This window comes from Pyrgilauda ruficollis, unplaced genomic scaffold (assembly GCF_017590135.1).
Source record: "Pyrgilauda ruficollis isolate IOZ18807 unplaced genomic scaffold, ASM1759013v1 scaffold13, whole genome shotgun sequence".
Taxonomy (NCBI): domain Eukaryota; kingdom Metazoa; phylum Chordata; class Aves; order Passeriformes; family Passeridae; genus Pyrgilauda; species Pyrgilauda ruficollis.
The window spans coordinates 1,551,637-1,838,278 of NW_024511432.1; the positions used below are offsets into that span (position 1 = coordinate 1,551,637).

At 44.9% G+C, this 286,642-nt stretch overlaps 7 protein-coding genes and 1 long non-coding RNA gene across 10 annotated transcripts; 2 read left to right on the top strand and 6 right to left on the bottom strand.

Annotated features, from left to right (window-relative positions):
• Positions 1-37,685: 37,685 nt before the first annotated feature.
• On the bottom strand, positions 37,686-66,188 carry CRISPLD2 (cysteine rich secretory protein LCCL domain containing 2). The gene is made up of 14 exons (XM_041458970.1): positions 65,877-66,188; positions 61,542-61,855; positions 55,237-55,355; positions 53,003-53,135; positions 52,788-52,903; positions 51,390-51,490; positions 49,813-49,873; positions 49,061-49,127; positions 47,946-48,081; positions 47,795-47,809; positions 46,680-46,752; positions 45,937-46,012; positions 41,510-41,643; positions 37,686-41,037 (listed from the first exon to the last, which is right to left on the bottom strand). The coding sequence occupies exons 2-14, from the start codon at positions 61,782-61,784 to the stop codon at positions 40,983-40,985; spliced, it is 1,329 nt and encodes a 442-aa protein (XP_041314904.1). The 5' UTR covers positions 61,785-61,855; positions 65,877-66,188; the 3' UTR covers positions 37,686-40,982.
• A 6,324-nt stretch (positions 66,189-72,512) lies between these two features.
• On the bottom strand, positions 72,513-117,176 carry USP10 (ubiquitin specific peptidase 10). The gene is made up of 13 exons (XM_041458718.1): positions 117,032-117,176; positions 98,792-98,860; positions 95,666-95,711; positions 90,139-91,164; positions 84,482-84,573; positions 82,810-82,919; positions 82,314-82,369; positions 81,053-81,156; positions 80,242-80,341; positions 78,874-79,054; positions 76,298-76,463; positions 74,561-74,705; positions 72,513-73,494 (listed from the first exon to the last, which is right to left on the bottom strand). Exons 1-13 carry the CDS (start codon positions 117,050-117,052, stop codon positions 73,106-73,108), a joined length of 2,505 nt encoding a protein of 834 aa, XP_041314652.1. The 5' UTR covers positions 117,053-117,176; the 3' UTR covers positions 72,513-73,105.
• A 5,549-nt stretch (positions 117,177-122,725) lies between these two features.
• Positions 122,726-140,704, bottom strand: KLHL36 (kelch like family member 36). Its single transcript, XM_041458882.1, has 5 exons — positions 140,442-140,704; positions 136,670-136,751; positions 132,065-133,138; positions 131,019-131,176; positions 122,726-124,744 (listed from the first exon to the last, which is right to left on the bottom strand). The coding sequence occupies exons 2-5, from the start codon at positions 136,727-136,729 to the stop codon at positions 124,189-124,191; spliced, it is 1,848 nt and encodes a 615-aa protein (XP_041314816.1). The 5' UTR covers positions 136,730-136,751; positions 140,442-140,704; the 3' UTR covers positions 122,726-124,188.
• Positions 140,705-140,799: 95 nt separating this feature from the next.
• COTL1 (coactosin like F-actin binding protein 1) lies at positions 140,800-161,396 on the top strand. The gene is made up of 4 exons (XM_041459031.1): positions 140,800-140,988; positions 141,314-141,396; positions 151,768-151,925; positions 160,056-161,396. Exons 1-4 carry the CDS (start codon positions 140,912-140,914, stop codon positions 160,164-160,166), a joined length of 429 nt encoding a protein of 142 aa, XP_041314965.1. The 5' UTR covers positions 140,800-140,911; the 3' UTR covers positions 160,167-161,396.
• Positions 161,397-202,768: 41,372 nt separating this feature from the next.
• LOC121348876 lies at positions 202,769-213,451 on the bottom strand. Its single transcript, XR_005954428.1, has 3 exons — positions 213,349-213,451; positions 207,027-207,200; positions 202,769-203,127 (listed from the first exon to the last, which is right to left on the bottom strand). It is a non-coding gene; the product is annotated as an uncharacterized LOC121348876 (long non-coding RNA).
• On the top strand, positions 213,395-227,745 carry MEAK7 (MTOR associated protein, eak-7 homolog). 3 transcript variants are annotated; one of them, XM_041458843.1, is made up of 10 exons: positions 213,395-213,592; positions 213,821-213,935; positions 215,043-215,219; positions 217,804-218,034; positions 218,500-218,644; positions 219,279-219,719; positions 220,934-221,052; positions 221,864-222,043; positions 223,052-223,203; positions 227,639-227,745. In XM_041458843.1, the coding sequence occupies exons 3-9, from the start codon at positions 215,052-215,054 to the stop codon at positions 223,184-223,186; spliced, it is 1,419 nt and encodes a 472-aa protein (XP_041314777.1). In that variant the 5' UTR covers positions 213,395-213,592; positions 213,821-213,935; positions 215,043-215,051; the 3' UTR covers positions 223,187-223,203; positions 227,639-227,745. The 3 variants fall into 3 exon arrangements, with proteins under 3 accessions (XP_041314777.1, XP_041314776.1, XP_041314775.1); XM_041458842.1 differs by lacking the exon at positions 227,639-227,745 and adding an exon at positions 225,465-226,197; XM_041458841.1 differs by lacking the exon at positions 227,639-227,745 and having other exon boundaries at positions 213,396-213,592; positions 223,052-226,197.
• On the bottom strand, positions 226,305-251,564 carry ATP2C2 (ATPase secretory pathway Ca2+ transporting 2). Its single transcript, XM_041458840.1, has 27 exons — positions 251,466-251,564; positions 246,094-246,204; positions 245,371-245,487; positions 242,896-242,985; positions 242,274-242,309; positions 242,120-242,181; positions 240,841-240,949; positions 240,615-240,764; positions 240,184-240,252; positions 239,804-239,879; positions 239,512-239,578; positions 238,183-238,307; positions 236,336-236,433; positions 235,144-235,245; positions 234,244-234,333; positions 233,745-233,846; positions 233,031-233,187; positions 231,283-231,453; positions 230,854-230,951; positions 230,713-230,763; positions 230,001-230,167; positions 229,281-229,349; positions 229,085-229,201; positions 228,335-228,482; positions 227,671-227,766; positions 227,228-227,369; positions 226,305-226,590 (listed from the first exon to the last, which is right to left on the bottom strand). Exons 1-27 carry the CDS (start codon positions 251,562-251,564, stop codon positions 226,478-226,480), a joined length of 2,832 nt encoding a protein of 943 aa, XP_041314774.1. The 3' UTR covers positions 226,305-226,477.
• A 5,084-nt stretch (positions 251,565-256,648) lies between these two features.
• Positions 256,649-273,479, bottom strand: WFDC1 (WAP four-disulfide core domain 1). Its single transcript, XM_041458932.1, has 7 exons — positions 272,816-273,479; positions 266,420-266,615; positions 265,145-265,228; positions 262,497-262,637; positions 260,959-261,000; positions 260,103-260,177; positions 256,649-259,322 (listed from the first exon to the last, which is right to left on the bottom strand). The coding sequence occupies exons 1-6, from the start codon at positions 272,957-272,959 to the stop codon at positions 260,119-260,121; spliced, it is 666 nt and encodes a 221-aa protein (XP_041314866.1). The 5' UTR covers positions 272,960-273,479; the 3' UTR covers positions 256,649-259,322; positions 260,103-260,118.
• Positions 273,480-286,642: the final 13,163 nt, after the last annotated feature.

Genomic DNA, 286,642 nt, shown 5'->3' on the forward strand with positions numbered 1-286,642 from the left:
TTGTTTGTTTGTTTCTTCACGCCTGGAATTGCTCAATAAAAGGTCTGCAATGACAGAATGTCTATGGGGAGAAAAAATTCTGCCTGTCCCTGGCAGGAGTGAGGGACACTGAGCAGCCACCACGGCTGGGAGGTCCCTGCATCCTCCCCCTGTCCTGTGTCCCTCCTCATCCCCATTTGGGAACCCAGGGAATTCCTTCACCTCTGGCTGAAATTCCCTGTGGCAGCAATCCGGCACTTCCCAGGAGCAGCAGGTTTGGGGGGGTGGGGATGGAATCCTTCCAGGAGCCACAGATCAGCAGGGCAAACTCCAAACTCACTCCTAATCAGAGAAGCTTTAAATGAAAGTCTGATTTTTTGCAGTGAAATATTATTTCCTAGGGAAGGGGAGAGGGCCTCACTGTGGCCCCATTGGGAAGCCAGGCTAGAGACACTGGTTGTTTGCTGAGGCACATCCTCTTCCCATCCCATCCTAATTTCCCTAAAATAACTCGACCAAGCAGTAATTCATGGTTATTGACTAAGCTATAGAAAATCTCAGGGGAATCAAGGAGATAAATGGCCTTTGGTTTTCCATAAATAGGAGTGATGGAAACAGAGCCTTTATGCTGCCTCAGGCACTGCCAGGAGGGTTTGCAGCTTCTCTGAAAATCTGTAGGATTGTATTGCTCTGTGCCTAAAAACATATTTACACTGGGAACAACAGGCTGGGTGGGAATGGCACTTTTTATACTGGCAAACCACTGGAAAATGAAAGTCCTTGATAGATTTTTGCTCCACACTGAAAAAAAATAGAATTTAGGAAAAACATAAAGGCACGTGAACTGACATTAATAATGGTGAAAAATCTCTGGGGTTTTTGGCAAGTGTCTTTCCAAAGCAGCTCCTTGTTTTGCCCACCCTCCTGCAGCTCATCTCCCCCATTTGCTCCCTGTGGAAATGTGGTGCTGAAAGGGCAGATACTGGATCTGACCCACCTCTTCCCCGGTAATTTCTATTTTTGTGGGTAATCTCAGACTCTTCCAGCTGGGGAGGCTGTTGGAGCAAGGTTAATTCTATTAAACACAGCTGCTCCTGGAGTTGTTTAGAAGATGGGATTGCTGTTGCATGAGCAACCCTTCACACTTGTTACTGCAGCCTTAACCTTCCTTTTAATCCCACTGATTCCAGGCATAAAGGTGAGGATTTCCCTGGAATTGCAATTCCATAATTCCTGTGAGGAGTCCTGGGGTTTGATCAGCACTGGCAGCACATCATGGGGGCGGTGCTTGTGGGAAATAGTAAAGGTAAGATTTTTAGAAAGCTGGAAAAGTAGGTTTTAGAAACAGAAAAAGCAGAGAAATTAGAGCTAGCTGCAGCTGCAAAGTTTCAAAGCAGAAAAAGTTACAATAGTAGAAAGCAAGGACATGAAATAATAGCTTGAGTTTTAGGCTTGGCTGAGATAGACCTTAAGACTGCAGAAAAATATGCTTAGCAAGATACTAGAAGGTCTTAAGCTTAATGATGGAATACTGTATATTGTTAATAGAAAGACAAGCAAGCATTGTGTGAAGCAGGTGTATGTGTGCTTGTAGTAACCAGCTGGAACAATCCCAGTAACCAGCTGGAACAATTATGGTAATCAGGTAGAACAGTCCCAGTAACCAGCTGGAACAATCCCAGTAACCAGCTGGAACAATTCCAGTAACCAGCTGGAACAATTCTGGTAACCAGCTAGAACAATCCCAGTAACCAGCTGGAACAATTCTGGTAACCAGCTAGAACAATCCCAGTAACCAGCTAGAACTATCTCAGCAACCAGCTAGAACAATCCAGTAACCAGCTAGAACAATCCCAATAACCAGCTGCAACAATCCCAGCAACCAGCTAGAACAATCCCAGTAACCAGCTGGAACAATCCCAGTGACCAGCTAGAACAATTCCAGTGACCAGCTGGAACAATCCCAGCAACCAGCTAGAACAATTCCAGTCACCAGCTGGAACAATCCTAGGAACCAGCTAGAACAATCCTAATAACCAGCTAGAACAATCCCAGTAACCAGCTAGAACAATCCCAGTCACCAGCTGGAACAATTCCAGTAACCAACCAGAACAATCCCAGTAGCCACCTAGAACAATCCGAATAACCAGCCAGAACAATTCCAGTAACCAACCAGAACAATCCCAGTCACCAGCCAGAACAATCCCAGTCACCAGCTAGAGCAATCCCAGTAACCAGCCAGAACAATCCCAGTAACCAGCCAGAACAATCCCAGTAACCAGCTAGAACAATCCCAGTCACCAGCTGGAACAATTCCAGTAACCAACCAGAACAATCCCAGTAGCCACCTAGAACAATCCGAATAACCAGGCAGAACAATTCCAGTAACTAACCAGAACAATCCCAGTCACCAGCCAGAACAATCCCAGTCACCAGCTAGAGCAATCCCAGTAACCAGCCAGAACAATCCCAGTAACCAGCCAGAACAATCCCAGTCACCAGCCAGAACAGTCCCAGTCACCAGCTAGAGCAGTTGTTGCTGGCTGTCCTTGAGCTGTTGCCATCTTTCTGCTGTCTCAACCACGCAATGAGGCTGATGCTGCAATAAAAGCTCAAGGAATGTCTCCCAGCAGTCCTGTCCTGTTCTTGAAAAGAAAAAAACCCTCCCCAGCCCAGTGCTCCCCCCAGGTTTGGTGCACAGGATGTCAGACTGCAGGTTGGACTGACTTCAGGTGACATCTGCCACACCTTGGCTGGTGACACGAGGGGACAACTCTGACAAGCCCTCTGCTGTCCCCTTCCCCAGCAGCAGCAGTGGTTCAATGGCTACAAGAGGAAGCAAATCACACCCTTCCAAAAGCAGAGAGTTCCAGGAGCAAGAGGAGCTGCAGTTTGTTGGTTTTCAGCACTGATTCATGCACTCAGCCTGGATGTACATCAAATCCTCTGCTGGAAAAGCAGGATCATTGTTCCCAGAAAAATACAGCTTGCAGCAGACACCACAATGTATCTCTTTTCTTCTGCAGTTACTCATGCAGTTATTACTGACAGTCTTGGTTGGCGGACTTGAAAAATTCAAACATGAAATTAATTATAGTGCTCATTAATTCCTCTGCTCTGGACAAAACCTGCACAGACAAGGCAAAGGCTTTGTCTGGTCTGACGTGGCTGAGGGATCAGGGCTCTATTGCTTCTTTATGGGGTTGCACATCATCCCCCAGGGAAAATGGGTCAACCTTTCCCCAGGAGAGAAAGAAAAACTTGGCATGAGGGCAGGAAACACTTTGGGGTTTTGTTTTTTTCTGTGACATCCCTCTCCATGAGAACATTTGCCCTCTTCCCTGGGCAGGGCAGGCAGAGTTTTAAATCCAGATTTCATCTGTAATCCCTTTTCTGAACGAGCTGCTGCTGCCCTTCACCAGGACTGCTCTTCCTGACACTGGTGGCGTTTATTTGTCATGGCTGGGGCAGAGGAGTGAACGGAATCACACATATATCCATTTCTAAGAAAGGCTTTTAAAGCTCTCCAAGATGCTTTTCCTCTAAGTATTCCTATGGATCATCTGCCAGACCACCAGCCATGAGGCACTATCGAGTGGAGCAGCTCTCTGTTATTTTATTTATTCCTCCAGTTGGAAATAATCAAACCTTGCTAGAGCTGTGTGGAAAAGCAGGCTTGAAATATTAGTGATATGTTAGGAAAGGAAGAGGATTGTCATCACATAATAGTAGGCAAAATTATCTTTATATCTGTCATTGCTGCCGCTTTCCCTGGAACACCACTGGAAGGAAATAAATTTATCTTAGCTGAACTAGATACCAACACCACCTTTGCTTTCATTGCTGCTGGGCTTCTGTATTGGTTTTTTTTTTTTACTGTATTTTCTGTCAGTGTAGCTAACAGAAAACAGTGAAAATGTAAAGATTTTCACAAATTCTAAAGTTTAGGATGATGTGGGCTCCTGGACCCTGATGCACAAGCACAGAGCCACCACTGCCATGGCCAAACCCCATCTCTGCAGGGAAGGAGACACTGCAAAGACCATTATTTTATAAATACCTGCCTGTTTCCGTAACTCTTGTCTGGCTTCCACTCACACACATTTTGCAGACACATTTGACCATTTTCTCTGCCCATCTCAGAGGCTGCAGCCACAACAGCTCTCTGGAGCATCACTTTTGGATAACAAGCTGTGACAGACTCAGTGAGACCAGCAGGAAGAGAGGTGAGTCTGTTATGGAGATCTCATCCCTGCCCAGTGCAGGCTGCTGCCAACTCCACATTAAATTTGCATTTTCAGCTCGCTCAGGTGCCTTGAAAAGCCTTCTTGGATGAGGGACAAACCACAGGAGTCTCAGCACATTTGGGCATTCAGTTGGTTCTGGGCAGATGGGGAGAGAGCACTGTTTGCTGAAAAGGAATAATGCCAAGAAAACTTCTGGAGTGATGGACAGCTGAGTGGCAGAGGAACTCCAGATAATCCAGTCCTTAAACCATCCCCTGCTTTAAAATGCAAAATATCCAAAACCCACATTTCTCTAAATATGGACTTTCATGGAGCAGTCAATACCTCTGCTGCCCTTTTTCTTGGTGATCTAACCCAGATAAAGTCAATGATTTCAAAGAGAAACTCAAGGTGTAGCTCTTTTCTTCAGAAGAATCTACAGCTTTAGATGAGGAAAAAAGACAAGAAAATGAACAATGTACAAACAAATACGTACAGTTCCTAGGGAGAACAGGACTGGGAAGATTTTTTAATGGTGTTAAGAGAGGGTTTGAAGGAAAGGAGAATATACAAGGTAGAACAGCTGTCAGGGAAATGAACTGAAAACATTTTCCACCCGCTGTGGAAAAGGACGTTGGACCTTTGCTGGAAAACAGAAATCAAACAAAGAAACTTTTGTTTTCAAGCTGTGTCAAAAGATCAGCTTTTGACAATCTTTTGTGGAAAAGGTTTTGGCAAACCCCATATGAGGAGAGGTGAGAGGACAAAGGAGAGCAGAGGTGCTGGGGTCCAAAGCCATTGCTGGGGGCAGCAGTGAGGAGCTGCAGGTGACACCACGAGGAATGAGCCCAGTGATATTTGTGACCCACAGTCTAGGGGGTTTTTTCCCCAGCTTTTTTATCTTTGGAGCACAAGAATTGTCTGAATTGCTCTCTTTTTGAGTTTTAATATGTGAGTTGTCCCCACAGCAACTTTTCCAGCTGCTCCACAAGAGGCTAAATTCAGACATGGAAAGAAGCAACATCCCACAGGAAAACAAAAAGCAGATAGGGACTGATCAAGCACTTGGTTCTTTGTGACATGGAGGAAAAAAAAGGTCTAAAATCCAGCTTTGGGGGTATCTGGCTGGGCTTTTCTTTGCTGCCTAAAGCCCCATCATCAAAGCAACACAAGGACCAGAGGAGACAACAGAACTGCTCCTAATTGCAGTGATTGGGTGCAAAGCAGGGAGAGGATGCCCAGGCAGTGTGTGGACTGCTAGAAGGAACAATGTGGAAAGGCCAGGCTTAAAGAAATAAAAAAGAGAAGACAGGTCTCTTCTGGGAGTGAAGGGAGGTGTGAGATAAATCAGTTCTGCCTAAAGAAAATCCATAAACTGCTTTTCAGGTCGTAAAGACAAATATGCTGCACATGAGGAATTTGTTCTTAGCTTTTCTTTATGAACAGTCTGGCAGAGGCATGAAAGAAGTCACTGTCACTTTTATAGAGAGAAAATATTTTAACAAGATGTTCTGTCCTTGAGCAGAGGCTCTTCCCTGTGCTGTGCAGCCCTTGATCCCCAGAGCCAAACGTGTGGAACTGGAAAAGCAGCTGAGGCACAGCAGCCTGCAACCCCCAGAGCCAGCAGGAGCTGCTGGAAATGATGCCTGGGGAAGGCTGAGCTACAGCAGAGGCTGGACAGAGCTAAAGAATAAAGCAGGGATTTATTCAAAGGATCTCCTCAATGGATCCACCTTGGGCAGCACAAGAGCCCAGCCAGGGCTGCACCTAGGATGAACCAAAACTGTGAAAAGTATAAAAGCTAAACCTGAGGCATCAGAACAGGCTTTGCTCCTGTCAGACACATAAATCTCTGCTCCTGAAGCAGCTCCCTGAGAAGCAGCTGCTCCTGGCCCTGCCCTGTGGGAGCAGGAGCATCCCAGGGGCGCCGGCTCCAGGTGTGTTGGGCACTGGGTGCATCTGCCAGCCCTTTTACAGTGTCCCTCTGCTGCTGCCTCTGACTTGGGAACACAAGAGCAGCTCCCAGGACAAACTAGGTGTTTTTCCATGCCTGGAACACTTCCTGCCTCGCTGATGAGGCAGAATTTGGATGGAATCCAGGCAGAGTCCCTCCGTCCACCACCATCTGCAGGCTGCTGCACCCAGCAGGGATTAATTATCTCAGCAGAGTGCTGTGCCTGCCCTTGCCTGGGGGACAGGAGATGGGTCACTGTGCCACCAGGCAGTAAAACCCCTGTGGGATAACCTGCCTGGATGATCCCAGCATCATCCCTTCCTCCTGTGATTCAGCCTCTCCTTTCCTGCTGCCGTGGGCACAGCTCTCAGCCTTGCAACACCCCACAGAGATCCTTCTTCCCCTTTAGGGATTAATGGCCTAAATTTCCATATTTCAGGGCAAGCTGGCAAAAAAAGCCACATCCTGTGTGAGTCAGGTACCATGTCCCTGTGGTTCCATCCTGCTGTGATGTGACATCCTGGGCAGATTCCTCCTGCTCCTGCAGATTCCTGCTGCCCCATGTCCAGGAATAAGCCAAGGCAACCCTGTCCCAGCAGCCTGAGTCAAACCTTTAAGCTCTTGAGGGTTTTGGAAATAAATATAAATATACTTGTGCTTATTCAGAAATAAATAGAATTAAGCAGGGTGTTTTGCTTGTTGGTGATGGCTTTGACAGGTGTAAGGCTTTGGGGTGGTTCAAGGTTGGTGATGGGACCCATCAGAGGCAAAGCATCAGCCAGGACATTTGGGCAAAATCCATGCTCCTCTCCAAGCCACAGCATTTATTCCAAGCCCAGTGTAAGTGTATTTTTCTTTCCAACAGCTCATGATTTCTGCTAAGTTATTGTTGGCTACTCTGCATTTGTAGATATTTTCACATCTGTAAGCCTGTAAAAGGTGACATTGATCTTTCTCTGTTTCTGTGGGTGAGATTGCTTTGGAAAAGGCACCTTGTAGGTGTAGGACAGGCTTTGCCTCCCCTTTTAATCATGGCAAAACTCAGGTGGTCAAAACAAAAAAAAACAAAACAAAACAAAACAAAACCCAAAATAACAAAAACAAAAACACAAACAAAAAAAAAAATATATATATATATATATACATACATACATATATATATATATATATATATATAAATATATATATGTGAAAGACCCAGTTTCAGTTTCTGATTTTTTGCAGATGCCAGCCCTTGTTTATTGCCATCAATCTGTAAAGTCAAAGCTCTTGGGGCCATTTTCACCAAACAATGACCAAAAGCAGGTCAAAAATGACAAAGTGAATGCACTCTGACTGCAATATGACTTAATTTTAACCAGCAGAAGTTTCAGGGGAATTAAAAAAAAAAAAAAAAGGAAAAGAACTTGTTGACATGAAGCATGTGGAGTCACTCATCCAGCATTGTGTAAGGGCTGTAAATCTGCCTGGAAATGAGGCATGAAATGCATCATAAAAAGTATATCATCAAAACTATAAGATCAGCTTAAAATTTATGGTAGGTAGCTTGGGGAGAGCGTTACGTGTCTGAACTTTAAATCAAATACAGCCTGCAAGCTTTTGCACAGAACTCCTTTTTCTTATTTCCCCCTCCTTGCAGCAGCTCTCAGCAGTAAAATCCCCACACTGTTTACTGTAAATTCAGCAATGAAAACTCTGTAATCTGGAAGTCAATACAAAACCTGCCACAGCAAGTGAGTTACAGCAGAAGCATCACTGGGTTAAACTTTGGGGGAAAATGAAGCTCAGTCACGAAACAGAGGATTTGTCCTCTCCTGCAAAAGGTTCTGTTGACTCAACTAATGCAGCTCCCCATTCTCCTTATTACTTTAAGATGTTCTTCTGACCTCCATAACCCCACTGTAATTATCTGCTTGGTGTTAGTTTCTGTTTCTTCATCTCCCTAAAGACTATTATTGTCTCTCTGTGACCAGATGAAAACCAGATGGGGAGGATAAAGGGCAGAGATGAAGATCTGGGTGTCTACCTGATTTCTGCTGTGCCTGGTGAGTATGGGCAAGCATGATCAAAATTAAAGCATTAAATTACTCTCTAAAGCCTAACTGAAATTGTTCTTTTGGTTTCACTGTTGTGCCAAGGGAGTGGGGATCATGATCCTGCCAAATTATGAGGGGCCAGAGTTTTATCTCACCTTCATTTCCCTGCACTACAAACCAGCCAACAAATTGCCCAGCACAAATCTACAGGAGGTCTCTTAATCTCTAATCATTCATCAAGAAAAGGCTGCAGAGAGCAATGGGGGGAAGATTCCCCTGCTCACTGAAGAAACACAAAATAAGAGCAGCCTCTAAAACAAACCAAGATCATCTTTTCTCTGGTATCTCCTCCAGCTTCTTGTTTTTTCTGATAATTCTTGAAGATGAAGTTCTGAACCACAGTCCTTTCACTGGAGTAATTAATTCCATATATTTATATTATCAAACTGCTTCATCTTAATCCTTATTGCAGTCTGGGATGCTCTGTGCTTTCCCCTGTTTTTTGGAGCCCTGGGACCCAGCATTGTGCAATCCCCCATTGCTGCAGCTCTGCTGCCAGTTGTAGTGGAAAAGTTTGAGCAAGAAAAAAAAAAAAAAAACAATCTCCTTGGCTGGGCACCAAACACATCCTCAAAATGAATGTCAGGCTTTGCTAAGGCTCAGCTTGCATGGCCAGCAAGAGCTGCTGTGGCCTGGATTTGCAGCAGGCTGCTGACACCCTCACCCCTGCTGCTGGGGCAGCCCCAGGGGCTGCTGTGCAGGGGAGCCCTGTGTCTGCCTCTGCTCCCTGCAGGCTGAAGGCTGGGCTGGGTTTGAGCATTTCCCCACTCTGGTTTGGAGCTTGCAGCCTGCTGCTTTCCCAGCCACGGCTTTGTGCTGCCACTGCCATCGTCTCCCAAGCAAACAGAAAACTTTTTCTGTCACCTCATCAGCAGTGCCAAAGCCAGGCTCACAGGCAACACAGAAACCTTCACTAGACAACATAAAAACTGTGAGTAAACTCATCCTGGGGCCAAAATTAAACACCCATGTTTGGGTTTAGGCACCCCAAAAGCTGCTGAAGCCTGACCTGTTATCAACATGTGACACGTGGAATAAATTCTGCTGAGTGTCTCCAGGTTAAGCCAGACACCGCTGCCACGGGGCAGCCCAGATGGTTTGTAGTGTTAATGAGAGGTACAAGAAGTAGAGCAGAAATTTGGAATTCCCAGGTGGGCAGAAAGGCCTTTGTAACCCCTGAGGGAGCAGGGATGGCTGTGTGACCCTCAAACTCACAGCCTGGTGCCTGAGTTCTCTCCTGGACAAGGGGAGGAGGAGGAGGAGCAGATTTACCTTCATCCCTTGCTCAGCTGCACTGATGGGCTTCCCAGTCTGGAATTGGAGACAAAAACCTCCCAGCCTTCATCCAGCTTGGGCTGGGAGAAAGAAAGGGAATTTCCCAGTGACTGCTTCCCACAGTGCTGGAAAAACCTGGGTAGGGAAGAGACAAACAGGTCTGTGATCCCTTGCTTGGTACAAAAGGTGACTCTCAGCAGGACCTAAAAGAAGCTTCCATCACCCAGAGTGCAACAATTCTGCTTGCAAGGCCCAGGAAATCCCAGGATAAAGTGAGGGTGCAACATGGAAAAAAATGACAGGGGAAAAAGGACAAAAACTGACAGGGTCTACACAGGCATGGCTAAGTCTGCACTTCAGTTTAGATGGTTTTGTTTTCATCAAAAATTCTTTTAAAAAGAATTTTTGATGAAATTACAATTAAAATTATGTTGTGGTTGTGGTTTTCTTTTTTCTTTCTAAACAGTTTCATTGAATTTTAAACTAGGTTAAGAGACAGTGTTACCAAAGAGAATTTACTCATTCTTTTTAGGGTATTTAAAAAATATTGGTTGTTCAAAGGGTGATGAAAACTGTCAAGTAAATGCAGGGCATTTATTTGGGTGCAGGAAACACAGAAGGAAGGCAGAGGCAAAAGCAACAGCCACCAAATACCTGAGTACAAGGTGTGTGGATCTCCTTTTCCAGACGCCTTGCACTGTCCCCTGCTGCCTGCACGTCCCATCCCACCACTCCCTCTCCTCTCCAGGGTGGATTTCTGCCCCTCAGTGACACACTGCTTTGACATTTGGACCATCAGGGCAACAAATGCTGATCTCTGAGGAGCATCTCCTGATTCCAGCACACCATGTTCTGCACCACATTCCAAGTCTCCTCTGCTCCATTTTATCACTCAAGTCTTGGCTGCATTCTTCTGCTTTTTTTCCCTTTTCTTTTTTTTTTCTTTTTGTCCTTTTGCCTATTTCTTTTTTTTATTTTTTTTTTTTTCCAGCAAGCTTTTCTCTAGCAATCTGCTGGAATGAACAACCAGCCTGTGCCAGCTGGGATGGAGCAGAGCACGGGGCTGAGATTGATGTGAGCTGAATGCTCAGACACTTGTTCAGGGTGCAAACTCTTACCCAGCAGATTTTACACCAGGCTCTCTACCTGGTCTCTAGGAACCTTTGCATGCAAACCTTGCAGGTGTGCTCACCAACAGAGGCAGCACCAGGAAATGCAGCAGCTAGAGAAGAGTTTGGGCTCGAGCCCTCTGCCACCACTGGCCAAACCCAGTGCCTCAGTTTCCCTGCAGAGTGCCTGAATACTCTCAAGGCTGGATTTTGTGGATTCAGGGCTGCCCACAACTTCTGCAAATGTTGGATCTGCTCTGGAGGAGGCTGAGCGGTATCTCAGCACTTTACACCAGATTTTGAAAAGTCTGAGATGCAAAACAATTTTCAGGTGCCCAAATGAGAGCAAAATCTTTTCAGTCCAGCCCTTCCTCACCTTCACAGTCCTATCAATCCAATGGCTGTGCCACAAGGAACATCCCAGAGCCTTCACCTGCAACAAGGACGAAAATCCCCAGGAGAAAAAGAGGAGCAAGAAGCTCCCCCTGACACCACTTCTCATGAGCTTTCCAGGCAATTTGGGACCTCTCCCACATGGGTGCAGCCCCAGGTTCTGGGAACAAAGCAGTTGTCATTTGCTCTTTTGATTTTGGGGCTTTACTCCTTTGCAAAGGATCTTTCTTGACTTCAAAACAAAAGCATGAAAGAAGAGAAAAGAACAGATCCCCAGGGAAAGAAACACTGGTTAGAACATAAAAATCTAGCATTGTTAGATTTTAAAAATACATTACTTTTTAAACCATTCATTCAGGGGCTGGTGATGCTCTTGGTACCCTTAAAGGTGGAAACATGAGGCTCAGAAAATTCAGAGTAGGGGATTAAGCAGCTCCCTTCTCCCAGAGGGACATTGGTCACATTTTTCCTCCTTTCTCAACCCAAAGCTCCTGAGGTTGCTTCAGCAGGTCTGGGTTGGGTTCTCTAGTAGAACATTTGCTTGGGAACAGCCCTCCCTGCACAGGTAAGAGAAGAGAAAAATCGAAATAAATTATAAAGTAAGAAAAATGTAAGTAAACTTTTAAAGTAAGAGCTATTTAAGGGAACATCTAAGTAGGCTTTGCTGGGTATGAATGAGGCTGCAGAGATGTGTCCCAAGGACTGGGTGGGCTGTCACTTGTCTGCCCCACTCCATTGGATCCTCCTGAATGCTCCAGACCTGGAGGCATCCCAATTTTGGGTGGGGAATTCCTTGGGAGAGCTCATTGCAGGCCTTGGAGGGAAAGCCCCAGGTTTGTGATTCCCTTTGCAGGAAACAAAAGGCATCAAGCCTGACTCTGGCCCGAGCTTGGCAGTTTGCCTGTGGAAAACATAATAATAACATAACAATATGTAATGTTCCTCGTGCCAGTGGAGAGCCCAAAAACTATTTTAATTATTGGTTTTGGTAACTGAATCACAATAGAGAATTCAATAGGACATTTTTGGGTTCTTGACTCACAGTCCATACATTCCTCCTCCATATCCTGGGGAGGTGCTGCAGCCAGGATTATTCTGGTCTGGAGATGCTTAAAACCAGTTTAAGGGCAATCATGGCACATTTGTCCAGAACTAAGAAAATTCTACCCAAGATTCCCCCAAGCATTTTTGTTTGGTTGGAATGGCTGAGGGAACCAGGAGCACCTTGCAACTCTGAGCCCACAGAAAGCCACCTCAAGGTTCCAACAACCACTTGAAGATCAGCAGAAGAATTATTTTGGAAGGATCACAGAGAGCAAGATGTCTTTACAAAACTAAGGAATTATATGAAAATATGATGGAAAAAAGGAGCAGTGAGGGAGAACTCTGCACTGTCCCCCTGCCATCACTGTCACAGCTGTGACTGACAGGTCAGAGAGCAGAGCACCCAGCTGTAACCACCCCTCTCTTCCTTCCCGTGCACCCACACTTTTTGGTTTTAAAGTTCCCATGCCCCTCATTTTAACTAATCAGAGCCAGCCAGGTGTCCACCTGCTCCCCTCAGACTGAAGTGAAAATCCATTAAAATCCAAAACACAGGACACACACTCGAGCTCTCCAGAAATGAAACAAAATCCAAGGAAATACCTCGGTGCCGTTGTCCCAGGGAACGCTGCCTCTCCTCTCTGACCATTTCTCCAACAGCTGGTTTGAGTTGCTGGGAGTGATGCTCCACTCAGCCCTGGGCTGCTTCCAGCCTGTGGATTCAGGAACAGAATCAGGACACCTGTACCTAGAAGTAAACCATCCAAGTCTGGCTGGATGTGCTGCCTGAGAGAGATTGTTCTTTTCACATCAGAAGGAATTATTCAGCCCTGCCTATCCTGGAAAGACAATACTGTGTTTCTTATAAGAACTGGGCTATTAATCCCTGGCACAACTCAGGACATTTCTTTGCTCTCCTGAAATTCCCCCACCCTGAGTTTACAGTTGGTGCATTAATCTTTATCCCCCCCCCTCCAAAATACACAAACCCAGCTCCTGCTGCCTCGCCAGTCTCGTCTGTCTGTGCAGCCCAGCCTGGAGCTGCAGTGGTGAAGGAATGTGCTGCAATGCTGTGCCTTGCCAAGCCTGAGTTTGGATTATTCTGGCTTCTCCAGGCCTTTAAAAAAGGACATATTTTGCTACCTACCCTGTTCTCCTGCAGCAGGCAGGAGGCCCTTCAGATGTGCTGCAGGAAGAGGGTGGGTGCTGTCCCTCAGATCCTGGGGGTCTCACTGCTCTCTGGAGGATGATGGATCAGTCTGGGACTCGGCACAGATAAAATAATCTGAATTATTTTGCCCCCCACCTTTCTGGGAGTCACCCTGGGCTGTCTGGTCAGTGCTGTTGGTGTGAGGATTAAAGAAGAGACTCTGCAGTGACAGCTCTGGACACAGGGCATCTGTGATGGAGGAGCTTTGGCCACAGCCCTACACCACTGGGATCAGGGGTTGATCTTGCCAGAGCAATGGATTTTACTGCTTCAATATCACCACAGCATAAATAACCAGGCAAACAGAAAACAGCTCAATTTATAACAATCCAAAGTGACACTCTAAATCTCAGCCTATAAATAAATACCCAAATAAATAAATCTCCAAAGTCTCCAAATAAATACCTTTGAGGCCATTAGTAAGATACACCCTCTCCACCTTTTTTTTTTCCAAATGAGCAGAAGCGAAGACTTAAATAAACCTGGCTCATGCCAAGCTCATGGAGCACAGCTTTGCCAAAAGGCAAAAATCACCTCAGGTAGATCTGAGCTGCTACAGGCACGGAGCAAACAGCTCTGCAAGCACAGGAGCTGGAGCCATTTATCACCAGCAGGGGCCAGAAAGAAGGGAAGTGACCTGTGCAGCCAAACCTTCAGTGGCTCTGACAGAAATGTCAGGATATTCCCCTTCCAGGACCCGACACAATGGCTGTTTCTGGCCAGACACGGAGCCTTTGAGTGATGGAACTCCAGCTCTGGCTGGGCAAGGAGTCAAACTCCACAAATCTCCATCCAAGCCTCACACCTGATGGCACTTTGAGCCACTCCAGACAATCATCTGGAGTTTGTGCTCTGCTCCTTCAGCCCTGTCCAGCTGCCAGCCTGCCTGCCTGCCTTCTCTCAGAGAGAGCTGAGGGGATAATGCCAGCAGATCCTTCCAAAAAGAAAAGGAATCCCCAAAACAGAAACAACAACAAAACAAAAAAAAAAAAAAAAACCAAAAAAAAAAAAAAAAAAACACCAGGTTTTAGGCAATCTTAGACAGAGGAGGAGGTGTGAGACCCTGTGGCTGTCAGGATCCTCCAAGCCCCAGCTGGAAGAAGTCCAGAGTCACAGGGCAGTCTAATGTGGCTCTGGTGGGACCAACTCTGACTGAAACAGGGCTTCTACACTCATGGAATCTTCTAAATCCATGGAGTCACAGGATGGTTTGGGCTGGAAGGAGATCCTCCAGATCCAGCCTCTTTCCATGGGCAGGGACACCTTCCATGAGAAGGAATTTCATCAGGTTATTCACGACCTCATCCAGCCAAGCTTTGAAAATCTCCAAAAAAAGGGGATTTCACAGCTTTGCTCCAGCATTTGAACACAGCTGAGTGTCTCCTCTCTGAGCTGATTCCTGCATGGGCACAGCATCATCAGTTCCTGCAGGTTCTTAGCTCCACTCCATAGAAGCATCAGCACTGGCCACTGTTCCTAGGGGCACAGAATTAACTGAAATTTGAAATGAAGCCCTTGTTGATTGACTCAAAATATCCAAAAGTCAGCAATATGCTGTTTTTTTTCATGGTGACTCTTTTCAGGGTGATTCACTCTCCAAAATTATTGCAATGTCAGGGTTGCTGTCATCTCAAAATAAGGCAGAAAGCCTGAAAATCACCAGAACTGTGACTGCATTAGACGCAGACCTGGCCACTCAAAATTAAAGCAACAAAACACAATTTCCTTGGTGCCCCATTAACCTCAGAAACACAATAGAAAAACTGAAGTCACAATTCAGGAAAAAAAATTATTAAATAAAATCAGCACCTAAATTGCTCCTGAGGAACCTGCTCTTGTAAACCCTGCTCGAGAAGAGATTCCCTCCAGCCTCAAATATCCTCTGTGATTTTGGTGGGACAATCACAAAATCACAAAATATCCTCTGTGATTTTGGTGGGACAATCACAAAATCACAAAATTTTTGTGATTTTGGTGGGACTTCAAATAATTTTTCACATTGTTTTGAATTTAACTGTATTGAAATGTGCATTTATGTGCTTTCCTGAAAAGTAGCATTAGTGGAGAACTTGTTGATAAAAATGGAGTAAAACTGAGAAATTTTTCAATTGCATTTGATACAACTCCAAGCCTGGTCCAGAGATTAATTTATTTTTTTTATGGATTTCTCTGCATGAGCTCCTAAAGTCCTCTGTTTACCAGTGGGGCTGTTATACTCATACTTGTTTTCTCCCTATCAAAACCACACACCTTCTTTATTTAATTTATTGCGCCAATTGCTGGAATTGTGCAACTCCTGTGGATTCTTTCTAAAGCCTTCAGACAGATGACATCCAACAGGGGGAAAAAAAAAAGAAGCCAAAGGAAAAACATCCTTCTCAGAGAGAAAGAACCTGAAGACTTCTACACCTGGCTTCCAATTTTTGACAGCAGCAAAACCCCAAATTTGCATATTCCAACACGCATCATTTTGATAGAAATTTGGAATGAGCATCCTTGGTGTCCCGACACTGTTCCCAGAGGAAAATATTGCCTGTTGAAAGAATCTGTTGGATAAAATCTTAAAAGTAGACACGGGGTGCTGGGGAGGGATGGAGGCTGAGGGAAAGGGAACATGGACAAGGATTGGAAAAGGGAGAGGGAACCAGAGGGGGAATTGGGGTGGTCTGGGCATGGGTGGAGTTTCTGCACCATAGGACATCACCTGCCCCATCTTCCCTTCCACATGTCCCATCCGTCCCACATTTCAGTAAACTGAGGCCAGAACTGCCAAAAGCCCAGAACACAAAGCCTTGTGCAGCTCAGCTCGTGTGCAGAACTGTTTGCTTGCAGAGGAGACAGGAAGGAGATGACTCACAAAGAGCTCACCAAGGTCTCCTCAGTCTCCTGACAGCTGCAAGAAGGACCACGAGGCTACAGCCTGTCCCTGAAGAAAATCCAGTCCTAGAACTGGGACAAAGAACTGGGAATAACACTGGCAGTGGAACAGACAGGCTCTTCCTGGGGACAAAAGCCAGAATATGCTGATTTATGGCAAGAGGAGGAGGGATTTATTTTTATTATCCAAGCCAACCTGAATCACTGTAGAGGCAAGAGATCAAAAATAAAGACCAGGTCCACGTCCTTTCTTGGTTTAATTGCAGTCACTCCAAGAGGATTTTGTTTGAACAAGGGTTCCTGATGTTATGTCTGCACTGAAAAGAAAAAAAAAATTGTTTCCATTTCAGTTTGGTCAAGCCCCATGAGCTAAGCTGGGCTAAAATAGAGGTGAACAGAGTCCAGGAGCAGGATGGACTGGGTCAGATCAAAGGTGCCCAGGGAGGGTCACCCAAGCACAGGAAGCTGTGGCTAATTCCCACACCATATCCAGCCTCAGGAACCCACAGCTTTAGGGAGGTTTGGAGTCACAGGTCCCAAACTGGACACGTTTGTGAGCCTCTCATGGGCCAACCCCTCACACGACAGCAGAGCCTCCTCAATATCCCACAGAAGTGAGCTCCGGGGCTGGAGAATGGACTGTGGCACAAATTACTGCTCCTCAGCTGACTCAAACCTGCTGTGTGGGCACCCAGCTCCTCCAGGTCATAGCAACAGCCCAGAGGTGCTTTGGGTTTACCTTGGGGTTCAATTAAAATTAAAATTAAAATTGCTGAATTTAGTGAGAGCCTGTCTTGGTTTTCCTTCTTTCTCTTTGTGCTTATTTTCATTTGAGATAAATAATATGAATTGTTTAACTGGCACTAAAAACATATTTTCCTCTTTCTGCCTTAAATTAAAACAGAATCAGGATGTAGGAATGAACTAAGCCAAGGATCTAAACACACTCCAGGCTTAAGGAAAGCCTAAGCTCCAACCTAAATTTTGTGCTCGAAACCAAGGAAAAAAAGATTGCAGTTTGGTGAGAAGAGTTTCTTAATCTACAGAATAGTATTCCATCCCATTTTTATGTTATCTGAGCGTACCTGATTGCAACAAGGATGAGTGATTGTTTTTCCCAAGGCTCCAATCCCAGTAGTATACATCCCTTCATTTTTCTTTCTTTTTCCTAAAGATTTTTGGCAAATAATTTCCATCTCTGGCTCCTTACATCCTATTTTGTATAGGAAGGCTCAGGACATGCCTGGCTGCACAAAGGGGTCACCCTCCAGGTTACTGATTAGGAAATAGTAGGGTTTGTCAACATCTGGCCCTGACAAACTTTTAAAATATAAATACAGATGGTTTTATTTAAAAGGTAAAAGGTCCAAATTCAACTCAAGGATGAAGCCTGTTTTCTTTCCAATCTCATTTTTTCCCCTGGATGTTTGGTACGCTGTGTTCCATTGCTGTGAAGTGTAATCACATTTATATAATAAAACATAATTAAGAAAGGGAAGCATAAATTGGGAGTTCTTTCATTTTGTGACTTATTCAAGAAATTTCTAGCCCAAACTGAGTAGAATTTGTATATGTCAAGTATTTCTGAGAGCTTATTCCCATGGTAAGAGGGAACACAAGCCTCACTGAAGTAGAATAAAGAGGATAACTTCTCTGACTGCTACATCTATGGCCTAGAAAATTAATTCTCTTCATCCAGGGTTTGACTCTGAAGTCTGCAGCTGAACCTCTCTTTGCATGAGCTCTGATCCTGTTTAATTGTGCAGCACCTCAAATGCAGATCCCATTTTAGCAATTCTTGCCCAGGTAGAGATTTCTACCCCAGAAAATACAAGTAAAAGCCTTTACAATCCATGCCCATAACTTTTATCTGCATAAAAGCTCCCAGACCAGCAGCAGGGTGCTGAATCACCAAAGAAAATTGCACAATAAATTCAGCGTAACAAGAACAAACTCTCCACCAAACCCTCCATAATCCACGAGGATAACCCAATATTTGGCTGTCAATAAACCCTCTGATCAGGCACCTGAATTCAAGAAATCACCAACCTGTATCTCAGGCCTGACACTTTCAGTGACCTTTGGATGTTGTCACTTTAAAAATACCATCTCATGCACTTTTCGTGCCCCAGGGCTGACAACCCAATAAACCCATGGAGGGGTTTATTTATCTTGTCATTTCTTCCTGTTTTGCTGAGGTTTCTCATCTCCCTGTCCCTGACAAAAGCAAAGGGATTCACTTGCTCTGTGGAGTGTTATCACATTTATATAATAAAACATAATTAAGAAAGGGAAGCATAAATTGGGAGTTCTTTCATTTTGTGACTTATTCGAGAAATTTCTAGCCCAAACTGAGTAGAATTCATATTTGTCAATTTTTTCTGAGAGCTTATTCCATGATAAGAGGTTACACTCTGTGCTGAGCACAGCAAAGACAGGGTTTTTTGGGAAAAGGGACAGGGGGAGAAGCACAGAATCAGCATGGTGAGGGCAAAAGGGCTGGACTGAAAACATTGTTTTTATCAAGAGGGGTGAAAAAATCTGGCATTCCTTAGCTAGGAAGCTGGATAATGCCTCTAGCAGTGCACCAGCAAGCCTGGAGCAGAGACAAAATTTTGGAGATTTAAATCCTGGGAATCTGACTGTGACTGTGCTTGGTGTTCAGAGCAGTAACTGGGGTGGGTGTGGAGGGGAAAAAAACCTTTTAATGTGAAGGTGGAACTAATTAAAACATCCTGCTCTGCTTTATCAGAGTCAGGTGTTTGGGCAGAGCCACGAGTCTGGTCTGGGGTGTTTACAAAGGAACAAGGGGAGAGCTTGCAAAGGGCTGAGCTAGTGTTGCGCCAGGAAGGGGTTTACAGGACAGGGTTAAATTCCAGATATTCCTAGAAAACTGCTGAAATGAAAATCATCAAATTGCACAAAGAAGAGCAGAGGATTGTGTAGAAAGGGGGGACCAACTGTGAGTGAGGGGCTGGGAGCTGGGGCTGCAGGGGTTGTGAAAATGGGAAAGGTGGTGGGAGTAAATTCAAAGGGAAGCAGAAAGGAACAGCTGGGGAGGAAAAAACCAAACCAGTTTTGGAAAACAGTGCGTGAACAAGAATTTTTTGTCCAACCTAGAAAAGCAGCGACAGGAGATGGGAAATGTGTGTTCACAGCTAAACACATAAAGATCATTATCAAGGCAAAGGCAGCCAGCAGCTCTCCAGGAATGCTCCAAGGAGCACATGAGGCCTTTGGCTTTATTTGTAACAAATACCTTGAACATATCCTCAGATTTAAGCACTCCATGAACTTGTTATTTGTTAGGATTTCTTTTTCCCTCCTTGGCAGGAAAACATCCTGAAGGCAGCAGAAAAAAAAAATATATACAAATATATAAAATAAATTAAACACATGCAGCAAATATATATTAATATATCTTAGTCATAGAAACTCTGGGAAAACTTTAATTTGGCACACAAATGTGGTTGATTCTGCCACGGGGACTCTGTTTTCAGTGCAGTTTTTGCATCAAGCCCATAAAACTGTGACTGACACCTGAGCCCCTGGGAGCAGCAGGAGCAGCGAGTCTCTCCTTGGGTTTTTCTGCCACCCACATGCAAGGCTGCTGCTATGCAGAACACGAGGTCCAAATGCACCAAGCAGCACCAAACTGTACTTCTCAATCAGATTTTTTTTTGTTAAAATATGGGTTTAATTTGACTTAGGAGTTAAGACAATTAAATGAAAAAGGGGAAGACCCAGCACCATTTACTTCAGCAGTTGCCCACTTTTCCTTCTCCTGCTGTCCTGCAGCACATCCTGCTACTGCCCCTGAGCAGCACAGTGGCATTAGGGTGGCATTTTCACCCTCAGTAACTGAGTGGCAGCAAAATAAATCACTGAGGCACGAGCTGAAATCCCCCCAAAGCTCCACCAGTGACCTCAACAGCCTCCAATGGATCCTTTGTGCAAGGCACAAACCTCACCCAAAACCACTCATTTTTTGTGTCTCCTGCTCTGCTTGAGCTTTGTGGAAGCAAAATTGCTGCAGCACCTGCACTCCTGCAGTGCCAGGCAAACCTTAGGGCACGTTCCAAGCTCTGCTGTCCTAAATAAGATGCAAATAATCAAGGTTTTACTCTGTGATGTGGAACCATGCAGTGTTTCCTGGAGCAATCCATCCCACCACCCAGGTGGGAGGTGCTGGAACAGCTGGCAGGGGCTGCAGCTGGAAAATGACACTGGAGATTTAGGAGATTGTAGGAAATATTCCCCAAGTTTTAAACTCCGTGTGCAGCTGCTGCACAGAAGGCAAAACAGGATGTCAGCTGCACTGGTAGAGGAATGTTCTCTAATTGAAAAGATTTGGTTATTATTGTGTGAGGAAATGATAAAATCTAGAGCAAAGCATGGTTTGGTCAAGCAGTGATATGGGAAATAAATTATATCAGTTCTCCAGGCTGAAGACAGAGAAACATTCAGGACAACGGGTTTATTCTCGTTTCTCACAGCCTGTGGTGGATGGATCAGCTCTCACCTTCAGGAGAATGATGTTTTGTGTGTGTTTGCCCTGTTCAGCTGAGAACAAGTGGGAAAAAGACTTTCAAGCAAGTTTCTGTGTCAGCAGAGCCCTGCAGCTCTGCCCCCAGCACCTCTGCTCGCAGTGCAATGCCGCCAGAAACAGCCCCAGGGACACCCAAAAAAAAACCCTACAACAAAAGCAAGAAGCTGCCTCAGTGTAAGATAACTCTCAGGGTCACCTCTGGTGACGTGACCTCAGACAACTTTGGTTTTTACACAAGGAACTGCATTTCAAAGACCTCTGAAGCAGCAGAGCCCTGCCAGCTTGGGCTCCATCCTGAGGGACATTTCACACTTTACCATAGGTAACCCAAATATTTTGCAGACATTTCTCCACCAATGAAAGAGATAAAAAGGACAAAGCTGCCAATAAATCGAGGTAATGATGCAAGGCTAATTAATGGAAGAGATGAGTGGTGCACTGCTGTCCTGCTGGGAGGTCAGAGCCAGGGGCAGTTTGTTGATACACCTTCAGAAAGAGGTGGAGAAGCCAGAACAGATGTGCTCCCATGGAAAACACAGCTCTGGGGAGAGGTGGAGCCCAGCTGGGTCAGCCACACACGATGATTTGTCCACCAGGGCATGAAAAATGGGCATAAAGACACGTAATGAAACCACACGTCTCTAATAAAGGCAGGACAGCTCTTGGATTTGGAGAGTGAGAAAGAGCAGCAATGTTGACACCTGGAGATATCAAATCCCTCTTTTCAGAGGGGATGACAGGACCTGGAGGGATTTGTGGGATCCCTCCAAACCCTCTGTGCCCCTTGGACAGCCAAGCCCAACACCAGAACCTCAGGGGTGGCTGCCCTCAGCACCAGTTCAAACTGGGTTGGCCTCCTCGTTCCTCCCATAATGCAGAATTTCCTCACCTCAATTAAAGGCTGAGGTCCTTCTCCAGTCTCTCAGCCACCAATAGAAGATTTGTGGGGTCCCCAGGGATGTTTGTTGTTCTCCAGGGATGCAGAGGCAGCCCAGATGCTCAGCAAAGACCTCGTGCTTCTTGTGATGCACCTCATGGATCCCCTGGGGAAAATGAAAACAAATCCCAAACCCCAAACTCAGAGGTTTACACAGAGACACAGGGTTTTCTCAAAGCATCAGCAGATTGTATTTTTTTAAATTTTTACTCATTATGAATTTTATATGTCATCTCCTGGAGAGTACCATGGCTCTTCCCACATGGTGACAGTAGCAGAGGTCTCACAAAGGCAGTTTGTGTTTTCTAGCATCATCAAGAGAACAGCAAAGAGAAAATTATCTGTCTGGGATATTTGAAAGCATTCCTTTTGCTCTGGTTTGCAAAAGAGCAGGCCAGATTTCTGCCACAGAAAAATTCAGCAAATGGGAGAAGGAATTTGAAGGAAACTTGAAACTGGCAGAAAAGAGAAGGAAAATAAATTAGGGAGATTTATTTTAGCCTATGATTTCATTTCTTAAGTCTTATATTTGAGAATTATCTGACTAGAGACACAGGTCATTTTTGCTAAAGCATGTAGCTGTTTATCTTTTCTGCTCTCCATGCCATGATATTTCTGGCCAGAAATGGGTTATGTATCAAATTCACACCTTTCTGCTCATTTCTTAATAAAAATCAGCTAATTGCATCACCCTTTCTCCCTGCCAAGGGGAGATTGTCATTTAACTTGGCCTATTCCAACTTGGTTTTTTGTAAAAATGATAATATTTTTGGCCGTTTCTTTCTCATTTGAGAAAGTAAACTTTGCAAAACGGCATCAAAGTTGCACAAACATGAGCTGATTTGGAGCTGAGAAGTGCTGCCCTCAGACCAGGGCATTTCCCCTGAGCCAATGCAATCATTACTCAGTGTTTGCCCAGGAAAAAAGCACATGTTTCAATTTTGTCTAAGTCTCTTCAGCTTGTGTAACCTCCAGTGTAGGGCTTCAATACTTGGATGAAGGAGCTGAGTGAAGTAAATGGAAATATTTTCTAGCCCAGGGGGTCTCACCTTGCAGCTCCACCAGGTGAACTGGGACAATGCCACTCATCCTGTAGAGCAGAACATCCAAATTTGGTTAAAGGCTAGCAGGCACAGATGCTGATTCATCCCCCCTGCATCCATCCCTTTCTGCCCAGCCCTCTTGGCTCAGGAGCAATCCAGAGGCCATCCCGTTCTCACCTCAGCAGCAGCATCCAAGTGTCCAGGCTCTGCTCCTGGCCAGGATTCCTCCTGCAGAAAGACAAAGAATAAAAAGAATGCAAACACCACTCAGCATGTCCAGTGGTACAGGAAATATCCACTTTTGGGACAAAGCCTTTTCTTTCTAGCTCAGACAGGTTGAAAATGATCTGCTGCTGGGAGCTCAGCCTGGTTTTCTAAGGAAACAACAAATCAAACACTGCAAAAGCAATGAAGGTTGGCACTGGGGTGGTGAGGGTGTTTGGCTGCTCCTCTGTTCCACCCTCCTCCCCCTGATATCCCAACTTGAGCTGGCTCCAGCAATGTGACCCAGACTATCTGCCCTGGCTGCTCTTCCAAATTACCTCCTGCCTGCAGGTATCCTCCAATTCAGCTTGTGCTGCTTGGGGGTGTCCAGAAGCTGAGTCTGGACAAGAGCCCTGAGCTCAGCGTGGTCAGCCCAGCTCCAGGGCACCTCCAGCCTCCCGAGGGTCCCAGCCCAGCTCCCACCTCGCAGTGCTGTGGAAGCCCAGGGCACTGGGAATATTTCTCTGTCTGCCCTGGGGTGCCCTGACCCCCAGGGAAGCACTGACTCTGACCTTCATTCATGGAGAAAGTTTCCCAGACTTCAAGATAGACCAGAATCCACAAAAGTGTGAAACATTATAGAGAGTAGTGTGGGTGTGTCACTTGGGTGAGAAATTTAGGTTTGGGGATTTTTAGTATGCTGTGGATGGAAGCAAGATGGAGGGCACAGGGTGCTGTCCTGGGTTTCTTCTTCATGAGTTTGGGTGATGTTTTGTAATTGGACAGAAAAGTCTGCATTGTGGGCCCTTTGGGATCAGTTATTGGGTTAAAAGGGAAATAATTTGGGTGTCCTTTCTTAATTGGATAGTTTAGTCTTAAAAGACCTTGTAACAAGAGATAGTTGGCCATTTTGTGCCTTCTAATGAAAGGCTGCTGAACTCATGGTTGTGAGACTGTTTCACTGATAAGAAATAATAAACACCTGAGTCCAAACGTGAACTACTGTCTCAAGTGCCTCCAATCCAGACCCAGAGAAACCAACACAGGGCTAGGAAGCAGATTTGGCCCAGAATTTTAAAGCAAAGCAAAGCAAAGCAAAATGCTGTGCAGATGCCCAGAGACAGGAAAAGCACAAATGGTTTGAGTTGGCCTGCTGAAATGTTTGCCATGTTGTTTAATTGTACCTTTGTACACCAGATTCCAAGAAGGAGGAAAAAAAGCAACTCTGTGCATTTTATTGCTGAGGTCAGGTTCCTGTCTCCCCAGTCCTGTTTCTCATTCTCTAATTAAATCATTCCTCTTAATACAACCAGTTCCTAAAAGTCTGCTTGCCATAAAGTGCTTTATCATTAGAATCTTATTTACTATAACCTTAATTGAAAAGTTTATTCAGGCTTCATCTATAAAATGTTTTGTGCAATCAGTCAAAAGCTCGAGATCAGCAGCAAGGCCTGAGCCCAGAAATCAGCTCTGCCAAGCCCAGCCACTCTCAAGGTGACCTTAAACTGGATTGCAAAAACACTCTGGAAGTCCAGAACAATACAGCACATTTAGAGAAAACCATCCCAGCCTCAGCAAGGCAAAAAATCCTTTGTGAGGACATAAGACCAACCTAGAATAAGCTGGGTCTGGGCCTAATCTCACTTTGGGACCTAGTTTTACAAGCTCTCTCATGGTGAAGTCAAGGAGAATCCCAAATCTGTGCCCAGCTTGGGAAAAGGGACGAAGTATCTGGCACACCCTCAGGAATTCTCCAGGGAAAAAGCACGGCCTGGGAAAAAAGAGGTTTTTGTGATCATTCTATACTGTTGGGAGCAGCAAAGCAGGAGAGCTGAAATGCCATGGCCTGGTCACTTCTTTCCAAGGAATAATCCCAGCCACTGACTTGTGTCTGAAGTACAACCCTTCCCTACACAGCTCCAGCTGTTGGTTTGTGACACAAGACACTTCCTGCAGAATTAATAAGAAATAAATCAAGGGAAGTCTCTCCTGCAATGGCTTTATGGAGTTGCTGTGTCTTTTTACAGATCCCTTGTAGGTTCCCACACTGAAAGATATTCTGCTCAGCATCATGAAGAGTCATGCCTTTATAGTCACAGCTTGGATTTCACATGGCTCTAAATAAAATAAAATTAAAAAAAAAAAACAAAACACGTGCCCCAAACATGTTTTCTGGAAATGTTTTGATTTTCAAATTATGTGTGTACTCTAAAATGAGAAAAATCCTTGACCAAGAAGAGCTGCTTGTTGAAAGCATTACTTGTTTCTTATTTCAAAGGGAAAATTGAAAACATTTATGAAGGGTGTAGCTATTTACCAGTCCAGAGTGTTCTTATAAACAAAATAATACAAAACATATCCTCTTTGCTGTTTTGTTGTTTAATATCTTCCAGTGTATCACAACGTGGAGAGCAGAACAGAGGAGAAAATAGAGCATATTTCCAAAAAGCCTTGCAACAGGATAAAAGGGCAAAGGACAATGGGTTTCAGCTATAAATGCACAAAAAACATGAGACAGGTACCAATTTTCCATCAGAACAGCTGAAGAAATTGTGCAATTTACCTGCAATTCCAGTTGGGCACATCAGGAAAAGTGAAGAGCTCTGAAGGCCAAGAGAAAAGTTGAGCTCATCCAATGGACAAATGCATGCAGGAAATCCTTGAACTTCTTTGACAACCTCTCCACAGAAATTCAGCTTGAGAAAACAGCCTCCCAAGTCAAGTTCACCATTAAACTGTTCTTATTAAGCGTTGTCCCTCATTTTATTGACAGCTGTGATGCTCACCATAATTGCTGTACTCACATCGCTTTACCCACAGAGAAGATGAAAAATAATTCCACGTGCAGGGCCTCAAACACATCTCTGGCAGATGGGTTTCCAGCCCTGAAGGATGGGGAGGACATTTGTTCTGTGCCCTGGGGGGGACAGGCTGTGACAGTGCTTAAGAGGCTGGAGAAGCGGAGGAGCTGCTTTGTTTTAAAAAGAGACAGAACCAAAAGGCTCTCTGTCCTTTCACATCTGTACAACAGCTGGATTTTTTTTTGTGTGTGTGTTGTGTTCTATCCAGGCATTTGATCAGGTTTTTGTGCTTTGTAAAGCAAGCAGGGGCCCAGGAATAGCCGTGAGGGAGGAGGGATGCGTTGGCTGGCGCTGGCCTCTGCACACACCATGCACCTCAGAGCAGCAAGAGAAATGCCATGGGAAGTTTATTCCTGCTTCCAGGCCCGTGTGATTCCCTGGGAGAGGGCAGCTCTGCCCAAATCCATGCAGTCCTTCCAGCTGGCATCCACCCTTAGCAATGTCACAATCCACAGCTGGGACCTGCCAGCCCCTCCAGGAGCTGTTCTGAAGCTTGGGCAGGGCTGGGGCTGTCTCCAGGCCAGCTGCCCCTGAATTTTGGGGTGGATTGAGCATGTTTGACTTCCCCCATCTCTCTCTGTTGGTATCACCAGCGTGGGGCTTTGGAGGCGGCAGCCAAGATGTGAAGCAGGTCCAGTGAGGTGGTGCCAATTTATACCCCCTCCTGATGAGGGTTTACTGTGCCTGAAAAACTGAGCATCCCGTTCACACCCTGAAAAAGCCATTTGCAGTTTCAGCCTCATGGATAACCCATGTGGTTCCCCTGCTGCAAAGCCCAGCACAGGATACCAGTTTGCTTCCTTTAGAGAAAAATGAATTTCTGGGATGAAACTTCCCTCAAGATTCTCATTCATTTGGCCGAGGAGTTGAAGCAGGATTACAAATTGCATTTCCCAGATACCTGGGACCAGATTCTCTGAGGCATCAAAAGAGATGAAAAGATTTAACACAAGGCAGAGAAATTGTGTCTGTAAGGACAGCCTTCTGAAATCAGAAGTACAGACACAATCCAAGACCTTTGGTTCCTGCTGTCCAAATCCAGACCATGTAATGTCAGAGCTCAGGATGACACAACTGCAGGGCAGGGTGGAGGGGTTTTCTGTAAAGCAGCAGAGCAGCACAGAGTAACTGGCCACTTCACTGAGCACAGAAAAACTGTTTCAAGCAATATGTGACTTTATTTAGTATTTAGATTGGCCATGCTCTCATTTTCCCACAAGAGCACTAAAACTTTCCCTAGGAAAAGTCAACTCCCAGCTTAAAATGCCACAAAATTCAGATGTCACAAGTTCAAGTTTCCCACCAAAAACAGGTTTGATCAGAAAACGGCCACACCTCGGACCAGTATTGCTAAAGCAGGCACCAAAACCCTTCAAACATCCTGGGCATCCCTGTTCCAGACCACCCAAAGGAATACTGCAAGTTCTGCTGGCCATGGACAAAATCCCTGTTGCTTTCTCAGGGCAAATAATTCATAAAGGCAAGCACAGAAATATGCTTATCTGCTCCATGATCAAAAGAGTGGCCCGAGTTAAGTTTTTGGAGAGGTCCCAGGAATCTCATGTTCATTCCAAAAATAGACCTCAGATTGATGCAAGTGGACATTGTGCCAAAGAGGACAAGACAGGGGTAAAGCAGAGTGCAAGAGCAGCAAAGTGAAATGTGGAGCTGTTTTGTTTGCATCCTTTGATGACTACTGATGGGAAATTTTAGCTGGAAATCATCCACAGAAGGACCTGCAGAGCCCAGCATGGTGGTTTGGGTGAATTGAGAGCAGTTGGATTTCTGAGCAGGCAACAGTGATGTCTCTCTTTCCCAAAGCCATGAGTCAGGCTGTGCGCAGGGATCCAACATGAGCAAAAAGCACAATGAGGGAAAATCCAGCAAGCTCCAACACGTGGCTGGATTTCCTGTGGCTCAGGACAGGGCTCCAGCTCCTTTCTTTTCTAAAAGCTCCTGGTTAAGGTTGGTTCCTCTGGGTGGACAAGGATGTGAGCAGCTCCTGCTTTTATTGTGATGAGGCACAAGCCCTGGAAATCCTGAATCAGCCAAAGGGGGCTGCAAGCAATGCAACAACACCCCTGACGTTACTGGAAAGATGTTCCACAGCCTCTCTTCTTCCCAGCCCTCCTGTCCAGAACCCATAACTCACTGACCTGGAGCAACACTGTCCTGCTGACAGGCATTTCTTGGTGGCTGATTTCACCTCCTGGCACACCATGAAGGCTTTCATGTCTGCTCTAGACACAGGCAAGAACTGCAGTAGCTCTGTTATGTTCCCTTGAGCTTTTCTTTCTTTTCTAATATATATTTTATGAAAACATGGTCTCTCTTCATGAAAGTTCATTTTGTTCCCTCCTGTCTTGTTAGCAGCTACCTAATACTGATAAATCTATTCCCATGTCCCTAAAGTACTAATGAAAAGACCTGTCACATTAATAAGAATATGGACCACTGTCCCAGCTGGTGTGAGGCAGAAGAGTGACTAAAGATCACCCCATCAGCCCCATCTCTGTCATACCCTGTGCCCCAGAGCCCAGACTTGGAAATGTCCTTCTCTCTTCTGCTGCGCATCACAGGCCTCGCCCCACAACGCCTTGGTTCTGGATCTGGGATGGGAACCACCTTTCCTGCCCTGCAAATCCTGCTGCTGCCATTAAACAGGTTCAGACACCAAAATCTGGAGTGGCAGGGCAGGATGAGGCTGCAGCACAAGGTGTGTCTCCGTCCCATCACCCACTGACTCTTGTGGCACTAATCAGGTTTAACGAGGGTGATCGTGCTCGGGAGGAGGTGCTGCTGTCCCCGAGGGCGTCCTCTGTGAGACACTTCACCCAAACGTGACAGACACTGCTCCACAGCAGCCATTTCAGCCATGGGGCAGAGCTCAGTAAAGCCAGGGAGGAAAGGAGCAGCGGGGAAGTTTCAGTTCAGCGAGTGGCTGTGACCAAGCTGTGCATCACGACTTGAAAATCCACACTGCAGCTTCCAGAGGAGGAACCACGCAGCTCTGCTTCCAGCCTTTGGGCTTCCTGTGACACATTTGGCTATTTTTTAATTTCTGTGCAATATCCTTTAACAAATCAGGAGGAGCACTCATGGCTTTTCATTGGAAAATTGGTGAGCCAGCGTTACAAGCCCTGTCCCACAGCAGGCATTGCCACACCTTCTCCTCAATGCCAGAGGGGACAGCACGGCCATGGACAGCCAGAACCATGCTCTGATGAAATCTCCTGCCCTGCTTCTGCCATGCTGGAAGTCATTCACGTCTAAAGACACCCTCTCAAAGATGCCACCACTCCAGAAAATCTACATTGTCCTGCATGGCTGGTTTGGAACTTTTGATTCGTGCAGAACTGGGAGCAGACCTGCAATGACCAGCTCAGGCCCTGGTTTATGAGATCCATAAATGAGGTCCTGACAGAGTTTTCTGAGCCTTTCTTTTTCAGAGGGGGTCTGTATTCTTGCACCCTTTGCAATACTCTCTTCCCGTCCAGTCAAGACAGATGTTGAAATCTACAGTAATTCTCAGCACACTCATTAAAAATGAGTCTGTGGTTCATTTTTGCTTCCTCTCCCAATAATTCTCTTGTCTTCTTCCTCTCCCAGGAAAAACCTCCCACACCACCAACATGAGCTCAGCCTGTGCCCACAGCTGCTGCTGCCACCACTGTCCCCTGTGCCCAGCACAGCCTTGCCTGCCCCTCTCTGCCACCAGGGAAGGGAGGGAAAACATAAAGAGGGGTGGGTGTGCAAGTCCCAGGGGTCTCAGGTCTCACTTTAATTAAAGGCAGAGATCACAGAAGACAATGAGATTGTACGGGAGAGCAGAGCTTAAAGTGGGGCTTTGATGAGAAACTCACATCTGCCAAAACCACTGTGCCCAGAGGGCTGGTAGGTCAGAGCTGGGCTGGGAAGAGGATTTCCCTCTGCTTTGCACACCCCCGGCTCTGGGAATGACTCCCTTGCTCATCCACCAAACCAGAGATGCTCCCATGGGTGGGATGCAGTTTATGAAGACACAAAATCTCACCTCAGCACAGGGTTGGTTAAATTTGGCCTACAAAAGGAGCAGCTGCAAGGGACCATCCACTTGTCAGTGACCAAGCACAAACCCAACGGTGCTGTAACAGCAGGAGTTGGGCTTTCATCCAGGCTTGTCATCCTGGCAGTTTTCCAGGCTGCCCATGCTGTTTGACCAGCTGAGTGAGCTGTTCCATTAATTTTCCCTGAGGAAAGTCCACTGGGAAAAGCCATTGATACGGAGAGGAAGAGACAAGGGCTGTGTTGTCTGCCCAGCCACCGAGTTGGAACGCTGCCCATAATTTCCAGAAAACCCAAATGTTAGCTCAGGAAGAGCCAGGCTGCTCGTGGCTGTCTTTTCCTAGTGAGAAAATTTCATTTGTGTTGCGTTTAGCTGGAAGAATGACATCCTCTAGTATCCCACAGAAGATGGCTTTCCTGGAAGAAGGCAGAGCCTGCAGTCAAACCCTTCCAGGTGCTTTCAGGGGAAGGGAGAAATGTGTCCTCAGCATTTCTGGACAATTTCAGCACCATGTGAGAATCTGCCTGCACTCATGTCCCACACCCCTGAGAGCCTCAGGTTAAAAGGAAAGGAGAACTGGCTCCATGTGTCCTTGCTGGCCTCTCAGGGCCACCACAGCTCCGTAGGAAGCACTGTCCCTACAGCCACAGTGTCCCTTTTCTCCTTCCTTCTCCTTCCAACCCAAAAGGCAGATGTGAAGAGGAGCATCCATTCCCCATTCCTGAAAAAGAACCTCCACCTGCACGGCCACGTGGGACCAAAATGCTCTCACCTTTCAAGCTAGTTAATGCATATGCTAATTAATAAATCAACTGCTCAGAGCTAAAAGCTCTTACAGAGTCCTTCCAAAATCAGGGTTTGGTTAAAGGAGCTGAGGAACTGGAAGCAAGAAGCAATTTGGGACCCCCTAAGTGGCAGCAGGCTTGGCAGGATGGGCTGCAGAGCCAGGACACAGCGTCGTGGAATTACTGATGATGAAACTGGGTCTTTCATAACTGCAGAATAAAACAATTTCCTGTTGGGGAAGAAAATGAAAATAAGTTTGAGGGGGTTCAAAACATAAGGATCACCTCCCATCCTGACTTCCACTCATCCCCTGGATTTTGGGGACTGGCTTTCATTCAAAGTGCACAGCAAAGCTTCCCTCAGATTTCACAAAAAAAAGGTGTTAGGCTCCAGTTTGAGTCCTTGTCATGGTTCCTTGCTCTTCACTCCTCCTTTAGCTCCACTCCACTCCATTCCACTCCACTCCATTCCACTCCAGAAAAGCCTTTCTCCTTTACAGCTCTGTCTGGAACTTTTTAGGTTTTTTTAGCTGACACTCCTTCTCAATTTCAACAAAAAAATTTCTCCTCTCTTCACCCAGATAGCGTCTCAGTCTTCACATGAGCCAGCAGAAGCCAGTGAAACACCATGGGAAAATTAAAATAAAAGCCAAACAATAAAATTAATTAAAATTCTTCATTAATGCTTTTCAACTCCAACAAGCTTTTAAGAAGCCACACTTTCAAACATGAAAAGAAATTACCGAAATAACTGCAATTTCACTTTTTAAAACAGTGTCTTTTTAATTTTTTTAAAATATATTTTGATCAACAGAACCACTTTTTACTTAAAACTGCCTCACTACAAAAAATGAGGATTGGCTTTCACTCCTTTTTGATCCTTAATGAGACAGAAATGTTTTGGGGGTTTGGGCTGTTGCATAAATTTTACATAATGCGGTTGGCTTGGGGTTGGTTTTTTCTTTCCTAAAGGTCAGTCAATCAAAAAAACACCCCTCATTTATCTGTAATTTGCAATTATGGAGTCAGACCCTCCAATTCCCTGGGAATGCCCCACTGTTGACCCTTGGATGAGCAGTGCTGCTTGGCTCCCTTCCAGGGAAATTGCTCCCCTCGTGGGACTGAGAGTCCAACCAGTTTCACTGGGCCAAGGCCTCGGGGCAGCTCCAAGCCTGTGTCTCCAATGGGAAAGGTTGGCACACAAGAAAAAAAAAAGGAAAACATAGAGGAACACATACCCAATTCTGTAATATTGCACATTAAAAAAAGCCTGCCTTACAGGTCCTGCTGATATTTCTGCTCCCGGTGTGTGAATTATTAATATTTAGTATCTGTGACTCACTGATATTTGCTTTAGGAGATATTTTTATAAAGTTTGAGTGTTGTCTCGATGGAGGAGCTAACGGAGGCTCCTGTTGTTCGTGTCCAGGGAGCCCTCCCTGAACAAACTTTTCTGGTCACTGTTTAAACTGGGCTGCTGGGCTCTTTTGGGGCCCTGACCCTGGGAGGGTCAGCACTGAGGCTGGCAGGGATGGGACACAGCTAATTTTAAACCTGGATCCCAGGGCAAAGGAAAAACCTCGGTTTTACTGGCAAAACTGTCCCAGCCGAAGGCTGTGCTCAGATTACGGGAAGAGGCTGCGAGGCAGCGCGCACTCAATCCCTTTTTTGGGTACTTGGCATTAATTTTATCTGAAGTCATGGATTATATAAGAGAAGAGCAGAGACTTCACACAACCCTCTCCTGCGTCAGCGCAGGACACTCAGGGAGGGGGGGACCCTGCACTCCAAGCCCCCCCGTTGTGCCACACCGTGCCCACAGCCAAGGGGACAGGGCTTGACCACTTTTCCAGTAACTCTCCTTAAAAGTGCATCACAAACATTTTCTGGAACTGCATCCAGAGCTGTCCACAACATCAACTAGAGTTGGCTCCTAAAGTCTTTTTTTCGGTCTAGACGCGAAACTTTGGAGCTCGTGAAAATTTGGGTGTTTCCATAATTTTATGGCTCTCGTTGAAATGGCCTGTGTCCAAAAAAATCCCCATTTAGTGCTTTGGATTTGCAGAGATCATTGTTTGCTGATAATGAAGCTGTTCCCAAGGAGAGCATTGTCCAGCACTGGGCTGCTCAGCTGCCTGCATCTGTTTTGCTGTAAGGTTTTGGGACAGCTTGACTTCCCTGGTGTCTTTGGAAAGGCACACACAGCCTGCTGAGCTGGCCAGCTGCCCTCAGACGCCTGGGATGGTTTCATGACTCTGCAGATGAGAAAATTTCCATGGTCTCCCTCTCCCCACCCAAAGCCTGTGCTCAGATGGTGCTGCATGTCCAGCACGGGGAGGAGATGCTTTCTGTGCCTGTGCTGCTCTGCAGCAGTCAGTGCCCAGTTCTGGCTCAGCAACACCCCCAGGGGATGCCCTAAATTATTGTATTTGCAGGATTCCCAGACGAAGGAAGGAATGATGAATCTGACTCCATGCTCTCAGAAGGCTAATTTATCATTTTATGATACTATATTATATTGAACAATTCTAAACTAAACTATACTGAAGAATACTAAAGAATACAGAAAGGATACTTACAGAATGCTAAAAAGATAATAATGAAAGCTCGTGACTCTTTCCAGAGCCTCGACACACCTTGACCCTGACTGGCCAGTGAGTCAAAACAATTCACATGAAACCAATGAAACAATCACCTGTGGGTAAACAATCTCCAAAAGCATTGTCCAGCACTGGGCTGCTCAGCTGCCTGCATCTGTTTTGCTGTAAGGTTTTGGGACAGCTTGACTTCCCTGGTGTCTTTGGAAAGGCACACACAGCCTGCTGAGCTGGCCAGCTGCCCTCAGACGCCTGGGATGGTTTCATGACTCTGCAGATGAGAAAATTTCCATGGTCTCCCTCTCCCCACCCAAAGCCTGTGCTCAGATGGTGCTGCATGTCCAGCACGGGGAGGAGATGCTTTCTGTGCCTGTGCTGCTCTGCAGCAGTCAGTGCCCAGTTCTGGCTCAGCAACACCCCCAGGGGATGCCCTAAATTATTGTATTTGCAGGATTCCCAGACGAAGGAAGGAATGATGAATCTGACTCCATGCTCTCAGAAGGCTAATTTATCATTTTATGATACTATATTATATTGAACAATTCTAAACTAAACTATACTGAAGAAGACTAAAGAATACAGAAAGGATACTTACAGAATGCTAAAAAGATAATAATGAAAGCTCGTGACTCTTTCCAGAGCCTCGACACACCTTGACCCTGACTGGCCAGTGAGTCAAAACAATTCACATGAAACCAATGAAACAATCACCTGTGGGTAAACAATCTCCAAACACTTTCCAAAGCAGCAAAACACCAGAGAAGCAAATGAAATAATACTGTTTTCCTTTTCCCTGAGGTTTCTCAGCTTCCCCAGAGAAGAATCGTGGGCAAAGGGATTTTTCCAGAAAATATGACTGTGACATTAATCACCCCTTCCTTACCAGTATTTCTGAAGGGTTGTCCCCACTATTTTGTCTCAGACACAATAGCCACGGATCCATCTGCAGCTGTACCTCAGAATTCATCTGTCTGCCAAAAGACCTAAAAAAATCCCCCCAAAAACCAACCAAAAAAACCCTGAACAACGAAGACTTAAAAGAACAATGACCATTTTTTATCATGACTGCCATGACTCTGCACACCTTTACCTAGGCTTCTTCTGCCAGGTCATCTCTATCTGTATCACCCATGGGAAAATGACAGTCCTTGCTTGTGCACCATCCTGGTCCAAAGAGAGGATAGCCTGTCCCACATGAAATTTTTTCCTTTAACTTGGAAAATTATAGGAAAATGAAAATGTTTCCTTTAACTTTGAAAACTACAGGGAAAAAACACCTGGGAGGACCACCAAGACATTTTCCAGTCCATCCTCCACTCAAAGCAGGATCTCATTTTAGGAGCTGCCATCCGGAATAATCTTAAAAACCTGGAATGGTGCCTTGAAAAGACCACATGGATAATCTGCTCCAGTCAGAACCTTTATCAATGGTCTTGGTGTTTCCTACTATATTTTAAGGCCATCCCTTCCCAGTGGAGTTTGTTTGGACATGAAGAACTCTCTCTCCCTTTACTGTACCTTTTCCACACTTCAGGTATCCTTTTCCTCACCTTTTCCATCCTCAGAGATCTCTCCTGCTTTCTCAGGAGTTGTTTTAGCTCTCAGGTCTCTCTTTCTTTCCTCCTGGACTTCCCACAGCAGGATGAATATTTTCCAGGCAGTAGCAGGACAAACCCAGACAATGTCATATTGCACCAGAGACCTGAGCAGAGGGGGAAAATCTGGAAGGTTTCTCACCTGCCTTGCTGTTCCTTTCACACCTGATATGACTTTTATCTCCTTGGCCATAATGTGATGGTTTTGACTCTTTATCTCATTTGGGCTGAGTTGTTCTTTACTGCTTGGTCTCCATCTTTTATTATTCCTTGTACTCTTCCCTTCCAAGTCTCATCTGATTCTTCAGCCTGTTTCTTCCAGCCCAGGTTCTGATGCAGTTTTGGAGCTCCCTGCATTGATATAAACAATATTTTCATTACAAACATATCAAGTTAAGATGGTATGAATACCCCTACCTCCAACAGTCAATCTCTATTGGGTTTTACTCTCTTTTTTCAAACTTACAAAGCCTGCTCACTGGTGGAGAGGGAAATCAGGCTGCTTTTGAGATTTGTTTTTGACAAACTTGTCCTCTAGCCCCTGGGTTTAGTTCATAGATGGTATTTTCTCAGCTTCCACATGTGCAAAAGACAGATGTGCAGAAACAAGCCTTGGGGCAGCTACTAAATAAAATAAAACTTCAGATATCAGTCAAGCACTCCTCAGGACAGCTGTACGTGTTGGCAGGCCCCCCCTTGGGGTCACGGTCACCCACAGCCCCTAAACCACAGGAGCCCAAGCCTGACAGAATCAGCCCTTGTAGGACACCCCAAAGCTCTGGGTTTATTTTTCTCCCTTCTTCTTTCTGCTCTCATGTTCCACCTGTGCCTCCTGACTTTTCAGCCGCTATAAATATCCCTGTATTCCTTTTGACACTGAATCTCCCTGCCATGTGCTGGGCTGTGCAGTGGCTGAGGGACACTGTGGACAGCCCTCCCCTGGGTGAGGAGCAGAGGGAGCAGCATAAGGCAGACCTTGTCTGTTGACTTGACTCCCTAACCCAATTTTAACCACCGTCAACAAGATAGAAGGGTGGTTTCTGTTTACACTGAGGCTTCTTTACGCTGCCTCTCTCCACACCCTAAAGTGGCATAAATGCCTCCTAAGTGCCTTAAAGTAGGTCCTTAGTGTAAATGAGAGCCAACCCCACCGTTTGCAAAATGGCTTTGAAAACATCGGGGGCGCATCCTATAAATGACTGTGGGTTTTTGGAAGGACACCCACCCCAAGGTATGCCCGTGCTATACATAGGCTCTGACGAGCTCAGCACGGGCTGAGGGGCAGCCAGCAGAAGGCAAAACAACCAGCAACAAGATATTTGTGCCTGAAGCAGCAAGCTGGCTGCTTGTTGATCCCCAAGGATTCCCAGCAATGTGGGAATATCAGATCTGCCACCCTCGCTCAGCTCCACTTTCCTTTCCCCTCTACTTTCCTTCAGCTGCCAGTCTTTATGCCTTCTCAGCTAAAGCAGAATCTGGATCCCACCCCAGCTGGGAAAAAAAGAATTGAAATTTCTCCTGGCTGTGTGTTTCCCCCCGAGCCTTCCCTGGTTTCCATACCTGCTGTGCAGGAAGCAGGCACAGCTCTGTTTGCCACATTGCTCTCACTTGTGATGACACAAATTTCTGCTGGACAAGCAGAGGACAAAACCCAGGGCTCAAGCAGGAGGAGACAAAACCAGAGACAGTGTCAAAGGATGACAAGCTGACCCAAAGGATGGGTTAGGTTCAGCCCTAAATTTTGAGTATTTTGCTGTTTTGCTCTCTAGACCAATCAGGACCTAAATTTTACCACAGAACTCACAGAATCATAGAATGGATTTAAGCTGGAAAGGATCTTAAATGCCATCAGGCTCCAAATCACAGAGTGGGGCTTTTGGAGCACCAACAAATGAAATATCAAACAATTATTGCCATTAATGGGATGCTCCAGGCAGCCTCACAATGACCAACAGCCTGAATTCCCCTCTCTGCTTACCTTGAAGCTCTGCTCAGGAAAATCTTCTCAAATGCTTCCAGCGGAGGAGACATTTTTGCAGCAGCAAGAATGGGGGAAGGAAAGCACAAAGTAAATTCAAATGGGCAGTTGGGAATTGCAGAGCACGCAGGAGCCATGAAACTTAGCTTTGACAAAAATCACTGGCAGGGCAAAAACGAGGTTCTCTCATCAGTCCTAGGCTGGGATTTACAGGGAAATACTGTTCAACTAGAACTGCATCAGCCCAGCCCTGAAGTAAAGCAAACACCTCTGGATTTAACATTAATCCTCTTGTACAGGTAATGAAAAACACAAATTTCATGGCCTGGTCTATCAGGACTCCATCCCATGGCCCAGCCTACGTTTTTGGTCAAAACCCATCTGGTGCTCATTGTCTGGAGGATGAGTTATGAACAGCCCTGAGTTGCTCTTTAACCAAATGGGGTTGGATTACCAGGAAAAATCTTGGTTTGATTTGTGGTGCTGTCAGCAAGGATGAGCCTGGAGAAAATTTCAAAGGGAATTACAAAATCTGAATACTTTTCCTTTCAAAAAATGAGAGCACAATTCACACCAGCCTGCTCAGGTGGGGAGGAGTTCACCTCACTGTATTTTGCGGCACTAAATCATTAAACACTATTTCCAACCCATTCATCTAATTCAGCCCTTATGTTGCAGGGATTCAAAGGCAGGCAGTGATTTTCCCTTACTCTCAGTATGTTTCACTAAGGATATTTCTTATTTTTGATGCCTGGGTAGTGGGCAGTTTATTTGCTTGTGGAACAGGCTTTGCACATCCCAATCTCATTTGGAGTCTCCAGGGGACACTCCAGTTCCCAAGATTAATCCCAAATAGCTCTTTTAAACACCAAACCAGCTCTGGCTGAGCATTAAAGACAAGGGAAGCATTCATTCCAGGAAGGTTTTATTTCACAAATAATTCAGAAATCAAAAGAAAATGGAAGGGTAGGGAGGAAAAGATATTTTACAATTCTGTGTTTAGACAAAAAAAAAAAAAAATCTAGTTTATAAACAACCACAGCCCCTTGGAAAACATGCAAAGGCACACAAAAATTTACAAGTAACTTTTATACATAGGAAGTAAAATACACCGTTTTTCATAGAAAAAAAGAAAAATAAAAAAAATAAAAAAAAAAAAAGAAAAAAGAAAAGCAACTCTATGAACTGGCCCTAAATATTTAGACTGCACAAGTGACAAACTGGAGCCTCCTCAACCAGCTGTTGGCTGGAAGTCTTAAAAAGAAGGAATGAATGGAGCCAAGACCCCACCAGCACAGGCTCTGGATTTCACCCTGGTTGTGTTTCCTGGAGACTGGGCTGAGCCAGGTGCTCTGCAATGACCATGCCATTGCTTCCAAACCCCAAGTTACTGGAAAAGAACAACCAGGCAGCCTCAGCTTTGGCTACACCTGGATGCTTCAGGTGCCTACAGATCTGCTGAGCTGGGGCTGAGGAGGAGAGGGCCTGGTGAGATACAGGTGTGATGCATCTTTAAGCTGCTCTGAAATATAGCAGGCTGAGAAATGTCTTGGTATCAGAAATAAAATCTGTCAATATTTGGCTAAAAAACTGGTACTGTCCCACCTATTCATGAATAGCTAGCACACATGATTGCAAGTCATTGATAGGTCATGACTGCCTTGGAGGACCTGATCACCCCTAATTCTGGGGGAGGTATGTTTAAATTAATAGCACCCAGGACCTCGAAAAATATTTGTGTAGTAAAGTCACAATTTCTCTTTTGTACAACAAATACAAAAATAAACAGATAAACAGACTTAAATTAACATCGGTTTCTAAAAATCCAAACCAGTTGGCTGAAGATAAAAATACGCAATTTTAACTTGAATTAAGCACTTTAGGATATTTCTGTTGGAATAATAACCCTTCCCCTGTCCCCTTTCCGTCACCTAGGTACATCCCCAGCTGTTTGGATTTTTATGTGCTCTCAGTAATCCCCTGGGTTTTACTCCAAGAGCCCTCACAGTCCTTTCCATCACCTTCCATCCGTAATTTTCATGGATCCCACGCTAGAGTCGAGGTGTTTTATGTGCTCTTGCAGTCCCCATGAACTGACTGCAGCTCTCACTCTCCCCAGTTCCGTTCCCAGCCCATTTGGCCCAGGATGTCCCAGATTCTTGCCGCAGTGTTGGATGGGCTGGAACCAGACCATGCCCACCCCAACGCTTCACAGCGGGCAGAAACAGGGGAGCTTCTCCTCACTGCCCACATCTCACATGCTCCCTTCCAGCAGCTTTTCTAGGATATGTTCCAGCTGGTTTTAACATCAATTTATTTAGTAAGAAAAGGAAATGGTTCAGTTTTCCTATCTAAAGTCAATACTGTACACCTTGGATGACAATACTACATTAACAAAGATGACACAAAGGCTCATTTCTCTCTATCCACCCCAAAAGTGGCTTTTCTGTGCAGTATTTTTTGAGACAGTGAAAAGCAGCTCCAATTTCAGGTTTTACAAAAGGTTTCTTTCCAAATTCAGATTTTATGGAGAAATAAATCCTGATGGTGGGGCAAACTGAGTGATGAATGTCATTTAAATGTCATTTCCTTGCTGATTTCATGGTGTTTACAGAATTAAAGAAGCATTTAATCATATAAATGCTTCTGGTGTGTGTTTTGAAAGAGCTTGATGAGATGGCTCTCATATCTGTCTAGGTTAAACCAAACATGTTCTGGGCCTAAGAGCAGCTGTGAAACATCTGCCAAACAGAGGGAAATATTTTCCCATTTGTTATCCAATATTACAATTCAGTTATTGAACAGAAGGACTGCGCATTTACAAAAACTGAAGAACCACTGCTGGCTTTGTCTTCTCATGGCTGATGAAGTTATTGGATGCGTGTGTATCAAAACACACCAGATTTGTGTTTAGACCAATCATAAAAATTCATTTCCAATATGTATCAGAGATTGTCCTTCTACCTTAAAAAAGCAGCTCATGCTGAGCCCTTCTCTTGGCTCTGAAATGCATTTGGGTCAAGACAAAAATATCAAAATATGGAATAACACCATTACAACAACTTATGAGTTTTGCAAAACCCACCATCCTGGATATCAAATGCTCATGGGTGCAGCAATTGCACTGAAAGTGGGGATCTGTTGGCTCCACAATTGGAAATTCCTGGGAAAATTAACCTACCCCAATTTATGCCGCATCTTTAAAGCCTCAGAACCGCACACACCACAAGGAGCTTCACAAAGGGAAAGTGAACCTGTTTCCTACAGATGCAACCATTCCTAGCAGAAATAAGATTAATTTTATCACTACTTAACTACTATAAAACAACCAGCACTGCTGTATAAACCAATACACTGCATTTAACTGAAGTTATGGCGTGGAGTATAGGTGAGATGTGCCAGCACAGGAGCCCCAATTCTCTGACTGCTCAGAGGTTGCCAAAAATACCTGGGAGTGTTTGACCAGCAAACACCAAACCTGCTCTTTGGATGATCTGGTGGCCTCATTTTCTGCAGTGAGGATCTCTGCCACCGTTTTGCATCCTGCTCCAGGCCCACAAAACCTCAATTTTGGCTGCCAAGAACATGCCCAAACCCCATCATTTGAGGTACCCAGCAGCCTCGCCCAGCAGCACTGCTGCACATCAACCTCAGTGGGAAAACACCACTTTTTATCCTTTTTTGCACGTAAACCATCCAACATACACAAAATCACTCTGTCAAAGCCCATCCTCTCCCCAAACAATGCAATTTTTCAACGAGCTTCTCATTTCAAAGTGTCCAGCACCTGGACAGCCGCTCACTCCCGAGTCTGCTCATCCTCACACCCATCCCAGGAGAAGCTTCACACCCTAAAAACACCATCCAGGGCCAGGCTGAGATCCCTGAATCTGCTGCATATGGAGCCACCGCCGTCCTGCATAGCAACACCTCTGGTAAAATGAAACTTACAACAGTTTATGGTCGCTGAATGCCCCTAGAGAAACAAAAAACACGAGACAAAAAGATACAACGCTGCACAGGTGCGATGAGATGCCAACAGCTGAGTCAGAACCTGGGGTCTTTTTTTGGGGGTATTTTTTTTTTCCCCTTTTCTTTTGGAATTCCCTGAAGGAGATCGGCAAGGAGGGTACGGGCAGAGCTGATGCCGTTCAGAGGAGCTTTGGCGTCTCTGGAGATCAACAGAGAGCTCTCCCAAAGAAACCTGCACCTTCCCTGGGGGTTTTTACTGCTTCACAGCAAAGATTCGGAAGGCGTTCCCATCTGAAGGGTTCTTCAAGCTGGAGACAAAGAAAAGAGGAAAGGAAAACAAACATGGAATCAACCAAGTGAAGGCGCCACAGAACCCAAACAGGCAGCTCTGAATTTCTCCTATCTCTTTCCTACCAGGACAAATGAATCCCACACCCCAGAACTGAACAGAAATCCAAGTTACAAAACCCAAATCATGACCGGGGGCTGAAAATACCTGTGCTTATCTCCTGATGTGTTAAACACACAGCAAAATGCATTAACGTGGACTTGTGCTGTAACAAAACCTAACAAGGCTTAACAACATTTCCCAGCAGCCTGAGTGCAGCTGGGGGAAGCAAAGAGCAGGACACCACGCTCCATTTGTTTGGCTGTCACAACTCACACTGGGAAGTCACTTCTTTCCAAGCCACCAGCCCATCGAGCTGATATCTGCTGACTTTGCCAGGCAGATGAAAACACTGGAAAAGAGGAGGGGAGTACAAAGGAGGGAGATCCCACCTCTCTGACTGGACGCCGTTCTTTAAGGAGCCAACGTAGGTTTTCTTCTTTTCTACAGGCATCACGTCCACAAAGCCTCCTCTTTCATCTGAAATGACCCCTGCGTGCACTGCAGTTTTGCAGATACTGGAGCTCTGAAAAATATTTAATTGTTTTGACTTATGCACTGTCTATATTTTATATACAAAGACTTATCAATTCCATCAACACCAAGAAAAACGGAATAGACAAAGAAACAGTTATGAAACAGTTTTGTCCCTCTTTTGGACAAACTGTGGACTAGATCTTGAAGGTATGTCTTAATCCCTGGGTGAAAGAAAATCCACCATCACCACAGAGGAGAAATAGATTTTCCATCGTTCTGAGGTGGACCTGCACCTGTGAGATCATCATAGAATCATGGAATGGTTTGGGTTGGAAGGGACCTTAAAGCTCATCCAGTTCCACCCCTGCCATGGGCAGGGACAACTTCCACTCTCCCAGGGTGCTCCAAGCCCCATCCAACCTGGCCTTGGCCATCTCCAGGGATGAAGCAGCCACAGCTTCCCTGGAAAACCTGTGCCAGGGTGTCACCACTCTCACAGGGAACAGTTCCTTCCCAATGTCCAGTCTAAAGCCACACTTGTTCATCTTATCCAGGGCCAAGACTGAATTGAGGACAACTTTCCAGCCAGTGCCTCTTGGGACTGCACCAGAGAAACCCCTGAGGTGTAACACTGTACTACTGACAGCAAAGGTTATTCACACAGTTGCTTGGAAAGGAAATGCTTCTCCTGAATTAAGGTAAATGATCACTAATTATCTGGGACAGCTCACATCCTTCTGTCTTTGCTAGAAATAAGGGCTGACCCCATTGACTGGTGTAGTTTTTGGATGGGCTTTACCCCAAAAAACAACACCAAATGTGGAGGGAGATTACACTTCTGGAAAGACCAAAGTTTCTCAATTGCACATCCCAGATGTGCAGAGTCAGAAGAGCTGGAGGAACACAAACCAGTAACAACTGATGACTAAGCCCCCAAAGCATCCAGGAAAAAAGCAAAAGCACAGAAGGGTGAGGGATAGTGTAAACTTGGCCATCAGCTCTCTGCAGGGTTTACGTACAGCAAGCTGGAAGAACACAAAGGAAAAACCAACTCTGCACAGTGAACTTCAGCAGGTGAAAATCCCAAGCCCAGAAATGCCCTGATTGCTAAAAATCCAAGTACCACAAAACCAGTGCCAAGTGCAACTGTTCCCATTGTGCACGTATGATACAGCCCATGCTGCTTCCCTGCCACAGCCATATATGGCAGCTCTTGTCCCCTATATATATATTTATCACTTTGGATAGCCTATCTCTTGGCAGCCCTCAGAGTTTTGAGCGCTAGTTTGGTATTTTGCTTCTATATATGGTCAAGGGAGCAAGGGAATGCTGTGTTTGGAAGATATGCAGTGAATTTGCCCTAATATGTGGTGGGAAATCTATAAATCTAAAACTGGCTCATAAAATTAAACTGTCCTGGATCAATTTGCAGCACTCTCCGCTGGGAGACATCCTGAACAATGTTCTTTTCAAAGCATTCCTGTTATTTTTTTTTTCCCAGGACTTGCTGTTCCGCTGCTCGCTCAAAGCTTTGACCAACAGATTTACCCCAAACCTCCTCTTATCACTCCATTGGATCACAGCCCTCTCATGTCCCAGGCCAGGCTGTGCTTTGATTAATTGATTGCAGAGCTTTTGGAAGATGAGATATTACAAGAATAAGGCCTTCCCTTCCAGGTCCAGAAGTACAGCAGCCTGGACAATACATTTTTCCATGGTGAAGGCCCTTGGGATGCTCTGAGACCAATTCCTGATTAAATGAGCCCCAGGGCACACACCATAAAATGACAACACACTTTATAGTGGGTCATTAACAATGTTCTCTGACTATGAGCTTAATCACCCAGAATTTCCTCACTAGTGTGACTGGTTTAATCACTAAGTTCATATCTCCTGGGAGCTGACTCCCAACTCAGTTTGCTCTGGTGACAAACTCCTGCCTCTGTGCAGGCCATCCATCCATCCATCCTCCTCCAAACAACCACTACACAGCTGTGGATAAAACCTTATCTGATCCATCCATCCATCCATCCATCCATCCATCCATCCATCCATCCATCCATCCATCCTCCTCCAAGCAACCACTGCACAGCTGTGGATAAAACCTTATCTCAAAGGTGGGGCAGTTGTTCTTTTTCCTGCTCCACAGGGCTCCTGGGCAGGGATGGGATGGGTTTCCCTGGCAGGATTATGTCACACCAGGAGGCAGGCAGAGTGACAAATGACAGAGTCTCATGGAAGTCAAAAGCTCTTTTACAACCTCCATAAAGATCCCTGGCTGTTCCCACAGCTCCAGCATCAAGGCCAGGTTGGACAGGGCTTGGAGCACCCTGGTCGATGGAAAATGTCCCTGCCCATGGCAGGGGGTGGAACTGGATGAGCTTTGAAGTCTCTTCCAATCCAGACCATTCCATGGCTCTATGATCATCCCAGAACCAGGCCTGTCCACTTTTACCATTACATATTTCTTGCATTTGGTTCATTTACCCCAAAATTCAAGTCTCCTCTGCATCCTTGTTCCACAGTCTTACTAATTTCCCCATGAACAATTCCCTGAACTGCTTTTTAAAGTAAAGTGCAGACTGGAAATGGGGCTAAATGCTTCATTGTCCTTTAGACAGCTTATTTAAGAAGACTCATTTGGAGCCCAGGTGCCCCCAGGGCCATGAAGGTGCCACACCAGACATGAAGTTGGCTTCCCAAAGCCCTCCCAGAAGACCAGCACTTGTCTCATCCAGCTCATTGCCTGCTTTAATTATCCCTCAGCAGTGGCCTTGGGTTAATTCCCAGCGCCCTGCACAGGCCTTTCTCCCTGGGAAAAGCCTTTCCACAAATTCTCCTTGCTTGGTGTGGTTATTTCTCTTCTTGACTTCCCATTCTGAGCATTCCCAGCATTCCCACCTCTCCCTTTGCAGCACCATTCAGAGTCAAACTCTTTGTCCCAGCTGGTCTCACCTGCTTTGTCACCAACCCCAATTCTTTCCTGGCACCTCCACATCACAGTAGTCCAAAAAGAGGTTAACCAAACCCTCGAGGAAGTGGCCAAATACTTTATTACTATTGCTTTTTGTTTTTCTCCCAAGCCACTGTCCATGCACCCCTTTATGAAACAATACCCAGGAGGGAGAGTAGGAAATGGGTTCATTAAAGGACACTAATCCTTTTGCGTCAGTGCAATGCCAGCCTGGGATGCTGCTCCTCACCTAATTCCTTTGTAATCACAGGCCCTGTTCAGGGGTGATCTGAGGGAGGTTTGTCCTCTGTAAAAAAGAGAAAACTATTTCCCATTTCCTGCAGGTGGGAGCATGCAGGAGGCAGGTACTGCAGGGAGGCAGCTGTCCCTTGGATTTGCCTGTGAGCTAGTCCAGGATAACCTGTTTGTGCAGCTCTGCCTTCAAAAAAATTGGTCCTGAGCAAAATTAAAAATAGTGGGTTTTGTTTTGCTTTGTTTTTGAAATTGATTTCAAAATTGCTTCTCCAAATTACTGTATGATTCCTGCAGGATGGATTTTCTCAGCAGCCTGCAAAGCTCCAGGGTGACCTGAAGCTGGGGGTCCACAATCTGCTGACTGCTTTCCCCTGGTTTTCTAAACCATGATCCTACAGGCTACAGGGCAGCCAGGGAGCTGGCATTCCTGAACACAGCCCCCGATGGAAAACAGAAAATGAGGAAAAAAACCCAAAATAACCAGACACCCACAAATGGAAAAACATTGAGACTCAGTTTTTAGAGGCCTAATACTAAGAGATTTCAAGAAAATGACTCTGCCTAGTTTTAGCATCAAGTCTCTGCTCATCCCCTTGAGCAAAGCTCAGAAAAACAAACCCATAAAACCAGCTCACACTCTTTCTTTCCACTGCTCTGAGCTCTGCCCTGGCTGCTCAGAAGCTGTTCATCTCCCAGAAAGAGGAGGAAAGCGGGGAGAGAGGTCTTTTTCTGTCAACTCTGTCATGTGTTAGGATGGAATAAAAGTCCTTTAGTGCTCATCTATAAATCCCAAAATGCTTTAAACAAGTGCAACTATCATTTCACAGCCAGAGCCCAAAGGCTTGGGGAGGTTTTGATGACCAAATCTCTAGGAAGGAGTCAGTGCTGGAGAGTGAAAGAGCTCACCAAACTCAACTCAAGGAGTTGTGGAGTGACACATCCAAGTCCTTCCAAATAAATCAGTGTCAGAGACCAAAAGGGCTCCCCAAGCCTGCTGACCCCACCTTTCACCCCCTTTTGCCCATCCCCACATGGAATAACCACAAGAGAGTCTGAATTTCTTCCCTAAACCCCAGAGTGAGCCCAGCTCTGGGTCAGGGCAGTCAGGATCTGCAGGGAGAGGTTTGTACTCACATCGGCGTAAACGTTGGTGCCGAACACGGGCGCCCAGTACGACGGCTCGTCCTTACAGTGGGCTGGGCAGTAAATCCTGGAAAACAATGTATTCAGATTTATTCTCCAGAGCAGGCCTGCACAGGAAGGCCAGCTGCATTCCTGGGAGATTTCAGGTGCCTGCATCTGGTCTGCAGGTGGCAATAGTGAATTTGATTATTCGCTCCCCTCAGATGACATTTGGTTGCTGTTGCAGAGCTGCAAACAGAAGGGTTTGGACCAGTAGAAGAGGGGTTGGTCTTTTACGACCTTTCAAGGGGGACTACCTGTATTTTTGCTCAATTCTCTGCACATAAATCTCTGCATGTGTTTGTGCCCCTCTGCCCTGTCACTTCTGCACAGTTTCCAGGACAAACTTCTTCCATGTTTTAAGGTGGAAAGGAAAACCACATCCAAAACCCAGCAAATGCAGAAGCAAAAAGACAAAGAGTGTGCAGTTGCACGCTCACACATGAGAGTGTGCTGGGACAGGATTGTGCAGCCTGGCTGATATGTTACTGAAGCCATCCAAAAACATAAAGTGAATTTTCTACAGTGATGCCAAGAAAAGCATGGAGGAAACACGCCATTCCCAACCCCCTCCTCCAGTTCAACCAGTATAATCAGCTCTTCTCCCACCAGCCCTCAAATTCAGGGCCCTCAGCACCTCTTTTGAGCTGCCCCTCCCTAGGACAGAAGTTTTAGACCCAACAGATTTGTGTTACCTTGGGCAGTGGCTCGCTGGCTTTTTGAAGTGGCACAGCTCAGCTACTGTGGTGTAACAATCCAGAGTCTGTGCTGCCAAAATAAACGTGGAAAGGCAAATCATTAGACCCAAACGCCCAGGCTGCTGCAGAAAACACAAGTCAGAGCCACACAATGCATTTGGTGAGACCCTTGTCCAGCAGGAGGAAAGCTGCTCCAGCAGCAGGATCCCAGGATGGGGCTGTCCAGCTCTCCAGCAGGAATCCTACAACCACACAACCGTGTGGCCTTAAAAAGGTCACAGCTTTCAGAAGAGACAGGCAGCTGATCCACAACACCTGGGTTTGCTACAGCTCCAGATGTGGAGCCCAAATATCCTGACACCTGCAGTTCTCCCTGAAAGGGGCTCAGTGGGTCTAATAAAAGGATGGTTCTGCCTTGGAGGAATTCTTGAAAGCTATTCAGAAAGTGGGAATTGTTTAAAAAGCAGAGTAGTGTTTATTTATATGCCCATCAGAAATGTGATGACTCACTGTTAAAAACTAATTTCACATGTATTGTGTTTTTCATGACATTACTGCACTAGGGCATTAGCCACTATTTTTTTTTTCAGTTTTTGTAAGTGTTGACACTTGACTGAGGTTTTTAAAGATGGATGGCTCAACTTCCATCCCTTCACTATCAGCAGCTGAAGTCTGGACCCCACCATGATCCATCAGCAGGAGATGCTGCTGGAATTGGCCCATTTTCACCCATTTCTCTACCTTCCTCTTAGATGCCCCCAGGAAAATGAGGTGGGTGGTGGTGGAATTGCCCAGGGTGGGTGGGCAGCCACTCGAAGGTTCTGATCACCCTCAACCACCACTGCAGGGTTTGGCTGTGGCACAGAACCATTCGACACAACCACTGAAAATTAAAAAGAGCCCTGAAAGGAAAGATAAAACCCCAGCAACAATATTTTTTTTCCAGCCTCAACATTCACCCTCAACCACCACTGCAGGGTTTGGCTGTGGCACAGAACCATTTGACACAACCACTGAAAATGAAAAAGAGCCCTGAAAGGAAAGATGTTTTCAAGAACCCCATAAAACCCCAGCAACAATATTTTTTTCCAGCCTCAACAGTTAAAACTTACTTGTGACTTTGGAAACATATTAAAAAAACAAGCAGAGTGGAATTATTTGGACCACTGTGTCTACACGAGAGCAAAGATAACTGAACATCTGCTTGTGTTTAAAGTTAATATTTAAATTATTAAAATAATATTTAAAGTTTTTGGTGAGGGCAGTACCTGAATGACTCCACACCATTCCTGGTGGACTTCACAAAAGCAGGTGTCCTCCCTTTCCTCGTGATATCCACCAGCCCTCCTTTGTTGTCCAGGATTCCATAGTGGATTGCAGCACGACATATGCTGGAGGACTGACAAGAGATAAATAGATGGGGTGTGAAATGAGTCAAATAAATCTCATTCACAGAGCAACGCTGCCCAACTGCTACGTGAAAAACAGAGGAGAAATGAAACCACCACCAGAGCACCAAGTGGAAAATAAGCTGAGTACACTCCTTTGGAATCTGGTTGTTAAATCTTCCTCTCCCAATACAGATTCTTTTATTACTATTATTTTAAGCACTGCCTGGTTGAATGGCAAGATTTTTTTTTTTTTTTAATAACAAAACCATACATTTAAATACAATTTAGAGGAAAAGCAGTGTTGGAAGTGAGCGACCAGTCTGAAATATTTCCAGTTCTTGACAAAATATTCAAACCCAAAATATTTCTGCTGACGCCACTTGGAGGGGTTGGGTGTCTGCAATCACAGAATTTCCAGGGCAAAGACACATCAGGGGTGATGCAGTCACGCACCAGCAGTTGGAAGAGGGAAAGAAAACCTGATTTTACCTAAAAAAACCCCTTTTATCGTCCAACTTTCTTCACCCCAAAAACCAGTTTTGATGGGAAAATGGTGCCATGCTTTATTTATAAATTATCTTACTAATTTAAGATCGAGCAAATTAGCCCAAAATATTATTTAGTTGCAAAATGGAAGTGTTTTTTATATAAAAGTTTCTGTTCAGATGGCAGCTGCCCACAGGAGCAAAGAGATCTTTGTAGGAGCTGCCTGTTGGTGCTCATCCCTCACTTTCCATGGGTGTCCACATTAAGGACAAAAATTCCTGACAAAATCACGTCTGGAACCACTTTGCCTTCCCAGAGTCTGTCCCTTTTTTCAACAGCAAGATGAGGAAAACACAGATAATCTTTATTAGCACCATTTTACAGCACCACAACCGGAGAGCATGAAAAGCCAAATTACACCAGAATGGCTGGCATTTCCCATTTCTGTCATTCCCACTGACTCCCACAAATTACATCCAGGAGCTATTAAAAGGTACTTACACTTTCGTAATAAAATGTTCCAAAGATCTTTCCCTTACTGTACAAGCAGCCAGCTGGGCACAAATACCTAGTAAAGATATTTATCTTTGAGGGTGGCGAAAAACAATTCAAGAAAAACAGACTTTGACTCTATTTCACTTAATAGTCATTCCATTCATTTCACGTAGTTCTCCTGTTTTAAAAACAAGATTGCAAAATAGCTACTTTTTTAAAACAGTTGCTCCACCCTCCTTAAGAGCCCGACCAATATTTAGGTTCTGTGGATTTGGTTTTTCTCCAAGTGATAAACTGTCCTGTTCTCTGCAGAAACCTTAACCAGAAGTTCTTGACTGGCTGGGAGGGGACAAGCCCTGAATTATTGGTCTGGCTTGGACAGCAGTGGAATGCATGAAAAAGGCTCGAAAAATGACTCTGCTGAAATTTATTAAATTATTTTGGACACCTGAAACTGTGGGTCATCACGGCTGAGTAAAATCATCCAAATCACCTTGTTGCCAGGCTTGGCTGAAGGCTTGAATGAAGAGAAATTTAGGGGATTTTTTTTGTTGGGTTTTGGGGTTTTTCCTAAAGAGCTTTACCTAGAGAGTCACAAAAAATATATAGTGCAACTTATCCTATGTTTGCAAGAACTGAATAATATTTAGCAATAAAACATATATATTAAATATTTATTTAAAATATTTAACAATAAAAAGTAAGTATTTATTTACTTTTTTCCCTCAGCACTCCAAGAAGTGTCAACAAAACCCTACCTGTTGCACGTTGAGCCTCTGCACTTGTCTCTCATCTTGGTTTCACAGGTAATGACTTGTGCTGGGGAGGAAAAAAAAATCAAATAAATATATTTTTTAAAAAAGGAAATTGCTCAGCCTGCTCTTGAGCTACAGAAATGAGCAACCTCCACATATCTTTCCTGGAGGTCTTTGGTGCAGCAAGATAAAATCTGATTTTATCCAGCCTGGAGCAGCTGGTGCCTCTTTAGCCCTTCACCTGAGACAGGTGTCTTTGGAATATTAGCAAGGAAGATGCAGCTGAAGGCTTTGATTTACAGCCCGAGGTCTGCAGTCAGAGCTCTCATTCTCCTTTTAATTACAGACTCTCCAGATGCTGGCTGATAAACTTGAAAAGGACCCGCTGGCTTGCCCCACCTTGTTTTCTCAATAAGTGTCTTTTAATTAACAGCGGCTGGAAAACGACTCAGGAAGAACCAGCAGCTCCACAAATAACTTCAGAAATATTCCCCAGCAAGAAACAGAGAGGAAACAAGCCATAAACCCTAGAAAAGTTGTGAAGCAGGGTGAGTGCTGAGTGTAGAGTTTTTTAAAGGTGAAATAAAACCAACATTTCCTAAATGTATTACTGACTGAGGGGACTTCTGGTAAATTGATATTTTATTGAGATCAGGAGAACATGGACTGCTGGAGTCTGTCAGAGGAGGCCGTGGAGATGCTCTGAGAGCTGGAGCCAGGCTGGGACACCTGGGGGTGCTCCTGGAGAAGAGAAGGCTCCAGGGAGAGCTCAGAGCCCTTCCAGGGTCTGAAGGGGCTCCAGGAGAGCTGGAGAGGGACTGGGGACAAGGGATGGAGGGACAGGACACAGGGAATGGCTTCCACTGCCAGAGGGCAGGGATGGATGGGATTTTGGGAATTCCTGCCTGGGAGGAGCTGGGATGGAATTCCCAGAGCAGCTGTGGCTACCCCTGGGCACTGGAGGCCTCACCCTAATATTGTTTTACTCTATTGACCTCCCTTCCAAAAACACTCCACAGGTCAGGAAAATCCCTTCAGGATCCCCCTCCTCTCCTCCAAGGGGCAAAAGTCGCTATGATCATTTTGCATCCCTGAAAACCCGAAAACCATCCCTTGAATCCCCACCCTGAAAGGTGGGGAGGGAGGCAAAGGCTCCACCCGTGGCTCCCGAAGGAGCAGGGCAGGCAGCCAAGCTCTGGCCCCCGAGGATGCCTCTGCCAAGCACTGGAGAACATTTCCTTCCCCAACAAGGACGGGATCGCTCCTGCCCGCAGCCTGCCGGCGCTCAAAACCCCCTGCAGCTCCAGGGCCAAACCCATGGAAGCTCAGAGCTGCTTCTCCCCAGCCAAACTCTCTGTTTTCCCCAGGAAAACCTGCTGAATCCCAGCTCCAGATTTTCAGCAGCTCAGGGATTCTTGCTTTCAGTGGCTGTCGATTTCCCACGTGTCCCAGTGTTGGAATATTGAGGATGGCTAATTAAAAGGGGCACAAAGCTGTGGCTGGCTCCAATTAGAAGCTTCCACAGGTTTGCTCCAGCCTTGTGCCCCACCCCAGAGATGCCCCAAGCCCCCAGCAGGTACCTTTGTAGCAGAGGTTGTTCTGGCAGCTCCCCCCGTAGCTCGGCGGGCACTCGGAGCAGGGACGGCCGGTCTTGTATGGAGCTTCTCCAATCCAGTTGCCCCTGGGAGCACAGGAGAAATGAGCACCCATCAGACACCCTCCCAAGCCTCCAAACCCAGAAACACCATCCTGGCCTAGAGCAACTAAATAAAGGCTAAACAACCAGCCATGTAGGAAAGATGTTCCTCCGCGTTTCATCTCTAAAATGATATTTTTTTAGGGGTTTCCTTAAATTGTGTGGCACATCGCTTTTATATTACATTCCAATATTAACATCAGGATCTTATATAAACAGAAATAAATCAATGGATTACTGCATTTTGCTGGAGAAACTCCCCAGAAACAACAGCCCATTTTGGCATTCTGTCCTGCAAGTTTTAGGGGATGAGGAGGTTGAAGGAGCCAGAGTTAAGCTGTGGCTATAAACTCCGGGTTATGCTCTTTCAGCTGTCTCCACCTATAAGGCTACATGAGGACAGTGTGCACCGGTGCCAGAGAGAAGAGATTAAGCAGAAACTGCAGAAACAGAGTGTTTTTCCATGCAGCAGCTCTGAATGGATGATGTGTAAATCTCCCAGCCTGCTGCGGGGGCTCTGCGGGAGATGCTGTTATCCCTCAGGAGGAGCAGGTTGTTAAATTCTCCCAAACCAGGAGCAAAATGTGCTCATCTGACATGGGGAGAGGGGCTTAAAGAACCCACCCAGAGAGCTCGGCCTGGGACACGACAGCTGCAACCCCAAAATTCTTTTTCCTTTGCATTATTCTGCAGTGATCCCCTGAAGTCAGGTGCTCCCCAAGCCACTCCGTTTGCATAAAGTAATTTCCCTGTTTTGTTTTGAAGTTTAAATTGCCAAGGGCTTGGAGCGGGAATGTTTCTCCTATTAGCCATTAAACCAGAAAATCTTAACTGCCATTGCCAGGTAGTAAACTGCTCCTGGATGTAGTAGGCAAGAAATATAATTTTCATTTTGAAATTTAATCGAACCGTTGAGCTAGTGAAATCTTGCCTGCTGCAGTTATTTCAGGGTTTTTTTGGCATTCGCCACCACCCCATCCCTTCCCACCCTCTGACAGCAGAGAGCAAGCCTTGCTCAGCAGCACACGCCAGCTCCATCCTGGCCATCTCCTGCTCCTCCTTTCCCTTCCCGTGGCAGGAACATCAAAGCTCCAGCCTGGCCCCAGCCTCTCATTCAGTTTTCCAGGCTCTGTAGTTTTGAACCAGCCCTGTGCTGCTGTCTAAAGAAAAAAAATTTAAAGCCACAACCACCAGTCTAGACTGCCTGAAATCTCTTCCCCAGAGCTAGTTAAGCCAGCTGCCAGTTTTGGGAGATGGAGAGAGCCCAGCTGCTCTGCCTTACTTGGGGGAGTAGTTGCAGACCAGGTAGACAGCGTTCTCCCAAATCTCCCCCCACACGTTCATCTGCTTGCAGACATTCACAGCACAGCCAATCCTGTTGGTGGTGGCCCAGACTATCTGCAAGGGAAATGTAGTTGTTGAAAATAAGCAAATTACCCCAATCCAGACACGGGGGGATGTGGGGAGTGTGGGTACAGAGCCCTTGGAGTCCTTTACCTGGGTGTAATGTGTGCACATGGCACCCGTACACCTGTCTGGGCACCAGGGGTTGCACTCGTGGGGGTATGGGAAGGTGTAATCCTTCACTTCATCATACCAGGACTGCACATGGAATGCTGGAGATCGATACCTGAGGGGGGAAAAGGCAGCTGGAATCAGGATGTTCTGGCAGAAGTTTTCAAATTTAAAAAAAAATAATAAAATAAAAAAAAATTAGGTTGTTTTAAAATGTTAAAAATGAAGGGTTTGATGGGATATATGGAAGGAATTGTTCCTTTGAGAGTGGGGAGGTGCTGCCACAGGATGCCCAGAGAAGCTCTGGCTGCCCCAGGATCCCTGGAATTGTCCAAGGCCAGGCTGGACATTGGGCTTGGAGCACCCTGGGATGGTGGAAAATGTCCCTGCCATGGCAGGGTAGCTGGAACTGGAAAGATCTTTGAGATCCCTTCCAACCCAAACTGTTATGTATTTCTATGATTTTTTTCCCTCAGATTCACAGCCTGACCTGACTCTGTATTATTTATAGGTTTGACATGATCCTCAAGTGCTGCTGACCTGAAATGCCCTCTCACTTTTCCACTCAACTACAAAATAACTTCTAGTTTGGCGGAAAGTTGTGTTTTGAAAGTAAACACAAGTTAGGCTTTGCCAAACATCTTAAACCAAAAGCCATCATGTACCTATTTTACCAGGGGGCAATTTGCTAAATCTGGAGGTTAACTCACAGCCAATACTGTAAGACCTTTGAAGTGAGTGGGCTTTTCCTCACCCACATCCCACCAGGAGCTGGTGTGGAGTAGCTGCTGCACTGCACTCCTATCCTACCTTTTTTTGGCAGAAATTTTCCCCTGCACCAAGCCCCTTGTACCCTGTGTGTAATCTCTGCCTCAGATATCACAGTCTGAGGAGTGCTGATGCTGTTTGGGGGGCACAAATGGTGTCAAAACTACCTGTAGAAACTCATACACACTTTGCACACAGTGATCTGCAAACTGTACCAAACCCTCTGCTTTTTGATTGCTTTCAACAGCTCACACCAAGCAAGCTGCCAGAAATCCAAATGATATCATTACCAACTGGAGCTTATCCTTTCAGCCAACTTTTCATTAAAAATCACTCATTAGAAGTATTTTAAAAACATCCATCTCATGATGTCATGAAGCAAATACTTTCCAAATCCTATTTTACAGGAGAGGAAATGGAGGCAATCAAGTTATGGCCCGTTCCTGAAAAAAAGCTGAGATAAATCTGATTTTTCTTTCCTCTCAGGGACCTCAAAGGGAGCAAGATTGGATCTTCCTCCATCAGGAACTCATGGCTATCCTGAGCACTTGTAGGACAGCCAAGAACAGCATGATCTTTTGACTCTTTCCAATTAATTAACCACTCTACTTGCCAAACATTAAAATGGACCCAATTTTTACATCCGGCTAATTTCACACCAGCAAATTTCCTTTGCTTTCCACCAAGTTCTACCTGATTTACAACTAAGATAACTGGACTTCCACCCAGGAAATGGGGGAAAAATGCTCAGTGCTCCTGAGCAAGTACAAAATGTTTGCTGTGCAAAGCAGGTTTAACCTATAACAAGCTTAAAAACAGGGGCTAAACAAATTTCACCTTGAGATGGAGAGGAAAATCCCTTTGGAAGCCTTCATGTCATCTTTCCTAAATGGGTTAATGATTCTAGTTTAACAACTTGTCCCAGGAATTGAAAAAAACCCTGCAAAGTGTTTTCAGTAAAGAAAAATCAGGAGCCAGATAAATATTTATGGAAAACACAGCAAGAGATAATTAAATTCTGAACTGAATCCAGACAAAAATTCTGAGCTGGGTCCAGACATTGATCCTGAGAAAATTCAGCCTTCATCTGCATGATGTCAGAGCCCCTTGAAACAGCAGATTTAGGAGCAAGGGTTCAGGCTTCTGTACCTGTTCTCCCCAAGGAGAAGGAGTGACTTTAAGTGTGTTACAGAGGTGCTATCTCCAGATCCAAATGGATGAGGAGCCCAAATCAGTGCTGGTTTCCTGGGAAGTCTCAGTGGGAGGTGGCTGCAGGCGTTGCCACGATGCCCACCCCACTGCAGCCATCACAATTAATGACCCCCAGATTTTCTCCCCTCTCCCCAGTGCTCCACCAGGCACCACAGCAAACCTTCCCAGCTGTCTCTCTCTAAAGGAGGACCCATAATTCACCCTTTGCAATGATCCTGTGGCACCCCAAGCCTTACCTGCCCCAGTGGACTGCCAGGTTCTGCCCAATTGACCTGATGAGGTCGCTGGGCCCGTGGTCCCAGATGCACTGCTGAGCCCAGGCGTGTGCTGACCGCTCCAGCTCCTCATCCCAGGTCTGCAGGGCGAGGGGAGAGAAGAGAACGGGTCAGTTTTGCATCTCAAACTCACTAGACTGGGCGATTAAACCAACAGCAGTTGGTGGAGAAAGACTATGGTACAGATCATACCACCCATGTCTGGCCTGTCCTGGTGAAGCCACCACATTTCGGTGCTAAAATCACATTTCTCAACATGTTCCCCTGCCATGAAAGTCCAGGGCACTGAAGGGTTTATGATTTCACCCAGGTGATGCCATGCATCTGAGGAAATTCTTCATTCAGTTCATCAGAAAACACACAAACCCACGTGGGAAGACCTCAAGAACACACGCAGACCATCCACCCTAAACCACAAGATATTCCTGGCAGCTGGTTTTCTAATATGTTTTAAAAAATTAAAAACTGAAAGTCACACTTTGCGATCCCATGATCTCCAACATGACACACATTTCTGAGTGCTGCAGGAGTTCTGACATACACACAGTGCTTTTCAGCATGATTTTTCATGCATTGTCCTTACTGTTGGTGCATCTCCAGGCATTCCCACCCAGGGGAACCCCAGTGGAGAGCTGCACCACCTCCACCACACAGCTGGAGATCTTTGATCCAAGCTCTCAGTCAAGGGCTGTGGGTCTGAGGCTCCAAGTCTCAGCTCCCCTTCTCCTTCCAGAGTAAATGAGAGTCCACCAGTGGATCCAGTCAAATACATCAGAGGTGGCAAAGTCCCAGGGCTTTTTAAGCTTTTTCCACTCTCACTGAAACAGGCATCACGTTAGAAGTGACAAATCCCATTTCTGTTCCCGCTGGGGGCAGGATGCTGGGGTGAGATCACTGCTCATCAAATATCACACGGTTGTGAGCCAAAGGAGAGCTCCAGCATGACACAAAGGCTAACAGGAAAGCAGCTCTGCTGCCCAGGAGAGCATTTGTTCTAAAGGCCAGACTCGCTGGGCCCAGCAGCCAGTGCCCTGAATTCATTGTGTAATTACTGACAGCTGCTCTATTCAGAACAGCCCTTGGAGGATAATTCGTTGGGATTAAAATATTACCACACATTCCTACAAATAAAACCAAAGAGAAGAGAGGTCTTGTAATGTGCATCCAGCCCATCCACATGCCAGCACGAGACTGTCCTCTTTGGACATTTACCATCACAACCAGCTGCTCTTTCCAAGTCCTGTCTTCTCCAGAAGAAAGGCAACTTCTGATCTCAAACATTTGAAAGGACCTGTCAGAGCCTGGAGGGCTGCAGGGCATGCAGGCTCTCAAACACACTTAAAAACCACCCAGTGCTCATTCTGAGCATATCTGCACACAGTCTCAGGCAGTTATAGCTGGGATGGGGAAGGACTGTGCATCCCTGGGTAAGACAACGGGAAAATGCAGGATCTCCTGGAACTTGGTGTGTCTCCGCTATCTCAGTGAGGCAAACGTGACCTCATCTCACTGAGCTCAGAGCCCAGGCCTCCCAGAACAGCTTATCAGGAAGCACCCTCAGCAACCCAGATTCCAGCAGCATCCCAGGGCTGTCACAGTCTCACCAGCTTGGCTTTGGACTGAGCAGTGACCGAGCAAATTCAGCCTGCAAAACCCCATGGGGACACTTCTCTGACACAGGGAACAAAACCATTTTCCTTCTCAGCCCTCCAGCTCCTTGGAAGTGATGGGATCAGACCCACCACACATCCCCAACCCTCTGCTCAGGCAGCCTCTTGCAGCAGTGCCCAGACACAGCTTTTTGTGGTTTCCCACTTTGTGGGCTCAGCAGCAACCGGCCACGGCTGCCCTCCCATCCAGCACAAAAGCCACAGAAACTCTCCCAAGATGTTCTGCACTCCCAGCTCCTCAGACTTCCTACCCAGCTTTATTCCCTGCAACCCCAGAGGTGGAGATGTTCCAAATCTCCTAATTTAATGCAGAGACGTCCTGAGCAATGGGCTATTAAATGGGAATTAATGCAAGCCTACACTTTGTATCTCCCTTTGATGCCTGCGGATAAAATAAATTAACTCGGACAAAAGACACTTAACAGGTAATTGGGAAGGGGCTCCATCTCTGCACAGCTTTTTGCTGCATGAGGAGAGAAGCTCGTTTCTGCAGGCATCAGATTACAAAGCCATCCCATCTAAATTGGAGCAGTTATTTGCCTCGTGCTTCTCAGACGCGAATGCGGTCAGGAGGCTGGAATTGTTTCAGAGCAATAAATGGGGGGGAAAAAAAGATTTCAGACTTTCCCAGCTATACTTGCAAGGATTCTTTATGCCAATATTCAAAGCAGTATCTAGGAAGATGACTGAAGCCAGAGGGGCAACAAGCCTGTGCTCAGCTTCCTTCAGAAGCAGAGGCTGTTATTTTTTTTTGGTGTGTGTGATTCCAAGTGGGTTAGCACATGGACTATCTTTTTTCACTCCTGAAAATTTCTAATGGCCTTTCAAAGTGGAATGGACAGTGTATATGTAAAATACGTGCACGGCATACACACACCACACCACAGCTTGTAGGTCCAGATTTAATAATGCATCCCACAAGGAGTCTGCTCCCTCAGCCTGAGGAGCCTGCAAACCCAAAGCCAGACACCTGAATTGCAGTGATCAGGTTACTCACTCATTTTCCACCCCAGACCAGACTTTCTGCAATACTGGCAGCTTCCTTCTAGAAGTGGCATCAAACTCCAGGACTGACATGTCCTGGCAGAGGTCGGGAGATGCTTTTTGCTAACCCCCACAGAAACACTATCCCATCCTGACAGGGAAAGCCACCACCCTACAGTTGAGAGGAAGGATGCATACCTTATACATGAAAACAAACTATTTTCCTTCCAGCAATCTGCGCTGAGAACAATTTTGCTTTATCCAGCTGTCTCTGAGGCCGCCGCAAGAGGAAAGATTTCTGCCTTTCATCACTGCTGAAAGCATCTGACTAAGCCATCTTAAAAGGTCACCGTGCCTCAGGATCTATTATGTCCTTTTTCCTCTGAGTCCGTTATGTCCTTTTTACTCTGGGACTGTTAACAAGCAGTTTGTTTTGGCCTTGGCACCCATCCACCTCTGTTAAACAGTCCAAATGCACTCTGAAAGTGTCAATCATGGAGCTGGTAGAGGGGTTAAGGGAATTTTGAACTGGCCCAGCTTTGTCAGGAAGTTGTGCCCTGCTCACTCATTTTCCATTAGCACTGAATACCTGTGCCAGCTTTCAATTAATTATACAGACCCAGCAGCTAAACCGTTTCTTTCTTCATTTTTCAGCCCACTTTGCCTTTATCCCATAAGTATATAACAATTCTTTTGATCTCCAGATAAGTTATAGGACTCATATATGTGCTCTTGCTTTCTCATTAACAGTGTCCAACAACTGAAGTTCATCCAGTAGCAGTTAAATATGTCCCTTTCCTGGAATATATTAGGTCCCATTTCCCTTTTAGACCATGTAAATACATCAGATATGGAGCTGGGAGAAAGGATTTTCACAAGAGAGTGGTTGGAGGTCGATGGGCAAGAACAAGCTCTACCCACTCATCCACAAATTATCCCAGCACATCTCCAGTGACGCTCCACTCTGGCACCAAAGGGAAAGAGGAAAGTTTATCTGTGGTCCTACAGACAGACCATACTTTTAAATGAGTCCAAATGAGAAATGTCCTCTGCAGGACAAAGGATTAAAGAGAAATTCCCGTTCAGCATATACATGGCATTTCCAAGTCATACTGGGTAAACACGAGCACATGAAAGGCTGATTATAGCCCTTCCAAGCAGCACCATCTCATACTCAGCTCCTTTCTTCAGAGCACATAAGGCCCTTTCATTTGCCCTCGATCTCCCATAAAAACCACTAGAAAAGCTCCCAGAGCAAAGGCAAACACAGAAGTGCAAACAGCGGCCGGGCCGTGGACACTCTGCCAGCCCCACGGCCAACCAAAACACCTTGGGCTCGCTCATGCTTTGTGTTTACCCTCTGGAAATCCATCAAGTCGCCTCTCCTGGCAGTGCTTCCCTGCAGGATAATGTGAGAGCTGCTGAGAAAGGGATGCAGTCCCCAGTTCTTAGAAAGGCACAGGAGTTCTGGCAAAACCCAGCTGGTGTGGATGGACCAAGGGACAGCTGTCCTTCCCCACCATCCCCTGCCCTCCCTTCTCTTCCCCTTCTCCCTGTCCCCTGCCCTCCCTTCTCTTCCCCTTCTCCCTGCAGTCACAAAAGGCAGGATTTTCCATTTGCAGCCCTGACTGCAGCACAGCTGGCAAACAATTTTATATTACATTTAAGTTTGCTCTTCTTTTACCCTTTTAAACACGGTCTTAACAAGTCATCCATCACCTGATCCATCAGCAGGGGCACAAGGTTGAAGTCAGACTAGTTTTGATCAGAACTATATTTGCACACTGGGAAAAGGCACACAAAAAGTAATTATTTGCCTACATCATTTTGTGGCCCTGAAATATTTTGATGGCATGGCAAAAATAGCTCAAAGTAGGGTCTCTGGCATCAGGTGAAAAAAATATTAATGTGAATTGTTGATGGCAAAGGCATATTTCATACTCCTCCAACTTTTAAGTTCTCCCTCTGAAGTGGGAGAATGCACTGACCAAACTTCTATTTTGGTTTCCTGAACTACAAAACCCGACAGCAGTGACCCATCCACCCAGGAACTCCCAAAGCCTTTCCAGCTATTTCCAGTGCTTTGCAGAGGGAGCCACATTCCTCAGGCCTGTTTCCCTGTGCTCCTGTGCAGATTCCCAGGAGCATCACAGAGGTTTGGCTCACGTTGCTAAGCTCAGGTGATCAATGTGTGACTGAGGGCAGCAACCCCAAAAACCACCAGAAGATTCCCTGAGCAGATTGTGGTGTCCCCACAACAGCCTGAAAGCTTTCACGGGGAGAGCAGGGGTTAAACACTGGGGGAAAATTGCTGCTTTTATGACTTGAAGGTAATGGAAGAACCTGCTGAGGCAGGCTGGGGAATTGCCATCACCCGAGATGCATCCAGGGCTGGGCCAGATGCTCCTTTATGAATAATGGAACCACCTCTGAAACTATGCATAGGATGGACTGGATGACCCATCAGCAGCCCCTTCCAACCAAAACAGGCCACTGATCTAAAGCATCCTTCACTCTGGAATGAAAGGCTTCAGGAAACCTCTTGAGAAAAACTTACTTCAGAGGAAATTTGCCACTCCTCTCACACCACAAGGAAAATTTAAATACACTTAGGGGGAAAAAAAAAAAAAAAAAGGAAAACCATCACCTGATCCATCAGCAGGGGCACAAGGTTGAAGTCAGACTAGTTTTGATCAGAACTATATTTGCACACTGGGAAAAGGCACACAAAAAGTAATTATTTGCCTACATCATTTTGTGGCCCTGAAATATTTTGATGGCATGGCAAAAATAGCTCAAAGTAGGATCTCTGGCATCAGGTGAAAAAAATATTAATGTGAATTGTTGATGGCAAAGGCATATTTCATACTCCTCCAACTTTTAAGTTCTCCCTCTGAAGTGGGAGAATGCACTGACCAAACTTCTATTTTGGTTTCCTGAACTACAAAACCCGACAGCAGTGACCCATCCACCCAGGAACTCCCAAAGCCTTTCCAGCTATTTCCAGTGCTTTGCAGAGGGAGCCACATTCCTCAGGCCTGTTTCCCTGTGCTCCTGTGCAGATTCCCAGGAGCATCACAGAGGTTTGGCTCACGTTGCTAAGCTCAGGTGATCAATGTGTGACTGAGGGCAGGTGAACCTCCAGCAACCCAAAAACCACCAGAAGATTCCCTGAGCAGATTGTGGTGTCCCCACAACAGCCTGAAAGCTTTCACGGGGAGAGCAGGGGTTAAACACTGGGGGAAAATTGCTGCTTTTATGACTTGAAGGTAATGGAAGAACCTGCTGAGGCAGGCTGGGGAATTGCCATCACCCGAGATGCATCCAGGGCTGGGCCAAATGCTCCTTTATGAATAATGGAACCACCTCTGAAACTATGCATAGGATGGACTGGATGACCCATCAGCAACCTCTTCCAACCAAAACAGGCCACTGATCTAAAGCATCCTTCACTCTGGAATGAAAGGCTTCAGGAAACCTCTTGAGAAAAACTTACTTCAGAGGAAATTTGCCACTCCTCTCACACCACAAGGAAAATTTAAATACACTTAGGGGAAAAAAAAAAAAAAAAAAAAAGAAGAAATAAAGGGATGTATCAGGCTCTAGACTCACCATGTATTCCATGTTGGAGGCCACTGGATACACCTGACCTCTTAATTTATTGTGGAGCATCAGTATCTCCTGTCTGTCTGAGAATAAAATGGCTCTCTTGGACCTGGAGTGAGCTTCCCCATCCTGGTATTTACTCAGGATGCTCTCCAGGTGGCTCGAGTTGGGCAGGATAAAGCACTCAGCTGTCTTTGTCAGCAGCAGCACACATCCAAGAGGAATGATCCAAGGCAGGGCAGGAGTCATGCTGCCAGCAGAAGCAGAGATGAAGGTGATGGTGGGTTTTGCTGCAGGGACTCCCGTGGCTCAGTGCAGGTCTGGAATTTGGGGAGAAACAGGCAGTCAGAGCAGTGCCACAGGAGCTCTCAGTGCATTTGTCCCACAAAAATGAGGTCACACAGCCCAGATCTGAGCTTGGAAAAGAGTGGTGCTGAAAATTACGGCTCACCCCAAAGGCAGGAAGACCCGAGCAGCCCCACAAGAGGTGGGGACTCAGGTTATTTCACCTGGGGATTCCACTGATGCTGATTTGGGAGTGAACCCTTCCCAGGCATACAGAAGGATGCCTTCTGCACCCCTGGCATCCCGCAATGCCCAGCAGCTCCATCCCTTCACAGACATGGGGACGCTTGGAGCTACCCCCCAAAAGAGCAGCTGGCAAAGCCGAAATTCGCTATTTTACGAACAAAAGGGAAACAAAAACCCCCAGCCAGCCGGATGAGGAGGTCAGGCAGCAGCAAGAGCTGCTCGGAGGCTGCAGCAGAGCAGCTGCCGGGCTGGGTGAGAGCGGCTGTTTTTGGGAAATGTCGCGGCGGGGCCGAGCAGCCGCGGTCCCCGCTGGCACTGACGCACCGGGGCTCTCGCTGACGCTTCCCGGCGGGCGGGAGCGGAGCCAGGGATGTGAGTTATGGAGCAGCAGGAGCAGCCGCCCTCCCCCGGGCAGATTAGGTGTTCCCAGGCGCTCGGATGCCGTCAGCACCGACAGAGTGGTCTTTGGTCTTTGAGCAGCTTGGTTTAATCCCTGTCCCTTGCTCCGTAGTGCTTCTGCTCCACCTGTCATGCCCAAGCACTTCCACCCCCCCTTCCCGTGCTCCAGTTTATCCACCCAGCGATCCTTGAGTGTCTTGGCTGGTTCTATTAGGATCAGCAGCTATTCACAGGAGGCTGTGCAGCACTCACTGCTCTTCAGTGGGATCTAAGAGCCCCTGGAGCAGGATCAATCCATCCGGGGCAAGAAGCATCTGTACAGACAGAGCATGCACAGAATCCCCCTCCTTAGGGCTAAATTTTGGATGAAAGCTTCCCCATCCCTGTCTCCAACACAAGGTGAGGATCTGTTTTCAACAGCACAGTAGAAAGCCACGCTGAAAGCATTCCTCTGCAGCGGCAGGAAACAACCCCCAGATTAGCAGGAATTATTTGAGACACGGGATTTGGACACTCTGAGACCAGAGGAGTTGGAAGCCAACCAGAGCAGGGAACAGCCATCTAACTCCCAGCTAAAAGCTACATTTGAGCACAAACCCCCAAACCCCTGTTCCCCCAGCCCGCTAGAGCAGCATCTGAGGAGAACAGCGGCAAGCACGAGGTGCTTTGCACAGGCTGGGACCCCAAAAAAACTCTGAGAACACTGAGAACCCCTGAAACAAAAGACACAGAGTCCCTGCCTGAGGCTTCTTTCTTGGACTGAGCGTTGAGGCAGATGAAAACCAGCTGCCCTCAGCCTCTCTCCAGGCAGCGCATTAAGCCTTCGCCTGGGTACAACAATGCAGGATGTAATTTGCTCCGTTTAGGTAACAGCTTCTCATCATTTCCTGCTCCGCAGAGCAAGGCGAACACACAGGCCTTGTCCCCAGCTGCAGGCACACCTGGAGGGCAGGACGTTCGGTGGCACGGGGACAAACACTCCTTTAACCTCATCCTCCTCTCAGCCCCGCTTGCGGCGTTCACTTCCCCCCAGGCAGGAGCCCGACTTTCTAACCCGGCTACGGAGGGGTAGGGGAGAAGGAGCAGTTGCTTTTGTAGACTGTCTGACCCAAATTCAGGGAACAATTCCTACTTTGAGGCACTTCCCTGAGAGTTTAAAAATAGCTGCAATGCCACGGCCATTCACAATGTGGCCATTTAGCCCCGGCCGCTCTCCCTGCAGGAGCAGCCGTTGCACCCCTCGTTTGGCCGCCTGCCCTTGGCTAAACAGGAGCCCAAATCCACCACCCATCTAAGGCAAACAGTGAACTTTCAGAAAGGGCAGATTGAAAAAATCAGCTGTAGCATCTGAGAGCCAGAGGAGCTGCCCCGCTCACGGCTCCGCAGCGAGGCCAGCGCGTCTGGCTCGGCGAGGCGGCCAAAACCTCCCAACAGATGGTGCTTTATTCCTCGGGATGTGCTTCCCTGGGTCCCACTTGCCAGCAAAAGGATACCAGCACCTCTTTAGAATTAGGTCACTTTGGCTTAATCTTCTATTTCACTTGGGGTGTGCAAGTCCCTTCCTCTGCTTTGGCTTGAGGTGAGGAGCACTGAGCATCCCAAGGAAGGATAAAGGGATCAGAGGGGGACAGGGAGCAGAGAGTTCCCTGGCCAGATGAATTGAAAGCAGCTGAAAGATGCTCACGTTTCAGAAAGCTGTCACAGATTTCAGATGTCCATCCATCTGCCTCTCAGTATCCTCATGCCCAGGTGCAAAGAAACACTGGGACATGTGTGCTCCAGCCCAGGCTGTCCCAGTGCCCTGCAGGGCTGGGCAATGCCTCACCCAGGGAGGCTGAAATCACATTGCCTTTGAGCTGGGGCTTGACATTATTCACAGAAAATTATCAGCTGACAGTCAGCTGAGGAAGCCTCTGCTGTTGATTTCAAGGGTTCAAGAGGAGCACAGCCTCCCTTTAAACACATCAGGCCCTTGACACTGGTGCCAGGTGAACATCTGGGAGCCATCAGAAATGACTGAGTCAGCAGAAAAGGACTCCTGAATATGCTGGAAAGCCTGTCCAGAGTGGGGAGAAATGGGAGGCCTGCTTCTGGGGTCTGAGGGAGTTAAAGTGCAGCACTGGACTTAGGAAAAGATTATTTTTAGAAAGCTATTTCCCCAGCTAATGGATGGTGTCTGCCTTGCACGGAAAGCAGGAGAGCTGGTCACATCTGAAGCCTGGCAGAGACACTGCTAAAGCCACATGCAGGCTGACCCTGCATTCATGTCCCCATGTCACCTTTTTTCCTTAGGGACACTGAGCTTTGACTGCCTCCCTGGTGAAGCACCTGAGTGGGCTCCTGCTCCTGGGTTATGGGTGACATTTGCAGCTAAAACACCCCAGGGCCTGTGGAGTTACACATGGCACCAGCTGACAAGGAAGGAAAATGCAAAGTTAGCTCAGGATGTCAGGAGAGCATTTAAAACAGTGAAGCAGAGGGGAGTCAACCTGGGATCAGCTTGTAACCTCAGTTAGCCTGGAATCTAGGATGAGTTAGCCTGGGATCAACTTTAACCTGTGCAAAGAAATCCAGGGATAAAGCCACAAGATGATGCACTAAACCCCAGGTCATTTCTTTCCCTGGGATGCACACACCCCAAGCTTTGCAGAATTGTGTTGGCTTCCAAAGGCAAGGAGGATGACAAGTTGCTAGACACAGGACAACAGTGACACATTGCACTGGACACACCACAGACTCAGCATCTTCAAGGCCATGGGTTAAAACATCTGGATCTTCCATTTCAGTCCACTCCCACAGAACCCAAGTGGGTGAGTTTCTATGTAAAACCACATGGAGAACCCACTGGTAACAGACACCACACGTGGTGATGCTGAAATTCCTTTCCTACAGGACTTGAGAGCAGAGCTGCACAAACACAAGCAGCCTGGAGCACACCAATGTGCCCACAGGTATCAGCTCTGGGGACTGCAACAGCATCCCTTGGATATTTTCTATTTGCATAGAAATCCACTCCTGTAGTTGCCAACTCCTCCCATTCATTCCAGATTAATGCTTGTTAATCTTGCATTAAATTCTGCAGGGAGCGCATGAGGGAAGCTCAGACAGTATTGTGTTATTTTATATCATCCAGGCAACCTTTTGGAGAAGTTAATAAAACTGTGCCTTCTTAAGGGACATTTCTTGCACTCCCACCACCCCCAAAACCAAAATTTCAGCAGCCAGGACTGAACTTTACACTTACCTTGCTGATGCGCATGAGGGAAGCTCAGACAGTACTGTGTTATTTTATACAATCCAACAACTTTTTGGAGAAGTTACTAAAACTGTGCCTTCTTAAGGGACATTTCTTGCACTCCCACCACCCCCAAAACCAAAATTTCAGCAGCCAGGACTGAACTTTACACTTACCTTGCTGAGTACTTCCAAGTCTCCAGGTAATTGCAGCTCCTCCAAGCCTGCTTGTGGGAAATAAATTAATGTCTCTGAAATATTTAAACGAGGAGGAGGGGGGGAAAAGGATGGAATAAGCCTCAGGAGGCACGAGATGTGCAAGGTCTGGGCTCAGCAACTCGGACCAAGTGCAGTCTCGCAGAGCTCCCCAGTGGTATTTATGCTCTCCAGGCAGAGGGGAGAACCCGGGACCATCCCTGTGACCACGGGCGTGGAGCAAGAACGAGGAGAGGGAGGGGAAAAGGGGGAAAAGCCACGAGCAGAGGGGTGTTGGCCGGGATCGCGGCAGCTCACGGGCGGTCATTGGGGCTCAGAGGAGCGGGACCATCCTCCCTAAGGCGGGAGGGAAGAGGAGGAGGAGGAGGAGGGCAGCCCTGATCCTATAAAATGCTCGCTGTGCTGTCCCAGCTCTGGGACTCGCAGCCAGGAATTCCAGGGCAGGGGGAATCCTCCCCGCACAGGGGGGACCGCGACAGAGCAGCGGGGAGGGCTCCGGTGACAAGGGAGGGGGAATTCCAGAGAGGAATTTTCCCTGTAAGGGACTGAAGCCAGCTGTCTGTCCCCGGCTGCCGGCTCGGCCAGTCCCGCTCCTCACAGGGAAATCCCACCCAGCTCCAGCCCCTCCAGTAAACCCCATGGCATCCCCCTTTTTTTCTTCCAGAGCCGGACTTTTGCTGGGAACAGGAGATTGATCGCACTCTAGTTTGCTGTCAAAGCTCTCCCAGCGCTGACATTCCTCCGGCGCAAGAGCGGGAGCCACAGGGAATAGGGAAGGCAAAAAGTCGGTGAAACACGCAGGCAGCACTCACCTCTGCCGATGTCCCAACTGCCCCAGCTTTGGCATCCAGCCCCGTGGTTTTACTCACTGTCAAAGGAAACGATTGAGCAAAAGACAAGCTAAAAGTTCCTTCCTTTTTCTCGAAGTAAACAAACAGGGAAAACCCAAACCACTGTCGTGAGTAACAACGCGAGTGTGTCACGGCACCAGCATCGCCGGGATTCCCGTGGGATCCGCATCCCGCACCAGGGTCAGCACATCCCCCGGGATGTTCCCTGAGGAGGGGCACAAACACACCCAGCATGGAGCCAGGGGAGCACCCATCTCCTGGGAGCTGGCACATCCAAGAAAAGCAGCTCTGATTTTTCCAAATGCACTGCCTTGTCCTCTTTCCAAAGAAATTAGGAAAAAAAAGTCCTTCCATTCTTCTAATCAGTCAATATTTATTTCTTCCTTCAGGCAAAACACCAACCACTTTTATTTACTGTTTACTAGGAGGGAGTTTACAAGATATTCCCAGAGGTTTGTTTAAACCCAGCAGCGCTCAGAAAGCAGAGGAACATTTATCAAACTCGTTCAACAGAGCAGGAGCAGAGGAGCAAATATTGGCAGCTGGGAGAGCTCTGAGCAAAGAAAGAACCCTCTGAAGTCAGCATCGAGGCTGATTCCATCTCTGACACCATTTTCCTGAGGATTTTTCAAGAAGGAACAGATTGTCATCACTGGGGTTGTATCTTGCAGCCCATTTCAAGCTGAGATGGGCAGCCAGTCCTCACCAGTCAGTCCCAGTCCCACAGCCTGGTGCAGCCACACCAGCCCCTCTGGCTGCTCTTCCCACTGCCCACACTCTCCCAGCTGTATTTACAAAGAGTTTCTATTTACTTCCAAACAAGCTGTCTATGGGAACCAACAACACGTGGTCCAGCAGTTGGACCTGGCACTTCTGCCCTGCCAGGAGCCGTTCAGCGCAGTTTGGGCAGTTTGCTCCCAAAAAAAGCTCAGCTTTTGACACCAAAGGCAACTCAAAGACCACCCAGAACTGGGCTGACAGAAGGTTCTGCACTGCTTTACTGTAAAATCACTGTATTCTTTTTTTTTTTTTTTTTCCCCCTCGCTTTTTTGATTCCCTCTGGATCAGTGAGTTCATTGATCAGGGCTTATTTAATTAGCTGAAAGATGCTGCAGCCCCCCTAGTTCCTAATTTCCCCAAAACATAGTGAATTTCACCCCAACACAGTGAACCCTGGTGCCCCCACACAGGCTGCCACCCCGAAACCACACAGCTCCCCAGCCCTGACTCACAGTCCTCAGAAGGTGCTGCTCACTCCAATTACCATAAAGCTGAATTAACTCATTTTAAATCTCACATACCGACCTACAAATAATTTCCAGACCTCAGAGGAATTTGGTATTTTGTAATCTCCACAAATATCCCTATGGGAAATTAATCCCTGTAGGATGGTTTGGGTTGTCTGATTGCTCCATCAACCTGGCTGCTTTACAAAGATTTGATTTTTTTAATTTATTTTTTTAATATACACCAGGATGGTTTCACTGTACAAGACTTACACAGGGCCTGGTTGTGCTCAGGGATGAGCACAGCCTGGAACAAGAATCTTTACCCACCTCATTTTGTCTTGAGTCAGCAGCTTGGGGTCATATGTTTCACCAAAGCCAAAACAATCAGAAGTTACTTTTAATCATTCCTCGTTATTACTGCCTTGATTATAACGTCTCCATTTCATATGTGGTAAAAGCCACATAAAGCAGGCTGCATATATAAGTATATATTAGCAGAGAGTTTTTAATGTAATAGCCAATGAATGGGAAGAGACACACATTTCCCTATGCCTTCCTAATTGACCAGGCAGACAGCGAGTCTTGATCTCCACTGGAATTAATGCCCCTTTATTTCCCACTCAAACGCAGCTCGGCAGGAATGGCCCCAAAGCAGGGCAGGGTGAGAGGCACAGAGCTGCAGGGGATCTCTGGTTTGACTGCTGCTCCAGAGCACAGGGAGCACAAGGGGATGCAGAGGGTGAAGGCAGGGATCTGCAGCAGCCTGTCTGCGGTCACCAGCACTGAGAGCGCAGCGGGAGCAGCAGCCCCTGGGCTGGGCACCGGGCACAGCCAGGCTCTGGGGGATTTGCTGCCTGCTCACACCCCCCTCCTGCCTGGGTTGTGTTTACCTGAGGGAGCCAAGGAATCTCTGCCACATCCACCACCCCAGCAGGCTGGAGATGCCCCTCTCCTGACCATGCTGCAGTCCAGAGGCTACTCCAGCAGATGAATTAACAGCACGGGGATCCAAATGACAGGAGGGAAATCCAGGCATTGATGGATTTATTCCCAAACACAATTATTACTTGGCACTGTGAGCCCCTGCTTGTTCTTTCTTGCTGCTCTCCTGTTTTGGGGTAGCCTGGACTGACCACCCAGGTCCATCTGCAGCTTCTCCACCTCATACTCAAGAACATTCCCCTAAATGCTTCAGCAGCTGATAATGAGCAAGAAAACAACTCCCCATAAATCTGGCCTGTTTAATCAGTTAAAAGCTGATGTAAAACAATGAAATAAGAACACGAGCTGCAGCAATTTCAGAAAATTTAGGGGGCACCACTGACTGCACTAAGTACAAGTCAAATGTGAACCGAAATCTACAAAATCCTTCTCTCTGAAGGTGCTGAGGCTCAGGCTGCCCAGAGCAGCTGTGGCTGCCCCATCCCTGGAGGGGGTTAAGGCAAGGTTGGACAGGGCTTGGAGCAAAGTGGCTTAGTGGAAGGTGTCCCTGCCCATGGCAGGGGCTGGGACAAGATGAGTTTTAAGGTCCCTTCCAACCCAAATCAGTCTGGGATTCCAGGAAAACCACTCACCTTGTTCCCACAGGTTCAGATCTGCAGACTGGAACAGTTCAGGACCCTTAACCCAGCACCCACCTTTGGAGATCTCACCCCAGAGCAGAAGGTGAACTGCTACCACAAGCTCTGCAGCCACATCTCATTATTTACCAACATAAATGATTTCCAAAAAATCCTCTGGGTCATTAAGACAGCCTGAAATAAACCCTCAGTTGCACAAATCTCCAGCTTGTTGGGAACATCCCCTACACATCCAAGGCTCCCTCTTCATTCCTAGTGAAAAGCAGCAGATTTAGAGCACGTTTACAGAGATAAACCCTCTGCTGACAGCTCAGGATCCATCCTCGCAGCAGACCTGGCCCAGCCCAGCCCTGAGGGACATCATCTCCAGAGGATATTGTGGAAAACAGCAGGTTCCTACTGAAAACACCTTCCCCCAGCCCCAAACACCTCGTGGCTTTAATAACCCTCCTCCCCCAGCCCATCCAGCCCTTCCCTGCACATCTGGCTCATGGCACGAGGTTTTCCCCACAGCCCTTTGGAGCTGCATATCCAGTTTGTCATTCTGGAAATTTCAGGACTTATTGTGCATTAAGGAAAAACCCCAAACATTTCTCAAAAATCTGGTTTAAACTTCAGTAAACAACCACCGGATTTACGGTGTATCATCGAGGGTGTTGGGGTTTTTGTTTTACATAATCACACCCAGAGCAAATGATCAAAAGCTGCAAGCTCTTGTTTTGCAACAATGGGAGGAGTTAATACAGAAAATTAAAATTGTGGCTGTGTGTCCACATCACTGTTGCCACACACTTTTATGTCCCTTTTAATACACTGCCGAAGAAGGACTTTAGTGACAAATACATTTGTAATATCCTCAGTAAAAAATGCAAAAATTCACATTTAAGTGATACTGAGACAATTTCAAGTCATACTGAATTTCAACACTTGATTTTTAAACTGGCAATGACTCATTGCCATTTCTTAAAATGGTAACATCTGTAACCTTTATTAAGTAATACATTAATTACTGATCACCTGCAGTTTTCTCTGCACTATTCAGGTTAACCTGCACTATCAGAAATGCACTTTTTCACAATGCGCTGGAAATAATGACAAATAAATACCCAACACAGGTACATAATTAAAAATAGGATTTCTACTGAACCACTTTAACCAGGTTCCAGAAACAGAATGTGAATAATAACAGCACAGAACAGTAAGTTCAAAACCTGGTTTCTTTCTTTTTTGGAACAACCTCCCAATCCCCCAAGATTTCAAGTTCTCACCAGGGGGCTCTGGGGCAATTCCCATCACAGGGATGGGAGCACCAATCCTCCAGCAGGCTCAGCTCCAGGAGCTGAGGTTTTCCCTGCAAACAGCCACAATCCAAGCGAGCTTTGCACAGAAAATTGTTTTGGAATTGGTGGAATGTCACCAAAATCACGAGCAGTCACCACCTGTAAATCAGAAAATCCTGATAAAGCATGAGCAGCAAAACCACAACAATACATTTGGACATCCAAAACAATGCCAGAACAGCATTTAACAATAATTCAGCAGAGCAGGACCAGCCCAAAGAGCCATGGGGTTGGGATGCTCCTCCCTACAGCAGGAGCTCTGGGCAGGAAACTCCTTCCTGTGGGACAGGCAGGAGAGTCAGGACAAGCCAGGGAGCTTCCACCATCCCATGATGAAATAAGGCCATAACACCACTATCAGCAAAGAATTAAATAATCTATAGGAGTTTTTTAGAGAAAGCAACAGGAAGCTGATCAAGGAAATATTTTTACCAGAAGTTCTCCAAGGCAATGTCAGCTGGCTGAAGAAGAGACAAACAAAACATCATCTGCTGCAGAAACAGTGCAGGAGTTTCCAGGAGGACACAGAAGGAATTCCATCCCCTCTGGCTGGCTGCTCAGTGCTCAGCCCTGGACCACCACATCCCTTTCCCTCTCCCCTCCCAAGTTCAGTTCTACCTGAATGCAAAACAGAAACACTTCTGAAGTTTCAAAAAATTTCAAAAGCAAAGAAAAACCATCTCCACTTGATTTAGGGAAGGTTCCCTACACCTTGAGAAGTGCTACACAGAAACCTTTGGAGTTTCCAAGGGCAGGATTCACACCTGAGGAAAAACAAAACCCACACACACACACACACCTTAAACCAACTTTGTGACTTTTATTGATGGGCGACAACTTTATACTTCTAGGTATCACTAAACTGTGTACAATTAGGAACTCAACATTATAGGAGAGCAGACAGCAAAATTAAACAAAGCAGACTTAAAGAAATATCAATCTTAATTATTTTGCCCATTTTCTTAATTTCATGTACACAGAAGCATAAATGCAGTTTGAAATTTCTTAATAGCAATAAAGTTACAATCACCCATCTATATAGACTAACATCTTAACTCCAAATATTTGATCTGCAATGTGTACTTAAGCAGTTTCTCATCGCACAATTATTAAAATGTGTCTTCCTATCAGGAACCAGCAACTCTGCAGTTTGTACATGTTTTGAAGCACAAAGGACCATTTCCATCTCATACACATCGGCTCATATTTTACCACTTATCAAAAAACTATTGGGGAAGCAGAGAGAGCTTTTTATTTTTTTTTTTAATTTTTTTTCTTTTTTTACTGAAGTAAAGATAAAACATTTTCACAGAAATCTACAAGTTCTGTTGCTGGTGCAGGGTTTTCTTCTACTACGCAATTAGAAAGTGGGAATTAAACGCAAATCCCCTTTTTTATTATCTTAGGATTCAGCATTTACTCGGATGAACTTTATTTCTTTTTTAGTATTTTTTTGTGATTCACGAGGCTTCCAACCGAGCGACTTCATTCTGCAAAGTCAAAAGTCAACACAAACCATGTTGTGCACAAACGGCAGCTTCCTTTATCACTCTATCCCACAGTTGCAAGGGGACAAAAAAAAAAAAAAAAAAAGGGTTTCATTGGGTTTGGGATGTGCGGGTCATGGAATGGCAGATGAAAGCTCGGCGTGTTCCATGAGCCTTGGGACACCCCCAGATCAAGGCCAAGGGAGCATGGAGCTCCCTCATCTATATAGCTCAATCTGCATACATCGATAGGTGGGACAGACACAGAATCATGGAATGCTCTGGGATTGTCATCCCATCCCACCCCTGCCACAGGACACCTGGCACTGTCCCAGGTTGCTCCAAGCCCGGTGCAATCTGGCCTTGGACCCTTTCAGCTTCTCTGGGAATCTGTGCCAGGGTCTCCCCACCTCACAGGGAAGAAAGTCTCCATGTGCCCCAGGAGACAAATCTTCATCCCAGATATTCCCCTGGTGGTATTTCTGATGGTGACAGGGACTGGGTTGCCCATGGGGAAATGGAAAATGGGATTTTCCAGCTGCCTGTAGTCAAGGCCCATGTCAACCCCAATGGGATGACATCCAGAGGTAGGGGTGGGATGAACATCTTGGCTTTGTATGGCTCAATTCATCTTTAGATCTGGAAAAAGTGAAGGAAACTGGGACAGCGCCCTGGGATTTGGCTGTAAAACCAAGGAGGGGCTTCAGGTGCCTGTGTCCCATGCTATCCTTATGGCAGGCAGCTCCCCACACTCACAGGGAAGGATTTTTTCCAATATCCCACCTAACCCTGCCCTCTGGCACTGCAAAGTCATTCCCCTTGGCCTGGCACTCCTAGCCCGTGTCCAAATCAGTGTTTCTCCAGCACAATCTCCCAATTCTAAACAAACCCCACTAAACACAAGAATTTCACACCCACAAGCTACTTCAGGGCAGTTTAAAAGAAAACACTTAATGTAACCCAGTGTTTCTATAATCCATATGCAGAGTCTGCACTTGCAATAGAGGGACCACACAAATAAAATACCTGCAAAGAGCCGGTAGGTTCTTTGGCCTTTTGAAATTTTACTTTTCACACCAGGAGATAGTAGCTCTGGAGGAGGAAAAACAGCCACACATTAGATATTCCATATCAAGAAGATCGATTGTTTTTCAGAGAAATCAACGTTATCACAAAGGAGAACATTTAATTGAAATTTCTTCTGCAGCCTTTAAAGAATGGTCATGGTTCTAATAACTGTTAATCAAGGGAGTGAATTTTCATGTTTGCTGAACATTGTGGTTTAATGAAAGGTTTAAAAATACCACCAAAAATGAGAAGAAAAAAAGACATAGTAAAAGATCAGACTATTCCATTTTTCCCCTTTTATTCCTGCTGTCAGAATGACAACATCAATTGTCATTCTGAATCTGTCAATGAATGACAGAATCAATTTCAGATTCCAAGTCATGCTTACATTCCTAAAAGAAAATTGCAAAATAAAATATTAAGTAAAACAAAAGGGCAATGCCTGCCAGATCTCAGTTGAGATAGGAGTATACACTGATTTTATTTATTCCTATTTGAGCTACTGGCTGGCTAATAGTCCATTTGTCAGCTCAAAACAAAAGACATTCTTTTGGCAAGCTTCAGATGCTGGACAATTTCCAATCTCACACTATTTAAAGTCAGTATCTCCTAGGATACTTGTTAAATAAAGGATCCTTGTTTAAACTCTACAGTTTGGATTGTCTACCTTCAGGCTGCATTTTCAATAAAACAACAGTTTTCTTCCACCTGCCACTCATTAATTAAATAATCTGACACTTCTGAATTAAATTTGTGGTAAAAATGTCCAATATTGGCAACAGTCTTGAACAGACAGGGACACAGATCCAAGAGGATCACTTCCCATATTTGCCCTCAGCTGCCTGTATCCTTACTCTATAAATCCACAAGAAGTTCTCATTTGGCCAACCCATTGCCTAGGAAGTGCCAAAGACTTTAAGATCTTTCATCATAAAAAAACCCCATAAAATATTCACCCAAATGACCGAATTTTCATACAACGATGAGGACAAAATCTTGTGTGGGAGAAAATGAAACCACAGACACTCATAGGAAATCCAACATTCTCTTTTCCATGAGGAGAGGGGAATTCTGCTCCTAAATCTTTTACCTTTGCTGATTTCCAGATCAACAGTGTACTCAATATTCTTGATCAGCTTCTGGCATCCTCCAGTCTTCTCATACACAAAGCGTTTGAGGTGTAAAACGAGAACAGGGGGCAGCTTTTCTAAGGTGAGTCTTCTACTGATCTCCACCTGAGAGCATTTAATTTTAAGTACTAAAATTAATAATAATTTTAAATTTAAGTATTTAGTTTTAAATACACTGGCAGCAAACCCTCCAGATTTGTTATTATGGCAGTTTTAATTTATGATAAACGCTCGTTTGTGACTTAATCCCACTGGATCTTCAATCCTAATGTTGTTTCAAAGGAGAACTCAGTATATTCAAAGAGAAAAATGTGAGTTATGACCAAACTTTTCTCTATTAAATGTTGATTTTTATATAATTATAACCAAACAATCTACAAAATTTCAGCCTGGAAACCAGGAGCCGAGCTCAGAGTTGTAGAACAAAAACTGTTTTGCCTTCCTAGAAATGAAGACATGAAAATATTTCTCAAAATAACTGCTTAAGGTTTTTTGCCATTTTTTAATTGAGAAAAATCTATTTACTGGTAACCATGAGCATATTATTTTGCAATAAATGGCTTGATTCTGCTAGAACATATATACTGAATAGAAACTCATGGGGGAAAAGTATTATCTCTTTCCAAGGTTCTACAGACAATATGTTCAGTGTTTTTACTACAATTTTAATACAAAAAAACAACTATTTCAATTTGAATTTCTTTTGAAAAAAGATTTGGAAGACACTGTGGGTGCCTGTATTTCCATCTAAATTCTGAAATATCATGAAGCACCTAACTCATTTCTTCCAACCTAGCACTGGGTTGTCAGTCAAAAACTTTAAACCATTTGCAGTAAAAAAAAACCAAACAAACAAAAAAAAAAGAATGGCAAGCAAAACAAGATCTTCATGGTAAATCATAATCAGCTTGCAAATGTTTTCTTCATATGGCAAACAACTGGAGAAATATATGCTCTCAATATTCAAGGTAAACAAATTTCTGCTATTCATCTTTAGCTTTCCAAGGGAAATGAACCTTTCTTTATCTAATCCTGTTCTCACTTGGAGGATTTTGAAAACTTACAGACAAATTTCAGAGGAACACCTACAATTCCCAGGTGATAATCCCTGCACACCAGAGATGCCTTTAGTGCCCACCACAGTACACAAGGCAAGGCCTTAGTGAGGGAAATTTAATTATTATCCCCCATCACAAGTTCTCAAACTGCCAAACCAAAGGCATGTTTTTCCTCCTTGTAAGTACTTTTCTACTGCAGTTATTATTGTAATGCATTATAAGTAAAATATAAAGTATTTATTCTGAAGAGCTGCTCCTTTACTAACAGCAAGTGGCAATCCTCAGGAATTGGTAAATTATGATCTTGAACATAATATTATGTATCTTTACCACAGTTCAGCCTATTAATATTTATATTATTAATAGTAATGATAACATTACTATAATATTAATATGGGGAATAGTATATTCTCCATTAATATCCCAAATAAATTATTACATGAATCAAACTCCAACTATTTACAGGCCTGGCTTTGTTTTAGAGCTGACATCTCACTGCTCCAGGACACTGTAGAAAGGTTTGTACCCCTTTTGTTAGAGCATGCTCCAACAACTCTCTGTAAAGCCAGAGCTCTATGAAAACCCTTTCAAATACAAAGTTTAGCAGCTGGCTGTGAAGAAGGGGTGACCAGAACACACCTCTTGCTTGGTTTTTGTGGTGTAGCCCTGCACAGACTCCCTTGCCACCAAGCTTTCCAAGGCATCCTGCACGGTGCGGATCTTGTCCGACTGGATGTCCAGCTGCAGGGTGAAGAAAAGCTGCAGCGTGGCAGACTCCTTGGAACTCTGCTGGTAAACAACAGATCTGTGGAGAAAAAAAGAAATCAAAACGGAATAAAGAATGATTTTCAACCAGACAGATCCTTCAAGGAAGAATGAGTTACTTAAGTAACTCAATTTATATTTAATTCAAGGCAACACATACAAATATAAAGGTTAAATATAAAGTATTAACAACTTACCCCAATTTAAATGATTTTCACCTACTAAGAGTATTCTCAATGGCATTGTAACTGAATTCTTTTATTTATGCAAAGTTATTGGATCCAAAGTTTAAAGAAAAAGACTGAAAATTTTGATAACCATTTTTTAAAAATTCACCTCCTGGCTCTTTTTGCTAGTTTAGTTTTCCAACAGCTCTTCACGAGTGCAAAGTGCCAGTGTTTATTCTCCAATAAAAATACACCATTTTTTCAGTCACTTCTCTAAGACCAATTTTATAGTGATTGTCAAGTGTTTGCTTAAATCTTGCCATAGGAAATATAAACTATGCTCCACTGAGGACTGGCAATTCATTTTCTTTCCATCACTTTCTCTATCCAGCCTTTGTCCATGTATATAAATTATTATGTTGTTACATGTTGAAAGCAAAATTATAATTAACACAGCTCTGACTCATTTGGCCATGCTGGAATATTTCCAGGTCAGGTAGGACATGTTAATATGCAGGTTAATTTTAATGTTCAGGATAATCAAAAGAGCCCTTTTTACTCAGGCAAAGCCCTGAAGCACCAACACAAAGCCAGTGCAGCTTAATTAATATTGGCAAATATATATCCTTTAGTGGGAGAGAATGCATGAACCTTTGCAGCACCTTTGTTTTAAAAACCAGAAATTATATTGTACAATTTTTCAGGATATTTTCTTCACAAGATATGCAGAAATTGATTTGACAGCAAAGCCTTCACTGGGCTATGATTTCTCTGTAACCATTCCCCTAATTAGAATAATTACAAATCTCAGATGGACATGGGAAAATGCATCATTTTCAATGAAAAATTACTCAAGCACTGCAAGAATTCCCAGGAAAACTTTGTACTTTCCCACTTAAGCCTCATGTTGCTTAGAAAGGCTTTATAGGCTGGGGTTTTTAAGTAATTAAGCCTAAATAGACATTTAATAGACTCAAGCCTCTCAAGGACAGCCTAAAAACTCCCAAGCCTGAAGTTTCCCCAGCCCAAAGATGCCAATTTAAATCATCTTTTCCTCACTGCTTTTCCCATTGGATTTTTCCAGTTTCTGAAGCCTTCATTAGTGGAATTCTACTGGCAGTTTTATATTCAGTCCTTCCTATCTCCACCCCTGAGGATGAACCTTTCCAACATCCCAGGGGATGCTGTTTCTGTGGTGAGTTGTGCCCTGGTGTGAAGGATAAATAAAGTGGATGTGGTGCCAGCAGATGTTGGATTGGTTCCTGTGGTTCTGCTGCTCAGTGCAAGGTTTTCCCTTTTTCCAGTATTACCATTGCTTTGTATGAATTTTTGTGGACAGAAAACTGCCATCTTCTCAGTATTTTTAATATAAAAACTGATGGAATCATATCTAAACAATTGTGACAAATTCTGGTAAATACACCTGGGGTATTAACAGCACCTTGGGTATGTGAACCATTGATGCAGGACTCCATCAATACCTACAAACATCTGTCTGCCAAATTCTATGGAAAATATAATTTTATTTACCAGCTGTCTGGCTCAAAACCCAGAAGAATAAATAATTTTAGAGCATTTCCAAGGCAGAAGGCACTAGCCCACATTATTCACACTTCTAGACTCAATATCTGGCAACACAGAGAGTCAAACACCAGCAATTAAGTGTCTGTCTCCAATTTAAAAATAATTCTTCAAGTCTAGCAGTTTTGTTTTGCTGTATGTTTTTAGCAAGTGTTTACTTTGCTTTCATTTTAAATTATACATGTCTCCAAACAAGTCAGGAGGTTTCCTTTCCAAAAAAAATTCAGATTCTCCTTTCTGCCTTTGTCTGGCATCAGACCTGCATAGAAGTGATATGCCACATTCTTTTCATTCCAGTAACATCTTGTAGCAATTTACATTTTTCCAGACTTCTTTTGCCTGTAAAATTTCTTTACTATCAGACACAGCTTTCTCTGGGAAGCATGAAGGGTCTGAATAACCTAAAATTCACAGTTTTATGTTTTAGTTCATTGTTTTACTGTCAAGATTCAACTCTGTGAATCTCATTCTCTCTCAGTATCCTTATTTATAACATGAGATAAGACCCCCCCAGAGGTCATAAAAATTAGGCAGCTCTAAAATGCTTTGGAATTCTTAAGACAATATTCAAAGCATAAATATTCCAAACTCCTTTTCCACATGCAATTCAGGGCTTGGGATCTCAAAACAGTGAGCTCATTTAAGACATTTTGAAAGATCCAACTACTGGAAGTCAAGAACTTGTAGGAAAAAGTACTGTACCTTATGTGACCACCAAAAATATCAGTGATTGGAGTCTGGACAAAGTCAGCCTGGCGAGTGACCGAGGATTTGTTGCGGGGTCCCACCTGCTCCCACTCATCCTCGCTGCCTTCCCCCTGCTCCTCCTGCTCCTCCTCCTTGGGAACACTCTGAGCCTCGGGGCCGTTGGACACCGACACTTCTTCAAGTGACCAAGGAAAAAAACATAAAACATCCAGCCAGATAAAGGATTTGAAAGGCAAAAAAACCAATACAAATAACAAAAACCCCAATACAAATAATTTTTTGAGGATAAAATGTTTTTATGCATCGTTGTTTTAATTAACAAAATATATTTTTTTAAAATTTAATAAAGAACAAGCATATTCCAGGTTTGCTCTCTGCATGACACATCCATGTATTAACAGAAGGCAGCTCACTGATGACTGTATGTAAATAGCAAAGTTTGATATATTTTTAGTAGTAAATTTATGGGGGAGAAAATTAGAAAGTGAAGTGTTATTCTGGCAACAGAATTATGCCATTATTAAATACAACTCCTTTTCTGCACAGGTATTTTACAGGGAACCCAAGGCTTAGCAAATATTTTCCCAGCCTGTGCCAAATTCAGGTTATAAACTGCACACAGCTAAGGAACAAAATATGGTATGACTTTATATCCCAAAAAATTTACCCTACTGAAGAGAAATTGGGTAACTAGTGATCTGAATTCTTACTTGACTAAGGCTTGCAGGATTTTATTTATAAAGGGGCTCAAGCTAAAGACTCTATAAACTAAAATGACATTTTACTCTGCACACAAATTCTAGTAATTCTTTCAAAGTAAATTCTCCTCCAGCTTTGTCAGTAAGAATTTTCATATAATTTAGTATGTTGGTTTGTATTAAATAGAAAAAAAAATCTTAACAGCTGGTTTATAGATGAGTGAAAAAGACACTGATGCACTTTTGAACTCCCATGGAGTCAAAAACCACTGACACTGCAGGTGTTATAAATGACAAACAAGACTGATCAACTAGAGTTAGCCCCAAAGAGTGCTCAGCTGGGCTCAGAAAATGTGTAATACTGAGTTTTGTTGTTCAGGAGAAGCAGGGCTGTGACTTCCTGTCATTCAGAGTATTGACAAAGCCATGAGGCCTTTCCAGAAACCCAGCAACTCCTCAGATCATTCATACACGGGACAGAATGGACTCACTGTGTCCAGATTTTACCAAAACATTATCTGCTTATGTCCCAGTCCTCTAAAACATGGCATTCAGTCCCTATCTCAACCTCCACTCCAAGCATTACTCTGTATTATGGTATCAGCACACAAAAACAGTATTTGAAATTAATTGTTTGCTATTAAAAAAAAAAAAATCCACGAACTTTCATTATGTGGAGAGAGAAGTTTCTTGAGGGTCAGCATTTCTTCATGTAGTCCATTGAGGATAAATCCCAAGTATTCTTCAGCATCCTCTTGCCTGCCCTGAACAAAATATTTTTTTCAATTAATTCTATGATATTTTCATGGTTTTCTCTTAACAGAAGGTTCACGACACTGAACAAATCCAGCATTCTCCTATTAATTTAGCAATTACTCAGTCTAAAGTTATGTCAAATAAAGTTTACATTTTATTATAAGACAAACTTTTTTAACCAGTTAAACCCAAACTGTGCTAAGCAGCATCAGCTCCACAATGGCTACAAGAATTTTACATTTTTCTCAATACAAATTCCATTTAATGTGTGAGTTGGAATTTTTTTTCTCCCCATTTCTTTTACAGCCACTATTAAAAGTTGCTGTCAAGTGAAGGCCAAATCAAAGGATGGTTTGAATTATTATCTTTTCTTTATATTGAAATTAAACCTGACCTTTAATCAGTCTTAGCTCAATTCCTCATAAAAATGAACAACTGCTCATTTCTTAAACGTAAATCAATTGGTAACTCCATTATAAAAAGAGATGTTCCATTCCAACAGTAATTTTTCCATTATTCTGACATATCAAACTGCCAAACCTGTAATTAAGATTTTCCTGTAAATCAGGTCCCAAGACAGTCGAGCCTCACCACCATGAGCTCTCAATGAGCTGATTTTAGTGGCATTTGAGCAGAGCCTGAGGTTTGGCTTTGCAGAGTTTTAAGGACTGTGACTGCCCTGCAATGCAGTTGCACAAGTCAAGGATTTGAAGTCCCACCTTTTCTGACAGACTTGACTTTATAACCGTCAAGAGCCTGTAAATGTAGGTTGGTTCAAAGGCAGCTCCTGGTCGGATGTCTCTCACTATTTTATCACCTAAAGCTGCAAGGTGAAAGAGAATTACTATAAGTAATAATCAATAAAAAGGTTTTTTTACATTATACCTTAATAGTCTTTTCACACATCACTAATTTTGGAGTTCAGCACTTTTTTTACTAATAGTTTAATTGTAATTTTGGGGTCTTGAGCTCAGAAGTTATAAAACACAACTCTTATTGCTTTAAAACATATCACCTTGCATAAACTCACAGTCAGGAAAAGTTCTAAGAAGATTAACAAGAATATCAACAGCCATCACAAAAGAACACTTTTAGTGCTATTTGCATTTTTGCCTTCTTTTTGTACTCAAAGAACATGTCCTTAAACCTTCTGTGTATCTGCATTTCTAACAGATCACTTTTGCTTACTGCAGAATAAAAACTCCAAGAACAGCCTGACAAAATGTTCCACCTAATGGCAATATAAGGCCTCAGAACTGTACTTGAAAACTACACAAGGAAATGACCTACAAGTAAAATAAGTTGCATAAGCCAGTAAGATCTGTTTCACAGAAAGAAACCACAGAAATGTCTGAACTGTTTGGAAATCACTGGAACAACCAGTCCTCCTGATATTTCCTTATCGTGTTACATAAAGAATAGTTTCAGGAATGTGCTTGTTTCTACAAGTTTGCAATACAACAGACTTGGCTTAAAATTAAGGTTAAACAACTGAAACCTTTAAGATCATTTATTTGCATCAATCACTCCATAATCATCACTGAGCCTAAATATGTATTAGGAGAAATCAGACATGTCTCAAGTTTTCCCACTGGAATCAGAAGCCAGGATAATATTCCTGCAGGCAATCTCCAACTGCTTAAGGGACCTGTTATGGCCTCATTTTTTTCCAAATCAGTGTGTGTTCAGGATTTAAGGAGCAGAATTGAGCAATCTGATAAACAAACAGCTGGAACTATGTAAGGGAGGAAGTGGAGGAAAAATAGGGAGTATCAACTGATTTTCTTAGAAAGGACGTGTTCTTAGAAGGCATCTTCACAATTAAGTGAACCTTCAACAAAAAATGTTCTTATTGCACTTCTACACTTGGTCCACCAAACAGAAGGAAAAAATCAAGGTGCAACACCTCTCCCCATGCAGATCTTTACCCCAAAGGCTTCTCCCCATCATTTTCTGCTTTGTGCCCCTGCTCCCACTCACCTTGCTTTGCTTTAGGAGGTACAGGCATATTAGTGAACTCATTCATTAAACGAACACTGAAACAGAAGGGAAGCAACTGGACATGAGCAGCAATTTAACACTTAGAAGAACAAATAATAAAATTAGAACATTGTCATTCTGACTGCCAAAACAAAACAAAATCAAAGAATATCACAGAAATCTGGGTGAAGTTCAGACATAAAAGTCCACCTGATCACTGCAGTGAAACCCAGGTGTTGGGCTGGTCCTTGCACCTCTCACAGTTCATTTTTGCACATTAAACACTACACAAAACTGATTCTCCCAGGCAACAGGAATTCTCTTCCTTGACCATCCAAGCATTTGTAAAACACCAAGTTCATTATAAAAGTGCCACCCAAAAACACATGAAAAACTTCTGGACACACATCAGCTTCTACCAACAGCCATTGTTAGGTATTTCTGGATGAGTTTGCCAGATCCCAGAGTTTGATTCCTTTTTTCCCAAGCTACTTACAAACTGTCTAGCATTGGTGTGGAGGTGCACGGCCTCTGCGATTTGGAATACATTGGAATGGACTTCATTAAATGATACATTGGAGGGCAAGCAACCAAGGCCTGCAGGGTCTATGCGGTGGCATTAAGGAAATATGCAGAAAATGGCATCTGTGTATTAATCAAATATTCAATTATATGCAAAACTATAGAAAAAACAGAGCTGCATTTTTATGAGGTAGATCAATCCAAGAATTTAACTGGAAAAGAGGATGAAGCTTTAACACAATATTAACCAATAATGTACAGAAATTGTATTAAAAAAAAAAAAAAAACAACAGCATCTTGTAACATCTTGTAACATGCAGTGATTTCACTGACATTTTAATCATGGCAAAAGCTTTCATCCATGGGTAAGGAAACATTTCATCCAGAAGCAGGATGAAATGAATTTTCATAGGAAAAGAACTTTCATAGGAAAGACTTTAGAGAATTAACCATTTGAAAATTGGCAGGAGATAATCTGGAACACATTTTCTGAGAAGGATTGAAGAAACCAGCTGAAACTTATGGGTGTGAGTCACTCCTGCAACCAAAGCAAAACCCACTGAGATGTGAGACAGTCTGCACTGCAAAGGGTCAGGAGCAACCTGGAAAACTCCAGAGTATGCTGGAAGAATAATACTCTAAAAACATCACAGCTTGGTGAGAGCAGTGAACAGAAGAAATGCACTAAAAACTGGAGGGAAAGGGAAATGACAAAATAAGGCATCGATCTCAACTGCTGAAGAGAGAGATTCATTTGATCCCTACAGTGTGCAAAAGCTGAGTAATAAATTCCAATGTAAAACTTCAAGATGAAAAAAATGGGAGCCAAGGTATATAGTGTATATAACCAAATGAGTGCAGAACTGGTTATATACAATAAAAGCTTTATTTAAAGCACAATCATTGGCCTAGAAATAGTTTATTAGGATCTGCCATGATCTGTCTTGAAACTGGTGTTAACATTTTTCACTAGCAGTACCAGCTCTAGAAGTATCCCAAGTGTCATTTGCAGTCAGCCTTGCTGCCATGGGAGACCATTATTAATATTTTTATTAATATCATAATATACCATGGAGGGGAGGTGCTTTCTGCTCCTCAGGGTGAAAGTTATTTTTGCAGAGAAATACAATCCAATTCATTAAGAGTATGCTCATCTTCCATATGTAAGATTGTAGAAGGATTAATTTAAATTAAGTGCTGCTTTACACAGATGAGACAACAGTGACAACCTGCTCAGCACAAACCCAAATGATCCACTTAAAACTGCAAAACAAGGGCCAAGTGTAAGAACAGTTACTTCAAGTGCAAAAGAGAAATAACCATTTAAATGGATGCACAGAGTCATGGGGAAACACTGCTAGAAATGACAAGGGCTTCAATCAGGAGAAGTTACAGTTCTGAAATATTTTGACACAGGTAACAAACTGCAAACAGGATTGCAGGGGAACCCTGCACACCAGGTTCAATGATCCAAAATCCCCCTGGATTTTTGGCTGCTACACTACAACATTTTAACCACAGGAGCAGGATCTAGGAAAACGAAACACTTCTATAAAATACTTACCAGAACAATCCAAAAAAACTCTGACAGATATAATATAAAAATATCAACTTAAGAGCATTAATTTTTTCCCAGGGAAGGATACAGCATTGATGTAGCACCAGTTTCCTTTGTTGATCAGCCCCCGGGGTTGCAAAGACACTGGTTTATGTATTAGTCTTACATTTTCCAGTATTTCTGCAGAATGAGAAACAGTAAATTGAGCATCAACAAAACTCTTGTGGCCATCAAACAAATACCTGCTGCAGTATTACACAGTAATTCAGATCAATGAACAAGATTCCCAGAACCTTCAGCAGATGATTTCCACTCCATTTACGCACTGCTCACATTCCAAACCAGACGTTTTTCTTCCACTGAAGATCCCGGGATTCAGATCAGGAGATGCTGATACAAAACTGATCACTGTCATTCCAAAGCAAGGCCTATTGATTTGGGCGGTTGTTTTCCTAAATCCAGATATTTTATTTATATTGCTACATAGATACATACACAGATATAAAATGCCATTAGCTGGAGTCACTTGTCACCAGTTTTATGAAGTATTTTCCACATTCTTCTGCTTTGAAGAGGGACGAAGCCAATGCAGCAGTCTCAGTTCAGAAGTTTCACCATCCACTATCTTACAACAAAATCATCTCAGTGCAAACACACAGACTGATGTGCTCTGCTCTTCAGAACAGGCTGTTTTATTTAACACTTCCAAAATCTGAGATAACAGCCTTACATAACTTAATTCCTACTCTTTCCTGCTTTCAAAACCCAAGTTGAAAACTTAGAAACCACTGCACATTAATCTGTCCCAGTTATGAAACCAAGAGCAACAAAGGGAGCTTTTCCAGGAATCCTGACCTGTTATTTAGAAAACTAAATAAGAACTGTTTATATTGGAGCTCATATACTTTAAACTTGAAAAATAAGGTGTACACAAGACAAAACACAAATTGCAAGTAAATATAGCAATTGTGTACAACCAGGGTTATTTATTTTTATAATAAATATGAGGGGCTCTAAAGCTCTTATGTGCTATAAACTGAAAGAATTTGAGCTGTTCACTACAGGACTAAAAGACAAAATAACATGACATAGGTACAAGAGCAGAGGTACAAAGCTGTAAGTAAGCAGAGGAGATGGCAGAACTGCAAACAAAATCCACATCCTTCTACTGCCAAGCTATCTCCCAATCTATAAGATCATATTTCCTGCAGATAACATCAGTTCTAAGCAAACAAAATTGACAAAAAAAAAAAAAAAAAATGTTTAGTTCAGTTGTCTATTGCATAAAGAACATGCCACCTGAAAGAGCAGACAGCAAAGAAACGTAAAATGAAAGATGAGGTAGCACAGATGCAGGATAAGATTCTTTTCTAGTGAAGGCTAAAATATGTTATTAGATTACTGCTAAAGTACTTCAGAATGTATTGTTAGAGCAGCAACATTTGAACTGTGTTGACACACAATATTTCTGTTAACATCATTTATCATTGTTGAAAATAAGGATAAAAGTAACGGAAAATGTTTCTATTGTTTGTGTCTATCAATAACTTTTTACATTAACTCTTTTCTTCCCTATTTTTGCTTCGTGCTCAATAAAGCTATTAAGAGGACCTTTAGCATCCTCTTGTGGTCACAAAGCTGCTTTGTGAGCAGGCTCCAGTGCAATTCCTGGGAGTTTTGCTTCTTTTAACAAAGACTTGGGTTTGTGTACGGCAATTGCATCCAACACCACATTTTCAGCTTACATCAAACACACAGTAACTAAAGAACTTTTACAAGTGTATCAGAAGAAAAACAGACTTACAACCATGAGAAAATATAAAAATTTCAAAATCTGTTGGAAAGCTCATGTTATCACCCAGAAAACTTATTTCTTTTGGAGGGTACTGATTAGTGAAATGAGGAAATGTTTACGTATTTCTGTTGGTAAAGAGAAAGCATTTTGCTGAAGTTCATTCATTGGGTTTTGTTATTAGAATTACCTCTCAAAGATTTTTTAACAAGGTGATTTCCTAACAAAGCAAATCCAGAGTTTAAGGCAAGAGAAGCCCCGTGGATATGGTGTCCATGCTGAAGAGATAAAGGTGGTTACAAGTCAGGAACTGAACACTTGGCTTAAGGCCCTGATTTAGAGAATATTGTCTCAGTAACTCTGATCTTTCCTCAAATCTGGACAATGCCTAAAAAACCCCAGGACAACACTGCTGGATGACCCTAAACAAAAACATTTCTGTAAGAATGCAGTTTGAATGTACAAAAGGCTGCATTTCTGAAGTTTATAAAACCCTCAGACCCTGGATGTCTCCACAACTCCTTGCTCTAGCATTTACCTACCTTTACAATGAGAATAAAATCATCTGCTGTACAACACTGGAACACCTTTCTTAAAATCTGAATTAGTTTAATTTTATCACCAGCCTTGGCAGAACTGTGAATCACCATCTTCTTTATGAATTTGTTTTGTAAATTTGGATTTACAACCATGGTTGTGCCAACAATATCATCTGAGACAAATTAACTCTGAATATTTCATGTTTGCCCACATGGTTTTTACATCTTATTTCCATTTTTGCTGCTGCACCATGAAATTTTCCTTCAGAAGGAATGCCCAAAGACAGCCATTGCATCAAGTCCTCAAGAGCAACAGCAGAATTATTTTCCATGTTTTCCATGTAAATTGGTATTGACACACACTGAGGAAAAAAAACTTTGTCTTCTTCAGCTGCACCAAAGACACTCATCAATTCCCTACAACTTTCAGATCCTTTTCTCTAATGCATCTAGCACTAGTTCTTTACATTGTTCTCTCATTTGGTTCCTGTTCTGGTGCCTTCCATACTTGCATTTATTGGATTCACTAATTTAAAATCATTCCAGATTAAGTCAGATTTTAAAAGTTTCTGTTCTTTGATTCATCTGAAATCCTGCCTGCTGTACAGATTTTATGGGCACTGTTACCTCCATCACCCACAGTGAAAACACTGCAAGAGAACACAATTCAGAAAATTGTTTCAGTTTCTCTCACTTCAATTTTAAGACTACTCAGAGAATTAGTATTTTTCCAAACACTTATTTCCTTAGCTTATTTCCAACTTTATATATATATATAAAATACAATAATTTATCTTTCTAATAAATTTTAATATTTAACAATACTGAATATTACAATATAAATTATTATAATTAATTATAATCCGGCATTATTAATTACCAGGTTATAATGGTAGGGAACCAACTGTGAAATGTGGCAAGTAAAGCCTTAAGAGTCATATTTTTTTACCAATATAATTTATGACCTTACTATCCCTTAGATATTAATTTGTTCATCCTAGCACCTAAATTAGGCTGTGGTACATAATTACTGCACTTGTCCCTTTCTACACACTCAAGTGCAGCACCTGCACAGCGGATACATCTTGGACACTTGCTAAAATTACCTCTTCTGCATTTGTTTCTCATCAAGATCAACATGAAATGTGTCTGTTCTATTTACTTTCTAGTCCTGATCATCTCCTTAGCTTATGCAGCTTCTGTCTTTGAGGCTAAAGGAACCACTGATCTCTGCAGGCTGAATTAAGCAGCATTAAATTATCTTCAGGGTGCCTGTGAATCATTAACCTCCCTTGTAATAACTGCTGAAACTGAAGTACAAACCAACGATTTGTCCCTGGAAAAGCAACTTCTCGTGTGCTGAGCACCTGTCCTAAATAAAAACTGTGTAGAAGGGCCCCAGCACTCCAGCATGACATTGTTTGTTGATTTTATTTGTAAATTTTGCCTGTTGACTCCAGATACTTCAGGTGTAGAGTTAAACTGTGTCCAGCACTCCTTGGTACTTGTGGTCAAAACTTCATTCCCACTGGCATGAGCTGAAGCTGCTGAATTCCCAGCAAATCCAGCAGGAGGATCTCAACTCAGCCACAGGGAAAACAAGGAACACACCTGATAAACACACAGACCCTCACACATTGATGATCACAGAGGCAGGAGATTTGAAATGAAATATTTACAGAACAGAGCCTGGAAATCATGAACTGGAATTCTTCTAACACATTTTTGAGTGTGGGTGGATGAACAAAGCACTCAGGTACCTGTTTTCCAAACAGGACAGAGAACACTTAAGTACATATATAGAAAATGAAGAAAAACACCTTTTTCCACAGAGCAGAACACTGATCACATGGCATTCAGATCTCCAAGTAAGCATCTTACACTGAAACCAGCAGCATCTGAATTACAGGAATTGCAGCAATAACTCCTACCTAAATCAGCTACAATGAGCAGATGAATTCCTTTTATCTATACTCAAGATTATTCCTCTGCCCAAAGAGCAAGCTAATAGTGAAGGTGCAGAAGAAAACTGGGTAGAAGTTACATTTGTGTTTTACTACAGTGAATAAAAAGCTCTGCTCCCACCTGGTGGCAAAAATAGTACAGAAACAGTGAAAGTCTAAAAAATTAACTTACAGCTGGAACAACTTGGACAAGAGAAAAAACCTTTTCTATTTATGGCAAGCAATCCTAGTTTTATGATGGGCACAAAATAGTTTTAAGTTAAAAATCATTACCAAGTGACAGCTTGAGATTTTAAGACAACATTCTCCATATGGGTTCATACAGACTGTAACCACCTGCTTTTATATATATATATATATATATATTGTTTTAACAGAGTGTTTGTGACACCTAAGTGGAATATACACTGAAATATAAATTATTCTGACAGCTTTTCTCCCAACAGACAGTTCTGAGTAATGAAACCATTGCTGAGTAAGGAGGGGAGGAGAGGCAGCACACAATTCTGGGCACTCTGAACATCATCCCCAGGTCAGCTTCTGTTCAGAGTGGAAGCCTGACCTGAAGCTGTCACTTTCAAAACAGCATTGTACCTGTAAATTAGCTTGCAGCGTGAACAGCAGGACTCTGCACAAAGCCATCTCACACACTGACCACTTCACAGATTTAAAATAATTACTTTGGTTCCAACACTGGTGAGTCAGTGACAGAAAATGCACCCAAGCTGTGAGAACTTCACCATTGCTGGCTGAATCTGCACAACCAGCCTCCTGCAGTTTCTAGCACTTCCCATTAGGACCACAAATATGACAGGACCAAGAGTCAAAACTTTTGTATCACTCATTCCCTGTCCTGATGTCCCCTCTGGACAGCTCCTTAGCTAGCCTTGGTTATGGATAAAGCAATACTGTTTCTAATGGGTAAATTGGAAGGACAGACCCCTCAAGAAGCATATTAGTAAATATGATATTTCCTGAATTGAAATTTCTGAAGCAAGACCAATGTAGCCATTACACTTCCAATGCTGTTTAGTGCCCAGGAATTTCAGCCACTTTGATAAAAATATAGTAATACTCTTCTTGTAATGGAATACTACAGAATTGTAAATACTGGATAATGTAACACAGTTTTCTGAACAAACCTAAGATATTCTCCTTTTTGTAACAGCACACAGCCTATTTGAAACCACAGATCACTTCCACAGACTGTTTGACAAGTTGTTTGACAAGCAGCAAGTTTCCCTGTATCTGGGATAATGACATGGCAATGCCTGGTTGGAATGTTTACTCAGGGGGATACAAACTGGCTAATTCCGATGACATCCTTCATGCAGTGTTTGAACAGTCAGCTCATTACCAGAGGAATGTTCTCTATCAATATTCCACACTCCTATTTACAAGCAGAGCTAATACTCTTGCAGTGTAACATCCACTCGTGTATTAACTATACCTGCAATCTTTATGGCTACGGGATCCTCTGAAACTGGAACAGGTCCCTCTTTGACTTCAACCTGTTTTTCAGGGACCAGAGGAGATGTGGCAGGAGGGGTATACTTAGTCTCAACATAGACCACAGATGTGGAAGCAGAGGGCTTGGAATTGTGAAAAAGACTAGCCCACGACTTTGCAGGCTGATTAACAGGGACTGATCCTGCAAGCGGGACCGTTGCCTCAGTAGTAGGTGAAGCTTCCTCAGGCTTAGCTTGGTCTGAGTCAGTGCTTTCCACAGTGTGCAATTCTACCCCATTGGCAGCTGTGTCCTCACCAGAGGATTCAAGTGTTTGTCCATTAGTAACGCCAAGAGTTTCAGTAGTATCAGTACCAGCATAAGCCTGTACAACAGCTGTCCTTAGGGGGCTCTCTCTGACGGCCTCCGAGGGGAGGCAGAACTGTTCAGAATGAGCAAGGCGGCATACCTCGGGCTGCCCGGCAGTCCTGCCGGGGGCTGCGGCGCCGGGGCCGGGCTCGGCACACGCAGCTCCGGCCAGGAAGTCCACGGAGCTGGCGGGACTGCTGCAAGTCCTCGGCGTGGCCAGGGAGGGGAGGTCTCCTGCCAGCTCCGTGTCCTCCGCGCTCAGGCTGTTGAGTCCCGCGGCCGAGGCGTGGCCGTTCACCAGCGCCTCCGGGGCAGCCACGCCGTCAGGGACATCTTCCAGGTAACTGTAGTATCCAGGGGGTCTTTTTTTCTTCTTCTTCCGCTCCCTCTGCCCAAGGCCCCCAGCCAAGGCGTCGTTTTCGGCGTTGGAGCCGCTGTCCAGAGCCAGGGCGGGGTCACTGAACTGGCAGTCAATGGAGTTGTAGTTTGTGTCGCTGAGAGCATCGTCTGGGGTTTTCTGAGCAGGTGCACAGCTGAGAATGAATTCTGGAGCCTGAGGATTCAGAGTACTCGAAATACTGTAGTCGGTGTTATTTAGGACAGATGACTGAGTCTCGATAACTTCATTAACACCAAATTCAATTCTCTGATACTCTTCCCCTGGATAATAAAAAGCATATCTCAGTTAGAGAATCACATGGAATCAAAAAGCTACAAAAGCAAGAAAAACACTCCCCTATTTTCCTGTAACTCAGAAAACAAAGTACGCTCCCCCAAACAAAAGGAATCTCAACTCTCAACCATGACGACTTTCAAAAGACCATTTTCTTAAAGACAGCAAAGCATGATTCAGGTTTTCTTAACCAGAGTTAGGTAATTTCCAAATCACAGCAGAATCCTGCACATAATCCCAATTAAATTCCCCTCATAAGAAAAACTATTAAAGTCCAAGGTCTATAGGAATAATCTCTATTAAATTAATTACTGGATAATTGCCTATAAGATATGGTGTAATACTTACACCATAATAATAATAATTCCACACTTTTTTCAAGCCAGTCTGTTCCACTGACAGTTACAAAATCCAAGCCTTTCCCATTTTAACTTTTCCAGATGTGAGGTTTGCTTTTTGAGAGGCTGGGTTTGGTTTTTCTGGTGTGATTTATCATAACCAAACATTTACCATAATCTTTAATAACTGAAAAATATATTTATTAATTGCATGGAACACTACAATTAAAGCTTTTGAGCCTCCAAGCTCATTTATATGTTCTTTAATTTTATCATAATTAAATGCATTACCATGTGAGAGTAATGATAAATGTGAATCCAGGATTTTATGACACACAATACAACACATTCCTCAATATAAATCAGCATTCATCTTGTATATAGGAGCTGTACTGAAAAGTTATGAACAGGTCTTTTCCTTTTATTGATTTATTTATTTGCCCTGGAACTAAATATTCTCATGGCAGGCTGCAGTATCACTAAATATTTTCGGTCACCAAGTTCTTCAATTTCCTGGAATTATTATTATAATGTATGTGTGCTTACTGGAAACAATAAATACTTCAGCTACAACTACTTCTGTAACTACTGAGTAAAGATATAAAATTAATGAAAGTTTCAGGAATTTTGAAGGTAAGCTGGCATTTTAAAGCTCTGCAGGTCTTTAGGATATGTACGCTACTGTTTCAAAGACATTGCATTTTAGCATTTTGTGTTTCCTCAATGATGGGGGCTCAAACACATTTCCAATTTTTAAGACTTACGACAGAACCAAACAACAATAGGCACTAATTCCAAAGGAATTAAGTGGATACAGCACTAAACTTGAAAGATTTTGTGCAACTTGCATTATGCGTGACAACAACAAATATGTATTTGCAAGTACATCACAGACTCACTGAAAATGAGGTGGGTTTTTTTTAAACACAACAAAAAGCAACCAACAGTTCCCAAAAAAGAAGTTATCCACACACCTAAGGAAACAATCCTCTGGGAAAACAATCTAGTAGGGAATATTTTGATATATGACTTTCTATATAGAAGTTTTGCAATTCTGGGTATCTTCTAGAAAGATCTGCTAACAAATATTTTAGCTTTAAAAAATGTGAAAAGAACAAGAATCTGCATTTTTTAACATCAAATGAAGAGTAACAAACATACAATGTGTGTTGAGGTCTCACTTATCCATGCAATACCAACATATTATGATTTACTGAACAAATTATAAAGATGTTAATTGCTTTTCTGCATTGATCTACTAATCTGACTAAATGAGAAGCAAACAGGTCACATATCAACTTCAATCTTGCTGCCAGTCAGACTAAAGGAGACTTTTTAAGAATAAAAATGGGTAAAAATTCCATACACATCTGGTTTCTCTATATCATCTTAGCAAGAGAGTGAATTTCAAATTTCTAATTTTTAAATTTCTAATTTTCCCCCCCCCTCTCCTTGTGAGAAAGCATTTTTAACACCCTGTCTGCCATTCACCAACACTTCTGCAATCACTGATGAGCCATCAACACCCAGAAGAGAAAGCTGAAGTTCCTTTTTTAAAAAATCAGCAGCCTGGAGCCAGGCAGGGGAAGCTGTGCCTGATGTGCACTGGGAGAGCTCAGGCAGCACCTCCTGCTCCAGGGCTGGCAGTGCCACAGAGCCTGAGCTGGCTGTGCACACACAGCTCCAAATGCAAATGCAAAGTTTTGGGGGCTTTAAGGGATATAAATCCACAACAAAACCATTGCTCATTAGTTCATCTGTCTATGGTTCTTTCTACCCTTTGTTACAACAGCACAAAGCACAGGCAACAATTGGTAACACCCAATATTCCTCCAACCTTGAAACAAATGAATTACTGGGCACATTTCAAGTCCTACCAGCTCAAATAATTAATGATTACTTCTTTTCCAAAATCCAAGTTAAAGAAAATAGTAATTGCTTCAAAACAAAGAATGTGGTTTCCCTCCACGGGCGAGTCAAGTCTATCAGAGGCCAAGGTAAAAGCTGTCACCTCTGTACCCCTGTCCTGCTCCTCTGTCCCCAGCAAGCTCCCAGCACTTGTGTGACCCAGAGCTAACCCAGCAAAAAACATCATCTAAGGGAGCTTTTTTTTCTGGTTTTGATGAATTTATCAGTTTATTGTACACTAAACAATCACAAGAGCCCACTCAGGGCTAGTGGGCAGAAAATAGAACACATCCCTTACAGAACATCATAGGCTGAAACCTTGCCAGGAGCAGAACTGATGTTGTAGCATTTAACACACAAATTAGGAAGTTACAGCTCAGTAATTAATCTTTGTACCTTACAGCAGGATTAGAATAATAATACCAGTAGTAGTCTATGGAATGACTGGCAAAAGCTCATTTGCTGTAAGATTGTGTCAAGTTCATTTGAGAAAAATCAGAGGTAATTTTTTTTTCTTATTTGTTTTGACTTTACACTTTGCTTCGGGGCATCTTTGTTTCAATCTAGTTCACAGCTCTATTTCTGAATGGACTGAAACAGATCTCTGTGCCATGAACAACATGGCACACATATTGAAACAAGCACTAACAGATGCTCCAAGGACAGTCTATGTACAGCCCCAAAATCTGTGAGTGCACAGTACTAATTAGTGTGAACAGAGTTCTGCATATTAGAGCTTAAGCCATGATTTCATTACTCCTAGTAGGTGTTAACAGATATTCTGATTCTGTAATAAAGTTAAACACTGAATGTAAGTACAGAAAAAAATGAAGACTATGGGGAATGGTGACATGGTAAGTGTGTGTCATCATAAATAAATACAAATATTCTGCATAACCAAGCATTCCAGTTTAGTTTGCACAGCTTCCTATGCAGCCATCACAGTGATAATGTGCATGCACAGTACGGTGCAAGCTTGTTAAAGACATTTTTCAAGCAAAACCTAATTTGCTGTCATTACCTAATCTCAGGGCTGTGGGAGGGGGTCTCTCAAGGTCTAGGAATGATCTGAAAGACATTTGTACAAACCATCTTTCTGTATGGCTTGTGAACATTAAAATCCCAGTCTGAAAGAACAAAACTTAAATCTAGTTAGACAAAGAAATATATGACTGGATGCCCCTGTCATCAACAGACAATTCACACCATATGGTCTTTTTGAAGAACCTTTCCAACTCCTATTTAGAGCTACTCAGGGTCCTAAAACTGGTCCTGTACTAAATGAAACTCCTGAATTGTCAGAAGTGCTGCTGATCTGCTCTCAAATGAGACTTGTGCTTCTTTCTGACTGCCCATCTTGTTCATCTTTAAAAGGAAGGCTAAAGTCTCTAAGCACAATGATCAGGTGTTCTTAAGCACTAATGTGTAGTTTGGTCCTCTTCTGAGCACTTTTGAGAAATGTTCAGTCAGATACTTCCATGATTTTCTAAGGAGATCTGGAGTCATTTTCACATACATCTGTCTAAGTCTCAGCTTCCTTGCTCTCTGGTCCAGGGAAGGAACCAAAAACTAATTTACCTGCTGCTTAAAATTCTGTGGAAGTTTGGTTCAAACTATTTAAAGTGAGGACCCCTGGGCAGCTCCCACCTACCTGTGCACTTCTTGCAGCTCCAAGTAAGGTCAGGTTTTAAGAGGTGTGGGTTGAGGCAGAGGAGACCTGTGAGCGTTACAGCTTTAAAAGGGGAACTCTGTAATTCATTTTTACATCAAGTCACACTTTCATCAAGAGATTAAAAAAACCAAACCAGGATTCTCCAGAAAAATAGCCAAGCCAGGCAGAAACGAGAGTCAAAGGGAGCACAGACCAGAGCACTGCTTGCAGAGCAGTCTTGCTGTAACTGTTAGAAAATACTCATGCTATGGCTCTTCAGCCCCCCTCATTTTCACAGCCACATCCCACAGTGTTTCCACAGGACTCTGACTGTGTAACAACAAAGTGAAGGAGGAATAAGATGCCCACTGTAATTAGCTGAAGTTCAATGCAGGATTTTCAAAACCTCTCACAGCTATCATTCAGTGAAGTTTAAAAATCCAACCTGCCTAATATATGCCTGTGTAGGTGCTGAGCAAGTTGTAACAATTGTATTTAAAGAGAGGTTACAGTAAATCTCAGGAAAGTGTCACAACCTCAAAGTTTAAAAAAAAAAAAAAAATCTTGATTTCTTACCATCATGAAACTTACCTGTGGATTTAATACCACATGAAACTGTTTCATTGTATGGGGGGAGCTGTACAAAAAAGAAATGAAACTTATTTAAAGGCAAAGCAAATCTATGAACATTTCATATCAGTTTCATATGAAACATCCAAATCCTTTTAAAATAACATCATAATTGAGATTTGATTTTCGGAGAGGATGCCTTGAACTCATGCTGCTATATTTACCAAATCCCACACTGCAGCTCCAGGCGTCCTTGCAGATTACCACAAGTACTGAGAGATAAAGATTATCTTGGTTACACACTACAGGCTCACCAGCCTCTCAAACAATTCACCTCCCAGCATCTTTCTTCATCAACCCATTTTAGGATGAGGAACATATCCTCTTTTTAGACAAAAGCTGCAGACAAACCAAACTGGGAAAGGATGAAACAAACCTTTGCACAGCCAAAAATCACATTAAACCTTTTGACTCTTAACCTGCTCCAGGGTGGCCCTTGGAATTTCAGCTAAGGTGGATCCTTGAACACATTGATCATGAAGTACCACAGCACAGTGTGAATAACTCTTGTATAAACAATGCCATCAGTTTATGGACTCAGGGCTGACAGAAACCTTGCCATGGTGTAAGCACAGGTGGGCAATTCCTAACCCCCCCTCTCCTGCCCCTAAACCTCCTGAGCAGCTGAAAGCTTCTCCTGTGCCTGCAGAACTGGCAGCCACTGTCACTGCATTCCAGCAGCTCCTGGAGATCATGGAACTGGTTCTGCAGTGGGAGGCACGACACTGAGGGGACAGAGCAGCTTTACAATGCTACTCTAAATAGCTCCAATGGTGTAACAAATAAAAGATTTCTTTACTGAAGTTTTCAATTCCCTAAGCTACAGATACTCACATATCACCTTTTTAATGCACTGCAGACACAAGTGCATCAGAAACAACAAGAAAAATACTCCAAATTCCACTGCAAAAGTATATAAAAAATCCATATGCTGTAAATCCATTTATGAACCTCAATACATCTTAATGTATCATCTTTTCAAGCCAAAAATGAGAATCAAAGGGTCAAGCTCCATATTAATTTTGAACACAGGTTCAATACAATTTTACTTAGAGTTTAAAAAATTACTCTAAATGTCTATAACAAACAGTTTATGATACACCTTGCAATTTTTGTTTTTATCCAAAGCAAAGACCTTCAGAGAATAAGAAGATTTTTAAAAAGTAGTCAGCCTCTTGGTCCCCAATCTATGAGATTAATCAACAGCACCTCTGCAAAGCTGACTTGTTCCATGGTCATGTGAACCATCCCAGCTAACAGGTAAGGGACAGAGCACGTGTCAAAAATATCACATGTAAAAGGGACATTTTAGACCACAGAATCACACGGAATCACAAGGCTGGAAGAGACCTTCAAGATTAAGTCCAGCCCAGCCCCAACAGCTCACCTAAACCCTGGCACCCAGTGCCACATCCAGGCTTTGTTAAACACACCCAGGGATGGCGACTCCACCACCTCCCCAGGCAGACAATTCCAAAACCTTATCACTCTTTCTGCAAAAATCTTTTCCCTAATGCCCAACCTATATTTCCCTTTAGCTTTAACTACTCCCTTGCCAGAGTCCCCCTTGGGTCTGTGGTTAAGGGACCTCAGAGGGACAGCAGCACACGTGGGGACTGTCCCCGCTGCTGTCCCCAGCACGATGTGTGTCAAACATCACTGCAGCACTACCATCTCTGGCTCATCCTTCTTGGATTTCACCCTGCCTTTTTCAGACCAATTTTTTACACCAATTAGTGTAAAACTAATAAGCATCATTTTTATTTCATCATCCAGGTAATTAAAACATTGAAGTGAACCAGATCAAGGACAAACTTAAGGAACTTTGTTCAACAGCTCTTTATTTTGACAGCTAACCAGTAAGTGGTACACTGAGAAAATGAAGTCACACTGGTTCTGGTTCTGCAGGTTCATACTTTGAGAACAGCTTTGCACAAGTCAAGATATGACATTTTCATCATCCCCAAAGTAAGTGTTGAAAAAGCTGATGGGGGCACTTCAGGTGACACTACATGGGATGAAAATGTCCCACTGCTGTGACTGCAATTATGGTGGGAGAACAGCAGGATCATCACAGCTAACAGGAATTACCTAAAGATCTCTTGTGCTTCCACAGACCAGAGACACAGCTCCCCCCCAAAAAAGATGAAATGCTCTTTTTCCTTTCTGAACTTCCCTCGCTCCCCACCCCATTCCCCTTGTGCCCTTTCATTGTTCAGGAGTTTATTACACTAATTATCCCTGGAAAATTCAGCTACAGGAAAGTAAGTCACATTAACAATGGTTTGTAAACTGTGACAAAAGGATTTCCCCATCTACAGCTCAAGTGTTTGTTTCCTTTATGTTGAGAGGGCAGGATGGAAGCATGACCGAAATGTCTGAATGGAAATGTCTGGAGGAAATACATGGAAATGGACCCAGAGGAAAATTATTTTTCAAGTCTGGAGATGAGGACAATGGGCTAAAACTCCTCCCTATAAAGGAAAATGGTTTCATGATTTTCTACCAAGAACTACAGAGAATAAGAGCCTACAATACCATGTGAGTGTGTAATGAACTCCAACACACAAAGACAACTGTCCCCACTGTGGTTCTCTCTGTCACTAATTAGTTCATTATTAATGCATTTCTCAGACCTCACACACAGCCTTCTCTGTGAGCACAGAACTCTGTCAGCAGTGCTCCACCTGACAAAAATATTAACAATCCCTGTGCTTCAAAAGCCACCCAAGACTTAGAAGCCCACCTTACAACCAAGAACACTGCTGGGAAAGTTCTCACTATCCACCTCTTTAAAAAAACCATCAAAACTGAGGTACAGGGCTGGAAAATTCATCACCAACATCTCACCACTACTGTCAGCTAGTCCAGCTCGGAAAGATGACAAGCAGAAAGTGGAATCATTAATTTATGTCTAAAAATTGACTTAATATCCACATATGGAAAGAAGACTACTGAATAAAATTTTCAGTTTGTAAATTAGCAAGCCAAGTGAATGACAAATATTTGTATTGTTGTAGTTCAAATTCACAAAAGACATGGAGCTTTCAAATGTTATTTCTAAAACAAGTTTAAAGTAGATCTTACCTCAACAGAGCATCGTGGAGTCACAAAGAACTGATTAAATTCATCAGGGCTGAACTCCCCAAAAATATACTAAAAATAAAAGAGAAGGATCTTTGTTAAAGAACTATTTATACAATTCATAAATTCATATCAAAATCCATTAGGATACTAGAATTCAAAAAGACCCATGTTCTGGGAGTCAGAAACTCTACCATGCATCCCAACTCCCTCCTGGTTCCTTCCTACATCTTTAGCGAAGAACTTTAAGCTCTGAAACTGTAAGCAAAGCATTTTCCTTCCAATTCCCACTGGAGATGATCTCAAACTGCTCCTCATCCTGTGACCAGTTTAAAACCATGTTTGGGGTACAGCTGCATCAGTTCATACAAGCCCCAGGCAAAGGCTGGTTTGCCTTCTGAACCCACCCCTCACCACATGAGAAAAAACCAAGAATTCCTTCTCCAGAGCTGTGCTAAACTGAGGACAAGACTCCTCCTAAGTGTATCTGATGGCACAAAGAACTGAAACTGCTCAGGTGTAGGAAAACACAAAATTCATCAATTCTGTTATACCTGTGCCTGAAACTCTTAATGAACCTAAGATAAAACATCTTTCCCCAACATTATCTTTCTGCAGCTTTTCAGATACTTTGCATCTAGATACTCTCTGAAAAAAAAGTAACTAACAAGACCACAAAGAAAACTACACTAATGAGAAATTTAATTTACAACAAACAAAAGGCCTGAGCTGTTGGCATTTCACAGCACCTGGAAGTTTCTATAAACTTCCACTCCAGCTGTAATTGACTGAATAACACCCAAACATTCAGGACAGAGATACCAGGACAGAAAGAAGTTAAACAAGGAGCTGAATAAACTGACAAAATAGACAAAGGACTGAAAAACAACACTCTTGGCAAAAAAGCAGGTCAGTCTGGCCCAGTACATCACAGCCCCCACTCCAATTAATCTCCGTGTTCTCCCAGAGCCATTCTGGACAATTCTCTGCTCTCCTCCAGCCTCCCACCAGAAAAGCTTTTTCAGCAGTGTCGAGTCTTGCTCGTGGTAAATCCTTACTTTGGCTCTATCGAGACACAACAAACCAGAGTGGGAGCTGAGCCAGAGAAAAGAATTCCTAAAATCTGGGAAATCATCTCTTCTGAAGTGCAGGCTGCTGCCACACACTGCACACACAATAACCCAATCACAGATTTTTTTTCCAGACTTTAGGTGGTTTATTCCAATGGAACTTGCTGTTTACATGACTCACAGCCCTCTACATTCATAAATCTCAAAGCTTAACTGAAAGCCAAATTCCACAGCAATTACAAACCATCATTTTCTTACACCAAAAGTGATTTATACACACACCACTTTCACGTGTGGCAGAGTGTGCCCATTTTAATGGCCTTCAGGTTTTTTAAAAAACTAGTAATGTAATCTGGTTTAGACTACAAACAACTGAAACAGTCAAACCAAACTGGAACATCTGTGATTCAAAGGGTGAAACACAGTTAAACATTGAATGCTTCAAAAACTCTTCTCTCAGCCAACTGCTGCCCACCAAGGGAGAATCCAACACCCAAACCCAACAGATCCCTAAATGGTACCTGAATGCCTTCACAGCTCCTGGCACAGGACTCAGGCTTGGTTTATACTTTCAGTATAACCAAGGCATTTTTATTCAGCAACATATGAGCTAGAATTTATCATATTCCAAAAACAAACCTAAGAAAATCACTCGCTGACTCATTACTAAAATTGTTTTAGGAGATATTTTTGATGCTGTCATGCAACAGAACAAAACAATCATCTCAAGTACAGTCTCTTAAAAGTTATATAAATCCAACCCTAATTTCTCCATCTAATAATATAATACAATACAGTAATTTCATTAACCAGCATTTTTAAGCAAAGTATCACAGGCCTGGTACTTCTTTCTGAGCTTTTTTAATGAGGAAACACAAGACAAAAACTAAACAAAGTGATCATTAATACTTTATTAATTATCTGTTTTAATGGTGTATTCATATAGAGAAATTTGTGTCTATGCAACTCTTCCTGTGGAATTTAAAACAGGACTTTAAGTATTTACCAACATCTCATCCTAGTCAGACTAAAACTCAAAAAACCCACCCCTATTTGGGCTTGAAATAAACAGAACTTGATCTGATTTGTTTTTATTTACCAATGCTTCACACCAGCATTAAGCCACCAGCCGAAAGATCCCTGAACAATAACTGAGAGAAATAATGTTTCCAAATAAATCTTAAACAAACATTAAACCTGCCCAGTTTAACCAACCTCCTCTGCCTCCAGTCAGCCTCATCTCTCCAGAAATAACTTCTGCAAGCTGGACAGGATTCTCTACCCTTTTTGATACACAGCTACGCACTTGAGTGAAAAAGAACCGTGATATCACATCCCTTGGCAAGTATAACAACGCCTACCAAAAAAAGACAGGATTCAGAGGGGGAAAATGTATTTTAAGCAATTTGAAAGATGCTGTAACTCCCTGCCTGCTGTCCATCCATCCATCCATCCCAAGGAATCCGTGTACCTGGCACTTTACAAGTTACCTGTGTAAGAAAATATTAGTTTAGTTTTAAAACAACATCAGCATTGCTGCAGTACTTACCCTGTACCATTAATTCAAATTTTGAAGGCTTTACAGCATCTTAAATGCCCAAGTAATAAGAAATTTTAAGCAAGAGCAGACTAAGATCTCACAAAAAGTAGCACATCCTTACAAGAATAATTTCATTATCAGCATGAGCTTTTGGGGTCCTAGCTTATTTGTACCCTCAGAACTACTCCACCTAACCTCAAAAGTCTCAAAGTTGCCTTCCTTTCCAAACTGACAAATAAAATCTAAGGCTTGGAACATCAAACATTTAATTAAAGTACTTACACAAGCTACTCACGATCAGCATTAATTTCTCCCCCACTCTATAAATAACATTTTAACACATGCCAGAGATACATCAGCACATGTTAAAATCTTGGCCAAACTCGTTTCAGATGGTTTCAATTCCAATTTTAGTATTTTCAAGTGTGTAAGAAACACACACCCATTACAACTGCATCAGACTGATGCTTTAATGCCATTTAATACTTTAATGGGGCAGCTAACCTGCCCTATGCTGTCCCAATCTCTGGTCCTGTACGTCACAACTCTTCAAGGTCCTGGTTGGGGATAACAGATGGACTTCACAGCTCCAAGGAACAGTGGGAGTCAGACACAGACAGCTCAGGGTCAGCCCTGGAGCAGGTGAGAGATTGTGCTGTGCTGGATATAAGCTGCTTGTGCTGCTCCATCACCGCTGTGCCAAAGCAGCAACAGCCTTTCACCTGCACCAAGAACTGCACAGCCCTGAGTGAAGGTCGGGCACTGCACGTGAGCACAGAGCTCACCTGGCCCAGGCAGCAACGGCCAGGCCTACTCCCATCAGTAACACAAACTCAGGGCGCCTGGCAACATAAAAACCCAAAATATTTTAAAGTATCACCCGTGAACAGCTGAGGTTTAATTAACAGCTCTACACAGATTTTAAGACCAAAAAAAATATATTTCTCTAACACTGTTTAGCATTCAATTCCTCATTTCAAAAACTGATTTTGATTTATAGCCTCAGACAAAAATGCAGCTGCTTGAAAATCATCTTAAACAGCAGTCAGTGGTGTCAGTGTTCACTCGCAGGAGGACATGGATAAAGTTTAGGAGTTCCACTCTTACACCAACACTGAATGTGTAATATAACAAGAACACTGGGAGAAAGTTCTGAAAATTTCCAACTGTAACAATATCCCCAGACTTACTTTTAAAGATACCTAATCCCTAAGAGGCTTAATTCAGTCCCATCTGCCCTCCCTCTCCTTTCAAAGCCTCTCCACAGCCTCTCTCAGAGCTGTCTGTCCTGGCTCCTGGGAAGGAACCTCTGGTGGTTTTGGGAGCAGGTATTTCACTGCTCCCTCTCCCTGGATGATTGGACTCTGCAGAGCCACCACTGACCCTGCACTGAGTGTGCTCAAGGGTCCCTCAGGACACCTCAGCCCGGGGAGCTTCATTTCTGACACAGGTTAAAAGCAGTATCAAAACAGTATCAAACAGATCCCAGTGACCTTCCACTTGCAACTGTATAAAAAACCGGCTGGGAAATGAAACCTCCTCTGGGGGGAGGCAGGGGTGTGTGGGAACAATGGGGCTCTGTGGAATTCTTGCAAAGAGGGGATGGTAGATACACAGGACAGCTCTACCTCTGCTACGTTTCCAATTCCTCATCAAGGCTACCAAACTTCTCTGGGATGGATGAACACTTCCAAACCCAAAACACTGATGGATCTACTGCATTCTGCAATTCTCAGCAGTAACCCAATCTGACCATTTACCAGAAATGTACAGTGTTAAAAAACACACTAAACTGCCCATGATTTAACTAATGTGAGCGAACATACACCAACAGGATAGAATGCTTTGCTTACACTGCACAATCAAGTATTTATGTATTTCTTAAAAGTGTAGCATTTTTGAAATATTTTTTTCTATAATACAAGTTAGGAACATTGAATGGATGAGACTATTAAAGCTGGAATAGTGTTTCCAGCTCACTCCTGAGCCTCTGGCACCAATTTCCATGTTCAGTCTGACATGCTGCAAGGAATCAAGTTGCCTGTTATTGAATCCCTGCCTCCCAACATTAATTCTCTTCAGAAAAATACTCATGTTAAACACCTTCCTTAGAGCAAATCCCAAATCCTGCTGATTGTCAGTCGCTGGTGTTTCCAGTCACAACAAAACTGGAATCAGTTTCTAACCTAATCTCTTCAATGTGATTACAGCAGTGTAACATCCAGCTGCACTCCAGAAGATTCTACAGCACTTGGAACAAATCATTTCATCAATAACATTCCCTTTACAGCTTCAAGATATTATCTGCAGCTAGACTGTAACACAAATTACAAAAAATGAATTAAACAAACAAATCTATCCAGGAAGATTTGTTTTCTACCGGTCAGAAATGAAAGTAATATATTTGGGTAATAACTCTGATCACTAGGCAACATCTCAACTATGCGGATAAAAGCAGCAGCAACAAAACTAATTCCAAGGAGGGGGAAAAAGATCCCAAAGGGTTAAAATACCTGACCTGCAAGCTCTGTCCATGCTGACTGGTTTTTGCTGTGGTCCCCCTAACCACTTTCAAAAGGAATGCTAATGTTAGCCCACTGCCTGTAACGAAATCTCCACTGGTGTTCCTGTCTAGCAGCACGAAGGCTGTCCTGGAGGAATAAAAGGAGGGTGAGTACGTGTTCCACAGCTGCTTGTCCTAGAAAAATAGGTAGAAATAGCACTGCTGCTGCATCATCATCCTGGGATCACCTGTGCTACAAGAAAGCCAGGAAAATGAAGTGCCAACTTTGGCTTTCAAAAAGCATTAACACAGCTTTCATCTACCACCCAACAGCTTCAGATCTTCAGTCAAATTAGTTTAAGCTGTAAATACTCCCACTTCAACTGCTTTTCCATAAAGGAGTTAAAAATACAGCTTTTACAGCTGGATTATTCCTTGCCACCACTAAATGTCTCAGCAGAAGGCCAAACAAGTCAAACTAGTTCACATTTGAACTGAAATGATGAAACAGCTGATGTATACCCTAAGCTATACTTATATATATATTATATATATAATCTTGGCCACCAAGTTACTCCTACAAAGTGGACTTACTCTTACAGCTCTGGGACAGGCTGCAGCAGAGCAGGAAAAGGAAGCATTCAGACAGAAGTGTGTTTTCTGGCAAGGAATAAAGGGCACATGCATATGACTGCACTTGGGGTTTATTAGCAGAGAAAACACTCTCTCATTAGTCATCCCTGCAGCAAACAAGGCATTGCTTCCTCACCCTTTATTTCTCTCCCAATTTCTCAAGGTTTTTTATGGAAATTGTAGGAAAAAGCAGCCTTCCCACAGGTTGTCCTTTCCTCTGAGCTGAAATTCATCAAGTCTTACTACACAGATGATTACTCAACTAGAGACAAGGTTCTACAAATTAACAAATATCAAGAAACTTATTGCTGAAATGCTTAAAAAAGCATGGACAAAATTGAAAAACAGGTTTGCTATTGGGGCTTTTTACTGATTTTAAATTTGCACCCAGAATCCCATAACCAGGAGCTATGAAAACCACTGACCATGTATTTACAGCTGTACCACAGCCTAAATAGTATTCCAGGCATAGCATATATCAATATACCCACGAAAAAATAAAGTCAACTTTTATAAACACAAACGTATGTAAATGAAGGCACACTTGAAGGTGGAGCAGTTGCATATTAAAACTTTTAACAGCTGAAAATGCAACAAATCACAAGCAAACTCTCAGTGAAGCTGCCAGTCCTTTATCATTAGCCTGCAGCTCAAAACTAGAACATTAACACGTCTCCATAGTGCCTGGAGAAAGATCAGAGCTAGGTAAATGTAGGTCACCTAAGCCCATGAGTCAGTGCAACTCTGCCTGCCCACCATTTAAGCTATCAAAGGCTCAAAAATACAGTGCATGACAAAACCTTTCATTTTCTTTTCTCCCCAATTCAGGGTTTTTTTGGGATGCTATTATAGAATTCTTATACTGAAGAAAGTTACAGATTTTCTACACGTTTCACATTAAATAATATAATAGGTTTTATTCCTTCATAAAAAAAAAAAAAAAAAAAAAAAATCATCCTCAAAAAGTCATTTTCTGGTCAGAGGAAAAGGCAGATCTCTGGCTAGCAGGGAAGCACAATTGTGACTGTCACATTACTGGAAAGACAGGTTTCATGACCAAATGACCCCTTACAGCCTGATGTGGATCTCAGCAGTTTATCCTGAATATTGTAACTCAAATACTCACAAAAGCAGAGCAGGTTGTACTTTTTTTATCAATTAACGTACTTCAAATCAAAGCAACAAACTGAACAATAACCATAGAAAATCCTGCCAAAAGACCAGCCAATTTCTTACACCCAAACAAGTTCTGTTTATGTATGCTCCTCATTCTATTTCAAATAATGAGGTGCCTGTTGGCACTCCTCTATTTCAAACAGCAGCTGCCACAAAGTGCATCCAGCCCAAGGAAGTTGTCTATAAAATGGTCAGTGTAGTGAGCAGGGGAGAGAAAAAGGGAGTGCAAGAATAAAAACCAACCCATGTCACACAGACACCACTGCATTTCTCAGTGAGCTGTTCCACAAAGGCTCCTCCTTATCTTCCCATGTCCAGGACAGCACTAGCAGAAAACATCTGCTGCTTCACATTTCAGATTTGCCCCAGCTGATGGATTTCTGTTCCACAAAACAACAAAGAAAAAGCCCACCAAAACAGGCGTGATCTTATTTTGCAAATAATGACAGTATAAGGAGAGCAGTGCAACTGTAGCACTCGTACAAGACCACAGAGCAATGGCCCCTGACAGGGGAACTGTACCCACATTTTATATACAACTTTTAATTTGCATCCTGTGGCACACCATCAAGTGTTCTTGATGAGAAAACACCTTCCTCTGGCACCCAAGGCAGGAACACACATGAAGAACAGGCATTTGGGGACTACAGCAGGAATACCTGCAAAGTGCATTCCAGGCAAGAGCTGAGAGGGAGGTAACTGAATTGTGAGAGGTGATTACATCAACTCTTGGCTCTTTGGAGAGCAAAAGAAGGAATTTCTGACACCTTTCCACCACCACTACAAACCCACAGAACATCTGCCTGTGATAAAGAGAAGTAGTAACATTTTCCTATCTGTTTTCTTGCTATGTTAAAACTAAATGCAAGCCAAACAAAAATACTTTCCCATCACAATCTCCAAGCCTGCAGTCCTCACAAATATCAAATGAAAAATAAATACTTCCAAACGGGGAGATCAGACCTTCCTCGGTTCTGAATTCAAGCACAGCAGTTGGTAAAAAACCTCTGGCCAAGGCTCTATCTCTTCACACCCTCTAGAAGTTTGGAAAAAGCAGCTCCAGGCTGGCTGCTCATAACTCAGCAAACACATTTACTTCAAGCTCTGCAGGCTCCTCTTGCACTGAACTAGCTATTGAGTCTATGTGCAAATTGGAAACTCTCCCTATAATGAAGAACAAAAATAATTAAGACTTGCATTATTCTGATTTACCACTGCATGATAAGCTCTGAGGAGAGAGAAGCTGGAACATGAAGTTCCTCAAGAACACAGCCAGTTTAACTACTCTTTATTACAGGTGGAGCAGGCAAAACAATCCCTTAGTAATTTTATCTAATACTTCCCAGCAGAAAACCCTTAGTGCTGGCCCTTTTTTTTTTTTGCTCTGCCAAACTAAAATCATTAGAGCTGCAACCCTCAGTGCCAGATACCTTCAGTGGGATAAAGTTCTAAGAGCACAGTGATAAAATCCTGCATCTGGAGAACACTGCTCGGGCTACATTAAATAGCAAAGTGCCTTGGAACACCTCACAGCTGTCCACCCAAGTTCCAGGCACGCTCCATAAAGCCACCTTTTTTCTGTGGTTTACAAAATCTTTCTTTTGTAAGCTAATCTGAATTTTGCAAGCTAAGATCCTGAAGGATTGTTTTCCACAAGCTTCTCTCAGTTCCTCAAGGTGGAAAAGCAGCCCATGCATCTTCCCTGCCATCCCCAGAGTCTGCAGGATCCAGGAGCCAGCACATTCCTCCCCTGGCCAGGCAGGATGCTCTGGGCTGCCGGAACAAAGCTTGGCTTTCCTGGAATGGCTTCCAGCTCAGAAACTGCAGCGCTGCTTGGCACGGCACTGCCCTGCCACTGCAAAGCCTTTCTTCTCTTCTTACTACGTCTGAGTTTACCTCACAGGCTGCTTTTATCCTTAAAATCCGTGGTTTAAAGAAGTAAAACCAACAGATCTAGACTTGGATGAGGCTATTAAAGAGAAAAGTCAGAAATAGAGCTCTAAAAGTGCAAGAATGTGACTTCTAAGAAATGAAACTGATTAAATATGGGCACACTGTAAGTAGTTCAAAAATATCCAACTGGCTTGATGAGGCCAAAGATGAGGAACAAGAGTTAGATGAAGAGCTGACAGAGGATCTGAAGTTATTGGTAAGGACAGCAAAGGAGAAAAAAAGAAATTGAGAATGAGTTTTGTGCTTGCCAGACCACTCTCCCTTCCAAAACCTGAACTATCACCCAAGATTCTGGAGTCACGTAATCCTTCTGCTGTTGTGAGGAATCTCTTGAACGAGTCACCCACACAATGCTTTTCATAAGCAATTACTCAGGGCAGGATTTAGGATGGCTAAGATTAGGTGAGGCAAAAATTAGCTATCTGGACTCCATCCTGACAAGGAACACAGATTAACACTTTTGGAAAGCAGCTAAGCCCACCTGCCCAGAACTCATATGCCTCTTTTGATGGCCTAACTTCACACCTCAACCCTAAATTTTTGAAGAGCTGAATGCTTAGAACATTTTGCTGGATTGACAATCTCATCTCTTCTCCACAGGCTGAATGATCAGCAAGGTGATTACAGTCAAACTGAGAAAAAATTATCCAGATTATTTTTTATTTATTTTTTCCACTGGTGGAAGGAGTGTTAAGGAACTGAGGAACCAGTGTCAAGCAGAATACACAAGTGGCCAGGAACAAGGAAGAACGAGACTTTCCCCTCTGCGAGTTGTGACCTGCCAAAAATGGGTTATCTCATAAAGAAACAGACAAAAATAAACCAGAGAATATGTGAAAAACACAATGGTTGGTAAATGACTCATGGGGATCACAGAAATTAAACACAACTACCACTACAGAACAAAGGCTCCAATATTTTAAGTTCTGTATCAGCTGAGTTTGAGTTCTAATTCTGCACAGGTTCTTGTTGTGTTTTCTCCTGAAGGAATTCCAGCCCCTTCCAGGACTCCACCAGATGACACACATGGATGTGGGATGTGCCATGAGGACATCATCCCATGTTCTGATTCCCACAACATTCTCAGTCATCCACCTCCTCTATCAGCCCAACACGTGGCAGGTGGAAACCTGCAAGGATCTGACAAAGCCTGTGACAGCAACTTTGTATTTTGAAGAGGTTTGCAAGTTAAAAAGAAAATTGGGACACCACACATATGCCACCGCCTCCCGAGACAGTTTTAGAGCTTAAGTATCTGCAAAACAATTTTATGTAGATGCAACATAGCTGTTAAAACAAATGTACAGATTAATACACTGCTGCCACCAAGCCCCAAACAGTAAGTATACTAAACACTCATATTTTTAAGTGACAGCATTAAAAATTGGGTATGAGTAAGGCAGTCTGTGTACTGCAAGAAAAAAAAGTCTTAAAATGGTCAAAGTTAAGCAGCTCATTTCAGAAGATTACCATTGATAATGCTGCTCCTTTATGTCTTTCCTTGTACAGCATCTTCTGTCAGCAGTCAGAATTCTTTTGCACATATGAATGAACAGAATGCACAAAACAACACTCCAGATATTTCCCAACACATTTACAGTCTCAAAGACATTGAAATTCTATTGCTTTTTGAAGGTAAAAAAGTGATTAAACCAGAATATACTGACAAACTGATAAAGCCCCCAATGCTCAGAGAGCAGAGCACACTCACAGCTCCCCGTGTACCCTCCAGGCAGGCAGGAGTTGTGTCACCACTTCCTTGGCCTGCTCATCCAGGCAGCTCAGGAGGGAATATCGACACCAGCAGGAGCACAGGCAGCTCTGCTCTGGCCTTCAGCTGCCTCCGTGCAGGGACAGAGGCAGGAGCAGCTCTGTCTGCAGTGTCCCTGCTCTCACCCACAGCTCCACCAGCTCATCTGCAGCTCCAGCATCTCCTGCTCTCCTCTCCCTCATCCATCCATGGCTTGGGAGACCCCACAGAAGTACTATCAAATTGTCATCTGGCCCAGTGTAAGCAAGGTTGAGCAATGATGATGAAACCACACCCTCAATCCTGACACTTCTGCACACTCTGAACCTGTGAGACTTTCCACTTCCAAACCACACCAACTTAGAAGAACATGCTTCTCATGGGTTTGTTCACTGCCTCCTTTGGTCCCAAATCTAATTAAGAGATCTTGCAAATCATAATGACAGTCCGTAAAGCAATGAATTACACAGTTGTTCAAAGTTGCCGTTTTGCAAATAAGGCAGAAAACACAAACTGAACTAGCAAATACAAACTGATTTAAGTTTCACATTAGTGATGTCTGCCATTATCAAATATTGCTGGCTACTCAGTAAACACACTGGATGTGCTGGACACTCAGACCTGCCAATAAGCAGTTGTTCACTATTTATAAGCATTTTTTTATTTCAAGCTGTCACAAAATAAATAAATTTAGAGCACACATGCTTAAAATTGGTTTGCATACCAAATAGATAAAAACCACCTTTGGTCTTAGCTTCTCTCTTTCCTAACTATAAAAACCCATGAGAAATTCACACCAATTATGAAGTCACACTACCATGAAAACACACAGGCTGCACAGCTCAGCCCCACTGGAGCACAGCTGCTGCTCAGGAGGGACCCCTCTGAGCCCCTGGTACCCACCACTGCCAGCAGCACAGAGCCAAGGGGAAAAATGTGCACAGCTGCCCACCCACACCACTGCAGGCTCAACACCGATGAGAACCTGGGGAAATCTCTATTTCAAGGATGTGATTACATCAAATCAGAAAATCATACCAGCCTTAATGTGACAATCATTAGTGCCAAGTGTAATACACCTCCATTGCCTTTACCCTCTCCAAATCAGGAAACTCAGCTCTGGCAACACCTGGAACACCACGGCAGCATCTGCCACCTGCACTCACAGCAACAGGAATGACCACCACAATTCAGCACTGTCTGGACTATGGTGAAGTTCAAGAGACTGAGACCATGAACCTGTCGACAGGAACAAATTTAACAGCTTTATTTCTTCTGCTCTGAAAGCTGACTGCTCCTCTTTCACACTTCTGACTCTGCTGCACTTTCTGTTGCTGGCAATGCCAGGATGACAATTTCACGTATCTCATTCTTGCCTGCTCTGAAAGCACACTAACTGCATAACTCATTTTTCATTGTTGTTGTTTCAAGTTCTGTTAGGGAGTTCTCACTATGTGTGATGAAATGTGGAAGCCTAAACTTCTTCTTAAGGGCAAGGGTCTATGGTCACAGCTCTTAAGTGAGAAGAAAGTAAGTACTGCCTAAGTAAGTGGAAATTGCCTCAATAAGATGTCCTCGACTTTTTTCCAACTTTGTATCAATTAAATACAGCGCTCCACAGACAATTTCAAAGAGTTGTGGTTTTGGTTTTGTATCCCAAAGGCAGCAGCAGAACAGAGAGTGAGGGTTTCCATGCTGTAAGGACATCAGAGTGCTATTTCTTACTTTCTTTGGTCAGCCAGCTATTATTAGAACCCATAAGATTTAATGGATAGACTAAGTACAGTGGAACTCGAAAGAACTTGATTCTTTTTGCAATTCAGCTGTTACCTGTGCTGACAATGACTCTTTTCCTTTCTGCTTGACTTCCCTCTCCTTTTTACCCTATCTACTCACATTTAAAATGACAAGGCTGTCCCACACTATGTACAAGCCTCATTTTGAATTAAACACCCTCCCTAAGTAACATGGTCCAAAACCATTATTTGAATACAACTAATCTAATTGTCCGCCTCTACCATTAAGCAATTAACTGAACTTTTTCCACTTCCCTCTCCATCCAGCCTAACGCTTGCACCAAGAATTCAAGGGGTTATCAGTATCTTACTTATTTTAACAGGTTGCTATAGTACCTACAAAGACATCCCACTCCAACAAGACAAAACATTTTCACATCAGAAGCCTTCACTTCTTTCTATGAATGATACACGACTTCTGTATTTTGAGTTACAGTGGCAAATCCATTGCCAGCCTGCAACATTCATGGGGAAAAATGAGGCAGGAAATCTGTGAATCACTACAGCAGGCTCTAAACGTTGTATGAAAAAACATGCCCAGTGCACTGGGAGAATAACTCAGCTATTTCTGATGGTTTGCTCAGTGGGGTTCAAACAAAATAAGGAGTCTTTCATACACAGAATTTGTAAGAAGAAAACCTACTTTCCTGCACGTTTTTTTTTAAATGCATCTTTTCACACAACCTTTAGAGACATGCTCTTCTTTACAACTTCTTACAGATCGTGCATTTTTCTCCTCCACCTCAAAGCTGAGCCTCACTTGGGGTATTTACTTTTTTTAACAATGTAAAATAACTTCAGATCCCTTAAGCGGTTTTCCAGTTTGTGTTAACATTACCCTCGATGGCAGCTCATCTATATCCCTTTCTTTCCTACTATAATTCCAATGCAAACAACACAGTGCTTCTTTTAAAGCTTCCATCCATGACATGAATTCACATACAATACTACAAGCAGCAAATTCCCCAAAGTGCTCCTGTGCATTTCTTTCCTAGGGCACTGACATTGGTGGCTACCACAGAATCTCAACAAGCCTTTCTTGATTTGAAAAACAGATGTTTTTTTCACAAGGTGTATGATTCAAAGAAGCCTTACACAAACACTTTGTTACGACTACTGTGATTTAATCTTCCTCCTGCCTAACTACAGGTGAAGAAAAACAGACCTTGTAGCACACACCGAAGATCAATAAATCGTATGCTGTCAAACAAGGAGGAAAAGTTCTTACACATATTTAAAATATCAGGAATATCTGGAAATAAATTAGGCATTAGAGAGTCAAACACAAAATGAAAAGACTAATGTACTTCAAAGTTTTACTCTATTAAAGCATTAATGAATATATTAACATGAGTACTAACAAAACAGAATCCTTTCAAGTGTTTTAAAAATAACCAACACAGCCCCATTATTGGAAATACTTAAAACAGTCTTAAATACCTATGTTACAATTTTATAAAACAAAAATAGGGTTCAGAACCCCAGTTTTAAAATATCAGACTATTCTATTACGGAATGTCTGAATACACAAACACACACACATGTACACACACACACTTTTTCACCACGAAGCATAACCCTTTGTTCCCTAATCCCCAGTTGTATGTTTAATGATCACACATAAAACACTTCCATCAAAAAGCAAAACCGCAGTTCCAGCATGTTTAATTCTTTGGAAATGAACATCTACATTGCTGAAATGGCATTAGAGTGACAAATGACTATAATCCAATGGCCCAAGGCCAGCAACTTCTATTATAACAGATTTGGCAGTTTTGTACGACACAGCATGTTGTGTGTCGATCACTAAACAGAAATGAGACTGCTCAGTTTACCTACAAACAAAACCCCACTTAAATTTACAAGTATTTTAACAGCTACATGAATGGAAACACCAGTATGTCTGAGCAACTGCCTACAGAAACTGGATTTATTAATAGGTAAATGGCTGGATCCATTCTAAGAAGTCTCCAGATCAGTGCTATAGTCTAGAATGCACAGAATAAATAGCAGTGATTCACAAAACCTGTGGGTTTTAGCCTATTTGCATGCTGCCATATAGTTCCAAATTTAAGTTCTATGTCAGTTTTCCCAGACTTCCTTTTTTTAAGTCAACCAACCCACATTCACCCACTTTACTCAGTGTGGATTCACCATTCACATTTTAGAAAGGCAAATGATCCCTTCTGGCTACCGAAACTCCCAGCTTCAGCTGCAGCCTGAATTCCCAAGATCACAGAAGCCTGGAATAACTGCTCATTCCAGGGGCAAAAGATGAGCCCAGACCTTTCTGAGCAATGAAAAAGAAGTGGGGAGAGACAAATCCAGCTTCTTCAGCCCTTTAAAACACAGGACAGCAACTGAGCAGCAGCAGCAAGATGGGGCACTCAAACACCTCCCTCCAATTCCACTCCCCAGCAGCTCTTTCCCACGGCCACCTTTTATTTGGTGTTCAGGGTGTCCCCCATATCTTCAGTGGATTTCACAAACGTGACAGAATCCAACTGCCCCATCCCCAAACGTTTCTTTCTGCCCATGAGGACACTCCAACACTACACATATGTGCACAAGAAACTCATCCAGCTGCATAACAACCAATTTTTGGACATTATTTTCGAGACATCGATTTTCTAATCACCAAAAACATCAGGCAAGACACTGCAAAGGCACCACAGCACAAATGCCTGCAGGCTGCTGCCCTTTTTTTTTTTTTTTTGTCTTCTAGAAAGAGTCCTGGCTTAAGGAAACACCAAACTACACCCTGCCAGGGAGCAGCCCTCCAAGCCGGCCATAAAAGAGGCAGTTTGCAGTGCAGTGTTTCAGGGAGTCAGGTTGCATGCCGGGTTCCGAGTTCCAGTTCTTCTGGTTGCCAGGCCAGACACAAGCTGGGTGAGGATGAGCAGCTTAGGAGCTTGTTCAGCTTTTTTTCTCATCTCAAACCTGCCTGGTTTTCACTTGAGCTGGGTTTGGGGCCAACGTGGTACATTTAAAATGGCACCGAGTTCATTTGACACCACAGTAATGGTGGAAGAACAAAACAAGCATAAATGATTCATTCTGCTATGGTATCCTTTCTTCTGCTTAACTTGTTTTCACAGGATTTACAAATGATGCATCTGTATTAATTCTTTCTATGAAAAACAATAGAAAAAGTGGCTAAAACAACTGTTTATACAGTTCCTACAAAGTTTTAGTCTTTTCAAACAGGGAAATAGTTTTTAAGCTGTCTTTTTTTTTTTTTAAGAGATTTTTAGATACCCTTGATGACAAGTGGTTTTAACTAGATCAGCTTAACATCTTCAGTGTCATGGAGCAGTACAGCAGGTTTACTTGTAGCTCACCTTAAAAAAAGGACAGATTGTGAATACAGTCAGCACACACCCAGCAGACCCACACAACACTTAAACCTCTCATGAGATGATTATGAAATAGTGACAGGGAATAGAGGTACAAACACCAGCAACAGCTGAACTGTGCTACCAAACACTTCTGTGCTTGCTGAGCTGGCCACCCAAAATCAATGGAAATATTCGATATGATGGGGTTTCAGGAGTCATTTGTCACCATGTGCAAACTGACTGATGAAATATTTCTGCCCACTATTCCATGAATCCATCCATTGGCAGAAATCTGACTCTGCATTTTAGCTGGAGGAGCAGCAGGATTTTCTTGAAGATGTTTTTTCCCCATGTGACAAAAAATGCCTCAATGATGGTACACCCAAATTAGAGATGTAGACAAAATGTGTTGTTCTTCTATTTCTGCAACATGACATGAACATAATGACTCAATAATCTAATTTATCTTGCACTTAGAACAGGCAACTTTGTTCAAAACTTTCTTATTTTTTCTACTGATCTGTAACACTACCATCCTAAAACAAAAAGGAAACACCTTACACATGTGCAACTGCATCCCTGAACTTATCTTCAGGCTTTTCATCCCAAAGGCTCCAAAACATTGTTACCTTAATTCAGCATCACAGCACTGTTCTGGAAGATGTACTCACATAAATCCCAGACAGTATCTCAATAACTGGTTAAATTTGAAAAAAAAAAACCAAAACCAGGTTGTGTTTAGTAACATGAACAAAGCATTAGCTAAACAATATCTTACAAATGTGTTTCCAAAATATATATGTTCCACATTATATGCAAACTATCTTAAACAAATAATATATTACAATTTCAACAGCAACCTCACGAAACCTAAAATCCACCTTTAGCTACAGAGGGGGATGATTTAAAATAGTCTGTGCTCAAGTTGCTATTAAAGATGAATTTACAGCCCAGTTTTAATTTCAGCAATGGAACACTTCACCATAAACTAAATCATCAGCCTAACCTTTTTTTGTTTTAAAGTACACCAACATAATTATCTACAGACGAACACAAATCCTTAATTCCTCCAAATCATGAAATAAGCTGCATTTTAAACACCAAACTCCTCAAACTGACCACATGCACGGCTGAGGGGGGAGAAAGCAGGGAGTGAAACAGCTCTTGCATTGGACACTGAATCCTTCTGATGTATCTGCATTACAGAAATCATTCACTGGGATAGTAAAAAAAGGTCCAAAAGGAAGGGAGTTTCCTTCGCTTTGAAATAAAACTAGAGCGACCCAAAATTTTAAAATTAGTCATAAATTTGAAACAAACTCCAGACACTGCAGCTGCCTTAGGAACACCCACATTAACAAAAGCACTCATGTTTTTCTCTCAAACATAAATAAATCAAGCTGGACAAGAAAGGTCGGTATAATTTTCACCAATTACGAACTTTTTTAAATGGAAATACCAGTGCCACCAGTGCACGTCTTCATCTGATGTGTAACTTAACTTCATTGAGAAAAAAAGCCCAAAACCCCCAAAACTTATAATAAAGCATCACCCTGTTCGAAATGACTTACATTTTATGAAACGTGCTTTCTATGACAGAAGACACGGATCCATAACAAAATTACGTTTAACGCCACACTTTTCTAAACTTTATTATTTGCTTAACAACAAAGTTGACCTAAGTCTTGCAAATAAAACACTCCAGAGCTCCACACGCTTTTCCTGACGTTGCTGCTTTCAAGCTTTTTGGGAGAAAAACCTTAAGGGAAAGAAACAGCGAAGCGAACCCATTCAATCATTCGCTCTAAGCACACAGTGGATTAGCCTAGGAACCGAGCTGTAAACTTCCAGCGAAAAACCACCACGACTGCAGTTTTTTTATTTTTTTTTTTTCCACTCGGTGCACAAATCTCCGGGCCGGTTCAGCCAGTGGGATCCAGGGAATCCGCACACGCATCCCCGTGCACGGCGATCTTGCAACACTCAGCCCTTTGCACCCCGATGCGCCGGGGTTTATCGAGTGTTTGGGCGGGGGGGAGGGGGGAGGATTAGTTTACAAATCTCCTTATTCCCTTCTCGTTATAGAATCGTTTCTGCCTCTCCCCCCCCCCAAAAAAAAAAAAATTTAAAAAAGACCAGCGGGAGCGATGGGCTCTGTCCGAGCCACGCTCGGGCGGGGGCTCAGCACCGACACCCCCCGCTCCGGGCCCTGGCGTGGAGACACCGACACCGGCGAGGGGCCGACCCCCCGCACTCCGGACCCCTCCGGGATGGGAATTCCGCCCCGGGAGCGCCGGATCCGCCGTCCCCGCGGGCACCGAGGCCGCCCCACCGCCCTCAGCACATTCAATGAACGTGCACAATCACCCTGGGCCTACTCCCGGCCACCACGCTCCCCCCCCCATCCCGGGGCCCGCCCGCCGCCGGGAGTCCGGCGGGGTCCGAGTGCGGTGCCGCAAGGGTGCCCGCGGTCCCGGACGGTACCTGCGCGCCGTGCAGGGCCATGGCGCCCCGCGTCCCCGAGGAGCTCGGCGGTCCCGGCCCCTCACGCCGCCGCCCCCGCCGCCGCCATCTTCTCCCTCGCACGCACCAGCCGGGCCGGGCGGGCGGGCGCGCGCCGCACCGCGCATGCGCCGTCCCCGCCCGCCCGCTGCGCGCGCACGGGGCGGGAGCTGAGGGCGCCGAGGGAAAAGGGCGGGAGGCGGCTCCGCCTCCCTGAGGGGAGCGGGGCGGCCCCGGGCGGGCAGGCGGGCGAGGAGCCCGGAAAGCTTCCCTGGAACATCCCAGCGGGCATCTCGCCCGGGAGAGGCTGAGGGAGCGGGGAGGATTTAGCCTAGCGAAGATGAGGCTGAGAGGGGATCTCGTTAATGCATGTAAAATATCGCCAGGGTGGGTGCCAGAAGGATCACAGAATCATGGGATGGGTTGGGTTGGGAGGGAGCTTAAAGATGATCCAGTGCCACCCCGTGCCATGGGCAGAGACACCTTCCACTGTCCCAGCTTGCTCCAAGCCCTGTCCAGCCTGGCCTTGGACACTGCCAGGGATTCAGGGGCAGCCACAGCTGCTCTGGGCACCCTGTGCCAGCCTGGTGCCAAACCTTTTTCCTCAAGGTGCTCAACAACAGGACGAGCAGCAGTGGCCATAAACTAAACCACGAGAAGTTTCAGTTCAACATGAGAGAGAATTTCTGTTCGTGTAAGGTGGCAGAGCTCTGGAATAGCCACCCAAGGAAGGTGTGGAATCTCTTCTGAGGGAGACATTCTGACCCCACCTGGCCACTCCTGTGTCATCTGCTCCTGATGTCCCTGCCTTGGCAAAGTCCTTGGGCTGGGTGATCCCCAGATCCTTTACAGCCCAAATAATTCTGTGATTCCTTGATTAAGTTGGACCTTCCTTCCAAGACTATTGAGTCCAACCTGTGACCAATCCCTACCTGGTCAGCCAGCCCAGAGCACTGGGTGCCACATCCAGGCGTTCCTTGGACACCTCCAGGGATGGTGACTCCACCACCTCCCTGGACAGCCCACTGCAATGTTTAATCACCCTTTCTGTGAAGAAATTCCTCCTAATGTCCAAATCTCATCTGTAGGAGGGCATGTGCTGAGGGTCAATCTGGCAGGTGACAGGTAAGGCTGCGTGCCCAGATGATGCCAGAGTGAAGCTGTCCCACCTCTGTCCCAAATAACCAGGGTGGGAAAGGGTTCAGGGTTTGTGTCTAGGAAAAAAAGAAAAGGGGGGAAAAAAAAACAACAAAAAAGGAATGACTAAGCCAATCTCATGATTTTCAGAGGACTGAGTCATAACAATACTGAAACCCCCAGGCAAGAATCCATCAAATTAATCGCTAATTTACTCCATACTTTTTTTTTTTTTTTTCCTGAAACAAACTACCAAGTCCTGCAAAAGTCTAAATCGGCTGGGCGGCGAGTGATAGAGACAACTTTATATCAGTGAGAAAGCTGAGTAGAAGAAAAGGAAGAGCACGCAAGAACTTTTGTGTCTTTGGCTGTTCACGGAAAGTGGGCAGAAGATTCCTCCCCGTCTCCACGACGAGGACACGTCCCTCCTGTTTTGTGAGGAGCAACACTTACCGTGTGCTAATGACAATAAATGATTTTCTCTATCAGCCTTCACCCTTCCAGCTGACACACCCAGCTGCCGCTCCCTCGCTTTTGTCTTTTGCAAGTGTTGCTGTGCTGTCCTGAGGCAGAGAACCAGCAGTGAAAATGGCTGGTTAATATTAAAAGGGAGAAACAAAAAAGGGAGACAAATGTTCAGGCTTTTTGCATACAGCATTTCAAAGGTCTGAAAGCCCCTCTCCCCTCGGGAGTCTAATTTACAAGGTAAATAATGGAGTGAAAACCCTTACGTAGCTAGTCTGGTTGAAGGCAAAATTCCCTTCTGCCCACAATGCTGCCTAAGTAAACTGGCTGTTTCAAAATACAAATGAGCACAGTGTCTTCAGCCTGGAAAGCAGAAAATTCAAATACCAAAACTGCTAAAGCCCAGAGCTGAGGGTGAAAACAGAGAAAGGATGTCACTGTCTCGTTCAGCAACATTTTCAACACGTTCGATTTTATCCCATCTTAGTATAGTTTAATTATAAAGTCTGTTAACATTTTACCACAATATTTCCTAATAATCCAAGGGGATTTTTTTTTTGTAATACCGTGCTTTGATGAAACTTACCTGCTACAAAGTTTCCATCTCAGTTCTGTTTTATTAATTTTGGCCGGTTTTAGTGGCCTGTTATTTCATTACTGCTTTCATTGCATAAACCAGTTGTATTTTCTTACATCCTTTATGCCAGTGGCTGTGAATTATCCCTCCAAATCAACAAGCTGCTTTTCCAAATTAAAAAAATAACCAGCGTTGTATTTTTCTTTCTGCGTATGCACATTCTTAAGATTCATGGAGCAATGTTCCTACCAACATGCAGATTTATCAAAGGCAAATGAGGTCCATGGCTGTGGAAATAAAGGATTGTCTGGCAGCAGCCCGGGAGTTGGACAAACCACTCCCAGGGTATCTGTCTCCAGGTAATTGCTCTTTATCCTGCTGGAAATGCAAAGTGCTGGGGACTCCGTGGGACTTCACAAGGTCATGAGATCTGTGCTGGTGACAGTGGCAGGAGATGTGTGCACGTGGCTCCTGAGCGCTTCTGAGGGTGGCTTTTGGGGAGCTGAAGCACTCGGGACCCTCACACCCACTTTTTCAGGGACAGAGGGAATACTCTAGCACTTCAGGAGGTTTAGTGCTGTCCTTGTACAGCTTCATACGGGTGCCAAGAGCTTCAGGGGCTCCCAGGACTTTTTTTTTTTTTTTTTTTTAGAGATGCAGAACCTTTATCCCAACAGTTTCTAGGTCCAGTAAGGGCTTTGCCTACATAAAGTATTTGCAAGCCCTGGCTGGATCTCAGGGAGGGTCAGTTGGCTCATATTAAAAACAGGATATTTAAGTTTTCAATAAAGAACCAGACAGCTCTAGGTCAGCATCAAAAATTGTACAGTTTTCAGCCTTGGTAATATTTTTTTAACTTTCTGAACCCTAAATGTCCCAGGCCAGCAGCAGGCCCTGGGAGTGGGCAAGGGGAACCTAAGAGCAGAAGGGCAGGAGTGGTTCTGCAGGTGGAAGACTTTAGACAGGTAACACAGGCAAACAGCAGCTATTTAATTCCAAAAATGGGTTAATGCAAACCTGACTTCAAATTCCATATTCCTAAATTTTCTGGACACTTGTAAAATATTTGCTGATGTAAAAAGCTTAAGCATGGACTAGGTCAAGCAGAAACACATTTGAAGTGTGGACAAGCCTTTAGTAGATCATGTGGATGCTTGACTCAGTGTTTCCATTATCTATGCAGAACTTCTGGCTAATTAATTGTGACTTATTCATCCTTATCTTAAATATAAGTCCTCCCTCTTCTCATTAAATCATCTCTGTCAGTTCTGGAGCATCAAAAGAACCAGCAAGTCTCCATCTCACCTTCCCCTCATGTTCTGTCACTGAACTCATCATAAAAAAAAAGGTATATTTTTTTCCCAAAACTACTCTGAGTTCCAGGAGGAGCTAAAACATGTGTGTAGCATCAACCCCCCCGTGACTGGGCTGTGTCCTGCCTGTGTGGAGTCACCAGGAAGGAGGAGGAAGCTGTGAGTAGCTGAGCTGCACTCTGACTCTCACAGCGTGGTGACAGAACCTCTCCATCTGCCCTGACCTGATCCCTGAGACACCCCAAAGCCATAAGTTCATGAAGGAATAATTAGCATCTCGCTCATTATTACATTCATGAGAACTGAAATAGCTCAAGAAGCTGAAATAAAATAATATTTAAAGCCTGTCATTCCAGCTTTTTTTTTGTCTTACTGGTCAGAGCTTTGCTAAGACATACCAGCAAGGGAAGAATCACAATTCAAATCTGGGCTTGTTTTCGGCAAGTTAAATTGCTCTCAGAAAGAGCACTGAAGGTTAAATTATTTCTTTACATTCCCTAGACACACAACCCCTTTTTTTGCTGTCACGCAAGAATCCAGAATCCTAAACAGCGCCCAGAAAATCAGCAGTTTTTGGAAGAAACCACTGAAAGCAGTCAGATCTCTTACACAGAAAGACACCAGCACATTTTTCTCAATTTAAAATTTCTACTCGAGAACAAAAATATTTCCATTTTCTTTCTCAAGCCTTCAAAACAACTGCATCTCACAGCAGGCTGTGATTTTTCCTCAGGGTACCTCGAGGGATTTGTTATCCAGCGTCAGAGTTATAGCAGCAGCTCCTTGACATGCCAATGCCACAATACAGGCATGGAAGTGTGGGAAGAACAAACCTGAGGGTTTTGGTAGCTGCTTTGTTTCAGGTAAAACGAGCTTTCCTCAGAATCTGGCAATGGAAACCTTTTTAGAAATGAGGTAGAGCAGTAGTTATTTTTCCCTGAGGCAGGAAGAAAGAGCTGTGCTTCCTGGCAAGAGTAAAATGCTCCACAGAGCTTGGGGATGAAGGCAGTGGGATCTGCAGGTTCAGGAGCCAGGCCGAAGCAAGAGAATACACCTTTCCTCTGCCAACCCTAATTCCTCACCAAGAGGATTGTTCAGGCCTCAAAAACCAGAGCAGAGATCCACTGATGTCACACAAATTCTCCCTTTCATTTTTCAGAAATTCCAGCACACCAATTCCCCAAAGCCATGCAGCCCTGGGGAGTGAGGGTGATCTCCAAGGTCCCTGAGCTCTCTGCTGACACTTCCCGAGGGGTGATCAACCACATCTGGATCCACAACATCCCAAATCCAGGGCTGAGCAGCCACATCTGGATCCACAACATCCCAAATCTAGGGGCACTCTGCCAGACCTTGCCTTTAGGAGTGCTCCCTGCCATGGGCTTGGAGGTGCAAATGGGGATCACTTGTTCCTTTAGTAATGGAAAAATGCTTCTGGCAGCAATAGGTAGGATCCCCCAGTGACCTCTAATGACACAGAACATGTCCCACACTCCCTCACAGCCTCTGGCTTTGGTATTTTCCCCAACACACAGACCAGGGGAAAGAAAGCTTGCTTTGATGAGCACTGAAGATGCCTTTTGTTCACGCAATGAGGATTAATGTTAAGAAATTGTAAATTGTTTACCTACGCTCCATTAAATACTGTCTTTGAAACCACCCTACAAAGATCCTGGATTGGATCTTTTGTCAGACCTACAAAAATGTGAAAAGGAATTTCATAGAATTACAGAATGGTTTAGCTTGAAGGGACCTCACAACTCATCTTGTTTCACCCCTGCCATGGCAGGGACACCTTCCACTGTCCCAGGCTGATCCAAGCCCTGTCCAACCTGGCCTTGGACACTTCCAGGGATCCAGGGGCAGCCACAGCTCCTCTGGGCACCCTGTGCCGGCACCTCCCCACTCTCACAGGGGAGAATTTCTTCCCAATGCCCCAGCTAAACCTGCCCTCTGGCAGTGGGGAGCCATTCCCCCTCGTCTCTTCTGACTGTCTGGAGCAGAAAAATGCAGAAAAATGAATTATCTAAATAAGTTATATTTCTACTTCATATTGTTAAATTTACCTTCCTACTAAAATGTTTCCACCATTATGAATTTCACTGAAAAATGATTACAGGATTATTTTTTTCCAATTAATCAAAAAGGAAAACCTCAATGAAATCAATACACAAGACATCAGGCTGTGATGAATAGAATATTCTAAACGGGATTTATTGTTCCCAGACATTAATGTAATACATAAACACATTAAAAGAGGGGATATAGTAACAAGCAACCCAGTAACAGAAAAAAAGCAAGTCTTTGAAATTTTTGTTCTATACTTACACATGAAATGTTCCCAAAAAGTTAAGTAGTTGTCAGTCAACATAGCAAGGATTTCAGATATTTAAAAAATAACCCCAAAAACTTGTCAATGAGTTTGTCATAACCAAAATGTTTCATTTGGGTTTTTTTTTGGTTTTGTTTGAAATTTATTTTTAGGCTAAAAAAGAATAACCATTACCTCATGCAGTACACAAAGGCTTTAAAATAAATCCATTAATGCAAATGAAAGATTGACTCCTGAGGCTTTTTTTTAAATTAAAGAAAAACACCAAAAAAAAAAAAACCACCTCAAAGAGTTTCAGAAAATTAATTCCAACTAGTTTTCTTAGCATTGAAGAAACAACCTATAACCTCCTTGCACTCCAGAAATTTATTGTTACCTCTTTTGATACACACGTGCTTGTAGTAGGTTTTTGATTCACCAGAGTTTCAAATGAAATTAAGTGCAAAAATGTTTTCTTAGTGTTTTCTAATTATTGAGGTAAGTAGTTTGAGGGGGGAAGAAAAGACAAAAGAATGAGGGTAGCAGGATATCACCTGCACATACACCAGGTGGGAGAAAAGGCAAATCTGAAATTCATGGAAAGGAACGTGGGAGAGGAGGACTGAGGAAAAAATAACAGCAACGATCAACAGCTGAACTTCAAACCAAAGCCCTTGAAATCCACTCAGCAGATCAGCAGTCACTGAAATAAAGGGTGTTTATGGGCATGGCTGGCGAGCTGGGCTCTGGGGGAGCTGGAATTGTGACAATAGTCCCAATTCCAGCTGACTGCCTGACAATGCTGGGAATGCCAGCGCTGCTCCAGCAGCTGCACCGCGTCCTGGCCAAGCCACACAGAGACCAAAGATCACCACACGAGGATCCTGACACCAACAACGGGGTCACGAGCACGGAGCAGCAGCTTCCACAGTCAACAACATAATACATGGCAAACGAGAGACTGAGTTAGCAAAATGTGGTATAAAAAAGTATAAAAGTTGTTTTTAAAAATTTCCTTAAAACGTCGATATAATACGATGTATGTGGAAATGCCATGAACCACAGAAGGAGAAGCCTAAGCCTTGACATTCAGGAGAGATCGGCAGAACCTCTCTGGCCGCATCACCCTTTGTAGAGCAAGAGGGGGAGTTTTTGGTTTCTTTTGTTGTTTTTACCTTAAACATGAGTTTAATCCAAAAACCACATTCAAGTGTACATTTTCTGAGGCTTCAGAAGATGCCCTCCCCACCCTGTTTAAAAAGAAAAAGAATAAAGGTTAGATAGAAATGTCTAAACACAAGGAGCCCACCATCCAAGGGTGGCTATCCAGGAGTGGTCATCTTCCTCGATCTTGATGTTTTTTTGTTTTTATCTTTTTCTTTTTGTCCTCTGTTTTGGGTTTCAGGGCACAGACACACGCGGACACTCCGGCAATCGCTTTGGGCAAGTCCGTCCCTTTGCACCACTTATTTTTCTCCTTATCATAGACCTGGACTGTTTTGGAGAAGACAGCCTCCTCCCAGCTGTAGCCTCCCAGGATGTAAATCTTGCCTTCCCAAACCGCCACCCCCGACTCGCTGTTGGCTTGCAGCAGAGGGGCCACTCTGGTCCACTGGTTGCACTGGGGGCTGTAGGACTCCACGCTGAGGATGTCAAACCGCGCCATGGTCTCGATGTTGTCGTCGCTGCCGCCGATGGAGTAGATGTTGTCCTGCAGGGTGCACATGCTGTGCCAGCCCCTGGCAGTGATCATGGGCCTCTTCTCCTCCCACACGTCCGTGCGGTAGTCGTAGCACAGCAGGTTCTTTCTGTAGGGGCCGATCTGGTAGTCGTGGCCTCCCGAAATGTACACGAATTCCTTGTAGACGGTGCCAGCGTGGCCGTAGGTAAACCTGGGGCAGGCAAACAGGGACAGTCCTTGTGGGTTTTATCAAGGCACACAAGCATGCAGCAGGGACTGTGCTAAAGAAGCAAATAAACAGTAACTAAAGGCAGAAGAATCCCAGATCTGGCGGTTACCCAGTAACTCCTCTCATTCCCAGGCCTCACCCTGCACTGCAGAGTGCACAGCCTGACAACCACTTTTAAATCACCCTTTCCATAGCTGGTCACTACAGAGCACTGAGGTATGACAATCACTTTTTAATGCATCCTCTAGAGTGTGTCACACAACAGAAATAGCCCATCCTGCTCTACTGGCATGACCTTCACTCCCATATTTCTGCTCCAGTGCTCGGCTTGCATCAGTCTGAGAGAGCCTGAGAGGAAAAAAATCCGCACGTCAGTAAGGGTTTCTGTGACAGAAAGGGGAAATAATCATTACACCTCTCAGATTTACCAGTAGGGATAAACCAAGAGAAACCAAGAAGAAAAACTGCTGCTGCCTTGTCCTTGCACAGCTTCAGGATCACTGGATACATTTCTTACCACGCTCTCTGCCTGATTCACCAGCAGTCCCAACACAGGCAGTGTCATTTTCATGAGCCATCTGTCTGCTCTACCACCTCTGCCCTACAGCTGGGAACCTCTTTGCTCACCCCAGGACAAGGCAGCAGACCCCAGCCCATCACAGATCATGGTAAGAGAAAATGAGATGGTAGAAGCAGCACCACGCATGCTGCATCCACAGGGCAGAGGGAAACCCCCTTGGATCATCTGTAATAAACCCACTACAAACCTAAATCTCCAGGCTGTTCTTAACTTCACGCTAGGCTATTCCTGACCAAACCCCTTTGAGCCCAGGTGATGAACAGCATCAGCTGCTTTGGCTTTGAACAGATCATTTCTATATAAGTTTTTTCCCTCTTTTGGGGGAGTTGGGGTGTCAAAAGATGCAGCACCAGCCACAGCAAATTGGCTCTCACAAGGAGCCCAAACGATTCAATCCCCACAGGGCACAGAGCAATGTACTCATCAGGCTGCACTCACGAGCCTCCACCACCATCCTTTGTAGTCAGGCACCAGAGACCACGCAACCTCCACGGCAGACAAACCTCTGTTAGCACTGCTGTAGCCTTTGAACCGTGCCTGAACACGCTGGAGCTCTGTGTGGAGAGAACCTTGAGCTGTTTTTACTTTGCAGGCTAATGGTTTCTCTGAGCCACACAAACGCTATCGGAACATCTTCCACGCACCTTGAGTGCCAGCACTTCTGTGCCAAGGGAGAAGACGGACTAGGAAAGAAACCCCACATTTACCCTGAAAGCACAGTGCTTCTGAGACAAGCTAAAAGGTGGTTATTATCCTAGATGCCTACCAAAACCTCTGATCCCTGTCTCAATCAGATATTTTAATAGGTTCCTGCTACAAGAAGCAGAAAAATCCCTGACACGCTTGGGCTGACAGAGCTGAGTGACCAGGACAGTCTGTTCAACTATGGGGGCTGCAGCTCCAGCCCTGGAGATCTTGCAGAGGTGACTTCACAGCTGTTCTGCTTCTTGGCCTCTCAGGGAAAAGATGGGAAGAAAAAAGGAGAGAGCTTTGGTACAGTTATGGACTTTATCCAAAAAGGCAACTCAGAATTTCCACAGCTCTCAATGTGCCTCATGATGGAAGCAGTTAATTCACACTCACTGCTTCTGGTGGACATGATGTACCTTGAGCACGTGAACCCCTGGCTTTCACCCTGACAGAAATACCAGGCAGGTGAAGTGCCCAGAGATGCTGCTCCTTGGCTGAGGTCTCTTCCAGACAAGAACAGGGAACTGTATCTCCAGTGGCTGCTGGGCTGCTTGTCAGAGCCTGTGTTTCTCTACATACACAGGAGTGGGTTTAAAATGCTCAGTCTGGGGGTGGGATGGGCAGCTTGAGTTCAGTTCATTTCAGACTGCAGCAGATTTTAAACCCACATGAAACCAAGCTGCCTGGAGGCTGTGCTGTACCAGGGAGTTTGGAGGAGTCAGGAAGAGGACAGTGTGAGGACATGGAATGTCCTCTGGCACCCCAGAGCCCTGCACTGCTGCAATCACACTGCATTCACCGTTCAGGGAAAAAATTACCCTGAGTTAATAAAAACCTGCATGGCCTTTGGAGAAGTAGGTTAAATATTCTCCTGCTCTGGAGCTCTGAACAGGTAAGCAAGCAATAGCCATTGTCTCTCAAGCACAGGCATGCAGCCCAGCATAGGCAGCTGCAGAAAAAGCACTGATCTGGTTCTTTTGCCTCAGTCAGTGGCTGTGTCCAGGAAACAGCAACAGCTAGAGAGTGCTTTGACAGAAGCCATCAGATCTGAAGCACCAAATCAACCACCAATTTGTTATTGTACAGTATAGGACAATTACCCACTGAAAGGCACCAGAGGTGTTTCACTTTGAGACTTTCACTTGTGAAAGCTCATCCAAAACAGCGTCACTTTCCTAGGAACTGCATGAAATAGATGCATAAATTGAAACCAATCAATACAAATCTTTTCTACAAGCCCCGTGATTGAGAGAGGGGCATTTCTAAATGGGCAACAGGACAGGCACATCAATAGAGTGGGTCTAGACATCCTCCAACAGAGAACATTGAGCATTTTGGCAGCGTTATCTGCAAGAGTGGCCAGAAAAAAGCAGAGGCATTAAGAGAAAGCAGATTTGATTTTAACATCTGCTGGAGCCTGGTGCCGATTTTGAATGCCTTAACCCAGATACAGTGCTGAAAAATTAGTTCCTGACCCAGTAACACCATTCAAATGCCAGAAAACCTACCATTTACTGCCCAAGACAGAAGAGCACATAACTCAGTAAAGCTTTGGGAATCCCCTACTCCAACCAAAGTCCAGGTGAGCTGTGGCTGCTCTCAGTCTTGGTGTCCACCTGTCGTAGCCCTGAGAGATCGTTCATGACCCAACTGGCAGAGCAGATACCATCTCTCCCCAGCCTGTTCCAACACAGCTCCTCACACAGCAGCTTTCAGTTGTTCTGCCAAACTTTAACCTAGGGCCACTCAATTAATTTTGCTGCTGTCTGCAGCAGACTTTTTCATGGTCTGTTGGGGATGAGAACACGCTGCCCCACCTCCTGCTCTGCTCAGCCACCGCTGCTCCCTGCCGGGCTAGAAACTATGACAGAAACTGCTCCCAGTTTCTGGGAAAAGGGGCAAAAAATATAGGACCTCTCTGAAGAAAGGGAAAGGTATCCCACAAGCAAGGACCCTAATGAGCATCAGGCAAATTGAACTCCTTTGTAGCAGGCTTGGACCCCGTCCACCCTTTAGACAACTTGGCTGAAGTTTTCCCCACAAAGCATCTGCCCCGAGAGGCTGTTTGCTTCTCCAGCAAGACAGCCTAAGTTCAGTCAAAACAGCTCAGCTCCTTCCAAGAGTGTGCTTAGGGAAAACAACGTGTTGTTTTGACCTTATAGGGTGGGAAGGAGAGGGGGGTAAGAGGAGATAAAGAAGAGCTTGTAAAGCTCTTCCTTGGAGGAGCGAGACTGCGAGCAGCAGCACGGACACGGGATTTGGTGCTGGCATGTGTGCTCAAGGACACAACCACTGCCTTTCCCTGCAAATCTCCACACATGTGGCAAGCTCTGCCCCTTGAGAAGCAACAAAACAAACCCATTTTTGGGATATTCAGCATAGAAGCTTTAACAAACAACCTCTGGGAGTCCCACCCCACACAGCTCGAGTCGAACAACACAAGCCCACACCCCAGAATGACCTCAACACGAGCCTGTCACTCCAGGGAACAGGATTCCAGGCAGTTGCTGGCTTGGGGCAGTCAGGAATGGCACCAAAAAGCCTGCTGCTGGTGGTCATGCTCCCAAGAGGACCAAAACACCTGCACATGTTCTCTTCAGAGGGAAGAAGACAGAAAAACAAAGGAAAAGAAGAGGTTTTGTTGGGATACAATGCCTTATCAGGCAGTCAGGAAGCAGAGGACTGGAGCTTCTGGTTTCCTCTACATGAGAAGTCTTTCTGCTGGAAGAGAGCTGGGGGAGATGTTGAGTGAAACAAGAACTTAAATCTGTTTGAGGAACAAAACCATGTGGTGAGGAGGATCACAGAGATCAGATGAGGAGTGTGTTGAAGGGAAGAGTGGAGCAGGCTGGAGGAACTGTAGCTCGAATGCTTCTAGTCTTGAATGGATCACAGAATCCTCTCTCATCCTTCTTCCACTGCCAGTAAATCACAGACTCACAGGGATGGGGCAGCCACAGCTTCTCTGGGCAACCAGAGAAGGGCCTCACCATCTCACAGCTAAGAATTTTTTTCTAAAATCTGATCTAACCCTGCCCTCTGCTCGTGGAAAGCCATTCCCCCTTGTCCTGGCACTCCAGGCCCTTGTGAAATCTCTCTCCATGGTTCCTGTGGGCTCCCTTTAGGCACTGGAGTGCCACAGTTAGGTCACCCTGAAGCTTCTCTTCTCCAGACTGAACAATCCCAATTCTCTCAGTCTTTCCTCTTAGGAGAAGTGTTCCACCCCTCTGATCATCCTGGTGCCTCCTCTGGACTTGCTCTAACAGCTCCACCTCAAGTACCTCAAGGAGGGGCTGCCCAGACCCTTTTCAGCAGCCCCAAATCTGCCAGAGCCACCCGGCTCAAGCAGTGGACGTGTGTCAGAAAGGTTTCTGTTCCTCACCTCTGAGTCTGGCCTTTTGCAACCTGCATAAAGTTCTTTTTGCCTTGTTCCTTCTGTGCAGAAACAATTCAAACTCAAACAATTCACTGCCCAGCACCAAATGGAAAAAAAAGGCTGAAAAGACAAAAAATCCAAAAGGACCAAGAGTCCACTAAGATCTAACTAAAGACACTTAAACGTGCAAAACAGCAGCTGCATGGAAAAGTGGGGAGCTGTCACCACACAGCTGAGCTGACACAAGGACAGAGCAACAGGAAGAGAGAATGCAGAATCATTTATTTGGATGCAGGAATAATTCATCCTGAGAGGGGTCTATCCCCTAAGAGGGGACTTTTGCCTTGTCCAAGCAGACCAGCCAGGAAATCTAATAAAAAATTAACACCCACAAGTCAAAGTTCACTTTAAATGCTGCAGCTGCAGAATTCCCAAAGCCAGCACACAGGCAGCAGTTGGAATATGCAGGCAAACTGCTCCTTTTAGAGAGTCTGGGTGGATTAATCCAACTGTGTGAACTTCCCCAGGATCAGTTATGAGTAAAAATATCCACACAGGATACACCTCACAGGTGACCCCAGTTTACAGAAGGATTTAGGACATGAAGATATTCTCCTACACAGCTTCCTAGGAAGGGCTGTGGTGTTTAGCCCCAGCTGCTGGATCTGCCTAAGTGAACAGAAATAAAAAAGCATCCTGCTTGTGAAGAGCACTCGAGCCCAGCTGTTAGCCTGGATCAGCCTTGCATTGCAGCACCTGCCCAAAATAGAATTGGGCAACAGGCTTCTGTGCCTTCACTGGCTGCCTCTGGCTCTGCAGCTCAGGGAGCAGGGAAAAACCTGAACTCTCAAACCAAACTGCAGGAACCTGCTCTGTGATGGCACTGCTGGGAAAGCCAGCACTGCTGCTGAGCTTTCAGACATCATGGAAACACCATCCTTACAGCCAACATCCCTGTGATTCCCACAAATGTGAAACAGCACTAAATCTGAGTCACTGCTAGCAAATGGAATGCTGTCCTGCTGTCCTTACAAAGTCACTGCTCTGACGTTGATTCAAGACACAGCAATGTCCTGTCTGCTACCACAGAGCTGCAGGGCTTAAACCTCTCAAAAGCAGAACAGCCAGGTTTTAACTCAGACAGAGAGAGAGAGCTCACATTTGCCAGGGTTCTGTATTTCCAATACAGGTAAATGTGTTTAGCTGTGACAGCCAGCCTGAGCAGCCCAACACAAACACCCTACAAGGAAAATCATCACACCAAGGTGACAAAGTAAGGCCAAAGAAATGACCAAGATGTGAAAAGTGCTTCTGAAAATATTCAACTCCAAGTGGCCTCAGGAAAAGCTTTGTAAGAATTATAGAATGAAATGATCAGAGCTCTCCCTCCCATCCTCCAGACGCACCTTGGGATGAAAATTAAAACCCTGCTGACACAAGCACACTGCCTGCTCAGTTCCCAACTGCTGCTGTGGTTGGTATGGCTGATGCCACATTGCTTTTACATCCCCTTCTCTCCCCTCCAGGGTTCCCTTCATCAACTAAAGCCACACAAGCTCCCTATACTACCACTCTTCAAACACAGGGGAGCTTCCAGGCAGCTCACTTACCTGGGCAGTCCTGCTATGTATGTCCAGGAGTCCTTCTGAGGGCTGTAGGTCTCAACTGAAGACAGGGCTCCGTTTTCATTCCTGCCACCAACAGCCACCAGCATGTCAGTGATGGCTCCCAGGTAGAAATCCACTCGTCTCTGTCTCATGGAGGCAACCTGGTAAAGAAAATGACCTGCTGGCATCTTCCAGTGTCTGGTAAGAGAGGGATTTAAGGACTATTCATGTCTGAGGATGGGGAAGTTGCTCCTTCCCCTCTATTTGGTAAGGAGAGATTATGATTTTGACCATTATATTCAAAAAACACTTCTGTTTTTCTGCAGTAGCATCCGTTTCAACAAGGGGAAAACACGAAACCTCTAAAAGACAGGTTACTCTATAAAAGTTGGTGTTTATAGGAACTCCTTCCCAACTCTGCAAGAAACAGGTATTGGAACCACTGAAAAGCACAGGTGAACCATCCAGGATGGCTGATCCATAGAGCAATCATGACTGGTTCATATGGAACCATAGCTGGTCCATACAGGAACAATGATTGGTCCATATGGGAATAAGGAGTGGCGCAGTAACCCACACAGATGAATGGTTTTGTGGCAGCACTGGGAGCAAAGAGCTCGTTCTAAGGGACATTTAGCACAGAGACACTTGACAATTGTCAGAGACATTTCCTTTCTACATCACACCCATTTCTGATTTATATCAGCTTGAGGAAGATGAACCAAGCAATCAACTCCAAGTCCATTCCAGAATTATTCCACAAGTAATCTAAAGAATTGCGGGTGGATTATAATCAGGAATTTCTCAGATGAGATGCCCAAATCCCAAACGAAGCTGAATGTCTGCCCCAAACTCTTTTGCTCTTTGTGTAATTTGAGCATTCCCACAAAGGACTCAAGCAGCTGCTTCAACTTAACTAACTTGACTTTTCATTTGCAAGTGCTGCCATGTTGACTACGCCAACAAGCCCTGTCCTTCCATCAGCAAAAGAGAAAACACTGTAAACATAAAGGACTTTGAACAGAGAAATAATACAGCTCAAGCCTCACCTTTATCCACTGGTTACAGCGGGGATCATACCTATATAGGAGATTTGACGCCGCATCCCCTCCATTGTCCCGGGAAAAGCTGCCCCCGGCTATGAAGATGAATCCTCCCAAGACCGCCACGCAGTGATGACTCCGCCGGGCCGGCAGAGGCGTTTCTGCCACCCACTGTCCCTTCCTGGTGTCCAGGAAGCAGGTGTCATCGCAGAGCTCCAGGCAGCGCTCCGACACCTCCCCGCCCACGAAGAGCAGGCGCTCCTCGCAGGTGCGCAGCGCCGTGCGCTTGCTCTGCAGCACCGGCTGCGCCGCCACGTTGTTGTGGTAGTTCACGGCCTCCTCGATGAAGCCCTCGCAGTTGGCTTCCTTGGGCAGCAGCGAGCACACGGCAGGCTTCACCCGGTGCAGGAGGTCGCTCTTGGGGATCAGGGGGAAGTGGATGTTGTCCAGCACTTGGTAAGCCTCGTTCTCCCGCTCCGGGTACTGCGTGAGCCACTGCAGGGCGGCCTGCAGCAGGTCGTGCTCGCACTCCTGCTGCACGTCGCTGCTGTCCAGGTACTGGCACAGCTTCTGCAGGGAGATGTTCTGCAGGAAGTCCGGGGTGAAGGACAGCGTGCCGAAGTTCTGCAGGATGAAGGAGTCGATGTAGGAGTCAAGGCGCTTCAGGTTGTAGATGGAGGCCAGCTCCTGCAGGTACAGGTAATTCTCCTCGCTGACTTCGTTCTCCAGGTACTCGCAGCAGAAGTCCACCACCTTCCAGATCTGCAGCAGGTGAGCTGTCTCCAGCACGTAGTCGATGTTCCCTCCGTCCAGAGACAGCTCGCTGCCGTACAGGAAATCCACCACGGCCTTGAGACCGATGTAGGAGGCTCCGAAAAGCTCCACCTCCTTCTGGTGGGCCTCCCTCATGCCGATGGTGAACATGGAGTTGAAGTAGTCACTGCACACAGCCAGGAGGTTCCGGTGGGCCGGGACTCTCTGCTCGTCCACCACCAGCACGATGTCACAGAAGAGGCCTCGGTGCCTCTGCTCGTTCAGGCTCTGCAGAACCAGACTGGAGTGGTCATCCCACCTGTACACCTGCAAAACACAGACAGCATCAGGCAGCTGGCACCTCCACCAAGATCAGTTCCACAATGTGTTTTCCACTAAGTGCAGTCACAAATAAGTCAGAGACAGCTTTTTTGTGTTGCACATTCACATTTATAATCAATTCTGACATGAAGTAGTTGGCAAGTGACACAGTACGAGCCTGAGCTCCTCACCTTCACTTTGAAAGGCCTATGGAGACTTTTACTGCTTCCTACTCCCCTTTTTTTATAAAATTTACTCTTCCTTCCCCCACAATGCTGCATTGAAACCTCCTCCCTGATGAGTTGTACAGGCACAATTTTCTGAAACTCTTCCACTCATTGTCTCAGAGACATCTTGCTGACATTTCCTTTCTTCCTTGCCCCCCAAATGACTCCTTGCAGAGTTCTCCCAGCTAAGCTACTCACAGAGCATTTAGAGTGGGAAGCAGCAGTACTCCGAATTTTCATTCAGCCCATGTATTGTTTGGGTTACTGCTTGCTTGACAGCTACCCCCTCTTAAATCTTTCCAGAACTCTGCATTTCTAAGCTTGTTAGGGTAAAATCCCCCTCTTTCTTCCCACATTATTCCACGCACACACACAGCACTCAGGAGTAATGGCTGTTTATTTATGTGCAAAGCCACACATGTGGAGAACTGATTCCCACAAGGCTTCTCCTCACTTCCAGAAGCTGAGGTAAGTTTTGTTTAAATGATAGGAGCAGATATTTTTCTTTTAAAGGAAAGGGAAAATGCCCTCAGGACACATCCATTAAGTGCCCTTCTGGGATCCCTCTGGTGCCCACATTCTAAGCATCAGCTCTGGATGTGTCACCAAGCTTTTGAGGCCACCAGCATTTGCCTCTTTTCCCACAGACTCACATCAGCAGCCTTAGGGTGAACCAAGATGGAAACATTTTGTTACCCCTCAAATATCCTGCAGAACGTGAACTGAACACTGCTGGTCAGTCCAGACTGTCTAGTGAAGTTTCAGGACCACCCTCTGGAGGAATTAAATGTGTGATGGCACAGCCAGGTACCTTGTGAGGCCTCTTAATAAAAGCCAGGTTAAGGTAAATGCAAATACCAAATACTTTAATTGCCAAATCCAAACCAGGCAGAGCCTGTAAGAACTTGTAAGAGCAGTGAAAAGGGGTGGAATGGAAGCACATCCCTGTGTCCTACCTAAGGCAGCTCTGAACAGTCCTGGCTGTCTCAATCTTGCCCAGTCCTAAACCCCCAGGCTGCATTCCCAGAGGTGACACCTGGAAAAGTCACACAGGTGACCTGAGCCTCCCAGACACTCCCCCTTCCCTTCCCCACCAAAATGTTGTTTCTCCTAGGAATCCTCATGGCCTGTGGCTCTCCTGGCTGCCCAAGCAGAGAGCACAGCAGTCTGGAAAAGCCATTGCTGGGCTGGTTAAACCACAGTGGGACCCTCTCTACCCTGGTTTGATTCTCAGAGCCAACAGGGCTTCTTGAGACCCAAATTAACAACCAAATGTGCTGCTCTTACTGTGACATCCCAGCAGATTCTCTTTATTTCCTTATGTTCTTTTCTAAACAATGGAGCCCAAGCTGCCAAAAATCCTGCTGTTGGAATGGCTCTGAACACTCAAATGTGCAGAGTTAAACCAGTCTAAGGGAAGAGGCTTCAATAATTAAAAGGTTTCTGGACCAGAACTCTTTAATTTGCCTTCTACTCATGAACACACCTCTGAACTTAAGAAGGGATCTATGGCATAGACAACAAAGTGGCTTCCACTGAGGAATAAAACTGCCAGAGATTTGTAACAGGAAAAAAATTTGTGTTTAAGGACTGTAAAGCTTTTTATCTGAATTTTCCTGAGGCTGGGAAAAGCTGATATTGTACATGAGCCTAAGCAGAAACCAGGGGGTGGAGAGGAGGGCAGAAGAATAAATATGGCAAAGGATAAACCACACTTCTGTGGCAGCTGTAATCAGGGGTAGTTGGTGGTGGCAGATGAACAGACAAGAAATAACAACTTGCAGCACCCTCTCCCAAATCTGACTGACGGGGGATAGGATTGATCCAAACCCTTGGACTGAACCAAACCCATCCTCCCTCTCATCCCTGGGAGCTGGCTGATCATTTCTCTCTAATATTCCCTAATACCACCGTCATGCATAACGAGATTACAGCGGAATATAAGATTTGCCAGAGATCCCTCTCTGCTGAGCTGGATGTTGAGGCAGCAGCGTAATCCTGCCCTCAGATCCGCCTGGCAACTCGCTCTCCTGAAATCCTTGTTGCCATGTGGGACTGCTGCTGCTCCAGGAATCATTCCACACTGCACCGGAGGCACTCACAGCACAGCAGCTCAGAATTTCAGCCCACTTGGTGACTTCATTTGTTCAGGGAGCAAGAAACAGGAGCTGAGAGCTGCACATTTCAGAACCAAGACCAATTTCATACTGAACTTGAACATCTTTCTCAAGCTATTTATAGTCTGTAGAGCAGCCTTCACATTATCCAGCGATTCTAAGTTTAACAGATAGTGACAGCTGCTGTCTAAGCAAGCAAATAAAACAATGCTGTCAAGTTAATTAATTTTTAATGTGATGAATTATCATTACATTCAGACTAAACCATTTAAGTGGCAGACAGGATCAGCACTGAGGGAAAGATTATATTGGTAGGGATGCATTTAAAAATTAGTCCTATTTATCTTTCATCAATTGTGTTAGAGCAGAATTTCAGCTTCTCTTGGATTCAAAGATCTAATTTCTCTCAGACTGTTAATGCAGCACTGCTGCTCATCAATGGTGCAAAAGAAAATGAGATCTGGCTCGTTCAGCTTTGGTAAGGAAGCACTGAAAAGTTTCTTTTTCCAGCTTTTTTTCTGGTATTACAAGGTACCTGTTCTGCAGCTCCTGTAACTACAGCACAAAAGCAGCTTGCACTGGCATGAAACAAAGTGAACATAATAATTACAGCTGTTATTAGCATTTTATAAGTCATCCTGAGGACCTGCATAAAGAGCTGCCTGAGATGGATTTCCGTGAATTCACAAATAAAAACAATGTATTTGTGCAGACAGAGCTTTGATACAAAGAAAATGAACCCCACAAACTTGAGAAAGCAACCGAGGTTCTGTGAGTTCACTGGGCTAAGCACAGTTTGCAGAATCAAGGCTCCCATTTTGTACAAAACCAAGCCTGAATCTAAAGAGTAATCCCAGCTTTGCTTTTGTAACGAGCTTGGATTTTACGAGATGGATCAGTTTAAAAAACAAACACACCACATTTCATAACAGAATTTTTAGTACAGAGAAACTACTGTGCTGCAATGATGTGGGTTTCTAAGTTATGAGTCATGATGAGCAGATGCCGTTTGCTGCTTCTTTTCCTTTTTTTCCCCTTAATCACTAGGCAGCAACTTCTACCAAAAATACTTGAGCAGGTAAACCACCATTTCCATCCCTCTTTTTAAAAGCTCAGCATTCTCACATTCCCCCCAAAGGAGACCCTCTACCCCCAGCGGGATTTTTTTGGTAGGTGCCACAAACCGTACGAACCTTCGAGGATTCACTTATCTTGTGCGGGCGGCAGATCCTGCTCTGCCGGGTTCCCTCCATGACCGCCCGATCCGCAGCACTTCTGCAACAAAGGCACAGGAAGATGTTCAGCAGCTCGCCAGCCCCTCCTGAGCGCTCACACGCATCTTGGGCTGAGCAGGGAATGCAATTCCCAGCCCGGCTGATCCGGGAATGCAATTCCCAGCCCGGCTGATCCGCCCCTTGCAAATGCCCGGGTTAAAAAATATTAATTTTCCCTCCTCGCTGCAGTTCCCCGCTGTTGTCTAAGGTCGGTTGTGTCAACAAGTTGGGCACAGCCCAGCCCAGCCGCGGCACCGGGCTCAGCGCTGGCTGCCGGGGGAGCGCCGAGCGCTGCCCGGGGCCGGCCGGAGCCCCCCGGCCGCGGTGACCGACCGGCCCCGGCCCCGCTCCGCCGCTACATCGGCCGCGGGGACAAAATCCGGGCGGAAAACAGCGGGGAGAACAAAGCGGTGACAAATTCCTGGAGGCTGCAGACACCCCTCGCCCCGCGGCCGGGGCAGGAAACGCCGGCGGGGCGGGAGCGGAGCGGGGCCGGAGCGGAGCGGGGTGCCGGGTCAGGGATGGCGCTGGCAAGGCCTGAGGCAAGGCGGACATGGATAGCCGTGCCAGGGGCATTGGCTACAGGGAATGTGGGGTTTTTTGTGTTAGTTTGTACAGCGGTAATAAACTGTGCAGTGGCTGTGGGAGGTGCAGCATCTCCTCTTGCTTACCTGGCATGACACTCCCTGACCTCAGAAATTCACCTCCCCAGCGGGGCTTTCCCTGCTTCTGTGGGACTTTCCCTCATTCCTTATGGCCCAGGAGGCTCAAAATTAAGAACCTCCCCCTGGTGAGCAGCAGGCTGAAAATTCCCTGCCCCAGGGGGAGCTCAGAAGCAAAGACACTACACAGACGGCCCCTGAAACCCCATCACCATCTCTTGCTTACCTGGCATGACACTCCCTGACCTCAGAAATTCACCTCCCCAGCGGGGCTTTCCCTGCTTCTGTGGGACTTTCCCTCATTCCTTATGGCCCAGGAGGCTCAAAATTAAGAACCTCCCCCTGGTGAGCAGCAGGCTGAAAATTCCCTGCCCCAGGGGGAGCTCAGAAGCAAAGACACTACACAGACGGCCCGGGTCCAGGTTCAGTGCAGTGGTCCAAGGAGAAAAGCCCTTTGCTAACCCAGCACCCCGGGCATCCTCCAGAGGTGACCGTGGGGACAGCAGAAGGCTGGGTGTGTGTCCAGGCTCTGTCTGCTCTCATCAAGGACAGCCCAGCTTGGACTCATGTCCTGGGTGGTGAGGGGCTGCCATGGCTGGCAGAGCGTGATGTGCACAGTGTGTGACACCAGGGGAGTGTGACAGCAGGGGAGTGTGACACCAGGGGAGTGTGCCACGGCTGCCTGGTGCCAGCACCACACCTGCCCCAGCCTCTGCAGCCAGCCAGCTCCAGGGACACCCCAGGAAACCAGAGGGGATGATGAGCTTGTACTCATCTATTGATTATTGAGTCTGGAGATGAAAGTGATTTCTGCCAGCTTTGGTCTCTCCTGTAGCCCGTGTGACCATGAGGACCTGGGTAAAGACCCGCAACTGTCTGAGTGAAATCCCGCTCTGCTGCCAGCCCCAGTGCTAACTGTGACCTGAAAATTGACAACCCCATTAATGTGACCTGAAAATTGACAACCCCGATGCTAACTGTAACCTGGAAATTCAAGGCAGCCTCTTCCTGAAGGAGAGCATTGTTCTCTCCATTCCTTCCTCTGCTTCTGCACAGAAAAGACAGGGATGGAGAAGCAGGATTAGGGACAGACATATTGTCTTCTTGGAGAAGAAGCAAAAAGTGGGGGAGATGGCAAAGAGACACAGGGACAAGGCACTCTCAGGGGTGTATTTTAAGATAGAGATAATGTTCCTGGGGGGCCACAGCTGTGCAGAGCTATCCTGTTCGCTCAGCTCCCTCCAAATATTCTGAGACCCTTCCTGAATCTCATGATACATTCTAGACAGCTGAAGGTCACTCAGACTCCCAGGACTCCATGCCTGCTGGAGATGTTGTTTTGAGGAGGTCCATAAGTCCTCACTTTCTCTTGTGCTTCCTCTCCAAGGACTCCTGTGACATGGACAGGTATTTCTGCCAGGCCAGTGACATCTTCCTCACAGGATGAAAAGCCCCATGTTCTGGAGGTCTCAGAATTGCCACATAAAAAGCAAATCAGAGCTCACTAAAGTCAAAAAAGTAGGTAATTTCCTCACTCCACTAATAGCCTGGTGAAATTGAGCCAAATACTTATATCTCCATGCATTAAAAAAAAAAAAAATCCATGAAAAAGTGGGAAAAGACAAGGAAGAGAAGCAAAGAGAAGAGGTTTGGTCCCACAAAGAAGATGTGCATTTCTGATGTTTGGATCTGGCAATGAAAAGTGTGAGGCATGAAGTCCCTAATTAAGAGAATTAATGCTCCAGCCACTGGGTCACAGAGACCTGCACAAGGATGAGGTTCTTTCCTCCTAAGGGGATGACATTGGAGTCACCCACCTCTGCCCTAGGAAACATCAGGGACAAGGGATTGAAGGGACAAGGACAAGCAGCAATGTTACAGGTATAAACAGCAGCAAGTGCCAATGGATGATAAAAGCAGACTACAAAAAATACATTTATGAGCAGATAATGCTCAGCATAAAGGCTTTAGAAAATAAATGAAAGTGTTCCTAAAAGCAAAGAAAATCAATATAAATCCAGAAGTATTAATGTGTGATTATATTATCCTCCAGAGCCTGCAGATACCGAGCGTGATCCACCCGGTGTCCTACACTTGCACTGACTTCAGAAACATTTCCCTGTTCCCTATGACCTCATCGGCTCAGAGATGCACTGCAGCAGTGCCCGTGCTGGGCCCCGGAGCTCCGGGAGCCTCACGTCATGCAGGGACGGACCGGGATGCAGCTGGGAGGAGCTGCGGGCAGGACTGGTGGCACTAAAGGGTCCCTGGCAGTCAGGGCTGGCTCTGGAGCTCTTGTCCCTCGGGTGTAACAGCTCTCAGTGACAGTGGGGTAATGAGGCTCCTACTGCTCAGCCTTCACAGGGACAGCACTGATGGGAAACGAGCAACGGTCATCCCCTGCAAACTTTAAAAGAAACAAAATGTGATACTTTTTATCAAGGAATGCAGTTTTTTTATTAAATGGCAAATCCAACCCTAAAAAGAGGGTTAGTTTTAATGGGTTTTGATACCCACTGAAATGCCGAAGGACTGGTTAATAAAACTCCAGTCCTTGGGCACGACATCACCTGGTGCTGTTTATTCCCAGCCGGGTTGTGCAAAGCAGAGACCTGTCTCTATTTCTGTGGAACTGAAACGCAGCCCCACAGGCAGCCTCAGCCTCTCAGCCCGCATCTCCCCGGAGCGCAGGGACTGACAGGGATGCGGGATGGCTCCTGGGCAGCGCCGGGAGCCCGGCAGGGGGAGATCGCTGCATTGGAACGGGGCGAGCCGCTCAACACAGACACGGACACACACACAGCCAGACACACGGACAGACACACGGACAGACACACGGACAGACACACAGCCCCCCACACACACCCGGCCCAGCAGCGGCTGTCACCACCCAAAGTCACCCCGGAGCCGCCGGTCGAGGCCGGGGCCGCCCTGAGCGCTGGGGCCGGGATGCGGGTGATGCTCAGCCCCCGCTGCTCCGCACATCCCCGGGCCCCCATCCCCATCCCCGGCCCCGATTCCCCGCTCACCTGCTCCGCTCCGCGCTACCTCCCGTGCTCCCGGCCCGGTCCGCGGCCCCGCCGCGCCGCCGCCGGCCGCTCCATCCCGGGCGCCGCCTCTGCCTCCTTCCTCCTCCCGGCCCTCAGCGCCTGCCGAAGCATCGGGGCGCTCCCAACACAGCGGCGGCCGGGAAAAGCATCCCCGCGGCGGGTCCGTGCCGTGCCGTGCCGTGCCGTGCCGCGCCGGGCCGGGCCGAGCCCCCCGCGCCCCCGTGCCCGGGCTATTGCATCACCGCGGTCCCCCCGCCGGGCCGGGAGGGGCCGGGCCAGGCCCCGCAGAGCCATTGGCGGCGGCGGCGGCGGGGGCGGGCCGGCCGCGGTTGGCGGGGCTCGGCTCGGCTCGGCTCGGCTCGGCTCGCTCAGCGCGGTGCGGCAGCAGCGGCGGCCGCGGCCCCCCCAGCTCCGCGCCGCTCCGCGCTGCCCCCCTCCCCTTCGCCCCCATGGCCACCAAAATCGACAAGGAGGCGTGCAGGGAGGCGTACAACCTCGTCAGGGACGATGCCACCGAGGTGAACTGGTAGGTGGCCCCCCGGCATCCCCCCGGACGGGCAGCGGGGCGCGGGGGTTCGCCGTCCCCTCTCCCCGCTCCCCAAAGGGTGGCTTCTACAGACCTTGTCCCCTTCTCCTCGTCCCCTCTTCCTAAAGGATGGGGTTTTCCACAGCCTATTCTTCCCCATCTCCTCCTTTCCCTTCCTAAAGATAGTGACCGTTCGATGTATTCTTCACCTTCCCTTCCCCCGTTCCAAAGGGTGACTTTTAAACGTGTAATTCCCCTTTCCTTTCCCCCATTCGAAAGGTGACTTTTAACTGTATTATTCCTCTTGTCTTTTCCCTCCCCGAAGGGTGACGTTTAAGTACAATGGCTCTACAATCGTCCCTGGAGACCAAGGGGTAGACTACGAAACCTTCAAAAGGAAGTGCACAGGTAAGCTCCGTCTCCGGTGCTTTGGCCCCTTTCCGCCCTTCCTGCTGCCCGCGGCGAGGGGGAAAGGACGGCAGGAAATTTGGGGGGACTGGGATTAGTGCTGCTGCTTCCCCGTGCCCGCCTGTCCTGCGGGATCGCCTTCCCAGCTCCACACAGTGCAACTCCCCCAAGTCCATAGTCCAGCCGGTCCTTTGTCTCACCCTTAGACTTCCCGTCCTCTGGGCTCTTTCTCCCCTCTTTGCACAATCTTTCACTGCTCCTCGGTTATAAACCAGATAAAACGCCTGATAAGCAACGGCCGCCTTGTTTGGCGATGCAATTTCGGGACAAAACCGACTCAGTTGTCGTGGCTAGAAAGATGCGGTCGTGCAGATCGTTGAGAATGAAATACTTATGAAATCCTTCTGAAAATCATGGCACGAAAGTGACTGCAGTTGGAAGGCTTGCTGGGATTTTTTTAAAAGACACGAAACCTGAGCGGAGGGTGGTCGTTCAAAGCTGGGCTGAACAATACAGCCATGCAAACAATCCAGCAATCGCAGATGTGGCGTTGCACAACCACAACTGTTGCGGCTCCAGGTTTAAACGTGGCAGTGGATTGTTGGGCTGCCGGCTGTGGAACGTGCAGGGCAGGAACAAAGCCTGGGGAAAATGAAGATAAATTCAGGAGTGTTTAACTGCGTCTGATCGTGACTTTTGATGAGTTTCACAAAAGCGGGTTTTGATTTTTATCTCAGTTTTAGTCAGTTTTCCTCTGATCTTTGCTGCTAGTTAACAATGTCACCAAGCGAGGTGAGATACGGAGTATTTTTTACTAATACTGGGTTACAACAAAGACTTACTCAGCCAGTTACTGTACAATCCAGTGCTGTGATTCACCTGTATTTTCAGAATTCTGTGTCTGAGCTGTGGAGGAATTGTGTTGAGCAGTCTCTGCTCTCCTAAGGTGGGGCAGTTCCCAGGGACACTGTGGGGCTGGGAGTCCCAGGGCTTGGCTGTGCTTTATTGAATGGAAAGGGAGAACTCCCAGGAAAGTAACTGAGGGCGGGACAGCTCTGATCAATCACAGGAGAAAAGTGTATTTTAGTCTTTGGAAAGGAGCCCTGAAATGAAGATGGTTTAGGCTGCTCTGCTACAATCTCACTGAGATTAATGCAGCCACTTGTTTCCAGCTGTTCCTGAGAACCTGCAGGGAAAATTCTCAGAATTAGGAAAGGTCCTGTTGTGGTTGGTGTCAGAAGAGCTGATCCTGCACTGCAGGAACTCCTTCCTACTCAACTCTTTTTTAGTGGGCAACAGAAGGGAAAAGCAATTACCTGGAACGCAGGGAGTCCCGGGGCTCAGCACTTTGCAAGCTCATGGCAGTGGTTAATTGTTCCCTTGGGAGGTCAATGACTTCAGGATCTGAGTTCTCTGTCTCCTCTCTTGGCCAACATACCTGAGCATCTCTGGTGTCTCCAGACACCTGAGGCTTGCAGGAGAGCCTTCCCCTTTATTTTCTTTCCTTGCCTTTATACAGTCCCTGACTTTCTTTTTGTCTGAGCTGATTTTTAATGTTTTTCTGGAAGGGAGCCCCTTAAGAACTTCCTCTCCTCCATCCTGTGGCAAAGGGAATCCTTTTCTGGAGTGGCTGAGCAGGCAGAGGGGCTCTGGCAGAGCACAGGCAGGGGCTGGGTTGGGTAGGATGAGGATGACAAATAGTGGAGGCACACACTGCACTCTGGAGTGTGGCCACATCTGTGTTCTTTACAGGCTTATAAACAGGGTGCTCAAACCAAGCTGGCCCCAAGATAGAAGAAAAGGAAATGTTCCATATTTTATAAATAAGCTCAGTAAGGAAAGAGTTAAATATAGGGCACTTGTGGGGTATTGTTAGCCTTTAATGGGGAGCTAAATCCTTTAGAGCTGCTGCATTGCTCCCTGTTCCTCCTTTCCCTTTCCCTTGGCATGCACCTGCTGAGGGCTGTTCCCTGCCAGACCAGGGCCAAGAAGTTGTCCTCAAACCCACCTCTGGAGCACAGCTGCTGGAGGCTTTAAAAAAAGGCAAATTGAGGTGCCAGGTCCTTGGCTGAGAGCTGAAAAGGATCTTCCTCCACCCACGAATTTCGGTGCTGCAGTTGGGAAGGAAGAGATGCAAGTTTTGGAGGCTCCATCTGTGCAGCAGACCTTCACCTGGCCCGCTAGACATAGTCAGGAATCAAACCTTGTGCCAGCAGTGAAGTTGGAGCTTTCCTTCCCATCTGGAAGCGAGTGGAAGTAGAGTTGGTTGGAATATTTCTACTGGAACAAAGTCAGTGAAAAAGAGTAGCAAGGGATGGGGAAAGCTGTTGAATATTGTTTATTCTTGTTGCTACATCTCTTTCATCCTGATCTCTTCCATCTCCTTTTACATTTCATTGGAGAGGAGAAGAGATACTATCAGTGCAAACAGCTTCAGAAAATGCAATTAAAAATTTAAAAAACCTTGGTATCAGAACAAACTTCTTTGCTTTGAATTCCTGCTGAGAAACGCTGCCCTGAAAGCCACAAAGTGCTGCAGCTGCCTCTGGTAGAAGCTGAGCATCATTTGGTGGTTGGAGGTGAGAGCAGGAGCTGGGAGTGCAAATCTCAGCGTGCAAAGAGTCACCGTCAGAGCTCGCTCTGCTCCACTTTCTGCAGCAGCTCTTTCTGAGCTGCAAACACCCGTGTCCCTGCTTTCTTTAAGAGGCATTCTTATGAAAAGCACCTTGGTACACGCTGCTCCCCTGCCGGGCCCTGGGCGGGGTCGCTGTTCGCCGGTTCCTGTGGCTCTAGGACCAGGAGGGGTTTTTGTACCAGTTTGGAATCGCTTTGCCTGTGGTGGATGTCCTGCCTTGTGAGTGGCAGAGGTCAGGGGGCCGGAAGGGGCTGTTGGTAACAAGGCTGTATTTTTGGTTTTTTCTCCCCTATCCATAACCCTTTCCATGCCCATCACTGCCTCTGCAAACCTGCTTGGGGAACCAGAGTGGCTGGGGACAAAGAGAAAGGAGAGAAACTGAAATTGCAGCTTTTAGAGGAAGTAGCAGCTGAGGGAGCTGTGTCAGAAACCAGCTCTGCACACCTCCAGCCCCGCTCTGGGGCTGCTGGGGGATGTGACACAGGTGCTGAGCTGGGCCAGGGAGGCCCATGCCCTGAGCCAGGAGCTGCTGCTGGCCCTGCTGCGGGTTCTTTCCTCTGCTGTGCTCTCACATACACCTCCCACATCAGACCTGCATCTTACAGATCCTGGCACAGGAGCCTTTTCTTCCTTCCATATTCACTAAGCTTTGTGCAGGAACAGAAAGGTTGAACAAACAGCATCATTAACCTATCACATTTTCCCCATCCCTGTTTGGGGACAGCAGTTGCCACTCCTAGAGGAAGGAAACATGGAAAGAAGAGCTCCTTCAGTGCCCTCTTGTTCAGGGTCCTGGAGGGATGCTGCAAACACAGCCTGACCCTGGACTTCTGCATGTCAGTCGCTGTCATGCTGTCCCTGTCAAGGTCTGTTTGTCTCAGACAACTCAAACACTGCCTGGGAGGCAGCAGACCCTGCTTTAGAGCCAGGCATTCATCTTCCCTGGCCTCCAAAGGCAGCCCCACGTGTGTGGGACCTCTCCTCCTGCCTATCCCAAAGCAAAGCCAATGGGGTTGGTTTAAGCCAAGAAGGTTGGTTTAAGCCAAGGGGGTTGGTTTAAGCCAAAGAGGTTGGTTTAAGCCAAGGGGGTTGGTTTAAGCCAAAGAGGTTGGTTTAAGCCAAGGGGGTTGGTTTAAGCAACTGGCACATCCTTGGGTGATTCGGAGGTGGCTCCTGGGGGTTCTTCCTCTTGCAGTCCTGCCTGATGGCCAATGTCCTGTTTAATGGCCAGTGTCCTGCCTGATGGCCAGTGTCCTGCCTGTGCTGGCCCTGCTCTGACCCACAGAGTCAGGAGACCAAAGCTGAGGACATTCACTGAGTCAGGGTCACTGAACACTCTGTGTAGACCCCCCCTGTGTCTTCTGGCTCAGGACTGTTTTGGTTGGGTTTAACAGCACAGATTATCTCTGCATTAAACAAGGACTTGATTCAAGGCTTCTGATCCATTTTACTTCCCAGTTCCAGCTCTTGCCTCTGCAGATGGCCTGGCTCCAGAGGAAGCATTAATTTGGTGGTTAGTACTACGTGCCATCAGTACGCTTTGAAAAAAACCAGCTGAGCTGGTGCATTTGAAGCCAGAAAGAGATAAGAGTTGAAGGTTATTGTATGGAAGGATGTGACAGCTCTTAGGATTTTTTTTTGGATGTTTTTAATTTCAAAGTCAGCTGGTGATGCTGTTGTTGAGAAGAGCAGAATGAGTTACAATTGAAATGACATCCTGTGGAACTTTTGTGTGTGTGTGTTGTACCTGACTGCCCTGGACATTGCCTCAGTGTCTGTATTATGAAGCAGCAGAGCATCACATTGGCTCTGTCTGTGGTTTAATTTAATTTCGTTTTTAGTGTGTATTCTGCCATTCTGCCATTAAAAAAAAAATGGAGTGGTCAGAAGGCTGGATTTCCCCCCACCTCCCCCCCTTGCCATATGTGAACAGCTGTTTCCAATGCATCTCTGACAAAAGAAATAATGAGCCTTTTATTTGGAAAGCCTCAGTGCAGATAAATAATTGCAATGACAGCATGAAATGGGATAGTTATTCATGTGTCTGAAAAGATCAGCCCAAAACCACACTGGGCATTCAGCAGCAGGAAGAACAGAAAATCTTTAGAAGAACAGAAAAGAAATACCCTGTAAAATCATTTGGGGTTGACATAAAATATTAGAAAATGGAAATAGAATTGGCTCCTAATAAAAATACAAGTTTTTTGGGGTTTAGATCAATTGTCCCAGAAAGCCTGGGCTGCACATTAAAAACGTAGGAGCTGAGCTGAGAGATCACCAAGGTTACGTTGGCACCTGAGGTTGTAGGAAAGATTTGTAAAAACACACGAGGACATATAATGAGATAGGTGCTTATCTGCATTTGGCTGCATCTTAAGTTGCTAAAATGGGCCTTGTAAATCAATCTCCTACTGCTTTTGTTTTTCCTCTTCAGTTCATCTCTCCTGCTTTCCCTTACTGGCTATTTCAGGGAAGACCTGGGGCCACGGATGGCTTATGGAGTTTGTCACCCTGCCCCTGTGCCCTCCCTGCCTGTGTGGACGTGCTCTTGGCAGGGTCACAGCGATCTCCTGGCTGCCAGCTGCAGCCCAGGCTTAGCCTGGCCCTGCTGTGGACACGGTGTGGGTTTAGGGAATATTCTCACTGATTTTTGTGGGAGTAACTCATCAGGTCAAGGCCTGCAGTGATGGTAACTCTTGGTTTTTTTTGGTAACTCTTGGTAACTCTTTGGTTTTGTGAAGGTAACTGATGGTAACTCTTTGGTTTTTCTGATGGTAACTGATGGTAACTCTTGGTTTTGTGAAGGTAACTGATGGTAACTCGGTTTTTTTGGTAAGTCTTGGTAACTCTTTGGTTTTGTGATGGTAACTGATGGTAACTCTTGGTTTTGTGATGGTGACTGATGGTAACTCTTTGGTTTTCTGGTGGTAACTGATGGTAGCTCTTGGTTTTGTGATGTTTAATTAAAATGTCCTGGCTGTGGGTCTGCCTTTGCCATCCGTGGTGGGCACAGGAGCAGGGAAAGAAGAGCTTTGTACCTTTTGCCTGCCCTTTGTTTTGGGGCCTGCCTGGCCCTTCTGGCCAACCAACAGCACCATTCCTTCTTTCAGGGAAGAGCTGGGTCCCCTTGTGCTCCACTCTGCCCCCAGTATCCACCCAGGTCAGGAGAGTGACAGTGACTGTCACTGGGGCAGCAGCACGCCCTGGAGCAGAGAAGCCACTGTGGGGTCATTGTCCCCGTGCACTTGTGTCCCTGCACTCTCATCAGCCACCCCGAGTCACCTGGAGAAGGTTTGGTGCCCCAGCAAAGCCCTGTGGTGGGCTCAGACACATCTGAGATGATTTAATGAACACGCTGGGGTGGAGCAAGGCAGCCCTGCACGAGAGCTGTGGGCTTGGTGCAGGGTTTAAGAGGAAAAAACAGTGGAGGAGAGGTAAGGAATATTTCTGTCTGCACTTGTAGCCACGTGACCACGGGGCTGACTGAAGAGGTGGAAAATTGACAAACTAATCTAAGATTAATCCAATTGAAGCAAACAAATTAAATCTTCATGGAACCTGTCACGCACTGTGGTAATTCATGTTGGACAGAAGACAAAAGCAGGTCAGTCCATCACCTGCCTTGCTGCCTGTGACCTTGATTCAGCAGGCAGGTGAGGCTGGGAGCAGTGTTTTTATCGTGGCACATCTCTGGCTTGGCCACTCAGAGCCCTCAGCCCGAGAACTGTGATGGTTTGGCAGTGTATTTCTTTCCTGCAGCTATTATCTTTTACTGATGACTCACTGCATTTTAATCTCATGGGGAATTTTTCAGTACAGCTGAACCAAAGCACTTGAGTGGATGTAGAAAAAGGGAAGGATACCGTGAAGGAAATCTCTGTAGCTTGGCATCAAGCTTTGTTGACAGCCAAGGGCAGCTTAATCAGAATATTTGGAAAATCCTGCCTTAATGATAAATAAAGAGTTTGGAGAGAAATACCAAGTGATGCTCGTTAAGGCATTCATTGTGCTGCTTATTGTTTGTCCAGCCATTGTGAAGGGAGTCGTGGTATTAACTGAATAAACATTGTTAATTTCTGCTGTTTAGATCCTGTGCGATCTCAAATAAAGCTGCTATTTCCATTCTCCCCAGATCAGTTATTCACTTTCTGCCCTGAAATTCACGTCTCGGTGGCTGGGAAGGGGGTGGCACAGCTCTAGGCAGGATTTCCTCCTTCAGGGGAAATCTGTGCTGTCTCTCTCTGATTTGTTCTGCTCCCCTCACTCCCAGCAAATTCCGAAAACCACCGTGAGTGCTTTTGTGTGAGCAGGGGCTGGTGGATGTTAATGCCCTGAGATTTCTCGGGGAATTGGCACTGATGGCATTGATGGCTTCCAGCGTGGGGAGTTGGTGTGGTAGGGTAGAACTGATTAACTGTGAAAGAGGAAAGCTGGGAGTAGGGCAGAACTTGGTTCTGATCCCCTTATCACTCCGAACACGCTCCAGACTAATTGTGAAACTCAGCCACTTCTGCTCAGGGATTTTGACCTGCACTTGGAGAGGCTTATACCCAGGCTGAGCTAGCGCTAAAAACCTCTCCATCCGTCCCTGATGCCCTTTTAGGAACTGAGACATGTTAATTGCTCAGGGCTCCAATTCACATTCCCTCTCGGCTTTGTGTGCAGCGATTCACACCCGGCACTGCGAGCTGAGGCATCACGTTTGTGCTGAATACCCTCTGGCAGCTGAAGAGCCTGCTGTGCCTCCAGTGGGGATCTAAACCCTTGGGGAGACAGGAGGAGACAGCACCCAGCTGGGGTGTGAGCCCTTCAAGCCCCCACAAGTGAAGCAGCCCCAGGAAAACCTGTCCAAGGTGACTCAGAGCCCCAGTCCAAGCTCAGGGGCTCATTAAACTTACTGGGACTGAACACGGTGGAGTCAGGGTTGTTCACGCTCAGGTGATCTCATGGATAAAAGCTGGAATTGCTGGATTTGGTTCTCTTTAGTGTCATGCAGCTGCTTTCAGCCAGGATGGGCAAGCACTGAAAGTTCTGCTGAGAAGCAAATCCTGCTGCTGCCAGGGAGCTGTGGGTTAATGTCAAAAGGAAATTATTCTGACAGACAAATTCATAGAATCCCAGAATGGTTTGTGCTGGAAGGGCCTTAAAGATCATTTCATTCCAGCCCCATCATAAGCAGGGACACCTTCCACTATCCCAGGTTGCTCCAAGCCCCATCCTTGGACACTTCCAGGCATGGGGCATTCCTGGAACTTCCTCTCTGTGCTGCTATGAAAAAGCACTGGGTTTTCACATTCATTATTTTTTCCCCACTATCTTTGTTACAAAGGGCACGCTGCAGTGTTCAGGCTCTGTGACAGCCTCTGTTAGAGGGGGCAGGGATGAAAAAACCCACAGGCTCAAGGCAGGGACAGAGGGCTCCATGGGAAGGACAGTGTATGTTTAATAGGCATGTGGTATGGTTTAATGGATGACAGCAGGAAATAAATTTTGCCTTGCTGCTGGTACCAAAACAGCCACCTAAGAATTCACTCTATCCTTCAGCTGCTGCTGCAGTGCTGAAATGCACAAATTCTGGACATTTAAATTTTTTTTGAGACTGTTATTTATTGTAAATATTACCAACTTAATGGCAGCAGATGAGTTTACTTCGTTGCATAATCCCAATGGCAGTAGTCTCTCTCCCAGAAAGGTTCTCTAAGTGAGCAGGATTAGTGCAAGGTGTGATTTTTCCTGTAGCATCAGTGTGGTACCTTCAAACTTGATGGACCATGAAGAGAGCCAGTGAGCCTTTGTATTGCAACAGATCAGTGACACAAGCTGGGGAGTGCTAGGGCAGTGACACCATTGCAGTGCAGCAGCTCCCAGCACCCTGGGACTCCCAGGACTGTTCCCAGAGCAGCCACAGAACAGTTCTGGGCAGAGCGTGGCCTCCTTTGCTGTCAGAGCTGGGGAAGCAAGGCTGGCTCCTGGATCTGTTAATTGTAACATTAGGGGATTTACTGTCTCGCTTCACCTCGGGTATTTCCTGGCTGTCGCTTCATTTATGGTTCTAATCAATCTTGGGAAGAGGATTTACTGTCAGAACCAGCAGTCTCCACGTGCATTTCCTACACTCACAAGTAGCAGGGCAACTGAGAGAGAAGTTTTGTTTGCCTGCATGGTTGATACACGACTCTACCTCTCCTTCCAAAGATCCATCTGGATTTTTCCCCTGAATAAGATCTTTCTTTTTCTTTCTATTTTGAAATCTTCAGAGGATTTGTTTTGAACATTGTACTGGCTCACACACCCCCCTACATCCATTCTCCAGTTTGCCCAGTATTACTCAGTCAGTGACAAAAAAATAAAAAAGAGCAAAGAGAATAAAACAGGGAGAGCAGAGGTGGATTTTTTTCAGACTTAGAAAAATATTCTCTTTTATCAAGGAGAATTTGTCTTTGTCCAGACTTTGGCAAATCAAAGTGTTAAAGAAGCTCTGAGATCTGTTAGCTTGCAGAGAATATCCCAAATTTTTTTTTTTAGCATTGATTTCTAGCAGCTTAGTTTCTGGGGATGAGCAATTTAGAACTGCTTCTCCCCTGTCTCCAGAGCTCCTGGGGCTGTCCTGGCTGCTCGTGGAGCCTGCTGGGGATGTTGGCAGTCATTCCTACACCTGGAGCCTACATTTTCACCTGGCAATTAGTCCACCCAGCAAATCCCTCTAAGGCATGTTGAACTGGCCACAACAAGTGTGCCAGGATTACCAGGACTCTTCTCAGACAGCAGGTTTGTTCTTCTGGTTTGAGTCACCTCCTTTAAAAGGCCTTGAGTGACCTCTGAGAGATGAAGAAGCTGTGATTAGAAATATCCCACAGTTGCACAAGTGTCCATCTGCTCTGCTTTCTGCCCTCCTGGTGGAAGGCTCCAGCATCCCTTGGAGCCTGGGGATGCAGGGGGATGGTGCTTGCTCCTGATCAGGAAGCTTCCAACTGCTCCATGAGTCACAGGAGGAGGAGGAGGAAGGAGCTCTTTGAGATAAGAGTCTGCAAGGTTGTCACACATATGGCCAGGCTAAATTAGTCCGGTGTGATGTAGCACAAACCAGCTGTGAAACAAGGATCAGCACAGCTCTAAAGTCCAGGACTTTTCCCTCCAGGGCTTTGGAATGAGTAGAAAAACACACCTGGGCAAGTAATTGCAGGTTTTTCTTTTCCTCCTTCTTCTCCCCTCCTTCTTATAAACTCATACTACAAGCGAGCCAGAAATGGATGGAAGGAGGGAGAAAGATCAGACTTGCACAATGGCCAGTTTCTGGTAATGCTATAAAATGTGGCCCTAATCCTGCTATTCTGTAAGAAAGAGACACCAGGATATCACTGCCTTCCCTTCTTCACCAGACCTGCAGATGAATCATTTGGCTGAACATGTAACTGGGGTTAGCCCTGTGCTCTTGACCTGCCTGCTGAATGTATTTTAGCCATTTTCACTGTGCTGTGGGGTGTCCAGCACAGCCAGTTTCCTCCCAGTAACTCAGAGAACCCAGAAGGGGCAGAGCCAACATGGGCAGAGCACACCTTGCAAGCACAGGGCATATCAGCAGAGCCTTGAAATGCCCCCTGATTCCCAAACGCGGGCACTGAAGCATGGGATCAGTGCCTTGCCTTGGTGTTTGAGAGCAGTAGGCTCACCCTGGAGAAGAGGAAGGAAGGGATGTTGCTGGCTTTAATCCCTTTGTCCCTTTTTTGCCTCCGCAGACGATGTGCGATTGTTCGGCTTTGTCCGATTCACCACCGGCGATGCCATGAGCAAGAGAGTCAAGTTTGCCCTCATCACCTGGATTGGAGAGGATGTCAGTGGCCTACAGAGAGCCAAAACTGGGACTGACAAGACTCTGGTCAAGGAAGTAGTACAGGTAACCTCTTCCTTATGCTCCTAACCACCAGCTCCCATTGCTGTTCTCTGTACCAGCACCAGCAGGAGGGAGAGAGAGGGAAGGGTTGGCTCATCCTCCAACTTAGGAGTTAACCCCTTAAAAAGAAGACAGTTTCCTATTGCCTGTCTTCCTCCTAGGAAGGCTTGACATCTGCCCTTTGAGCACTCAGGCATAAAGAAGTATCTTTTGAGCTTAAGGCTGCCTTAGCTGTTTCATGAGGAGGGAATTTATGCATTCCCCTCATGGTCACCACTGTCTCCCATCCCCTTCCTTGACGTGGAAATAATTCACTATTGAATGATCATGAGCAGTATTAAGTTAAGCAGGTAAAATTAAACAGGAAAACCCACACCCTTGTTTAAACTTCTCCAGAGGCCTTTTGCCTTTGCACAGTGGATTTGTGGAGCTAATCACCCAAAGTCTGAAGTCCCTATGGCACCAATTAACTAACAGCTCTTAATGGCTAACTACATGTGAACAGGCTTTGTTTGGCCTTGGGCGTAGCAGGGGAAAGAGAAATGTGCTCAGTCCAAGTGAGAACAAACAACAGGCAGGAGAGAAGTGACTGCTGGGAGGCACAGCTGAGACCTGCCTGTGATGGAGAGGATGCTGATGCTTGGAATGTTTCTTCTGGAGGGGTATTTAAAGCAGGATTAGCTCTTCCAATGAAACATAGAACCAGCTCGCCAGAGCCTGAGAAATGGTTTTGTTTATGCTCTTGGAGAATGGGCTGATGATTAAATTAATCTCCCTCAATAACTGAGCTCTTGCCAGTGTAAAGAAACCTCCCAAGAGGACAGTGTGGAGGGTGAGAATGAAGCCCCCTCAACTCTCTGGTAGTTTATATGATACAGAAGATCACATTTAGATAAGAAGAATGAAAAAGACAATACATTCCTGTCCTTCCAGAGGATAACTCTGGTGCTAAATGTTTCAGAATGACGACTCAGAGGGGCCTGTTCGCCAAAGAAACTTCCACAATGACACCTGAGAGACAGGAAAGCAAGTTCCTGCTCATGGGAAGCAGCTGAAACTGTAATTGTAGCTGAAGATGAAATTATAGAGTACTAACGAATGACTCTTATATGAGTCACTAAGCCCAAGATTTTCTTAAAAATCTGTTTAGACAATGTATTCCTGTTGAATTGAATAGCATTCCTGAGCACTGTGCTCAGATCTGTCCCTAGGTCTGTTATATATAATTTGCAATTTCACTTGTTTCATCTTTGATTAGTAGTCTGTACAAGTTAATAATCTGGTGGAGCTTTAACCATTCCTGGCTGTTACTTAAAAGCTTTCATATTCCAATTTGTCTGTACTAAAAGATAAAAACAATACAACTGGTGCTTGATACACTTTTACTGAGCAACCTTGTCTATAAACCCCTGCAAAAGCATTTCTGAATGTCACAGCAATGGTGATCTCCTGTCCAGAAGAAATTATCTTGACAAGTATTTTGACTAGTTCTTGATATGCAACTGAATCCCTCTGAGTGCAGTGAGATAAAGCAGACCTATTTTCTTCTTTTTATGCCTGTGACCTTGCAGGTAATCTGTCAGAATAAACAAGGACAAGTAAGTCCAACTGAAATTTAATGGAGGGAGTTTATCCCAGAGCTATTTCACTCTTAGCAGTTCCCTTGACCTTCAGGTACATTCTCAGCGTTGTGTTTTTTACAGAGATTATTTGAGATGTGACTTATACATAGAAGAATACACTTTTTTTTTTTTTTTCCTGTAATGAAAAACTACAAATCTTAGCCAGTGTTGGTTCATCATTTGGAATAAGCAGTACCCTAAGGTGGGAGTTTTTTGGTCTGAATGGGTGCAGGTGCATTTGGGCCCACAGGTGCACTCACCCTATGGAAGGGTGGCACAAGGAGGCTTTTTGTACAGCTTTGAGCTACTCAAGGGACAGCCTGGGATTCCAGAAGAGCACTCTTCACTCTGAGAAGCCCTCAGCAAAACCTGAAGGGCTCTCACAATCTTGTGCTATTTGCCAAAGCACTTGTGGGTCTTTATTAAAGACCCAAGTGTGAGGGACTCCTGCTGTATTGATGAGCTGGGGCTGAGCTCTGCTCAGGGCTGAGCAAACACCAATAAATGTTGCTGTTCCTGAGACCAAGTGACAGCCAGTCAGCTCAGGCACCTCCTGCCAGCACAGCCCAGCCCAGGGATAACGAGGATCCCACCCAGGGATGGTTCATGGTCACCCAGAAGCACCTGCCATAAGGAAAACACAAGGAACATGAACTGGGGAGGAGTGGATTAGGGGCTGGGAACAAAGGGGTGAACCTTTACAAAGCACAGGGAGGAACTCGGCTGCCCTGGCTCTTGTGTTCCTCCCTTGGAAGGAGGAGCAGGGGCTGAGAAATCTGTGGGGAGATGGCTCTGGAAGCAGTGCTGATAGTGAGTGCAAGAGGTTGCCAGAAAACCTCTCAGGAAGAAAGGACAATTGATTTTTAGCTGTAATAACTGTAAAATGACAGGGGTGGATCTCATCTGCTACAAATAGCTGTAGTTCTTCTGATCTGTGCTAGATGAGAGCCAGGTCTTCTGGCCCTTCTTGGACCTGTGCTCATTACCTCTTTAATGTTGTTGGAAAATGGGTTTTGAATTTATTGTATTTCTTTTGGATTGTAGAAAAATCTATTTAAGGAACTATTAGGAGCTTTTTTTTTTCCCACAGCCATTTATTTTTCCATCCTTTCCTCCTTAACTCAGCTGGAAATCTTGGCTCCAGCTTTCAGCCTGTTCCAAGCAGTTCAGCTGGGAGCAGATTTAGAAGTAAGGCCAGGATGGGGAACAAGTATTTATCTGGATAAATGGGTCTAGCTAAGTCCTACTGTGTGGGACTGCTGTGAAATGGAGGCAGGGAGCAGGGGGATGCACAATCCCACCTTCTACCCACTGGGCTCCTCTCCATGCCAAGGCCAGATCTAATGGGGGAAGAATGGCACAGAATTTCCCATTGCAGGTGGCTGCTTAAGATGGTTGGGAGATATTTTCTGGGGCAGAGTCTAAACCTGCCCCTAGAACAATCTAAACAACTGGGAACTTCATGGAGCAGTGACTCCTGCATCTGTTTGGCAGCAGCCATGTGGCACCTTGTGCCCAGGGTGAGCTGGCAGATGTGTTCAGAGAGCCACCCCACAGCACTAGTGTCCCCTGTGAGCACTGGGAGTGGCACCTGGTGCTGCAATGGGGTGGTTTTGATGTAAACACCAAAGAAATGGAGGCAGGACTTGGTTTCCCTCTGAGTGTTCCTTCCTCTCTGTGAACTCGTGTCCCTTTTTGATTGCATTTCCTATCAGGAGATTTTAACTCTTCCACAGGCAGCCTTGGGGTCTTTTTCCTGACAGGGCTGAATTCATGTCCTGCTGGACTCTCCCAGCAAAGGGACTGCCCAATCCTTGCCAGTTTGTCAGATTTTCCATGGATTTTGACTCCTTTCTGTTTTCATCAGCACTCCTTCCCCCACAAATCATGTGCTCTGTTATTTCCCTAATTCATATTCAGGGTAAAACAGCTCAGTTTCTGTGAGCAAATATTCGAGGCATTTTATTCATCATTATTTTTGGTGAGGAATTCATCTGGCTTTCATGATGTCAACAGCTCTGCTGCATTCCTGTTTTGCAGCTCACACCAGATCTATTTTTTTTTTGCTCACCTTTCCCTTTTCCTCTGGATTTCTCACTGCACTGATGATGGTGTCTCATGAGGGAGCACCCACTGATGGGGGCCCTGTCCCTGATCTTGGGATCACACAGAATTCCCTGTATGTGCTTTGGTTTTCTCGTATCAGTAGAGAGTCCTGACCAGAAGACGAAATAGCTAAATTAAAGCAGAAGGTTTAATAGCTTTGTTAGAGGCAGGAAATCAAACTCACAGGGAACAGCTATGTCATGGTGACTTTGAGAGTTACTCATGAGGGTGAATGAGATCCTGCTGGGAAGGCAAACTAAATTCTGCTTTTGGGCTGTTTTTCCTGTTCTGGTTTACTGTAATGACCATAGCAAATGGATATGGATTTACAAGAACTCCTAATCTAGAGAAGAGGGTCAGAGTCAGCAGCTTCTCATCTCCCTGTGTCTGACACACAGACTTGTGACTCTTCCAGTGGGATGAAGCACAGCAGGGAGAATTTGCAGAGCAGCTGAAATGCAGCTCCCATTGCTGAGACAAGTGTTTGCCAGAGGTTTGGACTGGCTTCTCTCAGAGTCTGGAACTGGTCCATGTAAAATTGGCAGGGAGCAGGTTTGAAGAGAGGGTTTTTGCTGAGCTTGGAGTCTGACAGCTGAGTGCAGGGGCAGGTTTGCTGTAGGCCTGGGACTCAGACCATGCTGGAAAAGAAACCTGGGAGATGCCATCTCCTCTGCTCTGCATCTGCACTGAGGGTGAGGTGACCAGTGGCTGGGAGTGGTGACATCAAGCACAGTAGAACTGAGGATTCTGAACATCAGCAGAAGCTGCTGGAAGCCCCAGTAAAAACAAAATAAATTAAAAATGGCAAGAAGCTGCTCAGCTACCTGGCACCATCTGTAGCTGCTGGGAATTGTCTGTAGACTATCCAAGGATTTTACTCCTGGCTTCAGGCTTCCCAAGCTGGGATTTTTAAGGGCCTCTGCAGACCTAGTTTGGTACAATATCTGCATCACACAGATTTTCCCTTGGGCAGTTTAGGGAAATTTTATAGCCCATATGCTAAACATTCAAGGCTTGGAAGAAAGGAGGAAAATCTACTCCACCCTTTTTTCCCCCCTTTAAGTTGGCTGGAAGAGAAGGATTGAGCTTTCTGCACAAATTCCATGCTTCCCAGGGAGGGATGCAGCCTCCTTCTTTGCTCCTGCATGCTTGGAGCCCTTTCAGTGCCTGGTGTGTCTGGCACAGGGGATGGCATTCCAAAATTGTGACCCTCAGGCACAGAGAGGTGCGTTGGAGACCCAGGAGTGAACCTCAGTATTTCTATGTGCTGTTCACTGAATTGAGAGGCAAAGCAAAGAGGCTGTGGTCACTGTTGTGTTGTGAGAGTGATAAAGATAAATGGCATCATTGTTTTTGTTATCTGGAGGCTGCTGCTGACTGGGGTGAAGACAAAGGCTAGAATTCACTGGCAGGGCTTGCTGTGGTTGTAGGAAGCCTGGGGCTGGGGGGAGGAGAAGGGAAAAGGAAGTGGAGGATGTAAGATGAAGACACATGTCAGCAAAGCAAGGGCCCAAGCATCAGAGTTATGCACTGTGCCTTAGGATTTGCACACTGAACAAAAGCCCAGCCCCAGAGAGCTCAGACAGTAAATTCAGGGTGATGAGGGAGGCTGTGGCTGGAGAAGGTCAAGCAGGATGTTAAAATCAGAAATTCCAGGCACCAAACTCACCAAAAGCATCTTCCCTCCTTGGGGCCAGGCTTGAGGAGACACTGTGGTGGGTTAGAGCTGGTGTGAGGAACCAAGGAGGACCCTGAGAGAATGGAATAAAGCAGAGTTATTAATAGCAGTGACCCAGATTGCACTCTGAGGGTACAAATCTGGCACAAGAGGTGGCCCAGCCAGTTAAGAGGATATTTAAGAGTGGCTGGGAGCAGAACCCATCTGGCCACTGCTAGGGGGATGCTGTTCATTCCTTGCAAGGCATCTTGGTGGTGCTGATGTGAAATGGTGGCTGATGCCCACAGATCATCACCCAGGAGTCATCTGGATAAGTGTCTACTTGAGAAGGCATCTGAGTAATTATATTTACTTTGTGGCATATGTAATTAGTTCTTCTCTGTTTGGGCATGAGTGCACTTGCAGTTTCAATTTCAGAATCAGCTGGATTCTGCAGAGTGGGCATTGAAGAAAACCCTTCCCACACTTATAAAATACACTTTTCATGGAATCCCTCTCAGAAATGGTTTTATGGCCTCAGTTCTCACAAAAGCAGAGCAAAGACTCACCATGAAATCAAGTAGTCCTGGATAATCTGCTCCCAAGGTGAGGAAAATTTGTTAAAGCTAGTACCATAGAAAAGGAATTGGAAAGGCTCAGCTCAAAACTCACATAGAAGCATCAAATAGCTGAAAATCCTGGGGCTGGTCTTAGCAAGAGCTGAGCTTTGCAGAGATGTCACCCTGGAGACCTGGAAGTAGGACGCTCGTGAGCATGACTAAATCTGATGGTTTGGGCAGTTTGCCTCCTTATTTCTATCTTAAAAAAAAAAAAAAAAAAAAAAAAAAAAGTAAAGGATTTGTTTTTCTCTGCAAAGCAATGTCTTTCCCATTTTCCCTGGACTCTGCCAAGCCGTGGATGAGTGCCTGGGCTGTCCCCACGGCCAGAACAGCCCAGCGTTGCAGGCAGTGCAGCAGGGCTGTCACCCGGAGCGCTCTGTGGAGCTGCCCATCAGGCAGAGCAGAGCAGACACGGCTCCCGAGCTGCTCCCAGGATTTCCTGCGGTGTGAAACAGGATCAGCACCAGCCCGCCGGGGGGAGGAGGGAGATGTTTTCCTCTCCTTTCCATTTCTCCCAGGCATGAAAGAGGTGCTGAGGCTCCTTCAGGCTGCATCCTCCTCCACCCCCTCCTTTATCCGACTCTGATCCCAAACTGAGACCCTTGAGATGCTGCCAAATAAAGAGCTCTCCCATGGCTTAGAGGCTGAAACCAATTAGAAGCCCCCCTTCCCGTTGTGCCAGGGCTGTGCCAGTGCCAGGCAGACCCACACAAGATGCCTGCTGCCCTCCCAAAGCGTTCCCTCCTTCTCCATCACATTTTGGGGAACTCACTGCCTAGGGATTCGGGCATTGCAGATTCCCTGAGATGCCACAGCAAAAGTGTTGGCATTTTAATTCATATTTTTGCTGGAGTGCAGTGGATGCTTGTGTTTGTCATGTCTGTGGGGTGGGGGAAGGGAGACTCATGCAGTGCTCTCAGTTGTGGTTAGGAAGGGGAGGAAAATGCTAAAGCAAGCAGCAAACAGGCTGTTTGCTGAGATGGCTGTGCTCACACATGGATGCCATGCCAGCCCTGCTGGGAGGCAGGAAGGACAGCCCCCAACAAGGGGAAAAATCCCCGAGCTGCCACTGCTCTGACCAGAGCCCTAAAGGCACCCTGAGATCCCATTCTGCTCCCAGCAAGGTTTTCTGTGTCCCCAGCCTCACGTCCCAGTGCTGCCCGGGGCTTTCCCTGATTTTTTAAGATTTTCTAAGTCTTCTGATATTTACATTCTTGTAGCAAACTTTCTCACACACTTTATGTAAATTACTTATTGTTTTGCATTCTTTTATGGAAGAGGAGAAATTTGATGGGCTCTTGGTTTGTCCAGTGTCATTGGAGAGGTGGCACTTTCACCCTCCAATCCACTGTCACCTTTGGAAATAAATTTTGGAGTCAGAAAATCAACTTCCCTTTTTTACCTTGAGAGCAGCAGCGTGTTTGTGCTGTGTTTTTTCATGTCCTATAACAACACTGCCCAGCTCCCAGGGGCTGCACAGAGCTCTCCAGCAGGGAGGAACCTGCCCTGCAGCACACAAGTGCATCCATCCAGGAGGTCCCTTGGGACACAAAGCACAGGGCACAGCCTGTGGTCTGGCTTTGGCCACAGCGTGGAGATGAGAGCAGGAGGCTCTAACTCCACTGAAGGAGCTGTGTTTGCTCCTGGGACCATCCTGTGCTGCTCAGTCCTTCTCAGGTGTCATACTGTAGTGTACTGTGGCATGATGCTGTTCTTTTTTTAGAAGAAGGGGCCCAAAAAAGGGCACAGAGAGGATTAGTGACTTGGCCAAGATTATGCTGAGGGTCAGTGGCGGTCAGCAGGTCAATAATTTTGAGGATTTCAGTTCACATACTGCTTAGGGAACTTGGCCTAACCTGGCTGTGCATCTCCAGGAAGAGCTGCTGCACCCCTGCACTGGGTGTGCAGTATCTACTGTGGAAGTAGATACATAACATTTTTCCAGGTTAAGTGTTGGGTTTTGCCTTCACCAGCCCCCTGTCTCATCCACAGCTTTGTATTTATCATCCTAGCCACAGGAGATCAGGGTATGCAGCTCAGACACCCAGGGAAGCTGGATAACCCATCTTCATTCAGCTACTTAAAAATATCCCCCTTTGCTAACAGGCTTTTTCTTTATCTCTTGCAGAACTTTGCCAAAGAATTTGTGATCAGTGACCACAAAGAACTGGATGAGGATTACATCAAGAACGAGCTGAAGAAAGCAGGGGGGGCTAATTATGATGCACAGACTGAGTAAAGGCAGGAACCTCCTGGCACCATCACCTGGATCTCCAAGGGAGGGCAAAGGCACAACAAACTAACACACCTGAGAGATGAGGCAACTGAACTCCCCAGCTTTCTGTGGCTGCACCTAAGAACTCCCTTTTTTGCATTCAGAGGACTTTTATTTTCCATTCTCTCTCATGAAACATTCCTCTCTGGGGCTCTGTTTTTCTTTTTTCCCCCTTTTTTTTACTCATAACTCTGTCTCGCACCTGTGGAATTTAGGTTTGGCTCTGCTTTGGTCCTATTCAGCCCTGTGTTTGTAGAGGCTTGCCACTGTGTCCTTCTTCATGTCTGTGTGTTTTACTTGGGCTCAGCCTGGTCTCTGAGGGAAGAAAGTTTTGGGGGAGTTCTGAACATCAATTACTTTAATTTTGGAAAAATTTGTTCTGACTGATATTCTTGGGAATAACATTATTTGCTGTTCTAGGCTCAGATCAGCTTGAGATGACTTCCCTCAAACTTTGATTAAATCATCTAAGCAGAAATGTCCAGCTGAGATGTTATCTAACATCTTCAACAGCTTCAACAACAAAGCCAACAAACAAAAAAAGTCTTTGAGTCCTGATAAATGGGAATAAATTTGCCTTAAACATTGCTTGACAGTTGCTATGCTCTGTGCTGCATCTCTGTCCCTCCCTGTCAAAAATAAGATCCACCACAATTCTAAAGTGGCTTTTGTTGCTTTTTGGAGGTGTCACAGCACAGTAAACTGAGGGGCTTAGAAATGTCTGGACGCTTGGTCACTATTTTGTGTACGTTGGTCTCTGGGTTTGTATCTGACTTTGCTAATGCTGGGGCTCAGGAGGTGAAACTGAAATGCATAGATTTCCTTTTTCAATGATGTCTGAAAAAAATAGCAGCTGCTGAATCCTTCCCTGCCCCTGTCCCCACTGGTTATTCTGCAGTTAAACACAACATCTTCAGCTCCTTGGGGCCTTTGGCAGTGAACATCCTCCAGCTGAGACCAAGGGATGGGGCAGGGCAGCTCCATCCCAGCTGGGGTTAAATATTCAACAGCAGAAGCCCACAGAGAATCTGGGCTCACTTTGGTACCAAACTGTTTGTTTGTGGGGGCTTCTCTGTATGGCTTTTGTTTTTCCATCCAAGGTAGCTGTCCCCAGAATGCCATGTTGGGAGAGGCTGTGGGGCTTGGGAGTCAGCGCTATAAATCCATTCCAGAAATAAATGTTTTTCAAGAACAGTTCTCAGCGACTCTGTTGTTCTTTTACCTTCCCTGTAACAAACCCATATTAGGAGGTTTCTTAATCCTTGGTGTGAAGCTTTGAGCCCCTGCAATCTTGGGGCTATTAGGAGAATTAAACACTGGCTTAGAGGTAAAATGATCCCAGTGCCTACAGCCCTGGTCTGCCCCTCTCTGCTCTGAGAGGCAGAGGTGACCACAGTGCACCTGACACACTTTTTGTTCAGCAGCTCTGCTTCTCCATTTCCAATGCCAGAATACCAAGTGGGAATTGTAATTAGGTCAAAGAGAATTTCACAGCCACGGAAAATAAATGTAGAGAGGTCAGGAATAGATTTGGGAATAAGAACAACACTTTCAGACAAGTTTTGCAGCTTCCTGCACAGGGTTACCTGGGGCATTACAGTTCTGGCCAGGACGTCCTAAACCTTGCCCTGAAAGAAGGGAAATGATTGTTTTTTACAGGACTGACAGAAGGGACAGGCATAACTAATGGGAAGGAACTTTGCAGAGAGCTTGTGATGCTCTGAGGCTTTGCCTTACTGGTTCAGTGACCACGATAAACTTGAATTAGACACCCTGTGGCACAAATCTCTGCCTGGTTGTGAAGCCTGGCAGCACCATCACAAGAAATTCATCAGCACCAGCTGTGGTGGGGGCTCAAGAAAGAGCTCAGCAGAGGCAAATTAGCTTTCTCAGCCTTCAAAGGCATCTCAGCAATACAAATGGAGCGCTTGTCTTGCCTTTGGCAAGCTGGGTACAGGGATGGAGGAAGAGGAGGCATCACCCCGGCTCTGGTTGCTTTGCTATCCTTGATCCTGTCCATAGAACATGGAAAATCCCACATTCCCTCTTTGAATAACCTGTGTGATGTACTGGCACGTGGACTCTCATGCTGAGCACAGGAATATCAAGTTTGCAGGCATTGCATGGTAACACATGAGAAAAATGAGAAGGAATTACTGATTTGTAAGATGAGGATAAATCCTTGTGGGAAAAAAAAAAAAAAAGTAGCTTAATGAATGAAGGTAATAGCAGAGAACCAGTGGGGTTGGGTTTTTTCCAACCTCAGTTTCATCTTTTAGGGCATAAATCCTTGTGGAAAAAAAAAAAAAAAAAGTAGCTTAATGAATGAAGGTAATAGCAGAGAACCAGTGGGGTTGGGTTTTTTCCAACCTCAGTTTCATCTTTTAGGGCAGGCTCTGTAGGGATACTGCCCTGGTGATGTTATGGAGAACTTTGTGGGGAAAAGCTGGGGTGAGATGCACGGGAGCATTGCTGCTGCTCTGCCCTGGCCTCGCTGGGTCAGTGCTGAAAACCACCTGGGAACTCCTGTTTGTACAGTCCTGTCCCTCTGGCAGCACTGCAACAGCCAAGTGAATCAAGTCCCTGCTTGTCAAAGCCTCAGTCAAACAGGAGATTATCTTGGTCACAAAGAATGTCCTGCAAACACACCCAGCCCAAGCTGATGAATGCACATCCCAGGGGAATGCCTGGGAGTGTTTGGGGCAAAATGTGCTTCCAGAATGAAATGTTTAATTTTCTCTTTACTTCCCATTCCTGAGGAGTAATCTGAATTAGCCATTAAATGGTGTTGTTTCTGGAATGTTGATTATATTTCAGTGTAGGAATGGTTTTCATTTCCCTCAGGAGAGTTACTCTACTGGTGTTATGTCAAACCCTTACATTGGTGGTAGGAGCAGCTCAGCTGGTCCAGGGGCTGCACAAGCTTGGCCTAAATCACAATCTGTCCTGCAGCCTAAACCTCATCTCTGGGGTCTGCACCCACTTGGCTCAAAAAGTATTGACCCCACAGTGTTTGCAGGAATTCTCCTTCTGTGCTTACCATTAATAATGCAAGGAACAACTGGAAAAAATGGAGCAGCAGAAAGGCTGGGATGTGAAGAGCAAAAGCTTGAGATCAATTATTTGTGCTGTGTTTGGGGTCTCATGCTTGGCGTATCATAAGAGCACAAAACAAATTGGAATTTGTCTCTGTTCTGAGACCCCAGGGGAGCTGAGTGTCTGAGTGGCTGCTCTGATCTGATGCACCAGGGACTCTGCTGTGGGCTGTGTTCCCACCCAGAGTGGTGCAGACAAAGCAGGAATTAATAATGTCTAATGTTTTTGCTGTAACACTGCTCATGAGGAGTTCCCAGAGTATTTCAGGAAGATTGGAATCACAGAATCATTAAGGATGGTCCAAGATCATCATTTCCAACCTTTGGCCCAACAATACCATGTTAGCCAAGCCAGAGCACTGAGTGCCACCTCCAGTTGTTCATTGAACAATTCCAGGCATGGTGACTCCACCACTTCCAATGCCTGACAATTCTTTCAGTGAAGAAATTCCTCCTGAAAACTGTAGTTTTGCTTATTGATAGAAACCAGACTGCACTAATGCTCCTCCTGGAGCACAATATCCTTGTTCAGGAAGGGCCTTTCACCGTGGAACCGGAGCAGGAATAGCAGCCTGTGTGTTCCAGGGAATTCAGGCTCTGGGTCTGTGCACTCCTCCCCTTATCACAGCAATGCTGATAATGTGCATCCCAGGATCGATGCTAGTGACCACATGAGACAGGCACTCCCTTTTCTTCATTCTTAGGGCAATTTTTGAGAGTCAGATGCTCTGGTTTTTATCCATTTAGCATTCAAAGCCTGCTTTGCCTTATCAGCCCTTTCCTCAGGCTCCAAGGGCTGCTGAGGCTCGAGGGCTGTGTCCTGTGGTGTCCCTCGTGGTGTGGCTCAGTGTGGGGACCCGGGGCTGGGACACCCTGCTGTGCCTCCCCCAGAGCTGGGACAGTGTCAGCAGTGCCAGCAGGGCTCTGGGGGCTTTGTCTGGCAAGGAGCAGATGGAAAAGGATCAATGGCTGCTTTATATTTGGATTTGCTATCCCTCCCCATCAGGAGTGAGGCAGATCCGAGGCAGAATCCAATTTTAGCAGGGAGGAAGCAACAGAGCCGAGTGAAATAGCCTCCAAAAATCTTGATGAATACAGAGTCACAGAGCAGAAGAGTTCCTTCCAGCCAGCCCTGACTGGGGGGGTCTGTGCAGGGCAGGCAGATGGTGGGAAGGGAGGGGATGAGTGGGGGACACCCCAGGATGTGTTTAGGACACCAGGGCAGCCCTCAGGCAGGGAAAGGTTTGGTACCCAGGGGCAAAGTCATGCTTGGAGCATGGAGAAAACCAGGCTGCAGTGAGTCAGAGCAGCCTGCAGCATGTGAGCAGCAAATTCCCACTGGAGGAGGAAGGAGACCTTTGGGGATGAGGAAATCTCTGAGGCAGGCAGCACTGGCTCCTGGAAACTGTCACCACGTTTCTCTTCACAGAAAAAAGCAAGGCACAATTCTTCCCAAGAATATTTCTGAGATTCACATTCTCTGAACCTCAGAGAAAGGGAAAACAATTCTTATCATTTGCTGTGCCTGTGTTTGTGCAAAAGTAGGATGCAATACGGAGATTGTTTACCCAAAGTGATGGTGTTTTGTTTTCTTGGCCTGTCAGGGCCAGGTGTATGTGTTGGGACTGTTGGCTGGCAGTCACGAGATGAGGGCAGTGGAGTGCAGTTGTGAGCAGAGTTGAGTGCTTGGCAGATTCAGTTTAGATGTAATGTGTCACCATGATATTTTATGAAAATCCCTTTGCCAGGGTTTTTTCTCCTGAGAAGCTGAGAAGCCTCAGAGGAAAAGAAAAACAATAATTATCTGCTGCTGTGGAATGCCACAGGTGCATCTTTGATTGGTCCATGTAGATTGTTTCTACTTCATGACCAACCATGGTCCAGCTGTGTGGACTCTCTGAGAGTCATGGGTTTTTATTATTCATTCCATTCCTTTCTAGTTTTCTGATGGATCCTTTCTCTCTGTTCTTATTAGTGTAGTTCTAGTATAGCATTTTAATATAATATATATCATAATATAATAAATCAGCCTTCTGAAACATGGAGTCAAGATTCTCATCTCTTCCCTCATCCTGGGGACCCTCAAACACAACCACAATAATGTAATATAGAGTAATATAATACAGAATAATATAGTAGAATAAAGTAATTAATTAGCCTTCTGATAAGATGGCATTCTCCTCATCATTCCTCCCTTGTCGGGGGTGAAAATATCATTGCTAGGAAACCCCCAGGGTTTTAAAGCCTGCTGTTGCCAAGGGTGTGCAATGCCAGATTAGCCCAGGATTTAAGGAGGCTCTGCCTGGGCATCCCAGGGGGATGTAATCTCTCCAGCTCGAGGTGGTGCAGTGGTGAACAACAGGGCACAAGGAGAGGGGTCTGCAGAGAGGAGAAGGGACACGTGGGATATTTGGGGAGTTACGGGATGGGACTGGCTTATAACTACTAATGCAAGAAACAACTGGCCAAAATGGAGCAGAAGAAAGGCAGGGACATGAAGAGCAAAAGCTTAAGATCAATTATTTGTGGTGTGTTTGGGATCTCATGCTTGGAGTATCACACCAGCACAACATAAATTAGAATTTGTCTCAGTTCAGCTCAGTTTAATGCTCCACCACACAGCACAAACAGGGATCTTGTTGCAAGGTGTAAACTCAGCTCTAGTCAGGGCAGGTGCTATAAGCTCAGCTCTAGTCAGGATATGGGCTGTAAGCTCAGCTCAGACAGGCCAGGGGCTCTAAGCTCAGCTCAGTCAGGACACAGGCTCTACCCTGGTAGTGCCCAAGGCCAGGTTGGACAGAACTTGGAGCACCCTGGGACAGTGGAAGGTGTCCCTGCCATGGCAGGGGTGGTACTGGATGAGCTTTAAGTCCCTTCCAATCCCAGCCCAGTCTGGGATTCTGTGATCTCAGGCTTGGCTTTATGTCAGAGGAGGTTTAATTGCAGCCTGTGTATGGCTTGGTGGGAATGAGGGCAGAAGATGACATTCACAGCCCACTCAGGCCTTCATCCCTGCTCTCTTCGTCTTTCCCAGACATCTGTTTCTGGCCTGGAGTTGCTCACTCTGCTTGTCTTTCAAGGGCTGGTTGATTTGTGTAAGTTTATCCAGGCTGGGAAACAAAGAGAAACCTTCCAAGATATTCCACCTTTCTCCCTCTCTCTACCATCAAAATGTCCAATAAAATTTTTCATTAACCTTACGACTTCTTCAAAATGAGAGCAAATTTCCGAGGAAATGAAGCTGAAAGGAACAAACAGCATCTGCTGTGCAAATATTAAATGCAGGCAGGAGATGAATAGACTTATCTCCTTTATCATGATTAGCCACATTTCGGCCTTGTAATTTTGGCCTATCACTCAAAAGAAACTGTAATCAGGATGTAATACATCCTATTGGCAAATTACAGCCATGCAGCTGTTGGAGGCAGCAGCTGAGCCCTTCAGCAATTTAAACTTGGTTTTATTACACCAGGGCAAGGCTCCAATAAGTATATTAGTGACATGATTTAAAAATAATAAGAGTTGAATCTTGTCCCACTGAAGACTGTAGAATGATGTTGGTTTTCGTGGGAAGAAGTGTTTTGCCAAAATCAGGAATCCAGGAGCTCTCAGGGGTGTCCTCAGCAGGGTGAGACTGTGAGAGCAAAGGAGCTGTGGTGAGATCAGCCCCGAGCAAAGGTGTGAACTCCTCACCGGGATTTCTGGGTTACTACGAGCCAAGAAAATTTCCGTGTGAGGAAAGTTAGATGAAATCTGACTACAGAATACAGGGCTCAGACAAGATTTAAAGTGTGCTGTGGCAAAGTGTGAATTTTCAGCTCTCTTCTTGAATGCAGCAGTGAAGGGTGTGTTACCATAACAAAGAACCCCAGAAGTGTATTTAACTTCAAATGTCAGTGTTTTAATTTTGCTGAGTTCCAAACCAATACAAAACTAAAAGCTGTTACAATTCTTCAGAGCAGGAATCCTACAAAAGTCCCTAAAGTTTTATGCAAAAATTCCCAGTATTTTTTCAGGCAAGAACCACAACTCTTGGTCCTAAAACAGATTCCAGTTGCAAAATCACAAATTATTCTGTGGGCTATTAGACACACCTGGTAAGAGTAAGAGAAGCACTGTTCTCTTTTCTAGATGCAAAGTGACTCCTGTCTAATTTGCAGTGCCCATATCTACATGTCAATATTCCCTGCACTACCCAGACTAGCAGCTGTTTTCCATATCCATGTGCTGGCTGTCACCAGATACCATATTCTGGTTGAGAATTATTTCCCTTTTTTTCCCCTAACGCTTTTAGTTCAGTTAGAATGATGGGGTTGATGAAAAACTTTTTGGACTGAATCACAAAACTAGTTTTTAAATCAGAAATCAGCACTTTCCTCCTCTTTTAAGCGGAATGACAGGGTTGCTGAAAAACTTTTTGGGCTGAATCACAAAACTAGTTTTAAATCAGAAATCAGCACTTTCCTCCTCTTTTAAGCTGTTTTCCAGGAAGCATCATGCATCTGGCTGTATCTTCCTTCTAAAACACAAAGTTTCTGGGCAACCCCACTTCTGGATTCTCACTTAATGTAAGAATATTATATTTGCTAATGTGGATACAGCTATGGAGTGATTTGATAGGGAATCTCAGTTGTGATCTGTACAGAGCAGTCAGCTTATCTCACATCAGAGCTGTAAATCAGATATTCTACAACATTTATTATCTTTATCTCCCTCATTTCAGAGCTCAAACCTGTCAGATGAAACCATAAATCTGCTCCTTGCATCAAGCCTCTTAATATTCCAGTTGATGTTTGTTTCCAAAAACTCACTGCCAATATTTCATTTTCCTCTCATACTGACACTTAATGCCTTAAGTGCTTGGAAAGATAAACACTGGCTTTAAGCAGTACAATCTCATGATCAGTTTATCTGAGGATTATCACACGGGTGCACGGAGGAGTCAGTCATAAATTGAGCACTTTTTGCCCTGGCTGCTGCTTTAATTGAGTGAATGGGATGGAATATTCTGAGAATCACTGACCTGGGACCTAGAGGAGATTCAACTTAAATTTTACCCAGTTAAACCCTGCTGGGGTGGGACACCAGGCTGTAATTGGGACCCAGGCTGGGGGTGAGGAAAGAAGATGAATTTTACTGGGGGCTGAACTGGTGTCTTGCAGCTGAGCACAGCAGGACAGACCAAGAACCAGTGGCAAAAGGCTGAAAGCAGATTAACTGAAACATCAAAGTAGACACAAACATTTTATAAGGGAAGGTGATTAACCTCTGGAAGAAATAAAACAATTGACTGATTCACCTTTTCACGGCAACACAAAGCAAGAACTCTCTTCAGGAGATGCTTGAATGAAACACCAACAATTGGATTTAGCAAATGGGAAATACAATTGTCTGCAGTGCACAGATGATTAGATTTGATCTCAGCTCCCTTATGAATTTTAAGCATCTTCCCTGTCTCAGGTACAATAACACAGGAGATGATTCAAAGTGCATTTTCACAGAGCTCAGATGCATTTTCAGTGGCAAGGCAAAAGTGAGGCAGCTCTGCTGCAGACTGGCCAAACAGCTGGAATAAAAATGTCTTAAATTGTTAGAGGGCTCCAAGGGCAAAACTCATCCCTCAGAGCCATGGGATTCTCAGCCTCAAACAAGGACACACAAGCTTTTGTTTGCTATAGTGCTCTTTTTCCTTTTCAACCTCATTTTGAATATATTAATTTTTTTGCAGCAGGGTTTATGGCTTATACCAAATGCTACTTTCAGCACAGCCAGAAAAGCTGGAGTCTTCCAGTGGGAAAAAGTATTTTAGAACTGATGTTGTATTAAAATAAACCAGCACAAGATCATCCCCTTAAATGTAAACCAGGCAAGAAACCAAGAAAGTTTGATTTTGGTGCATGTTGGACTGAAATGTAGAAAAGAGTCTGCAAATGTGCTGGGAAAGTGCTGTGACCCATTAAAACAAGGTATGAAACTGGTCAGCTCTGCCCTCCTGGCACCCCAGACAAACAGCTCAGAACCTGCCTGCACATCACTGAGTGTTTCTCTCAGCACAGGAATAGAAATTAAAAGTGTCTGAGCAGGATAAACAGCAAGAAATAACAAATCCTTCACTTAACAGAGGCACAAACCAGAGCAGCCACTCCAGGGTCTGTAGAGCTGGTGAGGGGTTCTTGTTACACTCCTGCTCCAGACACCACCACTAGGACACTTCACTCAAGGCAGGAGGGCAGAGTGCTCAAAAACTGAAGTAAAACCAGTGAAACGTTAGCTAAATTTTTCTGAATTTTCCATTCAAGGCTTTCAAGTGCTCCCAGCGAGTTGATCTCTGCAGAAAGAATGAGGGTTACTTACCCATCCCCTGGGCAGCACAGCAGGGCAGGGAGCAGGTGCTCACTGGTTACTCTGCATGGCAAATCCTGTGCAAAATGATAATGGATAAATGTCAAACTAAGCTCAGAAGGGTCCAGTTAGGGCAACTGCCAATTAAATATTGCCCTGCTAATGCAACTATCCCTAATATCAGTGCACAGCTCTCAGCTTTCCATTCCACAAGGATATTTTTTGGTGAGTTTAAAATCTGCTTAGTGGAGCAAGTCCCTATTCTGCTTTCACCAGCTTGCAAACACCCCACACAGGCCAAAATCCTCCTGGATTTTGATTGGAAATGCAAATCCCAACAAACAACTTTCACTGTAAAGTTCCTTTCCAGGCTTAACTGCTCCCAAGGTTGCTCCTGGTGACACTCCCATGCCAGTCTGACAGTTCTTTTTTTTATTTAGTTGCAACTTGTAAATCTGACCTGCAAGAGTGATCCAGCAATAATCACAGTGTTCCTTTTTGCTGGCTTCAGTATTTGAACTGAGTGCAGCTCTGCCTGTATGAGCAGGTTGTCAGAATCACCACCCAGTTACAACTCTTCTCAAATATACACAAATAATTCTTCCAAATTCACATTTTACTACATTATTTATACCAACAGATGTCAAGGCAAGAACACACTGGATTGCCTTCTGAAAACTGGCACTGATTTCAGTTCGGGAGTGCATTCTCCTAACGAAAAACATGTTAGAGGAGAGGATGTTTTCAAAGCAACTGGTTCTGGCATGTTAGATGTTGAAAATAAAGATATGCTTTTCTGTATTCTAAAAGAATTCCACAAAATTCACACATACTTGGGAAAACAAAAGATCTTTTTGTATGTGTGTGAATATTGACCCATTTCTGGAGCAAGAAATTCAAGTTAACAAAAAATCTGCAGTGAGGACAGATAATTTTGGGACTTTTACTGCGTAGATTCTTGGACCAGTCATAGCAGTGATTTTTGAAATTCTTTGCTTTTGAAAGGTTCTTTGTGAGGGAAATGTGTTCTAGATGGAATCAGGGCTTTGGGAGCTGGAATAGAAACAGAATTTACTTTGTCATTAAACAGAGCACTTTTCATGTTCTAAGCATGGCAGACCAATACAAATCACAGACAGGCCTGAAATTCAGTGTTAGAACCCACAGGCAGATCTGCCCTTCCACTCTGTTCCAAGGGTAAGGAGGAAAAGACATCTCCAGTTTGTATTTCCTGAACACTGAGGGGACAGAGAGCTCCCATTCGGCAGCCTGATGTGTGAGGCTGACTGGGGCATGAGATGGATTTGGGGTAAACCTCCATGGAATCCTGGAAATTCTCCTCCTAATGGATTTGGGAGTATCCAGATTCTCCCAGGGACCTCTGGCATTTTCCAGGACAGAACTGGAGAGCTCTTGTCTGTCTCCTCACACACTCACAGCTTCCTTGTGCCTGGAAACACTAATTAATGTGCCTCTGCAAATTACTTCATGCAAGGAAATTACAGGCACATCTCCTCTGCTGGCATCATCTGAGATAAACTCTGCTACCCCAGGACTGAAATTGTACCTCACTCGCCTTTCCTACAGAACAACAACCTTTTTACTCCTCCAGGCTTTCCAGTCCAGGTTATGTTTCAACAGTTACAAATGTGGTGTGGTGAAAGCATCACCAATGAAAATGTCTCATAAATGGTAACAGGGTGCTGTGTTACCCTCTCACTCTTCCAGAGTGAAAGATGATTTCATTTCAGCAAAGAAGTGCAGAAGAAATGGTAAAAATCTTTTATTACAGGTCATCTGCTCCTTCTCTCTGTTCCTGTTGATTAAGCAGACAGGAAAGTAACAGACTCAGAACTGTGATTTTTTTTTATTGTGCATTCATAGCTTTGTGTCGGATTCAAGAACATGAATTATTACTGAGCTACATCTGTTAGAGAACACTGTCCAGGTAAAATCAGCTTCTACTGGCTCCTGTTCAGATGAAATCAATAGGCTTTTTGCCATCATTTTTATAGGCCCAGATCTTGCTGTAAAATGTAAGGGTAAAATATTTGGACAGGCAGACACATATGATGTGTCTGTGCAAACTGAAGCCAAAACTTTTCAGCCTCCAGCAAGATTGTGTTCTTAATTAAGTACAAAGAGGAAGGATAATTTGATTCAGGAATAACATTATCTTTCCTGCAGCTCCCCTCACACCAGAAGGTGCATTAATAAATCACAAATCACCATCATTACTAAAAGCCCATCATTAATAAAAGCCCAGAGCATCAAAGATCCATGGCAGTGCCACGGAGCTGCCCTGCTGTGCTGGCTAAAAACAAGCTCTGATTAGTTGGGAGCACAGGCCAGGGGTCCTGAACTGGTTTGCAAGCAGTGAGTGCTGCAGAAGGGGTGGCTGGAGGTTGGGGAGCAACCTGGGGATCTATTAAAAGGAAATGGTGTTTCTCTGCAGGGCCAGGATGTCTGAGTATCCCTGAAAGGGGAGAAATGATCTCTGAAAGGGGAGAAATGATCCCTAAAAGGGAAGAAATGATCCCTAAAAATGATCCCTGAAAGGGATGTATCCCACTCTGGCATTGGCAGCTTCATCACTGCAGTTTGGTTGCATTTTTACCCCTCTTTTCTGTGTGATAGCTGTATACTAACTTCAGGCTTAGCACTGACAAAGGGCCATCCCCACAGGTGACATTGCTCTGTAGCTGCATTTTCCTCTTTGATGCAGCTCCCTGAGCAGAATCCTACATGAGGAAGCTGTTTTTGAGGCTAACTGAAGAATGTAGAATGATGATGGGTTTTGTTTTCTTCAGTTATCAATCTGAGATTGATAACTGAGAAAGGCTTTAAAGAAATCAGTATTTTCTATATTTGCTGGCTGCCCAGTGATAAAGGGAAGGACATCCAGAGTTCCTGTACCTACTCAACACATGGACATCCCAGTGTAGCAGAGGACAAATGATGGCACAGGCTGGATCACCTTCCTGCCCAGTTTTTATTCCCTTTGGCTCACACTTGGTGCAGTGGGAAGAGGCAGCTGAATTCAGAGGACACAATCAGAGCCTCTAAATTAGCATTAAACTCTTCTCTGGGTGCTTGTGATAATCCCTTTGGACACTGACATGGTCAGGGATCAGTTAGGGATCCCCAAGCTTGAAAACACATGAAAATAAAAGTTCTCAACACAGTTCCTCAAAATGAACTCCTCATTCAGGAGCTTGTTCATACTTGGAGATTCCTCCACAAGCAGTGTGGGTTTTCAGTGAAAACACAGCAATGGTTCCATGTGAGGCAGCCTGGCAAAGAAAGAAACTAAGAAAGAAAAACTGACCCCAAAAGCAAAGATGATAAAGCAGAAGATGAAAAGAAAGTTGGTTTCAAAGATAAAATCTTTAGAAGGCTTTTGGAAACACAGGCGAGGAGAGGAGACTATTTGGAGTTGACTGGAATGTTTTTAGTGAGAAAATTAATTCAATAGCCAGAATTCTCTGTGTCTCCAACACACTGGGACATTTCACATTAACGTTTATGAGCAGACATATATTTTCTCTCTCATTGAAGCATTTTCCCTCTTCTATTTTCAGAGCCCTCTGGAGTGCTCAGATAAAGCCTCTCTGTAAGTCAATCCCAGCTGGAGACTATTTAATAAGACTCTTTTTAAGATAAAATATTTCTACAAAGGTGGAAATAATACTATACCTACAGTCCTTTTCAATGGAAACAGAATAAGAGAATTTTGCTGTGGAAAACCCCTTTTTGATCACTGCAGTCCCTGTCTCTTTACTGCAGGACACAGCAGTGACAGAGCTTTGTGATTTATGATTATGGCAATCACTGAGACTCATCTGGAGTCCCTGAATTTCATTATTCAGTTCCACACCATTCCCACTGACCCTGCAGTGTCCTTGTACCTGCTCTGACCTGTCTGAGGGTGCTGTCAACTTAATTTGGTTGCTAAAGGACCTGAGCAAGAGCTGGAGCCTGTGCTACAGCTCCTCTGTTTGCCCTCCTGCACCTCTCAAAGGCAATGACAGGGTAAGGAACAGAGAACCTGCTTTGTGTGCTCCAGTTTAACAGAAAATCCTCTCTTGGTGTCCCAATGTATTTCTCTCCTGAGTGGGCCTGAATGCAAAATAAATAAAATGCGAAATATAAAATCCCATTCTGGTAGGGGCTTTAAATTCCTTCTGTACCATGGAGAACTGTCCATGTTCATGTAAGGCACATGGGTAATTGAGCTGTTCATTTATTTGTCATGTTGATTTTGGGCCTGTTCTCTCCAGCTTTCAGAATTTTTCTTAAAAGCCAGGAAGAAACATTTGGACAGCTCCCCTCAGCAGGTGTTTATTTCTGGCCTTTGCATGGTCTGAGCACCCAGCTCCTGGAAACCAGGGCTGCTGGGCTCTCCTGAGACCTGCTTCTGCTGCTCCTCTCCCTCCAGCTGGGCTTTACATCGAGGAGAAACCTCAGCCCCCATCAGATGAGCAATCTGAGCCAGACAGGAAATCTTCAGCCTTTCACGGCCCTTCAGGGGCAGGAAAATCAACAAAGACAAAAATGCTCAAGGTCTCCTGTACTGTCCAACAGCCCAAAGTACCAGAAAACAGGAACTGGAAGTCTTTTCAGTTTATTCATCAGTCCTGCTCTCTCTGCCCCATGCACCCACAAGATAAAAGGACAGCAGGACATATATTCTATATTGACTATATATTCTATATTGACTATATATTCTATATTGACTATTCTTTTTTGACTATATTTCAAAAGATGAAAGTTTTTAAACGCAGCCAAAACTTTAAAAAATACTCATTGTTTAGAGCAAAAAAAACCCCCACAAATAGTTGATGCTTACAACAAAGCAAAATATTTTTTTACACAACCGAACCATTTTGTGTTGATTTTTATACACTGCTTGAATATGTATAAGAAATTTTGTCTTACCACTGACATTTCTTTCTTTGCTAATTCTTCAAAGATTAATAATAACAAGTATTATAAAAAATGTAAACTATTCAACTCATCTTTTTTTCTTCCCTGCTAAACTGAATTGATGCATTCCCAGGAAAGGTTTTAGTTCTGCAAAATCAGCAAGTCCCACAGAATTTTTGTCCCATAGGGAAAAATTTTATCTACCTGCATCCGGTAATTGTTCTGTTTTTCAACTCCAAAAGACTCCAGTTGGATCAGGTCAGCTTTCCTATTCTGGTTTACACTTATTTCCAACAGGAAGCCATGTCTGTCAACAGCTGAGTATTCTGCTAGCAATTAGAATCCCATCCAACACGTGCACACTGCAAGAATGGAAAAAGGGCATTTTGGATGAATTAGAGGCATTAATATGAATGTGTGTCACACACTAGGCATTGTTGATTTGCCATGACAATATCTCCATGGAGATTTCTAAAATACCAATCCCTGGTTAATGTTTGTACTATTGATCAGAGATTAATTCCCCAAAATTTGGGGTTAAGATGGGTATCCTAGGGGTTCCAAAGGAAGTACAATTAGCTTGGATGCAATTTTCAGAGAGTCACAGAATATTCTGCATTGGAAGGGACCTACAGGGATCATCCAGTGCAGCTCCTGGCCCTGCACAGACACCCCAACAATCCCACCTGGGCATCCCTGGAGTGCTGTGCAAACTCTCCTGGAGCTCTGGCAGCCTTGGGAATGTTCCCATTCCCTGGGGAGCCTGGGCAGTGCCCAGCACCCTCTGGGGAAGAGCCTTTCCAGATATGCACCCTAAACCTGCCCTGGCACAGGTCTAGAGAGAAGAGATCAGTGTCTGTCCTTCCCCTTAGAAGGAAGCTGCAGACTGCAATGAGATCTTGACCACCCCAACATTTCTGTAATCTCCCTTCCCTTCCCTTCCCTTCCCTTCCCTTCCCTTCCCTTCCCTTCCCTTCCCTTCCCTTCCCTATAAATATTGATTGTGATTATTTTACATACTCAGGTATCATTCTCTCTTTTTTCCTGCCTCTCTGATTTTGCTTTATTACCAGGAATCCATCCACTCCAGGAGCTCTGCTATTTTGATTGACTCTAAGAAATTAAACTACTGTCTTTCATTACACAATTTAATTCTGTTTGCTTTTGGAAAGGTTTTAGGATAATCTGCCTGCTGACCTTGGCTTGAGCAGAACAAAACAGCCTGTGTGCTCCGGGGGGTCAGTGCTATGGCATGGGAAAGCTCCTCGCTGGAGCTCTCCTCCAGTGGGCAAAGTCTTGGGGGTGCACTAAGCTGTGTGCTCTGCACACAAACTGTGCAAGAAAACAATGAGCATTATCACTAATGAATTCACCTCCATTTTTTCCCTTTCAGCACAGATTATATTTAACAGCTGTAAAGCCAAAAGAGCTGTAGGCGAACCACAACAGAGCTCAGAATGGACTCTGGCCCTAAAAATGTCACCCAAAGCCTTCAGATCTGCAAAGCCCCTTGCTCACTGTCCATCAGGATGGCTGGCAGGGCTGCCACAAACTGCTTCAGTTCTCTGGGCTCAGGGTGGACTGAGCTCACTGTGAAATGGCTTTCTGGGAAGCCTCTCCCTTGTTTATTGCAACTCCTTGTTTTCTGGAAGAAGCCCTGGGATTGTTCTGGCTATTGTGAATGTGACCTCAGATGTCTCAGTTGTTCTTTCTCTAGCTGGGAGGATTTAGCAGCATGGTTCAGGGGCTAACAAAGAATGTTCCCAGTTAGTGTGAAACGTTCACCTGGTGCCTGTGTCAGTCAAAGTGTCCAGATGGAAATGGATAATAAAATTCATGATAAAAGAACACAACTCACAGAGAATAAGTGTTGAAATAGTTAAGGCAAATGTATGATGGCTTCAGGTCACAAAAAAATAAATCCAAAAACTCAAGCAAATTTGCTATCAGGGATCCATCCTGTTTCCTAAAAGGAGCTCAGACTGGAACTTCTAACAATGAATCTCCAGGATTTGCTGAGCTTCTTGATGGGACAAGGAATTTAAACTATTTCAGGCCTGACTTCAGGCATTTACTACCAGGGCATGTTTGGCAGGGGCCAGCTGAGGGAATCTTCATGGGATGGCCTGGGGAAGGACAGCTCCCTGCTCCACCACAGCTGGAATGTTTCACAGCTGCTCTCCCTTTTGGTGATATCTCACTGCACTCCTGAGTCTCTCTGTGCTTCAGGAAGAATTCTTCGCAGTGATTTGCCCTTTGCTGACTTCCCTGATGAAAGGAGCAGGAGAAATGAGTGCCCTGGTGTTCTCTGAGTGCCTCTGTGAAAGCACTGCTGCTTTTTCCAAGCATTTTCCAGGCTGCTGGGGCAAGGCCCTGGGTCTGGGATCATTGATAGCAGAGCTCTGAAATAATCAGAGCCAGAAATACCCACTGGATGTGGATCAGCCATTAGGATTGTGCTTCTGGTGAAATGCTGATTGCAGGACACAGCATTCACTCTCACTTTCCCTGCCTGGAAGAGGACAGACCATTTCTGATAGAGGAAAAATGCTGCAGCAGTAGCTGCAGGAGATGCCTCATCAGGACAGAGGCTTCTGGTCCAACATAAACTTCTCATTACCTTTTAATACATTCAAATAGGCAAGTTTGCTTGCTCTGGATCAGTGTGATGTGATTCTGTGTCATGACTTTTCATGAGCTGGCACAAGGAGCCCTTAAGCTGGATTTATTGTTTTGTTGAATCATGACCTCGGGGATTTGTGAGAGAAATGAACTGCAGCCAAGTGCTGGAGATTTTAAGGCAGTTTACAAGTGGAACCTCGGTCAGGCTGAAGTTAACAGCAAATCTCTGTTATTCTGTTTTGGAACAAACCCTGATCTCTGAAACATGAACTTTCTGTGACAACATATGGACCAGGTTTGGTGTGGCTTGAATTTCTGGCCTGAGGCGTCAAGCAGAGGATGTTCATTCTCTCAGAATGATGGAGAGGCCATCCCACCTCCTTTGGGATGGGGGCTGGAGCAGGCTCACACCAGGATCCTGAGCATCCCAAACTTTCCCTCCCCCTTCTCTGCCAAAGCCACTCTGCAGTGTTTCTGCTCCACTGCTCAGCTGATGCTCCCACATCTACCCTGCTTCAAGCACGAGGCAGGAAACACTGAAATGATCCTTGTTTTGGAAAAGGATCTTTAATCCTCCTGTGTCTGCCACTGGTGTCCTTCCAGCCAGTGACTAAGTAGTCAGAGCTGGATAAAAGCCACATCTCCCATCTCTCCCCCAGATTCTTTCCAAGACATTTTGAAAGACCTTTCTACTGCAGTATGGAATATTTTGGAAGATGAAATATAATGTGGTTTATATAAAACTGCAGGATGCAGAACACAACCCCATTCAGATCCAATCGAAACTTCCTTGAATATTGACATCCTTTGGAAATTTTCAATTTTTTCACCAAATTTTCACAATTACTAAACCAGCTGAATTACTTTTTAATGTTACTTTGATTAAAATATTAATTTTCTTTCAAGAAATAAATGATCTTAGCCAGAAAATAATTTGCATTAGTTGAGCATATGGGTTGACTCAAAGACAAGTTAATTACAGAACACAGTGCAGAGAACCTTTGCCTACTTGAAGGAGACTGTACATAAAGGAAAAATGAAATAGGTGCTATCTCTTTTTAAATTAAATTGCCTGTTACAGAGGATGTACTTATTCAACATGAAACAGAGTCTAGATGAAATGAGGAAGGAAAAGAGAAAATGAGATTGAGAAAGCATTTGGAAAAAAATAAGAAAGAACACCTAAATAAAAGGCTAAAGGAGAGAATGAGGGTTTTTTTTCTGTATTTTTCAAAAGGTCCCAAAGGAACTGAGGTAACACTGAGAGACATAAGATGGAAGAGAACAGGACTGAACCCACACTCTGCTGGGTTAAGAGAATTTCTGCTGCAGTTGCTGCAACTAAGTCAGAGCTGGGCTCTGACTGACACCAAGAAAAGCAAGTTCTTAACCCAAACAATTCCTACCCAGGCAGCACAGACTACCTGTAATTGTCCTTGGGAGCAGGACAAAGCCAAGCCACAGCCTGACACACCAGGCTGAGCCTTGCTGTCAGCTCAGGATATCTTCATGCAAAACATATAATTTCAAAAAGCAGCTTTAAACACTGGGATGATACAATTCTGCTCTCTGTGATTCCTTCCAGATGATATATGTGGATATTAACTATGTAAATAAATTTATCATTCATGTAATAACTACATATGGTGATGAATATAAACATGGGAGTCATGCCAAAGGCCAGGGAGAGGCTCTGTTGGATTTCAGAACCAGACCTTCTGGTCCCATTTCAGGCTCTCTGATAAGATCAGAGAAGTCTTGGTGCACATCAGAGCTACATGTTCCAGTCTGAGACCATCCAGAACTGGGAAGCATTTCCAGGCTTGATTTCCAGACTTGACACACTTCCAGGTGTGAAAATGGAATTCCCCCAGAGAAGAAAAGATGAAAAATGCAAGGTACAACAGGTAACTTTTCCCCAGCCATGTGTGCAGTGCAGGCTTGCAAAGAGCCCAGTAATTTTCAGGGTCATTCTCTTTAATCTCAGTGTACAATCCATCTCCAAAAACCTACAGGATCTGAAATGCTTGGTGCATGAATTCAGATCAATATAATGAATCCCAGGTTGTCATCTGTGTTTCCTGATGTTGCTTGTGCAGGATAGAAGATTATAACATGGGAGTTATGATTATGTTACCAAAAGCCTTGGATTTAGTGAGTTAGTTGGGTACCTACAATTTACTCTCTTACTGATCGTTTCTCATTGAACCTTTTATTTATCCCATATCTGGAAAATGCAGAGCCCATGAACCAAACACCAGCTCACGTTTGATCTCCCTCCAAAAGCTTTGTTTAGTTTGATTGATTTTTGAGTACACCTTCAGCTCTGGGTCACACCAGCTGTGACAATGACAGCTCTTTAGAGTCATTTCAGTATCTCATAAAAAGGGATTTAAGTCCCTGCTCCTCACAGTACATCAGTTTTATTGTCTGTGTGAAAGGTTTGGCCACGGCAGGGAGCAGCCAGCCCTGCTCTAAAGCACTGTTTGATCATAGGTAAGGAAAGGAAAGTGTTCCTGTAAATATCTGGAGATTTATGGAGGTCCAGGAGTGCAGTGGATGTGTTTTATACAGTGAATCAGTACATGGTTTATGGCCCAATCACAGACACAGCACTGTTAAAGCCTTTCCAAGGCATTCCACACATTTGGATTGTCCTGTTTGTGGTAGAGATGAGCTCCAAGAGAAAACCTAAACAATAATTTCCACATGTTTTCATGGCTCTAAAAGATTAATATATCATCCCATAACCCAGGTTTTGGATGACACCTGTAAATGCACTTTCCTACTGAAGCTCCAAATCCAGAATGTCTTTGTAATTAATTCTTTGGACAGAATAAACTGATTCATAGACGTCATTAAGGGCATAATTTAGTGTAATGAACCATAATCACAAGATAAAACCCAACCTGGCTCAGCAATATTCCCAATTTGAGTCTAGACTTTCCTGGGGTCTGTATTGGCAAGGAAGTGTGGGTATGGGTTTGGGGCAACATGGGAGATCTCTGTGGGGAAGGGCAGGACTGAGCTCTGCACCAAGGGTGCAGTGGTACTGAGGCTTTCAAAAGGACCCTGACCTGTCCCACAAGGATAGAGGGAACTTTAGATGTGGAAAGCTTGAGAAGCCATGCAGGAAATTTTTAATTTTTTTTTTTTTTCAAAATCCATCTTGTTCTAAAAGAATTCTGAACATGAGCAGAATTCTGAACACTCAGCATCTAAGGACTGTAACCTAAAGCAGGGACATCCCTCACCCAAACAGATGTTTAATATTAGAGAGTGACTCACTAAAAATCTGTTCAAGAGCAGGTGACAAAAAGGGTTTTCCAAGCCAGTCTGTGTCAAACTGGGATGTGCTGGCCAGGCAGACCCAAACCCAGTGATGCCAAACTCACAGTGCTCACAGCAGGGCAGGGTGCTGGGGTGGATCTGATGCCTGCCTTGTTCACATGCTCCCCTCACTGCTCTCTCTGCTCAACAGACAGCTTTACACAATGCCTTTGGGACTTTCTCATGTCTGAGCAGTGCCAGAGAAAAGCAGAATTGGGGAGTTATTGTACAGCATCAAAGTCAGAGCAGAGCTGAGGAAACAGAGCACTTTAACCCTAATTTGACACATTATTAAATTGAAAAAGGACAGGGGAAAAAACATCCTGGTGAAAGGGGACCATGAGGAGCCTTTTTTCCCCACAACTTGCCAACCCTAAATTAGTATTCTGTGCTCTCTGAAGGAGGAATGCTTTTTTTGTGCTGTACTACTTCAAAATGGCCCTTCAGAAAGTGTTTCTCAGCATGCAGGGAACAGCTGAAGGTCTTGAAAGAAAAGAGTGCATTCAAACCAGCACTTGGCACTTGCAAAGATTTTGGCTTTCTGTGACACCAGTCCTCCCATTCTTCTACAACTACTATCCAAAAAGAAATATTTTCATCCAGCTGACCTCCCCTGTCACAAAATAAGCCAGAATCTTTGTGTTAATTTGCAAACTGGGCACTTCTCTGGGATTTGGGCACTCCCAGCTGTAATTTATTCCTTCATGTGACATTTATTCCCAGCACAGTGACACTGGCAAGGGCTGCAGCAGGCTCTGGCCAGGGCAATGTGGGCACTTGCCAAGAGAGCCACGAGCTCCTGCCCTGGTGGAAGGGCTCAAATGGCCACTGCAAGGGGCTGGAGGAGAGAATTCTCTGCTCTTGCAAGCCCACCATCCTGCTGGCAATGGAGCCATGAGCCCTTTCCCCCACGGATATCAGCTCAGCTCTTTGTGCAATTCTTTCTTTCTTCTGCCCTTTTACCAGACAAGGGACTCCACACCCAGACCAAATTCACAGAGTGGATACCAGAAACCTTGGATGGATACAAGTTCCAGCTCATTTCCATCGCTTTGATTTAGTTTGACATCAGGTCTTTAATTTGTCATAACCTTTAAGTTCTTTTACAAAATTAAATCATTTTCTTATCTGTTACTGATCATTTTCTTATGTTCCTTCCCTGGGAGATTAAGTGAGATAGTATCTGTAAACACTTTGAAGATATTCAAGTGCTTATTACTGGATTTGAAAAGTCAACAGAACCATACAGTTACAGGGTAAAAATATATATTAAAAAAGAATAAATCCCAGACACCACTCCTGACTCATCAACACAGCTGGATGCTGATCCCTCTGACCCTGGATCATGTGCTGTTCTTTATCCCACTGTCCAAATCCCACTGACTGCCCAGGTGAGGAGAAAAAGGGGCATCATCTAATTCAAATTCCCAGTTTCATCCTAAAGAAATCCCCTGGGATCCAAAGCTTGCTTTTCTCTGAGCAGAAAGGGAATTTTACATCACCAGTTTCTGGCCTTGCGCACGTAGGCAGACAGCTCTGGTTTCACAACTTGAACATCCTGGGCTACAAATTACAGCCTGATTCAGATGCTGCTTCATATGTGGCTCATCTGTGCCTTCTGCCAGCCCATGAACTGCTGGGATTTAGGCAGGGCAGGGCTTGGAGCTTCAATTTAATCTCTTAGTGCCTGGCAGCTGATGCCCAGAGGGAATGGAAAGGAGGTGCAAAGTGCAGCCCTTCCAAATTCAGGTCAGGAAGAGTCATAAGGACACAGAGCACTGACAGATGGATTTCCCTGTTCTCCAGTCTGCAGTAATTGAAGAATTATTGTGCAATTAGTGAAAAAGTAATACAGAGCAGGAAATGGATTCAGGGTAGATGTTAACATCAGGGAGGGGATATCAAAGGTGGCACCATGATGTCACTTGGTTTATGTCCCTTTATCTCCTGGACAGAATCAATCCTGGGGAAAGGAATACTCTGGAATGGGGGTTTTGCCTTCACTCAGCAGTTTTTGCAGCCAGGCCTTTGAAGGCTCCTGTAATATGAATCCTCCATCACCTGCAACTGCACTGACCTCCCTATGTATTTTAAAAACTTGTTTTCTTCTCAGAAGTCTCCCTCTTTGCTTCTCCACAGATTCTCTTCAGTCTTGCCATCTTGGAAAGACTTCAGTCAAACCCATCAGGGGCAGATTTGGTTTTCATTGCTCCCATGTGACGTGTCTTGCTGACCTTTTGGTGCATCTGTTAATCCTGGTCACTGTGACACTCCAATTTCCCCAAAGAGAAAGGAGGAACAAAAAAACCAAACGGTTTCATCTGCAAAGCTTCCACCTCTGAACTCCATAAAACAATGTTTAAATTGAAGGAGTCAATAAGTATCAGAAGCCTTTTTTAGACCTCAGAGAAGCGCAGAGAATACAGCAAAGGAACAGCAATGTCTGCAGAACTGTGATTCAGATTTCTTGTAACTTCTTTAGAGCTCACAGAACTTTTCTTGGGTATTAGTTCTGTCCCTCGTGCTTTGTGCTTCTCTGACACTGAGCCAAGCCTGCTCAGCTAATGCTTTTACAACTCAAAGAACCTATTTTATCTCATTATTTTTCAGCCACTTGAAATTAGGGTTTGAAACTGCTCTTACAAAGAGCCATCTGAACTGATGAGAATGGGAAAAAATAGCTCAAGTGCCCATCAGAGAAATATCCTGTCAGCTGCTTCTGGGGAAGAAACCACTGCACTGAGCTACAGGAGGAAGCACCAAGAGCTCTTTAGCCCCCTTTTTGCTTCTGAACAGGAAATTGTGAGAGCGTGGTTTGAGGAACAAAGTGGAGAGAGCTGAGGTGTGAACTCTGCTAAACCCCAGAGCTGGTGGCACTGAGTCTGCATTTCAGCAGCTGGGAGAAAAATGCACAGAAGGGGCTTTTCATTGATCCCAAACACAAGGATAGAACCAGCAACTCAGCACCTTGTCTGTGTGCACCAAAAGGGAAAAGAGCAGGAAAGGTGCTGTGCCTAATTCTCCACCACTGGTAGGAATAAGGAAACCAGCTCTGTTCATGTGCTGTCTCTATGGGAACTGTGCAACAGGGCTCTCACTGCATGGATTTGCTCACTGCTTTTTGCACTGCACAGGAAATGAATACCTGAAAGTACCTACCTTCTGTAGGAAGTCCAGCATCTGTGGATTTTACTGACTTCTGAGCAGAAGATGTGCAAAAAAAAAAAAAAAAAAAAAAAAAATTGTCTAGTTTCAGTTTTGGAACTAGACTGCCAAAAACACTAAAAATGAACAAGGTTTTCATCAGTGGGAAAACAATGAACAGGAGAGAAAAACTCCCTCCAGTGAAAAGATCTTTTGTGGGCAGGGGAAGAATTTATTTTTTTTTAGTGTGTACTAGAGCTGTGTCTCAAGCATGGATTTAAGGAGGTGTAGATTTTGTTTCTCTGAATGGTGATTTTTTCTGGGCATTATACAAAACCAGAGTGCCTTTGCCTCCAGCTGGTCTATTCATATTTGAGTTTTCACTGGATCTTTCTGGAATTTGTGGGACTCATCTGGACTTCTGTAGATCTGGCCCCAAGGAAAAGTTTTGGATCTGCAGATATTTCAGCTCCTCAGCACTTCAGCTCTTTTTTCCTGACACAAGAATGGTATTTCACATCCATTTCAGAGTGCAGAGGTGGAAGGAGAGGGTGATGGCAAAATCACAGATTAAAAGCAGTGATACAGATGGACAAAAGTTCTATCCCACACTCAACAGTGGCTCAACACTGGCCTTTTGACCATGCTTTGGTTGCTTGTTTCAGTTTCCACTTCCCCTTGGAGACAGAGCCTCTCCTCTTTCTCAGTTCCTCTCAGAAGCTGCTCCTATCCCAGGCTGCCTTGGTCATTTCCAGTCTGTGCTTACACAGGAAAAGGGCCTCAGCCCAACGTGAATCCTGGCAGGTCAGGAGTCATCCAGCTCTAATAACTTCCCAAGACTGAAATATCAAAGTAGCCCAAAAACAAGAGTGAAAAGGAGCAAAAAATGATTGTGGTAAGAAGCACTGAGTTCATGGCAGATTCATTTGCAAGGGGGTTTCCTACTTTTCTTTCCATTGAAACACAAGGAAATAAAAAACCCCAGTTAATCTGCTTAATTTACTCACATCCTGAAACCACTAATAAAACCATTTGGGAAGCCAGTTGAAAGTGATCTTGTAGTCTCTTTTTAATTCTTGTAACATCTCTGGAAAACATCACAGTGGGCTCTGCTCTGGCTTCAGGCACCCACAGAGTGGCTGCAGCAACACAGCACAGTAACACCAAGTCCTTCCTGAAATCCCAGGAATGCTTTATAAGATCCTGAGCTGAAGTCTGCAATCATTCTTGTGCTTATCACAAAGAGTTTTACATGTATAATGTCCTTTTTTCGAGGAATTGGTGGCCTCAGCTGGCTCCAGCATTTATAACTCACGTTTTTGCTAGCAACAGAGGGAAGTTAATGCAATTTTAAAAGATTTTAGGTCAAGTTCATCCATGTTTAATGCATTGGGGGATGATCTGGCTCATTCTGTTCATCTTAATTTGCTTGCCTGCTTAAAACAGCAACTGTGTCTGTGTCCAAGCAAAGAACAGGACTTGCATGGTCAGACATACATAATTTGTGGATTTTATTGCACAATGAAAATGCAATGGCTGTGTGGCTGTGCCCTGATGCTGACCAATGGGGTTTCACTGGGAATGGCTGGAGCTCACTGGCAGGAGTCAGAGGGAATGTCAGCAAGGCTGGGCTGCTGAGGACTCTGGAATTTTGCCTGGTTCCTCTGAGCAGGGGCTTTGTGCTATTTCCTGTTCCCAGTCCCAGGCCTTGTCCTTTCTACTGGTGCCTCCATCCTCACCCACTGACACTCCACCTTTCCACTTCCTGCTTTTCCCTGCTCTGCTGACACATCCTTTAACAGCAGCAGCAGCTTTGCTCTTCCTTCCAGCCACCCTCCTACTTCCTGTCCCATCCTTCCTCACATCTGGGGGTTTGACCCCAATTTCCCTTCTGATCCCCTCCTGCACACATTTCTTTGTTTCCTGAAATGTTGGTCCTGCTTTGTTGCTTTCCTGTTCTTGTCTGACTGGTGAAGGGAGCCTGTCCAGGAACGTCCCAGGAGCTCAGACCATGTGAAAAATGTGACAATGGTGAAAGAGGGCAGATAAGGCCCAAGCAAAATATGAGGATGAGTAAAATGATTTTGATAAAAACACAAACCAGATAAGTGACAGCAGTGAAGTATTTCATGCTCAGAGCAGACTGAAATCAAGCTGGGGAAGAAAGTCTGGTAAATTTAGCTAATGTTGACTCAGCTGATGTCCCCAGGGTGATCCACCAGATCTGCTTTACAGTTTCCTCAGGCTGCTGCCTTGTATTTGAGTCTTTATTAAAATAAAGCTTTCAACCAACAAAAAAACCCAAACACCCCCCACCTGCTTCTTTCTCCCTCAAAAAAACTCCAGAGGGTTTATCTGCAAGTCTTCTTTAGTCTGTGCTCTATGCTGAGCCTTCCTAGAGGAGATGTGGCTCCAGGAACCACTGATCTGTTTCAGGTACTGCTGACCAGCTGGAGCTGGGAAGAACAAGCTGGAAATGCTCAGCTGAAATCCTCATTACTGAGTGTTTGGCAGAATTATGAGCATTCATTCTTTGAAGCCAGTGATAAATGCCAAGAAAAGCTGAATTTCTAGGACTGCCTGTTAAAGTGCCTCCAATGCCCACATCCCAGAGTGTGTATGCATGCCAAAATATCTGATTTAATTACTACATCTGATATATATCAACCAAAACATTTTAAAGTAGATGTTGTAAATTGTAAATGAAATACATTAAATCCTCTCCCACTTTACTCCTACAGAGGGTTTTTAAAGTCTACAAACCTCCCACAGTGTCCCTCAGACAGGCTGTGTGTCCAGAGAGACACAGCTCACTCAGGTGAGACACAGAGTGCCTTTAGAGTGCACGAAGCAGCAATGCTTGTTAAGGATATCAGCCCAAGAATAGCATCCATCTGAAACACCAAGGAGAATTTAGGTCAGGAGAACATAATTATCCAAGTTGGAGTTTGTCCAGGTTACCTGGATTACCACTGCTATAAAAAGCAGAGTGGGACCATCAGTGAGTGATTAGGAGCTGTGTTTAGCAAGGCTTTGGAAGATCCTAATGTGAATTAGTGTTCCATTCCAACCAACTTTGGGTATGAGTTGTGCATCCATTTCATTAAAATCTCCCCTTTATGCCATGGCATTCAGCTCCTGCTTTCTGGCCAGTCACAACAGCTTGATTTATCTTTTTCTAAAGTTTCAGTGCAAAAAAAATACATAGCATTACAGTCTTCTGTATTAGATAAATAATAAAAACTACTAAATGTTAAAACACTGGCAATTAGTCATCTCTTGTGTTTTATTTTTGGGTTGTGATCTCAGCCCTATAAAGAGCCTCCAGATTGAACAGGATTAAGGACTATCCTTTCTATGAGCTCTAAATTGGTATCTCCAGCTGTAAATCTATTAAAAAGGCAATCCGTTTCCCCAAACCTACTGCAATATGCACCTGTAGAGCACGGTGAATTTCCAGATGTAGGTTCATAGCTGGGTAGCAGCCTTTGCCTGGGGGGTGATTTGGGAGAACCCCTCTGTGCAGAGCTCACCCCTGTGCTGGTGCCAGCTGGGGCAGCCTGACCTGCTCCATGACAATCTGTCACTGCTCACTGCCTTCCCTGACTTTGCTTTCAAAGAAATTAAAAATAAATCTCTCATTCCCAGAACAATAGTCATTGCTAAAGGAAACGGAGGCAGACTGGGGCATGTTCAAGGTTGAATAATCCCTGACAGTTTTTCCTTCTGTGCTGGCCTGTCCCTTGCAGACCTATCTGCTCTCTTTGCTGACTCACAAATCCATGTGGCAGACTTAAAAGACTTTATTATAAATACACCAATAATCTGAGCTGTCACTCCTGCGAGCTGCTAAGCTTCTGCTTGGGGCAGGGGTAATAATGAGTTCTTCTATTCCTTTATTTTCCATGAGGGAGAGCTTTGCACGGATATGTTATCAGACATCCGCCCAGTGGGATTCTACAGCTACTTATTCCTACTTCTACATTCTGGGGAAGGATGGATTCCCTTGGTTATTTTGCTTGTGAGCAGAGAAAAAAAAAGAGCAGCTAATGCTGCTTCCTTTGTCTGTGTGAATTGTGGCATTCAGCAGTTCCTGGAGGGTTGTGGTGCTCCACACAAGGGCTCAGGGAGCACAGATCCATGACTGTGTTTAACAAAGCCTGGATGTGGCACTGGGTGCCAGGGTTTAGTTGAGCTGTTGGGGCTGGGTTGGACTCGATGATCTTGAAGGTCTCTTCCACCCAGTCATTCTGTGATTCTGTGACTCCAGAGCACACTGAAAAGCAGAGCAGTCATGGACAGGACTGCACAGGGTTCTGAGAGAGACCACGACTGCAGGAAGGAGGCTGTGACTGGAGCTTTGCCATCAACAAGGCAAAGGGAAGTCATGCTAAGCCTCCAGTGAGCAAAAGTTCATTACCAGCTGTTCTAGCCTCAAGGTTTTGCTGCCCACCCTCAGCCTCTCTGTCTGCACCTTCCACCTCCTCAGCCTGGGGCTGCCAGAGTAGAATAGCTCCCCTATTCACATTTTTATTCTGTGATGTTAATCAAGTAGGCTAATTATATATATGCCAGGGTTGACATTGGCAGGAATCATAGAACTGGAACCACCTCCCACCCCTTCACACTCCCCTTCTGTTCAGACCTGGGGTGTTATTAATCCTCTAACACCAAATCACTTCCATTCTGTTCTTCCAGTTATGGCAAATGCATATGCCAATTAGACTTTTGCCCCTAATTTGCATGTGCCCCTGAGTTTTGAACAGCATGCCTCAAGAAAATGGGTCAAAATTCAATGAAAAAATATTCTACCACCACTGCTTCTACAAAACCTCTGCTTTCCTTGAGAACACGTTGATTTTCATGTGTTGGCACAAAAAAACCCCTCCCTCCAAACATGAAGCACTTCAATGCAGTTAAATTATTCTGCTTTGGCTTTGTGCCCATGAAATATTTTTGGTGTTTGTACACAGAGTTCTCTCGTGCATTTCCATTCAGAAGCAATAGGATTGATACTGTAGTGATTGCTGGATTGCTGTGCTCTGCAAACATTTGCTGTGTTGTCTGCTGGAGAGAGAGAGGGGGTAACCACTCGTGAACTATTTCTGTGGGAGAGCCCTCCTGCTCCACCAGCCATTTCAGATGCACTGCAATTTATTCAGTGTCACAACTGGCACTGGAGAGGCTGCAGCTGCTGGGATCAGACCTGGGATCCAAGCAAACAGGAATTCTTCCCACAGTGGGCACCAAGGGCATTGCTGAACCAACCTCGCTATTCAACAAATGCATTCATAAAGCACAATCCTGTAAGGCTATGATTAAATACTGCACATTCTGTCTTTACTGAGGCAGTAATATAACCTCTCACGGTGCTTCTACTTTTCTAGTTCTAGCATTTTGCAATTCCTCAGATTGTTCCTATTCACTTTTGGCCATGTTCAGCTGCTACCTCTTAAAAATAAAATTACAAAAAAAATCAACCCCAAGATCTCTTCATTATATCAAGTAAAAGGCAATCAAAGCCAGATTTCTGTGGGAGCTCACCAAGACATGTTCTTTAGAGAACTGAAAAGGTCTTTTTGGTTCAATTTTCCCTATTCCCCATTTCAGCTGCTATGATCCAGGAACTGCCCCCAGACACAGAGCTCATTTCCCTCTCAGCCAAAGGATGCAGGTACAAATGTGTTGCTCTAAGTTTCTCACACCACATTCATTTGTGTAAAATCTTGGCTGGACTCAGACTCATTTCAGCAAACGGTCAGAACAAGTCAAGAAAAATCAGGGAAATTTGTGTTCATACCTAGAAAGGTCCTCTAGTTTCTGCTTTCTGATAATCCTGTGGCAAATTCTAGGCAGGCAGTAGGAACATGAATTGTGTAACCACACAGCCACAGATAACATCCAGTGTGACTCACAGCAAATAAAGAAATTTTTCCTCAGAAGCAGAGAAAATATCAGCTCTGTAGGAACTCCTGCTCCACCTGAGGCAAGGACATGAAGGTCAGTGGGTGGAGCAGAATTGCTTTTCACATTTCAGTTTGGGAGAGGAAGATGGTTCTGAAATGCATTCAGCATCTACAGAATAAAATATAACAAGAAATCCCCTGAGGTACTTCGCTTCATTGTGGGCACACCAAGGAATTCCACAAATCTGCTCATCACAAAGTTCATCTGATGGACAGAGCTTTGTGTGCACATTATAAGCATAAGTAGGACAAGGACAGAAAAAATTAAGTTTTATTTATATCACTGTAAACAGATGTCCAAGACAAGACCAAGCAAGCAGCCAGAGAGAAAAAAACCATCCCAAGAAGCAGCCAAATAAATTCTCATCCATGGAAGCTCTCAGTGCTCATCTCAGCTGAGGCTGGAGGTGTGCACACAGCTAATTAGCACTTGCTTCTGCAACCAGATTAGTGACCTTTCAGAGCAGGGTGTAAGGAACAGATGAGAGAATCTCCCACACCACTCCTGTGGGATTTAAAAGAGCTCTTCTCCAGGGCTCTGAAACTGTGGCACACAGAAAATGCACCAATGCTTTTTGGCTGCAGCAAGGCAGAGTTCCCCCAAGCAGAGAATGCAATAGCTGCAGTTACAGACCTCACCCCACTAGGATGTTCTGGGGCTGACAAGAGCCACCAGACTGGGTGGTTTCCTTGCAAGGATCCCTTTGATCTGAGGCACTGGAAAACAAACACCTGATATTCCCACTGCCTCCAAGAGCAGCTGTGTTAGCTCAGGCTAAGAAATCAGGGAGCAAAGGGTCCCTGATAAAGCTGCTGTAGGCCCATCTGCTCAGAACTGATTTCTGGGATGGAGAAAATAAGAAAGAGGGAGAAAAGCCCTTAAAGCATGAGCCTTTTGGGGTTTTAAGATGGATCCTTTGCAGTTTGTGGCTGGGGTTGCCAGAGCAATCCTGAGCCTGTCTGAATAAATGTAGAACTGAAGGCACACACAAGTGGGCAGTGTTTGTGCCCTCTCTGGGGCTGCTTGAGCACCTCCATCTGCTGAAACATCAACCAGCATGTGCCACATCCACTTTGGGGAAGGATCAGTACACTTAAAACATAACTTTTAATTTTATATAATTAAAATGTGTCTTTTGAAAACAAATTCTCATTTCAAAGGCTGTTCCCAAGGCTCAACCACCTCCTGACTAGAGAGGGACAGGGGTTGCTGGGCAAAGGCAAGGAGAGGTTTGGTGGGGACATTGAGGGTACAGCAAACCTGGGATCTAGACCCTCACACACCTAATTCAAGGAGAGTTTGAAGTTACTTTGGACAACAGGACTGGTTTGTGGACAGAGAGGGTAAATCCTAAATTTTCCCTCCTTTCCCACAGCACACCAAAGTTATTCTGCAATGAGCTGAGAGTCTGCACCCACTTGCTCACTGAAGCACACCTGGAGTTCCAGAGAGGACCTGGAGCTGCAGGGACACATGGAGGGTGAGCACACAGCCCTGCAGGCAGTTGCTGTGGAATCAAACACAAAAGAAAGCATGCAGCTCTGCACTGGTACAAATGGAGAGAGATCCCATGGCAACTTTTATTCTGCAGCTTTCAAACAAACTGCTACAGCAGGGAGCAGGAGAGATGGGAGGTGGGTGTAAAACCACAGCCATGAGACAGCTCCCTCCAGGACATTTGTGCCCACATTTCCTGGCTCTTGGTTTCACTGTTGTTTGTAAGGGAGCTGAAGCCAAGGCTTTTGCCAGCCTTTCTATCACTGGAGAAGGAACCAGCAGCCACAGCTCCAGCTCAGCACAGAGGAGAAGCAGCTGTCTGTTAAACCATTGGAGAACTTTGCAGTGCAGCTGCTTTTGGAGCATAAATAATTTCTGTTAATGGGCCAGACTGGCAAATGAATTCAATTGTTTCCTTTCAAATAGGGTTTTAACATCCAATTTTGACAGGGTGTTTGAAGTGGGAGCTCTCAACTCAGCGCTTTTTGGCGAGGTTTTCCAGAGAACACATTTCTAAGGAACACCTGGGAATTTGGTGACATTGCAGTATTTGTAAGATCTTGTATAACACAGTAGCAAGAACCAACTGCTAAGCATTACCTAGAACCATCTCCTTCCCTGAGCCACAAGCATCTGTCAGACTTTGGATAAGCCAAGTGAAGGAAAGGAGCAGGACACACAGGGGAAAAACCCCAAGGAAACAAAAAATCCAACAGCCCCATATTTTCCTTTAGAAAGCAAATGCTCAGCCTAACCAGTCCCACAGTTCAGGATGCTGGATGGTCAGTTAGAGAGTGGCATGAGCTGGCATTGCTGCTAAGACAAAACACACGCCCAGCTCTGGTCTTTGGCAAGTTACTCCATCTTTGACCCATCCCAAGTCATGAGAGGCCTCCCAGAGGGTGAAATCCACAGTCCTCCTTCAGGCTTTGAGGCTCAGTTTGTGTAAGAGGAACAGGATCTGCTGGTGGGATTTAGGTGCTAAAGAGGCAGGTTATGATTGCTGGGATTGTTTTGTCTCTTTGTTCATCAAATACTTGAGAAGGCACACTCTCAGTGAACATGGCAGGACTTCTCATGATGAGAGAAAGAGGAGAGTCCACCTCCATTAGCCAAAAAACCCCATGATAATCTTGCTGGGCAAGTCAGCACAGAGTGGCCATTCAGGAGAGGCTGCAAAGGAACAAAGCTGAGTACCTGAGGGTTGGACTCCTGATCCTTGTGAGTCCCTTCCAACTCAGAATATTCCATGACAATAGGGCTTCTATGGATAGCAGAGTATGTTTTCTTCTATATATTTACACTTTTAATCTGGTACCATAGAGTTTACCCCCTTTTAACTCAAAAGGCAAATAGTCTTTGTTGCTAAACCTCAGCTACCAGCACAGCTTTTTAAACCAACCTCTCATTTAATGATAACTCTTGCATCATTAATTTTATTTATTTATTTTAATAACCCCCTGGATTCAGTTTGCTCTGTGTTGCTGCATCCTCTGCAAGGGCTGTGATCTTGCACATTATAATGGTTTCTGCATTAAGCATTTTCTGTGAAAAACCAGAAAACTCCAGCTGAGCAAATTGCTGGGTGTTGTTGGGGCTGTGGTCATATACTTGACTGAAAACCAGAAATCCACCTCTCCTGCAAGCCTTACCAAGGGACTGGTGTGCATGCCAGCTGTCAGCATGGGGAAAGCAGGGTAATTGGAGCGATTAAAAGCTCACAATGGTTACAGACATGCTTTTGCATTTAAGGTGGAGTGAAACTGGGCTGCTCTGGGAAAGTCTGTGGAATCCTAGCTGCCATCTCTGCACCAGTATTGTACATTCTGGAACCTTGACCCCACCAGTTGGCAGCTACACAAACACCTCCAAGGCATGCTGGGGAGCAGCAGCACAAAGCGATGTGCTGACCCCCAAGCTGTGCTAAGGAGCTGTGGTTTAAAAAGATCCTCCACTTGAATACATAAGGAAATAGTGGCAATTTTAGTAGCTAATGTGAGGTGAACACAGGAGAGTCCTTATTTATTATTGCAAGCAGCACAGGAGCAGTAGTCAGTGCAGGGAAGAAAAAAATTCCACATCTATTTGCTAGGATTCAGTAAGATCTCAGAGATAAGGATCCAGAATCTCTGTAGAAATCAGGACCTTGCAAAGCAATGACATTACAGTTCATTTGAATTACTGCACCAGTGTGATTTTGCAAATTTATCTGCTGCTTCACCCCTCAAAGAATTGACCCAAGCAATATGAGTGTGCAGGACATCTGAATATTATCTAAGTTTTCCAGAAAACAGTTATATCTTTCTGGAGCATAAAGGAGACCTTGAGGAAAACCAAACAGTGCTGTCCTCTACCTCCAAAGGCTTTCTTTACATGCACATTTCACACTGGATAAAAATAGCCTTAAACCCTCGGTTAAGTAAGCTTCTTATATTGGAAAAACCTGTTTCAAGTGGACAAAGGAGACAGAAGTGGCACACCATAAAAAGGCCTTTGGTTTCAGTGTCTGCAACTTGAAACAGCATCCTGGTCTCATCTTCTGTGTCCAAGAGGGAACTAACCAACACTGACAGCAAAGAGCAGAGTAAGCATGAACAGGGTGTGGGCTGTCTACTTCTCTCTACTTCTGCTTTCTAAAGCATTTCAAGATCAGGCTAAGTTCCTTTTCAAGCCTAACTGGAAACTGTGAAAAAAATATTGACAAGGAAAAGACAAAAATCCCTTCTGTATCTCTCATCAGTACTCAAAACTTACAAGCTGGTCAAGATCTTCACTGTAGAAGAATCAACTGCAGTCATTTCCATTGCCAGTAATTTTGAAACTCTCTCATTAGCACTAAAACATTTCTAGAGACACACACGGCTTATTTCTGTTGTAATTATTTCTGAGTTACAGTTCAAAGGACAGTTGAAGAAAGTCACAGAACAGGATATGAGACTTCCTGGTGCATTTTTAAACTGCAGTGCATAGAGCACTAGAGCTCTGTAGATTACTCTAAAGGGAATGGGAAGGAACTAAGGAAAGCAAGCCCATTGTTTTGCTAAATTTATTAATCAAGTGTCCAGAAACAAAAGAGTGAAAAAGGAAGAGCCAAGCAAGATATCCAGAGACTGCCTGCTATTGCTCAGTTCCGCTGGTCTGCTCCTCTTGGCTACAACATTTCAAGCAAACTTGGTCACTTCAGTGTGCCTCAGTTTCCCCTTAAACACCTCACACTCCCCCAGAATAAGAAGTCAGAAGGCTAATCATCTCTCATAATTAGCCACACTAAGATCATCTTGGAGGATTCTGGCCTGAGCCCTTAAAACTGAACCTGGTAGGACTAGAAACCAAAGCTTTACTATTATTATTTCTTATTAATTACTACTATTTCCCTTAGAAGCCTTGTGGTCAAACCCAGAGTTTCTGTGAGAGCTCCTGGGGTAGATGCAGGACAAGCAGCTGGGTGACAGAGGGAATTCATCACTGTCCTACAGCAAGCCATTCCCACACCTGAATCTATGCCTTGTGTGATGGAGACCAGCTTAAAAGTGAAATTTAGTGGATCCCTCACCACACCAACTTAATGGTACAGAGCAACAACTGAGAGCAACAGCTCTGGAGGCCAAGCTCCACCACTGGCTGTGAATAGTTCAAGGTCTAGAAAGGAGAAGAACAGTTGGAAATTTTGGCCAGAATTATATCCACATTTCTGTGGTTCTAACAAACAAAACAAGCAAAAGTAGTTCACATGAACACATAAGATTTTAAAAATGTAGATGTGGAGGAAACAAAGAGCAGGTACATGAGAATAAGAACTTTGTCTTATTGAACCAAAAAAGAATTTCCTAAGTGTAGGAACTGCAGAAGGGGATCACTGCCCTCATACCAGCAAGTTTATCACCTTCCAAGATCTTTCCATTGGGTGGGAGTAGTACCAAAGAAATCCCAGGCTGGATCCACAACCCAGAGTCCAGCACTCAGTGAGCATCCCAGTGCAAGAGTCCAGACTGAGCTCCTTCCCAAGCTCAGAGCAAAGTCACCCCCAACAAATTCACACCATCCATTCCTGAGAAGAGATGCTCCCACACCCCTCTGCCAGCTCCTCATGCATTTGGCATTGCTGCAAACCAGAACAACAAGCTCAGTGGAAATGAAGAGGGTGGACATTTCATATTTACTTTCTTTCCAAACAAAACTGTTTCTTCAAACAGAGCTGCACTTTCCTACCAAACAACCCTTCCTAGACTGATCCCAGGGCTGTGCTCCCTCTTTGGGTGATGGGTCTCCTGCTCAGCTGTTAGCACAGATTTCTGAAGAGCTGCAGTATTTTCCCCTCTTCAGGGCAGAGAGCCCAACCAACATCACAAAGGTGACCATCAGAATGGATTTACAGGGTTAAAGACTTCACAGCACATCACCAGCTCAGGGTATCACCATTTCCTTCCTCATAGGTACCCAGGAGGCCACGATGTGAACCTATCAGGAGTCTGATCTGGCTTTAAATATCAGGTGATTTTTAAGCTGATCAGTTCCCTGATCCACTTTGCTGTATAAAAAAATTCCTTTGATAAAACTGAGGGCAAAACAAAACCAGGAAAAAGTGAAACTGGAGGAAGAAACTAGAAGGAAAGAATACATCCATCCAGCACTACTACTGAATATTACTACTGAATAAAGAATTAAAGTCATAAAATCACTACAGAAATCACAATCTTTAGGCAGAATTAGGTACCAATACTGGTGATGGGTGGCTGTGGAAAGCTGTTGTACCCTCACAAGGTTCAGTCAGAGAACCCCCACCAACACATGCAGCTGTTGTTTCTCAACATAACAATATTTAGAACACTAACACATCTCCATAAAGCCCTTTAAACTAAGGTTTCATATCCCAACCTGATGCACAAAATTTGTATTAGCACGGAGAACTGTCAGGGAGGCATTTCAGGATTCCATGTGGGTTATTCTATCCCTCTTTTTTTCTTCTAAAGGAAATATCTTGGAAACCTTGGAAAGGACAGGTCTCCTGTGTCTGTTCAGTAATGAGCCATGGGCATGTCTGACCATTTGTTAGTACATGGAGAGGGATTTCTCCTCCAAGAATAGATAAAAAGGAATTAGAGCTAATTGAACAACATACCTGAATAAGGCAGCAGCAAGCAATGCAAAACTCTGCAAACTGCAGATCTTCCTTGAATTTTCTCTTGGACTTTCCATGGGAGATTTTGCCAGCATGGAACAATCCTTTGAAACAATGGAACAAATGTATGAGTCACTTAAAAAGTTCTCATTTTCAACAAAAAGCTGAATTACTTGCCCACTCTAATGGGGACAGATATTAGGCTGAAAACCATGACTCCACTGATTCAGCACATTGGTGTCTCAGGAAACAAAATGTTCCTGTTGTCCAGGCAGGTTGGGAATTGCAGGAGAGCAGGGAAACTGCCCTGCAGTGCTTTACAGGGCCTAAAACTGCAAGCAAGGGAAGCACAATTTTGCTAAAAAGACAGAATTGAAATGGGGAAAAAAAACTTACTTGCAGTCTTAATTTATTTCAAAACACAGACAGCTTCATCTGGATTGTAACAGCTTTCTAGAGGAGATGGGCCATGCCTCTTCCCTGGGAAATCAGCAATGATACTGAGCAAGTGAAGCCACAGAGCCAGTATCAAGGGTTACCTCGACATGCCTACAATTAATAAAATAAGCTTGGGAAAACCAAGGAGTTTAAGGGCATCTGTGTTAAAGGGCAAAAAAAAAAAAGACTATTTACAATTGGAACATGATTATTTGGCTCAATACAAGGATTATTAGGTGAAACTGTGTGGCTTCTATTATGGGAAAGGCAGATTAAAGCATTATAATGAACTCATTGGGTTCAGAGAAATTACTTGTAGGGCAAACAATAGAATGAAAGGATAAAAAAAAAATTAACAAAAAAGATTCAACAACTGTCACATTCAAGGTAACACAAACAGATAACACAGGCAGTGTTTCCACACACCCCAGCAGTGCTTTCCCAAAAACAGAGCTGTGACTTGTCTCCCTCAGACTAAACAGGAAACAAGAACTGGTTTGGACTGGAGCCACATGTTCACAGTAAAATGATTACTGGAGAAAGCATTTGGTACCAGTTTCAAACCCCACCATAAGACAGAGATTGCTCATCTAATTTCTTTTCTCACATATGAGCAGGAACTTCATAGAAGATTTTAAACACTGCTTTCTGTGGGGTTTTCACCTGGAAAAGCACATGGCACTGGTCCTCAGGAATTAGTAGGATGGTGTGTACCCTACAGCAATGAAAATGCAGCAAAACAAAATGATAGCAAGCAGATTTAGCACAGAAAAATACAGACTGAATATGAAATTCCTAGAAAACATGTTTGATACACCATTATTTAACATTTAAATCCCCAACCTTCCTATTTATTCCTGTTGAAATGCATAACATAAGAATAATTTTGACTTTTCCCTCCCCACAGGCAAATTCTCAGCTTTGAAAATTTAAGCTCTGAAGCTGTCACACATCTGCTGTCTTTTTACACAAGTGTTTTACTAGAGATAGTCAGACAGTGCTGGTTTCCAACCTTTTTTTTTCACCTTTTGCATTTAGAACTGAGTCTATGCCAGGTATGAGTGAGTTCTAGATGCTCTCCAGTCAGAAAACCTAAATATTGTGGTGTTTGAGAAACTACCACACTGGTAAACCCATTGCTCTTATGAGTATAGTCTACTAGCAATCCAGGATTTATTTATTCCAGGCATTATGAATAATTCCTAACAACAAATCCATCTGAGAATTTTGCAGTTTGCCAGCAAACAAAGGAAGTGTCAGAATTTCTCAAATTAATTTTAATCCATTATTTACCAAAGCTTCTTGTATAATGAGATAGGGAACAATTCTCTGCTGACAGACAGAACTAGAGTAACAATCTAAACAGATATTTTTCATCTTCTGTTTCTACAAAATGGCAAGGACTAGAAACATTCATATTTGTATCTTTCATCACCACTGTGAACCAAAGCCTTATACGTTCATTAATATGCTTAATTAATATGCTTATATGCTACTTAATACATATCACATAATGAAATATTTACTGACACGGGATCCCATCACTGACCATAGCTTTTGTTAATAAAGAAAAAAGTATCTCTTGCAAAACTAAAGATAAATGAAACCAAAACATGTCTAAAATCTTCAAAAGACCTTATCAGAGTCTACTTCTCAGCCAGAGCATTTCCTGCAGCAGTCTCACCCCAAGGCCTGCTCAAAGCCAATCAATCACTGCCCACCCTCCTCCTCATCATTTCCTTTTAAGCAATAGCTGGAAATAGCCCCATCTGCTCTGAAAATCAAAGAGCAGCAGCTGGTGATCAGCCCCCTTTTAGAGCAGCCTGTGAGACTTAAGGATATTGTCCTGAGCAACTCAGTCAAAATTAATTATAACCTAGATGGAATTAATTAGAGGCTATCTTTATTTCATCTCCATTGTTGTGCAGACAATTGTTTGCTGCTCCTCACATGACTTGGTAATTACAGTAAGATGAAACCACTTAAGATGAAATGTCCTGAATGGGTTTTGATTCAGATTTACAACAGTGTGTTTGCAGAGCTGGGGGGAGAAGAGTGCTGTTTGTTAAATACAGAGCAGATCTCCACACACACACAAAAGGTTTGTCAGCTCTTATTATTGCTCAGTTGGGGCAACAAAACAGAAAGGTTTTGGTTAATTAAAAAAAAAATACTAACTAGGAAGAAGTTATCTCTAGCACAGAGAAGCTGTGGTGGAATTCTGTTGTAAAATTCAGACTTTAGATTGAGGAAGCCTTGCCCTCCTATTTGAAGGTGTAAGAAGCTTCCTGAGATCTGTTACATGTTACCAGTAGTTTTATTTTGCACTGTGGGAGGGAGTTTGTATAGGCACTTTAATTCCAAGCCAGATCAAATGGCTCTAATCAGTATTTTCTCAACCTTTTATCAAGGCAGGCAAGTGCCTGCACGTGACACAGATGCTTCCCAGATGGTTTTCAGCTAAAAGGAAAGAGTCTTATCAGGACTGAAAAGAGACAGTGGCAGATTTCTGTTTGGTTAGTAACCACTGCTCTCCATATTAACATCTTTGATTAGATTACAGGAATGAGATTTTCTAGTTTGGTAGTATAAAACCCATTTGAGAACAGCAAAAAATCCCTAAACCTTGCATTTAAGAGAGGAAAACATCAATCTAGTTGTAATCTACTGAAGTAATTTCTCCCTAGCAGTATAACAAAGCTAAATTATTCTAAAATAATAATGTCTGTGCTTGGGGGAGGCTAAATGGAAGCTGACCCTCCCTGTGGACATGAGTGCTTCATGTTTCCAGGGGTAATAAATAACATATCCCTCGGTGGAACCAGCAAATGCAATGCCTGGCACTCCTGGGAATTGGCTAAACTGAGTCTATGGCACAAAAGTGGAGCTGAGTGATTAATTCATGTGGTGCCGGCTACGAGGAAGATCCAGAGGCCCTGGGTCATGGGGACATTATTTTTAGAGTGTGAAGTCCTATGAAATTATCATGACTTTTACATGTATAATACATGAGGAGGCAGGGAGGCTCAGCTTCATTCTGTCTCTTCTTACAAGCAGTGGCTCAGGAGTGAATTTTTGCTTCATCAGTCATGTGACAACCTGAGGAGAAGGAAACAGCAAAGACAAAATGGTTCTTGATAGCAGCAAACTGTTCTAAACGTGCTCAGCTTTCTCATTTCTGAAAAATTCACAGGAGAACGTGTTAAAAATCAACATGAAAACCATCAGGTATTTTTTGGGACAGGTAACAGGCACAGGCATTTCAGTGGGAGCCCTCCCAGGCATTCCAGAGCAATCCAAGACTTTCCTGAGGTAACTCCATTTAAAATGAACACTGTATCAGTCTCTGGTTCTACAGCAATGATTTCACATGGAGGTACAGAGCTATACCCAGCAGTAGGTTTTTGGGTACTAAAATATTGCAGTTATACAGCACACACACAAAATGCTCAGAAAATTTAAAACTGAGAATGTACACAACTCTCTTGTGGTTGTCACAGATATGCAAGGTTAACTAAGTGTAACAATAAATGAAATAAAGATGTATAATTTCCTTAGACCCTAATAATGCTGTAACAATCTGACTTGATTTCCAAACCAATTTTCCTATTTTTTATCCTCTGGAGAAAAATTGCTGTTTACCAAGTTGCTTTACATTACATATTTACATTGCTGTAAAAATATTAAATCTCCTGTGAGCAGAAAAAGATCATCATGGATATTATGTTCAGTGGAGCACAGAAAAACTCAATTCTTCCAAATAAAATGAATTATATGTGTTTATTTAAAAGCTACAATTTCTCATTATGTAATTGGTTTAATGAATAGGAATTTTAGTCTAAATCCAAAATGGCCACAAAAGATTCTTCATAAGCTAGCAAAAAAAGAAAAAAAAAAAGACTTCTTTATGTGTGCAAAATCCTAAATGTTTTACACACCATTGTTCAAAGGATCTTTCTGTGATTTCAGTCTCATTTTAATCTTAACAGCATAAGACACTGTTTACAGTTCCTCCTGCTCTTGAAGAGGGTTTAAAAACCTTGTGTCCCAACCAGCCACACTATAATTTCCCACATTTAATTAGAAAATAGATGAGATCAGTTTATTTGAACTGGTACTTGAAGTAAGCAATTAAGTGCTTCACTTAATAGGAGTGTGTGCTGTAAATCTGGCCTTTCATTACACGTACAGCTCCCCACACAATCAGTTTCTGGTAGCAGACAGAAGCTTGCAGGCACTGCTTTAATAAAAATACACTATTTAGGAATATTGTGATGTATTTCCACTGCCCCTGAGGGACTTACACTAATACAGCCTATTATCTGTCCTTATTACATTGAACTAAGTATGCAATTAATTGGCAATCTGTAGTGGATTATGGAAACATTCCAGATGGATGGGGGTTTATCACAGCATTTTGCTGCAGCAGATACTGTAATTTCCTAAGTTTGGGACACTGACTTTACAAGAATTTATTTCTTTGTCAGATAGGTCTTGTGAGCAAGAATTTCCATTTCCTTTTACAGCAGAGGCATGGGCTGGAGATGCAGCACAAAGCACCAGTGAGATAACACAGTATTGCTTCAGCAGACTGTCTGTGCTCACACACAATGGGATGTGTGGGCTGCACCTCCCTCAAGAAATGAAAATGCAATCAATTGACTTAGTTAATATTTTGCTCTGTGGGAAAAACTCCAGCAGACAGTCTGGAGCTCCATTAATCCGTGACACTGCTTGAGCTGTGGCAGGCTAAGCAGGAGAAAGCCCTTTGTGGTTTGCCAGCCCTCCTCAGCAATTTGGGGGTGAGAGGGGGAGTTGTTCACCTTTCTATCCTTCTCTTCCACTGCCACTGGAGCTGGATAATGCAGGAAAAACCTGGGGTGAGGTATCTGGAGCTGCCACAGATGGCTCCACTGCCACGGGGGCCTGTGGCTGTCGGGAGGAAGAGCTCACCTGGGAGCTGAATCCAGTCAATATCCAGAGGAGAGCAGCAGACCTCAGCAATGCATCACAGAGCAGGCAGAGGTTTGGAACACACCACTCTCCCAGGAAGGGTTCTTTAAGATATCCAAATAAGATGCTATTGTGCACAAACCTCATCAATGTATTATTGACAGAAAGGAAGTGTACAGAGAGTCCCTTTGAAACCAGCAGAACTTGAGCTCCTGTTCTGCTGCAGCAAACAGAGGGACAGGCCATAGGAAAAACCTCTCTCACTGTATCCCACTTCGGGGCAAAAGCACACATTTCCCTCTCTGCAGTGGCAATGAGTATTGCTATCTATTAGACCACCTAGGTCTGTGCAGATAGATAAAAAGTCACCTTCAAACAGCATTCATGTTATGCAGCAGCTCTTACTCCATGTCTCAAGACTTCTGTTTTCTCCCCTCAGCATAAATGCCCAGGAAGCTACTACAATGCATGGATAAGAGTTCTATTCTTGCTCGACTGGGTATCAGTTCCTAAAAGTGAACAGCTCACTGCTTTTCCTATGCACTCAGCAAGTATCACAATTCTTGTGAAGGTTTGTGAATGCATATCTACATAGACCACAGCTCAGCCAAGTAACCCAATCCTCATGTGAACTACATGCCTTGCTGTAGGAATTTTCACTTTAATGTAACTTAAGATAGAAATCTGACTGTAAAATAAAATATCTTTTAATTCTTCCAGCTATACCTAAGCTTCCTGATTCCCCCTCCTCTTTGGCACTTGCCAGCCCCATTTATTTTCAGACTGATAATTGCCCCCTTTACATTTCCATCAACAGACCCCCACACATCCAGCAAATCTCCAGATTGCTTTTGCCATGTGTTAGGATTAATAATTAATGAAGCCAGCTGATTGTTCCAAGTGACCCATTATCATGTCAGGGCACAGATGAACTAGAGAGAAGACAGGATTCATTTCTGAACCTCCAATTTCAATATCAAAGTTCAAAATCAAAACACCACCAGCAACATAAATCTATTTCTCTCAAGAGATCTTTTTTTTTTCAGAGCTGGCCAGAATAGTCCCTCAGCCTGGAAAGCAGATATTCCCATGCTCAGGGCTTTTTAAACATAAACTATTTTTTCTCCAGTATGTGGCATTTCTCAGGGCTTTTCTGACATTTAAGTATCATCCAGGTATTTAATGATAAGAAGAGAAAAAGAATAGGAAAGGGAAATGTACATTAGCATGAAAGATTAAGGGACATGAATATGTATAGCACACACACAAGAATAAAAAGCTGGTATACAATGGGATGCCACAGAGCAGAGTGGGAGGGCTTCTGTTCATTAAGTGTTGATACAGTGGATTTAAATAAAATTGAATAAAATCCAGTTTAAATGCCAGGATTAAAAGCCTTGAAGACCAGGCAGGGAACAGAATGGATTTTTGTCCCTCAGAGGTCAGATCAATGCCTGACCGACAGCAGCTGCAGATGGTCGGCAGCAGAAGCCTGCAAAAAATAAAAAATTAAATGGTTAGATCAGGTCTGCTGATTCTTTTTAATCCCATTCTTTGCTGTTCCTGTAACATAATATTTATCTCTAGTACAAAAAAAACCAAACCTATCACAGGTGTCTTAACAGAGCTGGTATCTTATTAATTTGCATCGTGTTTCAAATCACCTTAGCCTCTACATGCATAATCCTAAAACAGCAGTATTCAATTCTACAAGAGTAATTGATACTTCAGCAAGGAGATTGTAAATTCACCCGCTGAGAAAAGCAAACAAACAAATAAATGACAGCTCATCAATTTATTTGAAGTCACGAGCAAATCTTCACTGGAGATAGCACTGCACAGCTTATTATCAGCCTGCTGTTAATGTAGGGCTCCCTGCTTTGAGATTATTTAAGGATGACTAACTCATGTTACATTTATTTCCTCTAAACTTGCTCTGGGCTATATGAAAAGCAGGAATCAATTAATTATTTGCAGGACCATTCAGACAGCACTACAAACAAAATTTAAGCTTTCAACACAATGCTTTTGTGGAGGCAATATCACATGAAGTTGTACCACAAGAAATGAAAAAACCTAGAAAGGTAAATATTAATTTTCAATGGGTTATAAAACCACTGAAGCATTGTAAATGCGAGAGCAATTTAGATGGAAACATTGATATCTGAAAAATTAAAAGTGCAGATGGAATTGCATAGATTTCATTGTTTTCAGTCATGTCTGCTTTCTTCACCACTCATAATTAATATTCACAGAATGCAAAACCTTTCTTAAGAGCCATCCTACTGCCTCAGGATCAGTATTTTTTCAGCAGATGACTCACATTTTAATCCCTTGCATGTCATGGTGGGGCACAGAAAAGGAGGGTGCTTATATTGTCTCTAGTTGGCTGCACAGCTGAAATGGGGCTGCTGTGACTTCATTGTCCCCAAGGGACTCGGCATGGGCAGCATGTTTTAGTCATGACAGAAGGCAAAACCTGTGCGTGGTTATTTAAGGCAATCACTGAATCACTTTTGTGTTGTGCCTGGTATTGGTTCACTCCTAACTGCTCTTGGCTTTCAGCAATAATCTCACTTTACCCTGAGATGTGTCAGGGACTGCACAGGTGGGGACAGTGGAGTCACAAGTAGCCTCTAATGTAAATTACAGACAGGTTACAGTGGAGTGGGTAAAACATCCTGAATGAAATACTCCTGCCTTCTGTCTTAATGGAGAATACCTGACCTACTCCTGGATTTCTGCTTCCAAGATGGGCTGGAATCTCCAGCACTTGGATTAGACCCTGGGAGCAATCCCTTACTTGTTTAAGGAATAGGTAGATGACTTATCAAGCTGCTGCCAGCTAAAATGAGATTATAATGCCATAATACAATGATACCTTAAACACTGTGGTATTAATGCCTTTTACCCACATAAATTAAGAAAACTCTGCAGGAAGTAAAAGAGAGAAGTTTCATCTGAAAGCTGAGTGGACAGCACATTTGAAGGTCCTTATAGCTCAAAAGGATGCAGGTACATTTTGCTTCTCTGCAGGGAAAAGGAACCAAGACCTCTCCAGGGATTTTCTGAGGAGTTTGCAAAAAAGGCCTTTCTATCATTTTAGAAGAGCAATTACTAAACCACTTCAGCCATGGAGTACCAGCAGCTGTCTATCTTCATTTTTCCTGAAAATATTAAAAGTACAAAATCCACTGGAAAGCTCCTTGCAGAGTAGCTGTGGATTATTTATGGTGCCTTTACTACCCATGGTCTCCAATGCACTGTTCCACATTGAAGGAATATGCCTTAGCCATGAATGATCTGTGAGACAGACAGTCCTAGCAGTTCAGTACTGAAAACAGGATGTCTTGAGGGAAAAAATAGAGCTGGTGAGAGTGTATTTCAAATAATAAAGTGCATTCGGTACTAATTAATCTGTAAAGTGACAATATGAACAGACTGGCTGGATCCTCTTTGTCTGGTTATTTTGCTGTGTGCCAACACAGAGCTATTCAGGGATACCAGAGCAGTTTGTTAAGTACATGACTCGGTGGTATATGACTAAAATTTCCTGGAATTACACATGCACTTGACTTTTCATGTACAAAAAAATCTGACTCAAACCTATGCTAGGTAACAGTGCCATTCTTCTCGTGCATTTCTCACTTGTGTTTCAAAAAGCTGGCTGAAGTTTCTGGCTTCAAGTCTGCAGATTTTCCTCCAAGACAACCATTTTGTTTGCCCATTCCATTGCTACTGGAAGGGGACATCAAGTCTTCCCCACCCGAGATGAAGTAAGGGGAAGAAATAGTCTCAAAAATCAGACCTGTTGTCATGGAAACCAGAACAAGGATTTACGAGGCCAAAATGGATGCATTTATAAATCAGAGACGAGGAAAATCCTACCCTTTTATAAAAACACGTTAAGTGGAAAATGTCTTTATCATGGGAAGTCAGATATTTACTAGCTCAACAAATGCTGCAGTGTAAAGCAGTATGTGAGTAAATATTTTTTTCTGTAATACAACATGATCTCATCAGCACCAGTGGTTCATGCATTTGAGAGAAAGGCAGTAGTAGCCATAGAAACAGCCTGCTCTTCCTGAGTGGCAGAAGGTATCGTGTGACACCCACTTTTCGTGGTGGCCTCACACTCTGCCAGATTTGTGGCTGCTTTTGAGTGTGAGGGGGTTTTTGATGCACTGGAACCAGTTTTATTCTGTGCAGCTCCACAGCTTGGCATTGCTTACGAGAGGAGGTACCTAAGGGAGGGAGATTCTTCCTGCAGGATGGGAATAAAGGGTGGCTCCAGGGGTGCTTGTAGAAACAAAGCTGTTACTTTTCCTCCCTGTGTTATTAGAAAGCATTTTGCTACAGCACTGCAATAAAATCAGGGCCATTACACCATGTACTCTTGCAATATTTGTGTGGAGAGATGTACAAGTGAACAACAAACCTGCCTGAAGCCATAGAGCAAGGCAAGGACAGACCTTGGGCCAAAAAAAAGAGGTTTTTTTCATTTTTCAATCCTAACCATTCACACAAAGCATTTCACCACTTCACCTTCTTTTCCCACCTTGAATCTCCCCCACATCAGCTGCCAGCACAGAGCCCTATCTAAAGGCAGAGCTTGGCTTGGACTGTGATCTCCTGTGACATATTTTCAGTTTAGTGCTGGAAATCGCTGCTTTAAACTGCAACTTGAGCCCTGTCTGGGGACACAGGCTCTGAGTCACCTCTAGCAGCAGGCGATTTACAGGCAGCCCTTCAAAGCTGTCCCAGCTCACTGCTATTATCTTGATCTCACTGGTACCTTCCTCAGTACAAAAACACAGGTTATCCTCTTGCTTGTTTGCACTGCCTAATCAGGCCCAAGCTGTAAAGAGCCAGACTGACCTTTAACAGCTCTTTGTACTGGAGAGAAGAGTTTTAAGACTGCTTGTTGATAATGAAGGTTTGACTCTCTTGTGATAAAGTACAACTTGAAAACAGAAAACACAGAAAGCTGCTGCTCTGCTCTGGAGAGCATCTGTGGGGGACACATCTGCCACACGTGTTTTATGAAGGTACTGGAGTACCCACACATGGAATAAACACTGAGATGGAAGCAGTTTATTGCCTTAACTTCCTCCCACAGGTCATGGCTCCATCAGGCAGTGCAGCTGGATCACACAGAAGCTGCTGGATCACACAAGAAGCTGCTCTAGAACCAGGCTTTTATAGCCCAGAGTTTTGAAAAAAAACCAACCTGGAACTAACTGGAGTAATTTGGCAATGCTGCGATGTACAAGGACATGACTGCATACTATATACTATATATATATATATATATATACACACACATACACCCCTGGGAAAGGCATGAGGCAGGAACAGCTTCCTCTCCCACACTTTGATTTGGTGTCTCACCTTTTCCTGGATACTCTTGGAGCAGAGATCTCAGCACTGAGCAGTCAGCAACAACTGGGCGCTCCCACAACCTGCACTGTGTGTGTTTTGGGCAATAACCATCCCATCGTGGGCTCTGGGTCACTCTGTGAAAGGTAACCAAAGGCTTTGGACTCTGAGAGACACACTCCACACCTGGACAGAAATATGGGAAGCAGTCAAAAAGATGAGTTACGGTGGAAAATAAACTGTGCTGCACAAACAACAAGAACAAAGAAAGAATGAATAAATCAAATCCAGCCCAGGTGGAAAGGAAGAAGCTGCGTGGGAAAAGGAGCTGCACGTAACAAAGCAGGGCAATGCCACTTGTACAAACCCCTGAAACTGCAAGAAATGTACTTGTTTACTCAATGGCTCTTGACATCACAAGCCACAATCACGTTTCCTCACTTATTTTCAAAACTTAAGGGTTTTCCATACAACAGAGGACAAAACACTGGTTTCTTGTTACATGGTGGGTGTCAATATTGCACACTGCCAAGAAACACAGCTGCCCTGCTGAAAAAGCCTTCCCTCACAAATCTGGGATGTTTCAAGGGGTTTTCTCCCACTGTTTGGAGAAAGAGTCTGCATGCATTAAAGAGGTGAACAAGAGTGAAAATGAGTTCAGGAATGTTACCAGAACTTTCCCATCTCATACTCAAACACGTTTTTGTTTGCTACACTCAGTGCTCTAAAATTGTTTGATGTTTTTCACTGTGTTTGCACCTCATTGTTTCTGATGGCGATGGCACTTCCAGGGTTTGGGGTCGGCAGACCAAACAGTCTGACCCCAAGGACACAACCGTGATAACACCCTGTGAGGTGATCCACGCTCACAAACAGAACAAAAAGTCTGGGCCACAGTGTTACCTTGTGTAGTGCTGCCCACATTACAATTGAAATAGATGGAATTAAGCTGTGTTCTGAGGAAATGAGGAAATGAGACCTTCTGTTTCCATCTGCATCCTCTGCTTTCCATCCTGCAGTACTATATATGGAAACAGCTAAAGTTATATATTTTCTACAGAAGACTTCCTCATTGGAGAAAATACCCTCAACAAATTCTAAAACTCCTTCATAGAAAGCAGCCTGTAAATGAAAAAAAAAAAAAAAAAAACAAACACAAAAAAACCCAAAAACCCCACAAACAAACAAACAACAAAATTAAACCAACCAAACAAAAAAAAAAGAAGCAAACCCAAAGACTGTTGATATTCAGAATTCTACCATTTGACTCCTTTACTCAGTTACAGCCTTGCTGTACTTCTCTACAGTTTTCACTAAACACAGATTACAAACCTTTGCAAATAAAACAAAAGAGTTGAGTAATGCAGTAAGTAACCTGGAATTTAATTCAAACTAGGCCTGGGCTAAGCAGAAAATAAACAAAAGGGGCTGTGTAGGGTTTCTCAGCATCAGAAGTTGCATATTTGGTGGAAAAGGTTCTCTTGTTAAGGACTGTTTGCCTTGTTAAATTTGTTTTGGTTTATATTTATGTTATCCCACCTGTAAGTACATTTTCTAAAATACTGCATGTTCTAACCTCTACCCATAACCACAGAATCAGAGAACGGTTTGGAGGTGACCTTAACCACCACCTAGTTCCAACCCAAATAATCAGATTCATCTGTTCACTGCACCCTTTCTCCTTTTATAGAAGAGTTGGTTGCCAGCAGGCAGAGGGGTTTGTAAAGGGAAGTACAAAGACTTGCAAAACCCAAACTTCCTTTGTGACTACCTAAGGACTCAGTTTCGGTGAGAATCAGACTTTCTTTTACCCTTATATGGCAATCCCACAAAAACACGAAAGCAAATCAGGTGTGAAGCTGTGAAGTTACAGCTCCTACAGCAGCCAGTTACAGGCAGAGCTGAACAACACGGATATAAAAGGGCATCAGGGATAGGTTCGGGCTATACCTTTTAAAGTCAAAGGGATTTTGTGCTGAGGTCACCCTACAGATGATCAGTGGGCTGAGCCTACAACTGGTTTCATCAAATACCATTATTGCAGGATTTCACTGTGACTGCAGATGGCTTGTGAAACTTCATGTGTCCATCAAAACAGGAAACACTGAGCCTAGTGGCATTAAAAGAAGTGAAATGACTTCTGTGTTCACTAGACCCTGAAACATGGAAAGGGTCTTTTATAATTTAACTCTTTTAACTCAAGTGTGACCTCTTTTGCAAAGGGCAGAGTTCTGCAACATAATGTAACTGAAATGCTGAGTAATAACTGGGAAGTGAAAAGCATCAGCCGTGTTTCCTTCACGTGACTTACAGCAGCGCTTATCTACACTCCAGCCTGCAAGAGGCTTCAAACTGAATGGCTTATTTTGACCTATAGTCCCAATCTCTCTTTCCCAGGAGGTGAGCATACCCCCAAAACAGCCTGCTGAAAAGTGCCTCCGGTGTGATATCACCATTTTTGGAGTTCTCAGATGCCTGTGGCTGAGAGGGCTGGAGTTCTGCTCATTGCATGTGTGAGTGCAGCTAATTATAAGCTCTGGAGCAGAAATCCTGTCTCTGTCTGCACAGTCTTTGGCACAGCAGGGTCCCTTTCTCAGCTGGCCTTCAGTGAGAACTCAGTGCGAGGTATGAATCATATCAAAGGTGAATCAGAACGATTCTGAGTCACTGACACCAGAGAGTAACAACTTTAGCATATGGATACAAGACTAATGAGCTGCAAAATTTCTCTGATCCAACTCAAGAGAGGAGAAAAAATAATTTTGAAGAAACTAAAAGATAACTGAGGTACAACAGATGTGCTTGATATAAACACACAGCTGCTTAGCTCATCATTTATATTCTATTTTGTTATCATGAAATAATTATTTTAACTGAAGGAGACTTACCTGAACTGAGAGACCTGAACTGAAATGAGGATTACCTGGAACTAAGATCATCTAAATTTTCTGTGGTCTTGGCAAGCTAATAAAACCAAACCTATTCATTTTATTAAAGTCAAAAGTATATAGCCTTTTAAATAAATAGTTTGGGGCTTAGTGGTTTTGATTTTTTCACTCTGCAATTAAACACACGTCTAACACCAGTTCACAAAATTAGCCACAATTGCTTAAAGAACCTTCTTGTGTGTTTTTCCTCTTTTTTATACACCAGTGTATTCTTGAATGTCCTTAAAAGGCATCTTAGTGTATTCTCTCTTTCTGACTGGCAGAAACAAAGCACTCGAGACACTTCACCAGCTCTGCTGAGTAGCTGAAAATACACATGAGGAAGTGACGACTCATTTAAGGAGAGCTGCGAATTGCTGCCCTTTATGCACCAGGTTTCCAGCTTGACTTTTTACACTCTCGGTGCAAAGAACAGGCGTTGAAAAGGCGGTTAGCCTCTGACCTGGAAATTCCCCCGCAGCAGGAGCATAATCTGTGCGATTTAGTGTGAGAGTCTTGGGGCTTTAAGAGCTGGTGACCCTGCAGTTTACAGCCTAATGTCACAGGCAAGTGACAAAACTCCATCCAGGAGCAGCAGGAAGCTCGGGATAGATTGATGGCAGGGCAAACAAACCCACAGCTCACAGTCAGCTCTGTCACAAACGGCCAAGGCTTGAACAAGAGGATAAACTGGAGGTAAGCCAGGCCAGGTACCTTTCAGTAGCTTTTGACTGATTTTGAGCTCAGTAGCTGGAGAAAAAGGGTCTTGAAACCATCATTTCTTTGTGAAGATGATACTGGTCAATCAGAATTAGCTGGCTGATTGTCAGTCTCACTGCAAGGTCAGTAAGAATAGAATCTAAAGTCTTGCATGTGAAGCAATACATCCACAGAAACAATAACCTTTAAAAATAAATCAAAGAAGAAAAGTAAACTTGAATGAAAAAACTTCTTTTTTTTTTTTTTTTTTTTTTTTTTTTTTTTTTTTTTTTTTTTTTTTTTTTTTTTTTTTCATTCTGCATGTTTCTCTTTTCTCCTTGGGCATCAGCTGGAAGTTCATTAACACGGTTGGAAACCAAACACACAGTAGACTTTTCCCAGGACCTGCTCATACAAGCTCAGGGAGCAATTTCCACCAAGAACCGAGTTTTGTCCTCACAGTCATACGTGGAGTTAATAGGAAAGGGATGAACTAATTTATTACAGAGGTTTTACCTCTAACACACAGTGTGTAAACGGAGGAATCCAAACCCGCTTGGAGCGGTGCTGAAGCCCGCAGTGTGGGGAACTTCCTAAACATGCGATGCCATCGTGTGGGCAAAGACATCTCCAGCAGTTTCCAGAGGAATGTCATTGAATCCTGGAATGTTTTGAGCTGTTTTGAGTTAAAATGGTCATCTCGACCCTGCTACAGGCAGGGACACCTTCCACTAGCCCAGGTTATATTCACATCATATGAACATGCCATTAATTCCTTAATTTCTACTTGCTATGTCCTGACCCTGCTGAAGGAGCTGGGTAACTCCTATGCCTCTGGTGGTGATCAGAGAGAATCTGAAACAGCATCCACCCTGGAATTCTGGTCAATCTGTTTCTGAGCTGGCAACAGGAAGATTATTCTATGGGTTTTTATGAAATTTTGCACATGTGAAGGTTATAAAAACCACCCCACAATTAAAAAAAAAAAGTGTGGTTTAACTTTATGAAGATTTTTACTCATTCTTGAAAAAGAGCAAAAGAGTGGGAGCTCTGTCATGGTTAGTGCAGACAGAATGACAGGTTGGGTTGTGTTGGAAAGGACCTTAAAGCTCATCTCATACCAACCCCTGCCATGGGCAAGGACACCTTTCACTAGCTCAGGGTGCTACAAGCGCCATCCAATCTGGTCTTGAAAACTTCCAGGGATGGGACATTAATAACTGCTCTGGGAAACTATTTTTTTCCCCCTAAATTCTCTTCTTTTGTACATTTCTGCTTTCTGTTGGAAACACACTGATCAGACTATAATTAAAAGTTAAATGCCAAAGCTGCTAACCTGTTCCATGGTACCTCGTTGCAGAAACACTCACACTATCAGATTTGTGTGAATTTGCCCATCTCAAAGGAGAAGGAGGCTTCACACTGAGCTCAGGCTGCAAGAAAATCAACCAGTCAGACAAAGCATGGACAAAAATGTGTCACTGCTATGAATATGAAGGCCCCGGTGTGCTGCAGTAACCAAAGCCTGTAGCTGAAAGAACAAGGAGAATAATGCAAATGGGGTGAAAAGTTGCCACCTAAAAAAAAAAAAAAAACAAAAACGTGAGTTGTGGGACCAGAGTTTTGCAACCATTGAGATTATAATTTTTCTCCCAAGTCTTCACATGTCTGACTGAAAGCATGGCCAGTCTTTGTCACCTTGCATTTGTCCCTTAGCCCATATACAGCCTTTTTACCTCTTAGTTCAGACCAGCCTGATTTTGCCAGTCAGGAGACAGAAACTGAACCCATTCATTGAGAAATTATTGTGCTTTCCCTCCACTCCCCACTGCCATTGAAACTGACCAGAGCCTGAATTTCACCCTGAAAGTGACCGGCGTGTGTGTATTTACTACACACAGGCACACCCAGCTTCTCCCTGCCCAAAGGCCGTGGCTGTTTCCAGCACAGATCAGGGACAGCAACACCTTCACAAACCGACCTTTCTGGGACCTTCCCAGGATATTTTTTGGGATGAGCTTCAGCACAGGGCACCTGGCACCTGAGCCCTGACAGGAGCTGCGAAGGGTGGTTGCTGTGTCCTAGCTACAGGTCTGAATTTTTGCTTATTTTGAAACCCTTTTTGGGGCCAGGGAGGCTGAGGGAAAAGGGATGCCTCAGGAAAAAGGGTCTCCTCAGGGAGGAGGGTTCCTGGAAAGCAGGGTCTCCTCAGGGAAAAGGTTTTCCTGGAAAAGCAGGGTCTCCTCAGGGAAAAGGGATGCCTCAGGAACAAAAGGGTCTCCTCAGGGAAAAGGGTTCCTGGAAAAGCAGGGTCTCCTCAGGGAGGACAGTTTCCTAAAGGAGAGTCTCTCCAGGGAAAAGGGTCCCCTCAGGGTGGACAGTCCCTTCAAAATGGAGACTTTTCTCAGGGTGGAGGGTTGCCTCAAAAAAAAGGAGGGAAAACTCCGCTCAAAAATGAGGGTTTCCTCAGGGAAAAGCGTTCCCTTCGAGAGAAGGGTCCCCTCAAGGCTGAGGAGCCCCTGATGGAGGCGGGGTGGCCGCGCTCTCGCTGTGTGCGGAGCCCTCAGGCTGCCTCCCCACCGCCTCCACTGCGGGCTGCGGCACCGCCCGCCTGTCCCCTCCGGATCGCGGGGACAACACCGCCGCTCCTCGCTTTCCCTGCCTTCCTCCACCCCTTCCCTGCCTTCCTCCATCCCTTCCCTGCGTACCTCGCTCCGCCCGCTCCTCCTCGTGGCCGAGGGCCGGCCCCGCGCTCCGCCCCGGCCGTGCGGGCGGAGGTGCCGGATGGCGCCGGCCGGGCCTGTGCCGGTGTCACAGCGCGGGGGCCATCGGGGGCTATCGAGGGCCGGGCTCGGGCCGGTGTCACAGCCCGGGGCCCATCGGCGACTACCGAGGGCCGGGCTCGGGCCGGTGTCACAGCCCGGGGCCCATCGGGGCCGGCCCGCCCTGCCGGTAAGCGAGAGGCGGGCGGAGGCTCGCCTCAGTCCCAGCCTCAGCCTCAGCCTCAGCCCCATCCCCATCCTCATCACCGGGATGGGGCGGGGAGCTGTTGCCCTCGGCTGCGGAGGGATGGACAGGGCTGAGCTGAGCTGGGCACACCGGGAATAAACCCTTCAAGGACCCCCCTTCTCCAGCGGTTTGCTGCTTAAATTAACAACGTGTCCTCGGTCTGTTTTTTAGGTTACGGTGGTTTCTATTCACCCCTCGGTGTTTACTGCACGGTCGGCATCTTCCTCAGGCAAACAAGGCTTTAGGGCTGAAGGTGAAGCAGCCACAACCCGGCCTTTTGTCTACGGTAAACAAAGTTAACGACAGAAGTACTGCCTTGGGCTCTACAGTGTGTCCTTCGGAGGTGGCTGAAGGGCTGCGTGATGGGTTCGTGTACAAAAGAGAGTTGTCAGGAAGGACATGGAATTTGAAGAAAAAACCCCTGCAAAATGATGTTTTTGTTCCGTATCTGATATTTTTCATATTGTCACCCCAGGCTTCCCCAGGCAGGTGGGAAGGCTGTTGGCAGTGGCGGCCGTCACTGTGGTCACGGTGGAATTTGGGGTTTCAGGCGCTGTTAGGTCTGTGCTGTGCTGCTCCGAGGAGAAGGGCAGAGCACGTGGCCCAGACAACACTGAAAATCAGTCTGTAATGCAGGTGGCTCCTGGGACATTGAGAGAAATAGCTGTACCACTAAAAGTATAAAACAAACAAAGAAACCCCCAAACCAACCCCCCACCACCAGCTTTAATTCTGTGGGTACCAACTCCCAGTGATTGATTTATTTGTTTTGTATGAATCTGTGTGTTTTTAATGGGTCTTGAGTTGTGTTCCTAAATGTTTTTGTTCCTTTGTTTCAAATTATTTTTATAGTGTGTCCATGAAAAAGCCCACTCTTATGTGATTTTCAGAGACTTTGCAGTGATGATGTTTTAGTACCACATCATATTGGCAAACTTAGGTTCAGTCCATTAATGCACCAGAAAGATGCAGCATAATCAGTCATAACTAATCCATTATCAGACTTTTCCCCTCATGTTAGGGATGTAATCCAGCTGTCAAACTCACGGTCACTTTGTGTAAACTAATTTTACTGTTAGATCATATTGGTTTTTCCATTTGATAGAGACTTGACTGAGGCTAGCATTGGTGGTCAGGGTGGTTTTAGCCAAGAGCTGTCAGACTGTCAGCTTTTAAAGCACAGTTACTGTTCACAGATGTTCTCCAGGTTCATTAAGCCTCGGTGAATACAGAGACTAAACAGTAGCTTTAATAATTTCCTGTAAGGCTGCTAATTTGCTCTTCTTCTAAAGCTTGCACTGGTATGTCAATCTGTTTGATGTGTCTTTCATGGCCCTTGTGATACCTTTCTGTGTTTAATGTTTCTTTTGATTTTTTTTTCTCTTTGCTTCAGGTTGAAAAGATGGGTAATGCTGAAAGCAATGCCTATCAGAATCACCTTTCCAGATTTCTTCCTGAGGAGCAGTCTGACATTGATGGACTATTCGACACCTTATCAGGATCCAGTGGCGCAGCTGGAGCAAAAAATGCCAAAGCTGCAAAGAAAACTGTGACTCTGGCAGCACTACAGGCAAGGCAGTCTGTTACTCATCATATATCTGGGATGTAGTGCATTGAACAGAATTCCAGAAATAACCTATAAAGATAGGGTATTTTTTAAGGATTGCTCATCTCAATTTAATTTTTTTATATTTTGGGGCAGGATGGATATTTAACTTTTTCTTGCAGTTTAACCAGAGTAGTGACTTTCAGGTTTGCATTTATCTCTTAAATTGCACTTTTGAGTCCATTTTCAGCTTTCCTGATTCTGAAGTAAGTTAGGGTGTATGGAAATATTTTCACAGAGACCTGAAAAATGGGAGGAATATTTTTACCTATGGAGTCTGTAGTGTGGGATCATTTACAGATTGTCTTGAGAAGCTGTCACAAAGTCAATTTTTATTTGGTTATGCCTGTCTCCCTTGACATATCACTGTCTCTAATCTCTTCACTTGTACTAAAAGGAGAGAATTCAATTTGACTTGATTAAGCTGTGGCTCCCTGGTTTAGCTAATTAACATGCATTATGCTTCTGATTAACTTTGCATTCATTTTCTAATCAAGAAGAGAGAAAAATGAGTCATTGGGATCCTTAATAACTTCAGCTAGTCAGGAACTAAGTGGCCAAATGAGTGTGGTGGTGAAGTGCAGTTTGATATATATTACACAGATAATGGAGTCAAATTAAAACTCATTGAAGGCAGCAGGTTATTTTGAGGTGTTCAGCAATGCCTGTGCATACAGACCAGCTTCAGCCTTCCTGCAGCCTGGCTGGCTGTGAGCTGTCATCAATTCTTGGAGCACCAAGTTTGGAAATGATGTTTCTGCTGCCTGGTTTTTCAGCAGCAACATCATTTCCAAACTAGTTCATCCAACGTCCTTGGTGCCTGTTAATTGTTTGGGACCTGGCAGAAGTTCTCTTTGTAGCTTTGCCCCAGATCAGTGTGATCTTTGATGAACATTTGCCTTTTCCCTTCCTGCTTTTTTGTTTGCCAGCTTAAATTAAAATCTTTTGGAAGACTTCCTGTAGGTGCAGGGAGAATGGCAGTGGCATTTCTGCCTTGTAGGTGACAATGCTCATGCCTGGGCTGAGATGTGACAGATTTGATCCAAAACAATCTGGTACCACTGGTGAGGCCCCAAGCCAAGGGCCAGGACAGACTGCCCTGCATAGCTGGGGAAGCAGGTGGAGCAGGAATCTCTTGATAATTTCATGAAGCCTTTTTAAAACAGGGGTTCTGAGCTCTCAGAGGTGTGAGTTAGATGATTATTAAGGATTCCTTTTTTACACACCTCTTTTTTTTTGCACCCCAGGTCCACTCTTTGGAATAGCTAGAAGCAAAATGAAACAGCTCAGTGGAGTGGTGGGATTAGGTAGGGAGTAGGTAGGTAAATCAGCAGCGTGAAGTAAAAAACCCTTGAGTTTAATGTTTTAGTTGTGTTCCCTGCTGCCTCTCCCACTTGAGGCTCATGCAGGATTTTTAGAAAGCCTCTCAAAGACAGCTGTACCCCCTGTGAGCATCCCTCCCTCTCTGTGGAGCACTCTGATGTGAAAAGCTGTGGCTGCTATTTCTGCTGCTGCTGGAATCAATGGGAGTTGTAGCACGGACGTCAGTGCCAGCTGCACAGAGCTCAGGGTGTTGGATCTCTCATGCCCAGCAACAGCCATTCACAGCAAATAGGAGCAGCCCAGGCTTCCCAAGAGTGGTATTGAGCCAGCAATCAGCAATAGCAGCTCCCCTGAGTGGAGCCAGGGATCAGCAATAGCAGCTCCCCTCAGTGGAGCTGCAGTTGGGCTTTTAGGCAGGTGGGGCTCCGCTGATTTCAGCACAGTCCCCACTGAGGTACAGCCCGTGTGGAAGAGTCAAGCCAGGTCTTCAGCACACCTCTGTGCACAGTGAGGGCACTGGGTAATCACCTCCTCCTCCTCTATGCATGTACTCGAGATGATTTATTTTTAAGCTGTGTAATTAACTTGAACACTCTGAAAGTTGAATCCAGAGTCAGATCTTTCCCACAGAGCTGTGATGAGTGATGATATATTCCAGCTAGATTTCAATTCAAAGGCCCAAGCATGCAATCCTGATGAATAAGTGCTGATTTTGACTCTCTTAACACCAGGGATGCTTTTTAAAAATCAGATGAACTGTGCTTCAATTAGTTGCCATGCAGGGGGAAATTTTCCAGGTCTGTTTCTACATGTGTATCTGGGGTTAAACACTGCCTTGATGCCAACACTGAGATATGGAAAACACTCCACTTTGCTTTTAAGTGAGCTGCACTGTCGAAAGCAGAATTAAAACACAATTTTGAATGTTTTGCTGGCAGAGCTGTAAACCTTTGCACCAGAGTTATCACCTAGAAACCCTTTGCTAATATCCTATTAAGACTTTAATGTTGATTTTTCTGAAGCCTGTGGTGTTTCTAGAAAACAGTATCAACCTAATTCTCTACAAAAATCACTATAGAGATTTTTAGTTTTTCTCTTGGCAAAGCAGTTCTTTGACAAAATTTTATTGCTGATACTACATACTGTATGTCAGCATAGATTAACTGGAACACATCAGTTATTCTTCCTTTGTAAAAGGTGCTCTTTGCTGTTTCTGTCACTGCAGGCACACACCCGGGAGCCCCTGCCAGAGGCAATGACTGCTCGGTTGTACAATGGAATGAAAAGCATTGACCTGCCTGGCAAATCAGCCGGGCTCAGTGAACAGATTGCTAAGGAGCAGTTTGTAATTTTTATGTCAAACCTCTTAAAAGGGAATGCAGATGAGAAGATTAGCATAATAATGAGAATGATCGCCAAGACGGGAGGGCCTCTGAAGGGCAAACAAATCCAAGAGGTAAACAAGAGTTAAATGTGTGTTGGGGGGACAGTAAGAGAGCAGGGCTGTGGTTAAGAGCCAGCAAGGGCTGTGGTGTGGCTGGTGCTTCTGGGAACTGAGCAAAATGCTTTCTAGAGCTTTAGTTGCAGGATCAACTATGTAGCTTTTGAGATCTCACAGAACAGTAATTCACTAGCAGCTCCTACACTGCAAAACTTGACCTTCCCCTCCCTTTTTCATTCCCTATTTTATGGAGGTGCTTTGTGAAGTAACATGTATGAAATGTCTTGAAAAAGGATCCTTTTCAAGGCCTGTGACACTGAAATAGCATTTCTGTAGTGCCTGACTTGTCATGGCAAGAGATGATTCTGCCTTTGGGATTACAGCATCACTACTGCTTGAATTTATCTTCAGACAGTCCTTTGAAGCTCTTGGAAATTTCACTTAAGAAATACCAAAATGGTGATGTTTTAATCTTTTAAGTTCACAGAGGATCTGATCACATCTGTAGTCCATGTACTGAGCTACAGGAAGGAGCTGAAAGGTTGGAGTTTGGAGAATACGAGGGATTCTTCAAGTGGAGTCAAAGCTTTGGCCTCTGAGCTGCTCTCGGAATTGAAGCTTCCAGGTAAGCAGCCCTGATTCAGCTTATCCCAGAGCTTGTGTAATCAGTGATCTCATGAGAATTTCTCTCTTTAGGTCACATCTCTGAATTTTAAGGGTGAGACCAAAATTTCAAACCTAGTGCTTAGAAAATGACATTGGAATTTTATTTGTTTAACCTTACCATCTTTCTCCCCTAAGTTCAGCTGAGATTTGATCTGAAGTCCTAGTTTGTCATGGAACATATCTATTTTACAAATACCTGACTTGAAAATTATAGGAATGGACATCTAAGTAATAATTATTTAAATAAAATTTATCATGTATTTTTGGCTATGTCCTTTTATAAAGCATTGGTCTGTCTTTGCACTGTTGTAATGACATATTTTGCTGTCTTGTAAAGAACCCTTCATGAGTTGTAGCTCTGAGTCTGTATTTCTAAATCATGACAGCCCAACCAAAGAATGTCACTGGTAGAGGTTTCTCAGTTCTATGGTTGCATTTGTCTAATGTAGTTGACACTTTACTGTTCCTGGCTCCTTTCATATGTGGTTTTCTGTCCATTACAATAATGGACTATTATGTTTACACTAAAAAATCGCCTGATTATTTTCCAGACAGGGAGACTTACTCCTCTCCCTGTGTGTCTTATTCTTCAGATGGGACAAAACCTGTGGGTTCTCAGCAGCTGGAGGCAAATTTTGACCAAAGTGTCATTGAGGATTGGGTGTACCGAGTTCCCCAGATCTCAGTTTTCCTCAGTGTTGTCATCAGGCAAGGCCTCCACGTCCTGCATTCCCTCCCAGACCAAACCAATGACATCCTCAACCTGGTTCCTCATTGCAAAGGCATCAAAGGAAGAGGAGTTGTCAGTCTCTTTGACATCCCAGCCATCATCTACATCAACTCCCACCTGCCTGCAGAGATGCAGCACAAGTGGCAGCTTTTATTTTCCTCCAGGCTCCATGGGGAAAGCTTCTCACAGCTGTGTGCCCATATAGTGAACAAAGGTCCTTGCATAGTGATCATAAGGGACTTGGATGGTTTCCTCTTTGGTGGGTTTGCATCTCACTCCTGGGAGGTGAAGCCACAGTTTCAAGGTAAAACTCATTTTGCTTTCTTTAGTATCTCTGATAAATTCCCTGGTTTTTGTACAGGCACAAGAATACTGTCCCCTTAATGGATACTGTCCCTTTAATGACACAAAGTGTTTCTTACACTTCCAAATGAATTTCTCTGTGGCAAAAATAACACTAATTTTCAAAGAATATAAAACACATGCAGAGTTAGAATGGCAGTCAGGCGTGTTGCTGATTAATATTTATAGTTTGTTATTTGATAAGGCTTTTAAAATTGCAGGACTTACTGACCACAGAAGAAATTTTCAGGGAAATCTACCAAGCCCTGTAGCTGCTTAGGTTGAAAATCAAATGAAAATGAATGAAGTGGAGCGCAGATGATGAATTAGTGTCTGAATAATTTGACCACAGGATGGCAGTCCTCCATCAGGAACACCTGAGCCTCCTCTTTCCATTTATGCACTGTCTTTGTTCCCCTTGTAAAATCCAGCAGCCAGAGGATTCTTTGGGCAAGCTGAACTTCTTATTCCCCTAAAACTTTGAGGGAGAAGAAAGGGTTTTTGGAGAACTCTTTGAAAAGAATGTTTGTGATGGATTTGTGAAAAAAAAAACCATGGGCTATGGGTATTTGGTGTTGCTGGGAATCCTCACTCTGGCTACATTAGAAACTCAGTTCATGTCCTAAATGAGTATTTGAAAATTCACTTCAGACAGTTGGTGTATTATTTTACACTGATTACACATCCCTTTCCTTGTATTATTTTTTCCTAATAGAGAAACATACAAAGCCTCCAGGGCAAGCACACCACAGGTGCCTCTGAATCCTGAACTGGGCATGGTGAAAATTACTCTAAATCATCAACTCTAAACTGATTTATCTATCAGTGTAGTCAGAACTAGGGATGTCTGCATTGACTCCAGTTTGTACACATCTGTGAGTTGGCCAGTTTTAGGTGATATAATGAGTCTGGGGTAGGTGACATAGTGACATAATGTCCTAGTGGTGCCTCTGACTCTGCCCTTGATCACAGCCTGTAATTGCATTGATTTTTGTGGCTGCACAGAGTTCACTGAGAACAAAAAATAGATCTAAATCTTGATGGGGGATCTACTGGCTTTCTGAGATGGCAGCTGCTGTCTTTGAATTATTCAGCTTAAATTATTTTTTCTAATTTATATGTAGGCAAGTTATTGCTTGACCTCTTGTCTGACCTGAGGTGCTTCTCTGTTTGCAGGTGACAACAGATGCTTTTTGTTTTCTGTTTTCCCCACTCTGGCTGTATACACATACACAGGGTACAATGACCACTACATGTATTTAAACCATGGCCAACAGACTATGCCAAATGGACTTGTAAGTATTCAGAAACGATGATTTGGAAATTGGATTTGTGGCTGGTGTTTGGAAGTGTTTTGTGGTTTTTTTTCATTCTGAGAGCAGATTTATTTCACTTGTTATTCTCTGAGGAAATTTGCATGCCTGTAGCAGCACAAAACAGCAATCTGTGTAACTGAGGATTCTTCCACTGGCTGCTCTCCCTGCCACAGCAACTGCTTTTAGAATTATGGAGGAGAAAGCCCAGCAGGATGAGAGTGCAGACATTGCAAGTAGCTGCTGCTGCTGTGTGATGACAGTGGCAGGAGCTACTCCTACTCAAGTTCACAAATGAGCTCTCCAGATGCAGAGGAGTTTCTACAGAGCTACAGCACACCACCTGTCCTGGAAATAGTTTACAGTTTTGGAGCATTATGTGCCCATAACTTTGGGAATTGGAGCAGGCTGGAATTAATTTGCCCTAGAAAAACTGAACAACATCAAATTACATTATTGGTTTCTGTAGATACTTTCCTGATGGAAAGGAGGCAGCAAACCCGAGCACTGTTTGAAATGGAACTGTTAATAGTCAATAAACAAAAGCCAGGAGATTAATTTCTGGCACAAGTCATAGATATTTGTATTCTGTGAAGCACAGAGGCAGGGCAGTATCACTCAGGTACATTTTCAGTTGTATTCAGGAAGAGTAGATGTGGGTGTCCCCTTTTATCACCTACCCACAGAAGTGTGCCATAAATACTGACCACAGCAGCTTACTCTCAGGTTTCCTGACTTTGCCAGTCTCTTTTCCCTGTGCAGGATGTGTTTAATGTGCTGGTGTTCTCCACAGGGTATGGGTGGACAGCATGGCTACTTTGGGCTCTGGATAGACAGTGACTATGGGAAGGGCCACAGCAAAGCCAAACCTCGCTGCACCACCTACAACAGCCCCCAGCTGTCAGCCAAAGAGGATTTTACACTGGATGCCATGGAAGTTTGGGCAGTGGGAGATGCCCCTGAGAGTGCAGGGGTAGGTGAAATTGTGAATTGAACCTGAGAAAATGTGTTCTGGTTGGAACAGATGTGAATGCAAAGCTCACAGTTGCAGTTGTGTTTCAACACTCTCTCCACTCTAGTGAATAACGTGTTCTTTACCTGGCCCTGTGGTGCATTGTGTTTTGTAGTACCAAATAGCAGAACTGAAGTGGAGTTATTGAGGTTGCCAACAAGAAAGAATATCAGGAGCCATGAGGTGATAGAGTCAGAATAGCAGTACTTTGAGTTTCAAAAGGCCTTTTTGATATTGAGGAATGGACTCTGGAAGGAACCTCCTTGGAGGGGCTTAGTAAAACCCAGAGTTTCTAAAAGCGCTGGAAACTCTCAAGTAAAGTCTAATCTGTAGTTCAAGAAGAGACCCAAAAGCTTTCTTTATCACTAACTTTAAATTTATTATTGCTTTACCATAAACTTCTGTGAATAGATTTATGCCAGTCTTTCTGCACTTGGTTTATTTTTTGGGAATGAGTAGGAGCCCTCTCTCCAGTCTCCTCATCCCTGCAATTTATTCTCTTTATAAACTGTCTGATCTGTACAGTTTGGTGGGGTTTTAAAATTTATTTCTTTTTAATTTTTACTTCTTTTCAAACTAATTCCTGTACTCTGATTCCACTGGACATGTAGCTCTAAGGAGAAACAGAGCAAACTGTTTACAGAAAATACTGAATTGTAACTGGATCTCTTTAAAAACCTCACATCAGCACTTCAGACTGGGGTGGGGTTAACCAGGATGTCCTGGATGGCTTGTAACCTGAATAAACTTGAAATATCTCACTGTCATCTTAGGAAAAGTTTATGGCTATTTTATGTTGCTGCAGCAGTAAAAATAATTTGATGTATTTGTGAAATTTGAAATTGGAAATACATCTTCTCCATTGTGCCAAGCTAGCAGATCGCATCACTTACAGACTTTTGAGGGTGTCTCTTCCCTGTAGCCTGATACTGACCCTTTAAATTGACTGTATTTTATTTTGTTTTGAAGAGAAAAGGTAAGAAGAGTATCCTGGATGTGGATCCTCAGGCTCAGGCCTTGCTGGAAATGGCTGGGAAAAGCCGTCAGAGCGAGGGTCTGCGGGAGCCCATGGAGGAGGATGAAGGTGATGATGATGAGAGCTAAAGGAGCCACAGTAACATGTAAAAACTTCACTTTTATTTGCTTCAAGTGGTGGTGATATTCCTTGGACAAGATACTTTTTCCTTTTTTTTTTTTCTCCCTGAATGTAGCTAATTGTCTTGGACAAAGCATAAGCCTTGTACTTGTGTAATATTTAGGTCTAAAGCACTAATCTGCCTGAAGGGCTTTGTTTGGGAAGGACAGAAAAATTAGCTGGGGACATAATCATTAGGCATGGCTGAGCTCCAGCTGAATATGAATCTGCTTTCATTCCCCATAGATCATGTCTGCACACTGAATTAAAAGCAGCAGAAGTTATTGACAGTATGGCTTTCTGTCCTGGAGAATTGATATGTACATAGTTACATATTTATAAAACCTGTTCAAGGCACTGATTAGAGCTCTTATACCTCAGCTGCACATATTTATTTGCATGCAGTGAAATTAGTCAGCAAAGCTTACAAACTGTAACAATGTCTTACACTGGTGAACATAGAATAGTCCACATGATGCCACATGAAGGATGCTGTAAATTTGCATTGCTTCAGTTAAAGCATTAAATTTCGAGCTTTCTAAGTCAGGTTTTCAGCAGGCAATTCCATGTGAGCTGTAGAATGTTCCACAACAAGTTTTATAGTACTACACTATCCCTAGTGCATCTCACTTCATCTATTTCTGCAGAAACTTGTCTGTTACTTTTTAAACTTAGACCAGAATCATTGGAGCCATATTTATGCTAAAAATACCTCCAGCAGAATTCTCGAGAGAAGGTACATTCTTTAGTAGCCTCATGACACTGGAGTAAAAGATCAGGCTGCAAAAAAGGTTGAGTAAGAAGCAGCCACACTTAATTGAGAATAGGATCTGCAGATACCTTGTGAAAGAAACAAAAATCAGGGTTATGTCTGTGAAATGTTTAAAGAAGCTTGCTGTACACTTTATTTCCACATAATGAATCGTTATTGTGGAAAAGAATCCCCACAATGTGAAGTGCAGTTGTTGGGGGTTGTGCTCTGTTTTGTGACTCTTCACCAGTCAGCACCAGTTTTGTCAGGTCTCTTATACTCAGGATTTTTTCTACTTGAATTGGTTCCCATCACTCAGTAATTATTCGTTTGACCTTGCTAATTCTATGTGTAATTAACTTGTCAAAAATAACCCTGATTTTTACCAGGGGCTGCAGTTTCTAACTCAGCAAGAAGTGTTTGGTTATCAGTGTCTCTGACTGTCAGTCTTCCTCCTCCTGAGGAACAGGACTGTGTCCAATCCCCTTTGTCCTGGCATGAGTTTGTCTTCTTTGCAGCTTAGAGAAAAACAATAGAATTCTATAATTTCTGCTCATGTGGCCTTCCTTGAAATTCTTTCCCTTGGTGTTTTCTTGTATGAGATTTTTTTCCCCCACCTGTTGTTTTTCATAGAGAGCCAGATTGGAATATTCTGAACAATCTGCACTTGTGCCTTAACATAGATCTCATTTGTAAAAATTGTATTAAACAACATGAATTTCATCTTGAAAGGAGAGCATGAACAAATCACTCCAGCCAGGTATCCTAGGACTCAACTGTGTGTTTTGTGGAGTACCTGAACTAATGCTTGGGGCATTTATATGCTGTTTGTTCCAGTACAGAGAGTGCTGTGAAAGGCCTGGGAGAATGTCCTTTTTTCCTGTATTTGCTTAGAGAAACCAAATAGTCTCCCAAGTTTGTAACACACAGAAAAAAATAAGCATCAGAACAATTGCACTGATACTTTTGTATAGTTTCCTTCTCTATATATATTAATAATATTAAGTTTTACAATGTAAGGAGTAATAAGTACATGATGCTGTCTGTAAGTGTGGTGATAGCAGCTTTTGTTTGAGCATTCTCAAACTCCCACCATGAGTCTCAGAGGTCTTTTTCACTTAGCAGTGACTAAGCCTATTGAACACTCCCATGTAGATGGCATACAGGATGAGACAGTTGAATTTCTGCAGTTAAAATAAACAGCTAGACTTTATTTTCCTTCCATTACAAGCTTGTTTTTGAGAACTGAAACCATCTGCAAGGGTATAGAAAAAACCCTGAATTGTACAAAGGTACTCTCCACCAAAAATATTTCAGTGGCCAAGTTTTCTTTGATTTTTAATGAGTATCAATATAGCTGTTTCTTTCTAGTCTATGAATCCAAAATGTAATCCTGTTTAAACTTCATTTTGTGACTATCAGCATAGCATTGTGACCTCTGAAATTGTAGTTTTTTGACAAGTTTGTGTCTGAGACTCTTCCTCTTCACTTTGAAGGTGTTAAGCTGGGGCAAGAAGAAAACTGACACTGGCACTTCAGCAAATGTCTCAGTGAAGTATTATTTACTAGGACACCACTGATCCAACCAGCAGACGGGATTATTCCAAATTGTTCTTTAAATGTAAAAGATGGGCTTGGGAAAGACTCAATTTTTATTTTAACCTGAAACTAATGAGTAAGAAATCTGGGCTCATGCACTTAAAAATGTCCAGAAAGCTTTTGTCAGCAGTGGGCTTAGCTATGATCTGAACAGCTCAGTCTCTTTTGTGCAGTTTTGGCCCAGCTGCAAAGCCCAGCATCCCTGATCTGTTCCTGACTCATCTTTATTCTCAGGCTCTTTGGAAGTGAGTCCCTTTCCCATTAAATCCATCCTCTGCTGAGCACTGGGTCTGATCAGCCTTCCCTTCTTCTCCTGTCAGTCACACGGGTAGCAAAACTGACAGCTGAGGGTTGGCACTTCAGCTCCCTGCTCTGTTTGACAGCTCCCCACAGTTTCCTAGAAAGTCTTGCTGAGTCAAGCCTGAGTATCTGGGAATCCACAAACACTACAGATTGAAGGAAAAGAAATGCTTCAAGGCAGGTCGTTTCCACTCTTCTAGTGAAACATTAAAGGATGTGTCTAAATCACGAGTCTCACTCAGATACTTGTCAGTAACATTTTAAAATGTAGATTTTATTAATAAAAATGATTTTGATTTAAATAAATAAAATTTCAGTTTATGCACAATAGATTTTTCTGTACAGGTGTGAAAGTCTTCTTTTGTCTGGGAGTAGCTCAGCCTTCTGGAATACAGATCAGTGTTATAAAAATATACCTGCTCTTGGTTTAAAAAAGGAGCCACTCTGGAGGTTTCTGCAGACAGCTCACATGGAGTGGGTAGAAGAGTCTCTGGTGTAAAGACTGTTGGTACAGCTGCACTTGAGTACCTTCAGGAAGGATGTGTGGGTCACAAAGCATGGATTTGGATTATCACAGCTCTGTTCCAGGTGTATTTTAGAGCAGTCTCAGTCAGTTGTGACGTCCCTGGGTGTGCTTTGGGGGGCAGCAGCGCTTTTCACAGAGTTTGACGAGCTCGGACACCACGAACACTGAGGAAGCCAGGCCGGTGAGGAACAGCAGGTCTGGGAGAGGAGAGAGTGGAGGTGAGCTCAGCTGGGCAGGAATCCCAGCCCAGGGCCTTCCTGCAGCTGGGAGTTGGGCTGGTGAGCCCTTGGGTACGTGTGCCCTCGCTGTGCCCTTGCCAGCTGAGAGTTAGGGACACCACTGCAGCAGACACGGGCCAGCCACAGCTGGGATGGTCCCCTTGGAGGGTGGAAACAGGAATCATTTGGGATCCCTGCCCCCTGCTTATGACACAGCCTAATGTAGATGGAAAATGGTGTGGTAGGGTGCAATTTGCTGATTTAAATGAAAATCCGTGCTCCATTTCAGCTGGGAAAGTGAAGTTTAACTCAGCTCTTTCCAAAGGGAGTGTTGCATAGCGATCTGAGAAATATCATCACACAGAGCTGGAAAATCTTGGCATGTCTCCATTTACGTGCAGTAAATCAAAATTCATAATGTAAGCTGGGATAATATGAAATACTTGTACTATTGGGGTACAGCTCTGTGTAAATACACAGAGATTGGAGCTGTTGGTTGATTTCCTCTACCAGTGATGTGTGGGGAGCCAGCAGCAAACCGGGAATGGCATCAGCTTTCTAAAGTCACTTTAAGGAAAAGAAAACAAAACAAACCATTATTTATTCTGCAGCTTACCTAACACTCCTAAATTCTCTGTCTGGAAGATCTTTTGTAGTGGAGGGATGTAGATAACTGCCAGCTGTCCCAAAAATGACCCAAGCACGGAATACAAGAACATGCGGTTTCGGAAAAAGCCGATTTCAAATATCAACTTTGTCTAGAAAAGGGAAAAAAAAATTAAAAAGTAGCTTTTCCCAATCTCTGTTGGAGCTAAATGACACCCTGTTCCTTTACATTTCATCTCCATTGCTTTTTAAGTTACATAAACGCTAACTTAGAGCTACATAATTGAATGTGTAGTTGCACTTGTGATGGATAATTTCATCTGTATAAAAAGTTGATAAAAATCATACTACTTTAAATAACATTAAAAATTCCTTACTATGCAAAATGCTGGTGTTCTGATGTTTATGTTTGTGATTTGAGACAAGAAATTACTGCTGACAGAGCCATCTCACCTGAGAGCGACATGTCAGGGCGTTGAAGAGGTCAAAAAACACAAAACAGGTGAAAGTCATTGTTGTGGTTCGAGGAGTTATGCCCCCTTTTGGATTCTGGAAGCACACAAAAATTCAGGGGTTAGTTTAACCTTATAAAAATATACCAATTCAATAGAAGAATTAAATGTTCCCTTTAATGTGCTCAGTCAAATCAAACGGTAATAAAACAAAGGAGTAAATCTAGTTCTAGCTATTAGAGGTAGCATTCAGTTCTCTGCTAATTTTAAAGTTTATGACCTTATCAACTGTATTCTAAATTCTTAAACTGATGTGGACTTTGAGTGAAGAACATCCTAAATTAAATTACTGAAGCTTCAAGTACCAACAGCAATCCGTTGTACTTTTCTGCTGGGAAAATGGAAAGCTAGAGGTGAAAAGTCCCTTAAAGTATTGATGCCACATCATGTAATAGGTTTTCCGTTCTGGATGGGAAGGACCAAATTAGAGGTCAAAACAGAGGGAGGCAGGAGCAGAGCTGGGAGCTGACCCTGCTTTCTCAGCCCTCTGCTCACACTGATCCTTCTCCATGGGATGGATTCCTCACGTCCTTCAGAAAAACTGCCCTCACTTTGTGCTCCACCCACCCTGATGGAAACAAGATCCGAGTGCAGATTTCCCTCACCTCCTTCCAGAAGACAAAGAGGGTTCCACTGATGATGATGATTGCTGACATGAAGATTTTCAGGATCAGGGATTTGCTGAGGATGGTGTCTGTGATGCACCGGGGGGGCTGCTTGATGGTGTCCCTGTCAACAGGTTCGACCCCCAAGCTGCCTCCAAGAGAAGCAGAGGGATGTGTTAATTAATGCAGGGTGTCCCAAAGTGTTTATCCTGAGAAACCGGGATGGAGATGGAGGATGCAATTCTTTGGGACGCAGCATGAATATTCAAGCGAGGTGACATAAGGCCCAAATTTGTCCATGACACTGATAGCAAAGGTCTTTTCTGCATATTGAGCTGCTAAAATAACATTAGATCATCAGAACACCCCAGAGTGAGAGCTAACTGTGAGAGTGTGCATAATGAGGAAGCTGTAATGATATTTAGCTGTAGTTGTAATTAGCAGTTGGATGAGGTTCCTAAGTCTTGTGATTTTGGGGCATATCCCCACTATTCCATGGTGGTATTTTCAGGATAACAGGCCATTCCTAGGCAAAAAAATGGAATAGTTAAGTGACTCCACCATAAACCAGGAAAATACATAAAACATCAAGTAAATGTGAAGTGCTTTTTAAAAGACCAGGAGGGAACAGAAGTGCAGCTTGTTGAACCACTGATGATGATTCATGAGGAATCACAACAGTTTGTGTTCCTAGGCCAAATTCAGACTTATTAAACCCAAGATTATTTTGCTCATTGGACTCTTCCATACCTCTGTGCTGGTGGCCCATCCATGATGATGTTGATCCATAAGATCTGCATGGCATTGAGTGGGTTGGGTAGGTTGAGAACTGTTGACAGGGTAATAAGGCTCAAAGCTGAAATACTCCTGCAAAGCACAGAACATTATTCTGCAGGGCCTCACCCTGTAGGTGCTTTCACAGGAGCTGAAGCAAACAGGAACTTACGTGCTCAGTTGGAACCGGACAAAATTTTTTATGTTGTAAAATATTCCCTTTCCCTCTTCTATTGCATTCCTGGAAGGGAGAGGGCATTTTATTAAGTAAAGAGCACTCACACTGTTTTACATTGAGCTCCCTGTGATACTCAAAACACAATTGTCTTTTGTAGCCCTTATTTCAGTGGAAGTTCAGAGCCCAACTCAGGAGGAGGTTGTCAATAAAGCTTCTCACTTACAATTCCTTTGTCAATGTGTAGGTCTGAAAGCCTGGGTCACATGGCCAGGTTTTGGTTCATAAAGCAGGCCTGGGACCTATTTATATACTCACTGTACCCTGCCCACTCTCTCTGTTGTTATGAACCAACAGAGCATTGCAAATTACATTTTTCCTCTGAGCTTCCTGGATGAGGCAGAGCATGAGGTAGAATCATAAAGGTTGAACAACACCTCCAGGATCACCAAGTCCAAAGTATGACCAAAAAAGCTCTGATCTACCCGGATTTCTAGGTGCTCTCAGATCCCCAGTTAGCCACAGCAGTGAGGAGCCAGGGCTTTCAGGTGAAAGGTGGCTTGGTCAGCACCACTTGGAAGGAAAGTCATGTGTGCAACTAAAGGCGAGAGCCACCCTGGGGCTCCCCACTTCCATTCCCAACCCTCCTCACACTACAAGCTTGCTGCAGTGGACAGCCAGAAAAGAGCTGCAGAGTAAGAGAATCTCCAAACCTACATGACTTTGGAGAAGTCATCGTCCACGAGGATCATGTTGGCAGCCTCTTTGCTGACGTCTGTCCCCGCGCGTCCCATGGCGATCCCGATGTCCGCGGATTTCAGGGCCACGGCGTCGTTGACACCGTCCCCTGTCATTGACACCACGGCACCAGCCCTCTGCAAGGCCTGCGGGAGGGCACAGCTCAGAGGCTCCCAAGCCAGAACATGAACAAGCCATGCTGGCAATTTCAGAGTCTGGACTGTTTGCTTTGCTCTTTCTGTACTGAAAGATCAGAAGCTCTGTTGGACTCTGAGGGTGAAATGGACTCGGCACCACACAGAGCACAAAGCTCAGACCAAGAATTAGGTTTTTCAGGAGTATAGGGAATGTCACAACTCCAGCAGAAGTTAGAAGAGGGGAGTAAAACCCTCAGAAATCATTCTCCTGATGTTGTAGCCGCTAATACCTCACTAGTTTTTTTTGTATGCCTGGGCCCAGACTTGCAAGAAAAATAAAATCATAGAATATCCTGAGTTGGAAAGAACGCACAAGGATCATCAGGTCCAATTCCACAGCTAATGCCTTCAGAGAAACCCCAGCTCTAGCTGGGGTTTTACAGTCCTTTAGTTTGAGCTGATGCTGCTGGGGAAGACCAGACCATCCAGAGAACTGAGGCTCCCTCCCCCTTGTTTTTGCGAGGTGTACAATGAATTTCACAGGCGCTTAGTACCTTTATTATTTTTAGTTTGTGCTTTGGACTTGTTCTGAAGAAAATGGAAACCTGAAAAACAACAGAAAAGACAAAATATAATCTCATATTAGATGGAAGCTATTGGAAATAGCCTTTTTTTTATGTAATCAAAGCCATTACATTTTGGACAGTGGAGGAGAGCTCTGCCTCTGCCAGTTGGTCCAGCTCTTCCCCAGACATGGCTTTCAGCTTCCCATTGCAGAGACCAATATTCTGTCCTGCAAGGAAAAGAGATACTCACACTCTAAATATTAGTGGATTCCGTAATCCTAGCAATGCTATCTGTGTCTTTTAAGAGGCTTACAGTGAGATTTTGCCATTTCTGGTGCTAAAATAGTGGAATTAATTTACAGGAATTTGGCCCAGAGTTCGTAGCTGCTCTATACTCCATTTAATGCTTGTTTCAATGGAAAAGCAAAAACTCAATGACCTTTAAAGCCTCTACTGCACACACAGAAACGATGACAAAGTTGATTATTAAGGGATAAAACACTTGACTGATGTGACAGACACACCACAGACCCCCAGGAGAGCAGCCAAGTTTGGTACCTATAGCCACAGCTGTTTCCAGGGCATCTCCAGTGATCATCTTCACTGACACACCAGACTCAAACAGGATTTGCACAGCTTCTCTCACCCCAGCCCTTGGGGGATCAATTATTCCCACCAGACCTAGAAATGTTAGTTTGCCAAGTTCTGGACCTGAAGCCAAAGCAAGTACTAGTAACAGAGGGGAGAAAAACAGGACAAGATTAAATTGTTAATGATGTATTTCCGTGCTTTAAAAGGAACATTTAGAGAATATATTAAATTGCCTGTTTTCCAGCAGAAAGTTATTAAAAGCAGTTCTTTAGTCATTACAATCAGATCTTGTACAGACACAAAAATTCAGTCCACTAAATAATAGTTTCTCTGAATGAGAGCATTGCTGTTTGATATGTTTCTCTTAGGATTTCTTTCTTTCTAATTTTAAGCTGTCTACCACGTCTTGCCTAAATGCAGATGGATTAAATCTGGACAGTGTTATGTTAAACCAGACACTGCTAAACTCCTAAGTCAAACAATAGCATTCCTGCAAAAACTTACACTTTTTTTAAAACCTAAAAATGTGAAATGTAAATTCAGTTAAACCAGTGAAACTCCCATCATGTAAACATCCAGGCTCTGAACATTCTGTCTCTGTTCTGGTGCACACCCATTATCATTCAATCATTTTTAGATCACTCAAGGATATTTTGCCAGGGGTTCATGTCAGCATTGCTTTGATGATGGAATCAAAAGCTGCAGCAGCTGCCTGAGTTAATCACTTCCCTTCAGAGCAGTAATCTGCCATTGCCACGAGGGCAGATAATTTGGATATTGTAAATCAAGCGCTGCACAGGAGCTCCTAACCACAGGACACAGGGTGGGAGAATCTGTACATTAACTCCACCATCCTCCAGATCCAGCTGCCAAGGCTTGTCCTCATCTCCTTACAAGCTGGGAATGGTGTCTGTGTCACTGTGTGGAAATCTGAGATGTTTCTGAGGGGAGGTTGCTGGTGATGAAGGAGGTGACACGTGGATAAAGCTCCTGTGGGCTGTGCGCTGACACGCAGTTGGGATCAGGAGATCGAGAGACTGGGGCCTAGCAAAGGATTGAACCAAGCTTCAAACAGAAATCTCAGCACTCAAATCCATGTTTGGAACTCCTTCCAAAGTGGATTTTTGTTGCTGTCTTCTCCAAAACAAAAATTGGCAGAGCAGCACTTATATTGGGCCCAGCACAAAGCTCTGCGGTGCAGCACCCAGAGCGTGTCCCACACAATCACAGCTCTCCGTGGAACAGAAACACGCACATTTCTAGGGCTTGTTTTCAGCTCCTTTCAAACTCACTAATTTAAACCCAGCACAAAAAAACAGATCAGCTAGCAGGCCTAAGACACGGCCCTTGGCACTCTGACAAGAGTTGGGAAGAGACCATGAAAGTGATGCTAAGAACTGAAGGCTTTAAGGTGAAACTTGAGATTTAGATTGGAAATTAGGAATAAATTCTTCCCTGTGAGGGTGGGGAGGTCCTGGCACAGGTGCCCAGAGCAACTGTGGCTGCCTCTGGATCCTGGAAGTGTCCAAGGCCAGGTTGGACAGGGCTTGGAGCAACCTGGGCTGGTGGAAGGGGTGGGAATGAGATGAGCTTTAAAGTCCCTTCAACCCAAACCATTCTGTGATTTTGTGAGGACTGAGCCTCTGCCCATCCTAACCATAACAGAGTAGGAAAGTTTTAGGCCAGACAACCTGTAAGAAGCAGTAAGGACTGACCTCGAAGTCCTGAGGAGCCCATTTTCTTTTCCTCCTGCTGGTAGAGGGCTTTTTGCTGGGGTGTGAGTGACAACGAGATGCCACCACTGTTGTAGAGAGTGCAGTGCTGGATAACTTCTTCAAATGCTCCTTTCATAAAGTAAATATCTTCCTGATCCTTGAAAGCAAGGAGAGAATACACTTTATCCAAAAAAAGGAGGACATTTTAAATAAGTCATTAATTGTAGGTAGAAAAGATCCTGTTTCCTCTTTTCCCTGTTTCAAGAGATGCCCAGTAGCATATATTATGGATAGGATGGGATATTTTTTGCTTTGGCCATTTTTCATGTTCAGCCCTCACAGACAGTGTGGTGATGAAAAGGTTGGGGAGTTTTTAAACCAGAGCATAATATCAGCCAAAATGAGCTCCCTAACCCAGTAAGGGATAAAGGGCCAATCTTTCCTCCCAAACACCAGACCTCTCCCTGTCAGTTATCTCTGAAAAGTGTTTGTTTTCCTGCTAGAACCACTGTACGAAAAGTATTCCTCCCTCCCATTCAAACTCAGTTTTACAGGCTAAAAATCCACCCAAGCTGGGAATTTTGAGGTTTGTTCCGTTTTCTCCCGACATAGTTAACTCCTGAAAACATTATTTGCTGAAGAGATACCATTTCATGCCCATTGTTGAGGTGCACAATTAGAAACACGAAACCAGCCCCTGCCTATTTGCTTTACCTGATTTTTCAGTGTGCATTTCACAGCCATCCACTTCTGCTCGGAGCTGAATGGAATTTCCTTCTTTCTTACATAAATGTCCTTTATGTCAGCTAATTCCATCTGAAGCAAGGTAAAACAAAAAGAGCACTGTGAGGCTGGGCATTGCCAAAAGCTGGATGTATTTTCCATATCACAAGGATTGACTGTTGACTGTGTCCTTCCAGGCTGTCAGAGCTCAAGAGAAGCATGAGGAGAGCAAAATTCATATTGCAAACCATTTCTTCCCTTTTGGTGTGCCTGATATGGGATAAATTAAACTGGAGTTTGAAGCTTGATTCCTGATAAATTTTAAAGAATTAGGGAGCTGCCCTGCCTTTTTGTGAGGCTTTGGGTCAAAGCAGGATCAAGTCCATTCCCTAAACTGGACTGAGCAGATTTCTGGGTTTCTTCACAAATCCAGCTTTTATTTATTTATTTATTCGAATTGCAGGGAATTTTTAAACTCTAAGGGTCTTACCTTCATTGCCAGGGCAATGAGAGCTCCTTCTGTGGGTTGTCCTATCACACTGTTTTTCCTGATAACAGCATTATTGACTACACAGCCAGCCTGGAGAAAGCGACAGGTTTACATGAGATATTTTTGTCATACTGAAGTCACAGCTTTTTCATCTCTTTAAATGAAATGATGGAAGGTTGGGGAATGAAGGGAGGCCACATCCCAAAAGTTTTGGGAAAAGGTTTCCCCTTAGCAGCATCTCTTGAGATCAGTTCTTGTGTTTTCTAAAGCCACTTAATGCATAACATTCACCAGTATTTTGATAAAATATTATGCTTTGGATAAATTAACATCAGGAAAACATAAGATACATCTAATGAGCTCACAGATCATGAAAATGAAAGCTCAGTCTCTCCTCCTATTGTTTCTAATGTGCAGCATAAATAAAACAGGACCTAGCCTCCATTTGAGATTCCAGCTCAAATCATTTCACCACCCAAACACTCCACTTTAGCCTACAGCTGAATGTTCAAAATTTTATGTAAAGCTGACACAAAACCCAGAGAACATCACAATTACATTTATAAACTGACTGTGTAGCTGGCTAATGGCTAGAAATTGTGCACATTAAAAACCTGGACAGGGTAAAATGTATTGGTTTCTCCTCTGCCAGAATTGTATTTTTATCCAGAATATCATTGACTCCTGAAGCTGTCTCTCCCTGCATGCCTTATGATCGCTGCTTTTCACTCCTAACTTCAGGAATTACATCACACTCAGTCTTTCCATGAGAATGTTTTAGCAAGCCAGTCCATTTTAGAGTTACAAAAGTGGGGTTTTTTCACATTAATTATCCAAAGTTATTTGTGCAACTGAAAACTGAATGTAACTAGGATAAGCTGGTTCATAATTTATACTTACCTCCACGAGTTTCCCAATGGAGATGTTGGAAAATTCTTTAAGGATCTCCTTGGATGGCAGAAGATAAACATTTCCTTCTCCATTGTAGCCCACCCCACTGACCTGAGGGAGAGAGAGAGATGGGAAATTTCCCCTTTGCCAGGCAGGACTGGACTGCAGATGTGTGCAGGGGGCTGCACTCAAGAAAATTCTCATTTTGAATGAGTGCAGGGGTTCTTCTTTCTCTCTCAAGGCAATGCTTGAAGAAAAGGCTGCAGACAGTGGCAATATCACATTAAAATGGCTTTTTAGGGACAAAAGGAGTGAATTTGTCCTATAGGGAACTTGTTTGCTGTGATTCCAGAAGTTTCCTGCAGCTCAGGGGAGAAATGCAGACCTTTGGCAGTAGTGGCATCACTGGGTTTGTTCAAGCCCTGCCCCCTTGACTGTCTGTCTCTCCTCTGCCTCACATTTTGCATTTTCCCTCATTTTGCACAGAGAGGAATGAACCAAGCAGTGAATGAAGCTGCTCTTACAGTAAATATTCCTGCAGGAGATGGACCAGCAAGGCTCAGTGTCACCATTGAGTCAGGAACAGGAGTGAGGTGACACATAGACTCCAGGTTTCTTCAGGAGGTTTAACTGAGTTTTATTGAAAACCTATTCTTTTAGAAACCATTCCAATACAGGTGGACCTGATTGGTCATTTAATCAACACCCCATCACACCACTGGCTAATTAAGGAGACACACTTTGGTAAACATCTTGTGAGAAAACAACTGCCCAAAACATAAGCTGCAAGATTGTTTTAATTCTTTCTCTCAGCCTTCTCAAAACTCCCCAGAACAATTCCTGGGAAAGTTTATCTGGCTTTCTCTCTCTGACCAGACTGTCACATCCACAGGTCAGTGGCAGGATTTACAGTAAGTGCAGGGAACAGCAGGTTATGCCAATGACAGAATGACCAGGTTGGAAGGGACCTTCAAGATCATTGAGTCCTGAACATCTCTGTGGGACCTGAGCAGTTCTGTACCCTCAGCCCCACCTCTGCTTGTCCTCGGGGCTGCAAAAATCCCTTCTCTGTATGGAAAGTGACAGAAACTGCTCGGTTTGGGGCTGGCCAGCCTGCCTGGTTTGGGTCTGAGTGAACCAAAGGCAGATTCAGTGGTGCTGGATTCCAGCAGGAAAGGCTGGGTTAGCTGCTCATCCCTACCTCAGCCTGGCAGCCGTCCGAGGTCACGAGGCGCGTCACCGTCATCTCGTTGGCAGTCAGAGTGCCCGTCTTGTCTGAGCAGATGACATTGCAGCAACCTGGGGCAGGGATGGCTCAGTAAGAACTGGTAAATAATGCAGCCCAGCAGTGAGATTCAGAGGAAGGAGAACAAGTTTCACTCGTGGTGTTTGAACTGCACCGGTGAAAGGGGGAAAAGATCGAGAAATGGGTGAGGTTCCTAACAGGGAAGGGAAGGATTTGAGTGCACACTGGGGCATTGTGAGCCTCATTTGGGTGTGAGATGTGGTAGGGGACACCTGAAGAGGGACACATTGTCTTGGTTAACGTTTCTGAGTTGCAATATCACTCAACAGAACAGCTGCTCTATTCCAAAAAGACAGACCCAATTCCCATCCTGCCAATTAAGCCTTGCTTCTCTGAATCAGGAATCGCAGCCCTTCCCTGCCTCACCAAGGGACTGTGAGAGGAGACGGGTTAAAGACTGTCACAAAAAATACTCAAAGATCCACATCTGAGAGCAGAATCTGCCCCTTTGCTCTGCTTTGTGCCAATCCTGATCCAGCAAAGCACATTTTACAGAGCCCATTTACAAAATACCACAAAAGGGTAAATTAGCAGAGGCACCACTTTCCAGCAGTTTCTATTCCCAAGAAGGGGGGAAATGAATACAAAACAAGCATCAGGCTCCAGCTCCCTTCTGGGTGTGAATATCTTCTCTGGCTCTGGAGGTGATCACAGTGCTCAGGCACAGACCCCATGAGCACAGTGACCTCCAGGTAAAAGCCTGGAGAGAAAATAAAGCAGATTGAGCTGCAGTTAAATGAATCACACTTTGGAAGGATTAGCAGAGAGCAAAGCTGTGACCTCCAATACCTCATTTTCAGTGACTGATAATTGAAGAAGGATTGTTTTTCTCCTTTTCAGGAGTTTCACAGCCAGTTTTGGCTGTGCCTTCTCTGCACCTGCAGTTCCGCCTCTGTGGGCGCAGCCCTAGCAGAACAAATTCCCTCAGGAGGGAAAAGCTGTTTCAGATGTCCTGGGTCAGGGCAGAGACAATAAAATCAGGCTGATAAGATTCCTTAACTGCAGAACAAACAAGAGCAGTTCAAACAATAGCAGTGTTTCCTAAGAGGACAGGTTTTAGCTGCAGGACGTGGCTGTGCAGATTTTGGTGTTTATTGTGCCTTTAATGAGTGGTGCTAAAGAGACACCGAGTCTCCTCCTCCACATCCCTGCCACCCCGACCCAGGGCAGAGAGCACAGCCTGGAGTACAGCCACCTGGGAGTGAGGGACAAATTAAAGATAAGGGGAGGTGGAAGAACAATTCCACCCCGGTGTGTTGTGCTCTGCAGCTGTGAGGATGTGCTGGGCACCTTCTCAAGTCCCCTCTGTCCCCCTCTCCATGACCTTTTGGATATCAGGGAGATGGCCAACCAGCCTGCAGAAGGAAAAATGGCTTTATTTCTGCTGTCAGGAAGGGGCTGAGGAGGTTTTTTTAGCCAGACACTGAAGAAGTGGATGGGATGGACCTGCAGGAGGATCCCACAGCATGGAGAGGAAGGAGAAGCAAAAGATTTTAACCCAATGTGTGTCTGCTCCCTGTGGGCTGGGCTTCACCATTCCAAGCATATGCCTGTATTCATATCACCAAACTAAGTGAGAAGGGTGAGAACCACAGGGTAGAAAATGTATTTATTTCTGAGTGGGTTGCTCTGTCCCAGTAAGCCTATTCCAAATGTATTTTTCTGGACCAGTCCTTGGCTGCCCAGCTCAGATTTTGGAGCCTGGCAGGTGACCAAGCCGTGTGGCCCCTCTGCAGCCTTACCTAAGGTCTCTACTATGGGCAGCTTCTTCACAATCACCTTTTTCTTGGCCATGCGCAGCACTCCCAGCACCAGGGTGACAGTGACCACGATGGGCAGGCCCTCAGGGATGGCAGCCACGGCCAGGCTGGGGACAGCAGAGACACAACAGCCTCAACACGGGAGCCAAACCACAGTTACTGACCCAAAGGTGCCAAAGGGACATCCCCAGGGCTGAGTTTTCCTAAGGGGCTAACCACTGGGACACTGTAAATACAAAAGCAGGATACAATACAATCCTGGCACACTTTAAATTCAAAAGCAGGATATTTATCCAGCCCTTCAAACTTTTCCTGGATGATTTTGACAGAGCAGTTATTTTTCTTCTTTACATTGCCAAAGAGCAGTAATTTCTGGTTAAGCAGGGGTGTAGAGGCTGGACTTAATTTCATTTATTCAACTTTCTGAGGATGGGAGTTGAATATTCCTTGGCATCAGGGCTCACATGTTAGCCACTGGCAGCTGGCCATGTGCAGCCCCTCACCTGCTCTCTTACCCCACAAAGTGGGGGACAGAACCAGCTCCTCAACTGTCCCCACCATCAAAACCTGCAACACCTGATATGCTGGAAAAATCCAGCCTAGTCTGTATATTGGATATTATTGGATATTCCTTGGGAAACTCTGAATGCTTCTAGGCATGTGCAAAATGAGACCCTTACAAAACCATCATCTGCCCTCCAAAACTTAGGATTAACCACTTTCCTTTGCCATCACATCCCCTGGAGACAGGAAGGTGGCACTGAGTCAGTTTGGCTTCTCTGTTGTCTCCTCACCTGGATATTTTTTTTTCCATAGAACAATTACTTTTTTAAGAATTGATTTTAGAACCATGACAACACCAAGTGAACAGGTTTTATGGGCACTGCTGAAAACACATCTTTATTGTGTTTGATTAAGAAGCTGTGCATGCTTCTTTATGCTGTGTGAGGTGTGCATTCCTTTCTTTAGATGTAAATCCAGCAGGAACAGCAAAGAGTAATATTTGCTGTTGGTACACTCCCACTAAATTCATAGCACAGATAGGAAAGGGCACTCACAGCAGGATGAGGTAGAGATGCCAGTGAAGATTTTCAAGATAACAGTTTACAAAATTAAATAAACCCTCAAGCTTGGTTCCGTTTTTCTCCACTCTGTTTAAACCTCACATTAATTTTGCCAGTGCGTGAGAAATATGTATTTGTGAAAGGTTTTACTCAAGTTCTCTTATGTGAAAGGTCCATTGTTTTGAACAGGGAATTCCTTGGGATGTTTCATTAGAAATGAAAGAGAAAAGAGCTCTCCAGTCCTCACCTGACTCCAATGGTGAACATGCTGAGGAGATGCTTCCCTTGCAGCCAGCCAATGAGCATTATCAAACCTGGGGGAGTGGGTAAAGGATCTGATTAAAGAATGAATTAAAAAATTCCCTAACCTGTTTTAGCTGATGTTGTGAAACTAAAAATGCAGTGAGGCACCCAAATCTCTCTGCTGTCTCTGCTGGAACCCCCAAAGTCCAGGTAACCCAGACTCACCAGTGCTTCTGGAAGAGCACAGGGGGATCCCACAGCCAACCATGCAAGTGTGAGCCCTGCATCCCACTCACCGATGATCCCAAAGGAGAACAGGGTCAGCTGCTTCCCCAGCCTGTCCATGCTCTTCTGCAGAGGTGTCTTGGGAGTCTGGAAAAGTTAGAGCTGACTGGTTTTTCTTTTGTTCTTGTGTGGGATGAGGAGATGATGGTTAGCCCAGAACAAGTGACCCAACAGTCCTGGTTTCAATCCATGGTCCCTTGTGCTTTTCCCACCCTCAACCCTCCAACAGGCAGAGCCTGTCCTGTCCTTCTCTGTCACTTTGGTGTCCCTCACTCACACGAACATTTTGGCAGAAGCAGAACTGAGCCCAGTGCACTGGCTCCTGGCACTGCTCCTGCTCACAAGCTTTCATGCAGGACATCCAACATTTCCCCAGACAGGGCTGTGTTACCTCCTCAGCCTGCATCATCTTGAACACCTCGCCAAACTGGGAATTCTCACCCGTGCCAATAACCACGCCCTGGAAAAAGGGAAAAAGAGAGATGGAGGTGGAAAAACCTAGAGAATCCCAGACTGGTTTGGGATGGAAGGGACCTTAAGCCTCTTGTTCCACCCCCTGCCATGGGCAGGGACACCTGCCACTGTCCCAGGCTGCTCCAAGCCCTGTCCAGCCTGGCCTTGGGCACTCCCAGGAATCCAGGGGCAACCACAGATGCTCTGGGCACCCTGTGCCAGGGCCTGCCCACCCTCACAGGGAAGAATTCCTTCCCAATATCCAACCTAACCTGCCCTCTGTCATCCACCTTTTCCTGTCTCTCCATGCCCACACCAAAATAATCTGTAATTAATGGCCAGGAAAAGATCAGTGATGCCAGGACTCACTTTTCCCTTCCCGTATCGCACCAGGGTCCCCATGAAAACCACATTGCTCAGCGTGGTGATGTCCCCAGCTTCCAGCAGCACACCCTCAGTCTTGTTGCAAGGCTCAGCTTCTCCAGTAAAACTGGATTCATCCACCAGCAGATCTGTAACCTAATTTAAAAAATGCATTTCTGGCACTGGTAAGACAAGGACTTTGCCAGCCAGGCTCGTTTCCAGCTGAATTTACCTCGATGAGCCTGAGGTCTGCAGGAACCCTGTCACCCACAGACAGGTAGATGATATCTCCAGGCACCAGCTCTCGTGCTAGAAGGTGCTGCAGTTTTCCTTCCCTTAGGCTACAGGAGTAAAATGGAGAAAAAATAAGAAAGGGAAGCAGGCTGTGAGGGTTTTGTTCCTTCTGCAAGCTTGGGAATGTGGCTGGCAAGAAAGCAAGAAGCCTTGCCCCAGAGAGCTTCCAATGTAAATAAGAACAGAAAATCTTCATAGCAATGAGCAGAGGATTATGTTCAGCCTGGGCTTGGCTGTAATTCATAAATAGATGGGCAGGTTATGGATGATTTACATTTCAGAAGTGACTTAAACATTATTTATACAGTAGAGGAGCAATAAGAAGTTGTGCTTTCATGCTTTAAATAATGAATTGCAGATTCTTGAACCTAAAAAAAGGCTTTTTAAAGCTAGAATTACCCCTGGCATTCCACTGTTGCATTCAAAGTGGAGCCTTCCAGGCAGTTGGATGCTTCTGGTGTCATATCATAAATAAATAAAGAAACAACAGTGGGGTTTGTAAGCTCCAGGGTGAACTTTGGACCAGAGGAAAACCCACACCTCTTTGGCAGGGCAAGGCTTCCCTGAGCCTCACAACTTATTCCTGTTGGCCACGAGAAAACTAATTTGCAAAGACAAGAATAGAAAACGTTTCCTGTGATTTCCAGCACTGATAACAAACATCAAAGCCGTGGGGAAAGTGGTGTCTGATCCACCCTGCAGCTGCTCCATGGGCTGTGACCTGGCTGTGCCTGTGCCTGACACGTGTGTGCAGCACCAGGCAGGACAGGAACCCCATCCCACCTGCACCTGCACTCAGGGGTTGCTTTGTGCCCAGCTCTTGTGGGGAAAAACTACCCTAAAGCAAAAAAAAAATATATATACAGAGGTGAGGTTTTTCCTGCCTGGGGAGACAGTGAATGCAGGATGCTGCAGGGATGTGGAGCAGGATTCTTCTGGGACCCTCCTGTCTTAGCATTTATTCAATTCCACAGCGTGCCTACTCCTTATTTCTAATTTTTTCCTAATAATTAAACAAAAAATCCAATAATTTCTGATCAATACTGATAATTTCATCCCCTTTCCCTGTGACCTGGAGCTGCACGCATTGACAGTGCCACCCCTCCAGAGACCAGGTTCTCACTATGTGCACAAGAACCTGGAATGATTCTCTTCTCCCTTTGGTGCTGCCCTCTCAGCCCCCTCCCTGCTGAGCCCCTGCTGCAGCCCTGTCTCACCAGTTGCACTCGGGGGGCACCAGCTTGTTGAGCTCTTCCAGAGACTTTTCCGAGCGATATTCCTTGTGAAGGAGAAGGGAGAGGAAAGCCAAGTTACAGCAGAGGGCTCTGTCCTGCTGGCCACGGCCACGGAGCAGAGCAGTGCACAACCCACCTGGATGAAGGCCACGGTGACCACGATGAGCACGGCCTGGGAACAGAGGGGGGATACACGTGTGGGCACAGGGACGGGGTGGGACAGGACAGGGGCCACCACCGTGGGGACAAAGGACAGGTGACACTGACCATGGGGGATAAAGGATAGGTGACACCCACTGTGGGGATGGGGGGCAGTGACACCCAGTATGGGGACAAAGGACAGGTGACACTGACCATGGGGATAGGGGACAAGTGACACCTGCCATGGTGATGGGGGACAGGTGACACCCAGCATAGGGACAAGGACAAGGACCACCATCACAGGGACAAAGGATGCGTGTCACATGGGTGATGGGGTCACCATCACCAGGTGACACCCACCACGGGGATAAAGGACAGGTGACACCCACCGTGGGGATGGGGGATAGGGGCCACCCATCATGGGCATAAAGAACAGGTGTCACATATCAGGGTGATAGAGGACAGGTGACAACCACTACGGGGGTGCAGGATAGGTGACACATATCATGGTGATGGGGACAGGTGACACCCACTGTGGTGATGGGGACAGGTGACACATACCATGGATATGAGGACAGGTGACACATACCATGGGTATGGGGATAGGTGACACATACCATGGTGATGCTGGCGGCGTCCTCGTACTCCTTGGTGATGACGCTCACTAGAGCCGAGGCCAGCAGCAGCAGGATGAGGGGGTTTTTGAACTGAGAGCACAAGGAAAATGTGGAAGGAGAGGTGCTGAAGGTGAGCTGGCTGCACACTCTGCAGGAAGGGTCCCTCAGGAAGGGTCCCACAGGAAGGGTCCCTCAGGAAGGGTCCCTCAGGAAGGGTCCCTCAGGAAGGATTACAGCAGGAAGGGTCACACAGGAAGGGTTCCAGCAGGAAGGGTTCCAGCAGAAAAGGAAGGGTCCCTCAGAAAGGGTCCCACAGGAAGGATTCCAGCAGGAAGGGTCACACAGGAAGGGTTCCAGTAGGAAGAGTCCCTCAGGAAGGGTTCCAGCAGGAAGGGTCCCACAGGAAGGGTCCCTCAGGAAGGGTTCTAGCAGGAAGGGTCCTTCAGGAAGGATTGCAGCAGGACCCTCAGGAAGAGTCCCTCAGGAAGAGTCCCTCAGGAAGGGTCCCACAGGAAGACTCAGGAAGGATTGCAGCAGGAAGGGTTCCTCAGGAAGGATTGCAGCAGGAAGTATCCCTCAGGAAGGGTCCCTCAGAAAGGGTTCCTCAGGAAGGATTACAGCAGGAAGGGTCCCTCAGGAAGGGTCCTTCAGGAAGGATTGCAGCAGGAAGGGTCCCACAGGCAGGGTTCCAACAGGAAGGGTTCCAGCAGGAAGGGTCCCTCAGGAAGTATCTCATCAGGAAGGGTCCCTCAGGAAGGGTTCCAGCAGGAAGGGTCCCTCAGGAAGGGTCCCTCAGGAAGGGTTCCAGCAGGAAGGGTCCCTCAGGAAGAACACGCACCAGCCCTGGGTGGTTCTGCTGCAGGACCCTCCTTGCATCGTGGTCAGGTTCTGCAGTTCCTGCCCCCCCAGGGGTTGGGTGGCCTTGGGGACCAGCAGGATGAAGTTCACACCAAAACACCTGAATCCCCCCACTTTTCCCCTTTTTGCACAGGCACTGCTCCCCTTTGCGGACACAGAGCTGATTCCAAAAGCTTCTTAGATGCACAATAAGGGCAAACAAAACCTTTACTGTCTTTTTAGAATCTGAAACCAGAAATCCTCTTTCTTCCTCTTTTTCATTTTTTCTTTAATTAATCTGCTCAGATCTTCACTGGACTGAGGGCTGTGGGAGTCAGGTGCTCACTTGTTTCACTTCTAAACAGAGATTTTGAGGCCCCTTTTGCTACCTGAGAAAATTGCAGCTCTGTTTAACTGATGTGGGAATTGATGGAAAGGAATTAAATGGATAAAGATAAATCTGCCTGCTTTGTGCAACAGATGTGTGGTGATGCTCAGCAGGAAAGCCAGGGTTTAAATTTATTCCTGGCTGGATCCAAAGGTGAAAGTCCCTCCATTTCTCTTTAGAAAACCGAGGCAAAGGGGATGTTTACAAAAATAGCAGCTGGGAAAAGCCACAGCAAGGGGCTGCTGAATGGTGCAGGACCAGAGGCACCAAAAGGTTGCAGGAGGATCAGAGATGTACCAACAAATCCCTTTGGTGTCCCTGTAGGAGAAACTGGTTCTTAAAGCTGAGCAGATAAAAACACCATCTTACTTTTTATCAGGAATAAAAGAATCCTTGGAGAGACTTAATGATCCTTACCACTAAAGCTTAAAGAATAGAAAAAAATCAAATAATATAAAAAAAAAGGGATAAACCATGAAATAAAAATGAAGTCTTTTAAAGCAACTCAAATCCTTGTGATTCAACTAAGTAAGATCAGTCAAATCACTGGTTAGAAATGAAAAATAAAAACAAACAAAAAAACAAACAAAAAAAAGGCTCTTCTTGTCTGGTTAAAAGCTCTCAAAGAGAGGTGAAAGATGTATTAAATGCTGATGAAAAATAGATAATAAAAGCAAAACTCAAGGATAACACAGCTGGGGAAAGAGAAGATAACAAAGGATCCACTGAAGCCTCTGAATAAATCCCTACTTTATTCTTCATCTCCTCTGAATAAATCCCTACTTTATCTCCATCTAGTCCCTGTTCTAGGTCAGCCTTCACAAGGCATCAACCCTAAAACTCCCCTGAGCTCCACAGCTGCCCCTTTTCTGGAGGAACTGCCAAAATCAGAGCATCTTCCAGCCACCCCTGGCTCTCCTCAAACCTTTCACAAATTTCTCACGTGCCTTAAAGGGAATAAATATGCTGCAGCAATCTGATCTACAGCGTTTGATTTGTGGGCTGTGTGGAGATAAAAAGGTTCATTTCTGTTTGCAGATGTTATCTGCACCCTCAGGGAGCTGCAGAGGAGCCTCACAGTGGTTTTTCCCAGGAGAAGGAGCAGTTCCTGTGCCCAGGGCACAGCCTGTTCCAAGGCTCAGCCTCTGGAAGTAGAAACCCTGAATATTTCAATGCAGGCACACGCTCAGAGTAACCCAGCCAGGTTTTGTTTCTGCCAAGAAATGAGGATCTGTGCAGAAAATCCTCACCTGGTCCAGATATTTCTTCCATATTGGCTCTGTGTTCTCTACTGAAAATTCGTTCCAGCCGTGTTTTGATCGGCGCTGGAGCACAGAAAACTCAGAGAGTCCAGTCTGTAAATCAACCTAGAGGGGAAAAAACCCAACCCAATCATTTCATATTATAGTTACAGAAAACTTATTATGTCAAATTTGTATTAATACCCTATTAGCAGACTAGGCAAGATCTTCACGGCTCAGTCCCACATGAAAAAAATTAATCTGTCTGTTGTTTTTCTGTTTAAATATGTACTTTTGTTAAACTATAAAATTTTACCATCAGCCACCACAGAAACCCATAAAGTAAGCACAAGTTAATTAAAAAAAAAATTATATTTCCAAAAGGGAGAAATTATATCATAGATGACAAATTAGAAATCTAAAATAGTAAAAGAAAGAAGGATTTTCTGGTTGCGCTGTGTATTTAAAGAGAAAATAAAAATAAACACACCCTGACAAAAATCAAAGGGAACAAAATGAGAAGGGATAAAATCTATTCTGCCTGGATTTAAAAAATACTGAGGTCAGAAAAGAAAATACAGCCAAGCATCAAAGCTTTCCCTGACAGTGGGACCCTCAGAGGATCCATCCCACAAAAAGGCAGAGGAATTGGGCATGCAGGAGTTTGCAAGGCAATTAAAGGCTGATTTTGCAGCTCAGGCCCTTCCCACATTCCCAAGGGGAAATCCTCACGTTTAGGGTTCTTGCCAAGTCCTCCTTGTGGCATTTACAGGCGTCCTTCGGGGGCAGGACTGCCACCTCCTTCTCCTGCTGGATGATTTTCAGCTCACACTCCTCCTGGGGCTGAGTGAACACAGCAAAGCCATCGTTAGGTGAGGGCAGTGTCAATTAAAGCTTTCCAGCACCTCCTTGCTTCTTCCCTTCATCCCATTCCCTCTCCTTGCCAGCTGGGCTCCTTCAGTCATTACACTTCCCAAATCTCAGGGCTTTAATACCAGCTCTAATTAATCCTGAGTGCAGGCTCAAAGGCAGGAGCAGGTTCTCGTGGGGGGAGAGAGGCTGTGAGGAGCTGGGGAACCACAAAGAGAAGCTCAAGGTGCTGTTCAGGAAAGGTTTGTGCTGTTTGAGTGTCCTGCCCCAGAGCAGCTCTGTCCCCTGCCAGTGTCTCACAGCCCAGACTCGATGCTCAGAGCAAGGAAAACGCCTTTCCCCATGTGAAAATATAATGAATGAACTGAAAATGTGAGCTAGAAATGTGAGGCAGAAGGAGAAGCGAAGCCTCCCCTCCTGTGTCCAGGGCTGTTTTGCTCCACCACTGACTCTGCAGCTGCCTCCAGGCAGGGTAAACCCTTCCTGCCCATCCAGGCAGCCCAAACCCTCAGCATCCCAACCTCTCCCTTCCAATTCCCTTCACTTCCTTCTCTAAAATGCACTTCCCACAGCAGCAGCATCCCCAAAACCCCTGCCAGGCCCATAATGAAGGCACTGTGATCAGACTAAGCACAGAGAGGGAGAAATCTCCCCCTTCCCAAGGGCAGGAGCTCCATTCCCTTTTCCCTTCTTCCATAAAGCCCAGGAGTGTGTGTTCATTAAGAAATGAACGCCCAGAGAGTGTGGCAGGCATTTGGCACCAGCTCCCAGCACCCCGGAGTGTTTGCTGTGGGATGCACTCAGCTCTGGCTCATCCTCCTGCAGGGGTATTTGGAGACTTGAATATTCAGAAGCTTTCTAGGAACATCCAGGGCTTTGCAATCTAAAGCCTGAGATGAATGCAGAAAATCATAAATGCAGAAAATCATAAATGCAGAGAATGTCCTTGGCTGTTTTCTCATGGAGTTGGATTCAGTCTTGGCGTTTCTGGAGAGCTCGGAACACCTCTAAGCCCTGCTCCTGACCAGGCTTTAGCCATATCCATCTGTTGCAGCCCCTTTTTAGGGCCATTTCCTGACCCACAGCCCAGCTGCCAACACGAGGGATGTCAGCACCCCCTGCTCCCAGTGGAACAGCACAGAAGTCTGCTGGGACCCCTTGGTCTGGGCAGGGCTCATTTAGAAACCATTTTGTCCCAAGAAAAACCTGCTTTTCCAAACTCCCAGCAATTTGCCCAAGATCCCCAGGGATTTTCCCACATTTCCCTCAAGATGGTGATCCCATTTTGCCCAGAGAAGCTGCAGCACTGCTCCCCTTTTTGAGCCATCCTAGCACTGGACATCACACTTATTTCCACATCTCCTTAACAGACCTCTTGAGAAGGGACAAAAATACCCCTTCCATGTTTAAAACTCATGATTTATTGTATTTATATCCCTGTTTGAGTGTCCTGGTTGTACAAATCCATCCGTTCCCTATAACTTTGTTGACATTCAGACGCTGAAATCCCAAAAGCCAATTATAGAGATGGAAGGCTTTGGAGGGAAGAAAACACAAGGCTGCCATGGATAGACACATCCTGGAATTCCCTGATTAATGTGGCCTCTCCAGGCTCCTCTGTGCTGCAGGTGACACACACAGGTATCAAGGTACAGCTCTGCCCTGGAGGAGTTTAAATTTTAATGAAAGCAGCTAGAGGGCAGGAAGAGACCTGGACATGAAGATAACATGCCTGCAGTCCCCAAGGGAAGCAGGGCCCAGCTCTATCAGCAATATTTACCTTCAAAAAGGTGTGGAGGAAATAAATGACAAAGGCTCTGGATGGGTCTGAGCCCTCTGGTTTCTCCAGAAACGCTGGCAGCTCCCTGCTCCTGGCAGCCAGGGGCTGGTGTGACAGGAACAGCTTTATTGGGATGAGTTACCTGCACTCTGAGCTACACCTGAAAGGGGTTCTCCCTCAGGAGCACAGCTTTTCCCATCCAGAACTGCCTCTGAAATGCATCAGTGAGGCCCCAAATCTCTCCTCCTCCTCCTCTGCATGTGCTGCCTCTGCAGAGCCCCTGTGCCCCAATCCCATCCCACCCCCTGGATGTGGGGCTCCAGGCAGTGTCCTGTGCAAATCCCTCCAGAAATAAACCTCTCCTGGAGCATTGCTGGCTTTTGTATTTACATTGCAAAGCAGATGTGGGTTATCCACAATATCCATTTACATTTATAACCTTTATCCTTGCAGACTCCACACAGCAGGGCAGGAAGAAATAACAAAAGGGGAATTATCAGTTTATCTATTGCTTTGCAAGATCAGGAGATACTGGAGGCTGTAAAGAGCAGCTGGTGTGGCTGGGAGCCACCTTGGAGGTACCTGAGCATCCCTCATCCCAAAACAATCCATCAATTGTGCCACTGAGCAGCCCATGTGGAAGAAAGAGAGCATGGGGCTTTCTGCAGAGCACACAGCCCTTTTTGTGTACTCTGGCAAACAGCCCAAAAGATCAGTTCTCGGGATTTTCCCCCACCTCTGCCTCTGCTGAGGCTTTGCATATTCTCTTCCCTGTCTTAGGTTACTTTGGACCAGCTAATGGACTGCAATCCAGAGTGGGCTGGGTTATTTAGTCTACATGAAGCCTTTCCAAACATTAAACTTTATCCCTGCCAAAAATCCAATAAATTAATCAAACCATTCTCTCCAAAGCCTTTTACATTTCTTTTTTTCTTTTTCCTTTTTTTTTTTTTTTTTTGGTTTGGTTTGGTTTGGTTTGGTTTGGTTTGGTTTGTTTTTTTTTGGGTGGACGTGACAGGCAAAAAGACCCATGTTGCAGGGGTGCAGGCAGAATGCAGAATCCAGCCCAGAGCAACCCTCAGCCCTGCAGGTGAGAGCTGCCTTGCTGGGCTTCCCTCTCCAAGCTCCCACCCCTTTCCCACCACCACCACCACCACGATTTCTGCACCTCCCACACCATTTCCCACTCCACTGTTGTACATCTGTCAACAGAATTCCAATATTCTTTTACATGAAACAAAGATCTGGTCCCCCTGCTTGCAGATATAAGCCTCAAAATAGTTCTTTTGATTGTCCAAAAAGCCCCAGGTTTGCCAGTAAAGCTGATTTGAAGCACCCAGCTGCAGCCCCTTGAGAGTCCTGCCCTGGGCTGTGCCCACTGGGGTGCCCCTGCTACGTGGGCAGAGGGAAAGGAGGGTGTAAAGAAGCAGTGCCCAGGCTTTTCTCCCACTTTCACACACACTGGGATGCTCAGAAGAAAAATCTTTGACTGTTCTTCAGATTTCTGCAGGAAACACAGAATTTTCCTAAACTGGATGTCAACCCTACAAGAATTCCCCTGGTTCTGCATGGGGCACTGCAGGAAAGGGGTTAAACCATGAGCCTGGACAGGGCTGGGTGTGTGCTCTGCTGTGCCAGGGGAGTGCCCTGCCATCTCCAGGTAACACCATGGCCACAGGAGAGCTGGCCAGCACCCCACAGTGACACAGTGACAGCTCTGGGGCTTTCCTTCACAGGAAATGTTTGTGAAGGCATTTCCTCACAAACACTCGGGCATTTATCCTGCATGGAATCCCATCAGATCACCTGGAATCACACCTTTATGGCCCAGCACGGTGCTTTGACCAAAATATTTATAAGATTGAAAGTGCTCTGCAACTATTTTCAAGTGAAGTAGCAAAATGCCATCAAGTAGGGGAAAAATGAGTAATTTACCAGCCTAAATCATACTCTGGGAATAAGTTCTTGGTTTACCAGGTTCTTATTTTCATTTTACACTGCTGTCTACTTCCTACCCCGTGCCAAAGCTCTCCTCAGCTCCCTCTCCTCTTACACACAGACCACTCTCTGCAAGGACCAGAGCTAAAATTCAAGAGGGGTTTAGATTTAGAAGTAAATACATGTCACTGTTTATTTTGGCACAGCATAAATGGTGCAGCCTAAGAACAAGCCAGCCTAATTGCCAGTGGCCTCCTGCCTACGTGCAATCAGAAATCTCAGCTTCCCACCAAGCCAGGTCACAGGGACTTTCTGTAACCTCATCAAGATCTTCTTTTCCTGGGGTTTTGAGCTCTGGGTGAGGAGTGCAGAGCAGCATCACCCCATGCACTGCACAGGGTGGGAGTTCAGTGTCTCATTTTCTTCTTCAGTGACTGACCCACGCCACACTGACAGACAAGCCTCAAAAAGGGGATTAGCTGAAATGATATCTGGGAAAGGCTTCAGTCAGTCAGGAAAAGCTCATTAATCTCTCCAAGTGTGTGGATGAAGCTCGTTGGGATGGGAGTAAGGGCAGGGCCCATGTGCTGAAGGTATTAGACAAATGGGGTTCACGTGGCAGAGCACCCAACCCATCTGCCAAGTGCCAGAAAAACTGGGGCTTGAGCCACAGGAACCTTGTGCCGAGCAAATAGTCAGATAATCCCAGACTGGAAGATTTTGTGGTAAAAAACCAAGAAGAACAGCAAATATGTCACCCAAACCACCACTGGCCACTCCATCTGTGCTGGGGACTGGGAGGGCACATCAGTGCAGCATTTTTCAGGAAAGGAAAGCAGTATTTTCCAGTGGACTCTGCAGCTCTGAGCCAAAACTCTCCTTGGCCACTGGCTACCAGCCCTGACTGCAGGAACAGCACGGAGGAGAGCCCAAGGGTCACAGCCCCAGGGTGACAGCCCTAGGGTCAGAGCCTGATGGTCACATCCCGAGGGTCACAGCCCCAGGGTGACAGCGCGAGGGTCAGAGCCCCAGGTTTACAACCTGAGGGTCACATCCCAAGGGTCACAACCCCAGGGTCACAGCCCCAGGGTCACAGCCCCAGGGTCACAGTCCCTCTGCCAGTGACCAGCACTGGTGGCAAGGGTACCCTGGGGACAGGGGAGCCCTGCTCTCCATTTCCCCTGTTGTGCCCGCACTCCAGAGAGCTCCCACGGCGCTCCAGGGTTCTCCCAGGTTCTTCCTTAGTTTGGAAGCTCCTCAGAGCAGGGAACAAAGTTCTGGGCAGGATTCGGACCTCAGCTCTTGGATTACCGCACAGAAACAAGGCTCCCCATGGCTCCTGACCCTGACAAGCAGCACCCACCTGATCCCCGTGCTGCCGGGAGCCCGCACGGAGCGGGGACAGCGCAGCGACAGCGATCTCGAGTTACCGGCGGGACAAAGCAGGCGAAGCGCACAGAGCGAACCCCAACCACACAAACTATTTCAGCAGGTCCGGGCAAGAGGCAATCCTCACCTCCTCTTCCGGCTCGCCGCTTCCCAGGGGCTGATATTTCTGCACGAAGCGGAGGAGCGACCTTTTCTGGAAGAATTTGGTGATGCTCCCTTCGCCCATCTTCGCCGCGCCCCGGGGCCAGCGGGGTGGGACCACCGGGACCAGCGGCTTGGGACCACCGGGAGCAGCAGGTTGGGACCAGCGGCAGGGCTGGCTCGGTCTCCCCGGCAGCTCGGGGTTACCTGCAGGGAGAGAGAGGCACCTGGAGCTGCCGCCAAGTCACGCCTTCCCTCGGCCGCCGGAGCCCGAGGGAGGTGCGCGCCCTGCGAGCTGCTCCCATAAAAGCCGGCCGGGAAGGCTGCCTGTGTGTGACACCGGGCTGCGACACGAGGCACACCTCCATGTGCACCTGAAGAGCAGGTTGGGGTTTTTCCTCCGCCCTCCGAAGGATTGCTGCGGGAGGAGCGTCGGCGGGGAGATAGGGAAGGTGTTTGGCCAGGGGCAGGTTCCGCGCACGGCCGAGCCTGTTTGTAAACATCCAGGCTGGGATGGTTCTCCTTAGGAAATGCTCCAGTCAGCACACGCCGGGATTTAGAAGTGTTTACATCATGGATGTGTGATGTGGGGATCTGTAATGATCATTTATAAAATCCACAGTGTTTCATTTGTTCTTTTCGTGGTGAAGCCTAACACACAGCTCAGGTTGGATTTTGATGTCCAGAGCTGGACTTCAATAATCCCTGTGGGTCCCTTCCAGCTTGTGATATCCTCTGGTTCTGTGATTCTAGGATTGATAAAGTGCACTGGTTGCATCATTCCCAAAGATTTATGTCTGCCTGTCAGGGAGCATCACGCTCTGGTTTGCCCCAGGAGACCGACATCCTCCCCCAGGCACCGTGACTGCAGGATCCACTTACCCTCAAGCTGTCCCTGAGATTCAGATCCTCCTTTGACAGTAAAAAACTGCACCGAGGGAATAAAAGCCATTCTCAGCCAGAGAAAAATAGATGTGCAATTTTCTGCAGAAGAGTTTCCTCCAAGGACAATGTCCAGAAAATTGCACATTTATTTTGCTCTGGACCATGATGAGGCCAAGTCCATAGACCTCTGTGACAGCCTGTGGTGCTAAAACCCTCACGAAAACACTGCTTTTCCATGGAGTATCTATATCCTGTTTGCATCCCCCGGGTCTCACCAGGTCCAGGAAAAGCTGAGGAGCCCCTGGGCCACCCCAGGCAGCTACAGAGAGCACCCACCGAGGTGCTGTAGAGGGAGGGAGGAGCTTCTTCCCAGCCTGGGGGGGAAAACAAAGCGATTGGGAAACCCTGAAGGGAGCCAGCATCTGGTAAAACCCAGCTGGGTCTTCCTGGCTCCCTCAGTTGAGCAATGCTTTCGCAAGGATCCGAGCTGGATGCGTCAGGCAGAGGGAGGGAGGGAGTTCCTGCATCACCCAGCAGCGCTCCTTCCCGTGGGAAAGGAGCCAGGGGTGATGCTAGGCTCTGATTTTCGGGAATCTCACATCCAGGCCCTGCCCAGGGTTTAGGTAAGGTGCTTAGCCAGGGCTTGGAGCAGATACAGAGGGATTTGGACTTTATCGTAGGGGAATCATGAGTGAAACATCTCTGAGCTCATTTGTGCTCTTGAACTGGTCCCCCCTCCTAGTGCAGCTCTCCCAAGGAGCTGGAGCACGTCCAGCTGGCTCTGCCAGCTCCTGAGAAGGCACAGCAGCACTACCTGCCAGGGAATCCCTCCCCCTGCCCACCTGAGCGTTTTTGTGGTCGCCACAATCTTAACATCACTCCAAATCCTTGTGTTTCTGCCAGAAAAGTGGTGGAAAATACTTTCCCTCTCTCTAGGCAGGTAGGAAGAAAACTTCCCTTTGGTTTTGCTTTTGATTTTCTCACCCCAAATCCTCACCCATCATCCATGAAGCTGCTGCCCATGAGGAGCATCCTGTGCTCAGTGTGCCCATGGCCTGGGCAGCCCCAGCATGGCCCTCATTAGCCACCGTGGCTAATTGAGCAACAGGCTGATCCTTTCCTTGTTTAGCATCATCCCCTTGGCACAACCCTGCTGCTTGTAGAGACACATGGAGCTGCAAGAGCAAAATCCAGAATCTGCACCACGGCCACACCCCGGGTTAGGGAGGAAGAACAATGCCCTGAGTGGGACTGGGAGAAATTCCAAGACAAAATGGACACAGAAAAGGAGAAAAACGTGTTGATGAGTATAATATTGCACCATAACAATCAGTGCAGGATGGTTTATTATCCAGGAAACTGGGGAGGAACAGCGTGGTTTGGGCTCAGGACAACATCTCTCTCTCTCATCTTTGTGCTCCCTCAGTTCTGTTATGGGAAATTATATTTGGTGAGATGGAATAAATGCAGGAAAAAAAAAATGTTGCTGTTTGCCACTCACTCTGAGAAATTGCTGAATGGACTCAAGTTTCATTTTCTTGCTGCTGTTGATTTCTGCATGTTAGGAAATCTAATGAGAAATTAATGTATTTTGCTATCCCATGGCTCAGAAAATGCTGGGAATAGACTGAATCAGGACCATAATGTTAAGAAAACAACACTAATACAAGTTGTATTTCTTCACTCTATCATTTTCACACTCTAAAAACATAACACACAGCCCAATTACAATGCCCTTACAGTATTTCCTATTTAATTGGATAATAAAGCTCCAGTTCTAAGGAGATTATTTGGAAAACCTTTTTTTTTTTTTTTTTGTCTTTTAAGTAGAAAATGTCTGTTACAAAGACACACACAGCAAAGGAGCCATTCTCTGAGACTCCCTGAGCGCAAAATTATGATGCTGTGAGCTCAAAACTCACAGCTCCTTCACCTTCTCCCCTGCCAGAACCAGGGCTTGTTGCACTTTTGTTCCTCTTGTGCCACCTTGAGGGAAAAAATCTCTTCTGCACGGGTAGAATGGAGTTTGCTGCTACCCAAAAATCCAAATTCTTCACTTTTGGGTTGAGATTTTCCTGGGCAGAACTTCTGCTGCTTCTGGTTTTTAAAGCAAAAAACATCTTTTCCCATCAAGGTTGAGTAAAATCCTTAGGTCTGTCCCCAGGTGTGTAATGGGGAAGGAAGAGGGAATTTAATGAAAGCTTTTGGTTTCTCTTTGCACAGTTTCCATTGCTTAAATTGGGAGACTCACCTGGTGGGGGGCTCAGGATGGGTGGAACCTGCCCCACCATCCACAGCTATGTCTGGAAAACTCTCTAAAGATCTTTTTTGTTTTACACAGCCTCTCTTGTTGTTCTTGCTATTTTGTCTACATGGAAAAATGACGAGGAGAAAATAATGGGCAGAAATAGGATTTACCTCTGCAGACTCACCAGAATAAGGTGGGTTGCTTTTGTTTTTTTTTTCATTAGTTGTTTTTGTTGTTTTTTTATTTTGGGTTTGGTGGGTTTTGTTTGGCTGAAAGGATCCTAGATGATGCAGTAAATTCTTTTGCCATAGAGAGACAATCAATGCTCATACAACCCCACCTCCGGAGGGGAATCCAACCTGAGGTGGGAGAAGAAAATAACCCCCTGTATGAGCCAACCCTTGCTGTGTCACGAGCAAAGAGAAACTATTAAAGCATCCTAGATGATGCAGTAAATCCTTTTGCCATAGAGAGACAATCAATGCACATCCAACCCCACCTCCAAAGGGAAATCCAGCCTCTGCAGCCAGGGTGAGGTGGGAGAAGAAAATAACCCCCTGTATGAGCCAACCCTTGCTGTGTCACGAGCAAAGAGAAACCTCCAGCCTCCAAAAACTCTTTTATGGGTTGTCCAAACCTCAGAGGCTTCTTCACTGCTCACCAAACTATGGAAAACTTCCTGAAGTTGACCAAGACACCCCAACACCACACAGTGGTACATCAGAATTTATTTTATATTATTCTGGCGGTAGGAGTAGACTCCTTGAAGATCTGTTTTGTTAGTCCTCCTGCTGATCCTGTTGCTGGTTCCTGGGATGCCCTGACAGCACCTCAGTGTCACTCCAGACTCTGCCTCAGGTCATGCTGTGCTTTTTCCACAATGATCACGACCAAACTACAGCAGCTGAATCTGTATTTGCTTGCATTGGTGTGGAAATGAGCCTAAATTAAACCATGATTTTGGGGTGTTCGTCAAACCAATCATTCTCCTGGAAGCCAAGGTTCTTGGTTGCTGTCACACCTCCCAGCAGGAGACAGGAGTTATGTGCACACCCCTGTGACCTCCCCATCCAAACGGGGAGATCCAGGTGATCCCAAGGACCACGAGAGGTCCAAGTGATCCCAAGGACCACAAGAGGTCCAACTGATCCTAAGGACCATGAGGGGTCCAGGTGATCCCAAGGATCCCAAAGACCATGAGAGGTCCATGTGATCCCAAGGACCATGAGAGGTCCAATGATCCCAAGGATCCCAAGAACCACAAGAGGACCAAGTGATCCCAAGGATCCTAAGGACCACAAGAGGTCCAAGTGATCCCAAGCACAACTCCACGGACACAGCGAGGAGCTCTCCGGACACCTGCTGCTGCCTGGGTTCATGTGAACCCCCCAGACCTTCCCCAGGTGCCAGCCCCGCTGCTGTCCCCGTGGCTGGGCTGCAGGCAGCTCCTCTCCTGCTGTGCTGTCAGGGCAGTGCAGGAGGGCTCCTGCCCCTCCTGAGGAGCAGGTAGAGCAGGACTGGCTGGGTGGAGCAGGTGGGATGGTGCAGGCTGGGAATGGCCCAAGCCCTGTCCTGTGCCAGCTCTGTCCTGCAGTGGGCACAGCCCAGCTCTGACCTTCGCCTTGCTTGGCTTCTGCACCCTCTGAGGTTCCTGCAAAGCTGCCTGGGCAGCTGCTGGTGCAGCCCAAAGTACCTGAGCTGGCAGCACCAGCACTGCCCCAGTGCCAACAGAGGGTCACCTCACCTGGGGCACCACCCGCAGCCTCCCCAGGGCTGTCCACCAGCTCCTCTGTGGGCAGGGAAAATGCCAAAAACTGAGGGTCTGACCCGAAACAGGGACCCTTCTGGAAGGGGACAGGGGTGGTGGATGTGTTTTGGGGTCTATCACCTCCCTTCCAGTGGACAAAATGACTTTTGTCTCCCTACGCTTGTGTTATGTTCTCCCAACAAGTAAAATTTAGAAGATTTGTCCATTTTTTTTTCCCTAATCCAAAGCTGAAAGTACATCAAGAAGACACAACAGAAACTCGGCAGGGTTGACAAACAGACTGGTCACTTTTTATTGAGCACCAAAGCAGAACCTGAACAGCACAAACCAGGGAGGGGCTGCCTGGGGCTGCCCAGATCCTCGGGGATGTGGGAGGCTGTGGGCAGAGCAGCACTCAGTGACACACAGGAAGGCTATCATAGCACCAAACACACTGCAGAGTGGTCATGAAAACGTTAAAAACATCCTACACCAGGCATTTCCTACCGTGCTGCGCCAGGCTGCTGATGAAGCAGATCTGTTTTTGCAGAGAAGAGCAGCTGAGGACAGCTCACCTGCTCTGTGTTTTCATTTCAGTGTCTGAGTTTCACATTTCAGCGTTTCACTGCTGAAAACACAGCACTTTGTCAAGTCCCTTCTGTGGCTTTTGTTTCTGAGTTTGACAATTAATAACTGGAATTAACTTGGAAAAATCCCCCTGAGCATTATAGCACCACGAAGGAGGGTGATGGCTGTGAAACACCCAGTAAACAGAAATTCACCATCAAATTATTAATTTGTCAATTTTCTTTTTTTTTTTTTTTTAAAATTTATTTAATTCCTTTTGCAAGCAGAAAATATCTGTACTGTCCCACCCAGGTGGTCAGGTATGTGCTTCTGCAGCTACAGAGAAAACAGACACTGAGGTGAATGTGCCCACTCAAATTAAGCATATTTTGGGCTGCTTTGAGAGATTAGGTTGAGATTTGAAGTTTTAATCTTTCAAATTTGTGAATGCTCAGCATTAGTTTTTCAACTAACTACTCACAAGGTTTTAGGTATTTTTTAGTTTGAAACAGAACATTTTGACATCTACCCTGTGGGGCCAGCAGTGATCACTGAAGGGCTTTGCTCATTTAATCAGAATTTAATCTTTTTTTCTGCAGGAAGTAATGCTGAACAAAATCAATCCATTTCACTGAGCAGCACTGAGGAGCGAGGCTGCAGTAGGATAAGTGACAAGTTTGTGGTCTGAACACAGATTGGAACTATAAAATATGGATTGGAGCCTGGACAACCTGCTCTAGTGGAAGGTGATGAGCTTCAAACTCCCTTCCAACCCAAACCACAATTCTCTGGCTCTGTGGCTCCTGTGTCCAAGCAGGAATTAAGATCTCACTGCAGGAAGCTGTATAGGATAAAATTCTAGAAACAGCTCTGTCCAAACATGGTGCTGCATTTAATATCTTGCACTTTGAAAAAAAGTGAGTAGAACAAATGAAGATATTTAGGAACATGTGGAGCCCTTCAGCTGTTCCTTTGCTCTGTAAAGCACCCAGGAGTGTGTTTAGAATAGGAAACAGAAGAGCAGTTTGGCACCTTCCATCTCTCCAGCTGCAAATGTCATGTGCAAAGTATCAGGAGTTTTATAGGTGTCTTGGATTTGGCTTAAACCATTTAGTGAATGGAAAAAAAGAATCCTGTATTTTGTGAGTGGAAGCAGGCGCTCGCATTTGTGAATTGGGTATTTCTATGCAGTGCTACTACTGTGAAAATCAAAATGCTAATTTCATGCATGCAGATGGCGACGTGGACTAAACCATGGAGCAAATGTGGCTTTTCTGCCAGACAGTTCTGGCTGGTTTGTCGCAAAAAATGCAACTGTCCCTTCAGGACTGCCACATCTTAATACAAAATGTGTTTTCCATTGTATAATGGTAAACAGCTCAAAGCTGCTGTGAGGTCCAAATACAAATATGCAGGCTTTAAGGATTTAGGGAAATCAACACAAAGGTACAGGACTCCTGAGGAGCAGTAGTCCATCTGCCAGACCATCCTTTTCATCACAAAAATTTACCCTGGGTTTGATTTGCTAACACATTTAACATATTATCCAGACTTCAGGCCTCTTGCTGAGGTTTTGCAGGTACAAACCCACAGATTTTGTGAGTATTAACTGTGCTGGCTAAAAACAGCACATTACAAAACCTGGCATGCATTTGTGTGTCAGCCTGGATATTGCAGGAAGGAATCTGTTCCATTATTAACCCTCAATCTGCAGCTCACCAGACTGAGAAGAGGAAAGTAACCTAAATACATTTATAAAGCTGTTTTTGCTCCTAGCTCAAACTTCCTCAAATTTTAAGGACTTCAGGTTTAGCCATTTAGAGTGGGGGTCAAGCCTGGTTTTTTTATCTGGGTATAAATAGGAAAAGAAGAAATTTGCAGATTTCTTTGAATTTTACGCTGATGAAAAGGCTTCTTTAAAGGGCTTGTTCAAGACAGGCAGGCACTGGATTTGACCCAGAGAACCTCTTTAGTCTCACCTGTTTTAAAGCAACTTAGATATGATATTTAGGTGGAATTCTGACGTCACTGGGTTGTGTTCACAGGCCTGAAATCTGAATTGGTCACACAACAAGCACATGAAGGGCAGGCTCTGTGTCAGCAGCCTGGTCGTGGCACTGTGGCTTACAGGGATCCCTGGAGGTGTTTGCATTTCATTTGTAGAAGGGCAGCTGATAAGCAGTATGGTTTCCTTCAGAGGATCACATTTCTCCCCTTCCTGGTGGGGCATGCATCTGAACTCATCCTGTTCCTTGGATCATGTATCTGGACTCATCCTGTTCCTTGGATAATGAATTTTTTTGTCAGTGATGGGCAGGGATCAGGGGGTGCTGGAGCTGTGGAGATCTGGGACCAGAAAGCTGCTGGGTAAAGCATTCCTTGACAGAGTGGTCCAGCTGGGTGAAAACCAAACAACAAAAGAAAAAAAAAAAAAAGAAAAAGGAAGAGGGATTAAAATATTTATCCTTCCTAGGATGTTTGCACAGAACTTGTCCTTAAGTAGCTGAGCAATCTTAACAGCCAGCCTGACGTAGGTACAGAAAGACACTGAACTGCTTTGTTTTCAGAACTCCCAGCTAAACCCAAGTTAATTTTAAAGTGAAGCTGAAAGTGTTGAGAAAACCATCTTGGGACAGAACTTTTGGTGTAATAAATATTTTCATTCTTGCCTGATGCAAGGCTGATAAAACAGACAGAGCTTTTGCTGTTGGCTTGGCTCTGGATCAACGTGCCTTTGCTCACATGAGTGGGTGCCACTGCTCACCACAAGTGTTCACACACATAAAATCATCCCACAAAACCCCCATGTGCTGAAGTATTTGCAAGACTGACCCTTTTTGCAGTCAGGCCAGAATAAACAGCTTTTTAATTTGTCTGGCAGGCCCAGTTACTCCTGTGTTAGAAGAAACCCCTAAACACAAAGTTTAAAGTCTTAAGGAACACCAATTATTTTTCATCCTAAAAAGTCACCCACAAGGCAAAGGTTTTGCAAAGAAATCAGGTGTGTCTGGTGGAATGAGAGTGTTTCATGCACCTGCACAGGGTTTTAAGGTGCTGCCCTCACTCCAGCATTTTGCTTAGAGGAAATTCACCTTCAGACAATGTTTCTCTGAATAACTGCATTCTAAGCACCAGCTATTTCCACCCAGCTTTCCCTTTATTCACAGGGCACTTACCCAGGCACACCTTCAATTAGCCTAAATGCTTCTGCTGGTTTTTCACATAGCCGACCAAATTGTTGGAGTTGCTCCCTGTAAAACAAACATCAGCAAAGTCAGGTTTGGGGTTGGGCTGTGGCAAATGGTTTCTGGAGGTTCCCTCAGCAGTGCAGTTTTATTGGTGTCATTATTTAGCAGAGATCTAGGTTTGCCCACACTGGAAGAGAGGAAAGGAAATCCTCTCATGGTTTTATCAGCCAAAGTGGCCAAATGTGGATGTCTGTAAATCTTATGTCAAAGATGCTGTCTAGTTATGCCTGAATGTCACTTCCAATCTGATCCAGATCCAAGAGGGAGGAACCAGGAGCTTTGGAACTCTGAGGAAAAATGTGGGAGATGCTCCTGCTTTCTTGGAGCCCCAGATTTGTGAGAGGGACCTGACACCTCTGAGGGAATTCACTGGGCTCCAGCCATCCCTTATCTCTTACCACAGTCCAAGACACTGCTTTTGACACAGCTCTGTGTTCAGCTGCAACACAGAGGAGTCCTGGGCCAAGAGCAAAGCTCCAAAAATATGCTTAAAATAATAAAAAAAAGATTATTGGACTGGGTGGTTCTGCTGGCAGAAGACTGCATCATTTAACTCATTTTGCCACAGCTGAAAATTCTGGTTCTCACGAGTCCACAGTCAGGGCATTGTAGATCTTAAAATAAGATCCGACCAAGGCATAGAGAATTGAAGATAAAGAATTTTTTTTTCTATGTACAAACCTTCATTTCATGAGGAGCAAATTCCTTGTAAGTATTGCAAGAATGATAAAGCTTAACAATAAATAATAACAACAAGAACAAACACTTCATGCCAGCAGCTTACCAAAATATTCCTTGTAGTACTTATGCCTCAGGTTGTGTCCATCTGGAAAAGAAGGTTCATAGTGAGAACATACCCAGTCAGCCTTCATTTTTTTTGTTAAACTCTGACCTGTCTGCAGCACAGAGAAATTAGAGATAGGGAAATAATAACCTCACAATGAGGGAAATAAAAGTTCTCTGTGGCTGAAGCAATTTGGCTTGCTATAAAGCTCTTATAAACTGCTGAGATTACTGAGCTCTGTGGACACAACTCATTTGCCATAAGAGTGGGAATTGCCACAAGCATTTTATGACCTTTTCAATAGCTACAAGTCAAGGAATCATAGGCTTTCCCAAATGAAATAAAATTTGGATAACCTTTCAGACCATCTATTAGTATTTTACATTATTCAAGTTCCAGCTAGGTTGTTCTGTTTGCCATTTATATAATTATTTAAGCCCTAATAAATAATTCATGTCTAAGATCCCCACAGTTCTGCATTACATTGGTTACTATGGATGTTATTAAAGAAAAGGTTATCAAAGAGATGCTCCAAAAGCCCTAGAAAAAACTCTTAATCTGTTTTGGAAGCAGCTCAGAGATCTGATGCTTCTCCTGTTTTTTACAGTGACCAAATGGCAAAACTGATGTCTCATGTCTCTGCACTGAGGTGATTTGTAGCCCAGTGCGAGTGTACATATCCTACCATTCAATGAATATCTAAACATGCTGTGAGCTTTCCTGGAAAATATCCTGGCATGTATGAAATTCTTTTTTGGGCAAATGCATCAGCAGAATAAAGGCATCAAAGTTTTGGACGCAGAAAGCAAAGTCAGAACACAAAACTGGAATTTAAAACTCAGATTTCTCATTGAAGCATGCAGTAACATATAAATATTTCTAATTTTGGTGCTGTGTAGTGACAGAACACACAGACACAGCCCCAGAGGACACTGGCATGAGTGTCCTGGTCCCTTCCTTTCTGCTTCTACCCTGCAAACATCAGCATGCACAAGAAGTTTTTTCCATTTAAGAGAGAGGGGGAAATGTGGGAAATGGATTTGTAGAAAATTCTCAAAGCCTGACAGGAGGCTCACACGGTGTGCATCTGTATGCAAACCTTGAGAAAAGAAATGCTGACTTAGAAATGCCATGGAATAGGACAGACATTGTTGAGAGAGAAATGGAGCTAGAAACAAGTTTCAAAGGATGGCCTTGCAAATAAGAGTAGATATTTTGGAGGAAGAGAACTGTGAAAGATGCATTGGAGTAGGGCTTACAAGGGGTAATTTTAGATTATTGGCTTTAAGGCATTTACAGCATGGTGTGGCTAAAGCTGATAGGCCAAGGAATGCTTATCATGTATTGTAATTAAGAAATTAGCACAATCAGAAGTTCGCTTCTGACTGTGATGGAGCGAATTATTCCATCTATATCATCTCACCCTTCTCATGAGACTGAAAACGGGACAAAAAGTTTTTAAAACGCCTCTCAGCTGCCCCATCTGCGAGTCACAAAGAGGCGTCACCCCACAGAGGGAGGTTTCCTGCCTGACCCACCTGGGTTTCCCCGCAGCTTGATGCACTGGCCCCTGTTGGGGATGCCCTCGGCCGTGTTGCCCGGGTTGATGATGTGGCACTCGTAGCCCGTGGGGCAGTGCAGGGGCTCGTCCCCATCCTCCGTGGTGCTGCAGGCCTCGGCTGCAAGAGAAGCCAGCAGGTCACCAGCCACGCTGTGACACCCATGGGGACCCCAGCAAGGCCACCACCCCTCCTCAGGCTCCTTGCCACGGGGGCAGCTCGGGGCTGGCCCCTCCTGGCACAGCTCAGCCCCATTCCCTGCACAAACCCTCCCCACAGCCTGGAGTGCCAGCCCTGGGGTGGGCACCGCCTGCCACTGATGCTGCAGGCTTTTAGCTTGTGTGTTTCTCATGTATTTGTAATCCTGCAGTTCTTTAGTGTGACGCCTTAAGTTGTAGCTTTTGTATTTTTTGGGTTCTGTACTGCATGGGTGTGTGACTCTGAGCTTCACATAAAGTGTTAGCAAGTTCTCTTCACAGTTTAGTCAGACAAAACAATCCTTTTCCAGCCCCAGAATCAAGGACACCATAGCAGCTTCAGGCCCAAAAAGTATAAAAAACAGTGAACTGACAAGAGCAAACTGGGAGGGTGGGACTGCATAACCTGAAGCTGTAATTGGACAATTGACCCCAATATGTAAATGGACCTAAACTTATAAAAGTGTAAAAACTCGTGACCTGGGGTCCATCTTGGATCCATCTTGGGTCCGTCCTGGGCATAGCCATGGCCTGGCTTTTGTGCTGCCCAAGGTGTATCCTTTGAAGGCCTTTTAATAAATCCCTACTTTATTCCTTTAACTCTGTCCAGCCTCTGTTCCAAGCAGCCTCTTTAGGCACCAAGTGTATAACTCTGAGCTCCACACAGTATCAACTGCTGCTTTCCCATTTTGGGCAGACACAACAATTCCTCTCCAGGCCTGGCAATCAAGGATACCTTGCTGCCTCAGGCCCTGAGAGATGGAAACAAAAGTGAGTTGGAGGAGCAAACTGGGGGTAAATGACTCCATTAGCTGAAGCTGCAATTGGCAGATTAACCCCCAATATATAAATGGACCAAACTTATAAAAGTGTGAAAACCTGTGACTCATAATCCATTTTTGGGTGGGTTTTGTCTGCCCTAAATGTTCCTCAAGACCCTGCAACAAATATAAAATAAACTGCTTTTTATCCTCTGATAAAATTTTGCCTGACCTCTGTTTTTAGGTAGCCCAGAGAGGCATCACCAGTGCCCCCACCATGCAGGATGATCCCTCCATGGGGCTGCTCTCCCCAGGCAGGGATAAGTGCGTCCCACGAGGCTCTGAACTGGAGTTGCTATAAACCTCCAGTTTTATAGCAAGCCTCCAGTTTTATAGCAACTGAGGAGTTGGGAACGTGAGCAGGAAGCTGGCAGTGTGCTGCTCTGCTCTCTGCTCCACGCCCACGGGCCTGCTGCTGAATCCAAACCTCAGGTGTGACTCACTGTGGGGTCAGGCAGTGCCACCCCTGTCCCAAACAGAGGTTTCACCACTTTTCACCCAGGACAGGCAGCAAGTGCAGCTCAGAATGGGAAGGTAAAGCAGGACTTGGGCAGTGTTTGTGGCCATTGCATGTACAGACTCTGCAGGGCCACTCCTCCCTCTCCTTTTTAATTTCAAGTACCTCTGCTGTAATTCTCATGCCATGACTGATGGTTCTTACTTCCCTAATTACTCCCTCAAGCTGAGATGAAGGTGTTCAGATAAGAACAAATAGTATAAGCATGACAAGGATGGATGAGGAGGAACCTATTTTATCTTGTTTCTAGCTGTGCAGCTCCAATGAGCTAGAGGCAGAATTTTCTCTTCAAGTACTTGGAGTTTCCATAATAGATGAGAGTTGAGGCTCAGCGAGTCTAAAACCATCTGTGTAAGACCAAAGAGGGGAATTTATTGGCACTACCTGGATCTGATTAAAGCTGATCAAAAGCTGGGTTAGCTTTTCCATGAAAAACCTAAAAACTTCAGGTGTCCATATATCTGGGAATGCCTCATAGAAGAAAACTTCTCTTCCCACCTCCCACTCCCTCCTTATTTCAGTTTTAGGTATTGGGAAAAATTAATTAAAACCCCTTTCCCTATGGAATGAACCTGAGAAGCTCAACCTCATTGTCAGTCTCCAAACTGAGATGCCCCAGTTGGCACAGCTCTGCGGCAGTTTGCCAGAGCTCCTGTCCAAGTCATCTTCAGATCCAAGAGCCACAGCCCCAGCCCAAGGCATCTGGGTGATGAGGCCACTCTGGATTAAAGGATCTCCCATTCCAAGTCCACCCACGGTCTATCAGGAAGCTGGCAGAAAATTATGTGTATGATGACAAAGCCTTTCTCTAAAAGGAAGATATATCTCTAATTATTTGAAGAATGGGTACAAGCCCAGCACCCTGGAGCATTCCTAGTGCTCTGCTGGATAATCCATATCCATAAAAAGTATTTATTGCAGCAGAAAGCAGCTCCCAGCACCACACAGAGTTATTCCTGTGGAAACTCCAGACAAATACCAGCAGCCCCAGCAGCCCAACATCCCAGGCAAGCTCTGTGTATAAGGGATTCATTCTCCTGGGCTTTTGTGGGATTATGGATATTGCAGAGAAGACAGAGAAATGTCCTGTACCTTGTAAGACTTCCTCAGGGCCATCCAAAAGCCACCCATTGCCTCCCAGCCAGCGGGGTTTGGGCTGAACCAGCCAGTCCAAGACTGCAGAAGACAGAAATAAAAGACCACAGTGTCAAGATGTAGCAGCCACAGGGCACAGAGTTATGGAAATGTCATGGATTTCCTCTAAGGGCCTGTGAGGAGGCTGCCTGATGGATTGATTTGGACTTATATTCATGTTTTTGTTGTTCCAGTGGAAAGGGAGACATGGATGTTATCCAGGGCCACAAGAACCTGCTGTCCTAGAGGCTCAAGCAGCTGTCCTTGGACACTTCCAGGGATGGAGCATGGAAAATGCCATGCCGGGAAAACAACTGGCCTTGAGTAACTTCTACAATTCACCCAAGGGGAAATTTTGCCACACCAGTTTGCCTGTCCTTGGAAAAGAACTGCCCTTGAATGACTTCCACAACTCATCCAAGCAGAAATTTTGCCACACCAGTTTGCCTTGGATGCTTCTAGAGATGGGACATGGAAAATGCCATGCCAGGAAAACAACTGGCCTTGAGTAACTTCTACAATTCACCAAGGGGAAATTTTGCCACACCAGTTTGCCTGTCCTTGGAAAAGAACTGCCCTTGAATGACTTCCACAACTCATCCAAGCAGAAATTTTGCCACACCAGTTTGCCTTGGATGCTTCTAGAGATGGGACATGGAAAATGCCATGCCAGGAAAAGAACTGGCCTTGAGGGACTTCTACAATTCACCCAAGCGGAAATTTTCCCACACCAGCTTGCCTTGGACACTTCCAGGGATGGGACATGGAAAATACCATCTCAGGAAAACAACTGGCCTTGAGGGATTTCTACAATTCACCCAAGTAGAAATTTTGCCATACCAGTTTGCCTTGGATGCTTCTCGGGATGGGGAATGGAAAATGCCATGCCAGGAAATGAACTGGCCTTGAGGGACTTCTACAATTCACCCAAGTGGAAATTTTCCCACACCAGCTTGCCTTGGACACTTCCAGGGATGGGACATGGAAAATACCATCCCAGGAAAACAACTGGCCTTGAGGGACTTCTACAATTCACCCAAGCGGAAATTTTCCCACACCAGCTTGCCTTGGACACTTTTTGACTCATCAACCCCGCAGAAACGCCAAGTGCGGAGCAGAACCCGCACTCCAACCTCCCACCCCGCGCGCCCAACACGTGTGAAGATCACCACGACCACAACCCCCATCCCCAGCAGCTGCTCTCTCTCCCAGCTCCCCCGGGGCCCCCTGTACCTGGCGGGGGCTGCACGGACTCGAGGCAGGCGTAGATGCAGCCGTTGTAGCAGCAGCGCTTGTGGCGCTGGCACTCGGCGTCGGAGCGGCAGCTGGGCACCTCGCAGGCGCGCTCCGGCAGGCTCTGCGGCGGCGGCGGGCACCGGTCGTTCTTCTGGTACTGGGAACTGTGAGAATGAAGAGGGTACTCATAATCCTTTGCAAAGAGAAGAAAAGGAAGTCAGGTTCGGCGTAAGGTGAGTTACGGAACATCCCGCCGGGGGAAGTGGGGAAAGGCGTTGGAAAAGCAGGCTACCCCGACGAGGGGAGAGAATGATGCGTTTGATTCTATGTCCTCAGAAGGCTAATTTATTACTTTATTATACTATATTATATTAAAGAATACTATACTATACTAAAGAATACAGAAAGGATACTTACTGAATGCTAAAAAGATAATGAAAACTCATGACTCTTTCCAGAGTCTGACACAGCTTGGCCCTGACTGGCCAAAGAGTGAAAACAACTCACAGCAGAATGCAATGAAACAATCACCTGTGGGTAAACAATCCCCAAACACATTCCACATGAGCACAACACAGGAGAAGCAAATGAGATAAGAATTGTTTTCCTTTTTTCTGAGGCTTCTCGCTGCCTTTCAGCTTCCCAGGAGAAAAATCCTGGGCGAAAGAATCATGTTCAGGGAATGTGAACGCCACATCACAAGGGGTTTCAAAGTGGTTTTTGAGCGTTCAGCAGAGAGGAGAGCTAACTGTGCACCTCCCCCAGCACTGTGTCATCCCCTTAGTGAAGTGCTTTGGAAACACCAAACAAGCACTAAATTATTGTAATTGCAATATCTCAATCTCTCAATTAATTGTGATTATTGCATTGAAAATTAGGTTAAAAATCCTTTAAAGTCCTTTATACTTGTCTGGGAAACTGAGAGAAGACTCCAGGCATCCTCACGATGAGGACCCCAAAACACTTTGACAGGGAAGCAGTGGAAATGAGGGCACTGTGTTGTTTTGGGACATGGGACTAATGTCCCTAGTAGCACCTCTCTCCTCAGTGGGCTCCTTCCATCTCCATCACCTTGTCAGGACCAGAATTTATAGGGGAGCCTTTCAAGTTTATCCACGGTGGAGTTCTGGGTTGTTAAATTAGAGACCATTTCTAAATCGTGGGACACTCTGGTGAGATCTGTGAGATGCCAGCTTCGTTCCAAAGAAAACGAGCCCATGTTTCACTGCAGTGGAGAGAAGCTGAGCTGCTCACTGCATGCTGTCAGGACAAGGGAGGTGTGAAGTACATTAACAGGCCCAGGAACATTTGTGAGGCACCATTCAGGTATTTTTCTCACTGTGGCTGTTTTAGCAAGAAGCCAAATCCCTGCAGCTGAGAGGTGAATCACCCAGCTCACTCCTTTCTCACCTGTGGCTCAACCACTCCCTCACCTCTGGGCTGCAGAAAGTGCTCAGGGCACTCAGCTCTCAGGTTTATTAACAACCATTCATAAACTCTCATAAAATCAAAAGTGGATTCTGGATTTGCACTTTTAAAAGAGATCAGCACCAAGCCAGGGGTGTGAAGTGAGCGCTGCCATGGCCTCACGAGCAGGCTGGTAAAGTCATAAATGCATAAAAATGTGTGTAAAGATAAACTTGGCCAAATCACTGGTGTGTTACAAAATCAGTGATGAGAAACTGGCGTTGCTATTCCAAGAATAAACGTAGTGCAACAGTCCCCCAGGGGTTTCTAGGAAATTTCACCAGCAGACCATGAAGAAATTTGAGGTGACATCAACATCCCTTTCCACATCCTTCTCCCTCCTGACTTCTGTAACCCCCAGTGGCTCCCTTGGAGCATCTGTCCTTTGACAACAGCCTGTTCCCACATGGATTCTCCCAAAAACTGGCCAAGGAGTGGCCATTGCAGGAGGTGGAGTGTCAGAGAGACAGAGAATTCCTGATGTTTTCACTAATGACAGTCTCCTGCCCTGTTCCCAATATCAATGAACAAATTTCTTGGGCTTTTTCCTTTAAAACCCTTCTGTGACATTGTTTTCCCGTGAACTGATAGGTTGTTTAAACCACTAAAAAGGTTTGGAAAAACCCACTTTTGATGATGTTTTCCATGCTGAAGGTGCAAGATCTCATATTAGTCCATTCCTCAAAAGCTGCAAACACTCCAAATTTGAAACGGGAAAATCTTCATGATTTTCTTCATGAAAATTGGAGATACTTAAAATACACTTTTTTTTTTTTTTTTTCCCGGATTGCTGGATTTTAAATAGATCAAATTTTCATACCAGGCATAATTTTGGGATATAAGGGAGCACTGAGCAATAAATCTGTGCAGTTCCAAACACTGAGCAGGTCTCCTTGTTGGAGGGAGTGTTCATCCTGGAAGGTCACATTTACTATTCTATTTGAAAGGTCATCTGCAGACGGAAATGGGACCAAAATAATACTGGCAAATAATGGATACATGAAAAAACCACCAAACAATTACTGCAGTTGCTTCACAGATGATTCAGAAACCAAGAAGCCAAAATTGCAATGAACAGCTGGCTCCATGAATGAAATTTCCGTTGGGGAACAATATAACAGTTGTAGCCAAATAACTTTGTACCTCATGACCTCCCTGCCCATTTTCTCTGGTCACCTATTGCTCACAACTCACTGCTTTCAAAATAAGAATATTTTGCTTGTTTGGTTTAATAAACCCCCTTGTTTATGGGTGCATAAAACAGGGTTCTCTCATTCCCCAAAATAACCTGGTTAAGGTTGTCTCCAGGTTTGGGTTGTAAGTTTTTTAGAAGCTCTCCCAGCATTCACAGTTTGTCTCTGATTTATTATTTTTGCAGATGGTGGTGACAGTCAAAATTTCTTTTAAAACATTTTTCAGTGCAGGGGGTAAATTTCTGTTTTCCAGGAAAAATTGTTAAATAATTTAATGACAATATCTGCCTTAAAGATAGAAACAAAGTAAGGGGAAAAGTTCAGAGTTCAGCTGAGGAACCCTGGAATTCAACAAAGAAGAGGAAGAACCTGGATGGAATCACTCAGTCTCAGCCATAATTTCAATAGCAACTGCGGGATGCAGTCTGCCTCCCAAAAATCCCAGATCTATTCTGTTATTTGTGTCTGGACCTGGTCCCTGAGCTTGTGTCAAAGCACAGCTCTCTGCTCATTCTGCACGGAGCCCCTTGAGGTGGCACATGAGGTTTATTTTAGCCTCCCACCACCAGCTCTGGCCCTGGCAGGTATTAAAAACACTGGCCATAAAACAAAACAAAACAAACAAACAAACAAAAACAAACGAACAAACAAAAAACCCAAAACAAAACAAAAAAAAAACAACCAAAAAAACCCCAAAAAAGCCCACCACAGTCAGAGAGAATTTTGAATCCTCCAATATTTCCATTAAAGACCTGAAAAGTGACCCATCAGTGATGATCAAAGTGGCAAACATTGGCCTGAAATCAGCTTAAACAATTTGAAGGACAAGACCAAAGCAATAGGAATAATATTCTCCTGTTGTTAGCTCAGGATTTGTCATTTTGGATCTGCTGTTTGCAGTTGGAAGAACCCTGCAGAACTGGGGTGGGTTCCAAAGAGATGCACAATAATGAGTAAAAGGCTGGAAAGAAGGAAATACAGAAAAAGGTGTGTGTGTGTGCAGGTTCCAAAGGGGAGGCTGAGGCTGCTCTGCTCACAGGTTACTCTGAGGATTTGGGGGCCAGAACACAAAGAGGGTACCCCAGGACTGATTTATGACAGCTGGCTGCTGCAGGGTAAATAAATTGTTGGAAGAGCATTACAGCAGCTGTGAGGAATTCTTCATTTCTGGAAAACTTTAGAAGAAGGCTGGGATTTTTCTAAAACACTTGCTGTAGCTGACAGTGGAATGAAATCCAGACTGGCCCAGTTTTTTCCAACAGACATGATGGGTGTTTTATAATGAACTGAACCCACTCCCAGGTAGCTCCCTCCCTCTGCCCCCTGGGAACAGTCCCTGGAGTGTGGGGGCTGCAGAACACCAGCTGCAAATCACTGAACTCGACAAGTGTCCTTCTGGAAAATAGATGGATTTGTTTTAAAGCCCAGCTCCGGCGTCCCACTGTGCCTGCCAGGTTTTTCTCCTCACTGCAATCCCTCTTTCTCCCTTCTCCAGTCCCACTTGACCCCTCCTTGCCGAGCAACACCCTTCCTCAGGCTGAATGAAAACCCCCTGGCCAGCTCCTCACCCTCACACCTGCCTGTCATTCTGCACCCAGCATTTTTCTGGATACACCCTCCCTGCTGCAGCCTCAGATTTTCTGGGCTCAGACCACACAAAGCTGTGTCCTTTGGGGTCCCACAGGGATGTCTGTGACCCACGTCCCACGTTGCCATAAGCACCTCCATCTGTCATCCCTCCATCCAAGTGACTCACAAATCAGCTGCTCTGCCCCCAGACTCTGATTTTCCAACCACAGGGAACACACAGCATTTGGTAGGAAAGAAAACATCCCTCTGAGAAAGCAGAGGGGCTGCCAGAACTGCCTCCTGGTGCAGGAGAGGATGGAGAGCAGACGCTTTCCCCCTGACAAGGCTTTGAGGAGGAGAAAGAAAAGTATTTTCTGTTTTCCCTGGATCTATGTTTCTGTCAATATGAGCAATTCTAGCTGAGCTTGCCAGATCAGTAGCACCTGGATTCAGGGCTGCCAGGAAAAACAGCCCTTTGAAGAAGTGCAGGTTGAAAGAAGAGGATATATCCCCAGGGGAGCTGGCTCCTTATCTGAAAATCAACATGTAAATTCCTCTTCTGCTCCTGTCCTATCTCTCTGGGTCATTCACCTCATAGTTACTACTAAATTTCAGCTTCACACTGAAACATGGCAGAACATCCAGATAAATGCACTTTCCAGTGAGTGATTTTGCAGGAAATGCAACTCTTTATATCCATTTTCCAATTAAAGTGCAAACCAGAGGATACCCCAGACCAAGAGAGGCTATAAAGAAGATTTTTTTACAAAATCCTGAGGTGCCTTTCAAATATCAGCACAATGTTTTCTGCACAATTTCAAGGATGCAAGACAGAATTTCAGTTTGCTCATCGGGGGTAAGGGATGTGTGTCACAATTCTGAGTCAGGAATTGCACAAACCAAATGTTGCCATGCACAAACATCACTCTAAAATTCATGGGCATAAAAACATCCTTTTTGAATTAAAAGCTGCAGAAAACAGAGGGAGGGATCTGCCTGTGACACCAAGGTGCTGTTTATACACATGCAGTGGTTGGAAGATGCAGTCAGGCCTGAGCATAAGAAAATAAACTGTTTGGGGCTTGCACCCAAGCAGTTCATGGGGAAGAAACCTTGGATCAGTGCTGCTTTCTAAGGGAACTTGAATGGATCAAGTAAAAATTTCAAATTTATAACTTTTTTTTCTTTTTTAAAAGAAAAAAAAACTTTTTTCTTTCTTTCCTTTTTTTTTAAGTTTTTTTTTTCTTTTTAAACTTTAAAAAGTTTAAAGTTTATAAAAGTTTTTCTAAGTTTTTTGTTTTTCTTTTTAAATCTTGAGTCCCAAAACTCAAGTTATCAAATTATTTCCCTTTTTTTTTCCCAATTCCCATTTCCTCTGTGACCATCTCTGACAGCTGTCTGGCCCAGACCCACCAGGGCAAGCCCCAGCACCATCCCCTCCTCGTTCTGTCCCAGTTCCAGTTCCAGCACTCCTGCTTAACTAGACTTCAGGTTCCTAAAGGTTTTCTAGCAGTGACTGTGCTCTGGGCAGCTCTCTGCAGAGCGGGTTTGGAGGTGGTGGCTGTGCTCAGTGCCCGGTGCCAGGAGCAGGCACAGATGGAGGCACCCAGGGTGTGCCAGGGCGTGCCAGCAGCTCTGCTGGCAGGGATGGATTTCTGGCATCACCACCCTTTAGGGTGATGGGCACGCTGCTCTGGCTCTGTGGGGCTGAGCTCTCGGTGCTCCAGGGATTTTCAGAACCGTGGGCAATGCCCCCATCCCTCCCTCCAGCACACATTTACCACAGTTACCCCAAAAGGCGGCACAGTTACCCCAAAAGCTGGGCAGGGAACCCTCCCTGCTCCAAGCAATAAATCCCATTATCTTCCTCGCACTAAACCTCTCCCCGGAGCCGCAGGGTTTGCATCCCCCTTCTCCCCCGGTCCCTTTTCCCCTGGCTGCCCTGGGGAGTTTCCAGGAAAGAGCCATCCCAAAGCTCTCTCCCTGCTCCGAGCTTCCCCCTGCAGCAGCTAGGTGGCAAAACTTTCGCACCGCCTGGGAAAACTTCGTGAATGGCTGTGACACAGAGCCAGCCCGCCGATCCAAACACTCCTTATCCCAAACCACGTAAGGATAAGTCCCCTTTTCTCGGCGAGCATCCCCCAAACCCCCCAGGCTCACTCACATCGTATTTCTCCGTCATTTTCAGCAGAGCGCGTTTCCAGAGAGTCCTGGCACAGCCCGGCTCCGGCAGCACAACCAGCACACACAGGGCTGCAGCGAAGATCTTTTGACAGAAACGCATCTCTGGCAGCAGCCTGGAGCTCATTTTTTTTTTTTTCTTCCCCAGGGAGAGATGGAAGAAGGAACCCCGGAGCTCTCGGGGTCCGGGCGGCTCCGGGCTTGGCAAGGAGGGAGGGAGAGAGAGCGAGGGCTGAGCGCTCCGAGCCGCTTTTCCCTGCGCAGCTTCTGGGAAGGGAAAGGGGAAGGAATGAAAAAAAAAGAAAGAAAGAAAAAAAAAAAAAAAAAAAAAGGGGCCCAGAGGCAGAAGCCGGGAGCTGCTGTTGAACTTGTTGAAGTTAGATCAGGTTCTCGGCTCACATGCTCGCACAAAGCTGACGCTCTCCTTGAGTGATGGACGGGAAGATTACTTGGAAAGATTATTTTTAGACCTTTGTTCCCAACATCTGGCATCCTCCGAGAGCCCCATTCAGAGCCGAAGCGTGGGATCAGATGACAGCTGCCGCAGGGGGAAATAAAGGTCTCGGAGGGGTGGGCTCGGCAGATTTTTACAAACAGCTCACCCAAACTTCCCAAGAGCCTGGTGGGCTCTCCCTTTGTGTGCTTCCTGCTGCGGGGTTTGCATCACGCCTTGACACAGTGATAACTTCATCTGGAGCCCTCTCGAAGGAAATGGTTTAACAACATGATAAACATCCAGGGGCTTTCATTAAACCAGGGTGACGCTGGTTTTCTGAAAATGAGTTGGAAGGAGGGGAAAGACCCTTAGGAAAAAATAAATTGGGGTGTGGAATAGGGAAGGAAGGTGGCTTGGAAATTACATGAGCACACAGAGAAAGCAAGGAAGGGGACGTGAGTCAGGCCGTGCCTGACAATGGGAGGGACGGAAGGAGTGGACGTGGGGTTTTGGACATCTCCGTGGACATGCAGGGCCTGGAGGATGGGAATGGACTCGTGGAGTCAGGCTGAAGCTGCCCAGCATCCTGCCTGGGATGGACACAGAGGCAGGTGCCAAAGCAGAGCTGTAAGAACAAGGCATTTATACACATTTGTGTGTATAAATATGTATGTCTGCATGTATGTCACTTTAGAGACACCAGGAGGGCTGCTCAGGGCTCCCTCAGCCAAATGTGGGGGCTGTTTGTTTTATAATTGCCCCCGAATTTCTCCTCCAGCTGCTTGTCCAGCCTCCACCTGGAAGGAACGAACAGAACCACAAAAGTTGTCAAGATACAGACACTAAACCCTGTTTGCCTTCCCTTTACCTGGCTGCAGCCCTGCTGAGCAGAGAGGAGCCTTGCTGGATTTATTTTATATCCACTCTAAAATGGGTCTGCAGAGGAGTGTTATACCCTGTGGATACACACACACACAAAAAACCCCAAAAAACCAAAAAAACAAAAACAAAAAAAACAACACCCAAAAAAACCCCAAAAAACAACCAAAAACAAAAACCAAAAACAAAACAAAAAAATCTTCCAACTATTCCTTATACCTGAAAGCTGTGGAAATTCACTTTGATCCATGCCCAAATGTCAATAGCTGCACGCTGGTGGAAGCCAAAGGATTTCATCTTGAAGCTTGCCAGAATATGATGATGGGAACCTGAAAAAAGAGCAAGGTGTGCCTTAAAAAGCTCAGTAGTTAAGGGAATATATTTGATTTATTTAGAGTTAAGGTTCCTAAAGGTTTCCTAGCAGTAACTGTGCTTTGGGCAGTTCTCTCTGTAACTCTACTGCTATAAAAAAAGTTCTTAGTAACAAAATCTGCTCAGTTCATCTGCCAGGGAATTTTGCTGGGAAGTAAAACCAGGGATTACTTTTATGGGGAGAAAGGGAGTGAAGTGTTAAAAGTGATGAGGGTCACCTCCCTCACAGCTGCAGAGGTACAGGGAGGGGGATCCCAGTGGGACAGCACAAGTGCTGTGTCTCTGCATGGTCTGGGATTCCCAAAGGAGCTCTGGGATCCCTGTGCAGATGCAGTGAGCTCTGGCAATCCCTGAGCAGATGCAATGAGCCTGCATTGCTGTGATTCTGTAAACCCTGCTTGGTCCATGGAGTCATCCCCACAGGTGCAGCTGGGTTTTGGGGGCTGACAGGGTTTGAGATGGCCCCATGGCACAGCTCTTTCAGGCACAGAAGGGGACAGGGAGGGAGCATTTGGGCTGGAGAGCATTTTGTGCCACAGAGGCTTCACCCTGCACCCGGCTGCTGAGAGGCTGTCCCTGCAGGGAGCACAGCCCCAGGTCCCTGTCACCTGCTCCAGGTCCCTGTCACCTGCTCTGCCTCATTTCACCATCTCTCCTCTCCCCCAGAGCTGCAGTCAGGCATTTAAAACAGAACTTCTCTTCAAACAGAGAAATTCTTTAATTTTCCTCAGGTTTCTCTCTTCACCCAGTGGTAACTGTGGACAGCTCACAGCCAGCCCATGGAAAGGTGACTCCCTCAGGACAGAAGTGTCACCTTGGGATGCTGGCAGAGCTCAGCACCTTCAGGTCACTGTCACCTCCACCCAGATCTCATCCAACACCATCTGAAGGCTGCGCTGCAATTACTGAAAGGCTCACTCAGCTTCAGTACATCCAGAGAGGAACGAATCACTGCCACCACACTGCCGCCTCTCCCACCTCTGAGCTGATTTTTTCCTGCTCAGAGGGCTTTGTCTGACACCACAGCATCCTCCAATTCCTTCCACAAACACTGTTCCAATATTAATACCTGCACCTTGATCCAGCACCTCTCAGCACATCCAGGAGCTCCCACCCGAGCCCTCGGTCCTGTGCTCCGAGGTGACAGATGACATGGATGCTTGCACAGAGTAAACAAGATTTTTCCTTGGAGTATTCCTACTTAATTTATGTCTTTGTGCAGATCTTTCTTTGCTCTGTGCTCCCGCTGAAACCCAAACCACCGTGCAACAACTGCTCACGATAAATCTCCCTAATTTAATTCCATTTTTTGTTGTTTCATGTACTTGCAATCTGCACTTGGAGCAACTAATTCCAAAGATTAATAGCTACTTCAGACACCATTTACTGGCCTTTATTTTTGCAGATACACAGCTTTGACATTTATCTGGGAAAAAACAGGGTCTGTGCCTTGCAGTCCATGGATTGTGCACTGAAGAAATGAGAATTCTGCAGGACCAAAATTCAGCAGCTGGTCATGGTCTTGACATCAGAATGAAAGTTGATGTTGTAACACTTTTGGAACTGTAACTCATCCTGCACACGACTCTTTCATGAATTTTTCCTGCCCCCATCTCCATTCCTCAAGTGCTTCTATCTCCAGTCTCTGTTGGTAGCTAGGCAAGGCATTGCACATTTTTTAAAAAGATTAAGAAAAACTTCCCTGGCAGTACTGGAAAGAATATTTTTCTCCCCTTTTTTGGATATTCATCTTCTTGGCAGTCCCTGGCTGGGCTGTGTTGTCACAGGACAATTCCAGGACATCATTTATCCCATTCATATCCACATTATTCTCCCATTTGGAGCTCAGTGAATCCTAAAACGCGAGAGACTCAGTCCACTCACTTATGGAGGCATTTTTCATCACTACAGAGCAGTTCCTGCCCTACCAAGTTCACTTCTGAATGGCCCATGTAGACAAAAAAGAAGAAGAACAGCTTTGACTTTTGGAAGAATTTCTTGTTTAACACTGGTAGGTTTATGTCTCCACTTTTAGTGCAAAGCATTCTGAGCAGCTTGCGAAGAAATTTTAGGCATCAGGCACAAATCCTTACAAACACAACCACTAGCAATAATTAGAAATTTAAAATTTACTGGTAAGCAGGTGTCTAAGTTGGGTAATTCAAATGTATTTGATGATGGATGGTGATTTAAAAGGAATTATCACAAGAAAGAAAAAAATAATTGCCATTTTCCCTTAAATTGCATCTGATCCACACACAAGAGTAGGGCTAAAATGGTTCACTCCAAGTGGAGCAATTCCCTCTGGTGAGGGTACATAGGGAGTGTGTGCATGGCTATCCTGTGCACAGGGCAATAAGAGAGGCTGGTATAAGAAATAATTGAATTATTGCAATATTTTTGCTGGATTTGGCTCCAGTTTATGTGACATCTTGGGCATTCAGCAGGCCAGCAGTTAAAATGATTTTTATCTTGACATCACTAAGCCAAGATTTCTCTGCTTCAAGATTTGTGGTGCAGTTCCTCACACCAAATCCCTGCTGCCTTCAAGGATCCTGAGTGAGATTGCTCCATAAATCACCACTGGGCACAGAGTCACCCTCTGTGTCACCCACAATGACTGTTGGTGATTGTTGTTGTTTGTAATAAAGAGATGGGACTATTGTTGGGTTCAGAATGATTTACTGTTTGGATAAACATTAGGTTGTGAGATTTTTGGAGGAATAGGTAGTTGGTCATAGTACAAAGTAGCTATAAGTTTTTTGTTGTAAGATAATATATAACTTTTTAATTTAATGGATAGTTATTTTGTTTTTCTAACTTACTACCTTTACTTGCTTCTGCTGTACTATGAATATTTTTGCTTAATAGGTTGTACATATACACATATGTTTTTATTATAACTTTTAATCTCTTAACTTACTCTATATATTGCTGTATATAATTTATATACTATAATATAATTATTATATTATATTATATTATATTATATATTTCTATATATAATATATATTGTATATAACTATACTATAGATTCTACTATTTTACTCAATATAGTTTCTTACTTAAGATATATTTTTACTTACAACTATAGAAAGATAAGTTTATGACTTTTCTACTTAATATCTGTGCGCTTTATTTTTACATCAATCTAAGCTCTTTTTAAGGCTGTAGATCAAACTCTCTTGAATTTGTGGAAGTGCATGAATCTCTGTGAATTTCCATCCCACAAATGGTGTCAATAAGGCAAATTCTGCAGTGCCACAAGCTGCTGTCAGATGACAGTGCAAGGACATGGGTGAGACTTGAGCACCTCCCCGGGTGAAACCCTCAGCATCGTTTGTTACAGGCAGGAAGATGTGTCTGAATGAAAGGATGGGCATTTTATCAGCTTAGGGCAATAAAACCATTTTTTGGAACTGGGATTCATGCTGCCGGATGGGGATGACTTAAATAATGGTTTTTTAAAATGTTCTCAGGGAGTTTGTGAGTGAAAGTCATGGGGCAGCCAAGGGAAAAGATCTTTTTCCAGCCAAAAACAAGGTAGGTCAGCCTAAGTCAAGACTTGCCTTTTCCCAGAGGAAAGATCTGACTTTTAAAGAAAGATCATATCAAAGAGAGAGTTTCCTGAGAGCACACCACTGCAGCAGCACGAGGTGACTCACTTTAGCTGGATATTATCCCAGCACCTTCATGCCAGGGGCTGCTGCAATTCCTTTTCCAGGGGCTGTTTCCTTGCCAGCTCTGCACAGGTTCTGCTGCCAGCAGCAAAGGGCAGTGGTGTTCTGGGGGTTATTAAAGATTTTTTTATGTTACCTAATCCAGTGGGAAGGTTAGAGCTGCTTTGTGTCCCCCCTAAAAAATAATCCAATGCTCCTCCCTGCTACTCTGGCTGCCTCACAAAGGGAGGCTCTGCCCCACTTCCATTCACTCTTAGGAAATCAGAAAAAAGCAAGTAAATCCAAAGTGGTTTTGTTATGAAAATGAGCATAAAGAAACCACAGCCCTGCTTCAGATTCCCAAAGCTGAACCTGCCCCATGAAAAGCAGGGAGAGCCCCAGGGATGATGGACACCATCATTTGTCCCTTTGTGGTCACCCCTCCAGCCTCTGCCTTGTGTGAGGTATCCTAAAGCAGCAATATTATAATGGTTACCTTTTTTCATTGCCTAATCCAGCAATTGGGATTGCTCCCTGCATGGATTAGCAGGAAAAGGAGTCCCTTAGGTGTGCCAGTCCTGAGGGGTGAATACCAAAATCAACAAATAGAGGAACCTGCAGCATCTCTGCAGGGCTGACCCTGGATGCAGATGATTCACCCCCTCACCCACGGGCTTTTTTATGGCCAGCTCTACAGGAGGACACCAAACCTGGGGTTTTAATATTGGATTCATTCCTTCCCTTTTTTATAGCCAGCTCTACAAGAAGACACCAAACCTGGGGTTTCAATATTGGATTCATTCATTCCCTTATTTATGGCCACCAAACCTGAGGTTTCAATATTGAGTTCATTCCTTCCCTGAGCAGGAAAAGCTGTGCCAGATGTTTGCTGCCAGCGAGCTCCTCTGGGAATTTATAGAGAGAAATAAAAGATCAAAAGCAATTCAAAACACAGACAGGTGATTCCCTTTAAGCATCTGGCCCCAAGCCCTTGCAAAGCCTGGCAGAGGTCAGTGTTAAGTGGCCCCTGACCATTTGGGAAGGCCTGTAAAGAAGAATATAAAGCCTCTACTTTTAGCCAGCTTTGCTGGATATGAGGTCTAAACGAGGCAGATGAATGTTATTAGGGAGGAACTTGCTGAGTGCTGCATCCCACTGACAAAATTCCCAGGAAGCCTCCAAGTGCACGATCCCATTAATTAGGAGGCAGAATGGCTCTCAGTGTGGGGCAGAGGCTCCTCTTTGGGGTGTGCCCTGGGGACAATCCCAAACAATTCCTCTGGGTGGGACTGCCCCAGCTGCTCTTGCCCATCCCTCCCCTGTGCCAGCTCCCTCCAGGGCACGGCTGTCCCAGAGCCTTTTGTCTCCAAAAAGCTTCTGTGAGCTGCTGGTGCCCCCCAGGAGAGGACAGCAGGATGCTCTCCTCTCATGGCAGTGGGAATTGGTGGAAGTTTTGGGAGGGGAGGATGTGCACTGCAGCTCTCACACTGGGACTGCTGAGAGGAGACGAGACCCAGTCTGGAAACCTCAGAGTGGAAACCTCAGAGAAATCTCCCTGGTGGGCAGATTCACCCTAAAATTAAACACAAGGGAATTTGGCTGTGGATCCGTGTTGGACTAAGCTCTTTTCTGACCCAGAGACGGGAGCATTTCTTATCTCAAGGTTTGCATACAGATGTGAGCCTTCTGTCAGGCTTTGAGAATTCTCTGCAAATTCATTTCCTGCAGATCCACAGTAAATCCTCAGCCTTTACCACGCTCTGCCTTCAGCCAGGCTGAATTCCTGAGGGTAACAGAGTTACATTGAGGGCTCCTAGCCCTAAAAGAGCCGAGATGAGCTCTGGGGATTCCCAAAAATTGTGAGGCATGGCAGAGTCAGAGCCAGGGACTATGCTGACCATGTCAGCATGGGCACCAAGAACACCTCCTAAAAGGCATGTGCAAATCCCAGATATCACACAGGACACCAAAACAGGGGTTATCTCATGGCTAACACCCTGCTCTGACCCACAAAGGCTTGGCAGGGTCAGAAAGTTTGGGCCAAGCAGAGAAAGACAGGGCCAAGCAGTTTGATTTTGGGGCTGCACCTCTCCCAGCTGAAGCTCTGCCCGCCCCCAGAGACAGATGATTTCCCATAACAAATATCCTGCCTACCTCCAGAAATAGCAAATTCATAGGTCGAGGGCCTGTCAGAGACACCTGCAGGAGGCAGAGGAAAGGCCAGATGTGTATCAGCATCGTGCTTGTGTAGGATTTCCTCTATGGAACCTTTAACCTCCACATCCCACATCCTATTACCAGTGCGCTCCCTCACCCTGCTGCAGCTCCTCTGGGGCCAGGAGCACTTTGGCAAGGACATGAAATGATATCCCAAGCCTGACAAATACCTTTAGAGCTCTGAAATAGCTCCAGCTGCTCACGTCAGCCCTGGGGATGTCACCAGAACAGCTGCTGGTGTCACCTGGAGCTGAGCTGCCACCTCAGCTCCAGCTCTGTGCAGGAGCCAGGGGCTGAGCAGGGATCTGGCCAGGCAGGGAGCATCCCTGCAGCTCCTCAGGGTTGTAAGGCTTGCAGTCAGTAATGGTGTTGCAGAATTCCTTACAAGGGTTCTGAGGATTTTGGAGCCTGAGCTGCTTTGCTGGCTCACGCCCTTGCTCTGAGGGAGTTTGATGTGAGAAGGCAAAATTTGTCTTTTCTTATCCAAAGTGCAGGGCTGAACAAGCCATAGAAAATCCCCACTTGCCTTTGACCTCTGATAAAAGCCTTATCTAAAGCTAGCTGGAGATAGACAGCAATATTTGGAGCTGTGGCAGCCTGGGCTTTAACTGGGAGAGTTCCTTTCGTGTCCCTCAGCAGGGTGACAGTCAGTGCACGTGGTTCCACCACCCACCCGGCCTGAAGGGGACACCAGGGCTCCCTCCTGTCCCAAATCTCTGCTAAGGGGGCTGGATCTCATTCACCACTGGCTCCTGGTGCCCAGACAGAGCTCGGGCTCTGGCTTCCGTCCTTGCATTGTTTTGGATCCTCTCGTGGCTTGGGCATTAGATAGAATGAGATCCCATTTCAAAATCAGAAATCAAGAGATGCCAAGCTGGCTTTGTAAAGCAAAAAACATCCTGTAAGAAAATTCCCAAAACTGCCTGCTGATGTCCACACCCGCCTCTGGGCAGACAGACAGATTTTGCAAGCATCAGAGTGGCAGAAAACAAAAATCAGGTAATTGATTTTTTTTTAATGTATGTAGCCCTAATATAAGGCCAATCTCAGCTCAGGGACTTCTTTCAGCAGTCAGACAGAGCTTAATTTTTTGAAGGTGCTGGAAGAAGTATAATGGAAGGGGTTTCCTCCCCTGGTGTCTCTGTGTGAGGTCCTGAGCAGCACATTCAGCATCCAGCTGAATTCCTTCTGAATTGTTCAGCAGGCTCGGACAGACATATGGACAGTTTCCACCTTTTATCTCAGCACAGAACTTTCCATCTGAATAGCATATCTTTATTGGGAGGGTTCTTGTCCTTCTGATGCCGCAGGTTTTAGTTTTTATATTTGCCACTCGTGTTTCAGATGGCAGTAACTTGCATTTTGCCACAGATGTTGCCCATTGCAGCTGTTCCCAGTCCTGATATCAAAGGGAACCTGCAGCCTCTCCCAGTGCTTGGCATTCCCTGCTGTGTCCTGCTCTCTAATCACCTGGGCAGGACAGAGCAGAGCAGGATGAGCACATGTGAGGCCACGGGGCACGGGGATGTCTCTGTTACCAAGTCATGGTTTGATTACTGCAGCATTTGGAGCCCCTGCTTGAGCAGCAAAACCATCTGGAGGTTGTTAGCAGAGCGCAAAGCAGAAGATCCCTGAACATGCTGTTAGCACAGGCAGAGATTAAGGGCAGCAGCACTCAAACCAGGCTGTGTTTCAGACCTGCTTCTGTCCTTCCTCAGAGCTCAGTGGGACTGCAGAGGACAATCAAAGCTCTGACTCCTATGGGAGCACCCCCAGCTTGGCAGGGCACAGCTGCCTTTGCTGTTCCCCTTGTGAATTTTACGTGCTGGAAAATGATTATTTCAGTTTTGGTTTGATGTTCCTGTTAAACTTTATGTACTATATAACTGTGCTATATAGTGTCGTGTTTATGTTATGTGAAGATAAATATTTTTATATATCTACGTAGTTATATTTGTTTACATGTCCATAAACTTAAATCTCATGTTTCTTATGTGTTTATGCCTCTCTAGCCTGCCCCTCAAAAAGTAATGGAGGAGTATCACAGAATCCAAGAATGGTTTGGGTTGAAAGAGACTTTAAAACCCATTCAGCCCCAGCCCTGCCATGGCAGGGACACCTTCCACTGTCCCAGGCTGCTCCAAGCCCTGTCCAACCTGACCTTGGACATTCCAGGGATCCAGGGGCAGCCACAGCTCCTCTGGGCACCCTGTGCCAGGGCCTGCCCACCCTCACAGGGGAGAATTTATTGCCAAAATCTAATCCCAAACTAATTATCAAATCTCTCTGCTTGGTATGTTATAGCTCTTCCTAATACTGGCTACTTAATACCTGCAGGGCAGCTCCAGGGCGTGCCAGAGTTGGAGCTCAGATTTACACTCATGTTTTGCACCACTTGGCAACTTTTTTTTTTGTTTCTTCAGGGTTCGTTTATCTGAGTTTTGCAGTGCCCAGCAATGCTGGACATGTTCCAGTGTAAATTATTTCTACAGAACCAGCAGTTGTATATTTTGTCCAACCTGGATCCTGGCAACCTCAGGCCTCTGTGACTTGTATTTAATTATTAAGAGTAGAAGAACAACCTAAAAGTACTGCACTGGTGCCATGGGCTGGTTTTTTTAGCACGTCTCCATAGGATGGGATAAATGTTTTTAGTTGATTTGGCACAAATTCCAGGTCCCCTTCAACTCCACCTCCCTTTTAAAGTCATCAACCTGTTCTTGAGTGTAACGAGCCCTAAGAAATCACTTTTTTCCGCCTTGTTTTCCTGAAGTAGGTGCATTATTTCATCCTCCATGTTTTCTGTATTCTGAGAGTGTTAAGGGGAGGAAGTGAATAGCTGGGTATTCAAATACTTTTTCACAATATCTCTCTGTCTTCCCTTTAAAGTCCTGAATTTGAGGTTTTTTTCCAACTTACATCCAGCAAGCCCTTTGGCAAGAGAAAGCTCAGATGAGGCTTGGTTCTTTAATTACATTATTGGCAGACTGTGGCATTCCTTTGTTACTTTCTTGATCTAATTCCCCCAAAGAGCTACAAAAAGGAGAATGGTGGATTAATTTAATCATAGCTTCTTGTGTGGTTAAATACCATCTCCTTTATTGTCCACCCACACCTTTGGGTGCTCCGAACTTCATCTCTCCCACCCTGGGTGAAAGGCTCTTCCTCTGGGTATTTCTTCCCTTCAGATTTAATTCAAAGGGGTGATGCAGACTAAATTCCATGTGCTGGGGATTCAGTAGCTGGAGTAGAGGATTCGGAGCCTTTCTCATTCCATCAGGTCCTCCAGGGACAAAGTGACAATTTGGCTGCTGGCTGAGTGACCCCCACAACTCCCATGAGGGAAGGGTCCTTGTTTAGGAGGATTCCAAAATGCCAAATCCCAGCACTGGAGCAACGAGTCTGCTGGAGGTTTCTGGGGCACTGAGCCCCACATCCAAACCGTGCTGAGGCTGTGTGGAGGGAAAATCCTTCTCATGACAAGGTAATGGAGACAAATGGGGTCCGAGCTCTTTCATCTGGGGCTCCGTGCCTGCAGAGCTGGCAGTTATTACCAACTTTGTCTCAATTAACTCAACACTTCTGCCAGAGGAGCCCTGGACATGCTGTTTGCAGCAGGGCAGATTTACTTTGCTGTGCAGACTGAAGCAGCTGTTTCAGACTGTGACTGAGAAGTTTTGGCATTTACAGCTGAGCTTTTCCAGACTCCCCCCTGAAAAGGAGCTGTGGAAATGTGAGTGGTGTCTCTGCATCCCTGGATCCCTGCTCTTCAGATGGGAGGCCTGTCTTTGTCTCAAGGGGTGAAATCCCACTTCCCCTTTGGAGAAATCCTATCCAGTTCCATCTAGCTTCCCATTCCTCAGGCTCTTTTCTTTGGGAGCGTGTTGCCAGCCATAAATCCCAGGCAAATCAAAGCAACTTTTAATTTGGACACAAGGGTGAGGAACAATCAGCACCCTCTGCAGAGCTATTGATTGGACAATTAGCAGTCCTGCTTCTAGAAATTTCAAATAAACTCCTTCCTTCTTTCAAACATCTTCACAACAATTCCCTGAGCAGAGAACCCTTCATTCTCCATAGTCAACTCTGTGTCAATGTTGAAAAATCAAACTGCAAAGCTGGGCTGGAGTAGGTTCTTCCCAACTAATTTCTTAGGATTTTTAGCTGAGCTGCCTCAAAGAGAGATTTTCTTTGAAGATTTAGACTGGAATTCCCACAGAGGAAGTTTTTCACACCTAAACAGGCAGACTTAGACTTCTCAACAATCAGCTTATATAGAGTAATTGTGAATTACTACAGAGCAACACCTCACTCAAAGTATCAAGGAAAACAGATTTAAACATTATTTGAATGAATAGAAGGGATCTTAAATTAAGGGAGAATGAAGACTAATAAACCAGCAGTCTGTGCTATAGGAAGGCCAGCATTATATCCAGGAGAAAACACTGGAATTTAGGTCAGAAATTCCATAACTTACACACAGGTCACACATGACCTGGCACAGCAGCCCAGCTCCTACAGTTTTTTCCTCTCTCTGAGGAAGAAAACGTGCTGCTCTCCCCCTTCCACACCAATTTAGATTTATAATTGTGTGTAACACGGCCTGATTCTGCTTTCTTTGCAAGTAATTGTTTGCTGGGAGATCAGAAGAGATAATAACTGAGAATAAAGCAACTCCCTTCACGTGAATAATTGCACCATCAGCCCTTAGTGAGAGTCACAGCCAGGAGCTTCCAGGCTCTGCTGGGGCCAATGCAAAGTCTCAGGAATGCATAAGCAAACCCATTAGACACAATGCATCTACTGGAGCAGCGACTCATTCAACACAGCAGCTCCTGGAAACGAGGAGAAACGTGTTCATTGCAGGAATAACTCACGGTTGGTCCCCCCAAAGGGGAGAAAGTATTTATTGTAAAGCAGCACTAAAAAATAAAGCCACCACCTAAAAATAGAGACTTCAGGAGGAAATGCTAATTCTTCATAAATATATTTTTGACAGGTGTACTGCAAACTCAGATGTCGATGCATTTCATCAGTCTGCAAATTTTCAGAGGAAGGAAAATAAAAATTCTACAGGCTTGCCTTTAGAAGGCAATGGAATGGGAATGGGATGGGAATTCTGAATTGAAAGGCTGGAGTTGTGCCCGCCAGTCAGCCAGGGGCATTTCAGCCTGCTTCACCTTCCTCTCATTGTGTACATTCCTCCTCACCCTGTCCCTCCTTCCTCTCCTTCTGCACTGGGTTGTGTTCCCACACTCCGTGCAGAACGGATGCAGGGAATAACTCCGGTGATATTTCTGACAGAGGGCTTTGTAAACCAGCTCCTTCCACATCAGAGCTTTGGGGCCACCCTGGAAAGTGGTCTCAGGGCACTTGCTGACCTGAGGTGGATCCCAGAAGCCGAGGGGTTGCTGGCAAAACCACAGAGACTGGAAAGGGCCCCAGGAGCTGGAGATCCACGAGGAATCTTGGCCTTAGCCCTGCATATCTCGGGCTGTGAGTAATGTCTGAGCGCTGCTGCTGCTCTGGTCTAACAAATGCCAGCCTGGATCCTTACCCTTTCCAGCAGGGGATGGATCCTGCTGCCCCTGGAGCCAGCTGGAGCCTGTCCATGGAGCCGAGAGGGGCTGGAGCAGCCCCACTGCTGCCCCTGTTTGTCCTTGTCCCTCTCCCTTCCAGCCCCACCACGGGCACTGGGAGGGACCCAGGGCAAACCCTGGAATCCACAGCCATTCCTCAGAGGGGATGGAACTCCTATTTATGGAAAGAAGCAAAAAGGACAGAGGGTTTTACAATGAGGTCTGGAATGAGGCAGGGGAAAACAAAGCGAGCGCTTCAGATCCCAGCAGGGTTTGGTGTCTGAGCCAGGTTTAAGGGTTTTTTTTGAGGTTTAAGGGTGGGCACTGCCAAGGTGCGCCCCAAAATGTGTCCCTGAGGAGGTTTTATCTGCTGGTATCACAAGGATCAGCTCTGGGGAGGGCTCATTGCAGAGCCAGACTTCGTTGCTCCAGCTACTGTAAAAAATGAACACAGCCCTGGTCCCCACCCCACAGCACAGCTAGCACTTGGAATTGCAATTATCCTGCCTTCCCCAGGCTAGCACTTGGAATTGCAATTATCCTGCCTTCCCCGACCCTTGCTGGGGTCGTGGTCTGGGAGAAAGGCTGGGAAAGTGGTGATGGTGGAGAGTAGAGCAGTGCTGACAGCAGCTGGGTGTTTCCAAGAGGCAGGGATGAGCAGGGCTGTG

Excerpts from the sequence above, each read along its gene's own strand:
- CRISPLD2 (XM_041458970.1), bottom strand. The coding sequence starts at position 61,784 with ATGACTCCTGCCCTGCCTTGGATCATTCCTCTTGGATGTGTGCTGCTG. Across the intron at positions 53,136-55,236 it reads CTGGCAGTCCACTGGGGCAG|GTATCGATCTCCAGCATTCC; the intron begins GTAAGGCTTGGG and ends TTCCCCCCTCAG. Across the intron at positions 41,644-45,936 it reads GCACCAACGTTTACGCCGAT|AGCTCCAGTATCTGCAAAAC; the intron begins GTGAGTACAAAC and ends AATATTTTTCAG.
- USP10 (XM_041458718.1), bottom strand. The coding sequence starts at position 117,052 with ATGGCCCTGCACGGCGCGCAG. Across the intron at positions 95,712-98,791 it reads CTCCACGATGCTCTGTTGAG|CTCCCCCCATACAATGAAAC; the intron begins GTAAGATCTACT and ends TTTTTTGTACAG. Across the intron at positions 73,495-74,560 it reads TGATCTGGAAATCAGCAAAG|AGCTACTATCTCCTGGTGTG; the intron begins GTAAAAGATTTA and ends TTCCTCCTCCAG.
- KLHL36 (XM_041458882.1), bottom strand. The coding sequence starts at position 136,729 with ATGGAGGGAACCCGGCAGAGCAGGATCTGCCGCCCGCACAAGATAAGT. Across the intron at positions 133,139-136,669 it reads AGATAAGTGAATCCTCGAAG|GTGTACAGGTGGGATGACCA; the intron begins GTTCGTACGGTT and ends TGTGTTTTGCAG. Across the intron at positions 131,177-132,064 it reads GCTGTAACCAGTGGATAAAG|GTTGCCTCCATGAGACAGAG; the intron begins GTGAGGCTTGAG and ends TTTCTTTACCAG.
- COTL1 (XM_041459031.1), top strand. The coding sequence starts at position 140,912 with ATGGCCACCAAAATCGACAAGGAGGCGTGCAGGGAGGCGTACAACCTC. Across the intron at positions 140,989-141,313 it reads GATGCCACCGAGGTGAACTG|GGTGACGTTTAAGTACAATG; the intron begins GTAGGTGGCCCC and ends CCCTCCCCGAAG. Across the intron at positions 141,397-151,767 it reads CTTCAAAAGGAAGTGCACAG|ACGATGTGCGATTGTTCGGC; the intron begins GTAAGCTCCGTC and ends TTGCCTCCGCAG.
- MEAK7 (XM_041458843.1), top strand. The coding sequence starts at position 215,052 with ATGGGTAATGCTGAAAGCAATGCCTATCAGAATCACCTTTCCAGATTT. Across the intron at positions 218,035-218,499 it reads AGGGCAAACAAATCCAAGAG|TTCACAGAGGATCTGATCAC; the intron begins GTAAACAAGAGT and ends TAATCTTTTAAG. Across the intron at positions 219,720-220,933 it reads GGTGAAGCCACAGTTTCAAG|GTGACAACAGATGCTTTTTG; the intron begins GTAAAACTCATT and ends CTCTGTTTGCAG.
- ATP2C2 (XM_041458840.1), bottom strand. The coding sequence starts at position 251,564 with ATGGGCGAAGGGAGCATCACCAAATTCTTCCAGAAAAGGTCGCTCCTC. Across the intron at positions 231,454-233,030 it reads GGGCTCCTCAGGACTTCGAG|TACTTGCTTTGGCTTCAGGT; the intron begins GTCAGTCCTTAC and ends CTCTGTTACTAG. Across the intron at positions 228,483-229,084 it reads GATGGGCCACCAGCACAGAG|CTTGGGGGTCGAACCTGTTG; the intron begins GTATGGAAGAGT and ends TCTTGGAGGCAG.
- WFDC1 (XM_041458932.1), bottom strand. The coding sequence starts at position 272,959 with ATGAGCTCCAGGCTGCTGCCAGAGATGCGTTTCTGTCAAAAGATCTTC. Across the intron at positions 265,229-266,419 it reads GTCCGTGCAGCCCCCGCCAG|TCTTGGACTGGCTGGTTCAG; the intron begins GTACAGGGGGCC and ends TGTCTTCTGCAG. Across the intron at positions 261,001-262,496 it reads CAAGCTGCGGGGAAACCCAG|ATGGACACAACCTGAGGCAT; the intron begins GTGGGTCAGGCA and ends CTTCTTTTCCAG.